A 288,358-nucleotide genomic window follows, 5' to 3' on the forward strand; every position below is an offset into this window, starting at 1 on the left:
GAACCGGAGCGCTGCCTGGAGCGCGCTTACAGATATATATCTTTTTTTGAACGTTAATTTCTCAAAATCCACTGGAGCACATATATTGAGACCTAGCAAAGGCACATCGAGCTAACAGTCCCTACAATTTTGCCAAGTTTCGTGCAAATCCATTCAGCCGTTCGGCCTAAAAGTGAGGCCAACCGCCCTATGGAAATTAACATGGGAAAAACACGTTTTGGGACCCCCCTTTTTTCTCGGCCACCCCTTGACGAACCCCCCCAAATTTCCAGGGGCTGCTCAGAAACAAAATGTTCCATTTTCCTGAAAATTTCAGCCAATTCCGTCCACAAACGCCAAAGTTATTAGACATAGAATTTTCAAAAATCCCATAGGGAAAAAATCCTAACTATATATACCTACTGGCGACCGCTAGGTTAGTGAGCAAGGCGGGAAGAGCCGCCGAAACGCGTCTGAGCAGAAGCTGATGTAACAAATAAAACCCTTGAACTGAGATACACGGAGTCAGCGCCTCTTTTGATGGTGGAAATTTGGTTGGTGGCAATATATATATATATATATATATAAATGAACAAATTGTCCTTTTGCAGCGGGAGCACAATCCAGTGGGTGCCTGCGTGAGACCAGGGCAGTGTCTCAGATAGGTTGCATACGAAGAATAAAGTCGCGGCACACTTCTTGGTTTGTAAGCAGTTATTTTAATCCAAACGTGACAAAAAACTCCTACGCGTTTCGAACCGTAGTTCCTGTTCACGGCAGTGTTTGTCAATAGTCCCTTTTCCATTTCAATGTTTATACCCTTGCACGCCCATGTGAAACCTGAGGCATGCTGGACCTTGTAGTTTACATGTTATTACAGATGAGTGCATGTATCGTGCTTATAACATTGGAGGTGGTGTGTGTCAGCGGGGTGTGATTATGTTACCACACTTAAAGCGTTCCCGAAATTATAGGAAAAAAGCTTTCAACCATCCGTGTTATACACGAACGTGTATGATCATGAATCAGTGTACCTGATATCTGATCTGGTGTGTAACTGTGACTGAGTGTCATTAGCATTAGCGGGCTGAGTGCCCTAGGTCCCCACTGTGTGTCACCACCCTCAGTGTAAGGATAATTATAATAATTGCTGTAGGTCTGTAGAATTAACAGACTGGGTTTGTCATTGGGTTCTAACAAACACTGAGTTGATTTTTCATTTTTCATTTTGCAAAAGTATTTTTAATCAGTCTATATCTCAAAATGTCCAGTGTCATAGATGAACATACAGTTCCTCATCCCCATTCAGGCCAGCCTGCTGTTTGGTCCTGAACCTTATGATTAATTTTGATTCAAGTCGTCTCAGTTTTTGTGTGCGATTCCCTCCTCTCTCATGTTGTTGGATGGTTACCAGTCCGAAATATTTTATATCTAGCCAGGTTTTTGCCTCATGGCTGGCTATATGTTTTGCAATTGCATAGGAAAAGTCCCCATTCTGAATTGCTCGAATGTGTTGTAGTATTCGTGTTTGGAGGGAACACGTGGTGCTGCCAATATAGGCTTTGCCACAAAAGCATTGCAACATGTAGACAACAAAAGATGATTCACAAGTGATGCTCGTTCTGATTTCAAAGTTTTTTCCTTCAGGGTCCTTCAGAATTTTCATGTTTCGGCTAATCTTGCACGCCTTGCATGTCATGCATTTGGTAAATCCTTGTTTTCTTATGTCTAGCCAGGATTCAGGTTTTTTCATTTCAAAGTGACTTCGGACTAAGTGATCAGAAAGGTTTGGCGCTCTTCGATATGAGATCAATGGACGATCACCAATGCTTGTTCCTATATCCGGATCTTTCCGAAGTACGTGCCAACATTTAGTTAGAGCTTTTTGTATTCTGTAGCTCTCTTTGCTGAAAGTCATTATCATCCGTGGCTGTTCATCCTTACCATCTGGTTTCTGCAGTGATCCAGTATTGACATGGTCCATTTTTTCTCTCTTTTCTTCCATTCTAAGTAGAGTGTCAGCTCTTGTTTTGATTCTTGCTTTGGTTTCACATCTGTTAAGATCAGTTGTTTTGTAGCCACGTTGTTTGAAGCGTTCTTTTGTTTCTGTGAACTTGTTCTCCATTTTGGTGTCCTCAGAGCAATTTCTTCTCATCCGTAGCAGTTCACCGTACGGTATGCTCTTTTTTAGTTTTTGTGGGTGAAAACTTAGACCATGGAGGAGACTGTTTGTAGCCGTATTTTTTCTGTGGACAGTTGTTTGTATCTTTCCGTCAGCAATGTAGACCTTCGTGTCCAGGAATTCTATCTCCTTCGTGCTGATGGTGCACATGAATTTTAACCCCACTTGATTTTCATTCAGGACAGCGAAGAATGTGTAGAAATCTGACTCTGTGCCTTTCCATAAGAGGAATAAGTCGTCAATGAATCGTAGCCAGAGGGCCACTTTTGCCATGTGATGTTCGTTTTCTTCTCTCCAAGCCACGCTTCTCTCCCACCACCCCATCAAGAGATTAGCGTAGCTTGGAGAGAAGGAAACTCCCATCGCTGTTCCACATCGTTGTTTAAAGATTGTTTTATTGAAAAGGAAGGCATTGTTATATAGGCACATGGATATCATTTCTGTTAGCATCTTCGAGTGTTCTCTTTTGTTGATCGGTTGTTGATATAGGAAATACCAAATCGCCTGTAGCCCTATTTCATGGCTTACGGATGTGTATAATGATACAACGTCGATAGTCACCAACAAGTAATTCGGTTGCCATTCTGTATTCATTAATATCCGTAAAAAGTCGCCCGTGTCTTTTATATAGGAGCTCAGTGTGGGTACAATTGGAGCTATGAAGTGATCCATTTAGCTAGACACATTTTCGTAGAGACTGCCACAACTCGATATTATAGGACGTCCTGGCGGTTTATTGAGGGTTTTGTGAACTTTTGGTAGAAAGTAGATGGTCGGGGTGATTGGATTCTCGACCATTAAGAATTTCCTTTCTACTTCCGTTAAGAGTCCTTTCGATTGCCAAGTGTTCAATTTGGTATCAAGTTCGAGTTTCATTCTATCTGTGGGGTTTCTCGTAAGTACTGTGTAGTTGTTGGTGTCAGTTAATTGGCGCATTGCCTCCTCCACATAGTGTTCTTTCTCCATTACAATGATGTTACCGCCCTTATCTGCGGGCTTGATTTCGATTGAGATATTGTTTTTTAGAGTTTTTATTGCCATGCGTTCATTTTTGGTAAGGTTTTCTTTTTTATTGGCATTGGTGTTTTTCGGCATATCTTCTATTTCACTCATTACCAGGTCATAGAAAATGTCAATCTTATTTCCAGGATGGAGAGTTGGGCAGAACTTTGATTTTGTCTTAAAGTCTGTGGCTTTGTGATCATCTGTTTTTAAACCCATTTCTTCCAATATTTGGGTGTCTGGTACCTGAGTGTCTGTAGTTTCATTGGCCAGTTCATAAGCAACACGAATTTGTGGTACTTCAGTTATCTGAAAGTTGTCCGGTTCTCTGGATGGTTTATTTTCAGCATGGGTGTTGGTTCGATTCGTGGGTGTTTTTGCGAAGAATTTTTTCAACTTAGGTTTTCTGATATATTTGTATAGGTCGATTTTTGTATCAGTTAGGTCATGGTGAACTTCGGGGCAGAATGAGAGACCCTTGTTGAGTAATCTAGTTTCCATCTGTGTTAGGGTGTATCTAGATAGGTTAATGACTAGATTAGGAGTAGGGTTGCATACCGTGTTTACTTCCTTGTCACTGTTCGGGTTCTTAGATTGTATCTGCCCCCTTGTTCGCTTGCTTCGTCTTGTTTTGCGTTTTGTTTTCCTTGGGGGTGAAAGCCCCTTCCTCTTGCTTTGCTTCTGTTCTGTCCTCGACCTCTGGTGTTGCTTCGTGGTGCTTGTTGCTCTTGATAAAGCAACTTCATTTCGTCTAAAAAAGAAAACCTTCTTAGACCAGTTGATCTTTGCTCTCCTTCGCTTGGATCTGATTCCGAATCGCTGGTTTGTTCACTTATAACCGAAAGGTTAGTGCCCCATTGTTGCTTGAAAATGTCATATTTCTTTGCGAAGGTCAAGATTGTGCCGTATTCATAATCATCCTGATCTCTGCAGAATTTCCGTTGTTTTCTGTTTTGGACCTCCTCTTCATGTTTGTCTAAGTATTTTTCCATTTCACTTCGTAGTTTTTTTAAAATACCACTGTCTTCATTTGTTGCTGTTATTTTGGTTTCTAACAGCCTGATTCATGAAAAACGGCATTTGCGAGTCTCAAATAGCGATAACATGCGAATCGCTATTGAGAACTCGCAAATCAGAATTCATGTACATTACGGGAAAAAAAAAGCGACTCGCACGCGGGCGCTAAATCCGTTAGCGACTAACTATAATCGCAGAATAATCGCTATTTCCGGCTACCAGCGTCGGGAATGCGAGTCGCAATCTCGTGCGATCGGGAATGCGAGTCGCAATCTCGTGCGATCGGGAATGCGAGTCGCAATCTCGCGCGATCGGGAAAACGGGAAGTCGCTTTTCAAGCACAGTGATGACATCACAACCAGGAAGCAGGCAGTTCCCACCCCCAAACACCACAGTGAGGCAAACCTCGAGGGAGCAAGTCGGAAAGCAGCAGCTAATCTGGTGATTGCGAAATTACTACCAAACTGCTGCCATGTCTGAGGAACCTGTTCCTGGCCCCAGCAACAGCACAGGGCGGAAGAGAAAGCTAAAGTTCTCAGAGCAGGAGCTCGAGAATCTGATAGAAGGGGTGGTGGCCAACCACGACAGACTCTTTGGGATCAACTCCAGGAAGGTCCCAGAGCAAGACAAAAGGAGGATCTGGCTGGGAATAGCCTCCAGTGTGAACTCCGTGGGTGTGGCCGATAGGTCATTGGAGGAGATCAAGAAGCGATGGTATGACCTCCGAGGTCGTGCCAAGGAGAGGGTGGCGGAGCGCCTTGGAGAGGCATCGGGCACTGGAGGTGGCGGACCTACAGTCCCTCCCAACACACCCTTGGAGGACCAGGTGGAGAACACCCTTGAGAGGGAGGCGTGCGTTGGCGTCTCACTTCTGGGCTCCTCCTGCCCCACCCAAGACACCCAAGCTAAGTGGCATGCGACTGCGACCCTGTCCCCTATGACCGTCCCGGACCAAATAGGCTCACATAATGTCCCTTAGTCATGCCTTTGTTGCGCATCAGGAAATGCCCTGAAGCAATGTGGGAGATGTAGTATGTCCACAATGTAGTAGTACCACAATGCAGCCAGACAGGTTCCAAAGTACGCAAATCCACAGCCATCCAGGGAATGTCACCCAGCATGCATGTAACATCAGCACGTCTGACAGTCACATGCAACTAATGAGTATCCACTTACCCTCACAGGTGGCGCAGAAAGCAGCGACAGTGAGAGGCTGCAAATAGATGAGGAGGCCCAGGAGGAGGATTTACAACCGGAAACCCAGGCACCAGCCCCTGCCGCTGCAACAACACCAGCAGCCAGGCCCCCCACCGTTGTGGCCCCTGCATCTGCCGCTCCACCCACAGCCAAGGCCAGGCCCCCCACCGTTGTGGCCCCTGCATCTGCCGTTCCACCCACAGCCAAGGCCAGGCCCCCCACCGTTGTGGCCCCTGCATCTGCCGTTCCACCCACAGCCAAGGCCAGGCCCCCCACCGTTGTGGCCCCTGCATCTGCCGTTCCACCCGCAGCCAAAGCCAGGCCCCCCACCGTTGTGGCCCCTGCATCTGCCGTTCCACCCGCAGCCAGAGCCAGGCACCCCACTAATGTGCCTCCAGTCCCTGCCGCACCAGCAACGCCTGCTGTGACACCACCTGCAGCTGGTGCTACGACATCTGGGCCTGCGACAGCGCCAACACAGCGGCCAGCCACTGTGACAGGCCAGCAGAGCAGGCGTGGGAGTTCTCGCCATCACACCACAGCTCCAATCAGCAGGAGGGGCAATGGACAGCGCCATGCCTGTTTGAGCGTAGAAAGACGCATGCTGAGGATCCATCAGCGCCAGTCACAGCAGCAAGGTGCCATTCAGCTCCAGCTGCACAAAATTGGGCGCAATGTAGCCGGAGTGGGAGACCGCATGGACCGCATGACGGCGGCCATGGGCCGCATGACTGCAGCCATGGAGGCAAACACTGCTGCGATGATCAAGCAGCGCAGTGCAGCAAGCCGGCGCCACCACCAGCTCATGAGCCGGCTGGCCTCCTACAGCAGGTCTAATTATGTGGCTGCAAATGCCACCTCACAGTTGTCGCGGCGGTCACTCACACAGCAGCACCAACTAGTACAGTGCTGTGAGGACATCACCAGGGTCCTGGAGCACCTCACCACGGCGGTAACGGCACTACACCCTCCTGCTCTACCTGCCACTGTAGGGGGTGACGATGGCAGTGAGGGGGCTTCCAGCGTCAGCAGCCAATCTGCCACACTAGTCCCGCCACTTAGGCGCAGCACCAGGGCAACGCCAGGTACAGGTGCCCCGGAAGAGGAAGAGCCTCAGAGGCGCTTGGGCATAACGCGCAGGAGGCGCAATTGACTCTGTCTGAAAAACACTGGCACAGGCCGACTATAAGCCTGCCATGTACTTTCACACTGCAGTATGAAGGAATACTGTTAGTTGTAAATAGTTGTACTGATTACCTTTTTTTTGTGAATGAAACAAATATATTTATTTTGCAGCACACATTAGCATTGTGTAATCATTACATTTTGCATGCAATTGTGATTTGTGGGGTGGGGGAAGAGGGTGGGCTAGAAATTGTTCTCTGTGATGTGGTTGCGGCGTCTGTGGCCTTCAGCTGGGTTCTCCCCGCGTGCATGGTGCGCATGTGCTGGTGGCCGGTCGTCCCCTTCTGATTCACTGCCTGAGATCTCAACAGGTATCCGGCGCTTGGTTGCAATGTTATGAAGCATTGCACAGACAGCCACAATGCGGCAGCACACAGCAGGACTGTAATACATGGCCCCACCTGTCTTGTGCAGTATACGGAACCTGCTCTTGAGCAGCCCAAATGTCCTTTCTATACAGTTCCTTGTCCGGATGTGCGCAACATTGTAGCGCCGTTGCTGAGGTGTGGCAGGGTTGAGGTAAGGGGTCAGGAGGTATTCCCCTTAGGGCGTAGCCACTGTCACCTGAATGAGAGGAGCAGATGTTGATTGCCTGTGCAGCGCAGTGACTTCATAGCAATGTGACATTGTCGACAAAGTGTACTTACCAAGTAGGTGTCCTTCCCCAAACTCTCCCCTGAGCAGTCGTGTGTGGAGTCCGCTGTGCCTGAAGATAAAGGAGTCATGGGTACTCCCAGGGTACTGGGCGACAATGTCAGTGATGATGGTCTTGGCATTGCAGACCATGTGTATGTTGAGGGAGTGGTAGGACTTCCTGTTGCGGTACATATACTCCGTTGCAACTGGTGGGCAGATGGCGACGTGGGTACAGTCTATGCAGCCGAGGACATGGGGAAAATGGGCTACATTGTAAAATTGTAGTTTTGTCAGGTCCAATTCCTGTTGGCTCGTGGGAAATGTGATGTGGCGGTGGAGCTGGGTGAGCATGGCGTCAACGAAAGTGTGGAGGCAGCGTGACATGGTGGGCTGGGATATCCCCCCAGCAGCCGCTACTATGCCCTGGAAACTGCCGGAGGACAGGAGGTGCAGGCTGCACAATACCTGCACATGTGTAGGCACCGAATTGTTTCGCCTTGTTGGGTGCTGCATGAGGGGGTCAAGTTCATGTATCAGCCAGATGATCATTTCCCCATTCAGCCTGTATTTAGCATATATCTGTTCTCTGGTTTGGCCCAGCAAGGTGACCCGCTGCTGGTAAATCCTTTCCTGCCTCATGCGTCTCCTCCGTGCTGCTCGCTGTAGCCTTCGCCGCCTCACCACCATGTACATTCCTGGCATTGTGGAACGCCTAATGCTGCTGCTGAATGTCCTTATGTGTGATTGGTCAGGCCTGGACCTGTTGGTGATTGGCCAACGGTTTTTCAAATTTTACCTAATCATGGCTTTTATGGTTACCACCTGCTTTGAGTTGTCCTTAATTTGCGCCGCGCAAACTGCGAATTTGGGGCTTTTCGCTATTGTATATTTTTCATGAATGCCGATAGAGAATATATTGCGTTTCGCTATTTATTTCGCAGATTTCGTGGTTGGTCGCTATTTCCGTATCGCTAATGCTCGACTACCGGGAATCTGCGACTATTATAGCGTAATCGCTATTATATTCGCTATTCTGTGTTTGCTAATTCGCTATTTTGTTCTTGAATGCCAATTCCGTTATTTGCACCCGCAATTGCATTTTCACAGCGATTGCGGGCGCTATTTCGCTTCATGAATCAGGCTGTAAGTCTGCTATTTTTTCATGGAGATCTTCCACTTCCAAAAAACACAGTTGATGGATAGAATGTAGAACAATGTCATGCATTCACCCCAGTACAAGGATCTGGGCCTAAATCCATCGTTTTTTTGCACTCCACACCACCCTGGGTTAGACACTGGCTATATGCAAATCAGCTCCGACCCTGTGCCTCATGGGAACAGTCCAGTCCGAACTACCAAGCCATGTCTTTCCCAGACCGGAATCAAGCATCCAAGGACCGGTTTCTGGCTATCAGCCTTCTTCAGCCTGGATAGCTTGACTCTAGTGGTGTGGAGAGCCTGGGACTCACGTCTGAGCATACACAGCCCACTCGGGGTGAAAATTGCAAAAAACACAGTTGATGGATAGAATGTAGAACAATGTCATACATTCACCCCAGTACAAGGATCTGCGCCTAAATCCATCGTTTTTTTGCACTCCACACCACCCTGGGTTAGACACTGGCTATATGCAAATCAGCTCTGACCCTGTGCCTCATGGGAACAGTCTCGTCCGAACTACCAAGCCATGTCTTTCCCAGACCGGAATCAAGCATCCAAGGACCGGTTTCTGGCTATCAGCCTTCTTCAGCCTGGATAGCTTGACTCCAGTGGTGTGGAGAGCCTGGGACTCACGTCTGAGCATAGCCAGCCCACTCGGGGTGAAAATTGCAAAAAACACAGTTGATGGATAGAATGTAGAACAATGTCATACATTCACCCCAGTACAAGGATCTGGGCCTAAATCCATCGTTTTTTTGCACTCCACACCACCCTGGGTTAGACACTGGCTATATGCAAATCAGCTCTGACCCTGTGCCTCATGGGAACAGTCCAGTCCGAACTACCAAGCCATGTCTTTCCCAGACCGGAATCAAGCATCCAAGGACCGGTTTCTGGCTATCAGCCTTCTTCAGCATGGATAGCTTGACTCCAGTGGTGTGGAGAGCCTGGGACTCACGTCTGAGCATACCCAGCCCACTCGGGGTGAAAATTGCAAAAAACACAGTTGATGGATAGAATGTAGAACAATGTCATACATTCACCCCAGTACAAGGATCTGGGCCTAAATCCATCGTTTTTTTGCACTCCACACCACCCTGGGTTAGACACTGGCTATATGCAAATCAGCTCTGACCCTGTGCCTCATGGGAACAGTCCAGTCCGAACTACCAAGCCATGTCTTTCCCAGACTCTTCCACTTCCATTCTTGCGTATTTAATGATGATTAGCATCATGTTATTTGAGCAGCTCATATTATTCTTACCCCATTCTTCAAGCATTTCTGGCTTGGTATCAGGATGATTGGGTAGCGTGAATATTCGGAGCCCTCTGGGTACCATTTTACACTCCACATATTTTTCTAGAGTGATGATTTCCCACTCTCTGGATATTTCTTTTCGCATTAGCCTCTCAAGCTTTATGAAAAGCTGTTTACTCGTGGTGAGTGCCGGTTGCAATGATTTTCCTGCTTCGTCTCTATTAGCTGGTGTAGCGACCTCTTTGAAAAATGCTTTCTGCCTTCGTCGCTCACTTAGCTCTTCTTTCCTCCATATTTGAGCGATTTGGTAGTCAGTGATTGTTGCTATGAACTGCTGATGTGTTTGCGGGTGTTGCAGGGTACTGTTCACAACTACTGATGGTTCTTTTGTTCAGAGAGGGGCGAGTTTTTCGTGTACCCCTGGTCACGTTTTTTCAACTGCTACCAAGAAAAGCTCAATTACAAGCAGGCATTTGTAGTCAATTCTCACAGTCTTTTAAGCCTGAAGTGGCGCTTATTGCTTGTACATTTCGCTTCACTGCGGCTTGATGCACTATCTCATACTAGCGCTCGCATTGCTCTTACCTGGGAGACTCCCGAATGCGCGCAGTGTCCTCCGACCCAGCACGTCGGCGCTCTACCAGGTGTATGCGCAGTATGGTGGTTCCGTTATTTACTCCGTGTTCCTTAACAAGAAAAGGTTGGTTATATATATATCGAGTCAACACCTCCCAGATGCTTTCGGCAAAACTCTTGAAATGGCAGGTAATTTTATTCCAAGATTTTCAAGTGAACTGCAAAGTGCAAAAATAACACAGACGCGTTTCGGCGAACGCAGTCGCCTTGCTCACTGGAATAAAGTGCATAGTGACCCAACATGTTTTAAAACAGTACCAACCAATCCAGTGTTTAGAAGTCACATGACCTGTAGACAAACATGGTAGAAAGACTCTATACACCATGCTTCATCTTACAAGGACACTTGCGATACTAATTGTAAAATAAATATAAAACACTCTATCCAAAATATATGGAAATTTAAATGACAGAGGTTTCAATGTTACTTGATTTGACAAATAATAGCTGTACGAATACATGGAGAATGTTCCATTTGAGAACAATCATATTGACTTCATTATCACAAATGATCAAAATTAGCAAAGGAATAGAATATTCATTTACAAAAATATCCTTATTGCATAATACATAGTCCTATTTTTTGTGTGAACTTGAATTAGTAAATATAACATGATTAATTCAATTTCATTTTACAAACAGGACATGAATTGTCTCCATGATTCGAAAGCTAACAGTTTTTTTACAAAAAGTAAACACCCTATCTAAATGATGACTTCCAAAAAGTTCTAGTGCTAAAGTGTGTTGTGCATTTTAAAAATATTTTAGTTTTTTTAGATTTTTTTGAAAAAATCTAAACTAAATCAACCCCTATTTTTACATATTTTAACATGGGACTCATCCTGAAATGTCCCAAGATCCCAGCCGTGATCTATTTGAATGGGTTGAGGTGTTGGGCAAAGAGAAAGTGGGAAGAGCGATTTACTAATTCACACTACAGTCTTCCTAACAAATGAAGTGATTATCCTTGATTAGCAATAAGTATGATCGACAATGGATCCCTATAGATAGAATAAATTCTACAAATAGAGGATACATTACAAAATTGAGACCAAACTTACATTCCAAAGGGTGTAGTAATATTAGTCATGACAAAAACATTCAATAGATCTGTGCAAGTGCGCCAATAAATAGCATAAAACCAATCATTAATAAAAACAAATTTCATAAATTCATGGTAAAACACGTATAAATTGACCACAAGACTAACCTAAAAACAATTGATATAGAAATGACTAAAACATAATTTAAATGGATTTAAAAGTCAGAATAAAAGACCTTAAAAAACCATAAAAACCACAATGTTATGTAAAGACACCTACTGATCTACCAAGCAAATAAAGCCTCTGACACTATAAATAATAATGCAGATCCTCGCAGATATTGAGCCCCCTCGGGTTATTAGTGTCGAGCTCAATGATCTATTTCATTTCAAGTTGCCTGAGGGTCCTCCCCCTGTTACCTCCCCTCTTATTCTGTGGAACACTGTCAATTACAAAATATTACAGAACATTGAGATTGTTATTGTGTTCTATTTTGACATGTCAGGCAACAGGGTATGATGGGTCTGAATTGACCGTCGCCCTCAGATGCTGTAAAATACGTACATATACTTGAAGCTTTGTGCTCCCCACATATTGCAGTCCGCAAATGCATTTTAAAACATAAACGGCATAGTCAGTTCTGCAAGTAAAATGCCCGCCCATTTTGAATGGAACCTGTGAAAAGGCATTGGAGTATGAGTTAGTATTGACTCCAAACTTACATGCCCGGCATGTACTGCATTTGAAAAAACCCTTCTTGGGGGACAGCCAAAGGCTCTTATTATAAAGCTCAGGGCAGGTTTCCCTAAATCACTTCGCATGTAGTCTGCCTTGCGGTATGTAAAATTAGGTTTACTGGGTAAAACTCCTCGAAGAACAACATCAGTTAAGACTATTGGCCATTGGGTGGTAATAATTTTCCTCATGGTTTGTGACTGCCTACTGTAGATATAAATCTACAGGAATTCACTAATGGTTTGTCTCGATTGGTAGAGGGGATATATATATATATATTTAGATTTTTTGCCAGAATTTCAAAGGTGTTTCTCTTGTAGCAATATATTGTTCTTTCTTTAAAAAACCTTACCTTCAATCACTGCTTTTCTATTCTTTAATTCTATTTAATTGTAAAAGTCTTTTCCTGAAAATTATCTTCAACTTCTGGTGACAAAATAAAATTGCTGGATCTGCTAATACTTCAAAGTTTGCACTCAATATTAAAATACTTTAAATCGTGCACATTGAATTTGTAGTCTTCGCTCTCTCTCTCCTAAATAACATAAGACACTACTCACTGAGTTCTCTGGATCTTGGCTTCACCTTTTCTCACCGTAAATCAAGAAGACGCTACTCACTGTGTTCACGAAATGCCTGCTATGAACGATAGTTTCTCGCTAATATCAATTCACATTTCTTGAACATTAGTGCTTTTCATTAGAATTATTTTCTTCAAAATACTTCTAAATTGACTGACTCTCTATGAACACGCAGCCGTTGACCCTGAAGTCACAGTTGAAGTGTGAAGAGCGCTAACCATTTGCGCACACTACGGATTAAGAAAACTAGACCGCTCACATTTGACATTCAGCGCGTCGGTGGCCATCTTGGAAATCCTGCAATGCGAAACCTGTAAAGCTTTAAAGATCACTCGGTCCAGCAATCTTCTATTTGGGCACAATCTTCTCCAATGAGGATAACTACTAATTCTACGGTATTTCACTCCTCTTTTGCAATTCTGGAAAGTTGCAGCTAAACAGAGACTTGGATTCCTGACAGTTTGTAAAGGCCCTGTAAAGGCAATCATACAAATCTGTTATATAGGGGTGGACACGCCTTAACCACAAGACACTGGTGAGATTTTTCTTAGCCTGGTGATTTGAGTAATGGTTGTGCATAATTTCATTTGAGGGAACAGATATAATTGATCGCTCTAATGATTGATTACTGTGTGTGTGGGGGTTTATATATATATCTATAAAAAGATATATATCTATATATCAATTTTTACGGACACTGATGCAATTTTGTGAGCAGAAACCCATAACCATTTACACTTTGACCCTATCATTTTGCTAAACAGACACCAATATAATAAAACAGCTTTTTTTGAGCTACAGCCCAGGTTGTCACACATTGTCGGCAGTATGTGCTTGTTTGTGAAATGCATTGTTTTTTTTTTAAATAGTCTAATTTGTGACACATTTTTTTACCATCCGCGTATGACATCATGCATGTGATCTTCAGGTGTATGACATCATGCAAGTGACCTTAAGGTTTTTAAGCTGTGCCAAAATGTGGAAAAGGCATGCTAATCATTTAATTTCTTATGAAAGTGTGTATTACGGGTCTCTTTGTAATTGTTCTCAAGACTCATCGTAATTGGGATAAAATTCAGAAACAAGCAAGCATTTGATTTTGTTAATTATCGAGTCACAAGAACCTCATCACAGGCTTAAGTGACATAATGTTCTCTTCCCTGCATTCACCAAACACACCCTGTGTAATTGCACTCTTCATCTCCTTTAAATTCTCCCTTCCATCCATACACTCTGCCCCTGCTCTCTCCCTTCCATCCATGCACTCCCTCCCTGCTCTCTCTTCCATCCATGCACTCCCTCCCTGCTCCCTCTCCCTTCGATCCATGTATTCCCTCCCTACACGCTTCCTCCCATTCATGCACTCCCTCCCTGCTCTCTCTCCCTTCCATCCATGTATTCCCTTCCTACACGCTTCCTCCCATTCATGCATTCCCTCCCTGCTCTCTCCCTTTCAACCTTGCACTGCCTCCCTGCTCTCTCCCTTCCATCCATGCACTACCTCCCTGCTCTCTACCTCCCTTCCATCCATGCACTCCCTCCCTGCTCTCTGCCTTCCATCCGTGCCCCACCTCCCTGCTCTCTCTTCCATCCATTCACTCCCTCCCTGCTCTCTCCCTTCCATCCATGTATTCCCTCCCTACTCGCTCCCTCCCATTCATGCACTCCCTCCCTGCTCTCTCCCTTTCATCCTTGCACTGCCTCCCTGCTCTCTCCCTTCCATCCATGCACTTCCTCACTGCTCTCTACTTCCCTTCCATCCATGCACGCTCAACCCTGCTCTCTCCCTTCCATCCATGCACTCCCTCCCTAATCTCCCCCATCCATCCATGCACTCCCTCTCTGCTCTCTCCCTTCTGTCCCTGCACTCCCACCCTGCACTTTCTCTGTTGTCCCTTTCTGCGCCTCATTCCCCCTTGGCGCGGGGGGGCACACAATAAATGCCACTGGCGAGGGATGCTTTATTGGGACAAGTATGTAGGAAGGAAGTTGTCGCAAACCATTAAAGTGATAACTCCTCTCACCATTAATCCCCCCCACACACATAACATCATGTTCCTACATTGTATATGGTTATTTTCAAGTTCAGCCTCACCTCTACATCCCTGTAATCTTTACCCCTCCTTTTTTTCTGTCCTACTTTCTCCTCAATTTCATTTTTCCTCCCACTCCATTTACACCTGGGTTACCCTCCCCCTACAGCCTTCCTTGACCACTCTCCTTCACCAGCTACATCCCACTGATCTGTGTCCTTAATTTCCCCTCACTGTGTTTTTGGTTAACATCTACTCTCTCCATTAATTTTCTCTTCTCTTTTACCCTCCACAAATGCCCCAGCCCCTCCATTCACGTGCTAACTCTTTCCTTCCTCCTTTACTTTCTTCTCCTCTCTTTCTGATCATTTCTATCTCTCTGCCTCATCTTTTCTCACCAATCTTACCCCTCCTCCCTGTCTCGCTATTATCCCTGCCCTCCCTCCTGCCGACTCCAGTCACCCGGCTCTGGTCCTTGCTTTTGCGTCAAGTCCGCTACACCCCAGGAGCAGATACCCTTTATTTATAGAATATCATGTCCCTGCCAGTCCAAGCAAATCCTTGTGCTTCTCAGATGCACTGTGTCATCTGGATATCAACAAGGCTTTACTGCAGGTGTAAATCATATATGCATTTTGTTCTGGAACCTCTCCTGTCCCTCAAGAGGAAACCCAGCGATGTATTTGGGATAAAATCTTCATTGGAAATCTCTGCACTGCTCTGTATTTTGCTCATCTCTTTGTGGGGTTGGGTGCAGTGGAAGCAAAGTATGTAGTGTTCCCTTGTTGGTTTTGTGTAAAAAATTGCATTACAGGCATAACTCCTCAGCCTACAGGAAATCTCACGTAGCACTTACCATGTAGTGTTGTCTGTGTCAAAATGAAGTAATGAATACGTTGTTTAATGAAGGATTGTAATCAACATTTATTCATTCCAAAATGCAGCCTTGGGACGACGGTGAACAAAGGATCAATATACAAAAAAAACTAAATAAAGCAAGACAAATTGCTGGCAAAGTGGGTAAATTAGATTTGATCACAAGCACACCCATAAGCACCACTTTACCAGAGCGCCACTCTAACAACTTTGCCATTGATGCGCTACTTTTATTTTCTCGTAATTCTTTAAATAACATTTATTTTCACAGGTTGGTGAAGAGCACCATTCCTGGAGGTACTACAATACCTGGTTGATGCATAGAAAGGAAACATTTGATGTGATCCTCATCAGCTCATCCTGATTTTAATTTATAATGTGTCCCGTGGTTCTGTGCACAGAGATGTGGTCTTTTAAAATTATACTGCTTACGTTTTGTGTGATAATGTGCTGCATCGCTAAATACTTATAAGATCCCAAAGGCGAGACCGATTGCATTGCAAATGCTTGTTTAACTAGCAGTCACATTTGCAGAGTGATGGAGAAAGGGGTCTGGGCATCCGACCAGCTCCCAGGAATTCTGTTGTACAGGACCTATCAGGTGGGCTTCTTGGCTCCCAATGTCCCTCTTGAGTAATGTTGACTTCATCCCTCAGCCAGCTGTGCACCAGGAGGCGCGTTTGTGGACAAAGGGGACGTGGCCTCCAAAGACCTTTTAGCAATACTTACTGGAGGTAACAGGAGGGGTAGTTGGCCCCAAGGATGTCCTTGGGGGGCCCACTACCCCATCTATTGCCTACAGTAAGTCGCAACCTACAGGATTGCTGAGGTTTGATAGCAGACAACGCCTCCTTAGCCCACCACTCTGCAAACGCGCTTCCTGGCATGTTCTTGGTTGCTCTTGCTTCCATGAAGAGAAGCAAAGTTTGCTATGGCTTGGTGGAAGCAGTGCTCTCGCCAAGCCCTAGCAAACTGCAATGTCCTGGGGTGGGCACCCCGGGACATTACTGGAGCTGGCACTGGGATTTGGCCGTCCCCAGGGTCATAGTGGGCTCCTTTGAGGGGGTCCATCTGGCCCCCTCCCACCTACTTGTAGCCCTGGGGAGGTGGTGGTCCCTGGGGATCCGCAACAGACCCCCACATTTACTTAATTTGCGTCCTGGGAAGGAGGCAGTCCCTGGAGCTGTGAGTGGGCACAGTGGCACCGCTGCATTACATTAAATTAGCCCAGGGGAGGTGGAGCCGGCCCATGCAACATTTGAATTTTCCCGGGGGAGGTGGCGGTCACCGTGGCTGTGGAGGGCCACGTGGCACCCAACATTTAACATAATTAGTGCCGGGGAGGTGGCGGTCCCCGGGGTTTGTGGCGGGAAGTTAATAAACATAACTTCGGGGAGGTGGTGATCCCCCAGGACCTGCACATGGTCATTTAATAAACTTAGCTCCTTTTTTATTGTGACTCGGTTCAACCGAGTCACAAGATGGCTGCCAACACATTTCTGGTTTGAAGTGTTGGCAGACAATCAGATCGCAGGCTTTAGATCGGGAGGGTTTGTGGATCCTCCGCGGCCATATTTGTATATATGAGAAATGTTTACATTTCTCACGAACTACAGAATTGATTTACACTATTTAACAAAAAAAGTGCACTCTAGACAAAGAGCTACCTTTCTGCCAAATTTGGTGTAATTCCTTTCAGCAGTTCGGCTGAGGCTGCGTAAACACTTTCCTACGGAAATTAAAATGGAGAACAAGCGTTTTGGAACCCCCCCTTGTTCTCGGCCTCGCTTGACGTATCACCCCAGATTTTAATTCAGCAGCTGGAGTCAGTGGGACATTATTTTAGAGATTCGTCAAATGGCGCCAAAGATATTTGCTAAAGAATAAACTCTTTTTGAACAGAAACAAGGTCCTAACTATAACTACCTACTGGCGACTGCCAGTAGGTAATACATATATATATATATATATATATATATATATATATATATATTCACTGAAAAAACCATAGGTTATATACCATATATAGTTAGGAATTAGCATTTACAAAACCTTGAAAATTCACTGAAAAAACCATAGGTTATAGACCATATATAGTTAGGAATTAGCATTTAAAAAACCTTATTTTACTCACACAAAACCATTGAAATTCCATATATAGTTAGTTGTACTAACTATATATCGCGCACCCGCAATCCACTGCTGATCATGTCACATATTACATCATTCATGACATGGTCAGTGACATCACTGATGACATCACTGATGACATCTCAAATGACATCACTGATGACATCACTGATGACATCTCAAATGACATCACTGATGACATCACTGATGACATCATCCAGTGACTGTGTGTTTCTGTAAAGTTTAAATATGTTTTACATATTGAAGAATGAGTAGATGTAGAAGTGTCTGGATGAAGGATTTAGTAGGTGCGTGACTGACTGTATGAGTGAGTGAATAAATGTGTCTCACTGAATGCATGGGTTAGTGACTAAACTGTCTTAATTTGTGCATCATTATGTCTGTTGTTCTGTAAACTGCTGCATGTGTTGATCAGTAGCTATATGAGTAACTATATGGGTTATTGATTGGTTGCCCAAGCATTTGTATGGGAGACTGAGTGTGTGTGTGGGTGGCTGGGAGGTGTATGACTCTGTGCATATATGTGTGAGCAGTTGATTCACTAGATGTATGGGTTCAAAAGTGCATGTGGAAACAGCTGTATGGGCAGTTGACTGTGTGCATGAGTGTATTGGTGAGTAAATGGATATCTCAGTGCTACATGTCAAAGTAAGTACATATGTAAAATACAGTACATGTGAGAGTTGACATATATAAATAACTGTGCATAGGAGCCAGTGAATGTGTGAGTGGCTGTATGCATCATTGTGAACTTGTATCCATGATTGTATAAGAGAGTAAATATGTTTTAGTATATGTTTGAATAAGTAAGGTGTGTATAACTGTATAGTTGAGAAAATGGAGTTGTGATTGATTCTTTGCATGACTGACTAGGTGTCTGAGTAACTCCATGGATGAGTGACAGTCTGTGAGTGTATGTTTACACTGAGTGTATCTAAGGTTATATTAGAGTCTGAAGAGGTTAATCGTATTATCACATGAATGATGTCATCAGTGATGTGATCAGTAATGTCAAATGAGATGTCATCAGTGATGTCATCAGTGATGTCATTTGAGATGTCATCAGTGATGTCATCAGTGATGTCATTTGAGATGTCATCAGTGATGTCATCAGTGATGTCATTTGAGATGTCATCAGTGATGTCATCAGTGATGTCACTGACCATGTCATGAATGATGTAATATGTGACATGATCAGCAGTGGATTGCGGGTGCGCGATATATAGTTAGTACAACTAACTATATATGGAATTTCAATGGTTTTGTGTGAGTAAAATAAGGTTTTTTAAATGCTAATTCCTAACTATATATGGTCTATAACCTATGGTTTTTTCAGTGAATTTTCAAGGTTTTGTAAATGCTAATTCCTAACTATATATGGTCTATAACCTATGGTTTTTTCTGTGAATTTCATTGGTTTTTTAAAAGCTAATATTTATAGCTGTAAAATGTATTCTTCTTTAAATCCAAAAATATATTTTATATGTTTATTAATAATTTTTTTTTAAATATTTTTTTTGTTTCGCTCCCGGTTCGCGAACTGGGAAGCTTTCCGTTAGCTCAATTTGATGCCGCGACCCGGTCCGCGAACCGGTAAACGTTCCGTTAGCGCAACTGCCGCGTTAGAAACCAACATCGTGACGCATCGCGGAAGCGCGACGTATCACGTTGTCGTGTAATGCGTCTTATGATGCGCTGCGTTAGCGCACCCGGAAGTGCTCCGGTACGCGAAGTGAGACGCGAAGCGCAGCTCCCCGGAAGCGATCCGCGGTGCTTCGCGAAAGCGCGACGTATCGCGTTCCCGCGTAATGCGTCTTATGACGCGCCGTGTTAGCGCACCCGGAAGTGCTCCGGAGCGCGAACCGAGGCGCGAAGCGCAGCGACCCGGAAGCGATCCGGGGCGCGTTCCGCAGCGCGTAACATAAGCGTGAGAGGTCATGTGACTTGTTAATAAAACTTTTCATTGGTTCATTTAACTTTTGGTTTCATAATCATGTAAGGCTAGGTCAGGTGACCTAAAAATAACACTTTTCATTGGTTTAGAACTATTGTTTTTCCCAAATGATGAAAACCCCTCCTTCTTTCCTCACTCTGACTTTCATCATTGTGAGAGGAAGACCTTTATTCATAGTAGAGCAATGGCTTCAGTACTTGCTTCAGCTGGTGCACCCCCACCACCACCTCCACCTCCTCATGGGAAGAGAGGACCACCTCCCCAGGTCATCACCAACACAGAGGAGGAAGAGGAAGAAATAGAGGAAGAGGAGAGAGAAGGACCACAGTTCTTGGAAGAGGTGCCCCGGGTTTCCCATAGGAAAGCCAGTTTCATTTGGCAGTTTTTTTCAATCCCTCCAGGGCAGAAGAAAGTGAATGCGAGGTATGTCACCTGCCTCATTTGCAAAGACAAATTATCAAGAGGGACTGATAAAAAGTATAGCTATGGGAACTATACCATGCATCGGCACATGAGCAGGAGGCATCCACTCAATTACAGCCGGGCGGAAATTCGTGACATGGAACAAAACCCAACAGCAACTCCTGTGGCCAGGTCAACATCGTTACTATCATTGACAGAAGCAGAGGCACGGGAAACCGTGCCAAACATCCAGGAGAATTTTGGGCATATGAAATATACTTGTCTGCACTGCGGTGCATTGATATCATGTGGTAACATGAGTATTAATTCCATCAACCTGGCTTATAACAATCATAATTGCCCTAACCGCCCCACACAGTAATTTTTTTTTTGCTCCTGTTGAGCCCTTTTCAATGCCTGTTTTTTGTTGTTTCCCCCCCCAAAAAAAAACAAAAAAAATATAAAATTGTTCAAAAAATACAAAAAAAACAAAAAATGTTCAAAAAATAAAAAAAATATATAAAACAACAAAAACATTAAAAAAAAATTATTTTCAGAACTACCTCCCCTTTCAAAAAAAATTGCTAGAATGTTTAGCACTCTAGCAAGCTCTATTTCTTTTAGTTCGCTTCCCAGTTCGCTTCCCGGTTCGCGAACCGGGAGCGAACCAAAAAAAAAAAAAAAAAAAAAAAAGAAGAGTAAGTATAAGGAAAGTAAACAGAGAGTGATGTTAAAAGAAAGACAGCTATAGGGAGTAAACCAGAGATACTGTTTAATAGATCTATTTACCGAAGAAAAGACGGAAGAGGGTATAATTGTGGAAAACAAAATAGATAAGGAAGTGAAAGAAAAAAAAGAGAGTAGAACAATAACAAAGAAGAGTTTCTTGGAGAATGTGAGTGAATGTTCAAAATAAGATTAAAACATGGGGAATAACAGAGAGAAAAAATAGAAAACAGAAAACAAAAAATAACAGAAAAAGATTAATTGAAACAGCAAAGAAATGTAAATAACATAGAGCCATATCATCAACATAAGCAATAAAAGTTTTGCAGCTTTTATCGGCAGAAATATGTCACCAAAGCCGCTTTTGCGGCAGAAAACTGCCGCTAAAACCACTTTTGCACCAGTTTTCTGCCAATAAAAACAGCAATAATTTTATTGGCTGTGTTCATAATATGCCCCTTAGTGTGCTTCAACTACACAGAGAAAGCATTATGAACAAGTAGTGAAAAAGTGATCAGTCAAAGACACTAAGAGTAATAGAGACGGAGTGAGTGAACAAGAGTGAGGAACTATGAGAAGAGAGGGACTGAGAAAAAGAGTGGAAGGAGTTGAGTAAGTAGGTAATAGAGAAAGGAATGAGGAAAGTAGCAAAGGCAGGAAACTGAGGGTTAAAGAAATGAAGCTGTGGAACTAATAGTAGGTGAATGTGATAGAAATGTAACGAAAAGAATACAAAACATTTACCTTATAATTGTCGTTAAATTACTCACTTTTTGTTTTTATACTTTCAATCTGTGAAAGAGAGAACAAACATTTGAAAAATATTAAAACATGTATTTAAAAATTACAAAAGACAAGGGAAAAGATTGAAGGACAAACAGTTTTTCAACAACTTTGACACTGACAGAAGCTTCTGCTTCTCCAGGCCCCCTACACAGTCCTAAAGATATACATTTTAAACTAACAGTATCTTGATGCAGATGAAGTGAGGCCTATCTTAAAACATGGTGCATCTTTTGCACTGCTGTTGTCTCAGAAAAGTGTCGCAAGACACTAACATTTTAAATGATTGCTTCAGGATGCCAATAAGATGTGTCCTATCCAGAGGTTTGTTTGAGGTGAGACCTACTCAGGGTTCCAAATGAAATTTCGAGTTGTTTGAAGAGAACAGAGGACAAAATACATGTGAAGGCCTACCAATGAAGTGAGTCATGTCCACTTCACTCTTGAACAAAGGCCAGACCTCTTCTGTGTCCGTGGACAGACCTAAACTTCATCTGCACAATGTCATTCATAAACTTAGGAAACACAGGTGATGTAATTGAAAAATGTGGAGTTTCTTTTCCTCATTTCACAATCACATCACCTGTGTTGCCTTTGCTTAGGTATCTCATAGTGCAGATGTAGTCCAGCATATTAAACAGTACCTAGAAGTGCAGCACCGCATGCAACAACTTTGACACTTATAAAAGCTTTTGCTTCTGCATGCCCCCTACACAATGCTAATTATATACATTTTAAACTGATGGTATCTTGCTGGAGATGAACTGAAACCTATCTTGCAACATGGTGCATCTTTTACACAAAAGTGACCCACAATGGAGCAAAAGAGGCGCACGGCCACCATAAATCTGACCCTAACATTTTAAATGATTGTTTCAAGATGCCAATAAGGTGTAACCTATCCACAGATTTGTTTCAGGTAAGTCCTACTCAGGGTTGCAGATGGAATTTAGGTTTGTTGAAGAATACAGAGAAGATAATACATGTGGAGGCCTACCAACGAAGTGAGTAATGTCCACTGCACTCTTGAACAAATGTCAGACATCCTCTGTCTCCAGGAACAGGCCTAAACCTCATCTACACAATGTGGTGTGTAATGTTAGGAAACACAGGTAATATAATTGAAAAACATCCAAATTTTTTTGCTCATTCCACAATCATATGACCTGTGTTTCCTTTGCTTAGGTATCTCATTGTGGAAATGTAGTCTATCATATGAAAGACTACGTAGAATATGAGCACTGTATGCAAGAACTTTGACACTTACAGAAGCCTCTCCTTCTCCATGCCTCCTACACAGTTCTAAATGTACATCATAAATGGAAACAGTACAGAATTAATTATACATGTTAAATGGTTTATTTTTGCTGTTCTCAGAATGTATCAAATTTCACTAAAAACAGTGACTTGAAGGTATTCATCATATAACAGCGGGGAAAAAAACCACAATCAAAATGATTGTGTTTAAAAAACCCATACAACATAACAAATCAGAATTCAGAACTCCTTAAAGTTAACTTACTTTCCATGACGTCAAAGGATGTCCTATGAACAGCTTACACTCTGTTGTGCTGTTATTACTTTCAGCCCGCCACTTTCTGAAAGAAAACCTCCATCGTTTTGAAAAACATGTTACATACAATAAATGACTTCTTGCTCTCTACCACAAGTTTCCACAAGGCCAAATCTTGTCAGAGCCATTTATAACTCTTGGATTTCTTGTAAGCCAATCCCGTCATTTGGCATTTCCGCAACTTTCAGAATTAAAATGTTGAAGATCATTTTCACAATCCTGGACTAGTAATATCTTCCCCTTCTTCCTCAGTCATGTTCTACATTTCCTATGACACTGATACTGCTTACTATGAAGCAGACTTACACTACCTCTATGACTACTACAATAATTTAATTCTCTACATCACTTTTAATCACAAAGCAATGTAAAACAGTAGACAGCATTGCAGACTTACATTCCCTCTACTCTATGTTTTGATTGGCTGCTTCAATTAGCTTATAAAAAGAAATAGTTTTTCTGAACTCATTCAAAGTGCACTTATTTCTCCATGACGTCCAGTCTTATGGTTAGAAGTTATGTCTCTGAACTACACTTATCCTCAAGGCCAAATCGTGTAGGAGCCATTAGAACTTCTTGAAATTCCTCAGAGCACATCCCGAGATTCTTTCCCTAAAATTTTGGTTTTAAAAACACCAGGTAAGAGTTTTTAAGGTCATACGGCAATTTTTTTTTGAAAATTAAAACAGAATCATTGCAGAATGACCAGCCATTTCTAGACTTTAAATAAACTGTGTAATGTCCTGATGTTGTTGAAGGACCGTCATGATATATAATTGCTGCAGTTACAAAAGTCCTTCCTGATATTGACAACTGCGAAGCCACAAAATTTTTAATTAAAGTTGTCAATTTTGTTCCATCAGGCCTACATCGTTGGAACATTAAAATGACATACTGGCCATATGTTCGTATAAATAATGTGGACATCATTTCAGATTTACATTGGCTACACTCCATGTTGTGATCAGCTGCTTTTACTAGCTTATTAAAGGAGACTGATTTACTGTCTGGCAAAGTTAAATATATAAATCTTTCTGAGTCTACACTAGTAGTACTTGATACCCTACAGTTCTCGCAGTCATGCTGCCATTGATAAGAAAGCCCAAACAGCTGATCTACATCTACACCTTCAGCATGCAATACATCAAGCATATACATTAAAAACTCCTGACAATCTTGATGAATATTTTGAGAGAATTGTGTTTGGCCTGAACATCTGTCTAACAGATTTCGAATTTCAGACACACTTTCTATGTTTGTTCTATCAGTGCTACATTTTTCTAAGACAGAATTTAACAAACTGCAAAATCTTTGATCAGAATTGACCAAAATCTCTTCTTTTACATTTTCTAGAGAAAACAAAACATTAACCACTACATTAGCATAGCAGTTGACACCAGAACTGTTTTCAAATTGAAAACCAACAACATCTTCAACAGAATCCTTTTTGTTTCTGCTTATAATTTCAGGTTCATCGACTTTTCGTCTTTTTGCTACAACCTCCCCAGTATTGGTCATATTTCTTCGTTTCCGGCCTACCACACGTTTCTCAAACAAAGGATATTGAGGCAAATGTGGCGCATACTCTCTTCTTAACCTATTGTATTCCTTAACACAATCTAGATCCGCACAAATGCTTGTGACATCACACTCAATCAAGTACAATCCCGATAAAGTTCTAACTCGTGACAATGCCACATATGCCATACCCTCCTTGAACACAGAACTGCCAATATTCACCAATGCACTGTCTACACTTAAACCTTGCGATTTATGGATTGTCACCGCATATGCCAAGCAAACAGGAAACTGCTTACGGCGAACATATAAGTCTTTTACAAGCAAAAATCTAGCAGAACAACGACCAATTAGCTGTACTTCCTCAATGCCATCAAATTTAATTTTTAAAAATTCAATTCCATCTCTATTTCTGTATTTTACAAAATCAACAACATTACCCATTGATCCATTTACCAGACCTCTTTCAACATGTAAATTCCTTCTTAAAATTATACGGCAGTTCAAGCACACATTCAGAGTCTTTTCAAAACCTGCAGTTTTAGATATACTCTTCTCTAATGAATCCAATTTTGTTTTCAGATTCTCAGACAAAATAATTGTTGATCCCATATGCTCTACTCTGTCAATAGCTTCCAGTTTCACAATCTCTTGCTTTTCTAAATGCAACATTTTGTTGTTGAATTTGGCACATTTTGCAAGAGTTGGCATCAAACATATTCCAGATTTCTTCTCAGTAATTTTCTGAAAAATATTCTCAGGCACAACATCTTGTTCTGGATATAAATTTGACAGTAATCGTGCATGTAAAGCTTCTTTCCCATGCTCGGTCACTTTTCCAATTCTTACATCTTGTAGAATAGTCTTGTAAACTTCATCCTTCGCCTGACGCATATTTTCATGCAGTTCAGCATAATTGAAGTTTAACCATATATTGACGTTGCCAATGCTGCCTAGGCACTTCCTGGTATCTTCATGCGTGAGCATTTTGAACACAGGTTGCCCTTTCACTGGTGTCAGCTGCAGAAGATCTCCGAAAACAATGATGTGTTTGCCACCAAATAACACATCATACTCTGTTTTGAGAACTTCTTGCATTCTCAAATGCACAAAGGCAAGCATGACATTGGAAACCATGCTTACTGGGTCAATGATAAGAAGTTTCATTTTCCTCAAGATTCTTGAAACTTCAAAACAAGCATCTCCAGATAGCTTGTGATATTGTAATTTGTTGTCATGCTCCACTGGCAGCATCAGTAAACGATGTAAAGTAATCCCTTTAATGTTATGTGCTGCCAGTCCAGTTGGAGCGATGACAACACAAGACAGCGATGACTCTGTCCTTTCCTGCAAATAACATGAAATTGCTTTAATAAGGAAACTTTTTCCAGTTCCCGCTTCTCCACTCACGTACAGTCGGACAGGCTTCAATGACGTACATGAGCACTCTTTCTTGTCATGACTTAATCCATGATCAATTTGCATGGTAACTTCGTCATATATTTTCCTCTGCTCAACGTTGAGTTGTCTTTCCAACTCTTCTAAGTTAACCGCATCCTCCTGAGCATGTGCCATGGCTCTTTCCACTTCATTCATAGCAGTGGCAGCTTCATTTTCGATAACAGGTCCTCCTAGTGGATCCTGACTCAATGAAGCAGAACTCTGACTGTCCTGAGAACTGTCTCTGGCAATCTCGGCTGCAATCATTGCTTCCTGCTCAATTTCCGCATTCAACATTTCTACATATTTGGGAAAAGCAGGACATTCTATGGTCTCCTTGGCGGCATTGAAAGAGTCTTCGTAACAGAGAAAATCTCCAAGCAGTTCCTCTTCTGCACGCCAAGGCTTGAAAAGTTGCAAAAGTGCTAAATAGAAAAACTCCTTTTTTTCAGGAGATTCGCCACTCAATTTTCGATGGTTTACCAAGTGGCATTTTCTTTGCTTGACCAGACATCCCTCACTTCCTATTACAGCATACACTCCTTTCTCAGTATCTTCTTTGATGTTCCTCTTGAATATGTAATTTTGAAGAACCTCATATAAACAAACATTCTCGAGGTGAATGCTTCGATTTGGATAATATGTATCCAACATGTTGGTCTTCAAAATGTCGGTACTGTTTGGCTCCTTTTCCGCCAAATACTCAATTTCCCGCACAGGTTTGAGAACTCGATTACGCGTTGCAGCAAGACCAAGACTCGCCCAAACGATAATCCTGGACTTGGCATAGAGACTTGCTGAAGACAACCGGTCAGAACATTCGTACGCTCCAATTTCTCGATGCGACAACATCTTCAGACTGAAACTGTACAACTTCTTGCTGAGGCTCTTTTCATGGGAAATGTCCTCCCACATATCCTTCAATTCTGTCTTCTCTTTTTTGGTGATGTAAGACGTCACATACCGAGCCACAGCCATACAGTTATCAGCCACAAACTGTATATCCATGTTAGCATTCCACATGGACAAAATCACCGGGTTGTAGTCGTTGATGTACTTGGACTCTTCGTTCCTCTTCAAATTGTATGTGTTTTTAGGTGATTTCTTCATCTCATTATGTCGCAGCGAAGACATCAAACTGTTTACTCTTCCTTTAGAAATCACCGGTCGTGGAAAGCCGAAACGACATTTGGTGTAGAACTTGTCCTTGTTTCGGAATTTACGACAACAGTACTTTCCACATCGATGGCTTTGGAAACGCAGAACTTTTTCTCTTAGGCTTTTCTTCTCCTTTGCGTTTGGAACAGCACACGTAGAATACTGTTGTATAAAACTCATCACTGAGTCTTCTGGATTCGTTCCAAATTTAGGTGCATCCTTGATCCACAGCAACATATGTATATGAGGAGCACCTCTTGCTTGGTACTCCTTTCTCCAGAAGAAATCCAACACCTCTCCAAGAGGTGGATTCTTCTTATTCATGATGAAAGACATCATAGCTTCAAATCTATGATTGAAGTACCTACATACATTGACTGGATCCAAAGAGCACAGTTCTCCGGGTGTCTTGAATTCGATGTTTTCTACGTTAGCATTTGCCTCTCGTAGAAATTCAAGTAAGTCTTCCCAGCCATACTCGGCACAGCTCAGAGTGAGGAACCATGTGGGAGTTCCTAAGTTCCTCAGCATACATTTTAAATCACCATGACGACGGTACCAGTACTCATTAGTACCACGCTGACACGCCATGAGATTAATCAGGTGAGAATCCAAAATACTGTCTTGGACATTGACTTTATCCATAAAGTCACTTGCCGAGATGTTTTGCATGTGTATACCACTTTTCAAGATGTGGTTCACTGCATATGACAGTCCAGACAGATCGCTTTCAAACAGGAGATGAAACAAATAAGGAATGCATTGTCGAAACCTAGCATCTCCTGCATACAATCGCAAAGTCCGGTATTCAGAAGCAGGAATTTGATGAGGTCGCTCATCATATCTTCCTCCCTGACCTGTTGGAAAAAGCTGTGGGAAACACCGAGCTTACAAACTTTCCTCCCAAACACTAATGGGACTCCCTTTGGCTTGTTTCATTTGAAACAACTCAATAGCATTCCCCATGACTTCCTTGGAATGCAAAGGATGAACACTATAATGTTCATATATTTCTTCACTAGTAGAGGGTTCTACTTTCTCAATTTGACCAGCACACAAATCGCTATCCTCTTCCTCACTTACTTCCTCTTCTGCAACATATACATTCTTATAGTATTTATTATTTTTTTTCAAATACAATGTTGCCTTTTTAACTTTCCTAACATCCACTAAATCTTGCCATATTTTCTTATTCTTTGTCGGAACCCCATTAACTAAGATAACCAGAGGTTCCTCTTCCACTTTTTCTACTCCAATTGTGTTAATGTTTTTCTTCAAATCTAGAGGCAAATAAACAACTCTTCCCTTTAATCCTCTCTGTAAATCTGATGGAGGCAATTTCCCTGTCTTTGGCTCCATTCTTACAATAGCCTGAAAGGGATGGATACTTTGAATCAAAATAGATTCATAAGTATTTAAATCCTTCAATTCAGAAGGAATCTCAACCAATTCCAGATTATTATGAACTGCTCTAGCAGGCATCTGGTTTTGATTTAATTTGCAACAACAATAAGTACACACACGTTGATCCAATCCCAAATCAAAACAATTTTCTGCCATCAAGTATGTTGCGAAATCCTTCCATTCACTATTATTTTCCCTTTCACTTTTTGCATATAAATCCACTAACTTAGTCTGATTCTTATAATAAGTGCGTCGACAACACACACAAGTGAAATTTGGCCTCTCACTTGATTTGACCTGAAACGTCGCAATTTCCCACTGGAAATTATCTGTACTGGAAACCTGTACACTATCTTCCACATTACCTGCTTCTTCTTGGTCAATTTCAACATTCTCCTCTTTACTTCCAAAGTAACAAAACTCAATTTCTTCACATATATTCTTCACATCTATTTCAGAACCATGCAAAAGAGCAGCGCATAATTGTTTAAGCATAATTGCTGGACTCTTAGCATAATACAACATTCTAACTAATTTCCTCACTTTATTATGATGCACTGCTAGCATCCTGAAATGATGAAAAACACTCTGGCATACTCTCCTGGAAAGACAAGCCAGTGAATGACCATGCAAACCTGTCACTTCTCTCACTCTGCAAGGATCTAATTCTTGCAACAACCTCATTTTCTGCTTCAAACTTTTCTTATTAAATGACCGTACAAAATCACAAAGCAAATTGATGGAATCCTGTCGCACACTGCAAATACTACTACACTTCCAGGTGTACACAGGACCCTTAGCACGTCTTCCTAAAACCTCATTACCTAACACCTCTTCTGCCTCTGTTGTCACAAGTTTTTCTTTTTCAACTGGACAACCATCTTTCACTTCATAAGCTCGACCACTGGTGTCAACTGCATGCACCAAATCATTATCCTGGAAATAACTCTCCTCATTATAAAATGCCTCACAGCTTGAACTATGCATCCATTCTCCAGAAAAAACTTCACAAAAATTACTACGATTAACTATTCTCTTCCATCTACTATTTCTTTTGAAATCATAAATTGCCTTGTTTAGCTTCCTAATTCTATTAATTATCAAAATAAATAACTTATGTTTAATTTCAAATGCCTTATCAATAACTTTCTCAACTTTTTTTTTCTCTTATAAAAAACCACTTTCTGTTGACCTTTCTTAATATTTTTTAACAACTTGCCAATTATCCTGTTGCGGAACATTCGTTTACGAATGTCCCTAAACTGTTGTTTCCTTCTACTATCATGCACAGAGTTATCTCTTGCTCTAGCAGTAACATTTTTCATTGGCCTTTCCTTTCCGTTTGAATTGCTTCTCTTTTTCTGGACCGAAACATTTTCTGTAGTAATATTTTTTTTACTACAAATATTTCTTATAAATGTTTTTGTACTCTTACCCGGTGCTTTCTTGGTGACTTTACAAATCTTTTTGTTAGAGGACTGCTGCTTTTTTTCATTAACCTGCTGTCTTTGACGTTTTGCAGCCTTTCTCACTCTTTCTTTGGTTGGCATGCTGAAATCTTGAAATGATCTGCAGTTGAATCTGTGGTAAAATATAATAAAAAATGTTATTAACCACTATTACCCAACAGTAAATCAATAACAGTAATCAAAAACTTAAAACACTACTTGACATTTTTACATAGAAGATTTTTTAGTGCTTGGCAAATTTAGAATACAGAAATAGCAGAAAAGAAATGGAATTTATATTCATGTTACCTGTGCTATTTTATATGTGAATCTGATCTAATTTTATGAGCATATTTTAATATTTTATTGAAGACACTACACATAACCTGTTTTTGAAGGTGTCTTTATTTTTAAATTAAACGGTTTACATTTTTACTTTTTATTTATTATAATTTTTTAAAATAAATGTTTATAGCTCCATAGGCTCAAGCACGTCAGCTTCCCATCCTATGTCACATAATTCGGACAAATCTGCATCCTCATCACGTTCTTCTTCATCCTCAGAATTTAAATCATCCAAGGGATCAACATCCACTGATGTTTCAATTACGAGTTCAATGATGAGGTCAAAATCAACTGATTGCTGATTGTCGCTCATGTTGATGTTGTCTTTATCTTTAAAGAAAGATAACAACAATGAGATGTTGCAGAGTAAGAGACAAATCTCAGAGATTATAATAGTAACATTGTTTAACAAGAGTAACATTTTGCAGCTATTATATAGCCATGTCCAACGATGCTGAGCAGGTGAAGCCTATGTCTAATTTTTCAGTGAACAGGACTCATCTCTTCTTAACCTTGGATAAGCCTCACCGACTCTGTGTCCCCTGCACATACTTAAATGTAAAGGGGCAGATGTATGTTAAATGGCACATCCCCAGGCATGCACCAGTTAACGTGCACCGCTGCTCTGCCACTCATGGTGTGCCGCATTTACAATCAGATAGGAGAAAGCTACGTCAAAACCCTGGGCCTGCTTGAAGCAGGCATAGGTCTTGACGCAACATTGTGGAGATGGGGCACCCCTGAGCCTTGCTGGAGCTGCATCACACTTGCGATACAACTCCAGCAATGCGCCACCTTTACGGCACAGATGCGTCATGCATCTGTGCCATTTTTGCCCCATGCTGCGCCGCATTGTAAATGCAGCACACCATGGGTGGCGGAACAGCAGCGCAGGATGACTGGCACATCCCTGGTGATGCGCCAGTCATCATAAATCTATCCCTAAGCTTCTTATCTTGAATTAGATGAACCGCCATATGTATCATCAAACTATTTTGCATTTCCTAAATAGCGAATTTTAAGGGATAAATAGCAATTCTTTACCATTCCTAATTTGCGATGAGCAAATTGCTAATTGCAAATTACCCATTCATTTCCATGGGCCAGGAGGCCCAAAGGAATGAAGGTGCAATTTGCGATTAGCAATTAGCTCATCGCAAATTAGGAATTTTTCCAAAGGTGCAGGGGTGTCTCAAGAACACCCTGCTGCACCCCTGAAAAAGAAATTTGGGGGCATATGGCGCACATACATGCCCTAAGGGCATGTATGGGCGTCATATGGCACCTTTTGTTTTTTGGAAAAAAAGCTTTTTGAAAAGAATTCGCAAATTACCACCAACTAGAAGTTGGTGGTAATTTGCAAATCCTTAATGGCATTTTTTGCATATTTTTTGTTTGATACATTGCATTTAAGGAATCGCAAAATTTGCAAATCCTTCAGTACAATCGCAAAATAAGGAATAGCAATTTTTGCTATTCCTTATTTTGCATCTAACTTGTTTGATACATACCATTTGTCTAATTAGCATTCGCAAAGGCCGAAATTCGCAGAATTTTGACCTTTGCGAATGCTAATTAGCTTGATACATATGGCCCCAAATGAGGCCTGTCTTGTAACATGGTGCATCTTTTGCATCACTGCTGCATCGGTTTCATGTGGCACGTTTTTTTTACACCATGACACATCTGCCTAAATGCATCAATTTGTAATTTTGTCGCCTCATAGCAAATCTTTTGCCCCGCCGCTGCATCAGAAAAGTGACGCACAGTGGCGCAAAAGAGGCATACACCTATCATAAATCTGTCCCTAGCATTTTAAATGATTAATTCAGGATGACGATAAGGTGTGGCCTATCCAGAGGTTTGTTTAAGGTGAGGCCTACTCAGGATTGCAGATTAAAGTTACGCTTGATGAAGAATACAGAGGAGATAATACATGTAAAGGCCTACCAATGAAGTAAGTAATGTCCACTTTATTGCGCCAGTCATCATAAATGTATCCCTAAGCTTCTTATCTTGTTACAGATGAACCGCCATATGTATCATCAAACTATTTTGCATTTCCTAAATAGCGAATTTTAAGGAATAAATAGCGATTCTTTACCATTCCTAATTTGCAATGAGCAAATTGCTAATTGCAAATTACCCATTCATTTCCATGGGCCAGGAGGCCCATAGGAATGAAGGTGCAATTTGCGATTAGCAATTAGCTCATCGCAAATTAGGAATTTTTCCAAGGGTGCAGGGGTGTCTCAAGAACACCCTGCTGCAGCCCCTGAAATATAAATTTGGGGGCATATGGTGCACATACATGCCCTTAGGGCATGTATGGGCGTCATATGGCACCTTTTGTTTTTTGGAAAAAAAGCTTTTTGAAAAGAATTCGCAAATTACCACCAACTAGAAGTTGGTGGTAATTTGCAAATCCTTAATGGCATTTTTTGCATATTTTTTGTTTGATACATTGCATTTAAGGAATCGCAAAATTTGCAAATCCTTCAGTGCAATCGCAAAATAAGGAATAGCAAATTTTGCTATTCCTTATTTTGCATCAAACTTGTTTGATACATACCATTTGTCTAATTAGCATTTGCAAAGGCTGAAATTCACAGAATTTTGGCCTTTGCGAATGCTAATTAGCTTGATACATATGGCCCCAAGTGAGGCCTGTCTTGCAACATGGTGCATCTTTTGCATCACTGCTGCATCGGTTTCATGTGGCACGGTTTTTTTACACCATGACACATCTGCCTAAATGCATCAATTTGTAATTTTGTCGCATCATAGCAAATCTTTTGCACCGCCGCTGCATCAGAAAAGTGACACACAGTGGCGCAAAAGAGGCATACACCTATCATAAATCTGTCCCTAGCATTTTAAATGATTAATTCAGGATGACGATAAAGTGTGGCCTATCCAGAGGTTTGTTTAAGGTGAGGCCTACTCAGGATTGCAGATCAAAGTTACACTTGATGAACAATACAGAGCAGATAATACATGTAAAGGCCTACCAATGAAGTAAGTTATGTCCACTTCATTGTGCCAGTCATCATAAATCTATCCCTATGCTTCTTATCTTGTTAGAGATGAACTGCCATATGTATCATCAAACTATTTTGCATTTCCTAAATAGCGAATTTTAAGGAATAAATAGCGATTCTTTACCATTCCTAATTTGCAATGAACAAATTGCTAATTGCAAATTACTCATTCATTTCCATGGGCCAGGAGGCCCATAGGAATGAAGGTGCAATTTGCGATTAGCAATTAGCTCATCACAAATTAGGAATTTTTCCAAGGGTGCATGGGTGTCTCAAGAACACCCTGCTGCACCCCCTGAAAAAGAAATTTGGGGGCATATGGCGCACATACATGCCCTAAGGGCATGTATGGGCGTCATATGTCACCTTTTGTTTTTTGGAAAAAAAGCTTTTTGAAAAGAATTCGCAAATTACCACCAACTAGAAGTTGGTGGTAATTTGCAAATCCTTAATGGCATATTTGCATATTTTTTGTTTGATACATTGCATTTAAAAATCACAAAATTTGCAAATCCTTCAGTGCAATCGCAAAATAAAGAATAGCAATTTTTGCTATTCCTTATTTTGCATCAAACTTGTTTGATACATACCATTTGTCTAATTAGCATTCGCAAAGGCCGAAATTCACAGAACTTCGGCCTTTGCAAACGCTAATTAGCTTCATACATATGGCCCTAAGTGAGGCCTGTCTTCCAACATGGTGCATCTTTTGCATCACTGCTGCATCAGTTTCATGTGGCACGGTGTTTTTTACACCATGACACATCTGCCTAAATGCATCAATTTGTAATTTTGTCGCCTCATAGCAAATCTTTTGCACCGCCGCTGCATCACAAAAGTGACACACAGTGGCGCAAAAGAGGCATACACCTATCATAAATCTGTCCCTAGCATTTTAAATGATTAATTCAGGATGACGATAAGGTGTGCCCTATCCAGAGGTTTGTTTAAGGTGAGGCCTACTCAGGATTGCAGATGAAAGTTACGCTTGATGAAGAATACAGAGGAGATAATACATGTAAAGCTCTACCAATGAAGTAAGTGATGTCCACTTCATTGCGCCAGTCATCATAAATGTATCCCTAAGCTTCTTATCTTGTTAGAGATGAACCGCCATATGTATCATCAAACTATTTTGCATTTCCAAAATAGCGAATTTTAAGGAATAAATAGCGATTCTTTACCATTCCTAATTTGCGATGAGCAAATTGCTAATTGCAAATTACCCATTCATTTCCATGGGCCAGGAGGCCCATAGGAATGAAGGTGCAATTTGCGATTAGCAATTAGCTCATCGCAAATTAGGAATTTTTCCAAAGGTGCAGGGGTGTCTCAAGAACACCCTGCTGCACCCCTGAAAAAGAAATTTGGGGGCATATGGCGCACATAAATTTTAACAACATTCCTTTACCTCAAAAACGATTTTCAAGTCATAATTTGAAAACACTGCCCACGGGGAAATGACTTAAAATGTCCTTAAGACACATGAAAGTGTTTTTTTAAAGCCTTTGCAAGTTTTTGGGTCATTTTTAACATGGCTATGTAACTCAAACAGTCAAAATCTAAATTTACCATGCACAGGTGGGACCATATTTACAAGGAATGTGCCCCACGGGGAAAGGTCTTTTAATGTAATATGGGAAAAATGACATCAGAGACACTGAAATGCCTTATAAAGAAGCATACACCATTATATCCTTGTCATAAATTTACAAACCATTCCTTTTCCCCAAAAACGATTTTCAAATCATAATTTGAAAACACTGCACATGGGGAAATGACTTAAAATGTCCTTAAGACACATGAAAGCGTTTTTTGATTGCCTTTCCAGCATGGTTGGATCACTTTTAACATGGCTATGTAACACAAACATTCAAAATCTAAATTTGCCATGCACAGGTGGGAGCATATTTACAAGGAATGTGCCCCACGGAGAAAGGTCTTTTAATGTAATATGGGAAAAATGACATCAGAGACACTGAAATGCCTTATAAAGAAGCATACACCATTATGTCCTTGTCATAAATTTAAAAACCATTCCTTTTCCCCAAAAACGATTTTCAAATCATAATTTCAAAACACTACACATGGAGAAATGACTTAAAATGTCCTTAAGACACATAAAAGCGTTTTTGATTGCCTTTGCAGCATGTTTGTGTCACTTTTAACATGGCTATGTAACGCAAACATTCAAAATCTAAATTTGCCATGCACAGGTGGGAGCATATTTACAAGCAATTTGCTCCACAGAGAAAGGTCTTACATTAAAATGGGAAAAATAACATCAGAGACACTCAATTGCCTTATAATGAAGCATACACCATTATGTCCTTGTCATAAATATTATAACCATTCATTTTCCTCAAAAACGATTTTCAAGTCATAATTTGAAAAGACTCCACAGCTCCTATGTCAGTACTAATACTTCACATTTTCTCCAATTACATTTTCTCAAAGAAACAAAATCTATTTGTAAAACACTTGAGACAAAGCAACATTTGAAGAACACAACTTTCTTCATAATTTTCTCCTTAAAGCACACTATTCTCTATCTAAATTAAAGAAATCTTTTCTCACCTTAGCAAATACTTTGAGTTTCAAAACAGTCTCAGAAACACACCAATTTGTCTTCAGCAGAGCAAAAGGTATGCACTCCAGAGTCTGCAGCTATCAAAAGCACAGAAATGCTGTAATTCTTCACACATATCTCTCATGTCACCCAATCAAAACTCTTCCCTCACTTTTTTTCAAATGAAAACCCTTCCCCCCTCTGCCCTTTCTGCCTTTTCTGCATGGCAATCACGTCTTGGAAGACCTCTGGTGTTTGCAAGTTCACACAACAATGTTGCAATTGAACTCTGAACTCTCAGTGCACCTCATATCCAGTGCATTCTTTCATTTAATGATTTTTTCTTGACCACTCAAAATACATCTTTCAAACAACTCATCCATGCACCCTAACTTTCTGTTTTCAGCAATCAAAATCCACCAATCACTGTTACTGCTTCATTAACACAGAAACTCCACAGTTTTTTTCATTTTAAACTCTTATTTTTTCAACTGCCATTTCATTGCCACACTTCATCTGACTGCAGGAGAACCTTCTCTCACCATGTTTTCTGTCTGGATTGTTGGACATAGTTACATCTATTGGGCTCAGAGGTATGCTGAGAACAGGAATTTACCTAACCTCAATTTACAAGATGTGGAAATTAAGTGGTTTGGCCACAGAGGATTAAAATGTCACCAATTGATACCATTGGTGAAAACCTTTATGCATTTGCCAAAACCTGACCTGTTAATTGTGCACTGTGGAGGTAATGATTTAGGCACTTTGACTGGGGTAGGTCTGGAAATGCTTTTAAAGGACACCTTTGAGCAATTGATGGCACTTTTTCCTCAGACTGCCTTGGTATATTCAAATATATGCCAAAGACAGAAATGGAGGTGGTCAAACCAATTTTGTCCACAAATTGAGAAGTCGAGGAAGCATGTAAACAAATCTGTTTCAGCTTACATGAGAGACCATGGAATGGGCTCCCTGTACAACAATAACTTGCGTTACTACATGCAAGATATCTACAGAGGAGATGGAGTTCACTTCTCAGATGAGGGCAACAGAATTTTCATTCTGAATTTAAGACTGTGCATTGGTACCTACTTATAAGTACCTAAATGTACCATAAACCCAAAAGCTCTTCTCAGAGCTACCCTACATCTGATCACTCACAATTATTATTTTACTCTAACATTTTTCACAAATTTTCAACAAAGTACGCTCCCTGGGGCGCTACCCGGTATGCGAACCGGGAGCTAACCTCGCTAAATTTTTAAAAAAATGTTTTTTTTTCGCACATATGGGCCTCCTCAGCCACCCTCAGAAAACCTAGGGGGTCAAGATAAGTCTACCGTGCCCCCTTCTACCCATTCTGAACATTATTTGCCCTCCATCTTGTATCTTAATTCGACCGAAACACAAAATGGTGGACTCCCGTAACGCTTAAGGTTCGCGAACCGGGGCGCTCGCCAGTTCGCGTACCGGGTCGCTCCCTCGGAAGCGCACCATCAAAAAAGGTGGGAAAGTAGTTTACAGAAAAGCGACTGGAGACAATTTCACCAAATATAGATTACCTCATACTACATACCAATGCCTACCATTTTCACAAATTTGATTGAAATTCCATTTAACCATTTAGCCTGTAGACCTCTCTAAATACCCTGAGGTAAATTACTTCACAAAACACATCTGAAGTGTTGGAATTGACAACCAATTAAAATGTTACTTTAATTTTCTACTTTTTTTACCTGACATTTGATTGGCTATGTACCTGAATATATATAAAGGAAGAGAGAGAAACACAGCCATTTTGACTACTACTTCCTGAACTACATTGCAAGATCATTTTCACTCACAACTTCAACTTGTTTTTAGAAGGTGAGATATTATTTTATAAATTTGAAAACATTTTCAGATAGTTATATACTATCCCTCTGTAAGAGTTAGACATTCAGAAAGGCTTGTTTATTATAATTATGGATTGATTTAGGTTTCTGTGGTATAATTATGAATTTACTTAGGCTTCTTCACAGGCACTTTTTAATAGTACTACTTCACGCCTCACAAGTACCTGTCTGAACTTAAACCCAACAGTGCCCTATCTCTACTGATATATTTATTTTTTATGCAAATGACAGCAATAAAATGGAAGGTGAGCAGAATGTTTCCTTCGAAATTGTTCTGGAGAACAACACAGAAAAAGATATTGAGGACAATGATGACTCAGATTTCATGGATGAATCACGGGACCATGAATTAGTTCAATGTGTAGAATCTGTGGATCATTTACTTCATTATGATGACGGTCAAATGTGGGAACTTATGTTCACTCAACAAGAGGACATATCGGACAGTCAAATGCTAGACGTTCTATTAAATTTTGAAAAACAATCCGAAAAATAAAATTGTATGCAATATTAAAAAATTGTTTGAGTCTTTAATCATTTTTATATGTATTTCATAAACTAGTTAAATGTTAGAAATGTTATTACATTTTCAAACACAATCACAATAATAAATAATTGCTTAAAAAATAAAAAAATTAAAAAATAATCAACAAAACCAACAACAATTAACATACAGTATTTGAAAAGTCTATCATTCTTTTTTCCTTATAGTACGCTGCCCAGAACGCTTCCCGGTTCGCGAACCGGGCGCTACCCACGCAAAAAAACAAAAAAAATTCTTTTTTTTTTGCCCCGCGGGGCCCTTTTAAAGCCTCCACATTAAACCTAGGGGGTCAGGGAGGATCTACTATGCCCCCTTATGGTCATTTCCCCCTTTGTTTTGGCCTCCTCTTGTCTCTCAATCCTACCGAGAGACAAGATGGCGGCCGCTCCGGACTGTTTAGAATGTTGACAGACACCGGAGAGCCAATCAGCTTCGCTACGCGAAGTTCCGTTACGCGTAAAGTCCGCGAACCGGAGCGCTGCCCGGTCCGCTGTTACAGATATATATCTTTTTTTGAACGTTAATTTCTCAAAATCCACTGAAGCACATATATTGAGACCTAGAAAAGGCACATCGGGCTACCAGTCCCTACAATTTTGCCAAGTTTTGTGGAAATCCATTCAGCCGTTCGGGCTAAAAGTGAGGCCAACCGCCCTATGGAAAACTCAATGTTAAAAACACGTTTTGGGACCCCCTTTTTTCTCGGCCCCCCCCTTGACGAACCCCCCCCAAATTTCCAGGGGCTGCTCAGAAACAAAATGTTCCATTTTCCAGAAAATGTCAGCCAATTCCGTCCACAAACGCCAAAGTTATTAGACATAGAATTTTCAAAAATCCCATAGGGAAAAAATCCTAACTATATATACCTACTGGCGACCGCCAGTAGGTAATATATATATATATATATATATATATATATATTGATATATATATATATACATCCAGCCGAACGAGTCGCTTGAAAACCCTGCCGCTTTCCAAAGGCGGGCCACGGATGGGATAGCGAGTCCCTAAGTATCCAACCAGAAAGCTTTCTTCGATACAAGAAAGGAGATCCGGGCCACTTGAAGATGCAAAGTGAGTTTTATTAGATGGCTCTCTCGACGCGTTTCGCAGGTGAAACCTGCTTTTTCACGAGACGGAAACTTTACACAAAGTGCTCTTTAAATACAGTCACGTGTTACCATTCATGTGCATGGAAGACAGACTGGTTAGTTTATCTGCGGGCTGGGTTCACTCCACACAGTGAAACAGCGAGTGTAAATAATAAAAGCATGCAACCAACGTTAAATTCACACGTAAATTGAAAATAAGCCTGAAAATAATATATGTTCACAAGTGGTATCAGGCATAGTCATGATAGATTGTTGCAGGCAAATAATATGGAAAGCTGTTGGTAGTACATAACAGACTCGATCTAGCCCAAGTGGGCTGATTAGATATATCACGGAAATATTGTGTTCTATGCAGACTTCTATCATGCTTGACTACGAAGTGCAGTTATCTCACATTTCAATAGAGCCCAAGTGGGCAATCCAATAAAGTCCAGTGTGAACAGTCTTATACACTCAGGTGCTCCCAGAGGGCGAACAGATTCCCAAATACGATCACCAACCAATTCTGTAGACCAAAGTTAAAAAACATCAAATCAGTGACAGTTGTAAATGTGAATAAATAATAAAGCATGTTAGTGATTAAAAAACAGCAGGTATGTATTTACACAGTTGAGCTCGCAAGTTAACCTAAATGCACATTGAGTTCCTCATGCAGATTATGCCCATTAGGTTGAGTCGTTCTGTATTTTTTTTTTTTTTTTTAAAGTTTTATTTTTGTTGTTGCCGTCTCATGGTATACAGTAACTTACATTAGATCTTCAATGCAGCGTCAACATTCCGCTGCCATAATCAGTAGAGCAACTTTTTAATATTTTACCCCCCCAACTTAAACTAGCTACTTTCAGGGTTAAGTCAATAATTAGCAATGTTCTATACCAACATTAGAATGTCTAAATGCAACTATCAGGTCTCGGTTCAAGTACACATTTCAGTATGGTCATCTGCGGGCAAGTGCCCATGGTCCCGTACCCTCTATTATCCCCACAGTCCATTCCCCCCTCCCCCTCTTCAATCCAGGCCTTCGTCATCCTCTGAGCTGTCCCCTTCTCCTTCCTCGGGCAGGGGCTCACAGAGGTCTCCCCTAAATTTGTTCCAGGGTGACCAAATCCCGTTCCATTTCCGAGGATTATGTCTCTGCTGATACACAGCCCGCTCAGTTAGCATAAGCACATCCATATTTCTGCACCATTGCGCCAGTGTCGGTGCTTCCTGTGCCCCCCAGTTCTTTGCGATGTCACGTTTCGCTAGCATTACCCCTATGACCACCCATCTCTTTGCCTGCAACGAAAGGTCCGTAGGGCCCCAGACATTCAGGAGACAGATCCTGGGATCTGGTGTAAATGGGTTCTGCAGTGTCTGACCAATCGTGCGCGTGACTCGCCGCCAGTAATCCTGTATATGTGGACACGTCCATATAGTGTGGTATAGTGTGCCCTCCTCCCCGCATCTTCTCAGGCAGTGTGGGTGTTCTGCTCTATGTATTTTATGCAGCGTCGTGCGGGTGTAGTAGACCCTGTGTAGCACTTTAAACTGGATCAGTCTGAATCGAGTGGAAATACCCGCCTCCCTGGGCGAAGCCAGTGCTGCGTTCCAGTCTGCCTCATCTAGGTCCCCCACCTCGTCCTCCCAATACCCCTTTAGTTTCCCCAGGGGGTCCGGCAGGTTATTCATGAGTTTCCGATAAGTGAGGGAGGTTGCCCCGGCCTCCATGTAGTCTGTAAGCAGTCGGTCCTCCAACGGAGCCGACTCTGGAGGCGCCGTGCCAGGTTCTAGCACCGACAGGAGTGCGTGCCTGATTTGTATGTATCTATATGTTTCGGTCTCTGCAAGGTTGTATTGTTCTTTTAGTGTCGTGAAGGAGAGCACACCCTCCCTGGTCCATAGGTCGCCCACCGTGGAGATCCCAATGGTGTCCCACTGGTCGAACCCCTTGGAGCTGCGCAGGTTACCGAGGGCCTTGGCGTCCCATAGTGGCGTGAGCCTGGTGATCACTCCCTCCCACCCCAGCCGTCTCTGAGCCCTGTGCCATAGGGCCACAGTGTGCTTGGTAGGCCCCTCTAGTTTCCTCACCATCCCTTTATTATAGAGCGGGGCCAGCAGAGTGGACAAGCCTAGTTGGTGTCTATCCGCCCTGAATGCTGGGTCGTCTTGCGGTGCGTGGATCCACTGGTTAACCACCTTGAGATGAGCCGCCCAGTAGTACAGTTCAAGGTTGGGGAGGGCTATCCCACCGCTATACCAGTCCCTGGTCAATTTCAACTGTGCGACCCGGGCCGGTTTGTCCCCCCACAGGAGAGTGGACAGTTGGGCCGAGACTTGACGGAAGAACGATACGGGAACCACCGCCGGCGTGTTTTCCAGAACATAGAGGAAGCGAGGGAGCGCCAGCATCTTAAAGAGTGCCGCTCTACCTAGCAGTGTTAGGGGGAGATTTTTCCAAAGGCGCACATCAGTCTTCAATTTGTCCAGTTGGGGCTTAAGATTCCGGTCAAGGAAGGTCGAGTGCTCCCTTGTAATCCATATCCCCAGGTATTTAAAGGTGACGCGTTCTACGAGTAGTTGGCAATCTGTGGGTAGTATTGGAAGGTCGCCTTTTACCATATATATCACTGATTTGGACCAATTGAGTTTATAACCCGAGGCCGTGCCGTGGCTTTCACATAGTGCCAGCAAGACCGGGATACCGGTCGTGAGGTCCGTGAGGTAGACGAGCATGTCGTCGGCGTATAGGGAAACCCTATCTTCGCCACCACCTACCCAGTGTATACCTTTCAGCAGCTGGGTGGTCCTAAGGATCGTGGCCAAGGGTTCTAGCACTAAGGCAAACAGTAATGGCGAGAGTGGGCACCCCTGTCTCGTACCCCTTGCCAACGGGAACTCTCTCGATATGTATCCGTTTGCGGTTACTCTAGCCATAGGTTCGGTGTACAGCAGTCTGACCCACGATATGAACGTTGGGCCGATACCAATGTGTTCCAAGACAGCAAAGAGATAGCGCCACTCCACCATATCAAATGCCATTTTGGCATCAAGCGACAGTACCGCTGCCGCTTCCTCCAGCTGCGGGGCTCGGGCCAATACTCCATGCAGCCGTCGCAGGTTCAGCGCCGTGCTGCGGTGTGGCATAAAGCCCGATTGGTCCGGGTGTATAAGGTGCGCCAGATGGGGCAGTAGCCTGGTGGCCAACAGTTTCGCCAGGATTTTACTCTCGGCGTTAAGGAGGGAGATCGGGCGATATGATTCGCACTCCTCCGGGGGTTTGCCGGGCTTAGGTATTGCGACTATCGTGGCCGTGCGCTGATCAGGGGGGAGCCGTCCCCGTTCCCGGCACTCCTGAAACATATCGAGCAATGGTGCGGACAGTGTCTCGGACATGAGTTTGTACCATTCTATCGGCACACCATTGGGGCCCAGTGCTTTCCCGGGGTGTATTGCTGCTATGGCTGCCTGTAGTTCCTCCTCCGTCAGATCGGAGTCGAGCTCGTCCCGTTGGTCTGGGGAGAGAGTGCGGGTCGGCACTCCCACAAGGGAGTTTTCTACCATTTCCCGTGTGACCCCATATTCAGGGGAGTACACGGAGTGGAAATGGTCAGCTAGAAGTTCCACTATTTGCGCCGGACTGGTGTGTATCTCACCTTGAGGGTCTCTCAGTTGTAATACCGCCCGCTGGCCACCCCGCGCCCTCTCCAACCACGCCAGAAGCTTCCCCGCCTTGTCGCCTATGTCGTATATCCTGCTCGCTGTTGCGGACATATTGTCCCGCACTCGGCGGCGCAGAAAGTCGGCGTGGCTCTGCTGGGCCAGTCGGAGTGTGTGCTGGGTGTCTCCAGTCGGGCTCCCCTCGTGGTCCCGTGTGGCCTTTTCTAGTTGTTCCTCTAGGTCTGTTAGTTCCTGACGTTGTGTGCGTCTGTGCTGTGCGATTACCGAGATCGCCTGTCCTCGGAGGACAGTCTTGTAGGCCTCCCACAGAATAGTGGGCGACTCCACGGACCCCACGTTCTCTGCAAGGTAGGACCGTGTGCCCCTCCTCAAGGCCCTGGTGACGCCCGGTTCTTTAAGGTAATCCGGGTAAATCGGGTAAAGCCGTCTGCGGGATTGTCTCTGACTGAACAGAGTCAGTGTAAGTGGGGAGTGGTCAGAGATCCCTCTCGGCCTAATTTGGGAGTCAGCGAAAGTGAGGAGCCCCCCCCCCAACGTCAGGAAATAATCTATCCGCGACAGGCTGTCATGGACTGTTGAGTGGTATGTGTATTGCCTATCATCTGGGTGGAGTCGCCTCCACACATCCACTAGACCCTGTGCTTCCATGAAGTCATGCAGTTTGGAGGGCCCTGGTGTACGCATGCGCGTTGGGTGGCGGTCTAGGGAGTCTTGTGCCACTGCATTGAAATCTCCCCCCATAACAAGCTCCCCTTCAGGAAGATCTAACAGGAATTTCCCCAGTTCCGGGAAAGCTATGTTGTGTAGTGCTGGTGGGATGTAGACCGAGACCACGTTCAGTGGCTTCCCCTCCCACTGGCCGTGTATCGCTGCAAAGCGCCCCTGTGTGTCTGTCGCCGTTGATTGGGCTATGAACCTGGATGAGCGATGAATCAATATCCCGGAGCCCCGGGACCCCTTTGTGAACCCAGAGTGTACTATCATGTTGTAGCCTCTCCTGTCTAGGGCCTTCGTGGCTGTGCCGGTGAGATGCGTTTCTTGTAATAGGACCAGGGCGGGGCGCAGCCTCTTTATACTCTGCAGTACCAGCCCACGTTTAATCTTGTCGCCCAGGCCCCTCACGTTCCAGGACATGAGGAGTAGCGGGGATGTGTGCCCTACGTTAGTGTCCTCCCCCATCCTGTGTTGGTTTACGGCCTGTGACTTTACGCTCGGGGATGGCCAGGAGGTCTGTGCAGTGCCCCTGTGTGGTGCATCGTGACCATACCATCTTATACTCGTGTGCCCCATCGTAGCTAACCTGACCCTGTGTAGAAACTAAAAACCAAAACCCCCTTCTACCCCCAACTCCCCCCCTCCCTGCCCCCCTGCTCAACGGACTCAGAACTGCCCGCCCCCCCAACTCAGCAGAGTGCCTGATCCCACCCCTTAACATAGTACTTGCTCGCTGGAGTGAAGGTGTCTCCGTGGTCAGCGGCCCCCATCTTCAGCTGCGGAGGCCTCTCCGCCCAGTGTCCAAGGCAGCGTTTCCTGTTCATATCATGTTCCTGGCAGTCGGACCGTGGCCGTGTCTTACAGATCCCCGTTTGCCTCATCCTCCTGATGGTCGGATAAAGGGGAGTGCACCTCTAGATCTCCGTCGTTGGTTTGTGAGCCCTGTCGGGGGCCAGCTGGTCGGTGCTTGTTCTGTCTATGTGAGCGACGAGGGCCTGCCGCCCTCCAACCCTCCAGCCAATCTTGCGCCGCCTCCGGTGATTCAAAAAACCAAGTCTTGTTGTCCGCTACGACCCGAAGCTTGGCCGGGAAGAGCATCGAGTATGGGATTTCCCTGGCTCTGAGTTCTTTTTTGACCTCAAAGAAGGTTCGCCTTCTCCGCGCCACCTCGGCCGTGTAATCAGGGAAGAATGCCAGCGTCGCGTTCTGGATCTTGATAGGGGGTGAGTTCCTTGCCGCCTGTAGGATGGCATCCCGATCCCTGAAGTTGAAGAGCCTCGCTATGATCGGTCTGGGGTTAACTCCTGTCTTGTGGCGTCCCCCCGGTACCCGGTGCGCCCTTTCCACTGTGAAGAAGGCGGAGAGTCCTTTGGGCTTCAGAGTGTCCGTGATCAACTTCTCGACATATAGGTCCATTGCCCTCGTGTCTTCCGATTCCGGCACACCAATAATACGGATGTTGTTCCGTCTCGAGCGCCCCTCCTGGTCATCGAGCTTGTCTCGCAGTTCTCTGTTCTCCTTCGAGATGCGTTCCATACTGATCTGGAGTTCCGAGACGTCCTCGACCAGGGACTTGGTCACAACTTCCATATTGTTCACTTTCTCTGACATTTTATGGAAGTCCGCCCTTATAAGTGTGATCTCGGCCGAAATCGATCCCACTGTGGCCTGTACCTGCGTTAGGGCCCGCATGACGTCGTCAATGGTCGCTTTCTTGCCCCCGGTCCCTTCGGTCGTCTTGCTCGCCTGTGTTCTGGCGTCCTGCGAGGGGGAGGGGGAGCCGGGTTTTTCATAGGCAAAGCGGTCCAGGCGCGATTGTGATGTTCCGCCTTTATGCCCTTTGCCAGCCATCCTGGGTTCGCCTGGGCCAATCTATCGTCCTCCGCCAGCTGCTGGGGGTCTACCCTGGGCTCCCGCTGTGGCTACGGGGGGGAGTGTTGCCCCCTTGAGGCGTCCCAATGAGTTTGCGGATGTGCACGGGTCCCTGGTGTGTGGTGGCCGGCCGGGTCACCGACTCATTAATGGGGCACGCCGTCGAATATCGCCGTTCTGCAGGACTCCCTCTGTCCCCTTCTGCCACCGCTGACAGCGACCCTGGCTCACCGGAGTTTTTGTGTTCGGTCCCCTTATGGCGACGGGGGGGGGAGGGGGTCCGGGTTGCACCCAGAGAAGTCTTTGCGCTGCGAGGTGCCCTGTCGGTTCTTGGGCGGGGACTCCTTCGGGTCTGGTGCGCCTTGCCAGGCACTCTGATCGGCTAGGGGGGGGGGATCGCCGTACTCACACGGTGGCAGCGCGGTTCCGCCGCAGCCAGACTCTGCTCTCTGGAAATGGCGGCGTCAGCTTCCCCCGCCGTCGCTCCGGGCGCTGGAGCCCGCTTTCCTCGAGCGTCCCCCTCACCTCCGCTGAGCCTCCTGACAGGTCGATCGGCTCCCCTCGGTCCGGTAACGGATGCTGGAGGGCTCGGCTTCTAAGCACCCTGGCGTTCTCCGCGCTCGGGTGTTTCCGGCGGATGGCTGCCTGCCTCAAGCCGCTTCCGGTCGGCGTGCTGCTCACTGTGCCTCCCGGTCCGGCGGTCGCCCACAGGCCCGCTCGGGGCGCCGACAGTAACTGGTGTTCCTGACCTCGGATTGAGGTCCGGCGAATCCGAATCGCCGCCGCCTGGTCCTGGGCTTCGCTGCCTACCCGCCTGGGTAATTAGAGTGCCGGATAAATGTTCGGATTAAACTGGGAGCCGCCTTCAACACGGAGCTCTCCCTCTAGGCTGCCGCCATCTTCGGCTGCTAGCCACGCCCCCGAGTCGTTCTGTATTTGATGATTAATCTAGACTCAAGTCTCCTCATCTCTTTAATACGATCACCCCCTCTCTCTCTTAAGGGAACGGCCTCTAGTACACAAAATGACAACAGGTTGGCGTTACTTTTGTGGTGTGTCGCAAAATGTCTTGCTATGGGGTATTGTCGATCCATATTGGTTATCGCCCGCATGTGTTCAAGCACCCTTTTCTTAGCCTGGTGTTTGGAGCTGCCAATGTAGCATAATTGGCAGGGGCATTGTAAGGCATATACGACATGGTCAGTTAAGCATGTCACATGTTTGGTCATTTTGAATTTGGTGGTATTTTTTGACAATTGTATTTCTTTTATATTTCTGCTGTTGCGACAGGCTTTGCATCTGCCACAGATGTAAAAGCCTTGCACCGGTATTCTCTGTTTCGCAGTTTTGGGTAAAAGAGAGGAGCAGAGAATGTCATTGAGTGATTTCGGTCTCCTGAACGTGAGCTGGGGGTGCTCCGAAATTTCAGGGGCTAAATCTTTATCCAGCTTAAGGATGTCCCAGTATTTGCTGAGAGCTTTCCTCATTTCTTTGGAGTCACAGTGATAATCTGTGACGAATCTACTTATGGCATTCAAGGATTCAACAGCTTTCCATATTATTTGCCTGCAACAATCTATCATGACTATGCCTGATACCACTTGTGAACATATATTATTTTCAGGCGTATTTGCAATTTACGTGTGAATTTAACGTTGGTTGCATGCTTTTATTATTTACACTCGCTGTTTCACTGTGTGGAGTGAACCCAGCCCGCAGATAAACTAACCAGTCTGTCTTCCATGCACATGAATGGTAACACGTGACTGTATTTAAAGAGCACTTTGTGTAAAGTTTCCGTCTCGTGAAAAAAGCAGGTTTCACCTGCGAAACGCGTCGAGAGAGCCATCTAATAAAACTCACTTTGCATCTTCAAGTGGCCCGGATCTCCTTTCTTGTATCGAAGAAAGCTTTCTGGTTGGATATATATATACATATACATATGTATATATATGTATATATATCTATACTACTAGTATAAAGAGATAACAGAAACCTTTTGGCAAGGTAAACCCGGGAACCACAGCGCCAATCCACACACCCAATACATTGTTGAAATCCTCAGGGTGTGTAGATGGACATAGGCGACTTAAAATAAAAATAAAACGTAAATTTAAAAAATTAAATTTATAAACAAAGTAGTCCCCTAAAACTAGCGCCGGCCGCGACGTAGCGCTGACCTCGACCTACACCTGCGTGATGACAACAGGCGGGGAGGAGCAGTGACGAGCGGCGAGGAGTAGCGCGGCGGCTCCGAGCGGCGAGGAGGCTCAGGTAAGGCGAGGCGGGAGGCGGTCCGGGCAATGTCGGGGTGGGCGGGGGCCCGGGAATGGCGGTGAAGTCCTGTGCACGGCTGAGGTAAGGCAGAGGCGGGAGGCAGGCGGGCGAGAGGCGGGAGGCAGGCGTGCAGGCGGGGGGCGGTATATGCAATGTCGGGCCGGGCAGGCGGGAGGGGGTATAGGCAATGTCGGGGCGGGCGGGTGGGCGGGCTGGCGGGGGCCCGGTTGGAACTGCACAAAGCCCAAAATGCTGCCCCCAGCCCCCTTCTTCCCCGGGCAACGCCGGGGCGGGCTGCTTGTATATATATCTATATAGATATATATATATATATATATCTATATAGATATATATATTACCTACTGGCGGTCGCCAGTAGGTATATATAGTTAGGATTTTTTCTCTATGGGATTTTTGAAAATTCTATGTCTAATAACTTTGGCGTTTGTGGACGGAATTGGCTGAAATTTTCAGGAAAATGGCACATTTTGATTCTGAGCAGCCCTTGAAAATTTGGGGGGGGTTCGTCAAGGGGGGGCCGAGAAAAAAGGGGGGTCCCAAAACGTGTTTTTAACATTGAGTTTTCCATAGGGCGGTTGGCCTCACTTTTAGCCCGAACGGCTGAATGGATTTGCACGAAACTTGGCAAAATTGTAGGGACTGGTAGCCCGATGTGCCTTTTGTAGGTCTCAATATATGTGCTACAGTGTATTTTGAGAAATTAACGTTTAAAAAAAGATATATATCTGTAACAGCGGACTGGGCAGCGCTCCAGGACGCGTACTTTTCGCGCAACGGAGCTTTGTGAAGCGAAGCTGATTGGTTCTCCGGCGTCTGTCAACATTCCAAACAGTCCGTAGCGGCCGCCATCTTGTCTCTCGGTAGGATCGAGAGACAAGAGGAGGCGAAAGCGAAGGGGCAAATGACCATAAGGGGGAATAGTAGATCCTCGCTGACCCCCTAGGTTTGCTGTGGAGGTTTTAAAAGGGCCCCGCGGGGCAAAATAAAAAAAAAAATAATAATAATCGAACGGCTGAATGGATTTGCACGAAACTTGGTAAAATATTAGGGACTGGTAGCCCGATGTGCCTTTGCTAGGTCTCAATATATGTGCTCCAGTGGATTTTGAGAAATTAACGTTCAAAAAAAGATATATATCTGTAACAGCGCTCCGCTTCGCGTAACGGAGGTTTGCGAAGCTGATTGGTCATTCTGTCACTGGGCTATAGTTGGGCTACATCTGGCTAATATTTGGGCTACATTTGTTTTTTTTTTCGTCTCTGGCGGCCATCTTTGGGCTACATTGGGCTACATTGGGCTTCATTGGGCTTCATTGGGCTACATTGGGCTACATTTGGGCTCCAACATATATATAGGCCAATGTAGCCCAATATATATTTTTCAAAGTAAATTTTCGTAAAAACCACTGGAGCATATATCTTGAGACATAGCAAAGGCACATCGGGCTACCAGTCCCTACAATTTTGCCAAGTTTCGTGGAAATCCATTCAGCCGTTCGAGCTAAAAGTGAGTCCAACCGCCCTATGGAAATGAAGGAAATGAATGGGTAATTTGTAATTAGCAAATAGCTCATCGCAAACTAGGAATGGTAAAGAATCGCTATTTATTCCTTAAAGTTCGCTATTTAGGAAATGCAAAAAACTTTGATGATACATATGGCGGTTCATCTCTAACAAGATAAGAAGCATAGGGATAGATTTATGATGACTGGCGCATCACCAGGGATGTGTTAGTCATTCTGTGCCGCTGTTCCGTCACCTATGGTGTGCTGCATTTACAATGCGGCGCATCATGGGGCAAAAACAGCACAGATGCGTGATGTATCTGTGCCGTAAAGGTGGCGCATTGCTGGAGTTGTATCGCAAGTGTGATGAAGCTCCAGCAAGGGTCGGGGGTGCCCCTGTCGCAGGGTTTCTGTTCTCACACAGAACTGTGGACAGAGGATTGGAACCTCGGCGAATTAGGGTATCCCAAAACTCACCTTAGTAATCAAAAACCCCTTAGCAAGCTATGTACAGTGTCACATTGGATATAACAAACTCTCAATGTTTAGACAATCCAGAATATGAACTTATAGTACCTCAGGATACGTGGAACTCATGAACAGTCGGTCGTTATATATTTCTTAGAAACCAGAACATGGAGTTAAGAAGAACACATGTGTATTTGAAATGTTTATTTACTAATGCCGTCTTCTCAGGCGTAGTATCTTAGATAATACAAGTACACATATTATCAGTAGCAAAATTACCAGCATAGTTACTAGTACATAAAAAGCGAATGGTGACAGTATGTTAACATGCTGTAAATGAATAAGAGTTAGCAACACTTATAAGCAGCCGCGGGCCGTGGAGGGAGTTACGGTGGGGCAGGGAGGCGGGGAGGGGGAGGGGCAGGGCGGAGAGGGCTCCACCCTGCTTCTCCCCCTCCCCGCCTCCCTGCCTCACCGTAACTCCCTCCACGGCCCGCGGCTGCTTATATCTCACCCTCCCTAATACACATATTATATTATTTGCTAAGAAGGTCTCTTTGTGTTGGTTTAGGGCGTGCCCATACTTTAGTGTCTTAGATTTGAAGGAATCACATCAGCATACACCAGCTCTCTCTTCATGTGAACCGCATCAAGTGTTGTGTATGTGTGTTCGGCAAAGCAATATAAAACCCGCCTCATGCCCAGAATTGGCAGAAGTTGCACTTATGTTATGAGTATGAAGTCGTGGAGATCAGACCTCATAACAATTCTGTATTGTGTTGTTCTTGAAACTTTAGCACTCGCTGTACAGATATAGTTTAACAAGCAAAGCAGATAGTAGAGCAATAACATATTATTCTCATGTAAACCACGATGAACTACTAGGTTGAAAGCTAAAGCAACAACTAAGTGTCGTGTGCAGAAGTTGCAAAAAAGGAAAAATGGCGTTTAAACCGGTAATGAGCCCATGCTAACTTAACACGGTGTAAAGATATCCAGGACCTAGATGACACCTCCCCATGATCCGGAAACGAACTGAATAAGATAATAGAAGTGCCATCTCATGAGAGCAGATTGCAAGTTTATATGTGGACGGTCCGCAAGGTAAAGCATTAAAAACTAGGAAAATTTAATGCTAAAGAAAAATAAAACAGCCAAGTACTTTATCGAGTCTTAAGCCAATAGGCAAGGTAAATAATAAAAACTTGACAAATAAGTCAATGAATTGTCAATGAAATGCTAGTACTCAGCATATCAAACATGAAAAAGGTCTATGACATAACTGTGTATGCAAAATAAGCTGCAACAGCCTCCAATAGGAAGTCACCGTCTTCATCCGAAAACAGTTCAGCCATCCAATTTAAAAGCGGAAAAGAACATACGTGCTCTCCCAGCACCGGATCCTCTATCACCATCAGAGGACAGCTCGGTGGGTTTTCAAGAAAGCTCTGTTCCAAGAAAGACTGTGTTGCCGCCAGTAAATTCCAGGGACCAATTAGTCCATGCATCAATGCCACAGCCATAATCCTTTCGCCAGGACAAACCAACTCGTGAGTAATGATAGGAGTCATCAGCTGATTAAAGTCGACGTCAGGAGAAACCGGTCCGCAGAGACACAAATCAATGGCCCAATCGAAATCACAGGTCAGGCAGTGAAATACAGGCTGGACACAGGTGAAGTAGGAGAATCGAAAAGATAATCCATATGCCGTGCTTAATATCGCCAACGGCATTGTGCCATAATATTCTAGCATGCGATTGCGGAACAGTGTCAGCAGCTGCAGGGCGGGAGGTTGCATAGGAGGGACATCCATATTTAAAAATGTAAAAAAGCACAAGAGCGTCCGCTGGTAATGCAAGTAAAAATGGCAATCTACGAAGCAGAGTGGAAAAAATAGAATGAAAGAAAGCAGGGATGACTCCAAAGATTTTCTCAAATGAAGTCACGAGACCACTGGTAACAACTTTAAAAAAGTGCGCCAGGGCCTTTGTGGAGGATGCGTTAAAGATAGTCCGAACCATTTTGCTGAAATGGAAAGGCAAATCTGAATTGAAAAGGGTCTGCACCTCTGTACGGGTGTTTGCTATGTGAAGCACGAAAGTTTCACGGGCCGAACTCAAGGCCACCTCTCTCTGAGACAAAAGAGCTCTTATTCTTGCCATGCCGTTGAAATCTGCTCCCAAGGTTGGTATTTGTGGCGAGATTGAAAACTCCCTATGTTCATGTGTGGGAGGAAATAGAACATTTCTGCAGCAAATAACCCGTTCACTTACTGTTACGATAAAAGGAATACTTTTAATTAACCCAGAACAATCTTCATTATTGAGCATCAAATAACTACCATTTTCCAACAACTTGAACGTGGGGATGATAGCAGGAACTGGCGTGCCTTGCAACACGCAAGCCATATTTGGTCGGTGTTTGTTGCATGAACCGTGTAACTGTATGTGCCTACACATTAGTGAATGATCTGGCGTCTCAGTGCATTCCTCTCCATTCAGATAAACTTCTTGATCATCTTTGAAACATCTGTATGTGTATGGAAGCGACCAGACCTCATGAAGAAAAGCACTACCTAAAGGTTCATAACGACCTACTGGTATATATTTCATACAATTTGAAAACTTATATAAAGCAAAAGGCAGCGTTATTAAACCGTGGATAAGGCACGTTGCCAAAAAACCCGCAATCCTCTGCTGATGATGTCACTGAGCATGTCATGAATGATGTAATATGTGACATCATCAGCAGTGGATTACGGGTAATAGTATCTCTAGTTTACTCCCCTATAGCTGTCTTTCTTTTAACATAAGTGTCTGTTTCCTTCCCTTATACTTACTGTTTTTGGTTCGCTTCCGGTTCGCGTACCGGCGAGCGAACTGGGAAGCGAACTAAGAGAAATAGAGGTTGGCACAGTTCCAAATATTGTACCAATTTTTTAATAACGGGGAGGTAGTTCTGAAAAGAACTTTTTTTTAAATTGTTTTTGTTGTTTTATATTTGTTTTATTATTTTTCGGAACATTTTTTTACTTTTTTTGAATTTTTCTGAACAGTTTTATATTTTTTGGGGTTTTTCTTGGTGGGGGCAATGAAAACGATTCATTGTAAAGGGCTCAACAGGAGCAACAAAACAAAAAAAAAGTATTTATTATTTTGGGCGTTTCGTACAAACTTGCATATGATAGTCAATAGCTCTGTTGATCAGAGTGATGCTTCTTTCTCCGTAGGAAATGAATCCATCGCAAAATACGCAGATGTGTTTTACTTCACCAAATCTCATTTGTATATTTGGCACCATCTCCCTGCCCTCTGGTCCCGTTACTTCCGGTACAACAGATCTTCTGGCCATAATAGGGAGATTATCTAGGTCGTTCCGAAACTGTGCAGCACTGTAGTTGTTAGGATGCCACCTAGTCATATGGCGATGCATTGTGTAGTTTCCGAAACTGTATTTTTTCTCGGTTCCTCTGGACAGTCTATCTTGACATATAAGGCAAGTTACGTATCTTGCATTTACTTTTTTCTGACCTTTGGGAATTTTAAAAAATTGCCAAATGAAGTTTTCTTTCCGGTGAGACGTCCTGGGCTCCTCAGGCAAAAACTGCCTCTCTTCGTGCTCGTCGTCCTGTTCCTCTTCTTCCTCTTCTTGTTGAATTATAACTTGAGCAGGTGGTCCACTCTTCCTTGGATGTGGTGGAGGTGGTGGGGAAGCACCAGCTGAAGCTACTAAAGAAGCCATTGCTCAGTGATCACAAAGGGTCTTTCTCTCACAATGATGAAAGTCAGAGTGAGGAAAGAAGGAGGGATTTTCATCATTTGGGAAAAACAAGAGTTCTCAACCAATGAAAAGTGTTCATTTTAGATTATATGACCTAGTCTTACATCATTAGGAAACCAAAAGTGAAATGAACCAATGAAAAGTGTTATTACCAAGTCACATGACCTGCTGTGTTTACGTTAAGCGCTTTGCAGGGCCTCCCGGTTTGCTTCCAGAAACCTGCGCTTTGCGACTCGCTTCGCGTACCAGTTCGCTAACGTAGCACGTCATATGACGTATCACGCGACAACGTGAAACGTCATGCGGACGAAAGGCGTCACGATGTTGTTTTGTAACGCGGCAGTTGCGGTAAAGAAACGTTTACCGGCTCGCGGTCTATTTCGCGGCATCAAGGTCAGCTAACGGGAAGCTTCCCGATTCGCGAAGCGGGAACGAAGAAAAAAAAATATTAAAAAAAAAAATTATTCATAAACATATAAAATATATTTTTGGATTTAAAGAAGAATACATTTTACAGCTACAGATATTAGCTGTTAAAAAACCAATGAAATTCACTGAAAAAACCATAGGTTATAGACCACATATAGTTAGGAATTAGCATTTACAAAACCTTGAAAATTCACTGAAAAAACCATAGGTTATAGACCATATATAGTTAGGAATTAGCATTTACAAAACCTTATTTTACTCACACAAAACCATTGAAATTCCATATATAGTTAGTTGCACTAACTATATATCGCGCACCCGCAATCCACTGCTGATGATGTCACATATTACATCATTCATGACATGGTCAGTGACATCACTGATGACATCACTGATGACATCTCAAATGACATCACTGATGACATCACTGATGACATCTCAAATGACATCACTGATGACATCATGACACACCAATACCAGTTACTACATACGCACTCACTGATTCCTACGTCTACACACACATTCACTCATTCACCCATACAATCACTCATACATACAGTCACTCATTATTACAACACTATCATATGCACTCATACACCTATGCAGACAGTCACACACTGCCACTCATCCATGGAGTTACTCACACACCAAGTCAGTCCTGTAAAGAATCAATCAAACTTCCATTTCTTCATCTATACAGTTAAACACAGAACACCATACTTCAGTGACATCACTGATGACATCACTAATGACATCTGAAATGACATCACTGATGACATCTCAAATGACATCACTGATGACATCATGACACACCAATACCAGTTACTACATACGCACTCACTGATTCGTACGTCTACACACACATTCACTCATTCACCCATACAATTACTCATACATACAGTCAGTTATTATTAGAACACTATCATATGCACTCATACACCTAGTCAGTCCTGTGAAGAATCAATCACACTTCGATTTCCTCATCTATAGTTAAACACAGAACACCATACTTTTCACACATATATTAACACATACTTACTCTCTTATACAATCACTGATACAAGTACACATTGATATGCACAGCGTCACACACCTCCCAGCCAGCCACACACACACTCAGTCTTCCATCCATCCAGTCATTCTTCAATATGTAAAACGTATTTAAACTTTACAAAAACACACAGACACTAGATGATGTCATCAGTGATGTCATCAGTGATGTCACTGACCATGTCATGAATGTTGTAATATGTGACATCATCAGCAGTGGATTGCGGGTGCGCGATATATAGTTAGTGCAACTAACTATATATGGAATTTCAATGGTTTTGTGTGAGTAAAATAAGGTTTTGTAAATGCTAATTCCTAACTATATATGGTCTATAACCTATGGTTTTTTCAGTGAATTTTCAAGGTTTTGTAAATGCTAATTCCTAACTATATATGGTCTATAACCTATGGTTTTTTCAGTGAATATATATATATCTATATATAGATATATATATATAGATATATCTATATATATATATATTCACTGAAAAAACCATAGGTTATAGACCATATATAGTTAGGAATTAGCATTTAAAAAACCTTATTTTACTCACACAAAACCATTGAAATTCCATATATAGTTAGTTGTACTAACTATATATTGCGCACCCGCAATCCACTGCTGATCATGTCACATATTACATCATTCATGACATGGTCAGTGACATCACTGATGACATCACTGATGACATCTCAAATGACATCACTGATGACATCACTGATGACATCTCAAATGACATCACTGATGACATCACTGATGACATCTCAAATGACATCACTGATGACATCACTGATGACAACATCCAGTGACTGTATTTTTCTGTAAAGTTAAAATATGTCTTGAGTGGATGTATAAGTGTCTGGATGAAGGATTTAGCAGGGGCATGACTGACTGTATGAGTGACTGATTAAATGTGTCTCACTGAGTGCATGGGTTAGTGACTAAACTGTCTTAATTTGTGCATCATTATGTCTGTTGTTCTGTAAACTGCTGCATGTGTTGATCAGTAGCTATATGATTAACTATATGGGTTATTGATTGGTTGCCCAAGCATTTGTATGGGAGACTGAGTGTGTGTGTGGGTGGCTGGGAGGTGTATGACTCTCTGCATAGATGTGTGAGCAGTTGACTAGATGTATGGGTTCAAAAGTGCATGTGGAAACAGCTGTATGGGCAGTTGACTGTGTGCATGAGTGTATTGGTGAGTGAATGGATATCTCACTGCTACATGTTAAAGTAAGTACATATGTAAAATACAGTACATGTGAGAGTTGACATATATAAATAACTGTGCATAAGAGCCAGTGAATGTGTGAGTGGCTGTATGGATCATTGTGAACTTGTATCCAGGATTGTATAAGTGAGTAAGTATGTTTTAGTATATGTTTGAATAAGTAAGGTGTGTATAACTGTATAGTTGAGGAAATGGAGGTGTGATTGATTCTTTGTATGACTGACTAAGTGTCTGAGTAACTCCATGGATGAGTGACAGTCTATGAGTGTCTGTTTACACTGATTGTATCTAAGGTTATATTAGAGTCTGAAGAGGTTCATCGTATTATCACATGAATGATGTCATCAGTGATGTGATCAGTAATGTCAAATGAGATGTCATCAGTGATGTCATCAGTGATGTCATTTGAGATGTCATCAGTGATGTCATCAGTGATGTCATTTGAGATGTCATCAGTGATGTCATCAGTGATGTAATTTGAGATGTCATCAGTGATGTCATCAGTGATGTCACTGACCATGTCATGAATGATGTAATATGTGACATGATCAGCAGTTGATTGCGGGTGCGCGATATATAGTTAGTACAACTAACTATATATGGAATTTCAATGGTTTTGTGTGAGTAAAATAAGGTTTTTTAAATGCTAATTCCTAACTATATATGGTCTATAACCTATGGTTTTTTCAGTGAATTTTCAAGGTTTTGTAAATGCTAATTCCTAACTATATATGGTCTATAACCTATGGTTTTTTCAGTGAATTTCATTGGTTTTTTAAAAGCTAATATCTATAGCTGTAAAATGTATTCTTCTTTAAATCCAAAAATATATTTTATATGTTTATTAATAATTTTTTTTAAATATTTTTTTTGTTTCGCTCCCGGTCCGCGAACCGGGAAGCTTCCCGTTAGCTCAATTTAATTCCGCGACCCAGTCCGCGAACCGGTAAGAAATCAACATAGTGACGGTATCGCGTTGCCGCGTAATGCGTCTTATGACGTACTGCGTTAGCGCACCCGGAAGTGCCCCGGGGCGCGGACCGAGGCGCGAAACGCAGCTCCCGGAAGCGATCCGCGGCGCGAAAGCGCAACGTATCGCGTTGCCGCGAAATGCGTCTTGTGACGTATCGCGTTAGCGCACCCGGAAGTGTCCCGGGGCGCGAACCGGGGCGCGAAGCTTAGCGACCCGGAAGCTAACCGGGGAGCGTTCCGCAGCGCGTAACATGAGCGTGAGAGGTCATGTGACTTGTTAATAAAACTTTTCATTGGTTCATTTCACTTTTGGTTTCATAATGATGGAAGGCTAGGTCAGGTGACTTAAAAATAACACTTTTCATTGGTTGAGAAGTATTGTTTTTTCCCAAATGATGAAAACCCCTCCTTCTTTCCTCACTCTGACTTTCATCATTGTGAGAGGAAGACCTATTTTGCTTGTTGGAAAATGGCTTCATTGGTAGCTTCAGCTGGTGGACCCCCACCACCACCACCACCTCCTCATGGGAAGAGAGGACCACCTCCCCAGGTCCTGACCAACACCGAGGAGGAAGAGGAAGAAATGGATGAGGAGGGAGAAGAACCACAATTTTTAGAAGAGTTGCCCCGGGTTTCCAGAAAGAAAGCCAGTTTCATCTGGCAGTTTTTTTCAATACCTCGTGGCCAAAAAAAAGTCAACGCGAGGTATGTCACCTGCCTGATATGCAAGGAACAATTGTCCAGAGGGACGGACAAAAAATATAGCTTTGGAAATCATACAATGCACAGGCACATGACGAGGAAACATCCCCTAAATTACAGCCGGGCGGAATTAAGGGATATGCACGACAATCCAAGACCAACTCCTGTGGCCAGACCAACAATACCGGTTTCTTTAACACCAGAAGAGGCACGGGAAACTGTGCCAAATATTCAAGAAAATTTTGGGCACATGATTCACTTATGTATGCACTGTCGTGCATTATTAGCTTGTGGCAACATGAGCATCAATGCTATAAACCTGGCGTATGAACACCATGATTGCCCTAACCGCCCCCAGTAATTTTTTTTGCTCCTGTTGAGCCCTTTTCAACGCCTGTTTTTTGTTGTTTCCCCCCCCCCCCCAAAAAAAACCCAAAAAAATATAAAATCGTTCAAAAAATACAAAAAAACCAAAAAATGTTCAAAAAAAAAAAAAATATATAAAACAACAAAAATATATAAAAAAAAGTTCTTTTCAGAACTACCTTCCCTTTCCAAAAAAATTGCTAGAATGTTTAGCACTCTGGCAAGCTCTATTTCTTTTGGTTCGCTTCCGGGTTAGCTTCCCGGTACGCGGACCGGGAGCTAACCAAAAAAAAAAAAAAAAAAAAAAAAAGTGTAAGTATAAGGAAAGGAAACAGAGAGTGATGTTAAAAGAAAGACAGCTATAGGGAGTAAAGAAGAGATACTGTTTAATAGATCTATTTACCAAAGAAAAGACAGAAGAGGGTATAATTGTGAAAAACAAAATAGATAACGAAGTGAAAGAAAAAAAAAGAGAGTATAACATTAACAAAGAAGAGTTTCTTGGAGAATGTGAGTGAATGTTCAAAATAAGATTAAAACATGAGGAATAACAGAGAGAAAAAATAGAAAACAGAAAACAAAAAATAACAGAAAAAGATTAATTGAAACAGCAAAGAAATGTAAGTAACATAGAGCCATATCATCAACATAGGCAATAAAAGTTTTGCAGCTTTTATTGGCAGAAATGTGTCGCTAAAGCTGCTTTTGTGGCAGAAAACTGCCACTAAAACCACTTTTGCACCAGTTTTCTGCCAATAAAAAGAGCAATAATTTTATTGGCTGTGTTCATAATATTCCCCTTAGTGTGCTTCAACTACACAGAGAAAGCATTATGAACAAGTAGTGATAGAGTGATCAGTCAAAGACACTAAGAGTAATAGAGACGCAGTGAGTGAACAAGAGTGAGGAACTATGAGAAGAGAGGGACTGAGAAAAAGAGTGGAAGGAGTTGAGTAAGTAGGTAATAGAGAAAGGAATGAGGGAAGTAGCAAAGGCAGGAAACTGAGGGTTAAAGAAATGAAGCTGTCAAACTACTAGTAGGTGAATGTGATAGAAATGTAACGAAAAGAGTACAAAACATTTACCTTATAATTGTCATTAACTCACTTTTTGTTTTTATACTTTCAATCTGTGAAAGAGAGAACAAACATTTGAAAAATATTAAAACATGTATTTAAAAATTAGAAAAGACAAGGGAAAAGATTGAAGGACAAACAGTTTTTCAACAACTTTGACACTTACAGAAGCTTCTGCTTCTCCAGGCCCCCTACACAGTCCTAAAGATATACATTTTAAACTAACAGTATCTTGATGCAGATGAAGTGAGGCCTATCTTAAAACATGGTGCATCTTTTGCATTGCTGTTGTTTCAGAAAAGTGTCGCAAGACACTAAAATTTTAAATAATTGCTTCAGGATGCCAATAAGATGTCTACTATCCAGAGGTTTGTTTCAGGTGAGGCCTACTCAGGGTTGCAGATGAGATTTACACTTGTTGAAGAGTACAGAGGAGATAATACATGTGAAGGTCTACCAATGAAGTGAGTCATGTCCACTGCACTCTTCAACAAAGTTCAAACCTCCTATGTTTCCCTGGACAGACCTAAACTTGATCTGCACAATGTGATTCGTAATGATAGGAAACACAGGTGATGTAAATGAAATACGTGCAATTTATTTTGCTCATTTCACAATCACATCACTTGTGTTTCCTTTGCTTAGGTATCTCATTGTGCAGATGTAGTCTATCATATGAAAGAGTACGCAGAAGTGCAGCACTGCATGCAACAACTTTGACACTTACAGAAGCCTCAGCTTCTCCATGCCTCCTACACAGTTCTACATATACATCATAAATGCAAACAGTACAGAATTAATTATACATGTTAAATGGTTTATTTTTGCTGTTCTCAGAATGTATCAAAATTCACTAAAAACAGTGACTTGAAGGTATTCATCATATAACAGCGGGGAAAAAAAAACACAATCAAAATGATTGTGTTTAAAAAACCCATACAACATAAGAAATGAAAATTCAGAACTCCTTAAAGTTAACTTACTTTCCATGACGTCCAAGGATGTCCTATGAACAGCTTACACTCTTTTGTGCTGTTATTACTTTCAGCCCGCCACTTTCTGAAAGAAAATCTCCATCGTTTTTAAAAACACGTTACATGCAATAAATGACTTCTTGCTCTCTACCACAAGTTTCCACAAGGCCAAATCTGGTCAGAGCCATTTATAACTCTTGGATTTCTTGTAAGCCAATCCCGTCATTTGGCATTTCCGCAACTTTCAGAATTAAAATGTTGAAGATCATTTTCACAATCCTGGAATAGTAATATCTTCCCCTTCTTGCTCAGTCATGTTCTACATTTCCTATGACACTGATACTGCTTACTATGAAGCAGACTTACACTACCTCTATGACTACTACAATTATTTAATTCTCTACATCACTTTTAATCACAAAGCAATGTAAAACAGTAGACAGCATTGCAGACTTACATTCCCTCTACTCCATGTTTTGATTGGCTGCTTCAATTAGCTTGTAAAAAGAAACAGTTTTTCTGAACTCATTCAAAGTGCACATATTTCTCCATGATGTCCAGTCCTATGGTTAGAAGTTATGTCTCTGAAATACACTTATCCTCAAGGCCAAATTGTGTAGGAGCCATTAGAACTTCTTGAAATTCCACAGAGCACATCCCGAGATTATTTCCCTAAAATTTTGGTTTTAAAAACACCAGGTAAGAGTTTTTAAGGTCATACGGCAATTTTTTTTTGAAAATTAAAACAGAATCATTGCAGAATGACCAGCCATTTCTAGACTTTAAATAAGCTGTGTAATGTCCTGATGTTATTGAAGGGCCATCATGATATATAATTGCTGCAGTTACAAAAGTCCTTCCTGATATTGACAACTGCGAAGCTACAAAATTTTTAATTAAAGTTGTCAATTTTGTTCCATCAGGCCTACATCGTTGGAACATTAAAATGACATACTGGCCATATGTTCGTATAAATAATGTGGACTTCATTTCAGATTTACATTGGCTACACTCCATGTTGTGATCAGCTGCTTTTACTAGCTTATTAAAGGAAACTGATTTACTGTCTGGCAAAGTTAAATATATAAATCTTTCTGAGTCTACACTAGTAGTACTTGATACCATACAGTTCTCGCAGTCATGCTGCCATTGATAAGAAAGCCCAAACAGCTGATCTACATCTACACCTTCAGCATGTAATACATCAAGCATATACATTAAAAACTCCTGACAATCTTGCTGAATATTTTGAGAGAATTGTGTTTGGCCTGAACATCTGTCTAACAGATTTCGAATTTCAGACACACTTTCTATGTTTCTTCTATCAGTGGTACATTTCTCTAACACAGAATTTAACAAACTGCAAAATCTTTGATCAGAATTGACCACAATCTCTTCTTTTACATTTTTTAGAGAAAACAAAACATTAACCACTACATTAGCATAGCAGTTGACACCAGAACTGTTTTCAAATTGAAAACCAACAACATCCTCAACAGAATCCTTTTTGTTTCTGCTTGTAATTTTAGGTTCATTGACTTTTTGTCTTTTTGCTACAACCTCCCCAGTATTGTTCTCATTTCTTCGTTTCCGGCCTACCACACGTTTCTCAAACAAAGGATACTGAGGCAAATGTGGCGCATACTCTCTTCTTAACCTATTGTATTCCTTAACACAATCTAGATCCGCACAAATGTTTGTGACATCACACTCAATCAAGTACAATCCCGATAAAGTTCTAACTCGTGACAATGCCACATATGCCATACCCTCCTTGAACACAGAACTGCCAATATTCACCAATGCACTGTCTACACTTAAACCTTGCGATTTATGAATTGTCACCGCATATGCCAAGCAAACAGGAAACTGCTTACGGCGAACATATAAGTCTTTTACAAGCAAAAATATAGCAGAACAACGAGCAATTAGCTGTACTTCCTCAATGCCATCAAATTTAATTTTTAAAAATTCAATTCCATCTCTATTTCTGTATTTCACAAAATCAACAACATTACCCATTGATCCATTTACCAGACCTCTTTCAACATGTAAATTCCTTCTTAAAATTATACGGCAGTTCAAGCACACATTCAGAGTCTTTTCAAAACCTGCAGTTTTAGATATACTCTTCTCTAATGAATCCAATTTTGTTTTCAGATTCTCAGACAAAATAATTGTTGATCCCATATGCTCTACTCTATCAATAGCTTCCAGTTTCACAATCTCTTGCTTTTCTAAATGCAACATTTTGTTGTTAAATTTGGCACATTCTGCAAGAGTTGGCATCAAACATATTCCAGATTTCTTCTCAGTAATTTTCTGAAAAATATTCTCAGGCACAACATCTTGTTCTGGATATAAATTTGACAGTAATCGTGCATGTAAAGCTTCTTTCCCATGCTCGGTCACTTTTCCAATTCTAACATCTTGTAGAATAGTCTTGTAAACTTCATCCTTCGCCTGACGCATATTTTCATGCAGTTCAGCATAATTGAAGTTTAACCATATATTGACGTTGCCAATGCTGCCTAGGCACTTCCTGGTATCTTCATGCGTGAGCATTTTGAACACAGGTTGCCCTTTCACTGGTGTCAGCTGCAGAAGATCTCCGAAAACAATGATGTGTTTGCCACCAAATAACACATCATACTCTGTTTTGAGAACTTCTTGCATCCTCAAATGCACAAAGGCAAGCATGACATTGGAAACCATGCTTACTTCGTCAATGATAAGAAGTTTCATTTTCCTCAAGATTCTTGAAACTTCAAAACAAGCATCTCCAGATAGCTTGTGATATTGTAATTTGTTGTCATGCTCCACTGGCAGCATCAGTAAACAATGTAAAGTAATCCCTTTAATATTATGTGCTGCCAGTCCAGTTGGAGCAGTGACAACACAAGACAGCGATGACTCTGTCCTTTCCTGCAAATAGCATGAAATTGCTTTAATGAGGAAACTTTTTCCAGTTCCCGCTTCTCCACTCACGTACAGTCGGACAGGCTTCAACGACGTACATGAGCACTCTTTCTTATCATGACTTAATCCATGATCAATTTGCATGGTAACTTCGTCATATATTTTCCTCTGCTCAACGTTGAGTTGTCTTTCCAACTCTTCTAAGTTAACCGCATCCTATTGAGCATGTGCCATGGCTCTTTCCACTTCATTCATAGCAGTGGCAGCTTCATTTTCAATAACAGGTCCTCCTAGTGGATCCTGACTCAATGAAGCAGAACTCTGACTGTCCTGAGAACTGTCTCTGGCAATCTCGGCTGCAATCGTTGCTTCCTGCTCAATTTCCGCATTCAACATTTCTACATATTTGGGAAAAGCAGGACATTCTATGGTCTCCTTGGCGGCATTGAAAGAGTCTTCGTAACAAAGGAAATCTCCAAGCAGTTCCTCTTCTGCACGCCAAGGCTTGAAAAGTTGCAAAAGTGCTAAATAGAAAAACTCCTTTTTTTCAGGAGATTCGCCACTCAATTTTCGATGGTTTACCAAGTGGCATTTTCTTTGCTTGACCAGACATCCCTCACTTCCTATTACAGCATACACTCTTTTCTCAGTATCTTCTTTGATGTTCCTCTTGAATATGTAATTTTGCAGAACCTCATACAGACAAACATTCTCGAGGTGACTGCTTCGATTTGGATAATATGTATCCAACATGTTTGTCTTCAAAATGTCGGTACTGTTTGGCTCCTTTTCCGCCAAATACTCAATTTCCCGCACAGGTTTGAGAACTCGATTACGCGTTGCTGCAAGACCAAGACTCGCCCAAACGATACTCCTGGACTTGGCATAGAGACTTGCTGAAGACAACCGGTCAGAACATTCGTACGCTCCGATTTCTCGATGCGACAACATCTTCAGACTGAAACTGTACAACTTCTTGCTGAGGCTCTTTTCATGGGAAATGTCCTCCCACATATCCTTCAATTCTGTCTTCTCTTTTTTGGTGATGTAAGACGTCACATACCGAGCCACAGCCATACAGTTATCAGCCACAAACTGTATATCCATGTTAGCATTCCACATGGACAAAATCACCGGGTTGTAGTCGTTGATGTACTTGGACTCTTCGTTCCTCTTCAAATTGTAAGTGTTTTTAGGTGATTTCTTCATGACATTGTGTCGCAGCGAAGACATCAAACTGTTTACTCTTCCTTTAGAAATCACCGGTCGTGGAAAGCCGAAACGACATTTAGTGTAGAACTTGTGCTTGTTTCGGAATTTACGACGGCAGTTCTTTCCACATCGATGGCTTTGGAAACGCAGAACTTTTTCTCTTAGGCTTTTCTTCTCCTTTGCGTTTGGAACAGCACACGTAGAATACTGTTGGATGAAACTCATCACTGAGTCTTCTGGATCCGTTCCAAATTTAGGTGCATCCTTGATCCACAGCAACATATGTATATGAGGAGCACCTCTTGCTTGGTACTCCTTTCTCCAGAAGAAATCCAACACCTCTCCAAGAGGTGGAACCTTCTTATTCATGATGAAAGACATCATAGCTTCAAATCTATGATTGAAGTACCTACATACATTGACTGGATCCAAAGAGCACAGTTCTCCGGGTGTCTTGAATTCGATGTTATCTACGTTAGCATTTGCCTCTCGTAGAAATTCAAGTAAGTCTTCCCAGCCATACTCGGCACAGCTCAGAGTGAGGAACCATGTGGGAGTACCTAAGTTCCTCAACATACATTTTAAATCACCATGACGACGGTACCAGTACTCATTAGTACCACGCTGACACGCCATGAGATTAATCAGGTGATTATCCAAAATACTGTCTTGGACATTGACTTTATCCATAAAGTCACTTGCCGAGATGTTTTGCATGTGTATACCACTTTTCAAGATGTGGTTCACTGCATATGACAGTCCAGACAGATCGCTTTCAAACAGGAGATGAAACAAATAGGGAATGCATTGTCGAAACCTAGCATCTCCTGCATACAATCGCAAAGTCCGGTATTCAGAAGCAGGAATTTGATGAGGTCGCTCATCATATCTTCCTCCCTGACCTGTTGGAAAAAGCTGTGGGAAACACCGAGCTTCCAAACTTTCCTCCCAAACACTAATGGGACTCCCTTTGGCTTGTTTCATTTGAAACAACTCAATAGCATTCCCCATGACTTCCTTGGAATGCAAAGGATGAACAGTATAATGTTCATATATTTCTTCACTAGTAGAGGGTTCTACTTTCTCAATTTGACCAGCACACAAATCGCTATCCTCTTCCTCACTTACTTCCTCTTCTGCAACATATACATTCTTATAGTATTTATTATTTTTTTTCAAATACAATGTTGCCTTTTTAACTTTCCTAACATCTACTAAATCTTGCCATATTTTCTTATTCTTTGTCGGAACCCCATTAACTAAGATAACCAGAGGTTCCTCTTCCACTTTTTCTACTCCAATTGTGTTAATGTTTTTCTTCAAATCTAGAGGCAAATAAACAACTCTTCCCTTTAATCCTCTCTGTAAATCTGATGGAGGCAATTTCCCTGTCTTTGGCTCCATTCTTACAATAGCCTGAAAGGGATGGATACTTTGAATCAAAGTATTTAAATCCTTCAATTCAGAAGGAATCTCAATCAATTCCAGATTATTATGAACTGCTCTAGCAGGCATCTGGTTTTGATTTAATTTGTTACAACAATAAGTACACACACGTTGATCCAATCCCAAATCAAAACAATTTTCTACCATCAAGTATGTTGCGAAATCCTTCCATTCACTATTATTTTCCCTTTCACTTTTTGCATATAAATCCACTAACTTAGTCTGATTCTTATAATAAGTGCGTCGACAACACACACAAGTGAAATTTGGCCTCTCACTTGATTTGACCTGAAACGTCGCAATTTCCCTCTGGAAATTATCTGTACTGGAAACCTGTACACTATCTTCCACATTACCCGCTTCTTCTTGGTCAATTTCAACATTCTCCTCTTTACTTCCAAAGTAACAAAACTCAATTTCTTCACATATATTCTTCACATCTATTTCAGAACCATGCAAAAGAGCAGCGCATAATTGTTTAAGCATAATTGCTGGACTCTTAGCATAATACAACATTCTAACTAATTTCCTCACTTTATTATGATGCACTGCTAGCATCCTGAAATGATGAAAAACACTCTGGCATACTCTCCTGGAAAGACAAGCCAGTGAATGACCATGCAAACCTGTCACTTCTCTCACTCTGCAAGGATCTAATTCTTGCAACAACATCATTTTCTGCTTCAAACTTTTCTTATTAAATGACCGTACAAAATCACAAAGCAAATTGATGGAATCCTGTCGCACACTGCAAATACTACTACACTTCCAGGTGTACACAGGACCCTTAGCACGTCTTCCTAAAACCTCATTACCTAACACCTCTTCTGCCTCTGTTGTCACAAGTTTTTCTTTTTCAACTGGACAACCATCTTTCACTTCATAAGCACGACCACTGGTGTCAACTGCATGCACCAAATCATTATCCTGGAAATAACTCTCCTCATTAAAAAATGCCTCACAGCTTGAACTATGCATCCATTCTCCAGAAAAAAATTCACAAAAATTACTACGATTAACTATTCTCTTCCATCTACTATTTCTTTTGAAATCATAAATTGCCTTGTTTAGCTTCCTAATTCTATTGATTATCAAAATAAATAACTTACGTTTAATTTCAAATGCCTGATCAAAAACTTTCTCAACTTTTTTTTTTCTCTTATAAAAAACCAGTTTCTGTTGACCTTTCTTAATATTTTTTAACAAATTGCCAATTATCCTGTTGCGGAACATTCGTTTACGAATCTCCCTAAACTGTTGTTTCCTTCTACTATCATGCACAGAGTTATCTCTTGCTCTAGCAGTAACATTTTTCATTGGCCTTTCCTTTCCATTTGAATTCCTTCTCGTTTTATGGACTGAAACATTTTCTGTAGTAATATTTTTTTTACTACACATATTTCTTATGAAATATTTTGTGCTCTTACCCGGTGCATTCTTCGTGACTTGACAAATCTTTTTGTTAGAGGACTGCTGCTTATTTTGTTTCACCTGCTGTCTTTGACGTTTTGCAGCCTTTCTCTGTCTTTCTATTGTTGGCATGGTGAAATCTTGAAATGATCTGCAGTTGAATCTGTGGTAAAATATAATAAAAAATGTTATTAACCATTATTACCAAACAGTAAAACAATAACAGTGATCAAAAACTTAACACACTACTTGACATTTACAATACAGAAATAGCAGAAAAGAAATGACATTTATATTTATGTTACCTGTGCTATTTTATATGTGAATCTGATCTAATTTTATGAGCATATTTTAATATTTTATTGAAGACACTACACATAACCTGCTTTTGAAGGTGTCTTTATTTTTAAATTAAACGGTTTACCTTTTTACTTTTTATTAATTATAAATTTTAAAAATAAATGTTTATATTTCCATAGGCTCAAGCAGGTCAGCTTCCCATCCTATGTCATATAATTCGGACAAATCTGCATCCTCATCACGCTCTTCTTCATCCTCAGGATTTAAATCATCCAAGGGATCAACATCCACTGATGTTTCAATTACAAGTTCAATGATGAGGTCAAAATCAACTGATTGCAGATTGTCGCTCATGTTGAGGTTGTCTTTATCTTTAAAGAAAGATAACAACAATGAGATGTTGCAGAGTAAGAGACAAATCTCAGAGATTATAATAGTAAAATTGTTTAACAAGAGTAATATTTTGCAGCTATTATTTAGCCATGTCCAGCAATGCTGAGCAGGTGAAGACTATGTCTAAATTTTCAGTGAACAGGACTCGTCTCTTCTTAACCTTGGATAAGCCTCACCGACTCTGTGTGTCCTGCACATACTTAAATGTAAAGGGGCAGATTTATGTTAAATGGCACATCCCCAGGCATGCACCAGTTAACGTGCACCACTACTCTGCCACCCATGGTGTGCCGTATTTACAATCAGATAGGAGAAAGCTTCGTCAAAACCCTTCGCCTGCTTTAAGCAGGCATAGGTCTTGACGCAACATTGTGGAGATGGGGCACCCCTGAGCCTTGCTTGAGCTGCATCGCACTTGCGATACAACTCCAGCAATCACTACCTTTACAGCACAGATACGTCACGCATCTGTGCCATTTTTGCCCCATGATGCCCCGCATTCTAAATGCAGCACACCATGGGTGGCGGAACAGCGGCGCAGGATGACTGACACATCCCTGGTGATGCACCAGTCATCATAAATCTATCCCTTCTTATCTTGTTACAGATGAACCGCCATATGTAGCATGAAACTATTTTGCATTTCCTAAATAGCGAATTTTAAGGAATAAATAGCAATTCTTTACCATTCCTAATTTGCAATGAGCAAATTGCTAATTGCAAATAAGCACCGCCATGCATCATAAAAGTGACGCACAGTGGCACAAAAGAGGCATACACCTATCATAAATCTGTCCCTAGCATTTTAAATGATTAATCCAGGATGACAATAAGGTGTGGCCTATCCAAAGGTTTGTTTAAGGTGAGGCCTACTCAGGATTGCAGATTAAAGTTACGCTTGATGAAAAATACAGAGGAGATAATACATGTAAAGGCCTACCAATGAAGTAAGTAATGTGCACTTTATTGCGCCAGTCATCATAAATGTATCCCTAAGCTTCTTATCTTGTTACAGATGAACCACCATATGTACCATCAAACTATTTTGCATTTCCTAAATAGCAAATTTTAAGGAATAAATAGCAATTCTTTACCATTTCTAATTTGCAATGAGCAAATTGCTAATTGCAAATTAGCACCGCCGCTGCATCATAAAAGTGACGCACAGTGGCACAAAAGAGGCATACACCTATCATAAATCTGTCCCTAGCATTTTAAATGATTAATCCAGGATGACAATAAGGTGTGGCCTATCCAAAGGTTTGTTTAAGGTGAGGCCTACTCAGGATTGCAGATTAAAGTTACGCTTGATGAAGAATACAGAGGACATAATACATGTAAAGGCCTACCAATGAAGTAAGTAATGTCCACTTTATTGCGCCAGTCATCATAAATGTATCCCTAAGCTTCTTATCTTGTTACAGATGAACCACCATATGTACCATCAAACTATTTTGCATTTCCTAAATAGCGAATTTTAAGGAATAAATAGCAATTCTTTACCATTCCTAATTTGCAATGAGCAAATTGCTAATTGCAAGTTACCCATTCACTTCCATGGGCTAGGAGGCTAATAGGAATGAAGGTTGCAATTTGCGATTAGCAATTAGCTCATCACAAAATAGGAATTTTTTCAAGCGTGCAGGGGTATCTCAAGAACACCTTGCTACACCCCTGAAAAAGAAATTTGGGGGCATATGGCACACATACATGCCCTAAGGACATGTATAGGCGTCATATGGCACCTTTTGTTTTTTGGAAAAAAAATGCTTTTTGAAAAGAATTAGCAAATTACCACAAACTAGAAGTTGGTGGTAGTTTCCAAATCCTTAATATCATTTTTTACATATTTTTTGTTTGATACATTGCATTTAAGGAATCGCAAAATTTGCAAATCCTTCAGTGCAATCGCAAAATAAGGAATAGCAAATTTAAGAATTAAGGACATTTTAAGTAATTTCCACATGTGCAGTGTTTTCAAATTATGATTTGAAAATCGTTTTTGGGGAAAAGTAATGGTTTGCAAATTTATGACAAGGACATAATGGTGTATGCTTCTCTATAAGGCATTTCAGTGTCTCTGATGTCATTTTTCCCATATTACATTATAAGACCTTTCCCCATAGAGCACATTCCTTGTAAATATGCTCCCACCTGTGCATGGTGAATTTAGATTTTGACTGTTTGAGTCACATAGCCATGTTAAAAGTCACCCCAAAAAATTGCAAACGCTTTAAAAAAACACATTCATGTGTCTTAAGGACATTTTAAGTCATTTCCCCGTGGACAGTGTTTTGTAAGTGGCGCAAAAGAGGCATACACCTATCATAAATCTGTCCCTAGCATTTTAAATGATTAATTCAGGATGACGATAAGGTGTGGCCTATCCAGAGGTTTGTTTAAGGTGAGGCCTACTCAGGATTGCAGATTAGAGTTACGCTTGATGAAGAATACAGAGGACATAATACATGTAAAGCTCTACCAATGAAGTAAGTGATGTCCACTTCATTGCGCCAGTCATCATAAATGTATCCCTAAGCTTCTTATCTTGTTAGACATCAACCGCCATATGTATCATATAACTATTTTGCATTTCCAAAATAGCGAATTTTAAGGAATAAATAGCGATTCTTTACCATTCCTAATTTGCGATGAGCAAATTGCTAATTGCAAATTACCCATTCATTTCCATGGAGCAGGAGGCCCATAGGAATGAAGGTGCAATTTGCGATTAGCAATTAGCTCATCGCAAATTAGGAATTTTTCCAAAGGTGCAGGGGTGTCTCAAGAACACCCTGCTGCACCCCTGAAAACGAAATTTGTGGGCATATGGCGCACATACATTTTAACAACATTCCTTTACCTCAAAAACGATTTTCAATTCATAATTTGAAAACACTGCCCACAGGGAAATTACTTAAAATGTCCTTAAGACACATGAAAGTGTTTTTTTATTGCCTTTCCAGCATGGTTGGGTCACTTTTAACATGGCTATGTAACACAAACATTTAAAATCTAAATTTCCCATGCACAGGTCGGAGCATATTTACAAGCAACTTGCGCCACAGAGAAAGGTCTTACATTAAAATGGGAAGAATAACATCAGGGACAGTCAATTGCCGTATAAAGAAGCATACGCCATTATGTCCTTGTCATAAATTTAAAAACAATTCCTTTTCCCCAAAAACGATTTTCAAATCATAATTTCAAAACACTGCACATGGGAAAATTACTTAAAATGTCCTTAAGACACATAAAAGCGTTTTTTGATTGCCTTTGCAGCATGTTTGTATCACTTTTAACATGGCTATGTAACACAAACATTCAAAATCTAAATTTTCCATGCACATGTGGGATCATATTTACAAGCAATTTGCGCCACATAATTCATAATTTTCTCCTTAAAGCACACTGTTCTCTATCTAAATTAAAGAAATATTTTCTCACCTTAGCAAATACTTTGAGTTTGAAAACAGTCTCAGAAACACACCAATTTGTCTTCAGCAGAGCAAAAGGTATGCACTCCAGAGTCTGCAGCTATCAAAAGCACAGAAATGCTGTAATTCTTCACACATATCTCTCATGTCACCCAATCAAAACTCTTCCCTCACTTTTTTTCAAATGAAAACCCTTCCCCCCTCTGCCATTTCATGCCTTTTCTGCATGGCAACCACCTCTTGGAAGACTTCTGGTGTTTGCAAGTTCACACAACTTTGTTGCAATTGAACTCTGAACTCTCAGTGCACCTGCATATCCAGTGCATTCTTTCATTTAATGATTTTTTATTGACCATTCAAAATACATCTTTCAAAGAACACATCCGTGCACCCTAACTTTCTGTTTTCAGCAATCAAAATCCACCAATCACTGTTACTGCTTCATGAACACAGAAACTCCACAGTTTTTTTCATTTTAAACTCTCATTTTTTCAACTGCCATTTCATTGCCACACTTCATCTGACTGCAGGAGAACCTTCTCTCACCATGTTTTCTGTCTGGATTGTTGGACATAGTTATATTCACTGGGCTCAAAGGTACGTTGAAAACAGGAAATTACCTAACCTCAATTTACAAGATGTGGAAATTAAGTGGTTTGGCCACAGAGGATTAAAATGTCACCAATTGATACCATTGGTGAAAACCTTTATGCATTTGCCCAAACCTGACCTGTTAATTGTGCACTGTGGAGGTAATGACTTGGGCACTTTGACTGGTGTAGGTCTGGAAATGCTTTTAAAGGACACCTTTGAGCAATTAATGGCACTTTTTCCTCAGACTGCCTTGGTATATTCAAATATATGCCAAAGACAGAAATGGAGGTGGTCGAACCAATTTTGTCCACAAATTGAGAAGTCGAGGAAGCAGGTAAACAAATCTGTTTCAGCTTACATGAGAGACCATGGAATGGGCTCCCTGTACAACAATAACTTGCGTTACTACATGCAAGATATCTACAGAGGAGATGGAGTTCACTTCTCAGATGAGGGCAACAGAATTTTCACTCTGAATTTAAGAATGTGCATTGGTACCTACTTATAAGTACCTAAATGTACCATAAACCCAAAAGCTCTTCTCAGAGCTACCCTACATCTGATCACTCACAATTATTATTTTACTCTAACATTTTTCACTAATTTTCAACAAAGTACGCTCCCTGGGGCGCTACCCGGTACGCGAACCGGGAGCTAACCTCGCGAAATTTTTAAAAAAAATGTTTTTTTTTCGCACATATGGGCCTCCTCAGCCACCCTCACAAAACCTAGGGGGTCAAGATAAATCTACCGTGCCCCCTTCTACCTATTCTGAACATTATTTGCCCTCCATCTTGTATCTTAATTCGACCGAAACACAAAATGGTGGACTCCCGTTACGCTTAAGGTTCGCGTACCGGGGCGCTCACCGGTTCGCGTACCGGGTCGCTCCCTGGGAAGCGCACCATCAAAAAAGGTGGGAAAGTAGTTCACAGAAAAGCCACTGGAGACAATTTCACCAAATATAGATTAGCTCATACTACATACCAATCCCTACCATTTTCACAAATTTGATTGGAATTCCATTTAGTCATTTAGCCTGTAGACCTCTCTAAATACCCTGAGGTAAATTACTTCACAAAACACATCTGAAGTGTTGGAATTGACAACCAATGAAAATGTTACTTTCATTTTCTACTTTTTTTACCTGATATTTCATTGGTTATATACCTGAATATATATAAAGGAAGAGAAGAAAACACAGCCATTTTGACTACTACTTCTTGCTGTACATTTCAATAGTATTTTCACTAATTCCTTCAACTTCTTTCTAAAGGTAAGTTTTTATTTTTAAAACTGAAGTATATTGTGCACTATAAGTTAATATGGTAAACTTTTTCTGATAGATATATACTATCCCTCTGTAGTAGTTATAGATTTAGAGAGACTTCTCTGTTATAGTTATGGATGGAGTTAGGCTTCTCTTGTATAATTATGAATTTACTTACGTTAAATCACATACACTTTTTTAAATTCCTACTTCCACTCTGATACTATACACTGCCCAAAGATAAATTCACTGATAAAAAATGCCTATCTAAAATTATTCCCAACATTGCCCTATCTCTACTAATATATATTTTTTTAATCCAAATTTCAGGCAAAATGGAAGGCGAAAACCAAGTTTCTTTTGAAATGGACCTGCAAGAGAGCAGCCAAGAATTGATTGATACAATTGATCAAATTGACATTGAATTTTTCGATAAAACTTGGGACAATGAACTACTGCAATGTGTACAAGCAGTAGATAACCTCCTTGCAAATGAGGACATTTTACACCCTCAGAGACTACAATGTATATTCCATGATAATTATGAAATTTCTGACAATGAAATGTTAGAAAGTTTAATAAATTATGAAACACAATCACAATAAAAAAAAATGCTTAAAAAATAAAGAAAATAAAACATAATCAACAAAACCAACAATCAATTAACATACTGCATTTGAAAAGTCTCTCATTCTTTTTTCATTGTAGTACGCTGCCCAGAACGCTTCCCGGTTCGCGTACCGGGCGCTACCCACGCAAAAAAAACAAAAACAAATTTTTTTTTTTGCCCCGCGGGGCCCTTTTAAAGCCTCCACATTAAACCTAGGGGGTCAGGGAGGATCTACTATGCCCCCTTATGGTCATTTCCCCCTTTGTTTTGGCCTCCTCTTGTCTCTCAATCCTACCGAGAGACAAGATGGCGGCCGCTACGGACTGTTTAGAATGTTGACAGACACCGGAGAGCCAATCAGCTTCGCTACGCGAAGTTCCGGTACGCGCCCCGGTCCGCGAACCGGGGCGCGGACCGGTCCGCTGTTACAGATATATATCTTTTTTTAAACGTTAATTTCTCAAAATCCACTGGAGCACATATATTGAGACCTACAAAAGGCACATCGGGCTACCAGTCCCTACAATTTTGCCAAGTTTCATGCAAATCCATTCAGCCGTTCGGGCTAAAAGTGAGGCCAACCGCCCTATGGAAAACTCAATGTTAAAAACACGTTTTGGGACCCCCCTTTTTTCTCGACCCCCCTGGACGAACCCCCCCCAAATTTCCAGGGGCTGCTCAGAAACAAAATGTTCCATTTTCCTGAAAATTTCAGCCAATTCCGTCCACAAACGCCAAAGTTATTAGACATAGAATTTTCAAAAATCCCATAGGGAAAAAATCCTAACTATATATACCTACTGGCGACCGCCAGTAGGTAATATATATATATATATATATATATATATATATAGATATATATATATATATATATATATTACCTACTGGCGGTCGCCAGTAGGTATATATAGTTAGGATTTTTTCCCTATGGGATTTTTGAAAATCCTAACTATATATACCTACTGGCGACCGCCAGTAGGTAATATATATAGATATATATATATTCACTGAAAAAACCATAGGTTATAGACCATATATAGTTAGGAATTAGCATTTAAAAAACCTTATTTTACTCACACAAAACCATTGAAATTCCATATATAGTTAGTTGCACTAACTATATATCGCGCACCCGCAATCCACTGCTGATCATGTCACATATTACATCATTCATGACATGGTCAGTGACATCACTGATGACATCACTGATGACATCTCAAATGACATCACTGATGAGATCACTGATGACGTCATCCAGTGACTGTATAATTCTGTAAAGTTAAAATATGTCTTACATATTGAAGAATGAATGGATGTTTAAGTGTCTTGATGAAGGATTTAGTAGGGGCATGGCTGACTGTATGAGTGACTGATTAAATGTGTCTCACTGAGTGCATGGGTTAGTGACTAAACTGTCTTAATTTGTGCATCATTATGTCTGTTGTTCTGTAAACTGCTGCATGTGTTGATCATTAGCTATATGATTAACTGTATGGGTTATTGATTGGTTGCCCAAGCATTTGTATGGGAGACTGAGTGTGTGTGTGGGTGGCTGGGAGGTGTATCACTCTCTGCATAGATGTGTGAGCAATTGATTGACTGGATGTATGGGTTCAAAAGTGCATGTGGAAACAGCTGTATGGGCGGTTGACTGTGTGCATGAGTGTATTGGTGAGTGAATGGATATCTCAGTGCTACATGTCAAAGTAAGTACATATGTAAAACACAGTACATGTGAGAGTTACCATATATAAATAACTGTGCAGAAGAGCCAGTGAATGTGTGAGTGGCTGTATGGATCATTGTGAACTTGTATCCAGGATTGTATAAGTGAGTAAATATGTTTTAGTATATGTTTGAATAAGTAAGGTGTGTATAACTGTATAGTTGAGGAAATGGAGGTGTGATTGATTCTTTGCATGACTGACTAAGTGTCTGAGTAACTCCATGGATGAGTGACAGTCTATGAGTGTCTGTTTACACTGAGTGTATCTAAGGTTATATTAGAGTCTGAAGAGGTTTATCGTATTATCACATGAATGATGTCATCAGTGATGTGATCAGTAATGTCAAATGAGATGTCATCAGTGATGTCATCAGTGATGTCATTTGAGATGTCATCAGTGATGTCATCAGTGATGTCATTTGAGATGTCATCAGTGATGTCATCAGTGATGTCATTTGAGATGTCATCAGTGATGTCATCAGTGATGTCACTGACCATGTCATGAATGATGTAATATGTGACATGATCAGCAGTGGATTGCGGGTGCGCGATATATAGTTAGTGCAACTAACTATATATGGAATTTCAATGGTTTTGTGTGAGTAAAATAAGGTTTTTTAAATGCTAATTCCTAACTATATATGGTCTATAACCTATGGTTTTTTCAGTGAATTTTCAAGGTTTTGTAAATGCTAATTCCTAACTATATATGGTCTATAACCTATGTTTTTTTCAGTGAATTTTCAAGGTTTTGTAAATGCTAATTCCTAACTATATATGGTCCATAACCTATGGTTTTTTCTGTGAATTTCATTGGTTTTTTAACAGCTAATATCTGTAGCTGTAAAATGTATTCTTCTTTAAATCCAAAAATATATTTTATATGTTTATGAATAATTTTTTTTTTAAATATTTTTTTTTCTTCGTTCCCGCTTCGCAAATCGGGAAGCTTCCCGTTAGCTGACCTTGATGCCGCGAAATAGACCGCGAGCCGGTAAACGTTTCTTTACCGCAAGTGCCGCGTTACAAAACAACATCGTGACGCCTCCCGTCCGCATGACGTTTCACGTTGTCGCGTGATACGTCATATGACGTACTACGTTAGCGAACTGGTACGCGAAGCGAGTCGCAAAGCGCAGGTTTCTGGAAGCAAACCGGGAGGCCCTGCAAAGCGCTTAACGTAAACACAGCAAGTCATGTGACTTGGTAATAACACTTTTCATTGGTTCATTTCACTTTTGGTTTCCTAATGATGTAAGACTAGGTCATATAATCTAAAATGAACACTTTTGATTGGTTGAGAACTCTTGTTTTTCCCAAATGATGAAAATCCCTCCTTCTTTCCTCACTCTGACTTTCATCATTGTGAGAGAAAGACCCTTTGTGATCACTGAGCAATGGCTTCTTTAGTAGCTTCAGCTGGTGCTTCCCCACCACCTCCACCACATCCAAGGAAGAGTGGACCACCTGCTCAAGTTATAATTCAAGAAGAAGAAGAAGAAGAGGAACAGGAGGACGAGCACGAAGAGAGGCAGTTTTTGCCTGAGCAGCCCAGGACGTCTCACCGGAAAGAAAACTTCATTTGGCAATTTTTTTAAATTCCCAAAGGTCAGAAAAAAGTAAATGCAAGATACGTAACTTGCCTTATATGTCAAGATAGACTGTCCAGAGGGACCGACAAAAAATACAGTTTCGGAAACTACACAATGCATCGCCATATGACTAGGTGGCATCCTAACAACTACAGTGCTGCACAGTTTCGGAACGACCTAGATAATCTCCCTATTATGGCCAGAAGATCTGTTGTACCGGAAGTAACGGGACCAGAGGGCAGGGAGATGGTGCCAAATATACAAATGAGATTTGGTGATGTAAAACACATCTGCGTATTTTGCGATGGATTCATTTCCTACGGAGAAAAAAGCATCACTCTGATCAACAGAGCTATTGACTATCATATGCAAGTTTGTACGAAACGCCCAAAATAATAAATACTTCTTTTTTTTGTTTTGTTGCTCCTGTTGAGCCCTTTACAATGAATCGTTTTCATTGCCCCCTCCAAGAAAAACCCAAAAAAATATAAAACTGTTCCGAAAAATTCAAAAACAGTAAAAAAATGTTCAGAAAAAAAAAAAAAGTTCTTTTCAGAACTACCTCCCCGTTATTAAAAAATTGGTACAATATTTGGAACTGTGCCAACCTCTATTTCTCTTAGTTCGCTTCCCAGTTCGCTCGCCGGTACGCGAACCGGAAGCGAACCAAAAACAGTAAGTATAAGGGAAGGAAACAGACACTTATGTTAAAAGAAAGACAGCTATAGGGGAGTAAACTAGAGATACTATTACCCGTAATCCACTGCTGATGATGTCACATATTACATCATTCATGACATGCTCAGTGACATCATCAGCAGAGGATTGCGGGTTTTTTGGCAACATGCCTTATCCACGGTTTAATAACGCTGCCTTTTGCTTTATATAAGTTTTCAAATTGTATGAAATATATACCAATAGGTCGTTATGAACCTTTAGGTAGTGCTTTTCTTCATGAGGTCTGGTCGCTTCCATACACATACAGATGTTTCAAAGATGATCAAGAAGTTTATCTGAATGGAGAGGAATGCACTGAGACGCCAGATCATTCACTAATGTGTAGGCACATACAGTTACACGGTTCATGCAACAAACACCGACCAAATATGGCTTGCGTGTTGCAAGGCACGCCAGTTCCTGCTATCATCCCCACGTTCAAGTTGTTGGAAAATGGTAGTTATTTGATGCTCAATAATGAAGATTGTTCTGAGTTAATTAAAAGTATTCCTTTTATCGTAACAGTAAGTGAACGGGTTATTTGCTGCAGAAATGTTCTATTTCCTCCCACACATGAACATAGGGAGTTTTCAATCTGGCCACAAATACCAACCTTGGGACACGTTTCAACGGCATGGCAAGAATAAGAGCTCTTTTGTCTCAGAGAGAGGTGGCCTTGAGTTCGGCCCGTGAAACTTTCGTACTTCACATAGCGAACACCCGTACAGAGGTGCACACCCTTTTCAATTAAGATTTGCCTTTCAATTTCAGCAACATGTTTCCGACTATCTTTAACGCATCCTCCACAAAGTCCCTGGCGCACTTTTTTAAAGTTGTTACCAGTGGTCTCGTGACTTCATTTGAGAAAATCTTTGGAGTCATCCCTGCTTCCTTTCATTCTATTTTCTCCACTCTGGTTCGTGGATTGGCATTTTTACTTGCATTACCAGCGGACGCTCTTGTGCTTTTTTACATTTTTAAATATGGATGTCCCTCCTATGCAACCTCCCACCCTGCAGCTGCTGACACTGTTCCGCAATCGCATGCTAGAATATTATGGCACAATGCCGTTGGCGATATTAAGCACGGCATATGGATTATCTTTTCGATTCTCCTACTTCACCTGTGTCCAGCCTGTATTTCACTGCCTGACCTGTGATTTCGATTGGGCCATTGATTTGTGTCTCTGCGGACCGGTTTCTCCTGACGTCGACTTTAATCAGCTGATGACTCCTATCATTACTCACGAGTTGGTTTGTCCTGGCGAAAGGATTATGGCTGTGGCATTGATGCATGGACTACTTGGTCCCTGGAATTTACTGGCGGCAGCACAGTCTTTCTTGGAACAGAGCTTTCTTGAAAACCCACCGAGCTGTCCTCTGATGGTGATAGAGGATCCGGTGCTGGGAGAGCACGTATGTTCTTTTCCGCTTTTAAATTGGATGGCTGAACTGTTTTCGGATGAAGACGGTGACTTCCTATTGGAGGCTGTTGCAGCTTATTTTGCATACACAGTTATGTCATAGACCTTTTTCATGTTTGATATGCTGAGTACTAGCATTTCATTGACAATTCATTGACTTATTTGTCAAGTTTTTATTATTTACCTTGCCTATTGGCTTAAGACTCGATAAAGTACTTGGCTGTTTTATTTTTCTTTAGCATTAAATTTTCCTAGTTTTTAATGCTTTACCTTGCGGACCGTCCACATATAAACTTGCAATCTGCTCTCATGAGATGGCACTTCTATTATCTTATTCAGTTCGTTTCCGGATCATGGGGAGGTGTCATCTAGGTCCTGGATATCTTTACACCGTGTTAAGTTAGCATGGGCTCATTACCGGTTTAAACGCCATTTTTCCTTTTTTGCAACTTCTGCACACGACACTTAGTTGTTGCTTTAGCTTTCCACCTAGTAGTTCATCGTGGTTTACATGAGAATAATATGTTATTGCTCTACTATCTGCTTTGCTTGTTAAACTATATCTGTACAGCGAGTGCTAAAGTTTCAAGAACAACACGATACAGAATTGTTATGAGGTCTGATCTCCACGACTTCATACTCATAACATAAGTGCAACTTCTGCCAATTCTGGGCATGAGGCGGGTTTTATATTGCTTTGCCGAACACACATACACAACAGTTGATGCGGTTCACATAAAGAGAGAGCTGGTGTATGCTGATGTGATTCCTTCAAATCTAAGACACTAAAGTATGGGCACGCCCTAAACCAACACAAAGAGACCTTCTTAGCAAATAATATAATATGTGTATTAGGGAGGGTGAGATATAAGCAGCCGCGGGCCGTGGAGGGAGTTACGATGGTGCAGGGAGGCGGGGAGGGGGAGAAGCAGGGTGGAGCCCTCTCTACCTTGCCCCTCCCCCTCCCCGCCTCCCTGCCCCACCGTAACTCCCTCCACGGCCCGCGGCTGCTTATAAGTGTTGCTAACTCTTATTCATTTACAGCATGTTAACATACTGTCACCATTCGCTTTTTATGTACTAGTAACTATGCTGGTAATTTTGCTACTGATAATATGTGTACTTGTATTCTCCACCCTGCCCCTCCCCCTCCCCGCCTCCCTGCCTCACCGTAACTCCCTCCACTGCCCGCGGCTGCTTATAAGTGTTGCTAACTCTTATTCATTTACAGCAAGTTAACATACTATCACCATTCACTTTTTATGTACTAGTAACTATGCTGGTAATTTTGCTACTGATAATATGTGTACTTTTATTATCTAAGGTACTACGCCTGAGAAGACGGCATTAGTAAATAAACATTTCAAATACACATCTGTTCTTCTTAACTCCATGTTCTGGTTTCTAAGAAATCTATAACGACCGACTGTTCATGAGTTCCACGTATCCTGAGGTACTATAAGTTCATATTCTGGATTGTCTAAACATTGAGAGTTTGTTATATCCAATGTGACACTGTACCTAGCTTGCTAAGGAGTTTTTCATTACTAACGTGAGTTTTGGGACACCCTAATTCGCCGAGGTTCCAATCCTCTGTCCACAGTTCTGTGTGAGAACAGAAACCCTGCGACAGGGGCACCCCCAACCCTTGCTGGAGCTTCATCACACTTGCGATACAACTCCAGCAATGCATTCGCCGAGGTTCCAATCCTCTGTCCACAGTTCTGTGTGAGAACAGAAACCCTGCGACAGGGGCACCCCCGACCCTTGCTGGAGCTTCATCACACTTGCGATACAACTCCAGCAATGCGCCACCTTTACGGCACAGATACATCACGCATCTGTGCTGTTTTTGCCCCATGATGCGCCGCATTGTAAATGCAGCACACCATAGGTGACGGAACAGCGGCACAGAATGACTAACACATCCCTGGTGATGCGCCAGTCATCATAAATGTATCCCTATGCTTCTTATCTTGTTAGAGATGAACCGCCATATGTATCATCAAAGTTTTTTGCATTTCCTAAATAGCGAACTTTAAGGAATAAATAGCGATTCTTTACCATTCCTAGTTTGCGATGAGCTATTTGCTAATTAGCCGAATGTAGCCCAATGAAGCCCAATGTAGCCCAATGTAGCCCAAAGATGGCCGCCAGACACACAAAAAAACAAATGTAGCCCAAATATCAGCCAGATGTAGCCCAACTATAGCCCAGTGACAAAATGACCAATCAGCTTCGCAAACCTCCGTTACGCGAAGCGGAGCGCTGTTACAGATATATATCTTTTTTTGAACGTTAATTTCTCAAAATCCACTGGAGCACATATATTGAGACCTAGCAAAGGCACATCGGGCTACCAGTCCCTAATATTTTGCCAAGTTTCGTGCAAATCCATTCAGCCGTTCGATTATTATTATTATTTTTTTTTTTGCCCCGCGGGGCCCTTTTAAAACCTCCACATCAAACCTAGGGGGTCAGCGAGGATCTACTATGCCCCCTTATAGTTATTTCCCCCTTTGTTTTGACTTCCTCTTGTCTCTCGATCCTACCGAGAGACAAGATGGCGGCCGCTACGGACTGTTTGGAATGTTGACAGACGCCGGAGAACCAATCAGCTTCGCTTCACAAAGCTCCGTTGCGCGACAAGTACGCGTCCTGGGCCGCTGCCCAGTCCGCTGTTACAGATATATATCTTTTTTTAAACGTTAATTTCTCAAAATCCACTGGAGCACATATATTGAGACCTACAAAAGGCACATCGGGCTACCAGTCCCTACAATTTTGCCAAGTTTCGTGCAAATCCATTCAGCCGTTCGGGCTAAAAGTGAGGCCAACCGCCCTATGGAAATTAACAAGGGAAAAACGCGTTTTGGGACCCCACTTTTTTCTCGGCCCCCCCTTGACGAACCCCCCCAAAATTTTCAGGGGCTGCTCAGAAACAAAATGTGCCATTTGCCTGAAAATTTCAGCCAATTCCGTCCACAAACGCCAAAGTTATTAGACATAGAATTTTCAAAAAACCCATAGAGAAAAAATCCTAACTATATATACCTACTGGCGACCGCCAGTAGGTAATATATATATATATATATATATATATATATATATATATATATATTACCTACTGGCGGTCGCCAGTAGGTATATATAGTTAGGATTTTTTCCCTATGGGATTTTTGAAAATTCTATGTCTAATAACTTTGGCGTTTGTGGACGGAATTGGCTGAAATTTTCAGGAAAATGGAACATTTTGTTTCTGAGCAGCCCCTGGAAATTTGGGGGGGGGGTTCGTCAAGGGGGGGCCGAGAAAAAAGGGGGGTCCCAAAACGTGTTTTTCCCATGTTAATTTCCATAGGGCAGTTGGCCTCACTTTTAGGCCGAACGGCTGAATGGATTTGCATGAAACTTGGCAAAATTGTAGGGACTGTTAGCCCGATGTGCCTTTGCTAGGTCTCAATATATGTGCTCCAGTGGATTTTGAGAAATGAACGTTCAAAAAAAGATATATATCTGTAAGCGCGCTCCGGGCAGCGCTCCGGTTCGCGTACCTGACGCGTAACGGAACTTCGCGTAGCAAAGCTGATTGGCTCTCCGGTGTCTGTCAACATTCTAAACAGTCCGGAGCGGCCGCCATCTTGTCTCTCGGTAGGATCGAGAGACAAGAGGAGGCCAAAACAAAGGGGGAAATGACCATAAGGGGGCATAGTAGATCCTCCCTGACCCCCTAGGTTTGATGTGGAGGCTTTAAAAGGGCAGCGCAGTGCAAAAAAAAAAAAAAAAAAAAAAATTGTTTTTTTGCGTGGGGAGCGCCCGGTCCGCGAACCGGGAAGCGTTCTGGGGAGCGTACTATAAGGAAAAAAGAATGATAGACTTTTCAAATACTGTATGTTAATTGATTGTTGGTTTTGTTGATTATTTTTTAATTTCTTTATTTTTTAAGCAATTATTTATTATTGTGATTGTGTTTCAAAATTTAATAACATTTCTAACATTTCACTGTCTGAAATGTCGTCATTTTCATTGAACATAGCTTGTAATCTCTGAGTGTGTAAAATGTCCTCATTTTGAAGGAGGTCATCTACTGCTTGCACACATTGCAGTAGTTCTTGGTCCCAAGTTTCATCCATAAATTCTATATAATTTGGATCAATTAATTCTTGGCTGCTCTCTTGCAGGACAATTTGAAATGAAACTTTCTGTTCGCCTTCCATGTTGCCTGAAATTTGGATTAAAAAAAATTTGGATGAAATAGATGTGAAGAATATTTGTGCAGAAATTGAGTTTTGTTACTTTGGAAGTAAAGAGGAGAATGTTGAAATTGACCAAGAAGAAGAGGGTAATGTGGAAGATAGTGTACAGGTTTCCAGTACAGATAATTTTCAGAGGGAAATTGCGACGTTTCAGGTGAAATCAAGTGAGAGGCCTAATTTCACTTGTGTGTGTTGTCGACGCACTTATTATAAGAATCAGACTAAGTTAGTGGATTTATATGCAAAAAGTGAAAGGGAAAATAATAGTGAATGGAAGGATTTCACAACATATTTGATGGTAGAAAATTGTTTTGATTTGGGATCGGATCAACGTGTGTGTACTTATTGTTGTAGCAAATTAAATCAAAACCAGATGCCTGCTAGAGCAGTTCATAATAATCTGGAATTGGTTGAGATTCCTTCTGAATTGAAGGATTTAAATACTTATGAATCTATTTTGATTCAAAGTATCCATCCCTTTCAGGCTATTGTAAGAATGGAGCCAAAGACAGGGAAATTGCCTCCATCAGATTTACAGAGAGGATTAAAGGGAAGAGTTGTTTATTTGCCTCTAGATTTGAAGAAAAACATTAACACAATTGGAGTAGAAAAAGTGGAAGAGGACCCTCTGGTTATCTTAGTTAATGGGGTTCCGACAAAGAATAAGAAAATATGGCAAGATTTAGTAAATGTTAGGAAAGTCAAAAAGGCAACATTGTACTTGAAAAAAAATAATAAGTACTATAAGAATATATATGTTGCAGAAGAGGAAGTAAGTGAGGAAGAGGATAGCGATTTGTGTGCTGGTCAAATTGAGAAAGTAGAACCCTCTACTAGTGAAGAAATATATGAACATTATAGTGTTCATCCTTTGCATTCCAAGGAAGTCATGGGGAATGCTATTGAGTTGTTTCAAATGAAACAAGCCAAAGGGAGTCCCATTAGTGTTTGGGAGGAAAGTTTGGAAGCTCGGTGTTTCCCACAGCTTTTTCCAACAGGTCAGGGAGGAAGATATGATGAGCGACCTCATCAAATTCCTGCTTCTGAATACCGGACTTTGCGATTGTATGCAGGAGATGCTAGGTTTCGACAATGTATTCCCTATTTGTTTCATCTCCTGTTTGAAAGCGATCTGTCTGGACTGTCATATTCAGTGAACCACATCTTGAAAAGTGGTATACACATGCAAAACATCTCGGCAAGTGACTTTATGGATAAAGTCAATGTCCAAGACAGTATTTTGGATTCACACCTGATTAATCTCATGGCGTGTCAGCGTGGTACTAATGAGTACTGGTACCGTCGTCATGGTGATTTGAAATGTATGCTGAGGAACTTAGGAACTCCCACGTGGTTCCTCACTCTGAGCTGTGCCGAGTATGGCTGGGAAGACTTACTTGAATTTCCATGAGAGGCAAATGGAAACATCGAAAACATCGAATTCAAGACACCTGAAGAACTGTGCTCTTTGGATCCAGTCAATGTATGCCGGTATTTCAATCATAGATTTGAAGCTATGATGTCTTTCATCATGAATAAGAAGAATCCACCTCTTGGAGAGGTGTTGGATTTCTTCTGGAGAAAGGAGTACCAAGCAAGAGGTGCTCCTCACATACATATGCTGTTGTGGATCAAGGATGCACCTAAATTTGGAACAGATCCAGAAGACTCAGTGATGAGTTTCATCCAACAGTATTCTACGTGTGCTGTTCCAAACGCAAAGGAGAAGAAAAGCCTAAGAGAAAAAGTTCTACGTTTCCAAAGCCATCGTTGTGGAAAGTACTGTCGTCGTAAATTCCGAAACAAGGACAAGTTCTACACCAAATGTCGTTTCGGCTTTCCACGACCGGTGATTTCTAAAGGAAGAGTAAACAGTTTGATGTCTTCGCTGCGACATAATGTGATGAAGAAATCACCTAAAAACACATACAATTTGAAGAGGAACGAAGAGTCCAAGTACATCAACGACTACAACCCGGTGATTTTGTCCATGTGGAATGCTAACATGGATATACAGTTTGTGGCTGATAACTGTATGGCTGTGGCTCGGTATGTGACATCTTACATCACCAAAAAAGAGAAGACAGAATTGAAGGATATGTGGGAGGACATTTCCCATGAAAAGAGCCTCAGTAAGAAGTTGTACAGTTTCAGTCTGAAGATGTTGTCGCATAAAGAAATCGGAGCTTACGAATGTTCTGACCGGTTGTCTTCAGCAAGTCTCTATGCCAAATCTAGGAGTATCGTTTGGGCGAGTCTTGGTCTTGCTGCAACGCGTAATCGAGTTCTGAAACCTGTGTGGGAAATTGAGTATTTGGCGGAAAAGGAGCCAAACAGTACCGACATTTTGAAGAGCAACATGTTGGATACATATTATCCAAATCGAAGCAGTCACCTCGAGAATGTTTGTCTGTATGAGGTTCTTCAAAATTACATATTCAAGAGGAACATCAAAGAAGATACTGAGAAAGGAGTGTATGCTGTAATTGGAAGTGAGGGATGTCTGGTCAAGCAAAGAAAATGCCACTTGTTAAACCATCGAAAATTGAGTGGCGAATCTCCTGAAAAAAAGGAGTTTTTCTATTTATCACTTTTGCAACTTTTCAAGCCTTGGCGTGCAGAAGAGGAACTGCTTGGAGATTTCCTCTGTTACGAAGACTCTTTCACTGCCGCCAAGGAGACCATAGAATGTCCTGCTTTTCCCAAATATGTAGAAATGTTGAATGTGGAAATCGAGCAGGAAGCAACGATTGCAGCCGAGATTGCCAGAGACAGTTCTCAGGACAGTCAGAGTTCTGCTTCATTGAGTCAGGATCCACTAGGAGGACCTGTTATCGAAAATGAAGCTGCCACTGCTATGAATGAAGTGGAAAGAGCCATGGCACATGCTCAGGAGGATGCGGTTAACTTAGAAGAGTTGGAAAGACAACTCAACATTGAGCAGAGGAAAATATATGACAAAGTTACCATGCAAATTGATCATGGATTAAGTCATGAGAAGAAAGAGTGCTCATGTACGTCGTTGAAGCCTGTCCGACTCTACGTGAGTGGAGAAGCGGGAACTGGAAAAAGTTTCCTTATTAAAGCAATTTCATGTTATTTGCAGGAAAGGACTGAGTCATCGCTGTCTTGTGTTGTCACCGCTCCAACTGGACTGGCAGCACATAACATTAAAGGGATTACTTTACAACGTTTACTGATGCTGCCAGTGGAGCATGACAACAAATTACAATATCACAAGCTATCTGGAGATGCTTGTTGTGAAGTTTCAAGAATCTTGAGGAAAATGAAACTTCTTATCATTGATGAAGTAAGCATGGTTTCCAATGTCATGCTTGCCTTTGTGCATTTGAGAATGCAAGAAGTTCTCAAAACAGAGTATGATGTGTTATTTGGTGGCAAACACATCATTGTTTTCGGAGATCTTCTGCAGCTGACACCAGTGAAAGGGCAACCTGTGTTCAAAATGCTCACGCATGAAGATACCAGGAAGTGCCTAGGGAGCATTGGCAACGTCAATATATGGTTAAACTTCAATTATGCTGAACTGCATGAAAATATGCGTCAGGCGAAGGATGAAGTTTACAAGAATATTCTACAAGATGTTAGAATAGGAAAAGTGACCGAGCATGGGAAAGAAGCTTTACATGCACGATTACTGTCAAATTTATATCCAGAACAAGATGTTGTGCCTGAGAATATTTTTCAGAAAATTACTGAGAAGAAATCTGGAATATGTTTGATGCCAACTCTTGCAGAATGTGCCATCTTCAACAACAAAATGTTGAATTTAGAAAAGCAAGAGATTGTGAAACTGGAAGCTATTGACAGAGTAGAGCATATGGGATCAACAATTATTTTGTCTGAGAATTCGAAATCAAAATTGGATTCATTAGAGAAGACTATATCTAAAACTGCAGGTTTTGAAAAGAATCTGAATGTGTGCTTGAACTGCCGTATAATTTTAAGAAGGAATTTACATGTTGAAAGAGGTCTGGTAAATGGATCAATGGGTAATGTTGTTGATTTTGTGAAATACAGAAATAGAGATGGAATTGAATTTTTAAAAATTAAATTTGATGGCATTGAGGAAGTACAGCTAATTGGTCGTTGTTCTGCTAGATTTTTGCTTGTAAAAGACTTATATGTTCGCCGTAAGCAGTTTCCTGTTTGCTTGGCATATGTGGTGACAATCCATAAATCGCAAGGTTTAAGTGTAGACAGTGCATTGGTGAATATTGGCAGTTCTGTGTTCAAGGAGGGTATGGCATATGTGGCATTGTCAAGAGTTAGAACTTTATCGGGATTGTACTTGATTGAGTGTGATGTCACAAACATTTGTGCGGATCTAGATTGTGTTAAGGAATACAATAGGTTGAGAAGAGAGTATGCGCCACATTTGCCTCAATATCCTTTGTCTGAGAAACGTGTGGTAGGCCGGAAACGAAGAAATGTGACCAATACTGGGGAGGTTGTAGCAAAAAGACGAAAAGTCGATGAACCTGAAATTATAAGCAGAAACAAAAAGGATTCTGTTGAAGATGTTGTTGGTTTTCAATTTGAAAACACTTCTGGTGTCAACTGCTATGCTAATGTAGTGGTTAATGTTTTGTTTTCTCTAGAAAATGTAAAAGAAGAGATTGTGGTCAATTCTGATCAAAGATTATGCAGTTTGTTAAATTCTGTGTTAGAGAAATGTAGCACTGATAGAACAAAAATAGAAAGTGTGACTGAAATTCGAAATCTGTTAGACAGATGTTCAGGCCAAACACAATTCTCTCAAAATATTCAGCAAGATTGTCAGGAGTTTTTAATGTATATGCTTGATGTATTGCATGCTGAAGGTGTAGATGTAGATCACCTGTTTGGGCTTTCTTATCAATGGCAGCATGACTGCGAGAACTGTAGGGTATCAAGTACTACTAGTGTAGACTCAGAAAGATTTATATATTTAACTTTGCCAGACAGTAAATCAGTCTCCTTTAATAAGCTAGTAAAAGCAGCTGATCACAACATGGAATGTAGCCAATGTAAATCTGAAATGATGTCAACATTATTTATACGAACATATGGCCAGTATGTCATTTTAACGAAGTAGGCCTGATGGAACAAAATTGACAACTTTAATTAAAAATGTTGTGGCTTCACAGTTGTCAATATCAGGAAGGACTTTTGTAACTGTAGCAATTATATATCATGACTGTCCTTCAATAACATCAGGACATTACACAGCTTATTTAAAGTCTAGAAATGGCTGGTCATTCTGCAACGATTCTGTTTTAATTTTCAAAAAAAAATTGCCGTATGACCTTAAAAATTCTTACCTGGTGTTTTTAAAACCAAAATTTTAGGGAAAGAATCTCGGGATGTGCTCTGAGGAATTTCAAGAAGTTCTAATGGCTCCTACACGATTTGGCCTTGAGGATAAGTGTAGTACAGAGACATAACTTCTTACCATAACACTGGACGTGTACTTTGAATGAGTTCAGAAAAACTATTTCTTTTTATAAGCTAATTCAAGCAGCCAATCAAAACATGGAGTAGAGGGAATGTAAGTCTGCAATGCTGTCTACTGTTTTATATTGCTTTGTGATTAAAAGTGATGTAGAGAATTAAATAATTGTAGTAGTCATAGAGGTAGTGTAAGTCTGCTTCATAGTAAGCAGTATCAGTGTCATAGGAAATGTAGAACATGAATGAGCAAGAAGGGTAAGATATTAGTAGTCCAGGATTGTGAAAATGATCTTCAACATTTTAATTCTGAAAGTTGCGGAAATACAACATGACGGGATTGGCTTACAAGAATTCCAAGAGTTATAAATGGCTCTGACATGATTTGGCCTTGTGGAAACGTGTGGTAGAGAGCGAGAAGTCATTTATTGTATGTAACATATTTTTCAAAACGATGGAGGTTTTCTTTCAGAAAGTGGCGGGCTGAAAGTAATAACAGCACAACAGAGTGTAAGCTGTTCATAGGACATCCTTCGACGTCATGGAAAGTAAGTTAACTTTAAGGAGTTCTGAATTCTGATTTGTTATGTTGTATGGGTTTTTTAAACACAATCATTTTGATTGTGTTTTTTTTCCCCGCTGTTATATGATGAGTACCTTCAAGTCACTGTTTTTAGTGAAATTTGATACATTCTGAGAACAGCAAAAATAAACCATTTAACATGTATAATTAATTCTGTACTGTTTGCATTTATGATGTACATGTAGAACTGTGTAGGAGGCATGGAGAAGGTGAGGCTTCTGTAAGTGTCAAAGTTGTTGCATACAGTGCTCATATTCTACGTAGTCTTTCATATGATAGACTACATTTCCACAATGAGATACCTAAGCAAAGGAAACACAGGTGATATGATTGTGGAATGAGCAAAAAAAATTGCACGTTTTTCAATTATATTACCTGTGTTTCCTAACATTACACATCACATTGTGTAGATGAGGTTTCGGCCTGTTCCTGGAGACAGAGGAGGTCTGACATTTGTTCAAGAGTGCAGTGGACATGACTCACTTCGTTGGTAGGCCTGCACATGTATTATCTCCTCTGTATTCTTCAACAAACCTAAATTTCATCTGCAACTCTGAGTAGGACTTACCTGAAACAAATCTGTGGATAGGTTACACCTTATCGGCATCTTGAAACAATCATTTAAAATGTTAGGGTCAGATTTATGATGGCCGTGCGCCTCTTTTGCTCCGCTGTGGGTCACTTTTGTGTAAAAGATGCACCATGTTGCAAAATAGGTTTCAGTTCATCTCCAGCAAGATACCATCAGTTTAAAATGTATATAATTAGCACTGTGTAGGGGGCATGCAGAAGCTGAAGCTTTTGTAAGTGTCAAAGTTGTTGCATGCAGTGCTGCACTTCTGGGTACTGTTTCATATGCTGGACTACATCTGCACTATGAGATACCTAAGCAAAGGCAACACAGGGGATGTGATTGTGAAATGAGGAAAAGAAACTCCACATTTTTCAATTACATCACCTGTGTTTCCTAAGTTTACGAATGACATTGTGCAGATGAAGTTTAGGTCTGTCCACGGACACAGAAGAGGTCTGGCCTTTGTTCAAGAGTGAAGTGGACATGACTTACTTCATTGGTAGGCCTTCACAGGTATTATCTCCTCTGTATTCTTCAACAAACATAAATTTGATATGCAATCCTGAGTAGGCCTCACCTTAACAAACCTCTGGAGAGGCCACACCTTATCGTCATCCTGAATCAATCATTTCAAATGTTAGGGACAGATTTATGATAGGTGTATGCCTCTTTTGCGCCACTGTGCTCACTTTTGTGATGCAGCGGCGGTGCAAAAGATTTGCTATGAGGCGACAAAATTACAAATTGATGCATCTAGGCAGATGTGTCATGCTGTAAAAAACCCGTGCCACATGAAACCGATGCAGCAGTGATGCAAAAGATGCACCATGTTGCAAGACAGGCCTGACCTCATCTCCAACAAGATAAGAAGCTAAGTCTTCTGTAAATGTCAAAATTGTTGTATATACTGCTCAACTTCTATGTATTCTTTGATATGCTAGACTCCATCTGCACTATGAGATACCTAACCAAAGGCAACACAGGTGATGTGATTGTGAAATGAGGAAAAGAAACTCCACATTTTTCAATTACATCACCAGTGTTTCCTAAGTTTACGAATGACATTGTGCAGATGAACTTTAGGTCTGTCCACGGACACAGAAGAGGTCTGGCCTTTGTTCAAGAGTGAAGTGGACATGACTTACTTCATTGGTAGGCCTTCACATGTATTATGTCCTCTGTTCTCTTCAACAACTTGAAATTTCATTTGGAACCCTGAGTAGGCCTCACCTCAAACAAACCTCTAGATAGGGCACATCTTATTGGCATCCTGAAACAATCATTTAAAATGTTAGTGTCTTGCGACACTTTTGTGAGACAACAGCAGTGCAAAAGATGCACCATGTTTTAAGATAGGCCTCACTTCATCTGCATCAAGATACTGTTAGTTTAAAATGTATATCTTTAGGACTGTGTAGGGGGCCTGGAGAAGCAGAAGCTTCTGTAAGTGTCAAAGTTGTTGAAAAACTGTTTGTCCTTCAATCTTTTCCCTTGTCTTTTCTAATTTTTAAATACATGTTTTAATATTTTTCAAATGTTTCTTCTCTCTTTCACAGATTGAAAGTATAAAAATAAAAAGTGAGTAAGTTAACGACAATTATAAGGTAAATGTTTTGTACTCTTTTCGTTACATTTCTATCACATTCACCTACTATTAGTTCAACAGCTTCATTTTTTTAACCCTCAGTTTCCTGCCTTTGCTACTTTCCTCATTCCTTTCTCTATTACCTACTTACTCAACTCCTTCCACTCTTTTTCTCAGTCCCTCTCTTCTCATAGTTCCTCACTCTTGTTCACTCACTCCGTCTCTATTACTCTTAGTGTCTTTGACTGATCACTCTTTCACTACTTGTTCATAATGCTTTCTCTGTGTAGTTGAAGCACACTAAGGGGCATATTATGAACACAGCCAATAAAATTATTGCTGTTTATATTGGCAGAAAACTGCTGCAAAAGTGGTTTTAGCGGCAGTTTTCTGCCGCAAAAGCGGCTTTAGCGACACATTTCTGCCGATAAAAGCTGCAAAACATTTATTGGCTATGTTGATGATATGGCTCTATGTTATTTACATTTCTTTGCTGTTTCAATTAATCTTTTTCTGTTATTTTTTCTTTTCTGTTTTCTGTTTTTTCTCTCTGTTATTTCACATGTTTTAATCTTATTTTGAACATTCACTCACATTCTCCAAGAAACTCTTCTTTGTTATTGTTCTACTCTCTTTTTTTTCTTTCACTTCCTTTTTTATTTTGTTTTTCACAATTATACCCTCTTCCATCTTTTCTTCGGTAAATAGATCTATTAAACAGTATCTCTGGTTTACTCCCTATAGCTGTCTTTCTTTTAACATTACTCTCTGTTTACTTCCCTTATACTAACTCTTCTTTTTTAAAAAAAAAAAAATTTGGGGTTCGCTCCCGGTTCGCGAACCGGGAAGCTAACGGGGAAGCGAACCAAAAGAAACAGAGCTTGCCAGAGTGCTAAACATTCTAGCAATTTTTTTTGAAAGGGGAGGTAGTTCTGAAAAGAAGTTTTTTTTTAATGTTTTTGTTGTTTTATATTTTTTTTTATTGTTCTGAACATTTTTTGTTTTTTTTGTATTTTTTGAACAGTTTTATGTTTTTTTGTTTTTTTTTGATGGAGGGTGAAACAACAAAAAACAGGCATTGGAAACGGCTCAACAGGAGCAAAAAAAAAAATTACTGTCTGGGGCGTTTAGGGCAATTGTGATTTTCATAAGCTCGGTTGATTAAGGTAATACTCATATTGCCACAAGACAGTAATGCACCACAATACAAGCAGGTAAACTTCATATGGACAAAGTTGTCCTGAATGTTTGGCACGGTTTCCCGTGCCTCTGCTGCTGTCAAAGATATCTGTGATGATGACCTGGCCACAGGAGTTGTTGGGTTGTCCTGCTGGTCACGCATCTCTGCCCGGCTGTAGTTTAATGGATGCCACCTGCTCATAGGACGATGCATGGTGTAGTTACCGAAGCTGTATTTTTTTAAGGTGCCTCTAGATAACTTCTCCTTACATATGAGGCAGGTGACATATCTGGCATTTACTTTCTTCTGCCCTTCAGGGATCGAAAAAAACTGCCAAATAAAACTGGTTTTCCGATGAGAAACCCGGGGCTGCTCTTCTAAAAACTGTGGTCCTTCTGTCTCCTCTTCCTCTTGCTCATCCTCTTCCTCCTCTGTGTTGCTGATGAACTGGGGAGGTGGTCCTCTCTTCCCATGAGGAGGTGGTGGTGGGGGTCCACCAGCTGAAGCTACCAATGAAGCCATTGCTGAACTATCAAAAAAGGTCTTCCTCTCACAAAGATGAAAGTCAGAGTGAGGAAAGAAGGAGGGGTTTTCATCATTTGGGAAAAACAATCGTTCTAAACCAATGAAAAGTGTTATTTTTAGGTCACCTGACCTAGCCTTACATCATTATGAAACCAAAAGTGAAATGAACCAATGAAAAGTTTTATTAACAAGTCACATGACCTGTTACGCTTATGTTACGCGCTGCGGAACGCGCCCCGGATTGCTTCCGGGTCGCTGCGCTTCGCGCCTCGGTTCGCGCTCCGGAGCACTTCCGGGTGCGCTAACGCGGCGCGTCATAAGACGCATTACGCAGCAACGCGATACGTCGCGCTTTCGCGACGCGCCCCTGATCGCTTCCGGGGAGCTGCGCTTCGCGTCTCAGTTCGCATACCGGAGCACTTCCGGGTGCGCTAACGCGGCGCGTCATAAGACGCTGTTGATTTCTAACGCGGCAGTTGCGCAAACGGAACGTTTACCGGTTCGCGGACCGGGTCGCGGCATCAAATTGAGCTACCGGGAAGCTTCCCGGTTCGCGAACCGGGAGCGAAGAAAAAAAAATATTAAAAAAAAAAATTATTAATAAACATATAACATATATTTTTGGATTTAAAGAAGAATACATTTTACAGCTACAGATATTAGCTTTTAAAAAACCAATGAAATTCACTGAAAAAACCATAGGTTATAGACCATATATAGTTAGGAATTAGCATTTACAAAACATTGAAAATTCACTGAAAAAACCATAGGTTATAGACCATATATAGTTAGGAATTAGCATTTAAAAAACCTTATTTTACTCACACAAAACCATTGAAATTCCATATATAGTTAGTTGTACTAACTATATATCGCGCACCCGCAATCCACTGCTGATCATGTCACATATTACATCATTCATGACATGGTCAGTGACATCACTGATGACATCACTGATGACATCTCAAATGACATCACTGATGACATCACTGATGACATCTCAAATGACATCACTGATGACATCACTGATGTCATCTCAAATGACATCACTGATGACATCACTGATGACATCACTGATGTCATCTCAAATGACATCACTAATGACATCACTGATGACATCACTGATGACATCTCAAATGACATCTCAAATGACATCACTGATGACATCTCATTTGACATCACTGATGACATCACTGATGACATCTCAAATGACATCACTGATGACATCACTGATGACATCTCATTTGACATTACTGATCACATCACTGATGACATCATTCATGTGATATTATGATGAACCTCTTCAGACTCTTATATAATCTTAGATACACTCAGTATAAACATACACTCACAGACTGTCACTCATCCATGGAGTTACTCACACACCTAGTCAGTCATGCAAAGAATCAATCACACCTCCATTTCCTCAACTATACAGTTATACACACCTTACTTATTCAAACATATACTAAAACATATTTACTCACTTATACAATCCTGGATACAAGTTCACAATGATCCATACAGCCACTCACACATTCACTGGCTCTTATGCACAGTTATTTATATATGTCAACTCTCACATGTACTGTATTTTACATATGTACTTACTTTGACATGTAGCACTGAGATATCCATTCACTCACCAATACACTCATGCACACAGTCAACCGCCCATACAGCTGTTTCCACATGCACTTTTGAACCCATACATCTAGTGAATCAACTGCTCACACATCTATGCAGAGAGTCATACACCTCCCAGCCACCCACACACACACTCAGTCTCCCATACAAATGCTTGGGCAACCAATCAATAACCCATATAGTTAATCATATAGCTACTGATCAACACATGCAGCAGTTTACAGAACAACAGACATAATGATGCACAAATTAAGACAGTTTAGTCACTAACCCATGCACTCAGTGAGACACATTTAATCAGTCACTCATACAGTCAGTCATGCCCCTACTAAATCCTTCATCAAGACACTTATACATCCACTCATTCTTCAATATGTAAGACATATTTTAACTTTACAGAAAAATACAGTCACTGGATGTTGTCATCAGTGATGTCATTTGAGATGTCATCAGTGATGTCATCAGTGATGTCATTTGAGATGTCATCAGTGATGTCATCAGTGATGTCACTGACCATGTCATGAATGATGTAATATGTGACATGATCAGCAGTGGATTGCGGGTGCGCGATATATAGTTAGTACAACTAACTATATATGGAATTTCAATGGTTTTGTGTGAGTAAAATAAGGTTTTTTAAATGCCAATTCCTAACTATATATGGTCTATAACCTATGGTTTTTTCAGTGAATTTTCAAGGTTTTGTAAATGCTAATTCCTAACTATATATGGTCTATAACCTATGGTTTTGTTCAGTGAATATATATATATATATATATATATATCAAAAACTTCAAGTTGCCACTTGTGAGGACGCCCACACGGGGGAATAAACCTTTGAAGGTGAGTGTGCGCCGCACAACCAGATTCGTGCATTTCTCCATTAATCTGCAGCTCTACGCGTTTCAGACACACAGTCCTTGTTCACGAGCTTGACAAAAGAACCTCGCAGCCTCATGTTAAACCACCTTTACTTGCTTTATTAAGTCCGCCCCAGTGGGCGTGTACTAATGCCATGATTAGCAGTCCCAGAGCATTCTGGTATTCGTGGTGTTTAACATCAGCATACTTTCCATGTGGACGCTGCAAAGTTCACTTTCTTAGTGTCAGTAAAAAACCCCAGTGGGTAGGTTAAAACACACGGGCTGGTGATGTTTCAATGAAACACTCACTGTGGAACCCTCCGTTCTTTTATGGCGCCCAGCCTTTTGAACACCAAAGATCCGCATTGCAGCAGCGGTTCATCCTCGCGACCTGCAGGGCCGCAAAACATCAAAAACTTCAAGTTGCCACTTGTGAGGACGCCCACACGGGGGAATAAACCTTTGAAGGTGAGTGTGCGCCGCACAACCAGATTCGTGCATTTCTCCATTAATCTGCAGCTCTACGCGTTTCAGACACACAGTCCTTGTTCACGAGCTTGACAAAAGAACCTCGCAGCCTCATGTTAAACCACCTTTACTTGCTTTATTAAGTCCGCCCCAGTGGGCGTGTACTAATGCCATGATTAGCAGTCCCAGAGCATTCTGGTATTCGTGGTGTTTAACATCAGCATACTTTCCATGTGGACGCTGCAAAGTTCACTTTCTTAGTGTCAGTAAAAAACCCCAGTGGATAGGTTAAAACACACGGGCTGGTGATGTTGCAATGAAACACTCACTGTGGAACCCTCCGTTCTTTTATGGCGCCCAGCCTTTTGAACACCAAAGATCCGCATTGCAGCATATATATATATATATATATATATACTCATACGGGACACAACTTTTGTAATGGGAGTTTACCAACCCTAGCCTATGCGGGTAGGAATAGACACCCGGTATTGATGCTTTACACCGTGTTTACAAGGAGAAACACCATTCACCTTTCAAGTTCGGCAAAGCCAATATAGATATTTTATTAAAAAATCCATCATAGCTGACAAAGAAAGCAAGACATCGCAGACCACAGAAGATGACAGTTCGCCCACTTTTATTTATGTCAATACACACGTCTATATGTTTTTGAAACAAAATAGGTGTCAACAATACCGCCTACACAAGAACAAGGCTTATTCCCGAGAGTCTAAATGTGTTGGATTTACGATGACCTTTCAACTACTGTGGCCTGTGACATCCTGCTTTCTTTGTTATCTAAGATGTAATTTTTTAATAAAACATCATTAGTAATTACATTAAGAATATGATAGTTTTGACATCTATAATCTTGAAAACAATAATAACATAAAGATATTCTTGAAAATGGTATCAATTACCTAAAAATCGATATTCTTGACAACAATATTTCTGCATCCCAACATTTTTGTATCACAATCCTTTTTTTTAATAATTCTGCAACTCGATGTTTCAAACTCGATATTTTGTCTATATACCGCAAAATGTTCTTTCCGGTCAAATAGTACATATAGTAATAGATGTTCATTAATGCTAGTAAGTACAGTCGGGTAATAATAGGGTTTAAATAGTCTAAAAATGTTCCCCAGTACAGATAGAGCATGATCTCAGGTTATGTCTTCTGGGGACCAGGGGATTGGGTACTAAGGGGCACATTATGGTGGCGGAGGGACCTGAGTCCGTCCGCCACCATAGAGTAGGAGGGAACCTCCGCATGGGCTGCGGAGTTCCCTCCTGTGCAATTAGGATGTGACCGGCACCCTGGCGGTCACATCCTCTATTTTTAACATTGCGGTGGGTGCGGCTTCAAGCTGCACCCGCAGCAATGTTAAAAATGCACGCATTGCATTTGTATGTAGAAAGTGGCAGGCACCGCGCAGTGCCTGCTGCTTTCTGCATACAAATGCAGGGGGGTACCATAGGTACCCCCCATGTGCACCCCCCACCCCCCCTTCACCTAGGGGGCCCGCAACGGGCCACCGCAGTGATGTTACACATGCTTTTCCACGGCGGAAAACCCGCCGCGGAAAAGCATGTTTCAGAGCCCATCCTAATCTGGCTGACGGTGTCTGAGAGACACCGTCACCATATTAGTGCTTTTCCGCCGCGGTTGTAAGCCAACCGCGGCGGAAAAGCTGCGGACGTAAACCAGGACCCACCAGACATCCTAATGTGGCGGTGGGTCTTTGGTGGGTCCGCAGAGGATTTTCCGCATCCTCCGGGCCGGCAGTGGCTTCCGCCGGCCCAGAGGATGCGGAAAATCCTCCATCGTAATAGGCCCCTAAGTACTTGCTTCCCATAAGGCAGAGCCCTTTGATACTACAGGGGTAAGCACTGGTCACAGACAGTGAATGACACTAAACATAGCTGGGGCATTTTTGACATTTTTAGGTCTTGGGTCTAAACCATTTAGTATACCCCTTCCATTGAAGAGTTTAAACAAATGTGTAAAGTTTTCTATAAAGCAAATCAGTTTGAAAAACCATAATACTTTCTGAAATCATTTTTCAGTTTCTAGGTATATATAATGCATTCATTTTTATAAGAAACATTTCAACAGTTATGGGAAAAGTTAATACATATGTAACATACTGAAGTAAAATGTAGTGAGACATAATGTTGGACTAATCTGCTACAGTGCAGACTTTCAATGTGAAGTGCACTGCCATTGCATGTAACAAATCTGCTAAAGGACATTATCTAAAATATAAAGAGGTCGAAGGAGCACTTCCGGATCATCTATAATAGCTTCTCCATGAAAGAATGTCATGGCCTATTACTCTTCCATCATTTTTGTAACCGTTGTCATATCATCAGAGTTACAAAGGTTCAAACGAAGCAAGAGATGGAGCATCTACAGTGGTGGCGAGGGCATAGAATTGGCTTTTGAAGTATCCTAGTCTTTTGCGCACTCTTCTTCTTGTCGCTCATTAACGCCAACTGAGTTTTTTTCGCTTTTGACTCATTAGGTCCTTCTCACAAATTGTATCTTAACTGTTGAACATTTTTTAAATCCAAATATAAATTACAGGAACCAGGGTATGTGTGTGTCTGTGTGTGTGTGTGAGTGTGTATTCTTCTTACGTGCGTGATGCCTTTGACATTTTCGCAGAGGCAAAATGCAGTATAACCTACTTGTTCTTTTCTTGATTGTCTGGCGGGATGTCTTTCCGACAAAGAGTAATTGCTGTGGAAGGTGATTCCTTGCTGCACTGAAAATGCGGGTACAACATATAACTAATTTCCTTTGATTCTAGTGGGTGTTGCTGGCTTTCAAGTTCTTTTTTATATATTTACTCCCTTTTTCTAAGCCTGCAAAGTTAAGATTCGAACTCCTAACCTAGCTAGATACAATTTATTGTCATTTTTTTTCAGTGAAATTACAGAGTGTAAAAGAATATAACAATTCCCAGAAAAAACGAATTATTCATTAAATACTCTATGTGATCTATGATAAGATAAAATAATTGTAATGAATATATAGGTAAAATACATAGGGGCAGATTTATGAGGCCCTTGCGCCACGTTCACGCCGCTGTTGCGTCACGCAAGGCGGCGTAAACGTGGCGCATCCCTACGAGGCATTTACAACGTGACACATCTATGGAGATGCGTCACGGTGTAAGGCCCTGCGCCACATGAAACCTGCGTCAGGTTTCATGTAGGCGTTACGGTGCAGGGGTGGGCGATCCGTCGCAGGAACGCCCCTGGAAAGTGACTCAGTGAAATCAACAAGATTTCACTGAGTCACTTTCTACGTCAATTCCTTACGCCTGCTTGAATCAGGCGTAAGGGTGATGCACCATGCAATGTAGGTATGGCGCCTGTGCATTGCAGGAGTCAAGTCGCACTTGCGACATGACTCCAGCAAAGTGCCGCCCGTACGCCGAAAGATGCGTCACGCATCTTCCCTGCCTTGCACCATGGTGCGCCGCATTGTAAATGCGGCGCACCATGGGTGGCGGAGCTGTGGCGCACTGTGGCGCACATTAACTGGCGCATCCCTGGGGATGCGCCAGTTAACGTAAATCTGCCCCATAATCGTTACAGTTCTTTTGTGCGTATGATTGAAAGTACTGCTTTTGAGGAAAATAAATACGTTTGTTGCCCTTAGTTAACAACATTACGGCTTTTTAAGTTCTATTAACGTTATCTTTCAATAAAAGGATGAATATTGTTCGTAAATCTATTTATTTTCCTTATCCAATGTAAAATGCAGCTACTTCAGTCATGTCAATAATATTATTTTCATCCTCAAATTTTAACAAGCAAATTCAGATGACTGAAATTGGATTTCATGTATAACTTATTGATATTGTCAAATAGTTGTAAGCTTTGTTTTGATAGTTTTAAAAAAAAAAGTCCTCAAGTTTCAATTTATTAAAGGCCTTTGATTTGCTCTGGTGAAAGCAGAAATGAGGTCAATAAGTGTGTCTTCAACTATGCTTCACTGTATCTAAAGTGTTAAAATTGAATAAAAAAATGTAAACAAAAAAATAGTTGTGTCTTCAAATGCTGCATGAGTATCCGACTGCTGATAAATTATCATAACTGCTATTGTAAGTGAACATATAAGGTTTATCGTGGCAATTAATATTTTGGGACTTGCTAACCTTCTGTTCGCATTTACACAGCCACGCAAGGCTTGATTTACGTCACCTTGTGTGGCTATGTAAAGAAATGTAATGCAATGTAATTGTGTTGCCTTACATTTTTTAGTGGTAGGCGGTCGATGGGTGGAGCATGGGTGTTCCTGTGCACCTACCCATAGAATGAATGCAATTCTTGATATACTAAGGTTTGTAAACCTGGAATTGCATGTAATTGGTATGCCTACGACAGAGAGGCATAGCAAGGAAAAATATGTTTATATTTCCTTGTTACTTCCTCTTTCTATGCATGATGCATTCTGAATCATTCATAGAAAGAGGAAAGTGCCTCTAAAGATTGGGTCTTGTACAGGAAGGTATTCCTTTCTGCACATAAACATTCCTGCCTATAATGGAGACACCCTTGCAGCATGGCACAAGGGTGCCTGCATTTGCACTAGGCAGCCACTAGTGTGGCAGCGCTTGAAGACAGCTGAAGAGTGCCTAATCTTTGTAAATATTGTGCTTCTCAGCTCTCTCCCGTTCAAGCAACACTGTCCACCAATTTGACTTGCTGCAGCGTGTTGCATGAATTTTTAGTAAACACCGTCTCCAAAAAATCTACAAGGGCTTACCTCAGGATTCCACAATGAAAGTTGAAAAGGGCTGAATTATTAGTTTGATGGAGGCTCATACCCAGCTTCTTAAATGTATTTTAATTTGATTAAAATAATATTGTTGACCTGTTTCTATTGATCCTTTAAATAGAAAATCTTCTGAAATCTCAGAGCGCACGAATTGCAAAATGGCCTTGTCATGCTTTGCATGCAATGATAGGAATAAAACATTGACATCACTACTCAGGCCTCTGTGACAGGAATACATTTTACTGACTGCCATGGCTCACTACACAGGTTCGATAGTTAAAGGAAAAGCCCAATTTGCAGGGCAATCGTGGTGCAAGAACATATCAGGCACTACCTTGATATTCAACTTCATATTCATGATGAAAAATATGAGATGAAAATAGAGGCTTTTACCAAGATTTTATATTTTCAAATAGAACAACTAATTAACCCCTGCTGTGTTTCTAAGCCCATGCAAGATACGCTACAACTTGTTTGATCCATTGTAAACTGATATGTAAAGTTTTCTACGTGTAAACTTGTTAATATGCAAAGTATCTTTATGTCAAATAAGGTTAGCCCATGATGAACTATCTGCTGAGTAAGCCTGTGTAAGCTCCTTGCCTTCTTGTAACACAGTTTGGTTCTGGTGTACATTATACAAAACTGCAAGTAAATAAATAAATAAATACAAAATAATAAAACAAATATACATATATTAGTCAACAGGCAATATAAGGGAATGAATCATGGTGACTGCAAAACCCATTACTGCCCCTAATACATCAATCCTAGCAGTATTGACTCTATCAACTATCTCATTTGAGGAAAGTAACAGCAGGCGTTCTTCATTCATGGATTTTAGCAATTTTAGTAGCAAAACCCAAAGATTTCCCTACTGACCATTTTCCCTAGAAATTTTTGAAATATTGCACTCCCTTGTTTTGTTCATTTATTAAAATACCAAATGCCTCTTACTATATTGATACATGCCATCTTCCTTTCAACAAGAGCTAATGAGGGTCCTGGAGGCACGATCTGCTAACTGATGCTATTGAACCTTTCAGCTACTTTCAAGATGATTGACTATGAATTATGTATTATTTTCCTGACACCATACTGACGGTAGATAATAAAGACCTGTGTGCTATGTGGTGCGTTATGTCCTTTATACTTGGCTTACTCATTCAATGGCTCAGCCACCTAATGTATCCTCTACCTAATCTGTACTGTAAAGTTCACCAAGTGTCCAGGTTATCACTGGCCATATTCAATGTAAATTTGACTCTCTTGAATAAATATATTTGCATCTCTGTATTGGGATGGCTCTGCTACACAGCCAACCAGATTTTCCATTGGCCTCTCTTTTAGAGCACCTGTACACTGAAGCAGGCTTCACCCAAAGCCTGAGGAAATATGATCACATTAACCCAATCCTGAAGAAACTTTTTTGGCAACCCTTGTCAGCCCGCACAATCTTCAAACCTAGTTGCAAGATTTACAAAAGCCTTCATGACTGGCATCGCTGTTAATCTTTGGTGTTTTGTATCAAATTAAACAAATGGTGCAGGTTGAGGAATGCATGCGGCACAAAGGAATTCTGGTCAAGTTGTATTATCTCAGTTACCATAGTGAGAAGCCTGTTTGCAACACTTTCCTCTGGATTTTTTAATCCAGGTTCAGCATCGCCAATGGACAGTACAACTTTACATCAACGGTATCTCTCCCAGGATTCTGCAGACCCACTATGAATGCCTCTCGCAGTGACCCCGGTAGGGTACTCATCGGTTTGGAGGTTGTTTACATCTTAATGAGTTCAAAGGCTAGAACAGTTTTATAAGTTGTCTAGAATTCAGTCAGGAACCCATCCATGCCAAGCATTTTATGCTGTGCCAATTGGTCAATGTTCTCCCTCACCTCATCCTGGGAGAGTGGCTACTCCAAAGTGGACAGCTGTACAGAGTTCGGTCAGGGTATACCTATGCCATCAAGATAAACCCTCAGTCTGGCCTGATCATGATCTGGGGATGCAGTGTACAATATAACATAGATCTGCAAATACAAAAATTATGCTAGCCTGCACATTGGCAACAGTTCCTTTGGCGAGTGTAATCACTCCTATTGGCTTTCTCTCAGAGTCTGCCAACAGTTTTCCGGATTTGTCTCCCTCAGAATGCATTGGTGAGACATACCTTTTTCATTCAACCATTCCCAGCCTATAGATAAGATCTCTATATGTCTTCCTAAGATCACTCAGGACCCATGCATTGGCATTCCCTTGAGTAAGTCTCATTTCTGCACTGTGTATTGCCTTTTTGGTGTCCAAAGTGTCTACATCTAGTCCTAACTTAACCCTAGATGTGGTCTTCATGGAAAATCCCTGTAATGCCACCTTCACTGCCTCCCATTCCACAGTTGCATCACTTGCAGTGTCTCCATTTTCAGAAAAGAAGTCAGTTATGGCTTTGCTCTGTGTGTCCCTGAATGGCTGATCTGCTGCTGCGTGGATATTGAGTTTTCATGTAGGCATTCACGGTCTTACCTTACCCTACCACAATTGGAGAGGGTTGTGATTAGCCCAAGTTTGACACAGATATTCAGCAGTCAGCCCCTTATCTCCATCCTGCATTCTGAACTCAGTAAGGATCTTTATAAAAGCACTGACTCCAATCTGGAGCCGTCTGGGCACCATGCCTATACTAAGTAACCACCAAATCTGACAAAAAAAGCAGCCAAGGTTTTTAAACATAGACTTCTCAAATCACACTGTGAGACCCTGTTCTCGGATACCTACTTCTCCATAAACAAAGGAGTTTTAATTAGTGACCTCATCCTTTACACAAAGAGAAGAGCTCAATGGAGGAAAGCCCTTTATTTATTGCTCTCTATCTCCACCTCTAGAAAAACATCTCATGGTCTCATTGTTTCGATCGTCCCTCACCGATCTTTAGTGCAGCAGCAACAATCACCATATACAACAATGGGATCATTCTCATACAATCATCCGACCGCAACCTGGAATTATTTAATGATATTTTTCCTCTTATCAAGGAAATGGCTGCGAGGTCGGGTTCACCCCCCTAAGTCTTTCAAACTCAGTAAACACCTCTAACACATCACCGGAATCCCCCACTAGGCCGCCACATATTACCCCCAACCACACTACACACCCAGTTCTGCTCTGTCAGAGTCTCCTGACCTTGAAATTCATTCACCCTCCATCTCTACACCACCAACCCCAATCCCCATTAATCACAGCTTGCTCTAAGCTGCATCTGCTAACTTTGACCAGCGACATATCTCAAGCTCCTCCTCACCCCATACTATATTCACCCCGCCATCTCCCTCATTCCCCGTCGTTACCTCCCTCGCTGTTGTGATTGCTCTGCCTCTGAAACAAGCAGAATTATCCATAAGAAAAAAAAAAAACATTCCTGTGCACCACCAATATGTAATTGATGTTAAGGTTACTTTTTTTGTATTCATTATGTTATGTCAATAGTTTTTGACAGTATCATGGCATTATTGGGTTTAAGGGTACGCTTTGATTATTGGGTGGTTTTGAGCTGTGTTACTTTGCGTGTTATATTCTTTTGACTCTATTTGTGCCAAGCGCTGTTCAAGAGACTCAGTTTCTGTGATCAAGCGCTGTTTGAAAAACGCAAGATTACAGCGATCACAGAACAAGAAAGATACTGTGCATTTCACCGCCTGTGAAGCATTGCCGATGCAGGAAAGGCATTGGCTCACCCCACGTCACGTTAAGCGTACTTCCAATGTGGCGGCCATTTTGGGTGTGGCACTTCTATTTAAAGCCACACCCAAGCTCAAGAAACTGCTTAGCCTTCTTTCTGTTTTCATGGAAGGTTCTCACTACGCGATCCTCACCTGAAAATCTGGCGTGGCAAGTCTTCGGACGAAGATCATCTCAGGCAACATCTTCACGACATCAGGGGAGATTTCTTCTTGATCAGCTCAGCTGCAAAACCTGAAAAGACAAAAGAAAGCTACGTTATTTCATTTGATTTAAGGCACCCATCGCAAGACAGTTAATTGTATTAACGGGAGGAAAATACTTAAGCCAATTTTTTGACAGTTTTTCTTCATTAAGGAAAAGACTTATAGAATCTATGTGAACAACATTGGTGAACTGCTTGAAACAAAACCTCATGTTGAAAGTCTGTAAAGGAATAAGCAAAGTAGAAGTCTGTTGTTTGTTTTGGTACTTTGTTTTATTTTATTTTAGTGATGGTAATGATGGAACACATTGGGGACAGTTAAAGAAATGTAAGTACTGGTAGAAAGACACTGTTAGATCTGGGGGTCTCTAGTTGGCAGAGGTAGGTACCACTGTCCAAATAGGGACCCTTGCTTCTAGTCAGGGCAAGGAGATAACCCTCTGAGATAACCCCTGCTCACCCTCTAGGTAGCTTGGCACGAGCAGTCTAGGCTAACCAGAGGCAATGCGTAAAGTATTTGTACCAACACTCACAGTAACACAGTGAAAACACCACAAACTGACTCCACAACAGTTTAGAAAAATAAAGGTATTTTAATCTAAACTACACAAGACCAAAACGACAAAAATCCAACATACACAGTTCAAGAATATGGTTTCAAAAAGAGTTCTTAAGGTTGCGTTAGAATTCTCTACGTTGCGATGGAATTCTCTACTGATGCGTGAAAAGTTCACAGTTGCGTCACGTTTACTCACAGTACCTTTTAGTTGCAACAAAGTTCCAAAAGCAGAAGCTGGTGCGGTGGAAAACAAGCGATGCGTTGCTCCTGAGACCCTGGGGAGGCGATGCGACAGCCCCGCTGCAGCAGCGGGCGTGTTGCGACGAATCCGGTCTGTATGGGGAGGAAGGCCACTTGTATGGATTCCGGTGCGTAGGTTCCGTAGGAAGTCTGTTCTCGCAAAGGCATGATGCGACGATCTCGTAGGGGCTGCGACGATCTCCGGGGCGACGATGCACGGTCCAGCGGGGATCCTCTCTCTCACAGCTCCTCGATGCGTTGATTCTGCGACGATGCTCGCAGCGACGTGATGCGGTCCGCAAGCAAGCGGTGCGGCAATCTCACCCAGCGACGACAGGCTCTGCGACGATACTCGCAGCGATGTTCGATTCTCCTGTACCGGTCTGGTGCGTCCCGCAAACAAAGGATGCGACGTCTCTGGCAGCGGCGTCAGGCGCTGCGACGATCTCGACCTCCGTAGCGGCGGGAAACTTCTCGCACTGTCGGGGATGCGCCCCGCAAGCGAGCGATGCGACACTTTTCAGTTTCAAAAGTCACTCAAGCTTAGTTTCAAGCTTCCCAGCTCAGGTACAACTTCCAGAGGCCCCACAACTGGATCAAGCACTCTAGGAAGGACAGAACTGTCTCAGCAGAGTTCAGGGAAGCTGGGGGTGAAGTCCTTTTGTTCCTGGGACTTCAAAACAGGGAGCCAGCTCTTCTCAGGCCCTTGGAGATTCCTTCAAGACAGGGGACACAGCTCAGCAGCAAAGTCCTTCCCCTCTCCTTGGCAGCAAAGCAACAGGTCAGTCCAGCAGAGCAACAGCAGGACAATCTTCCTTCTTCAGTTTCAGCTTTCTCCTTGGCAGAGGTTCCTTCTTGATTTCCAGGATGATCTAATTTTCTGTTGTCAGGGGTCCTGTACTTATACCCCTAAAGTCTTTGTTCTCTTGGTACATGTGGGCCCTGAGCCCGGTCTAAACCAGTTCTGGGTGGATCCTGAGCACTTTGTTTTGCTGGCTGCATCTTTCCTTTCAGAGTGAGGGGCAGGGTCCTCAGCCGCCCAGCAGGGGGGTGGAGCCAGCATTGTGGAAGGCAGGCACAGCCCTATTCAGCCCAGGTGCTAACTCCTCCCACCACTCCAGTTGCAACTGCAGTCATTCAGCCTAGTGCTGACTCATCCATCCTGCTGGGGAATTCCCCAGCCCCTGTCACTCACAAACCAGACAGTCAATACACAAACAGGCCCAGGCACACAGAAGGGTTAGACAAGAGAACAGCAACTTTCTAAAAGTGCTGTTCTCAAACCCAGGATTTAAAAACAACCTTTCCTAAAAGATGTGTTATTAAATTCTGAGTTCAGGGATACTAGATACTTATGTCCTATCTTGTTCCTATGGGAAGAAATGCTGTTAACCACTGTAGCCAGCATCCCCCATGTTAATCTATGGAGCAAGATAGCCTTACAATAGTGAAAAACGAAAATGGCTGTAATTCACTACCAGAACATGCTACCTGCACCAGTACATGCTCTACCTTTCACATACACTGCACCCTGCCCAGGGGGGTACCTTGGGCCTTCCATAGGGGTGGCTGATGTGCACACAAAGGGAAGGGTTAGGCCTGGTCAGTGGGGACACTGGCCAGGAGGACATGGCAGTTCTAAACTGCCCATAGGCACTGCCGTGGCAGGCCTGAGACACCATTTTAGAGCTACTCCTGTGGGTGGCACAATCAGTGCTGCAGGCCCACTAGTAGCATTTTCATCACCAGCCCTGGCACACCCAGTGCACTTTACTAGGGACTTCATGGTGATACAAACATGCCAAACATGTATATCCAATCAGAATAGCAATTTACATAGAGAGCATATGCACTTTAGCACTGATCAGCAGTGGTAAAGTGCGCAGAGTCCTATTGCCAACAGCCACGGGTCAGGAAAAATAAGGGAGGAAGAAGCAAAAAGTTTGAGGATGACCCTGCAAGAAGGGCCAGTTCCAACACAACCCCCTTCCAGCCTAAAGCCTGGGTAGACCAAACGATACCTTGATGGTGTTCCCTGCTTAAGGCGATAGAACACGGCAACTGGCCCACACAGCAGGGCAGTCCTGTTCTACGCCGTCCTAAACCCAGTTGGATCACTCTATCCATACTCTCAGTGTCCACCATGCCAATCCATGTGGAACCCTTCTCCTCACCTGTGGACACCACCTGTGCAGCACCTAACTTTAATTTCCTCACAGGTGTGTCCCAACAGACTGACAGCAAGCCACAGTGACCACCAACAGTGATCAGGGATGAGACCTAGGCCTCATGCCTCTCCGGGCGCTCAAACCTCTGTGGCGTCAGAGGGTGGGGGGCAGTAGCCCCAGGTGCTTGGCACCCTTTGTCCACTACCTCTCTTGTCAGGTCAGGTGTGACACTCTGGCACTGACCCACCAGTCCCGGACCAGTATCCGGTGGCTGGACAGGAGGCTGGGGTGGGCTTCCCCGCACCCAGCCCTCCTCTTCCTTGGGGCTCTGTACCCTCCAACCTGGAGTTGTACCCCCTTCTAGAATAGTCAGGACACCTGTGGCAGGTATCCTGCACCATTCACCCACCAGGTCAGGGGTGCTATCCTGCAACTGGTATTCCAGGTCAGGGGGGACACCCCAGACCTGGCCCTCAAACCTAGGCTCCAAAGCCTCCAGGTCAGACAGCACCTGAACCTGGCTTCCCCACCCAGGGACTAACCCCTGCAGTGGAACACTTGCCTGGCGCACCAGGACTTCACTCACTGAGGTGCCTATACTGGTAGACAGTACCCACCTAGCCAACACAACGGTGTGGCCCAGTCCACCCCCAGGGTGAGACTCCTGCCCTCCTTCCAGGGGCAACCCTGTCCACCAAGACAACCAAGAACACAACTTTCCTACCAGTTCAGGACCTCCCTCCAGCAACTGGTCTCCCAACCTAGGGTTTAACCCCTCAGGTTGTACCGGGGTCAGAGGCGAGGACTCCCTCCCTCTGCACCCCCTTCCAGAGCGCTTCACCCTCCCTACTGGAGGGGTACCCCTGGGAACCATATTGGTCAGGACACTGGTTACAGATGTTCTTCCTTCCAGGTCAGGCAAATCCTGAACCTGGTCTCCCAACCCAGGGACCAAAACCTGCAGTTGTGCATTTGCCTGGCACGCCAGGACTTCTGGGGACTCACATAGTACCCCCTTGAGGGTGACACACAACTCATGTGTCCTGTGACAGTCTGCCTGGCGCAGATCTCCCGACCCCTGTCCACCTGACAGTGCGCGAAAATCTCCCAGGACAGGAGTGGTGTCACCATGGTCACTCACTGGGGACTCAGCCCTTCTGACTGGTTCCTGACCCACTGGTTCTCCCACTGGGGACTCCTTCCCCCTCTCACCCCTCAGTTTGGACTTCTGCACCCTCCCAAATGGAGCGGCACTGCCAGACACCAGAACTGATGGAGGCCTGGTTACAGGCACTCCCCGTTCACCAGACACTAGGAGATCCTCCTCAAATGGCCTACAAGTACAGTCTAGGTCCCCAACCTGGTGTTCCCTTAAGGAACCCTCCAGGCCCTGAGACTGGGTTTCGGGCACCGTGAGACACACCGTCCCACACTCATTCCTTCTCCTCTGAGACCGGACATGAGCCCCTACACCCCTCCCACAACACTGGGACCTAACTGGGCTACACTGAACCTCTTCCACCTCACAGGTCTGGAAGATACCTAAGCCACTCCTTTTGGGATCACTCCCCGATGCCTCCTCAGACTCTCTTGAATCCACCAAGAGGTCTGCCTCCAACGCAAGCTCTCTGGGATCAGAGAACTCACACTCCACCGGGTGCTGGCATAGCTCTGGAAAACAGGGACTTAAAATATGCTCTCCAACAAATGAATCACACAGCCCCCCACAGTTGTTAACCAAGCTACCCTTTGCCTCACCCTCCAGTGCCTCACACAAGTACCCCACACCACTCTCCTGAGACTGGAAAGACAGTATCTGACTGTCTCTGTCACACAACCCACACTCTTCTGGCTGGTCTTCACACGCACACACCAAGGTTTCTACCACGGGGGAACCCCTCTCCCTGTACCTCTCATCTAGAGTCAGTAGAGTGTCCCTCCCACCACTAGGAATATGGTCCCCTGTGCCAGTCCCCCAATCTACTTCAGGGACACTGCACTCCACTGGAACTACATCATAAACCTGAACCCCCTGGTGTATGTCGACCCCCTCCCTCAAGTCAGGCGCCACATCTCTGGGTGTTTGTACCTTTCTCTCAGCACTAGATATCATAAACATGCTGCCACCATCTGAGCTGGACTCCACCTCCAACTCAGCAAAGCTCCTTCCTTGAGCGTCCCATTTTTCTTTCTGGGCTAAGGCCCACCGGATCATACCTTCCTTGTTTAGCCGGTCTAATTCTCTGCACCTTTGCTCAGCAGCAAGGAGCCATTCATCTTTCTCTTCTTCACTATCAGAGAAGTCCTCCTCCTCAGAATCATCTGCTAATGTTGCTTCCCAAATTCTGACCTCATGGGAATACAGGCATGCCTCAAGATCCCTCCTTGTGGAACCTTTCTCCACAGGCAGCCCCCTCTTCTTGCAAAAGGCTTTTATCTCCTCTTCTGTGTAGATGCACAGGTGGAAAAAGTTGACTTCCATTTTGGCAGGATTTTACAGGTGCAACACTAGCCAGAGTCTCAATATCCAAAAATACTTCCAGGAGGACACCGGAAAAAACAAACAGTATGTGGTGGCGTAGTGGTCTGCACTCACTAGTGATGTACACCAATTACTGTGGGTCAAGTACAAATACAAGTTCAAATCCCACCGCCTGACCACCAACGTTAGATCTGGGGGTCTCTAGTTGGCAGAGGTAGGTACCACTGTCCAAATAGGGACCCTTGCTTCTAGTCAGGGCAAGGAGATAACCCTCTGAGATAACCCCTGCTCACCCTCTAGGTAGCTTGGCACGAGCAGTCTAGGCTAACCAGAGGCAATGCGTAAAGTATTTGTACCAACACTCACAGTAACACAGTGAAAACACCACAAACTGACTCCACAACAGTTTAGAAAAATAAAGGTATTTTAATCTAAACTACACAAGACCAAAACGACAAAAATCCAACATACACAGTTCAAGAATATGGTTTCAAAAAGAGTTCTTAAGGTTGCGTTAGAATTCTCTACGTTGCGATGGAATTCTCTACTGATGCGTGAAAAGTTCACAGTTGCGTCACGTTTACTCACAGTACCTTTTAGTTGCAACAAAGTTCCAAAAGCAGAAGCTGGTGCGGTGGACAACAAGCGATGCGTTGCTCCTGAGACCCTGGGGAGGCGATGCGACAGCCCCGCTGCAGCAGCGGGCGTGTTGCGACGAATCCGGTCTGTATGGGGAGGAAGGCCACTTGTATGGATTCCGGTGCGTAGGTTCCGTAGGAAGTGTGTTCTCGCAAAGGCACGATGCGACGATCTCGTAGGGGCTGCGATGATCTCCGGGGCGACGATGCGCGGTCCAGCGGGGATCCTCTCTCTCGCAGCTCCTCGATGCGTTGATTCTGCGACGATGCTCGCAGCGACGTGATGCGGTCCGCAAGCAAGCGGTGCGGCGATCTCACCCAGCGACGACAGGCTCTGCGACGATACTCGCAGCGATGTTCGATTCTCCCGTACCGGTCTGGTGCGTCCCGCAAACAAAGGATGCAACGTCTCTGGCAGCGGCGTCAGGCGCTGCGACGATCTCGACCTCCGTAGCGGCGGGAAACTTCTCGCACTGTCGGGGATGCGCCCCGCAAGCAAGCAATGCGACACTTTTCAGTTTCAAAAGTCACTCAAGCTTAGTTTCAAGCTTCCCAGCTCAGGTACAACTTACAGAGGCCCCACAACTGGATCAAGCACTCTAGGAAGGACAGAACTCTCTCAGCAGAGTTCAGGGAAGCTGGGGGTGAAGTCCTTTTGTTCCTGGGACTTCAAAACAGGGAGCCAGCTCTTCTCAGGCCCTTGGAGATTCCTTCAAGACAGGGGACACAGCTCAGCAGCAAAGTCCTTCCCCTCTCCTTGGCAGCAAAGCAACAGGTCAGTCCAGCAGAGCAACAGCAGGACAATCTTCCTTCTTCAGTTTCAGCTTTCTCCTTGGCAGAGGTTCCTTCTTGATTTCCGGGATGATCTAATTTTCTGTTGTCAGGGGTCCTGTACTTATACCCCTAAAGTCTTTGTTCTCTTGGTGCATGTGGGCCCTGAGCCCGGTCTAAACCAGTTCTGGGTGGATCCTGAGCACTTTGTTTTGCTGGCTGCATCTTTCCTTTCAGAGTGAGGGGCAGGTTCCTCAGCCGCCCAGCAGGGGGTGGAGCCAGCATTGTGGAAGGCAGGCACAGCCCTATTCAGCCCAGGTGCTAACTCCTCCCACCACTCCAGTTGCAACTGCAGTCATTCAGCCTAGTGCTGACTCATCCATCCTGCTGGGGAATTCCCCAGCCCCTGTCACTCACAAACCAGACAGTCAATACACAAACAGGCCCAGGCACACAGAAGGGTTAGACAAGAGAACAGCAACTTTCTAAAAGTGCTGTTCTCAAACCCAGGATTTAAAAACAACCTTTCCTAAAAGATGTGTTATTAAATTCTGAGTTCAGGGATACTAGATACTTATGTCCTATCTTGTTCCTATGGGAAGAAATGCTGTTAACCACTGTAGCCAGCATCCCCCATGTTAATCTATGGAGCAAGATAGCCTTACAATAGTGAAAAACGAAAATGGCTGTAATTCACTACCAGAACATGCTACCTGCACCAGTACATGCTCTACCTTTCACATACACTGCACCCTGCCCAGGGGGGTACCTTGGGCCTTCCATAGGGGTGGCTGATGTGCACACAAAGGGAAGGGTTAGGCCTGGTCAGTGGGGACACTGGCCAGGAGGACATGGCAGTTCTAAACTGCCCATAGGCACTGCAGTGGCAGGCCTGATACACCATTTTAGAGCTACTCCTGTGGGTGGCACAATCAGTGCTGCAGGCCCACTAGTAGCATTTTCATCACCAGCCCTGGCACACCCAGTGCACTTTACTAGGGACTTCATGGTGATACAAACATGCCAAACATGTATATCCAATCAGAATAGCAATTTACATAGAGAGCATATGCACTTTAGCACTGATCAGCAGTGGTAAAGTGCGCAGAGTCCTATTGCCAACAGCCACGGGTCAGGAAAAATAAGGGAGGAAGAAGCAAAAAGTTTGAGGATTTAAAAACAACCTTTCCTAAAAGATGTGTTATTAAATTCTGAGTTCAGGGATACTAGATACTTATGTCCTATCTTGTTCCTATGGGAAGAAATGCTGTTAACCACTGTAGCCAGCATCCCCCATGTTAATCTATGGAGCAAGATAGCCTTACAATAGTGAAAAACGAAAATGGCTGTAATTCACTACCAGAACATGCTACCTGCGCCAGTACATGCTCTACCTTTCACATACACTGCACCCTGCCCAGGGAGGTACCTTGGGCCTTCCATAGGGGTGGCTGATGTGCACACAAAGGGAAGGTTTAGGCCTGGTCAGTGGGGACACTGGCCAGGAGGACATGGCAGTTCTAAACTGCAGTGGCAGGCCTGAGACATCATTTTAGAGCTACTCCTGTGGGTGGCACAATCAGTGCTGCAGGCCCACTAGTAGCATTTTCATCACCAGCCCTGGCACACCCAGTGCACTTTACTAGGGACTTCATGGTGATACAAACATGCCAAACATGTATATCCAATCAGAATAGCAATTTACATAGAGAGCATATGCACTTTAGCACTGATCAGCAGTGGTAAAGTGCGCAGAGTCCTATTGCCAACAGCCACGGGTCAGGAAAAATAAGGGAGGAAGAAGCAAAAAGTTTGAGGATGACCCTGCAAGAAGGGCCAGTTCCAACACACACCTTCCTGCAAAACTGTATAGTAGTATTATAAATAGATTAAGATTGCCCAGAAGTAATTCCATAATATTTTTTCTCACAAAGATAAGAAGAGGTAACTAAAGACAAGAAAAGTGAGAAGCCTCACCTCATGGTATACTTGTTTAATCTTCCCCACAAGAATCGTCATAGTGGACAGCTCAACCATCACAAGAACTACCAGGACGCTCATCATGCTTAATTGAGTTCGCAGGTAGGAAATCTAACACAGACTTGGCATTGTAAGCCTGAGGAAGTGAGATTATGCTTAATTCACTGTCTGACTATTGCTATTAAGTGAGTGTCATACTGTTGCCTTTCAGGTCGACAACAAGGGCCCACCAGCATCCAGTATCCGACCTTCCTCCCTAAATCCTATTGCTTAGCTTTAGTGATTCTATAAACCACTTGTTATAGGGTTAAGGGAAGTTGGTCCATAGCTTCTCTATGAAACCAACGGTGCACATAAGAGGTAAGAGTGCATGGTTATTTTGACACTCTCTAACCAAACTTTCTCCCTGCTACCCCACATAGGCCTAGGGTATATGAACTCCTTAAACCCTACTCTCCCCCTTTAACTCCTTTCCATAGACCAAGTATTCTGTACACACCCCTCACTAGATGCCAGACTTGATGAGATCTCACTCTCACTACAACAACTCAAAGCAGACCTACAAAGCAGTCACCCAAATTTAGATGGCCTAATAGGGATTTGGTTACAAGCAGTTCGATTTGCAGTGATTATTCTCCCAACCTCCCCACCATGCAATCCACACTCCTCCCCAACCAACAGCATCTCACCTTCTCCATAGCACATGCACCCGAGATGGAAGACTGTACCTTACCCCAATGTGCCTACTCAGCCATTCCGAATGACTGACCTTCTATCGGCCAATGATATCCATTCTCTCCTACACTCCTATGATCTTTACCAACAAAATCACAATTCATCTCTCCCTGATAACATTCAATCATGCCCTAATCCAATCCATCCCCCTTAATCCACATACGGATCTACAACCAAACCATTGAGGAATAAATAAATACAACATTATGAGAATTACCCCACACAGGACTCCCTAGCTACCACCAAATCCCATGTCAAATGTGCATGCCTTAACTGTAGATCTGCTTCATGTCATGCGGTGGACATAGCTGATATTATCCTTGCACATGATCCTGACCTTCTAATCTTGACTGAAACATGGTTAAATGAATCGTCCACAACCATATTTGACATTCTGGTACGTCTAAAACACGGTATCACTAGATTAGACCGATCTGCTAGACCTGGTGGTGGCATTGCCTGTATCCATTGTAATAGCCTCACTGTGAAACAACCTCACTCACCGGTGTTATCCTCTTGGGAATACCTTTGTATTGATATCACATGTAACAACAGACCACTTTGCACTCTGCACTCATTCTACCACCCTCCAGAGGACAATCTCGCTTTCATTGAACAGTTCATGAATATGATTACTACAAACACAGGTTAACAAGGCACCCAAATCTTCATTGGAGATCTCAACCTAAACTGGAACGATATAATTGACACTGCTTTGCACAGCTTCAAAACATTCCTTTTGAAACTCAACTTTAACCAAATCTGCAACAGCTCTGCACATGTCAAGGGTTCAATCTTAGATCTTCTTATTGTCAAGGCTGACTCCATTCAACTTGAATCTATCCTCCTCTGTAATTCATTGGACTACTACTTCATTACATTCCTCAATAATGAAGCTGGAAGACTGAACTCAGCTCAACAAATGAAAACTAAAATCTGGAAAAGGAGCTTAAAAAATGATAACATTGATCAACTCATATCTTTCAGTAGAAACCTCTTGCCTTGTCCTGAAGACATAGCTAATGTACAAGGTCCTACAAACCACAACTTTAGCTCCATGACGACTATCCTAGACTCCTTTGCACCACTACAAGTAAAAAGACTGTCCACCACAGCCATCAAACCATAGTATGATGGCAGCCTCAATTTGGAAAGACATACTTTAACACTAGATAAATGTCAGTGGAGAGCTTTCCATCCTTTGATCACATTAAGCTTCGTAGAGCTACTAAGAACACCTACCTCAAGACATCAGATGGTCAAAAGCTAATTCGTTTAGGAACCAATTATGCCAAGCTAAAAATTGACCCAAAAACTATTTGAACTAGTTAATCACCATCAAATGGCCTACTCAACCCCCCATATGGCACCCAGCTCATTACCTATTTGCGAGGAATTGTGAGGACCAAAAACATGGAGATTGAGCTGTAGGCAGCTTTGAAGCATCATACTCTCTTTCCCAATGCCACCCTTTCCCCTCCAAGATGGTTTACGCATTTTCACAGAAACATTGCCTCATGGTCTTCCTTCAAAACCTTTAAGGAAGGTGCAAACCTTTAAATTCTTACAGCATTGAAACCCTCTACCCACTTCGTTCAATGAGATCAAATCTTCAATACTGCCACTATGGACCAAGATCATTAATGCCTCTCTTCTTCAAGGCATCATACCAGAAAGCTTAAAGTTGGGGCAGGTGTCCCCCATCCTAAAGAAATATCTGCAGAATACACAGACTTAAACAATTGCTGCCCGATCTCTAACATTCCAGTGCTGGCGAAGTTCCTGGAAAAATGAGTGCACATCCAACTTTGCAACCACATCGAACCACATCGGACCATTTCCAATCTGGCATATAGTGAATGACGTGCAAAGAATTCTGGACCAAAATGAAGCTTGCCTCCTAATACTTGTTTACCTATCTTTGGCATTCTAAATCATTAAACATGACAATCTTTTAGATGTCTTCAGATAGAATGTGCTTGTTCGGATCCGTCCTAAACTAGTTCACCTCATTTCTTCAAAACAGATCTCGAAGATTCAAGGTCAATCAGTCGCTAACTAAGTACATGCCTGTCATGCTATGAGTCCTGCAGGGCTCCCCCTTTCACCCACTTCCTTTAACCTATTAATAAAAACTGTTACCAAAATTCTTAGCTCTTCCAACATTCATTATCACAACTGTACCCAAAGGTCTCCTCCCCTGATGACATCAGCTCACTTAACTCAACTCAACAAAAAACTCAAGGGCATATTACCAACGTTAAGCGATATTTATCACTAACGATGCTTAGCAACGAATTTTTTACCGCTAAGCATCGTCAGAAATTATCGCAGATAAACCTTGCTATTATCAAGGTTTGTCGCAAATGCGATAAAAAACGGCCGCAATGCATGAATATCGCTGAAAAGTCAGCGATATTCATGCATTACCGAGCTAATGCTCTTAGCCATGTTATCCACCTCCCATTGGATAACATGGCTAAGAACTGCTATGGGCAGGTGTTAGTTTTTGGAGATATTCGCGCTTAGCGCGAATATCTCCAAAAGTTGGTAATAGGAGATAGCGATGTTAGCGACTGTTTCCAGTCGCTAACATCTTGGCACACCCACTTTGCATGTCATTAGTGATAAATATCACTGACATGCAAAGTGGGGCCCAAGATGGTCGCTATCTCCTACTAGCGGTCGCTAACTGGTGTTAGCGACAGCTAGGTAATAGGGAGATAATTTTATCTCCGCTTTCTTGGCTTTTAAAGCCAAAAAAGCGGAGATAACCCCCCTTGATAATATGCCCCTCAGTCTTGTTTTTCAGAAAACCACCTCAAATTAAACACCCTAAGGACGAATTCAGAACTTGGTTGTCTCTGGTGGTAATAGATCCAAATATGATTCCTTTGACAGCGTCTGTTTTTTCTGTAAGGACTTTAATTAATTGATCAGTTAATGAATTCATTCATTCATTAATGGGTGATAGATCCAGGAGCTCCAGCACTCTTCTTCCGGAATCACAAAGATTTTCCAAAAACAAAACATAAAACTGAGCCTTCTCAGGGGTTGCCCCTAGGGTCTGGCACTCATTGCCCCCAGAAACCAGACTTAACCCCTCAATTGCTTCCTTCAAGAAAGAAGTGAAGTCTTTACTCATGAGCAAACTCACCTGATTGTTTCCGTTACTCGCTTGACAGATACTGACTAACCCGGGGCGGCGAATTCCGCTCTGCCTGCGGAGTTTTTGACATTTTCTGCACTTCGCATTAACGTTAAGTTGGCGAGCGTGAGCAAGGATAATCCACCTACGGCGAGATTTTTCTTCAGTCGCGATTGTCAACGTCAAGTTGGCGAGCGGGGGAATGGAAAATCAACCACCCAGTGAGATTTCTCAATGCAGGCTGTCTGATCTCTCGTTGCGAGTAGCCGCGTATAATCGTGACTGCTCGCATTGAGAAACCATCTGTTCGCGTTGAGAAAGCTGCCAATCGAGTAAAAAATCTATTCGAGTGGCAGAAAGGAAGCTGCGCCCGCTCACTTTGTGCATGATGCCGTTCGCGATGATTGTATAGTGCGGACAAACACATGGCACTGGAAAGCACAGTGAATTGCATTTTATCTAACACACTCTACCGCCCGCAGAGCTCCGGGTAGCGCAATAGAGCTTCATTTGCACTTAGCGGAGTGCTGCATAACTTCACGAACTCCATTCAGGCTTAATACTGACCGTCTCTGTTTTTGATGTTTTGCTGTATTTTCAGTTTTTATGCATGCACTTTTGTATCTATTTCTATAAGGGTGCTTTTTAGTCCTCTTTGCCCTATGTTCACTGGTAAAGTGATCTGATACCCACAAAGGTCATGTTCATGCTATATAAACCTTCTAAATAAAATAAAATACATAAATAAGAGTATTCCCTGTTGTGTGGGTGTGAATTTCTCCAGGCATCTCAGAGGTCTCATCTTTTAGTGCATTCCTGGAATAAGACACCAATCTCATGCTTTGGGTTGCATGTAGACAGAAAGGACCTCACCATAACCAGGTCTAAGACACAGTTGAATCCCCGCACCATAGACTAGGTGCTTGCAAATCAGTTAACAGCACAAGGGTAAAAGAATAAAAAATGCAGCCTGACTGCATTTGGCAGCATAAATAGCAATTAAGACAAGTAATTTCCCATCAAGCGTACCTTCTACTATGACAAACCAGCCCTCTGAGTCTATTGAGTTTAGAGTGGATCAGCAATGACATATCTGGAGATTTCCATACTAGTGCAACTCACAAATTGGCTGAATATATGGGGGCATATTATCAAGGGCATTATCGCCACGTTTGCTGGACTTTTTCCCACAAAAGCGGCGATAATTTTATCGCCCTGTTAGCAAGCTGTCGCTAATAAGAGTTAGCGACAGCTTGTAGGCGAAAGCAACCGGTTTGGGGCCCGCTTTGCATGTCAGCAATATTTATTGCTAATGACATGCAAAGTGGGCGTACCCAAACTGTTAGCGACTGAAAGCAGTCGCTAACATCGCTATCGCCTATTATCAACGCAGGCGTAGCAATAAAAAAATGTGCGCTAAGCGCGAATATCGCCAAAACCTAACGCCTGCTCAGACCACTTCTTAACCTGTATATCCAATGGGAGGTGAATATTCAGGTTAAGACCCTATTGGGGATGATGCCTGAATATCGCTGGATTTCCAGCGATACTTACGCATTGAGCCGCTATCGCCGAATATTTTATCGCATTTGAGATAAGGATTGCTAATAGCACGTTATCTCTGCGATAAAATCCGGCGAAGCCATGCGATAAAAAAAATATCGCTAAGCTCATTTAGCGATAAATATCGCTAGTTGTTGGTAATATGCCCCATAGTGCCTATCCCTTGGCTCCTCCACCTCTTAGTGAGCTTTTGCAATTCAACATTATTCATGTGAGTCTCCTTGATATATGCTATGTGTATCTGTCTACAACTCATCTAGGAATATATTTTGTGGTGTTTAGTAGGAGTGGCTATGACCTGCATGTCATCACGTAATAAGCCATTGGCATCAATATTTGTCTTATTTCCATCTGATAACAGAGTACGTTTCTGGACACCCAGTATCAATGACCCGCAAGGGACTAACCACAGAACCTTCATGGGAGGAGGAGCGGAGGAATTCTAGGGGAGAAAGAATCAGCGGTCATCATAAACCATCATGACAAGCCACGAATGAGCTAAAACAAGAACATGGGAAAATGGAACAGAAACTTAATTGACCCATCTCTCACACCCCAGAATGACCAGCACCCAGCTCCCTGTCATAGAGCAACTTTATTCGAGGATACAGCACAAACATCATTAGGTGTCGCCTGTGTCCCCGTACGGGGTGGTGGTCATGGTGCCCAATCCACCTTAATGAGCATACAACATGGGACCCTTGGGAGCCCTGTTCTGTGTGTTCTGTATGGCCTGGTACCTTCTTTCTGCATCATGTTTTGAATTAGTGGGAACGGCCCCTCTACAGGTTATGATGTAATGGTCTTAATTCAGAATGTCCTCTGACCTAGGGGTCAGCTGCAACAACAAGATGATGAATGGAATGCTTGAATTAATCTCAGCCCCTGAAAATCTCTCAGCCTTATCTCAATCCATCATTTTTTTCCCACCATGCCCCTCAGTTTGGTATCAGCATTTGAAAATCAGCCTTGCCCCTGCTCTATTTGGAACAGTCCAGCCTGAACTGCCATGCCAGGTCCTTACTTAACCAGAAAAAAAACAGCAAACTACTGGTTTCGCAGGGCTCATCATCATCCATGTATAGCTTAATTCCAGTGGCGCACAGTGAGCAGGGGGCCCACATTTGGGCATATTGGGGCACTTAGGGTGGCAACTGCAACAGCAACAAGGAGATGGATGGACTGCTTGACTAAATCTCAGCCGCTGGCGATCTCTCAGGCTGCATCCCAATCTATCATTTTCCACCCATCATGCCACCTCAGTTTGGACTCAGCCAAATACAAACCAGTCTTGACTCTGCTCCAATCGGTACAGCCCAACCCGAACTCCTAGGCCAGGTGCTCCATGAACTGGATAATAAGCAACCTAGGACTAGTTTCACCCTTGTTATGGGCTCATCTGCCAAGTATAGCTTCATTCCAGTGACACATGGGACCCATGTCTGGGCATATCTGTCACTCTTAGGGTGGCAACTGAAACAAAAAAAAGGTGATGTATGGAATGCTTGAATTAATCTCAGCCATAGGCAATTGCTCAGGCTATATTCCATTCCATTGTTTTTTCCCAACACCTACTTTCGACGGGGACCCCCCACAAATATGACAAATGTTAGAGTTCTCTGGGGACAATAACAGCTGGGGAGCTCTAGACACAAAATCATAAAAAGAAGGAAACTGCATGGGAGTCACTTATTGGGCCCTCAATAAGGCCCGAACAGCAGGGAGGTCCTGTTATAACATTAGTGACAAGGTGGTACCTGCACGACAGTTCCTAACTAGTGCAGCTATATCTTTAGTCTGTACCAAATCAGCCACAAAAAGAGGAGACAATCTAATTCATTTAAAAGGCTGCTCCCGAACTTAAATCTATAGCACATGCCTGATGAAGCCTGGGTTACTACAAGAGGTGCTACCCCACCCAAAACGTGAGCGTCTGACAAATAAACAAGACTCAAGAACGAGAATCAGCATGAGTACTCACTACCACCATAGACATAGCTATCAGGGCCTAGTATCCACAACTGGAGCTGCAGTGAGTGGACTATGAAAACGATTCACCACAGAAACTGTGCTAAATGGGCAACTGGAGAACTGAGATAGGCCCCCTTAATTGAGATTCAGATATAAGGACAGAAAAAGTTGACAGCCCATCGGAGGAGACAATGTAGAAGGTGAAGTGTGCATGTGAGATGGGATCCTCTTCTACACCCTTCTCTGGTAGGCAGCAATGAGTACCCAGCCCAGAATCCACAGTGACCTAAGAGTGACATGGAACCTGTCCTGGGATGGCATTGTAATTAAAGAAGGGAAGAGAAAAGCCTCAGAGATTTGGGATAGTTACCAACCCACATAACAAAGATGGAGCGAGACATAGCTGCAAAACAGACCCAAAAGAGCAAAATGGATCGCTACACATTCCTGAGACATAGACACATAGAAGGAGAACGGGAAACGAGGAACACCCATGAGCTAGAGGAGGACAGAAACACTGTAGAAGAGGAGGGACCCATGTTAAAGGACTTCATTAAGGCAGTGAAATACGCTAAAGCATTGTTGGAAAACAAAATCAATACTGTCAGAAAGAGAGAGAGTCAGAGAGTACTCTTTATTCGATCTAAATAAATAGACAATAAAAGGAAAATAAAAAACAAATATTAAAATGCAATTTAGATCCAGCAATATAATTTGCATTACATTATACAAACTGTTAATATAGAGCACTATCATGTCTTGTCAAACTCCGAATCATGACGTCCAAATAAGGATGTTCCAATTTGAGTTAAAATCATACCAAAAGGCTTGGGGGCAAAAAACCACAACTAAGAAAACGCTATGCATTCCTGCCAGCTTAATTGTCAGTTGTGATTATCAACGTGTAATAAGGGGCACACCAATGGGCCGGCTCACTGCATATGTTGACTCCAAGAGAAGTATGGTAAGTGAAAAGCATTAAAATATAATTGATGGTCAACCGTGTCTTTTAGGATACATCATAAAAATAGTACGTAAGGAGCATTTACATGCTGTGTCATACCCCTGCCCTTAACATTCATTTAGTAAAAATGCATATTTGAATTGAAATCGAAAGGAAAGGGAGGAGGGCACTTCTGCCTACCCAATTGTCACTTCCCTTTATCGAATTGCACTAAGGGGCCCGCCGATAAGCCGGCTCACCACAGATGTTGGCACAAAGAGGAGAGAGTACTGAGCTAGGGTAAGGTTACGGGCCACATTACTGCCAACAATTGGGAACCACCACCCTGAGGCCTGAAATCGTGTACTCACACCTCAAAAAAAAGAAACAAGCACAAGAAGCATCAGCCCTTTGACGTAGAATAGACAAAAAAAACAAGGGTGCAAGTGACTAATGGTGCAGGTAGTGCGGTGAAATTAAATGAGTAGATCTTAAAACTGGTCATCTCTTAAATAATATTACACAGTGCACGATCTAAATCAAACTTCCCTGTGCAAAACACTTCCTGCAGGTATGATATTGAAAATAGAACAACAAGTGGGGAAGATCCACACAGTAGACCAACACAAGGCTACCATGTCAAAGTGCTATGGATAATTAACTGTTGGATGGCCCAGCCGTAACTTCCCAGCTAAATCTCCGTGATCTCCTAATCTTTGTTGCTAGTCTGAGGTAGGTATAGACAGTCACCGTTGCTTAGTGGGAGGTTCAGCGTTGAAGGAAGTAAAGTGCCAGCATGCAAGGTTTTAATGAGTATTTGTTTAACATTGATATAATAGTGCCTGTTCTGAGTTTAGAATAAAATCTACAAAAGAACTTAACATGCATGGTGCTTTGCGGAAAGATCGAATCGCAGGGGCATGGGCCAAGGTACCAATCATAATTATTACAGTAAGGGAAAGCCATGAGTCGATGGAATACATTTAGTCAGAGCCTCGATAAGAGGAAGTTCTGATGCTGCTTAGCATTGAGTAGCAAATATGACTGCATTCCCTCAAAGAGGGCCAGCGAGATTTAAGATTTAACAGAGAGCATGTTCCCAGCTTAATCGCACCTTGCTGCCCATGCTTTATGTAACACAAGTCCCTCAATGACGTTTTACTGACGGGCAAAGGAAAGAAGGTTTTTTCAAACAGCCCACAGTCATCAGAAGATTTGGGGTGTTTGACCTGTGTGGCTTTTGAAGCACTCTGTAGCAACCTCCACCTCATAAAGAAATTGACTCAACAAAGCGATAAAACTTAGCAACGAAACATGTTGGCAATGAAAAAATGATTATGGTATATTGGTAACCATTTTTAATTGGGAGGGTTTGCAGCATTGGAATAAATATTGGATGGCCAGCAAACCTTACCAGGTTTTATAAGTGAGAACTATTTTCACTGGTTTTCACTGGGGTTCTTTGAGCATACACATTTTTCAAATAGTAGATACATTGGTTGTGTTCACTATTTCTTCACCACACAATTATTGTTTGAAAAGGGAAAACATGTTTTTCTTTCTTTTTATACACATAACAAAGAGAGAGTGGCCAATGATGAGAAGTGGGTAAACTGGCAATTACCAGCCAGCAACCCCCTCGGGTGCAGCTACCATGAGGTACTCTATTTTTGTTCACTGTATATTTCGTATTAGTGAAATTAGACCTGTTATGATGTTTTTTAAGTAAAAAATGCACCGTGACCAATCATAGTAGTGTTAATTAACACACTAGGGGGATTAAGAGATGAATTGTTAGAAAACCCTGGGATTGTGTCGGTTGAGGACAGGTGTAATCAAGGTGAGACCTTCTATTGGAGTTTTTCATAGCACGGCCTCAACTCGGAGGTATCAGAGCTCTTTACATGAGCACTAGTTGCATTACGGATGAACATATTCATTTTGTCAGGCATGAGGAGATTAAGTGATTTGCCCAGAATCATAGGATGTTGAGTGTCCCTTCTGAGACTCAAACCCAGTTTCCCAGCTCCAATGTCAACCACCTTAGCTGTTAGGCTAAATCCTATACCTGTATAGTATGAGGCGCGTAACAGGATGACACTTTCTCCATGGTGTAGCATGAAAAAACACTCGGGCCACATGCAAGAAAGGTAAAAATTGTGATTACCTAGTTGTGAAAATTAGCGAATCGCAAATCGGTAATCACAAATAGGGATGTCTGAAGGCTTGAGTGAAAGATTTTACGACTTGCAAAGCATGCGAGTCACAATTTTAGGGATTGCAGTTTGCGATTTCCTTATGAGCTAATGCATCTGCAAATTTCAAATGCAAAATGAATATTGGAGAAACACTTGGGGGTACAAGTGCCACACCCTGATGCCCCAAAACCTGAACAAGGAAGTGCTTCTCATTGGGTGCCAGTGAAGAAGAGAGACAGAGTGAAGGTGCAGAAGGCTGCCTCTGATTACAGAAACCCTGTTGCATTTTAGATATCACTCCCTCTTCCCAAACCAACATGGCAAGCTAGAAAGGAAAGAAGGAGGCAGGAAGAGAACATTTAAATTTACAGAACGGTAGAATGACACACTCATGGATGAATGCTGCACTCACCATGACATGCCATTTGGTAAGGCCTCCATGACTGTCTCTGAGAAAAACATAAATGGACTTACATGCAGGCCAAAATCAATGCTGTTGAGGTTACTCATCACTCTGTGGAAAAAATACATCAAATGTGGTATGACCGCAGGTTGAGGATCAAGGAAAAGGTAGCCACATGCCTGGTGGAGGGCTGTGTGACAGAGGGTGGACCCTTCAGAGTACCCCCACCCACAGCCATAGAACCGCTGGTGGAAGGAACTCTTGAGCCCAGGGCAGTTGCTGGATTTGGATAATTGGACAACTCAACTCCAGGACCCAACCCAAGTAAGTGCAGCATGTACATTGTACCATACAGATATATGCTAAGGTAACACCTACTGAATCCATACCAGCACATCATCGGACATGTAGTACATGAAAGATAGTGAAGTTCATTCACGTTGTAGTAAAGTTTATTATAAATAAACCACAAAACGTATGTTAGGTGGCTCACATAAACAACAGAAGTAATTTAATTTTCTTCTGTGCCACCGGTGTATCTGCATAGCAAACAGAAGAGGCAGAGTCAAAGGTAGGTGAGAGAACTCACAACCAAAAAGGGGGCCTCCTCATCACAAAACCACATCACCAGTGCTGTTTTCTTTGCCTCAGCCTGCATCACAAGTGAAGAATGGGGGTCAACAACAACCATGTCCTGCAATGACTCCCACAGTGAGATCACACCAGCTGCTTCTGTTGGGACATGGTCGACACCGATGTAGGGCATGACCTGTGTCACAAACATTTCCACCAATCCAACATTCATCAGAGGATACACAGGTGTTTGGAGGGCTGGGATAGTCCATGTTACGCATCCCTTGCCTGTAACATAAACAAATGACGATCATGAATTAGAAATGGCAGAGCATCCATGCCAGTATGGCAGTGGTTTGTGACAATTCTGTCTGACAAATGGCAGACAACCAAACCCAATTGGACCACAAGTTGGACAGCATGACAGATGCTCTTGAGAAGTTGTGTCTACAATTTGCAGACATTGACTCTGGTCAAACACGGAGGGATAGACATAGTGCAGTCACCCTAAATCGGTCTATCAGGCGACTGGCACATGCTACAGCAACCCAGAGGACAAAGACTGTTAATGTACAGTTTGAAATGGGCCACTTTAGTGGTGATGTATCAAGGGGTCTGCAACAAATCACATCTGATATAGAGGCTATGCAGACTGATCACATTGACGGTGCCCCAGGCAGAGAGGGTCTCTATAGCAAGGTCCGATGGTTCCACATCAGTTGTGTCGACCACGGATGCCAGCTCATGTAGACGCAGCTAGGCATTCCTGGTTAGGTATATGTGTTGCTAAATAGAGATCAGCATGGCATCTAGGAATGTGTGGAAGAAACATGAAAGCACACTTTGTGACACCCTTCCTGCTACAGCAATAACACCCTGGTAACTGCCTGAGGCCAATATGTTGAATGAGCACAACACCTAAATATGAGTAGGAATACAATTGCTGCACAGAGTCCTGCTTTAAAGATATGTCTATAAGATGGAAATTATCTCCAATATGACATTGCTACTTAGCCTGTGTTTGTTATATATTTCTTCCTGAGTTTGTTGGAATATGGTCAGCCAGACTCTGTGTAAATCCTCTCTTGTCTCCGCTTCCTCCTCCTCTGAGTATTCACATCTATGTTGTAATCAGGTACAGAGCAGCCATTGTGGTAAGCCATCATGCATTCTCGGGCAGGTTATACACTTTTCACCCCTTTACCACCTGTTCTAAGTTGGTGGTAAATACAATGTACCAACTGGCCTTTTTGCAAATATTCAATATTTGCAACTGCCCTTATCATACAGTTTGCAAATCGCAATATGGGAATATCCTATTTGTAATTTGGTATTTGTAATAATACAATGTAATGACTCACTAAACAGTTGCATTCAATTTGGGTTTATGAATGGCTTTTGTACATCGGTAACAGACATTTTAGCATTCGCAAACCCTTTTGTGACCATATTTCAAGTCAAAAAGTTTCGTACATGTTGCACTTGATGCTTCAAATTGCCCTGGTGAAAAAACAAGAAGCGAGAACAGAAGACGCAATATAGACTGCACATATAGGGAACACTAGCAATAGAATAGGACTTCACCTACGGAGTTAAAACTCAGTGGACTTGGTAAGATTTCTAGACGTTCCTATTATTTTGGGTAAGATTGTTCTTTATGACTTACATGGCCATGCGACCAGACCATATTGGGAGATACGTTTAAGAAGAACGTGAGATCAAGAAAAAGCTAAACCAAATCAGGGTAATTGAAATTATTTTAGTTAATAATTTCATTAAATTGCTTTTTCCCTTTGAGGAAAACCACGCAGTGACGTACAACATTTTTATTAAAGTGGAGTTCTGGCTTCCCAACTCTGTTGATCAACTCTCAAACCTCTTATTGCTACTATCAGTGAAAGGGTCCGGGGCCCAGTTAGTTTTTGCCCCATTTTCTTATATCTCCGTTCTTAAGCTGAAGCACCCTTTCAATTTTTTCCTACAGCCGGAGCTGTCTTTGTTTCCTTCTTTGCCAAAGCAGTCAACACTATTTACAATTAAATTTCGCTAATGGCTTTCATGTCTTCCATCTCAATTATATTTGCTGCCATCTGTGCCTAACTCTCAGGAAGCCATACCTTTTGCAAATGTGTTGCCTACTATTATGGCTGCACCTAAGTAGAGAGGCGTTGCAAGCTTTAATCTTCACAACCACCATGCTTTGACCTAAAGCTAGTAACGCCGGATTACATTTTGACCAGGCCAAGACTCGATGGAGCTATTATCAACAAATAGCGATATTTATCGCTAAATTCGCTTAGCTCAATTTTTTTTATCGCTTGCTATCGTCGGATATAATCGCAGGGATAACGTGCTATTAGCAACGCTTATCTCCAATGCGATAAAATATCCGGCGAAATGCGAGAATATCGCTGGAAATCCAGCGATATTCTCGCATTAACGCAAATGGGGGCTTAATCTAATAATCCACCCCCCATATACTATACAGGTAAGTCAACTTTTTAGGAGGCGTTGGTTTCTAGCGATAATCGCGCTCAGCGCGATTTATTTTGTCGCTTCGCCTGCCTTCCTAATAGGCGATTGCTGTGTTAGCGACTGTTTTCAGTCGCTAACAGTTTGGGTATGCCCACTTTGCATGTCATTAGCGATAAATATCGCTGACATGCAAAGCGGGCACCAAACCTGTAGCTATCGCCTAAAAGCTGTCGCTAACAGCAGTTAGCGACAGCTAGCTTGCCAATAGGGCAATAAAAATACCGCCGCTTTAACGAGAAAAAGTCCCGCTAAAGCAGTGATATGGCCCTTGATGATATGTCCCTATGTTCTGCCTGCTTATCTGCCTGTCTACCTTTGAAATGGAAGCTGTCTGTCCTCATCTTGTGCAGGTCTCAAGTTATCCGGACAATGAAAATGATAAGAACACCTAATGCAACATCAGTCTGAGAACGGTATTACCTATATTTAAAGGTCAGCTAACGTTGATAACATAAACAATGCTGTCTCAATTCATGTATATTTACCATATTTGTTTGTACTAATGACTCTAAGACTAGCATATTGAGGCACACAGGTTGTCAGAAATTCCTCAAAATTCCCCATTTAACACCTTCAGCGCTACCGCGTTTACCTGCCCTGCGCTGAAAGAGGAGCAAATGGCTTGTTTGTGACAAAGCCAGCTCGTCATGAGCGCAGGGCAGGTAACGCCCATGACGAGCTGGCTTTGTCATTAGCGTCGAAGTGGTTAAGATAAAATGGGTGATCAACAGTATAAAATTGTTTTTTTTCAAAACGAGGGAAACCCCATGACTTGTACGAACCAGGGGTCGTGAAGGATATTAGGAATACAATGGTTTACTGGGGCTCTTAGTCATATACAAGCATCGAAAAGAGCTCTTTACAAGGAATTACTTATTAGTTTGTTTACATTTAGAGCTTAAGTTAAACAATCAAGCCTGGACAGTCAAGTATAATGTAGGACAACAAATAATAATTAATTTACAATTATTTTATTAATCGCAGAATATTGTCTTGGATTTTGTCTCTTTTTTAAAGTGATTATCACGATTAAGTGCTCATACATAAGTGTTAAAAAAAAGTGCTCGAGTGGGTGAAGAAACATAAAAACATGCATCTTAAAATCAAAACACTAAGCTCCTTTGGTAATTTTATGTAATGAAATAAGGAGTTAGGTGGGTCGAGGGCGTTTTATCTAATTTAGTTGAGATCATCAGAAAAGGTGAGTGTGCATCTGGAATCTTCGTGAGGTGCCAGAGCCGCAGTTTATCAGAGTCAAGTCGATGGGTGCAGAATATTTTGATGATGCCTGGAGTGTATATGTGGTGCGCAGCGCCAATGACAGCTGGGTATTCGTATATACTAGTCAGTGAGCTGAAAACTAAATTTTATACTGAATGTTGCATCAGGTTGCATAATGTGCCTCGTGGAACGACGTACGAAATGAGGCAAAAGCAATCTCAAACCTTGATTATGAGTTGCAGAATTTCAATTGCGTCTTGGGGAGCTGAGTGAGTTTAAGGATCCTCGACGTGGACTTTTCAAATTGCTTAAAACTTTTTTAACGGTTCGGATTTACTCGAAGTAATTTCCGTAGTTCGGTCGGGCCGTCGCTCAGACGGCGGGGAACTGAGGGGCATATTATCAAGGGATTTATCTCCGCTTTTTTGGCATTAAAAGCCAAGAAAGCGGAGATAAAATTATCTCCCTATTACCTAGCTGTCGCTAACACCAGTTAGCGACAGCTTGGGCTCCGCTTTGCATATCAGAGAAATTTATCACTAATGACATGCAAAGTGGGCGTGCCAAGATGTTAGCGACTGGAAACAGTCGCTAACAATCGATATCTCCTATTACCAACTTTTGGAGATATTCACGCTAAGCGCGAATATCTCCAAAAGCCAACATCTGCCCTGAGCAGTTCTTAGCCATGTTATCCAATGGGAGGTGGATAACATGGCTAAGAGCATTTGCTCGGTAGTGCATGAATATCGCTGACTTTTCAGCAATATTCATGCATTTCGGCCGATTTTTATCGCTTAGGAGATAAACCTTGATAATATCAAGGCTCCTAAGCGATAAAAATCGTCGCTACACGGCGATAAAATTATTGCCGCTAAGCCAACCTAGCGATAATTATCGCTAGTTGTTGGTAATATGCCCCTGAATCTGTTCATATTATAGAACAACAAGATACTGCCAAAAGATCCTGACAGAGACTGCCGGACTGCTGTACAGCCAGAGGATGCCGTTTTACACAGAAAGCTGATACCGATACAAATCCGAGAGAAGACGAGCCGAGCCCAGCCCAGCTGATGTTTCCTTTCCCTTTAAGAGAACACTCTCTCCAGACTACAGATAACTACAGCTTCTTGCAGTAAACAGGTCTAGATGCAAGCTAAGCTACTCCATGCTCTCATAGTATAATTCATAGATTAGGTTGTCATATAATATTTCGATTATGGTAGAAATTAGCATATGATTTTCGATGTTAGTAACATTCATCAGTGCTGTTTTAATAATATTCTGTGTGGGTATTTTACATGCACTAACCAACAGGATCAGACTGCTGAAACAAAACACTATTAAGCATAAAGGGCAATATTATCAAGCATGGGCGATGCATTATCGCCGTTTTTATCGGCAGGAAACTGCCGATAAAGCAGCGTTAATGGGCTTGAACCTGGGCTTCTATGGGAATTCACAAGGGCATATTATCAAGCCAATTATCGCCGCTTTATCGGCAGTTTCCTGCCGATAAAAGCGGCGATAATGTATCGCCCATGCTTGATAATATGGCCCAAAAAGTTTTCCTTCTAGTGCAGTGCTTGTGTGTGATAATATATTAACAACATGGGTCTGAATTACCACTGCATTCCTAACAGCTTTCTTAGCGACTGTTAGTAACCCTGAAAGCACCCACATTACATAAACTCTGTATTGAGTTGGTTTGCATGGGCTACTATAGTCTGTACTTTCACATTCAAACATTGGTCTACTGATCTAAGTTCCGGTATCTGTACATGTGAAAGCAAACCTTACAGAGCTGACCCTGAGTCTTTGTTTACGCAAGAGCTTCTCATCTTCACTGACTGGGATGATCCGAGTTGGCAGTGCTTCCCCCAGATTCTGAAAGCTTCTTCCAGCTCAGGTTTCTCTGTACAGCCAGAGCTCTTCTTCTAAACAGAGTTCCTTCTGGGTCGCTGCTGACAAAAATGTAAAGCAGTACAGTAAACATTCATACGTACAATAAAAAGCAAAGCAACAGTTATTAAAAAAGTATAATGTGATCCTAGCTCTTTTATAGATGTAGTAAGTCTTTACTGCTAAGAATGCTGGGTAGATACTTCATGCACATGGAGACTGCCAAATCTCCTGAACAACAATGTAGGAAATTGAATTGCTTACTCTGATAGAGAGATGCCTTAGTCTTCGGGTGAGCTGCGTCTGAGTCCCTCAAAACTCAAACAACTTTACTCTTAACAGTTAAAGTGGGTACTTTAAAGAAACACTTGCTGACCACTAGTACCTTTAACAAATTACAGTATTTTTATCATAGTCTCACCATTATCTTGTTCAGTGTGTGCTGGCTTTAAAACTATGTGGGCTTTGCCACTTCTAAATAATGGTATAATGCACAGGTGTTCCTCCTAAATAATGTACTGTGCATTAGATTTAACTGATTGGCTTGATTAATTTACCTATAAGATCATGGTAGATGTAGGAGAAAACTCACCAATGGCACGGGGTAATCGAAAGTAAATGTCATAAATGGGCTGGAGCATCTATTACAAACCAACATGTATGAAAAAATATCTGACTTCCTGGAATGCCAATATTGTCTGGCTGGCCTGCAGTTTAAAAGCACTGTAGAAACATTTGTAAAGGAAACGTGCATTTGCCAGTTGGATAATCTATTTTTATATATGAATACATGACCTCCAGAGTGTGCTTTGGCAGCCCGCAGGACGGATTGCATAATATATGAAAAGATGGGCACACTACATAATGGAAATAGTGTGCCTTCACAGTGAATAAAACCCATAACCTATTTTCATATTCTATGCTGGGCTAGATTTTCCATGAAGGGGTAGGATCTCCACCAGAGAAAACATGATTTGAAGGTATTTTCTAATATGTTTCAAATAGCTCATTTAATGATAACAATAAATTTGTGATAACCGTACTGGAAAACTACCTTTTTTAAATGAATAGCTTGTGCTGCCGCAGGCAAAACTGGTTTAAAGTTAATTGTGCTTTTCACCACACTCTAGATGCTCAATATACAATCCTGGCTGGATGTTATTGATCCCACTTCCAAAGATCAAAAGGTTGGACTTTGAGCCTAGGAATGGAGGATTTAGAAACAGTATGCAGAACAAAGGACAGCCTTAATATGTATTTTGCTCACTTACAGATGCCACAAAGGGCTAGCTGGTTCTGTTAACATTCATTCGCGGGACAAACCTAGACTTTCTGGCTTCGGTGCTAGCAGGAATAGAAAAAAGGAAGTGGGAATACGATGAGAGAGTACATAGGACTGAGTGCAAAAACTTCTCCATTCACTGGGAAGACAACAAGTGAAGAAAAATAACTTTTATGGAAGAAAAGGAATCACGACTCCTCACTCCTGCTGGTACTCTGGGATTGGAACAGCTCTTGAAAGGTGAAGTGGTTGCCTTCCAGATTACCTACTTCAGGGGCACAAAAGAAGATTAACTCCTGGCACCAATAAGGCACAGCGGGCCACTAACAACTGCAAGAGCCCTGCCTGGTGAGAAACCTGGCACCTAGTCTGCCCTGAGGATCACAAGGCTGCAGGAGCAATCAGGAGGAACTTTCCATGGAGTAGCAGAAAAGTGGAACTTTATAATTTTTTCCACCTCAGTAGGGGTTGAAAAAGGGCCAAGTCTTACCCAGGAGGGTTCACACTAGGCAGGAAAAAAAACACTCTGAGCTATTAGCCCCACTGAAAACCGGTGCAGCTGAACCTTGCAGTAAAAGTATTGGCCATTTACAACTTCCAGTTCTGCCCAGCTGTAGAATTTTGAGAACCAAAAAAGGTGACTAAGTCCCACAGTCAAAACCTGGACTGGGGCAAGGCACCTAGGAGCGTAAAGTGACTATTGTGGCTACGAATTTCAACTTTGAAAAAAGTCTCGGAGCTTTTGGTGCCGAAACCAGCCGCTTCAGTGGGAGCTCAAGAAAGATGTATTCTACTCAAGTGACTCTCTCTGGCCTCAGTCTTAGAATTTGCCCCACTGGAAATACAAAAAAGTGACTAAATCCCACGGTGAAAACTGTGTCTGGTGCAGCCAGTTTGGTGCATCCGAACTACACTACTTAACAGTCACCCTAAAATCACACCTAGGTTCCAGTCAACCACAAACCATTATTTTTCAATCGTGTTCCACTATGTTTTCTGCTTTTTCCCTTAAAACTGTATGAAATTAAGTCCTCAGTTCCCACTATCAAATGTTCATCATTTTGGTCTGCTTTTGCTTATTAGATGTGTCTTCGTTTTCCTAAATTGGTTTGGGAACTTTATTATATTGCTCTATTGACTTTAAAATTGTCAGTACTGCCAGAAATTAGACACCATTTCCATCGCAATTACCTTCTGCGTGTGCCCTAGGTGCAAGGAGTTAATCAGAGGATCTCTATGATATGTGTTTTAACATACTTCGATATGGCTATTAAGTTGGCAGGAGTACCCTTTTCAGCACAAACAAATAATCCAATTTCCGACAGTAGCCTAGCAGAAGTGGAAATGTTTTTAGCAGAGAAAAACAGTTAAGGAAAATGAAACAAAAATTATAAAAAAAACAGGTTTTGGGATCTAGTTAATTAAAAATAAAACTCATTACATTATTAACAATATGAATGTGAACAATCAATGTTATTGTATGAGGTGGAATAGTCTGGGGCCTAAGCATCTGTTGTCACTGATTTGTGGTAGATCAAACTAGTTCAAGCTCAGTAGTTTTTCATGGTCAAAAGAATTACCATTGGATGTAGAATTTCTTTAAGAGATCAGAAATCTTCAGTCAGGGAAGAGCAGACATTGTATCCACCAGAATGGATATGTTTATTCAATGATCCTGCTGTTGCTTCATTTTTTTCACTCGAGAAATCTGATTGGGATACCCTGTACAGATGAAGCCTCTAGTGTCATATCTTTATTTGGATTTCTTAGGAAGTTTTTCATAGTCAACCTTTCAAAAAAGTTCTGAAAATGTGTTTCCTGACTCTAGGAAATGTTTAACAAATGTCTTGCATTGGTTTCAAATTGCATGAGGGGTCCTCACAAACACAGTTTGTGTCCACAGGCAAATGTAGAGTTACAAATCATCCTGTAATTTATTTGCAGTATAAACCTATATCTTTCTCAACGAAACCTGCCCTCTTCAAACACAGAGGAAAGGTTTTACAGGTAATGGGAGTACAAATGTTACAGTTGCAACTGTTCTACTGATTTTCATACATGCAGGACATACCTTCCTGTATTCCTGAACTCTTACTCCCCAGCCACAGGAAAGAAATTCCACAAGGACAAAAAAGCTTAGTGATAAGGCCTGAACATGTCCTGCAGTCAAGAGGCTATTGTCTATAGCTCTTGGAGACATTTCTAATCCAAGTGACTCAAGACAAAGGTGGGACCTAGTAGGCTCTAATTTGCCCTGTTGCAAAGAAAAAGAAAATAAAATAGTCCTGGGATAGGCTTTCATTAAATACTATATACGTGTTTTACAGCTTACAATAGGGAAATAAAACTGATCTCAGCTCATGTTTCTACAGTAGACAAACATATATCTCTTAATCAATACTTAGTCCATGTGGTTGTGGGGTTTCAAGAAAGGAAATATAATATGAAGCATGTTTTCTTAAGTTCTCATATCTATCTCTGCTCCATTTTCTCCACCGTGTCCACCACAAACAACATAAGTTTCTTACATTCACTATTGTGATGTTCCTTGATACGCTTAGCAAGTGGATTGCTCATATTCTCTTTTGTGAAAGCCCTTCAATGCTCATAGGTTCCTTCCTTCATCTGGAAGATGGCACTCCGTACATACCATTTTTAACGTGGGCATTCAAGGACAGACACTGTATAGGGTGTGTTACATCAGATGTTTTTTTTGATTGTAAAATGTTTTTTCTAATTGTTTATCTCAATGGACTTTCAATTTATGTTGTTCTTCAAAGCTTTACTATGATAACATTGTACACATTATAGTCCTTGAAAGCCCTTGAAGGTAATAGAGTTTTCTATACATTTCTATAGGGAGCGCTTCACCACAGCATGCGATAAGATGTCCACCTACGTGCAAAACGTTACTAGAAGTCACTTTGGACTCATAACTTCAGTCCTTGTTGTCTCCACTCCTTAAACTAAGTATTGACACCTTTATTTCTACACTATACGTAACAATACATTAAAAACAGCAAAAATGTGTACACCTAGGTGTAGTAGTAAATATACATGGGTTATTCACTAACTGCATAATGTGAAGTAGTATTATAGGAGTACTACACAGGTACTACCCAATGCTATTCATAAACCTGCAGATGGGGACCTCTACCTTTACTATATTTGCCATGTGTTGATCAAAGCCCTGGTGGCAGCAATCTCCGCATACATAATTATACAATTTAGAAATACATGTTGAAAAGCCTAATAGGAGTGACTTGAAAATGGTAAATACTCTAGTCTGTATGGAAGGGGTTTAGGGAGGAGTAAGTAGGTGTTTATGGTTAGGTAAGGAGGTGTTTAGGGAGGGATACAAAGGAATTTAGTGACGGTAAGGAGTGGTTTAGGGAGGTAAAAACACCCACCCAAAAAAAGTAAGCCCATTGACATTCACAAAATATACTTCTGAACTTGCTGCAAACAAAAGGGTCTCAAAACAATAGCAATTGTACTCTAGCTCGTCCTTGGAGTAGGTCCAGCACCACACATGACAACTCACAGGCACTAGAACAAACGCTCATAAAAACATAATAGATATACTTTGTTTATTAAAGTTAAAAAAGTATAAACATATTTAATGAATAATTATATGAATATACCATTCAGTAATATATTTTTACTTAAAAATGATATTAAACATTTGAAAGCAGTTTAAAATATTATAACTTCATTCTATGCTGAACATCTAATAAATGTCAATATATATATTTTTTAACATCAATCTGCATGTGACTTTCAAAAATGTAATTTTTAAAATACCTATAAAATAATTAAATGCTTTTGAATAATTCATTATTTAATAGAAATTGAAAGTTAATGTTTTGTAACATTTTGTTTTATGTGTTCTATCTTTAAAATACGTTTAAATATATTTGACATTAATAGTTTAAATTAAAAGATTTATAATTTAAGATCAACAAACTTTATTATTTTTCCCTAAACATTGCCATAGGATGATCTCCGCCCTGACAGCAAAGATCTCTGTCTATGTGTGAACAGTTACTTTTAGTAACTTTACTTTAATACATTCTATCTTAGACATATCATCAGCTGACATGTAGGTCTACATATAGGAGTAACCTTACACCCGAAAACAGTGGCTACCAAAACAATGTAAAGTTACTACGAAGCGTTGTGGTAAGTTTGCTTGTAAGTAAATAAAAGTGCACATTTCCCTTTGCAATAGGGCCCACATGTGGGTAAATATACATGTGTGTCTATGCCTTTTTGAATTAATGGCATATTTAGTTCGTGTTGTCGTCAAACATCTTGGGAATACAAACCAAAAGGATGTAGCAGTAATGCACATTCGTGTGTTTTTTGGATTCTCTAACATATTTCCACTTCCTCATAGAAAATGGGTTGTGTCATAAGGCCACCCTTAGCTCTTAAGGGATTTTGAGTACGGTTTGTCAATATAGTAAAGTACAAATCTACTAAAGCCTCACTTTCATAACTTAGAATTAAATTCTAACTTATTTTTACAGGTGACTATTTTCACAGTGAGTATTCTGTGGCTGTCTATCTCTAGATGAATATTCTGTTGAAAGTTGCAAATATAAGCAGTTAAATGTACACAAATAAATTGGTATAAACAGAACAAAAATGCTACCGTTTTCCCGAGTTTGGCAAACGAGAGAAAAGTGCACACTGCCAACTTTTAATAAGATACATATTTCAACCGCATGCTGTGCACATGTTTATTTTAACAAGAATTTTCAAGTATTTTGGGACAGAGGTTGCTACAACAAGCTCTTAACAGAATAAATAGTGGTGTTGAATGTATCTGAAAGAGTGATTGCAAGGCCGATACTCTTGGAACAATAAATCACTGATAAAATGTCAGCACAGTTCCTGTACTTTTCATGTTAAAGGAGTATATTGAGGGATGCAATTGTTCCCACATGACACTGAATTCTTCTTAAAAAACATCTTTCACCTTTTCAAAAAAAAGGTAAGTTAACAGGAATGCCGCCTTATCCAGTATTTAAAAAAGGTGATTTGATATCTTGTACGGTCATTTTATTACCTAAGTTTTCGTTCAGTTTTTTTTTTTTATGTAATCACAAGGACTACACGAGCATACTGTTTAGACTCATTGGTTAAAAATATTGACATTGTGCGAGTCTATAGTCTCTGTAGAACTTTGCAAGTCAACTAGTGGGCAGTGATGTGAAGTGACAGTCAATTATTTCGGAGTACCCTTTGGTCTATGTAAACAAAATGTCCCTATTGAGTTTTGCATTAGCAATACACGATGGATTAATGCAAACAAATGATAAAATTAGCAAATCTTTACTTTTTCTAATATGGTGCTGTTAGAAATGAGATTCCTGGTTGGCTGAGGTATGTACCCAGGCCACGCAGGAATCAGAACTTTAGTTAGGGTAAGCTAGATACATAATAAGATAACCTGTGCTCAAACTCTGGTAGCTTGGAACAAAGCTGTCCACTTACTAGATGGGCAATGTATAACGTATTCGTGCAGCACGCACACAGACAGTAACACAATTAATACACCACAAAAACACTTCACACTGGTTAAGAAATATGGAAACTATTTATTTGAGCAAAATGAGACCAAATTGACAAATACCCAATCAGTAGAAATCGAGATATGAATTTTTAAAGATTACAGGTCAAAAAGTGCTTCAAAATCACTAGCAGTCAGAAGGTTACTTGAGGTCAAGAGGGAACTGTGCAAATCTAAAGTTCAGGCTGACCGTGATCAATGGCGGGCCAGCTTGAACACCCAGACATGTCCCACTGAAGAAATAGCTCAGATGGAGCTTTTGCCTAGAGTCTACTGTGTCACCATCGAGCCGCGCAAAGGGTGTCCAGACACTGGACGCATCGACAACAACCACTGCTGCCGCACATTTCCATGCACTATCAGAGGGCCATTCTACTGCCAGCACTGATGCTTCACCTGCAGCACAGAAGCAACCAAAAACACTGGAGACGCCACAAGCACCTTGTCCATCGTGCTGCCCAAAAACACCACAGCACAACTCCAGTTCATTCAACTCACTGTTCGATCACTTGGCAAACATGCCACAGAGATCTGAGATGTGATATCATACCTCCCCCGGGATGTTATCTTCCTCACAGAAACCTGGCTGTACCCCACCTCTGTGTTGAAATTTGCCATTGCCACCCCCGAAGGCTACAAGATAACACAACGGATCGGAACCAACAAACATTGATGTGGAATTACCACAACTACAAAGACACCATACACTGCACAAACATCCCAGACGACTTGACCTTGATAATGTAGCACCTCAACTTCCAACACTACATAGATGGCAAAAGCACCATCAGAGGCACGCTTGTCTACAGACCACCAGGAACACACCCCAGCTTCTATAACACCACCGCCAACCTCATTGTCCCAATGGCCATCAAATCTGAGCACCACAAATTACAAAGGGGATCTCAAATTCCACCTCGATGACCCTGGCAACACCAATACAATAAACCTCCTGGAAAGCATGAACAACTTAGGCCTCAAGCAACTTGTCACCAACCCTACCCACATCGCAGGACACATGCTTGACAGAGTTGAGTAAAACCATGTCACACAGCTCACATGGACCAACCAGTACAACGTCCACATCGCCATCGCAGGCCCCTCCAAAACTGGCACCACGCCCCTAACTCCATGTGCAGAGACTGGAAAAATGTTTCAGAAGAGGTTTCCATAAATGGATTACATCATACCTCAGCAGATGAACCCAGAGAATTAATCTCCCAGAGGATATGTCTCCCACCATTCACATCGGAACCCAAGAAGATCATTAGCAGTGTACCTCAAGGTTCATCCCTCAGTCCCACCCTCTTCAATGCATATAATACCCTCCTTGCCAACACCATCACAGCACACAGACTCTACATCATTTACTACGCAGATGATGCCCAGAACAGCCTCTCGCTGTCAGAAGACCCCTTTGCCACCCATGCCAACTTCAACAGATGTTTGTTGAATGTCACCGAATGGATGAAGGACTACTGCCTCAAACTGAACTTAGACAAAACTTAAGTCCTCATCTTTGGGAACAACACATCGCTATGGAATGATGCATGGTGACCTAGAGTACTTGGCCACCCCTCAATCCGACAGATCACGCTTTCAACCTCGGTATCATTCTGGACAGCAAACTATCCATGAAGCAAGAGGTAAACACAGCCTCATCCACCTACTTCCATATGCTACGCATGCTCCCCAAAATATTCAAGTGGTTCTCAGTCAACATCAGAAGGACTGTCAGACAGGACTTTGTCCCCAGCATGCTGGACTATGGGAACACAATGTATGTATGACTCACCACATGCCTCCTGAAGAGACTGCATACAATATAAAACTCAGTGGCAAGGCTCATATTTGACCTCCCCAGACGGATCCACATCACACCCCACCTCAAGAAGCTATACTGGCTCCCAATCCAGAAGAGATGCCAGTTAAAGATGTTGATCCACGCATACAAAACTCTGCACAACGAAGGAACAGTATACACCAACAAATGGGTGACCTTCCACCAACCAACCAGAAGCCTAAGATCCACTTTCCTCTTCCCCCCGTGACCCATTGAAACAACAGCTAAAGAGGCTCTAACTCACATCTGGCCATCAAAGCTTAGAACACCCCTCCTGTGTACCTCAGAACATCATCGCTCCAGAAATTCAGAAGAGAACTCAAGACCTGGTTGTTCAAACTAACAGATCACCTTGCAGCAGCGAGCCACCCCAGCATCTTGAGACCTTCAAAGGTGATGTTCTGCACTATATAAAGAAAGATTGATTGATTGACTTATAAGTAAATACATTTTGCCAATTAGGTATATGCCAATCAAACCAATTTTTAAAGGAGTGAGTGCAAGCACTTAAGCACTTGTTGGCAGTGATAAAGTCCTAAGACCAGCAAAACATAATTCAACAAGAAGCGAAGGGAAAAAAAAAACATTTGGGGGAAATGCTGCAGAGAGGGCAAGGTTCAACAACATCCCTAAACTCGGTGGACCTGATGTCCAACATGGAGATAGAGAAAATGTATTCTGTCACCCTCAAGGACATTACACTGTTTGACAAACTCTAAATCAGGCCCTAAGTCACTTTTTTCTTTCTCAAAATTCTTCAGCAGAGCAAGGCTGGAAGCTGTATCTGTGCAGAGCTACGAGTAGCAGGATACCTGTACTGTCATGCTAAACCTGAGCAGGGAAAACCTGATTTTCTTATGCACCTTAAGGTGACCTCCCTTGCAAGCTTCAACACTTTGTCCCATTCCTCCAGAGATGGAAAAACTCCCACTCTTCTCCAAAATGCTTACAGAATTACCTCTAGTGAGTCATGCAGTCCCCTTGTCTTTAGCACTGGGTTCTATGCAATAGATCTCTTACATGTGATGCTACCTGGAGGGTTTAGTCCTCTATTTTCAGCTGGGACTCTTGTAGAAAGGCGTCTCATTGCTTTTTGTTTTCCTGGAGCAGACTAACAGGAGGTCACCCTCTTGACGCTTGAAGAGCAGTTCCAATCCATTGGTGCCAGCAGGCAACATGATTCGTGAGTGTTAGACCTGGCATCTTTTGCGTGGTTTCCCCCTAACTTTTTGCCTCTACTTCCTGTATTTTTGATGCTGTGCTGGATTTTGTTTTTGCTGGTTTAGATGCTTTGGACACTCTGCCACTGCTGATCCGTGTCAGAGTGCAAGTGCTCCCTGTGTACATTTTTATTATGATTGGATATACATGATTGGCATATTTGTATCACCAAGAAGTCCCTAGTAAAGTGCACCGGGTGTGCCAGGGCTGGTGATGACAAATGCTACTGGTGGCCCTGCAGCACTGATTGTGCCACCCACATGAGTAGCCCTAAAATGGTGTCTCAGGCCTGCCACCGCAGTGCCTGTGTGCAGTCTGTGAACTGCCATGTCCTCCTGGTCAGTGTCCCCACTGACCAGGCCTAACCCTTCCCTTTCTGTGAACACTGGTCACCCCTATGGAAGGCACAAGGTACCCCCTTGGGCAGTGTGCAGTGTATGTGAAAGGTAAAGCATGTACTTGTGCAGGTGACAGCCATTTTCGTTTTTCACTGTTGCAAGGCTATCTTGCTCTATAGGCTATCATGGGGGATGCTGGCTACAGTGGCTATCAGAATATCTTCCCATAGGAACAAGATAGGACATAAAAGTCCAGTATCCCTGAACTCAGAATTTAATAACACATCTTTTAGGAAAGGTTGCTTTTAAATCCTGTGTTTGAGAACAGCACTTTTAGAAAGTTGCTGTTCTCTTGTCTGACCCTTCTGTGTGCCTTGGCCTGTTTGTGAATTGACTGTCTGGTTTGAGAGTGACAGGGGCTGGGGATTCCCCAGGAGGCTGGCTGAGTCAGCCCTAGGCTGAAAGACTGCATTTACAACTTGAGTGGTGGGAGGAGATAGCACCTGGGCCTGAATAGGGCTGTGCCTGCCTTCCACAATGCTGGCTCCACCTCCTGCTGGGCGGCTGACGACCCTGCCCCTGACTCTGAAAGGAAAGGAGAAGCCAGAAAAACAAAGTGCTCATGGAACAACCAGAACTGGTTCAGACCGGGCTCAGGGCCCACTTGCACAAAGAGAACAAAGACTTTTTGTGGTATAAGTACAGGACCTCTGACAAGAGAAAATTAGATCATCCTGGAATCAAGAAGGAACCTCTGCCAAGGAGAAAGCTGAAACTGAAGAAGGAAGACTGTCCTGCTGTTGCTCTGCTGGACTGACCTGCTGTTGCTTTGCTGTCAAGGAGAGGGGAAGGACGTTGCTTTCTGCTGTGTCCCCTGTCTTGAAGGAATCTCCAAGGGCCTGAGAAGAGCTGGCTCCCTGTTTTTGAAGTCCCAGGAACAAAAGGACTTCACCCCCAGCTTCCCTGAACTCTACTGAGAGAGTTATGTCCTTCCTGGGGTGTGTTACCCATGTGTAGTGCCTCTGGAAGTTGTACCAGTGTTGGGGAGCTATAAACCAAGCTTTTAAAGACTTTCTGCAAGTTTTGTTGCATCGGTCGCTTGCGGAGCTCCTCCCCGACAGTGCGAGGAAATTCCCGCCACTACGAAGGTCAAAATTGTCGCAGCCCCTGTTGCCACTGCCAGAGCCGTGGCATCCTTCGTTTGTGGGATGCACCAGAACGGTGCGGGAAGATTACCATCGTTGCGATTGTCGTCGCAGAGCCTGTCATCGCTGGGTGAGATCGCCGCACCGCTTGCTTGCGGACCGCATCACGTCGCTGCGAGTGTTGTCGCAGAAGCCACCACATTGAGGAGCTGCGAGAGAGAGATCACTGCTGGTCCGCGTATCGTTGCCCCGGAGATCATCGCAACTCCAAAGATAATCTCATCGTACCTTTGCGATAGAAAACTTCCTACGGAACCTACGTACCGGGATCCATACAAGTCTGCATTCCTCCCCATACAACCCGGATTCCTCACCATACAGCCCGGATTCCTCACAACACGCCCGCTGCTGCAGCAGGGTTGTCGCATCGCCTCCCCAGGGTCTCAGGAGCAATGCATCGCTTGTTTTCCACCGCACCAGCTTCTGCTTTGGAACTTTGTCGCATTTAAAAGGTACTGTTGGCTAAACATGACTCAACTGTGAACTTTTCACGCAACTGTGGATTATTTTATCGCAACCTTAAGAACTCTTTTGCAACCATACTCTTGAACTGTATGTGTTGGATTTTTGTAATTTTGGTTTTGTGTAGTTTAGATTAAATACCTTTATTTTTCTAAACTGTTGTGGAGTCAGTTTGTGGTGTTTTCACTGTGTTACTGTGAGTGTTGGTACGAATACTTTACACATTGCTTTTGGATAAGCCTGATTGCTTGTGCCAAGCTACTAAGGAGGTGAGCAGAGGTTATCTAAAGAGTGTTTCCTCCTTACCCTGACTACAAGCAAGGGTCCCTATTTGGACAGTGGTACCTACCCCTGCCAACTGGAGACCCCCAGTTCTAACATTGAGTCTTGAAGTCCTCTGCTTCCAGCGGGAGTCATAAGTCTTCTTTCTTCCGCAAAGGCTTCCTTCATTAGGTGTAGTCTTCTCATATCCAGGAATGTCCTGTGCCTTAGTGATTGTTGTAATTTCCTACCAAATCCTGGCTACTTTTGTGCCCTATGTCTAACACTTCCTGTTTGGTGTATTGTGCAAATTTCCAGATACCCTAAAATCAAAGTGGACCCTTTGTCTCTTTGGCAGAGCTTTAGACAGGCCCCAGACACTCCTCTATTTAATGAGCTCTTGCACCCTATGTTAGGACCAAAACTGGTTCTCTTTCCTGACTGCTTGAACCTAATAGTCTAGTAGGGCTCTGGGAAAGAATGAGGCAGATCCTGTCAGCCCTATTTTGGATCAGTGAGTCAAAAGAAGTGTTATGGCTATACTTTGGTCTGCTGGCTGATATGTGCCCTGTCTTAGACAGCTAATTGCTGCTCAGTGGTAATTTGTTAAAAAGCCTTTACCTTCATGGGTCAAGAGGCTAGGCTACTTTTTATTGTGAGGCAGAGTCCTCAGCTCAACTCAGTAATGTGTACTGGCCTCAAGAAGATGATTCACAGAACTAGTTTTAAGCCCAGCAGCCCAAAGAACGTTTTCATGAAGTTACTTTGCTACCAAGGGTAAAATCTAATTTCATTATTATATTTTGAAAATGAAGTGAAATATAACATTGCATTATTTTTCTACAATTTGGCTAGGTGAAGAAGTGAAATAAATATTTTATCTCACACAGACCTGCCTTATAAAAAAGAGCTTTTAGGCTACTATATAGTGTGCCACTTCTTTGTTTACATATTAGAAATCCTGCCTTGTGGGTGTACAAGGCACACTTACGCATCACAATAAAATATAAATAATGTTTTTCTAAATGGTAAAAACACTTTCTCTTGCAATGTCACTGTAATGTTAATAAACTACAACCGAGCACTAGCACAGTGGTGTTTCTGCCATATATTTTGTCATATGTGTGTTGGTGTAACTGCACACTACATCTCACATATGACTCCCATGCCATTGACACATTTTCTGAACTATTTCCTATGGCTTTACAGGAACAACATATAGACCAATTGGATGAAATCAATGTTGCCAACAGCAATTGAAGGGCAGACCACATGTTCTGTGGCATAAATAGGGGACTTGTACTATGAATGCAGTTATAACGCCTCACACTGAAACATACCACAACCACAAATGTTCAACATCTACAGAAGCTGCTGTTTCTATTGCTCGGTGAAATACCTTCCTTGCACTAATTAGTGAAGACCTTCCTTGCCCTAATAGGTTTACCAATAGAATGTGATGAGAACAGCATTTGTCAGATTTTAGCCGTTTTTTTAAAAACATGGTAATTCTCTTCTGGCGCACTTGTGCAGGAATGTATGCCTGCCAAGACATGAGCACAACCAGTGTTCTCTTGAGTAACCAGAGCTTGTGGGGCATAAAACTTATATCTCTTGTCTTTGAGATTGAGTGTCAATCATGTGTAAATTGGGTGCAGTGAATTTAGGGAAATGTATAAAGCAACTGAAAACAAAATGGGAATTCAGGTGTATGTCTTTTTGGCTGCAGGTATAACCACACAGAACATGATGTCAGTCAGATTTTTAGCCATTAAAAAAACCCCCAGTAAATCCCTCCAATCTCCCTCACATCAGAAGATATCCCTATGAAGTATTGACCACAATCTGTGTCCTTCTAGGTCACCTTAGTGGGGAGGTTTTCAATGGATTTGAACATGGGTCTACATACAAGAAGCGAGGGAATGATTTAGATGGGGTAGCTTCCACACTAGATGTCTGCAGTATTTAGGTTCAGGGTAGGATGGCACCAATGGAAATCTAAATAGAGAAAGGGCAAAGAAAGTAGTTGGATCCTATTATGAGTGGAGATGTTCTGCCTCACCCTCTTGGATATCGAAAGATATTGTATTGGACGCCGCACTCACTGTCCATGACATGCTTCATCATCAGCTCCTAGCCACACCCTGGTAGGATGCTACCGCTAGGGCAAACTCAACCAAAGGTTAATTGGGAGTTCTTATATTAAATCATACTAGATACAAAGGGATCCAGAAAAAAGTTATATGGTTAAGAATACCTACAGGTATACCTAAAGGTTTTCCTTTGTTTATAGGGTACCTGGTGTATGGATAAAATAGTTTATTGGGGTTTTTTATTGACATTAATTGTTCAATTAAACCTCCTGTGTTTGTCCCAACATGTTTCAGCAAGCTCTATGAGCCCGGTCGGGCTTGGGGCCTTCATCAGGGCTTGGTAAATGTATCCAAGGCTTTCTATGCATGCACACCATGCACACTCGTCAGGCCTAAGGCTCTGACCAGTCTTGGTCTTCTATCCTGAGGACTTTCTGCAAGACAGAGACGTTTTAGTTAAAAGAGGTTAAGTGTGGACCTAACATGTTCTCTGTTGCACAGGGTACCTGATCCCAATTTCTAAAGACATGTTTTTCAAATGATATTCCACAATTGTCTTGATCCCGGGAATGGGAGTCACTTCTCTTAAATAGAAGTTATAATGGTGCTTTTATGTGTTTTCAATTAAATGCTTTTTTTTTCAAATTTAAATAGCTATTTTCAATTTAATGGGGTAATTTGTGCAAAACGTTTGTAGCGATCATACAATCTAAAACAAAACAATTTTGTCTGTTTGTATGTGAAGCTATATTTTCAATACATTCCATGCGAAAAACATGCTTGGTGACTAGGGCTGGTCTGGCCATAGCGGGCACCGGGCCTTTCCCCTGAGGGCTGCCACAGTGGGGGCCGGTTTTGTGCCCCTGAGGGGCTGTTTTTGTTACTGGGGGCCAGCAATATTGGCCTCCTGTAACAAAATCGTCCCCAAAGGCCCTAGCAAACAGCTCGGCTGCACCCCTCTACCTCCCAGTTTGCAAGGGCCAGTTTCTATTCCTAGTCCGGCCCTGTTGGTGACCATGAGTGCTGCAAGAAATTCATTCACGTTCTTTTTGCTTAACCTGTATTCTGGATTTCCAAGGGTCATGCAGTTCCAGAGAGTGGTGATGTCTTTTAGTCACACTCTTACCAGGGGAAAGAACTTGTTAGGTTAAAAAGCTTGACGATATATACACATACACAAACCCCTTCACCAAAAATATCCATTAGTGGAAGAGGTTTATAGACACCATATTGGTGATCTGGAGAAGGGCTGGGTCAGAGGTCCATGAATTCATGGAGTTGCTGAACATAAGAGATACCTTCTTAAGGTTCACAATGACTGCCAGCAAGGAATCAATTACCTTGATAGACCTGAGGATTTGGGTAGAAAACTACTGTTTGAATACTGAGGGGTTCTACAAACCAAAGGATGTAAATAATCTTCTCTGATATAACATCTTCCACCCAAAAGCACTCAGAGACAACCTGCCAATTGGCCAATTTCTTAGACTCCAGAGAAACTGCATAGAAAGGTCGACCTAAGACAATCATGCAGCTCTATTGTATCCTAAAAAAAATGATCAAAAAGGCCATGAAAAGAGCCAGAAACAATCAGAGAGGCTTCTGGAGACATAGAAAAAAAATCACAGGATGACAAACTAGTATGTGTCACCACATATGGGACATATGCAAACATTATGACAAAGATATTGACACTGGAAAACCTTAACATCTGCTGCATTGAATCTTGAAAGACTAATGTACGCCCTCAGGAGAGGAAGAGCGCTAAGAGACCTCCTAGTCCACATGAGGCCCAAAAAGAAAGAAAATTCAACTTGTACATTTCAAATACTGTGGAACTTGCCCGAAGTAACTCGACACCACCCCTGTGGCCAATGTAATATCTCGGACTCGCAGCTGCTGACCTGCTCTCGCTATAGGCTAGCAACGAAGGGAGGGAGAGCTTTCTCAGTACTGGTTCCCCAGTTGTGGAACAGTCTGCCTGGAGGGCTGCGCGAGGAAGGAAACCTCCTAAGATTCCGAAAGAGCTTAAAAACGCTATTGTTTAGGAGAAGCCTGAGCATAGCATAACCGGAATGCTGCTCTTTGCTCTGACTTTGTTATGTTGTTGTCCTGTACCATCTTTTCCTGGCGCTTAGAGACCTGCAGGTGATTAGGCGCGGTATAAAATTAAAATAACAAATAACAAATAACAAATAACAAATATCTGCCCACTTACAAAAGCAACTAAAGACCTAGCCTTGGGACTACACAAAACCTGGACCCTCAGGAAAATACAAACTGAAACAGTATCAACATGGTATATATAATCACATGCAAATGTGACTTGAAGTCTGTTGTCATGACCCTAAGAAAGGTCAGATTTCTCATCAATAATCACAGAAGCACATTTCGATGCAAGAAAATTATCACAAAATGAATGCGTCACTTTCTGTCTTCAGGGCACACAGAGAATGACTTTACGTGGTTCGTGGTTGAAAAAATGCCACCAACAGCAAGAGAGAAACAGCTACTAAGAAATGAACAAAGATGGATTTACAGGCTCTCCAGTACACCCAGGGAGTAAACGAAGAAACCCATAGACACTATTATCATGATCACTGAATGGATAACATAAACACTGCCTCCGACATAATAAAAAGGGATCATATGGAGAAATGTGAGAATATATGGAAAAGGTGTAGAAGTATGTCCGAAAAAGAAGTAGGAGATACTAGTGCAAAATCATAGCACAAAAACCGTAGAGTAACCAACAAATTCTGACACGAAAGACGAGAACAACCCCTTGCCTTCTTTGTATTAGTTGTTTATAACAATGGGGAAACACGGGGAAGTCATGGGACTTCAACTCCCAGAATCACGACGACATCGCATTCATGAATCACTACAAGTGCCAAAAGGTAGCTGCAGCCTGACAAGTACGGCTTGCAGAGTGCAAATCATTGCTCAGCAAGCAGTCTGCAAGACAACACTAGGTAATCCTATGGTGCTCCTTCTTTGAGGAAGTAAGTGAATCTACGAAGAGGGGGTTTATACAGGCATGGAAGTGAGTGTAGCAGTTGCAGAATGTAACAGAGGGCAGGCCAGGTATCATGGTGTGACAAATGTCAATGTATGGCCTAGCTGAGAGCTTGAAAATATACCCAATTTGAATATACCCCATTACCTGCGGGCTTCGGTGGGAGCTTTAAACACTACCCGATAAAAAAACTCAGAATTAGGCATGCCTTTGGCGGGATTTCCTTAAACAGGATGACCGCTCGAATGCATTTGTGTGTATTGAGATCAAAGATTAGCCTCAGGCGGCAGTTTTGAAATATACCCCATGTGATCATTCCTCCTTACTTACGGATATCGACTCCGCCAGGAGCTTTGAACGCTACCCGATAAGGCGTATCATAAACACAGTATATCACATCCCCCACATACTCGGAAGTTACCAAAGGTATCTTACCAGTAACACCCACAACATTTGATTCTTGAACAGCAAAAGAATTACCTGTTGAAAACATTTGAATCTGATAAAAATATAAGATAAATAAGTCACATTCAGTAATATCCATGTGAAATGTACATACACAAGCTTTTTAACCTAACGAGCATCTTTCCCCTGGTAAGAGTGTGACTAAAAGACGGCACCACTCCCTGGAAACACATGACCCTTGGAAATACATAACAGAGGGTAAGCAAAAAGAGCGAGAATGAATTGCTTGCAACGCACTGGGTCACCAAGCATGTATTTTCGCATGGAATGTATTGAAAATACAGCTTCACATACAAAAAGGCAATATTGTTTCATTTTAGATTGTATAATCGCTGCAAACGTCTTACCCAAATTACTCCATTAGATTAAAAATATGTATGAAAATTAAAAATAGGTATTTAATCTAAGTCACATGGTATCTTCTGGATCCCTGCTTATCCAGCTTGATTTAATTTAAGACCTCCCATTCAACCGTTGGTTGAGTTCTCCCTGGTGTTATCATCCTACCAGGGTTTGGATAGGCGCTGATGATGAAGCATGTCACAATCAGTGAGTTAGGCATCTAATCCAATATCTTTGGATATTCAAGAGGTGGAGGCAGAACATCTCCTCTAATGAGAGGATCCAGCTTCTTTCTTCACCCTATGTCTTTGTAAATTTCAGTTGCTGTTGTGTGTAGTTACTGATGCTGGTCTCACTGTCCTCTACCTTGTGATAACACAGAGGGTGGGCTTAGTTCTCAGGACAGGAATGGCGAAAGCTTTGAACATATAAAGACCACATTGAATGTACACTGACCAAGCACAGAGTTTTGACCTGTCCCTGCTAATTAGGATGTGTACACTTACACGTATGAAGTACTGTTTTTATTGCTAAAGGGTGAAAACTGGAATATCTGCTTTTCCCACAAATTCAAGTACTTTCTGTCACAGAAATGTAAGGGAGTTAATTTTCTAACCAGCGTATGAGGCTTGCAGGGCATTTTGGGTATTAAGAAGTGATGGTATACGTGCAAGGCAGACCGTCCATGATTCTCACGTGTGTCTATTTTAAGAAAAAGCTTGGGGTTGGTAGGGGTCCTAGGTGCCAACTGATTCTGGTGAAGAAGAAAATTCAAACAGCACCTGGCTCCTTACTGTTTGTCTATGCCTCTGAAAGGAGCCTGATGCCTGTTAAATTTTTTAATAGGCTGTGAAAAAATCCAAACTGCATCAGGGGTCATTTGGGCCACAGAACTTTGTGTCTGTGTCGAAACAAAGAGCCAGGGTTTGTTTGGAATTCTCTTAGCCTAGGATAAATCCAATCCATCTGGCTCTTTTCTGTGGTACAGATGCACAGCACATTCATGTCACAATGATTTTCTTGGCTAGAGAAGCATTGTGCGATGAGGAACCTGTGTGAAATATATTCAAGCAGCGGGAACTGAAGGGAAGGGGCAATAAACAAGCCTAGCCCTTCTTCTTCCATTCCCCACCTACTGGTATATTGTTTCTGTTGGTAAGAAAGTAGGAAGGAGAGAGAATGGAAATAGCTGGTCAATTCTTCTCTCACTCCTCTTTCCATCCTCACATCCAGGAAAGTTAAGTGGGCTCTTTGGAATTGCTAGGTAGAAGCCGGGGTGTTGATGGCTGATCTTTGCCCCTTCTATAGGCATGCCCACCACGTTGATCCTTGGAAGAACCTGATGGGGACTGCATAATTTCCCCCGGGTCCTTCAGATATGTGTGTGATGTCACTCATGGAGCCATCTTTGAGGCGGCTTGGAAGTGAGGACTGGTCTTCTTAATTCAGGAGTTATTCAGTACCCTGAAAATATAAGTGTAAGAAATGTGGGTATTACTTCATGGGGTCAATACCCACCCAAAGAGTAATAGCCATAACCCTTGTAAAGGCAAATCATTAAAGTTACTGAATAAACCTGAGCTCAGCCCTGTGTTAATTAGGGCACAAAGCAGACAAGCTTAACTGAGAGGCAATGTGTAAAGTATTCATGCAGTGGCCCAGCAAAAGAAAAACAACAAAGTACTATAAAAAATAGAGTACATTTTAATCAACAAAAAAAAAAAAAAAAATGAAAAACATTTTAAAAGGGAAACCTTAGTTATGATTTTTTTAAAGTTTAATTGTACAAATGGCCCAAAAAAGTGGTAAGCACCAACCCCGGTTATCTGGCTGTGCCTAACAAGTACCTATGCATAAACCAAGGCCTACTGTGATGGAGAACGGCTCGTACACGGAAGCCAAGTTCCCCCATGTAGGACATTTTATCTTAAATAGTAGGGGCAGATTTATTTAAAATTCACGCACTGCAGTGCTGCAAGGCAAGTTGATGCATTGTGTGAATGGAAGAGAGTTGAAAAGTGCTGTACCTTCTATGATATGATGCTCTTCATCTACCACCCTACGCTGGTGTACTTGAGGATGTGTAGCACAAACCTAGGCACCCTTGCAAAATGGTGCAAGTATACTGCATTAGGGGCAAGGTTGATTTGGTGCAGGAAGGGACACCTTCCTACAAAAAAATAATTCTTAGAGGCATATTGCTCTTTCTCTGTGTGCTGCAGAATGCGGCACACATAGAAAGAGGAATTAACGGAGAAATTAAGACATTTCTCCTCGTCACCCCTCACTGGGGAAGGTGAAACATTTTGATGCATTCCCAGGTTTATTATTATTGGTAAGTCTTGGAAATTCGCCAAAATCAATGAGCGGATGCATGGCAACACATATGCTACACTCTTTGAGTGCCTTCCAAATACAAGGTAATGCAAGGCAGTGCTATGTGGTTCCTTGTGTTAATTTGTGTTTACTAAACCACTCAAAGCCACCCAAAGGGATTTTCCATGACTTAGTAAATAAGAAAAATAATTTTGTGTTAGGGCTGCTCTCCGAAAGTGATGCTACCCAACACAGAATAATATATCTGCCTTTTAGACCCTGAAATGGAAATAAAAAAAAAACTCAGAGGCACACGGCAGCTGGCTGAAGCCCAAAAGGGCTCCATGTTGCTGGATACTCATTGGACGAGGTCTCTAAGAAGCTGTTGACTTTTGCTGAGAAAGCTAAGAGAGGGAGAAACTTGAACTTATTATCCAAATAATGATCCTCACTGGCCGAATACTTAAGGCACCTTCACCCTGTGAAGCTTTCTACCTTTGTACTTTTTAGAAAATTTGATTCATCCAGGGGGGCAAGGTTTCAGTCTGGAGCTGTATAGGGCTCTATGAGTCCAGATACCTTCTCCACAAGGTACTGCTGAATCAGATTTAATGTTGTGGAAAATCTCTGTCTAGTAGCAACCTGAATCTTTGGCCAAGCAGTAGCACAACTTTGTAAGATATACTAGTCAGTTTGGTCCCAGCCCTCTCAAGGTTTTTGAAGCCAAAACATTTCTAACTCTGTTTCAGGAAGAGTTTGAAGTAAACTTTAACACCAGCCAAGGGTCCAAAGTTCCAGAACCGTGGAGAAAGCACTTGGGGATCCAGGCTCACACCAGCAGAGGGCAGCCGCAGGTTCCAGGGCATCTCTACTGGGAACTGGTCAGCTGTGCAGTTACAGAAAAAGGCATTTTAGGTTGTTGTGTCCATGTAGTTTGAACAGGAGGTCAGTTTAATGATTCTTAGAGTCTACGTGTTGTCCTTGGTCCAACAGTGGAGAGCAGGCCCAGTCTTCTAAGCCCAGGTCACAGGACGCTGTCCAGCCCTGTTCTACCACAGGCCCAGAAAACTTTCTGAGGAGGGTAATGGACATGTTACATTTATGCTCGACACTAGGCTAGGGGTGGGAGAAGTTCCTGGTCACTCCCTAATTATGGTGTTAAAGTTCCCAGAGGTAACCCTACCCACTTTCCTGTGTGTCCTGCTGCAAACAATCACAGAGTGCCCCTCTCTAGCTAAGACCAAAATAGCAAAACCTTTCATCCCATGTGCAACAGTGTGGCCATGGACATCAACCTCTCCATTGTGTTCATCCTAAACCAATTCTGATGACAGCTCTCCTCTGTCTTGACTTGGTGACTGCCTGGCTAGGGAGACAAAGGAAAGGAGCAGGGCTGGTGTTCAGCCAGCATTGTCATGCGACAGTAAAGGCCTCCTTGAAGTTAGTCAAGTAAGTAGGTTCAAGCTGCAGGCCATTTTGTCAAAAGGGTACAACAACTCTCAACACTCAAGGCCTTTTGTGCCTGTTCTGTGATCAAGTTTACACCTCATCAAGGGGACTATTCCGCTGCCAGATGACAGTTAACGATTATGCAAATGTGCCTCCAGAGGCTTGAAAAGGTAACCTTTTAAACATTTATTATAAATCTGATTTTTCCAGTCAATTGGGCTTGAAATATATAAATGTGCATCCAAGGCTATGGTTGGTATAAAATGTGACACCAAATATTTTGTGGGAGGGATTTGGCTCAGATGCAAACTTAGCATACTGTCATGAGGAACCACAGGTCAATATTTTAGTCTTTCTATTGTTGTGCTTCAGATAGTTTCTAATATCCAATGATGCATCACAATAAAGCAGGGTCATACTGTGGAAGAGTCATAGTAAGAACTTGGTTCCAATTCCATCATAAACTAATAGGGAAATGTACTAATACTGTGTACCAAGTTTGCAAGTGTGTGCCACAAAGTGATGCAAACCCATCACAAAATTGTAATGGGATTTAGTTTCTACCACAAATTCTGATTTCCTCTGGCAAGTAACACTAAAGTAACATAAAATAATTGCTTTGCACTACTTTGCACTATTTTGCATCCAAGTGGGGTTCGCTGAAGGGTAGATTGGCATTCTCATGCAACCACCTATGCATTTTAACCTAGAGTGTTATCCATTCAAAAAACAGGACTACGAGACAAACATGTATGCCTCCTGAAAGCAGGTATAAAGTTTCAGGAAAGTTTTCATTGTTTTTTTAGGATTTGGAAATATGTTTTTATGGAATAACTACCAAAATTTTCATCCTGATTCCTGAACGTTCTCTGGAGTTTGGCACAGAGATTGTGGTTGCTCTCAGCAGCAACAGTCTCAAGGTGAAGCCTGAAAATCCCGAGGGTACTGGTAACTACAGTTGAATTGAGGCCTTATGAAGTTAATAAGATCCACAGATAGGTAAATTGTTGGCGTGGTCACTGGCCGCCACTTTATTTTTAAGGATATTTTTAGGCAATTAGTTAATATTTTTTTGTGTGCAAATTTCTACATGTTGAAACTGGAACCTTATCTTCTGACTGATGAAGTGACTGGACCATGTTTGCCTCTACACATAGAAAACTATTGGAAACCTCCTGTGTTTAAATCTCTCAGTAGGCTCTCAAACAATTTAGTGTGAGTAGTTTTGAAATATAGAACATTCTTAATGCAAAACATTCGTAATGCAAAATAAAATCAGATCAATATTTGGAGAACGGTGTTCTATTGCTCCTTATAGTGATGTTTTGCAAATCCACGAGGAACCTTGTCATCCACTTAAATTTTGAGCCTTTGGGAGGAACTATAATAGACTGAAATCTCACCTCGCCCACCATCTTATAAGTTAACCACCTATATTTTATGTACACACATCTCTTGGTTAGATGATAATCTTATGTCCATCATTATAAATAAAAGTTCAAACAAAGCACAGGCCAAACCAACTAACTGTTTCTATGCCTCTTTCCCCTTTTCTTTTTTTTTAACGCTCCAAATTGCAACTCAAATGCATACAAAAACAACAAAAAATAAAATGCAACATGATATCATCTTAAGGCAATATAAATTTGATGAAATAAAGCCCTGCAGTTTATACTAATAGTGTAGTACTGGCTGTAAAGGTAGCTCTGGAAATGTCACAAGATATTTCAGCTGACTACAGAACGGAAGTATGTGTACAAACAACACACATCTTTCTATAGCCAAGCAGCCAGAACATTAGGATATATTCATTTACAGAAAACAGGAAACAACAAATTAGCAGTCTCAAAGGGGAATCCAAAGTCATTACACCTGGCAAATATTATAGATTATAAGACCCACAGTGCCAAATGAATACTCAGGGGCAGCCTGCTTTAATCCAGACAGTGAAGCGAAAATTACCAGATCCCTTTAGTTTTCCACTACAAACACCATCTGGCCATTTCATGTCTGTTTGTCAGAGACCTGCAACTCATCCTCCAGGAACAGGAAGGAGCTTGAAAAGAATTTCAGTTATTTGTTCCATTATACTTGAGAAGACGCTGAGTATTTAAACTTATAGTTTAGATATACATTCTAACGAAAGAGACATCTCAGTCAGTACAATATATACAAAATATGTTCACAGATCAGCCAAATGTTAATGTTAATGTTAACTGCATTTGTAAAGCGCAGCTGCTACTCAAAGGTGTCCTGGTGCTGAAGTGAGGTCCTACCGGAGGTTTGAAAAAGTGTGTGTTGCAAGCTAGTTGTTAAAGAGCCAGGTTTTTAACGCTTTCCTGAAGGCCAAAAGATCGATCATGCTTCTTAGATGTAGAGGAAGCGTGTTCCATGCCTTGGCTGCATTGGTAGCGAAGCTTCTACCCCCCCAGTTAGCTTTTTTTACTCGTCGTGTTACTACAAGTTTGGCGTCTGATGTATGAAGTGTTCTTTTTGGTATATACCAGCAGAGTTGTTCGGGCCAGATTCCTGCAGGGTCTTAAACACCAGGCAAAGGGCCTTAAATTGGGTGTGCTTTTTGACTGGTAACCAATGGAGTTTTTATATAGATGTTGAGATAGATGCGTACTTAGGGAAGCCTGTAAGGAGTCTAGCTGCTGCATTCTGCAGCATTTGCAATTTGTGCATGGAGCCTTCTTGCAATTTAAGGTATAGACCATTTCAATAGTCCAGCCTGGACAATACCAGAGCCGAGACTACTGTTTGTTGTGCGTCTTTAGGAAGTAGGGGCATTATTTTTCTACAAGTTCTGAGAATTAATGAGGTGGTTGATGTCACTGCGTTAACCTGGTCTTTAAAGCTTAGGGTATCGATCCGAACTCCCAGGTTCTTCACCTTCTTGGTCGGGGTTGGTAGTGGGCCAAGGGTAGGCGGCCAGCAGTTTGGGGTCCAAAAGGAGGGGTTATTGCCAAAAAGTATCACCTCCGTTTTGCTGGAGTTGAGCTTTAGGTAGTTCTGTGCCATCCAGTCACTCACTGTATACATACAGTCCTGTAGCCTGGAAGCAGTGTCACCTTGTCGGGTAGAATATTGACCACGATTTGGGTGTCATTGGCGTATGATGTGAGATTAAAACCAAAAGACTCAATAAGCGGGGCAAGAGAAGACACGTAAATGTTAAAAAGTGTGGGGGTTAGAGAGGATCCCTGAGGAACTCCACAGGGTAGGGAAAAAGCTTCAGCCTCAAAACTACCTAGTTTGACAGTTTGAATTATTTCTGAGAGAAAGGATTTGAGGAGTGCTTGTGCCGTTTGTTTGACGTCTACCAGCAGGGTGTGGTGGACCGTATCAAATGCGGCCGAGAGGTCCAGCATGATCAGCGTGGCACTGCCTTCCTGATCAAGAATGGCCCTAATTTCTTCTGTGGATTTGATGAGTGCCGTTGCCGTACTATGCCCTTCTCTAAACCCATATTGGGTGGGGTCTAGTGTCTGGGAACAGTTTAGAAATTGGTTGAGTTGGGCATTCATGTTTTTCTCGATTATCTTCGCTGGAAGGTGCAATCTGGAGATGGGTCTAAAATTGTTTGGATCCTTGGTGTCTAAGTTGGGTTTCTTTTAAAGTGGTAGAATGGATGCCTGTTTCCAATCCTTGGGGAAGTATCCTTCCATGTACATTACATTAAAAATGGATGTGAGCTTGCTTGCCACTGTCATTGCCGCAAGCTTTACAGTTTCGATAGGGCAAGGATCGTAAGAGGATCCTGACTTCACCTGAGTGAGGATTTTATAGGTGTCTTCATCTGTAAGGGGATTAAAATAGTTAAATTCTATGTTGTTTTTAGAGTCTTTTGTTACAGTAGAGGGTGCGGTTGGTAGGTTACTGTTTGACATGTTTGAGAAAGCCGAGAAGATGGCATTAACTTTATCGAAAAAGAACTTGGCTATGTTGTTATACAGGTCTTGACTTGGGGGGATGGGTGGAGTGACGGGATGAGCTAGGGATTTGACTATTTTAAAAAGTGTTTTAGGCTGGTTTTTAGCCTCCAGAATTTGTTTTATGAAGTATTTTTGTTTGGTGCTATGTAGTAGCTGTCTATACTGGGCTAGACCCAGTTTGTATACTTTTTCTTTTCTTCATTGTATTCCTTCCTCCAGCTCCTTTCCTGATGCTTGCAAACCAGCTTTTGGCCCTTAAGTTCTTGAGAGTACCAGGGAGCTGAGAGGCGATGCCTGTGGATGCGTACCTTTTTAATGGGGGCTAACTTGTCTCCTGTTTTTGCTAGCCAATTGGTATAACAATTTGTTGCCTGGTCAAAGTTGGTAGGGAGCGGGAAACTGTTTAAAGTAAGGAATACACAATGTGCATTATGTCTACATGAGCTCGTACGTATGTGCTTGCTCCTGGTGTCAATTGTTACGTTTCAGTAGTTTACACATGTAATATGCAACATCTTTTCTCATCACTTGCCTGTTAAAGCAAAATGGCACTCGAGTAAAGGTGGCCACAGTAACGTCGGTGTTGGTGTCAAAAAGAGACACAGCACACAGGGCAGGTGATGTAAGCTTCTGTTCTTTATGTAGATCAGAGCATCAGATAACAGGTCTACTTTCTCCTGGTGTGGTCCCCTATCTGCCTTCCCTTCCTTCCTGAACTCCTCTCGTTCCCTTTTCTGGCTTCAACCTTTGCAGATTGTCTACCAGCAGCCAGGGTCCTATTCTTCAAGTGTTTAGGTGTTCAGTCACCACACTGTTGTGTCCTGCTGAACATAGTCTAGTGTTTTACCAGCATCTCCCATGAGGGCAGGCTCATACACCCAACCTACACAGGCGTCACCAGTCAGGTGACCCTGCCAAAAAATAGATCCTGAGTGTACATCCTCAGGCCAGTTCAGTAACATACAGAGCAGCATCTGTGTCATCCTATACAAAGTATGTGGGCCTAGAGCCCACAACATTACATTGGCGATGGGGATCTGACTCCAACATACTGTGTTACCTCGCACCTGACCAGCTGTGAGGGAGGAGGAATAACATCCTTAGGCATTACCATAACTCCGTACATGTCGCCCCAATTTGAGGGTGGAGGCTCTCCCTGTTTGAGAGGAAGGGAACTCTGACCCTCCAACACCTCTCTACACATGCTGCCAGCTGTCTGATGTGGCAGGCAGCATAAAGAAGAGCAAGCAGCACTATGCCCAGGCCCCTCAAGGTGAGAGAGGGCCGTCAGAAAAGCTGCAGAGAGCAAGTGTGGGAGCATTGCATGAAGAGCAGCTTAGGCAGATGAAGAGGCTGGAGCCAGAGGAGTTGCCCGTAGCTCACGCCACTGCAAAGTGGCTGCTGAATGCTTATGATGACCGTCACTGTGTTGAGGTAGCTGAGTGGCCGGGGCTTTGAAAGAAGTGCATGAGGCCTAAACACAGCCCCCAGCTCATGGAAGAGGGAGAGAAGTGGCTAGTCGAGGTGGGTTGGGCAAGGAGAGTGATCTAGCCCCTAGAATAACGGAGCTGTGCATGCTTTCCAATGTCCCCTGCCGCTGCCCAGTGAACGGTGCAGTGAGGGAGAAGAGTTACTGGATCATCATGGAAGTCATAGTCTGCCCAGGCTCAAGTCTACCTAGTGCTGTTAATGGAGTGAAATCTGCATGGCCGGGAAAGCAGTGAGTTATTCCTGTACCTGACTGCCATCCACAAGGCACCAGCAAGCTCCCCCGCCTGCCTTGCCACACAAACCGGTGTGCTTGTATGTGTATACCTCCCCTCCGACAGCTGTGACGTGAGAGGTGGCACCTTACCTGCCTGTTGTGAAGCTGCTGACTGTTGGGGCTACACTATACCAGCAGTAGGAGTGAGCCTGCACCAGCCCAGGAAGTCCCAAGGCCGCAAATGTGCCAAATGCCCCGGCGATCTTCTGCAATGCTGTCTGTATGTGTTGAAATGGCCCAGCGGCATTAGTAAAGCTGCCCTGAGCCTGAAAGAAGTGATAACTGCAGTGCCACCTAGTGGTCGTTTTGCCGCACTGCAGTGTGTTTAAATAGAAGATGAGCCTGGCCCGCAGCTGCCCCCACTGTGGGGTATCTCCTGCACCTGTTCCTTCACCGCAGATGAACAGACATAGCGACAAAATTGTTGAAAATATTTACAAGAAATTTGGCAGGAATATAGATTATGGCGTGGAAAGGGTCCTTTATGTCATTTTTATCTAAATTTGTACAGTTGTTCTGATCTTATACCAAGCACAGTTTTTAAAAAATGATGTAATTTGCAATGTAATGAGTGTTCTTATGAATGCTATGATTTAACATGCTATAAGTGACGTAATATGAAAGGGGTTGAGCAGTGCAATGGGGAAGGCATGATTTATAATTAGTTTAGTCTGGCTAGAAAGTTGACAACACTGTGTACGGAGGTGCACGAGTTATAGAGTGTTTTGTTCAGAATGCAAATTATAACTGAAAGTTATAACTATAACTTTTCAATTTCTAAGGTTTGTGTAGTATAGAAATGTTAAATGAAGCTTTCCTAACTATAACTGATCTTAAACCTTTGTTTTTTCATTATATTAATTGTTTGACAAAGGCTTCACGTGAAACGCGTCGCCCTTTGATTTGTACACAATAAAACTTTGTGCTTTCTTCTGGTGTGCCCCATCCCGTTATTGTGGTTAATCGAGCAGAATACGGAAATCCTATATATATCTCCATGCTTTCCATTTTCCATGCTGCTCTTAGTTGTTGAAATCCATTGGTGCACTGTCACTTTAAGAGTCTGTCTGTTATGCACGTGATCAAGCTTTGTGAAGAAGTGAAACGCGTCATGGTGGACGCACTGGGCATTAATAAACTACTTTAACTTTGCACCAGCAAATCTTGGGTCCACTCTTCGTCTTTTCCAGCCCATTAAGGGGCTCCTGTGTGAAGGTGACGATACTTCGTATATCTCGGTACCAAAGGCTTCAACGGTACGAGTGGGACCCCTTCCTGATTTGGGCAACGCGGCAGGAAGCAGCTGGATCGGTTTTCCGGATTCCAGAGTGACGTTACTCCGGTGGGAGCAAGCCGTAAGAAGCCCCTGAAAAGCCGCAAACTGATCGTCTCAGTGGGTGAAGTCAGCACGTCCTGAGCCGGGTATCTGGAGTACTGTCCTGACATTCTGTCCCAGGTAGGATTCCTGCGGAACTTTCAGTAGGGAGTGTGCGCGGTGCTGGGAGGGACATTGTGCTAAATCTCAGCGGCCGTTGGTTTAAGTGCAAATTTGGAAAACTGCCAAGAAATTCAGCGCCTGTAGGAATGTCCGCCGACGTACTACATAGCCGAGCAGAGGTTGCGGACACTGTATTCATGGATTGCCTGGCTGGGGAATCCACTACTACGACAACAGCCAAACTCAATACTGGTAGCACCACCACGAGGGATTTGTTCGGCAAATTAGAGCGACTCATACCCTCTGAACAATCCAAGTGGTGGGAGCACCAGTCCTTAACAAGATATCTGCAAGTTGGCCGGGTGCACCGGGGGCTGCGTATTACCTTGGCCCCCAGTTACGACAATCCGGACCCCGCCATGTTGGCGGAATGGGCGGAATCCAACTTGGAGTCTTCAAGCAAGCTCATTTATTTATTTATTTATTTTATTTATTTATTCAAAGTCTTATATAGCGCGAACAAGATCCTTACAGATATCAGAGCGCTTCACAGAGACAGGGGTAGGGGCAGCAGGAATGAACAAGATAATGGGAGCAGTATAGTAATCACTAACATAATAGGATAACAGTAATGTACAGAAACATATCAATATACAATCAGGTAAACAAGTAATATAAGACGGCACAAGTCATTGATCCCACTACAGAAGGGTTCAGGTAAAACCTTGGATGTGTGGATGGCTTATACCAATTTCTTAGGATAGAGAAAGCACTGGGTGGGGGCATCGGGAGGGTGATTCAATACACCAAAGTGTATCATATATTAGTCGGTAGTAAGAGAGTAGCGTAGTAGTGTCACCATCAAGTAGGAGTATAGTGCCAAAGAACAAGGTGATCAGTGATACAAAGCGATGCAGCGTCTCAGATCCAGTATCTATAAAGTTCAGGAGATCTTGGCCAGAAGGATTGTTTTCACCTCTTTCTTGAAGAGTGCAGTGGAGGAGATAAGCCTGGTTTCCGGAGGGAGCGCATTCCAGATCCTGGGTGCCATTCCTGAGAAGGAGCGCTTGTATGCTTTTTCTTTCCGGAATCTACGAGGTTTCAGGAGTAGATTTTTTGTACTTCTATTGAATCTCGACCCTCCTGATATAGACAACTTTTGAGCGAGGTAGTTGGGTGCCTTGTGGTGCACGGCCGAGTGTGTCATAACTGCAATTTTTAGCTGTATTCTGGCTTCAAAAGGCAGCCATTTTAGGGATTTTAAGTCTGGGGATATATGCGAATGTTTTCTTGAGCCAGTAATGAGTCTTGCGGCAGCGTTCAGGGAGGCTCTTCGGGGTGCTGTTGTGGATAGCGGGAGTCCGCTGAGGGCCACAATTCCGTAGTCTATGCGAGGGATGACTAAAGCTTGTACAGCAGTTTGGAAGTCTTTGGCAGGGAGGAAGGGTTTAAGTTTCCTCAGTGTGTTGATTTGGAAATTAGCTCCTTTTGTGGCTTTGCTAACGTGCTGTTGCATGTTGAGCTTGGCGTCGACTGTGATGCCTAGGGATTTCGCCGAGTCCACGATGGTAGGTTGGACATTGAGTGCTGTTAGGTTATTGAGCCAAGTTTGGGTGGTGGAAATTTTCGCCGGGGGTGAGATGAGTAGGAACTCAGTTTTCAGCGCATTTAGTTTGAGGTGATTATCGGCCAACCAAGATTGAGTGGTGCTAAGTGTGGAATTCAGAAGTTTGATATCTTCCGGGGATTGTAGCTTTAGGTAAAGTTGTGTGTCATCGGCGTACATATGGAATTGAACATTGGATGCTTGGAGCAAGGTGGTGAGCAGTTCCATGACGAGGTTGAACAGTGTGGGGGAGAGGGAGGATCCTTGTGGAACACCTAGATCTGCAGGCACCGGTGTAGATAGCACATTGTCGATCTTGAACTTCTGAGACCGGTTATGAAGGAAGGAAGAAAATCATTTGAGAACAGTTCCCGATAGACCCATTCTAGTGCTTAGCAGCTCCAATAAGTTCTCATGTTTGACTGTGTCAAATGCTGAAGAGAGGTCAAGAAGGATGAGGAGGCAGGACTCATTGCGATCAAGGATTTGGAGGGCGTCATCAATTATGTGTGTCATAGCTGTTTCCGTGCTATGTTTCGCTCGGAAGCCTGATTGGTGAGGGTTGAGGAGGTCAAATTGGTCAATGTGTTTTGTTAGTTGGAGTTGGACACATTTCTCCAGCAGTTTGGCCAGGGTGGGGATATTGGTGATAGGCCGGTAATTGTTCAGGTCAGACGGGTCAGCTGTGGGTTTCTTGAGTATAGGTGTGACTTGCCCCACCTTGAGGGAGTCTGGGATGAGACCTTGTTGAAGGGAGCTGTTGATGATTTTGGTCCAAAGAGGGAGGAGCAAGGGGATGAAGTCTTTTACTGCATTAGCAGGTAGGGGGTCTGTGAGGTGATTAGAGGGCTTCAAGGTGCAGAGCAGTTTGTGTATTGCTTCTTCCGAGTAGGTGTCGAAGTACAGCCAGGATGCCTTGTTTTTAGGTTGAATGTTAGACATTCTGGTGTGGTTGGGGAATCGGCTTACATCCATGATGAGGTCATTTCTTATGTTGTCGGTCTTTAGCTTAAAGAAAGCAGAGAAGGCTTCACAGTGTGGGATGTCGCTTGTTGCGCTGTTTGATTGTAAGGGTTGTGTCTTTGTTTGAGTCTTGATTAGTTCGAACAGTTTTCTTGGCCTGTTTTTTGCTTGGTCCAGCTGGCGGCTAAAGAAGTCCGACTTTGTGCGCTTTATTTTCCTAAAGTAGGCATTTCTCTTGTTTTTAAGTGTTTTTAGATGCAGTGATGAGGGGTCAGATCTCCAGGTACGCTCTGCCATTCGCATAGTACGCCTGTCGTCATTGAGTCTGCCGTCATACCAGGGGTTAGAAATTTTGGTGGAGACTCTCTTCAGTTGCAATGGGGCGACTTCATTGACTATTGAATTCATAGAGTCAAGGTAGTGGTCGGTCAGTGATTGAACATCCGAGGCACCTGAAGGGGGAAGGAGGAGACTGCCGATGTGGGGAGGCAGGGTAGTGGGGTTAAGATTCTTCATGTCCCTTTTCCAGGTTTTGGATTTGGTGGGTTGAGCCGGGTTAGGTTTAACTTTTTCATTGATAAAGAAGGTGATAATGTGGTGATCTGACCAGTCGCAGGGTTGGATCGCCTCCAGTTGGGTAGAGTCCTCTTTGGCGATGATGAGATCGAGTATCGAGCCTTTGTCGTGTGTTGGTCTATCGCATATTTGGGTGAGGTCAAGCGCATTAAGGAAAGTTTTGAGACTATTCACCGCTGTGTATTTCTGATCATTCCAGTGGAGATTAAAGTCACCCAGGTAGACTTGGGTGATCTGCCGACCGGCATTGGATGTGATCGTGTCCATGAGTTGTTGGGTGAATATGAGGTTGTCACCAGGCGGGTGATAGATGAGATGTAAAGCACAAACTTGTTTGCCCTCGCTGGTGATATCGAGGCAGAGGAGTTCACAGGAAGTAAGGGAGGGGGAGGTAGCTTTAGTAACGGAGAGGTTGCTCCTAAAAATGCATGCAATTCCCCCGCCCGTCTTGCCAGGCCTGTCCAGTCTAATGATGTGATAATTGGGGGGGACTAATATGTCCATTATCGGGGTAGAGGCTTCAGTAAGCCACGTTTCAGTCAGAATGGCTAGGTCCAGATCCATTGCTGAGACGAGATCAGCGATGTCGGAGGAGTGTCTCTGGGCCGATCTGCAGTTGAGTAGGATGCATTTGAGTTTGGGAGTGAGAAGGGTGGTCGAGCCTTCTAGAGAGAGGGGGACTTTTCTGAGGTTGTTAGGGATGGAACCTCTGTTGCTATGGGTTGGGAGCCTCAGAGGATTTGAGAGAATTGTGGGTCTGGGGATGTGTGTGTTGGATATGTGTTTTACCGGACCTGGGCCATAAGAGCGTAGGAGAGAGCATAGGTTGCGGTCAGACAGTGAGTTGAGGACACGGCGGGGGCGGTGGGAGTTATTGCGAACGGGGATAGTCGGCCATCTCGGGGGTCGTTGGAGGCGAGGGTATGCAGGGAGGGTGCGTCGTTTGTAGGGTAGTGGGATGGTGGGAGGTAGACTGGGCTGTGAGAAGAGAAGGTCTTTGATTGCGTGGACATCTTTTTTGACTTGTAGGAGATCCTCTTTGACTTGTTGGAGGGTGGATAAAGTCAGGTCAAGAGGAGGATTGGAGATGGCGTTGGTGGTGAGAGCCATTGGTGAATGGTTGAGTAGTGAGCTAGAAAGCGGGCAGGGTATCGAGGGGGGGGATATGCTAGCGTTGTTGGAAGGTTCTGCGGTAATAATGAGTGGGATGGCATTCGAAGTGTGGGCGGGTTTGTGGGCGAGGGGTGTGGGTGAAGTAGGGGGAGGGTGGGAGGCATAGGTAGTGTCGTCAGTGGGAGACGGTGCCGGTGAGTTGAAGAGAGAGTGAAGGCTGAAGACAGTGGGGGTGGCAGGAAGGTAGTAGGGGCTGAGTATGGAAGGGGAGAGAGGGGGGATGCTAAGGTAAGAGAGGCGGTATGTTCTGTGGGACTGGTTGCGAGGGTGGGGGTGTCGTGAGTGAGAGTGGGGAGGGAGCTGGGGAGGGAGATGGATCTGCCTGGGGGGGAGGGAAGGGGGGGGAGATAAACTCCGGACGGTGGTGTGTTCAGAAGCGTTCATGGGGGGTGTAGCATGGGGGGAAGGGGGCGTGGGGGTATCGAGGATGTGGGTGTATCGAGGATGTATGGGGGGTGTACTCACGTGGGGACTGAGAGTGGGGGGAACAGAGGGTAGGATTTGTCATTGCGCGTGCTGTTCTGGTGCTGATCTAGGTAGGAGGTGTTGTGGGTGGGGGTTGTTATGTCAGGGGAGAGAGGGATGGGGGAGGTATGAGTGGGGGTCAAAGGGGTATTGTTAGAGGGGCGGCTAGTGTATGAGGGGGAGAGATTGGTGACTGCGCTTGGGGAGTGTGGGGCGGTAACAGCAGGTGGGCGATTGACTAAGGTGCTGGGGGTAGAGGTGAGGTGCGTGTGGATCCAACGCTGAGCTATGTTAGAAGTGTTGTGGGTGGGGGCTGCGACGTCAGGGGTGATAGTGCTGGTGGAGTTCTGGGTGGAGGTCCGCAGCTTGGAAAGGTGCTCTTTGAACTTGGGGAACAGGTTGTCTAGTAGTTCCAGGTTCTTGTCCGTGGATTGAATTAGGACAATCCCATTATTGTAGATAGTATTGGTGGTTCTGCCAGGGAAGAGTTGGGAAGGTGTGATAGAGAGAGTTATGCCATGAGCTGTTTTCCTGGTGGTGGAGACGGTGAGTAGGGTTAGAAACGCTTTTCTCCATTGGGCTGTGCGTGAGGTGTGGAAGATGATATCAATGTTCAGGGCTCCATTGCCCGGTGAGAAGTAGGTGTCGACAAAGGGTGTTTCAGGGTGCGACCTCAAGAAACTATGTTTAAAGCGTTTAGCGGCTTTTTTGGTGAGAGTGGAAGGGTAGTTGATTCTATATGTGTGCTTACCGATGAGATCCATGTTAGGATGGCTGTAACGTTGGGTGTGGGAGAAAAGACGACAAAAAAACTGTCAGCCGTTGGTTACAGGGCACAGGAGTGACACTAGTGAGTGGCCAGAAATAGCCAAAAGTATAAGAGGTAGCAGTCGATGCAATCCAGGAACAAACAGTGCGTAGGTGCAGCTTACACAATGTACAATATATGAGAGGTAGCAATCAGCTTACACCATGTACAATATATGAGAGGTAGCAACCAGTTAGGTGGAGCCAAATTGACACATCATAATGTAAGAGGTAGCAGCGGTGTAATCCAGGTGTAGAAAGTGGCTGGGTGCGGTTTATATGACTTAAACGAAGTAAATGAGGTAGTAATCAGTGCATCATAGTGGTAAAGTGAGATGGAAGTAGTTTACAATAATGAACCAAATAGTTGAGGTAGCGATCAGTGAATGATAGGGATAAAAGTGAGATAAGTGCAGCTTACCACATATACAGTATACAAATAGGACTAAACTACTAATGAAATTACTAGATCCAATATAGGTGCAAACAAATTACTGCAATGAAAAGTATGGCACTAGTGAGCAGCCGGTAGAATATGAGGTAGCAGTCAGTGCACTGTCGGTGAGGAAAAGTGAAAAAGGGTGTAGGTTACATAAGGTGTAGAGTACCAATAGTAATATAATACTGCAGTAAAAGGCAGACACTTAAGCACATCAAGAACACCAGGTTACATAAAGTGCAAAATACCAATAGTAAAATAATACTGCAATAAGAGGCAGACACTTAAGCACACAAACATTTAAATACAGAGCTATTTAGAGTCTGTGGTACCGATAGTAAATAATAGTCAGAAAGACTAGTCCATGATGGCCGCCAAAGAGAGAAAGAGTAGTCTAAAAATGGCCGCCAAGTAGGGAGGATAGAATCATTAGTCCTCTTTTAGTTGTTTCTGTTTTCATAGCAGGGAAGAGCAGTTTCAGATTCAATTCCGGCTGGCTCAGGATCTTGCATACCATGGGGAGTCTTATCTCAGTTTTTTGTTATCTCAAGTGGAGCTGCTGAGGGGCCTCGTGGGTTCAGGCGGTACAGGAGGGGATTAAATGCTCAGTTTATGGCCCCGGCCAGTTTGAACAAAAGAGGATTTATTTTTTTTTTTTTTAAAACGAAAACGAATGGGGCAAAATATGTAACTTATCCAGCAAAAAAACAAAACGAGTGGGGCACAGTAAATACCTTTATCAGCCTTCACTTCAGCATGCGTTCTGCAGACCCAGCCTCAGGGGCAAATTCGGTCTTCAGCGTTTACATATCAGCAAAAACGAGTGAGACGAGCTGCACTGAAGCTGTTCAAGTCAGAATGCAAAAGGTATATTTGTGCAGATGAGGGTTACATAGAGGTAGCCGATGTTAGTGCTATCATAGATCTTTTCAGTTGTTCAACGCATTTCCTGGGCATTTCCTGGGGGGCGGGTGGGCTATTAGGCGTCTTCTCTGTGTGCAGGCTTCGTGACGTTCAGCCGACACACCGCCCAACTCTCCCGCCAGCTGCCCCTCACCTCCACAGCTCCCGGTGTGCAGTCGAGGGAGGCCAGATACACCTCCGTCGTGAGCCGCGCAGACCGGGGCTCCAGTGCGGAGACCAATCCTCCAGTGCCTCCGTCGCGCTCGTCGTCTTCCACGTAGGCTCTCTCAGCAGGAGGATCGGCCCCGTCGCCCCGCTCCGCACTACTGTGCTGGGGCACCTCCTCAACCACCACAGACTGCCCGCCTCGCCTACAGCACCTCCACAGTGCCCGTCAGTGGCTGGCGTCCCGGCAGACAGTCCCGACAGTCTTCAAACCGTCAGCAGGGTGAAACCGGAGCGCATGTGATGACCGATCCTATGCCCGCCAGTGATCGGCGTTCACAGCAGACAGCCCCGGCAGCCACGGCAGCATCGGGGCACCAGACAGTGGCGCCTCTCCAACGCCCACAGCCTCCCGGTCCCCAGCTGCCACCAGCCTCCAGTAACCGCAGCATTCACCGTGGCTCTCCCCCGCTATCTCGTGCTCTGCCGATGCTCCGGTGACAGTCGCAGGGGTCCCAGCCGCCAGTGACAAAGGTAGGTGTCTTTTATCAATGTTGCTGTCCAATCCAGTTAACTTTTAAAACCAATCCAGTTACTCGGTAAGAATCCAGTTACTCGTATTTATTTTTCACGCAAGAAGATGGGTGCTATCTGGGATAAATCCAAACGAGGGATCCCGAGCACTAGGAGCTCCGGACGAGAGCTCCTACTGGGCGGCCATCTTGTTCTTGAGTATTTTGGTGAAATACACCGAGAGTGATTGGGAGAGATTACAAACAGAGATTGATGCCTTGGAATATGACATTTTAAAATTGGAAATGACTGATTTTATAAAGAAAATGAGGGACGGGATGATGGTTAGACTAAATAAGGATGAAGAAGTAATAAAGAAAAGGAAAGCTTTCAAATTCGAAAGAGATCGAGCGGATTACCAAAATGGCCAGGTTTTAATGTTTGCACGCCGCTATGACGCAGTCAAGGCGAGAGCAAGAGCAAATAGACCAGCTCTGCGACCATCTAGTGAAACAACGGCAGCATCGGTATCAGCCTCTGACTGAAGCTCGGCAGCCGAAAGTGAACCTGAGGGAGATGCAATCAGGGATGCAAATTTGGGGTTTATCAAGCTCTCACAGCCCAAGAAGTCAACTGTCTGTGCCAGGATCGTCGAGAAACATTGAAGCTTCGCAAACCTACTGGCACAAAAGGCAAATAGCAAACGCCAAACGGAGCCAGCGACGCAGGTGCCACGCCCGCAAACAAGAACGGGGGTCAACAGGTGAAGCAGGGTTGTTGGAATCGATCCCGCAAACAAAATGGAGAACAACAGAAAACTTCAAATCAGTAATCAATTTAACTGATTTAAAACTTACTGCAAGAGAAACATCAGTCTTGGGCTTAGGATTATGTTATTGTCCTCCTTGCAATTTGAATTACGCTGGCACTAGAATGGATATCTATAGATTCACTCGCAAGCTCAAACTCAGTAAGTTCTTTCGACTGCAACCGAAGAAGAGAGTCCCAGCTGGGGCCATCCTTAGTCTCTCAGTATTATCAGTTGATGACCGCGAGTCTTTTGAGGAAATCTGGGAACTTCAAAATGAACAAAGGGAAGATATTATAACGGTCGCACCCATAGCTGCTGAATCTTTGGGCCAAGGCAACACTCCTTTTAAACCCAAATCCACCTTTCAACCAATAATGATCCATGATAATTTGGATACATATCAGGACATTGTTGTACAGGAGTTGAAAAAATTATATATTGCCACCAATAGGAGAAAAATTGGTATTAGCAAGCAAAATTGGTGCTATAACCACTCATTACAAAATTGGAGTCAAATCAGGGCATCATAGTCAGGCAAGCTGATAAGGGTGGCAATATTGTCCTGTGGCCTCGACAGATGTATCTGGATGAGACTGGAGTCCATCTAGGGGATTCATCATGTTATAGAAGAAGTAATATCCAGGTGTTGAAAGCTGCATGGTCAGATCAGTATTTGAAACTTCAAGCATGGAGAAGTGGGGGATTTGTTGACAGAGGACGAAGTTCGTTTTTTGAAGAAAGAACATCCTGTCATCTCCTCATTCTATTTGATCCCCAAAGTTCATAAGGGGGCAGAGAGACCCCCAGGGCGACCAATAATATCTGCCATAGGTAGTTCAACAGAGAATGTCTCCAAATACATCGACTATTTCCTGCACGATTGGATAAAGTCATTGGACTCCTATGTCAAAGACTCTTTTGATTTTTTAAGAAAAGTGGAGCAGGTGTCTTGGGGTCCCAATTTACTTTTAATGACTTTGGATGTCTCTGCGTTATATACATCTATAAGACATTGTGATGGTCTTAAAGCTATTGAATTTTTTTTGAACAGGCGGCCCATGAATTTTGCCACTCATAACAGAATGCTATTGAGTATGACGCAGATGTGTCTAGAGCAGAATTTTTTCATGTTTAATAACGCCATTTACCAACAGATCAGGGGAGCAGCGATGGGGGACTGCTTATCCCCCAGCTACGCGTACTTGCACATGGGGCTGTGGGAGGAGCAGGTTCTGCATGGTCAACTCCAAGCCGTTACACAGAATAACATTGTCCTGTATCTGCGATACATAGATGACCTGTTCTTTGTGTGGAAGGGGCCAACATCAAGTGCTGTAGCTTTTGTGGAGGAGCTTAACAACAACAGTTTGATCTTAAGCTTCACGTCTAATATTAGCACGACCTCAGTGTGCTTTTTGGACATGGAGATTTATGTAGATAACAATACCCTAGCAACAAAATTATATAGGAAACCCACTGTGGGTAATACAGGTCTATATGCTGCCAATCACCATCCCGCTCACTTCATCCGCAGTATCCCCTTCGGGGAGATGCTGCGGATCAAAAGGATTTGCAGCACTGACTCCGAATGTGTGGCTGCACAAGACGAGAGCAGAAGGCGTTTCGTAGCTAGGGGCTACTCTAATCAGACCCTTACCAAGGCCATCAAACGCACTCAGATTGTAACCAGAGAAGAGGCCATGGCTCCGAAAATAAGAGATAACACAGTCAGTGGCAGTGACTCTAGTGTTCCATCTTGTATTATTTTAACTTACAATCGTGAACACGGAGCACTGAGAAAGATTCTGTACAGAAATTGGAATTTAGTCAAGAGTGACCCGGTTATTGGACATGAAGTAGCCAATAAACCATTACTCACTTTTAGGAGGTCCCCTTCCATGGCCAAGGCTTTTGTCAGGAATGCATTGGAACCCCCGGTATCCAATACCTGGTTGTCTCCCAGTAATGGATTCAAAACGTGTCCCCAGTGTAAAGCCTGCCGATTTGGCATCAACAAAACGCACTACATGAGCCCTTTTAAGAAGGAGTTAATTTCCATATCTAAGAGGTTGTCTTGTAAAACCGACTATGCAGTCTATGTGCTGGAGTGTCCGTGTGGGTTACGGTATGTTGGTAGTACCAGATTACCTGCCCACAAACGAATACTCCAGCATATACGGGCAATTACGGAGCATGATCAGGCATATCCAGTTGCCAGGCACTTTGAACACAAGCATGCAGGCAATCCTAGTTATCTCCAGTACTATGTTATAGATTCCATCTTACCATCTAGAAGAGGATAGGATCGTGAGGCTAAACTCCGTCTCCTGGTAACAAGATACATACTGGAGTTGGACAGCAAGAGTCCACATGGATTGAATGACAGGGAAGATCTCTATACCTGTATCTAGTGCTTATATAACACCAGCGTTCAGAAGTTGCCTGTCCGTATATTGTACTGCTATTACATTTAATGAGTTTGGCTGGTTGTCTTTTTTGATAACAGATTTTTTACAACTCTTATGGTAGTATGAATCAAGTGCGCACCTCTGCTATGAATATTTAGATGAAATGAAACATGTGTGTATATATAAATGAAAAATATTTTTTAGGATTAAGAATAATAAGCACTTTATGTAAATGTTGCACATTTTTTTGCACTTTTTGCACTTCAATATTTAATATACAGCTGACTCTTTCGTTTTTATATGGATTTTAAAGTTAGCAAAAATGCCCACTTTGGGCTTAATGAAAATAGCAGATGCTAAGCAATATGTTTAAGGAGATGATGAATGAGGGCCCATTGTGGGCTGTATGAAAATCAAGTTCACTTAGGAAATATATAAAGTGGATTTAGCAGCTGTGACAATTGGGAAATTAAATTCAGAGGCCAGGTATTAAACTGCCAATTAAGAAAACAAAGGTCCTGAGTACATTCAAAGATATAAGTAGAGGATATATAGAACACAATAGGCTGCTATATATTTTTCCATGTCCAGCCGGACAAGAAAGTTATTTTCAATTGGGATCACAAGTATTAAGTCTGAATACAAAAGCAACAATTCTTAAAGTAGGGCACAGTCCTGTACCGTACTAGTGAAAGAGGCACAGTTGGAAGAACATAGTAAGAAAAAGGATATAGTAAAAAAGGAAATTTGTCAGGCAAAGAAGGAGAGCATTCTGGACACTTTTCAAATCAGTGTTAGAAGTGTTTACAAGAGTAGTACATACAAAATAATATACAATGGTTGAATGTATGTCTACTTGAGTAGGTCGACATTTCGATCCCGTGCTCTAGTTACAAAGGGATCATCATCAGGACTAAACAGAGTTAATTGCCTGGTTTAGATAATCATAGGCCTGTTGAGGAAAAAACAGGGAAGGAAAAAGGACAATAGGTTTTTTAAAAAACAAGGGGAAGAGAATTTTTGAGAAGTCAGCATTTTACATGTTAAAGGAATCGGAATCGCAGTGAGAAAAACGATCGGTGTTTGTGCGGTGGAGATGCAACAGTGAAGGTGATTACAACTACCCAGTGTACATAATAGTGAATTGATACTGGTCGGAGTTCTTAGCAGTCACATTCGGAGATAGCTGGGCTGGCACTACAGGCTGGTGAAAGTAGTATCGGTATTTACCAAGCTGTGGTTCTAATGGCACTCAGTGCGTGGATAAGGTGCCACTGGGTAAGTGAACATTCGGCGATTAAATGCGGTTGGCGGGGTGGTAAATATACAAGCAATGCTTTTTTGCGGTCAGCGTTTTGCAAGTGGATAAATTGAGCTTCTGCATCGTTTTAAAATTGCAGGTGCATCAGGGAAGCCAGTCAATGCCAGTGCAGGTGGCCTGGTGCGCATGAAGGTTGGGCGTTATAAAATTGCAGGTACATCAGGGGAGGACATCAATGTCAATGCTGGTGAAAGATGGACAGGGGGTCGCGCTTAAGGGGCCTCGGTGCTAGTGTGGCTTACCTCGGCTTGGCGGAATCCCTGTGATAAGTGGGTCAAGCTACGCTTGGCGATACGTGCGCTGCTTGTCACGGCTCGGCGGAATCCCTGTGATAAGTGGGTCAAGCTACGCTTGGGGATACGTGCACTGCTTGCCACGGTGTGGAGGGCTCACAGTTAGGGGCCACAATGCGCTACTGAATAATTGCACTGTTGAACAATAGAAATAATTAATAGAAATAATTAGCACCGGGTGGCGGTTTGAGTGTAAACAAGGATTTTGCGCATAAAGCGTTACATACCGAGGGCTGGAGGGAGAACATTGGCGTTTCCTTGGGGAGGGCCACAATGCTCTAAAGGATATATGCGCTGTTGAAAAATTGGAAGAAGAATTAACCACGGGTGGTGGTTTGGGTGGTTTAGCTGAGAACAGTGATTGAGTGCGTGCCGCGGAACATACCAAGGGCTGGAGGAGATAACCGGCATTTCCTCGGGGAGGGCGTTGGCAACACGGGTCATGTGGTATTCAGCGTTGCATGAGGTCTTAGGATCAAGGGATCCGCTATGAAGTAAGGGGGAACAGGAGTCAGTATCCATACATTGCGAACTAGATAAAGGCCAGGGTCGCTACAGTGGCGAGGCACTTACCGAGGCTTGGAGCGATGTCCGCAAATGCAGGCGTGACTGGGCGTGAATCCGCTGCCGGTCAGGTACTGCAATGTATGGATACTGACTCCTGTTCCCCCTTACTTAATTCCGCCAAGCCGAGGTAAGCCACACTAGCACCGAGGCCCCTTAAGCGCGACCCTCTGTCCAACTTTCACCAGCATTGACATTGATGTCCTCCCCGATGTACCTGCAATTTTATAACGCCCAACCTTCATGCACACCAGGCCACCTGCTCTGGCATTGATGGCTTCCCTGATACACCTGCAATTTTAAAACGATGCAGAAGCTCAATTTATCCACTTGCAAAACACTGACAGCAAAATAGCACTGCATGTATATAGACCACCCCGCCAACCGCATTTAATCTCCGAATGTTCACTTACCCAGTGGCACCTTATCCACACACTGAGTGCCATTAGAACCACAGCTTGGTAAATACCGATACTACTTTCACCAGCCTGTAGTGCCAGCCCAGCTATCTCCGAATGTGACTACTAAGAACTCCGACCAGTATCAAATCACTATTATGTACACTGGGTAGTTGTAATCACCTTCACTGTTGCATCTCCGCCGCACAAACACCAATCGTTTTTCTCACTGCGATTCCGATTCCTTTAACATGTAAAATGCTGACTTCTCAAAAATTCTCTTCCCCTTGTTTTTAAAAAAAAAATCCTTCCCTGTTTTTTCCTCAACAGGCGTATGATTATTTAAACCAGGCAATTAACTCTGTTTAGTCCTGATGATGATCCCTTTGTAACTAGTGCATGGGATCGAAACGTCGTCCTTCTCAAGAAGACATACATTCAACCATTGTATATTATTTTGTATGTACTACTCTGGCAAACACTTCTAACACTGATTTGAAAAGTGTCCAGAATGCTCTCTTTCTTTGCCTGACAAATTTCCTTTTTTACTATATCCTTTTTCTTACTATGTTCTTCCAACTGTGCCTCTTTCACTAGTACGGTACAGGACTATGCCCTACTTTAAGAATTGTTGCTTTTTTATTCAGACGTAATACTTGTTACCCCAATTGAAAATAAATTCCTTGTCCGGCTGGACATGGAAAAATATATAGTAGCCTATTGTGTTCTATATATCATCTACTGATATCTTTGAATATACTCAGGACCTTTGTTTTCTTAATTGACTAATACCCATGGTCCTTAGTTACCTTTTGGGTCCCCCTTGTTCCCCTAAAAAATGTATTAAACTGCCAGCTTTAAAATGAGGAGGGTGAAAGGGGTTATTAGGATTGCAAATGTGTTCCACCCTTCATCCCTGCTGGCAGTGCAATAGGTAAATATTTATTTATTTATTTATTTGTTTATGTATTTATTTAATATGTTCCCTGTCGATCAATGTTTTCTAAACACTATTTTATTGTAAATAGAATTCTTGCGTCATGTTGCACAGTATTCTTTCTATCTCCATGTTTTCCATTTTCCATGCTGCTCTTAGTTGTCGAAATCCATTGGTGCACTGTCACTTTAAGAGTCTGTCTGTTATGCACGTAGTATGACATGTGATCAAGCTTTGTGAAGAAGCGAAACACGTCATGGCGGACGCGCTGGGCATTAATAAATTACTTTAACTTTGCACCAGCAAATCTTGGGTCCACTCTTCGTCTTTTCCAGCCCATTAAGGGGCTCCTGTGTGAAGGTGACGATACTTCATATATATATATATATATTCACTGAAAAAACCATAAGTTTCACACCAGTTATAGTTAGCTGGAAATTGTACTCGCATAAAACCATTGAAATTCCCACGTTATAGTTAGTTGGACTCACTATAACTTGCGCGCCTGCAATGCACTGCTGATGACGTCACATATTACATCACTCATGACATGGTCAGTGACATCACTCATGACATCACTGATGACACCATCCAGTGAATATGTGTCTTTCTGAAAAATAAATATTAGTGAGTAATGTTTAAATATTTAAATATATGTATTAATGTTTCACTTTGTGTATAAGTGGCTGCATGGGTTGGTGAGTAGCTACATTTGTAGGTATATGGGTTATTAGATGTTTTTCTTAGTATCAGTATGAGTGTCTGTATGGTTTGGTGGGGGTATTACTTAGCACATAGATGCATGTATGACTGACTCTCTCTTTGTATGTGTTTTGAAGACAGCATATGTGCAGGACTGTATGGGTGGATGAGTGTATATATGTGTGTGTTAGTGACTGAATGACTGTCTCACTAGTGTCTTTATCAGTAACTACATATGTTTTAATCTAATATATGTGAATATTGATGTATATAAATGAGTATATGTGAGAGTAAGGGATTTTAAGAGTTCCTGTTTAAATTAGTATGTGCTTCTATAAGTGATTGTTTGAGAGAGTAAGTACGTGTTAGTTTCCTTAGAAGTAAAGTGGTAGTGTGTGTATAGCTGTATATGCAAATAAATGGATGTTCAATAGTTTATTTGCATGTGTGAGTATGTGTCAGAGTATCTTTTAGATGACTGTCGGTGTGTATCAGGATGTATAGGTGTATCACTACATATGATGAGTGAGTATATGTATGAGTTACAATATAGAACTGTTGGTGAATAAGTGGATGTGTATATAGATGGTGGAATTATTGAATTGGTTGTTGTTACTGGTATGGGTATCTCCATCTTTTTGAAAATTTTAGTTTCTATTATTGAATATGTGCTTCAAGGGTTACATTACAGTGAAAGGAGGTCTGTCACCCTGTCACAAGGATGGTGTCATCAGTGATGTCATGAGTGATGTCACTGACCATGTCATGAGTGATGTAATATGTGATGTCATCAGCAGTGCATTGCAGGCGCGCAAGTTATAGTGACTCCAACTAACTATAACATGGGAATTTCAATGGTTTTATGCGAGTAAAATTTCCAGCTAACTATAACTGGTGTGAAACCTATAGTTTTTTCAGTGAATTTAATAGGTTTTTTAAATGCTAATTCCTAACTATAACTGGTGTGAAACCTATGGTTTTGCCAGTGAATTTCAATGGTTTTTTAATAGCAAATCTCTATAGGTATAAAAAGTAAAACATTTTATAAAGAATTTTATATTGAATAATTATGTTTTTTTTGTTGATTTTTTTTGCCCCGGGGCGCTCCCGGGGCGCGTACCGGTGAACGCACGGGTAAGCGCAATGTTACAGCACGCCCCGGGGCGTGTACCGGGGAGCGTCCCGTTAGCGCTATTCTCGTGAACGAAAACAACATTGTGACGTTTCGCGTAACCGCGTGATATGTCATATGACGCACTGCGTAAGCGCACCCGGAAGCACGCGAGCGCATACGATCGCGCAACATCCTGACGCGCTTACGCTACGCACCCCCGGGCGCACCCCGGAGCGCGACTACGGGCGCGCCCCGGGGCGCGTAGCGTAAGCGCGTCGGGTCATGTGATCTGAAAATAACACTTTTCATTGGTGCAGATCAGTTTTGGTTTCCAAATGATGAAAGACTCCACCTTTTTTCCTTATTCTGACTTTGTCCTTTGACTGAGGAAGACCTGTTTCACCAACAAAGAGAATTATTTTGTACATTAAAATGGCTACAGTAGCAGCAGCAGCTGGAGCATCTGCACCACCACCACCACCACCACCAAGAGGACCACCACAACAGTACATTGGTGGTCAAGAAGAGGAGGAGGAGGAAGAGGAAGAGGAAGAGGAGGAGAGGAGAAGATGGCTGGCTGAAGACAATACCCCATACCAGCCAAGGCCACACATTGTATGGGAGTTTTTTTCAATCCCAGAGGGCAAGAAAAAAGTCAATGCGGCCAAGGTAACTTGCCTAATCTGTGGCTCAGGGAACTGGCCAGAAACCTCCCCCAGTCTTCAAGGACCACCTACAAAAGAAAGCAACCCACTCCATCGGGACCAGAAACAACGGAGACGATGCCTTGCATTCAACAACGATTTGAAGATTTTAGAGTAACATGTATTTACTGTGGTAAGCTCATCTCCTATGGTGAAAAGAGCGTAAAGCTCATCGTCTTTGCTGGTGACAACCACAATTGCCCCAAAAAACCCTAATTTTTTCCGTTTTTTGTTTTTTGCTCCAGTTGAGCCATTTTCAATTCCCTTTTTTTGTTTCTCCCCATAAAAAATACAAAAAAAATATAAAACTGTTCAGAAAAGCCAAAAAAAGTACAAAATGTTCAAAAAAACATTAAAAAAAATAAAACAACAAAAAGAAGAAAAAAACCAGGTTTTTTTAGAACTACCTTTAATTTATAAAAAATAAACCTATATTTTTAAAGAATCTCTGTCAATTTTTTTTCCTCAGGGTACGCGCACCGGGGTGCGCACCCCCAAAAAAGAAAAAAAAATGAATGAAGGAGTTAGCATGAGGGAAGAACACAAAGAGAGTAATGTTAAGAGAAAGAGAGCTAGAGGGAGAAACACAGAGGGATTGTTTATTACATAGTAAAAAACAGAGAAGGTGTAATAGGGTGAAAGTGAGAAAAGTAAAATGAATAAGGGAGCAAAAGAAGGGTAGAGAGAGGATAAAGACTAAAGTAGAAATAGTGGGAGAATGTGAGTGGGTGTTGAAAGAAAAAGAAAGGACAGTAAAAAATGGGGAATGAAGGGTAGTGACGGAACCGGGATAAATGAACAACGGTGAGGGAGGGTGAGAAAAGAGCAGTGAGTGTAAGAAAAGAGGGGTGAAAGAGGGTGAAAAATTGAATTAGGATAAGACATAGGGAGTGACAAAGAGAAAGGACAGAGAAAGTAAAGGAAACAATGCCTGAATGGGTGTGAGTGAAACAGCAAAGAAAGGTAAGTAATGCAGTGTGTGTGACTTATAGGGAGTCAGTGAGTGTAGGTCGGGTGTGGGTGTGTAAGGTGTGTCTGTGGGTGTGGGTGTGTGGGGTGTTTCGGTGTGGGTGGAGGTGAGGGTGTGTGAGATATGTGTGAGGGGTGTGTGGGTGTGGGGGGTATGTGTGTGGGATGTATGTGTGTGTATGGAATGTGTGTGTGTGTGAGGAGTGTGTGTGTGTATGAGGTGTGTGTGTGGTATGTGTGTGGGCTGTATGTCAGAGGTGTGTGTATGTGTTGGGAGGGGGATGAGGTGTGTGTGTAGGAGTGAAGTAAATAATTAAGAAAAAGAGAATGAGTGAAGGAACAGAGGATAAGTGAACTAAAGAATGGGGACTGACAGAAGTTGAATATGAGAGGGGAAATAGGGAAATTGGAGTAAACATGTAGAATAAGAATAAGTGAGGAAAGCAGAGTAAAGAAACAGGAGTGAAGTTGGTTGAGAAAATATTAGTGAGCTTAAAGCAAAGGGTGATGACAAACTACATTTTTTTAGTCACACTTACCATATAATAAATGTAACTTTAATTACATTTTTTACTACACTTTGTATCTGTGAAAGAGAGAAGAAAAAATAAGTTATAATTAGTAAAATATATATTTTAAAATAGAAGAGACAAGTCAAGATAGTTATTTACTGTCCCTCTGCTATAGTTATACATGGAGATAGGCTCCTCTGTTATATTTATGGATTGACTTAGGTTTCTCTGTATAATTATGAATTTACTTACGCTTCTTCACAGGCACTTTTTTATATTTCTACTTCCTGCCTGTTACCATACACTGCCCAAAGTTAACTTCACTGTTAAAAAATCAGAACTACCTGTCTGAACTTAAACCCAACAGTGCCCTAACTCTACTGATAGAGTTATTTTTTATGCAATTTACAGCAAAAAAATGGAAGGGGAGCAAGAAAACATCAATGTTTCCTTCGAGATTACATATGAGGAGATTCTTAATGAAGATTTTGTTGAAGAAGATTTTATGGATCAGTCTTTGGATCAACAATTTATTGAATGTTTACAAGATATAGAAACATGCATTTTTGAGGAGATTCCAGATGATCTAATGCTGGAAGTTTTATTGAACTATGAAAATTGTAACCAATACATTTTTATTTAATAATTAAAAATAGTTTGAGACATTATTCATTTTTATATCTAATTCATGAAGTACTACCAAAATGATTATGTTTATATTATAGTATAAAGTGAAACTTACAGTATACTGTGCAATTTTAAAACATCATAAGGGTGTGTGTGTGTGTGTGTGTTGGGGGGGTGAGGTGTGTGTGTGGGTGTGTGGGGTGTGTGGGTGTGGTTGTGGATGTGTAAGGTGTCGGTGTGGGGGTGTGGGGTGTTTGGGTGTGGGTGGAGGTGTGTGTGTGTAAGGTATGTGTGGGGAGTGTGTGGCTGTGGGGCTGTGGGGTTGTGTGCGTGTGGGTGTGTATGGGACGTACTTGTAGGTACCTAAAACAGCCACAGAACCCAAAAGCTCTTTTCAGAGCTACCCTACCTCTAATCACTCAAAATGATTTTGTTACACTACTATTTTCACTATTTTTCACCAAAGTACGCTCCCCGGTACGCTCCCCGGTGCGCGTACCGGGCGCTCCCCCCGCGAAAATCGAAAAAAAAAAAATAATAATTTCACCCGCTGGAACTTTTTATGGCCCCCACATCAAACCTAGGGGGTCAGGGGGGGTCTACCCTGCCCCCTTTTGGTTATTTCCCCCTTTGTTTTTGCCACCTCCTGTGTCTCGATCCTACCGAGACACATGATGGCGGCCGCTCCGGACTGTTTGGAATGTTTACAGACACCCGAGAGCCAATCAGCTTTCCGTGCGCAAGTCGCGTGGCGTGCCCGGAGCGCTCCCCGGTGCGCGTACCGGGGCGCGGCTATAGATAAATATATTTTTTTGAACCTAAATTACTCAAAATCCACTGGAGCACATATCTTGAGACATAGCAAAGGCACATCGGGCTACCAGTCCCTACAATTTTGCCAAGTTTGATGAAAATCCATTCAGTCGTTCGAGCTAAAAGTGAGTCCGACCGCCCTATGGAAATTAACATGGGGAAAACACGTTTTGGGACCCCCTTTTATCTCGGCCCCCGCTTGACGGATCCCCCCCAAACTTTTGGACACATTCTTTACGTCTGGCTTGCTGCACTGACACCGGTTGTACGTAGTTTCAAACCTCAGCCTCTCCATGTTTGGAAGATGGTGCAGTCCTTCATGGCAGGGCCGCCGTGTGAAGAGATTAACCAACAAGTTGCCCTCAGCTGCAAGGACGCACTCAGCAGCGAGCCTGCCATCCGGCTAGCAATGACACAACGCCTTCACATCTTGGTAAGGTTTCTTGCCTGACGCGTTTCGAGGCCTTACGCCTCTTAATCATAGGCTGCTTGACAAATGAGATATATATATATGGCGGTTGCCAGTAGGTAGTTATAGTTAAAACCTAGTTTTCATAGGAAAAGCAGTTTTTTGATTTGCTAATAACTTTGGTATTGTTTGACGAATCTTCGCGAAATTCTCCAAAAAAAAGGTATGTCCAGGTCAGCCCCTATCCTGAAAGTTTAAGGGTGATTTGTCAAGCGGAGCTAAGAAAAACAGGGGTTCCCAAAAAGTGTTTTCTCCATGTTAATTTCCATAGGAAACTTTAGCCAAGGCTACAGCCCGAACTGCAGAGCGGAATTATAGCAAATTTGACAAAAAGTTAGCGCTTGGTTCAGAAATCAACCTTTTTTTCAAAAGGTGTAAATTCATTCAGTAGTTGCTGGGAAATTTGAAAAATAAAAGGCGAAAAATCAATTTCCCACAGGAAACTTTAGCCAAGGCTACAGCCCAAACTGCTGAACGGAATTACACCAAAATTGGCAAAAAGTTAGTTCTTGGTCCCGAAAACAACCTTTTCAAAAAATAAATATATCGATATCGCCATACCTCCCTGGACCTCCCCAGGTGACTAGTTTTCAGAAATGTCTGGGATTGGTAGGTTTCCCCAGATGGCTACGAGGCCGGAGCCAAAAATCCAGGTGACTCTCCTTGCAAAAGCAGGCTGTTTTGTGATAGGTAATTTTGATGTCTCTACAATAGGTTTTGGGCTCTTGTCTGTCGTGGGCACTTGGCCCACCGACACAAGTGAGGACCATTTTTATCGGGAGACCTGGGGCAATGCTGAGTGGTTGGAAATTTGCATCAGCCTGGTGATCCCACAACTTTCTCATACAGAAATCTGAGAAAAAGGTGATTTATTCTGCTAAATTTGAGGTTTACAGGGAATTCTTGGTAGGAAAACGTTGGACGATCCATGCAAGCCATACCTCCCTAGACTCCTCCTGCGTTTGGTAGGTTTCCCTGGATGGCCGCTGAACACGGGCCAAAAAACCCAGGTCCGCACCTTTGCAAAACCAGGTCGTTTTGTCATAGATAATTTTGACGTCTCCATGATACATTTTGGACCCTTCCCTGCTGCGGGGACTTGGCCCACCCACAAAAGTGAGGTACCATTTTTATCAGGAGACTTTGGAGAGTGCGGGGTATGTGGAAGTTTGTGGATCATCACAGATTCCAGAGCTTTCCATCACAGAAATGTGAGGGAAATATGCTTTTAGTTTTACAAAGGTTGAGGTTCGCTAGGGATTCTGGCTAACAGAACCTGGTGAGAGCCACACAAGTCACCCTAACCTGGATTCCCCTGAGTATCTAGGTGGGCCAAGTCCTAAGGACGTTCGTATAATTATACCACCACCTCCTTGGGGCTAAGTAAATTAGGAGCATGAGGGTACACAGCCTTCCTCCAGCCCCGGTGACCACCACCACGCCAGGGCTTTGAAAATAGAGGGATGGGGCTGAGCGGCCCCCCTCCTGGAGCGCTAGATTGCCCTGGGGACCGCCACTCCCCAGGGCCGCCTGCTGCAATGTCCCTGGTGTCCACCCCGGGACATTGCCGTTTGATCTGACAGGGCGGGAGCTGGCTTCCACCCTGTGATAGCAAACCTTGGTTTGCTTTGTTGAAGTGTGAAGAGGAAAACCTCCTCTTGCTTCAATAAAGGAAAGGAGAATTGTTTTTGGGCAAGGGAAGCTGCATGTTAGCAGCTCTTGTTGCCCAAACGCAATGCCAGCTTTCGCAGGAGGTAGGGAGCTGGTGGGACCGTGGGGGCATTGGGGCTCCCCCCACCGTCCCCAAAAGAGAGGCCTGGCCCCAGGGGATGGGGACTCTGGGGCCAGAAGTGGCATGGGAGGGGGGCCACGCCGCCCCCTCCCCTTTAAAAAATAAACAAATAAATATGTAGATGTGGGCATGCCTCGGGGATGGGGTCCCAGAGGCGAATGTAAATTAATGAATGTGAACATTTTTCAAAGAAAGTTTGAAGTCACAACCCCAGTGTGACCACGAAGGGTGTGCAGCTCTCAGAGTGGTCCCCTAGTGTGAATACAAAGGTTGTGCGGCTCTCAGGGCAGCCCCCTAGCGTGAATCGCTGGGTTTGCGGCTCTCAGCGGGGCACTCGAGTAATTCTCAGGTCTTTAAAACACCGAGGGGCATATTTTCAAGGACACATCACCGAGTTAACGGCACTTTATCACTGCCAAAATGGTGATAAATTTAACGCACCATTCACAAGCTGGTTCAAACAGCCCATATCACCAGTTTACCAGCGAAAGCAGCCTAAAAAAAGATTGTCATGGATTCCCCTGGCAAATATCGCTACTGAGATGCACAGTAGGCGTTCCTGTGCAAAAAGCAGCGAACATACTTCTCCGCAACTTTCTCAACAACCAGCAAGATCGGCGAAGAGAACACAAAATAAGCGATAAGATGCGTTAGCGCCAGGAAGTTTACACCTGCTCTGACCTGGTGTAAAGTCAGACTACAACCTGCAGCATCAAAGGGAGCCCAGCCCACAGCCACACCTGAACGACACTAGATGCCATGGAGCCAACGATCATGCCGCTCGGACACCCAAGAGTGCCCCGAGACCCGCCACCACCACCCCTTGTCCGCCACCACCCCCTTGTCCGCACTCCCCCCTGACCCTCCCCCAACAAACAAATGTGACAACAACCTTCCGAAATCTGGAACATAACAAATCGGCGGATGTTGCACAATTATAACAATCAAGATGCATGTGAGGTTGGAAAAATGAGAATCATAGTCATCTATTGATTTACATATAAAACATTTTATTTATACAAAACAACAAATTAAAAGTAGGTACAGCCGTGTATCAATCCTCGACAATCTGTGAAAAAGCAGGATAAGATTGTCTGTAATGCATCTATCAAAGGAGAGAGAGAGAGAGAGAGAGAGAGAGAGAGAGAAAGTGAGAGAGAGGAAGAGAAAGAGAAAGAGAAAGAGTGAGAGAGAGAGGATGAGAGAGAGAAAGCGAGAAAGAGTGTGAGAGAGAGTAAGAGAGCGAGAAAGACAGAAAGCGTGTGAGAGAAAGTTAGAGATGGAAAGTGAGTGCCGGCACTGTGGACAAAACCCTCACTGCTCACCTTTCCGCCACTGGTGTGTTTCCAACCACATGCCGGGATATACTGCAGCCCTCAATCTCACTCATCTGAAACATAGCATAGAACCAGTAATGGCAGAGTGCATACAACGGCACCCGCCTTCATCACTGTCCCGCCCCTGCGCACCCAGGCTGCTGCACTCTATCCACTCCCACCGCCCAGAGGTGTCTGCCTGCCCCTGCGTAAACAGGCTGATGCACACCATCCACTCCCACCGCCCAGTGGTGTCTGCCCACCCCAGCGCACCCAGGCTGCTGCACACCATCCACTCCCACCGCCCAGAGGTGACTTCCTGCCGCTGCGCAAACAAACCTCTCTTCTCACCTTCCGCCACCGGCGTGTCTCCAAGAGGTCCCACCATGTGCTGAAGTGAGCTCCAAGGACGGGGCCCGCGTCCTTGGCAGCCAGAATTTCGCACATTTGATTCTGGGTCATGATATCGCAATGTCCGAGAACATATCAATGCACCGCACCGATGAGTCATCTTTGTGTGGCGTACACGCGGTCCAGCCGAGCTCACAATTCAAATCGGGTCTTGATTGCCAGGATGGTCTATCGAGGCCTACGCATCATCGCAGGCTGCACACCCGCTCAGCTCTGGTGGCACTAACTCAGTCGAACTCAAGTCATCGCCACGTGGCGGGAAGATGTGTCTGGCAAAGTGCCTCGGCTGCCACCAACTATGTGTACTTCAAGTCATTGGGAGAATGGAAATGGCCTCCAGCTCGTGCTCCCGGCCCTTTTTATTGGCAGGGTCACATGTCCTGTGACGCCTGGGCTGCATGGGTGTGGTGTGGGTGTAAACCAGCCTTGAGGGAGTGGGTGTGGCATGCTGACAATTAGACCTGTAATCAGCAGATCACTACAGGGAAGACCTGGGACATGTAGCTTTGTCGTTCCTTCCCTATAAGCATAAGCGGAGTGGGCTGGCTGAAACGTGCATCCTTCACGACTTCACCAATATGGCGGTTTGAAACCGCGCACCCACCGAGATAGGTACACGATGGGTGCGCAACTACACTTTTTGCGTCAAAAAATATCTTTTATTATTTAATAAAAAAGAAGACATTATAAACTTTTAATAACAAACCAAAAAAATTACAAAAACAGTTTTTAGGATATTAAAGTTACAGAATATCACAAAAAATTCAAAATTACTGAAAAAAACATAGGTTTAATGAACAATATAATTTGAAATTAACATTAAAAAAACCTTAGAAATCACTGGGAAAACCATAGGTTTTAGGGACGTTATAGTTAGAAATTAGCATTTAAAAAACCTTAGGAATTCACTGAAAAAACCATAGGTTGTGGATCATCACATTATAGTTAGTTGGACATTTCCATAGAAATTCTGCCGTTATAGTTAGTTCAGCTAACTATAACTCACGCCCTTGTAATGCGCTGCTGATGACGTCACATATTGCATCATTCATGACATGGTAAGTGACATCACTGATGACATCTCAAATGACGTCACTGATGACATCATCCACGTGATAATCTGATGCACCTCCTCCTACCCTAATATAACGTTCAATATACCCACTCTAAAATACAGACTACCATTTTCGAAACCATGGACACACCAATACCAGTTAGTACAAACCCACTCACTAATTCCTATGTCTATAGATCCACTCATTCACCCATACAGAAACTCGTACATGCAGTTAACCATCAATACGGCACTATCATATGCACTCACATATCTATACAGACACTCACCCACCGCCACTCATCCATAGAGTTACTCACACACCTAGTCAGTCAAGCAAAGAATCAATCACACTTCTATTTACTCACCTATACAGTTATACACATCCCACCTCAATACAAGCACACAATCATCCGTACAGCCACTCTCACAATCACTCACTCTCACGTATAGTCACATATACTGCCTTTTACAAATACAATTACTCACACTTGTACCACAAAGACATCCATTCACCCTCCAGCACACCCATACACACACTCACCCACCCGTATAGCCCTTCACAGATGCACTCTTGAACCCATACACCCAGTGAATTACCCACTCACACATCTATGCACAGAGTCACACACCCCCACCTACCCACACAGACACTGAGGCACCCATACAGATACTCTGACAACCAATCAATAACCCAAATGGACACTCATGTAGCTACTTACCAATCCATGCAGCCGCTTACACACCAACTTAGAATGAGGAGCCAGGCTCCAAGTAGGCTGTTTGCTATCTCGACTCCATGAGCTGTCTACATCTATCCGATATTAGTTACACTTCCCCTGGGGCCCGCCGCGAACATTTTCGTGCAAGGTGTGTGTGATGACTGGGGCTGCGATCTGCCGCTGAGAGGGAGCCAGAACACTCTTTCCCTGCGAATCAGCAAGCTGGTGAGCTGAGGTGGCCTATGGAGCAGCTGGGAAACTGAGCGGCCTTCTCGCTGGTGCCATAGGATCATCGGTAATTCTCCAGCAGGTCGCTGCTGGAGCCCACACTTTGAGTGCTGCCTTGCCCATTTCAGAGATATTTGCCCCAGGGGTATCTCTGCCCTTCATTCTGGGAACTGCGCATGCCGCTCTGGTGCAGGCCCACATAACGAACCTAGCAGCGCAGAGCCTGCTCAGGCCTAGGATAGCGGCAGGAATTGGGCTGCAACCGGATTAACCCACACGCTACTGGGAACTTGGCATATTTTCTGTTGTGTCTATTGCCGGCAGTGAATGCAACGTTTCTACTCCCCCCTGTGTGTCGAAGGGTGCTTTCCAGTTGCAGGAGCACAAGGTCCTGGGGCCATGTTCTGAGGTCCGTGGAAGGTCCAGGGGTTGGTCACTTGATTCGGAGACATTCAACAGGGGGTGATCCCCTGATAACAGCTTTGCCCTCCCTCACCTGTTGAATGACTGCTAACATCAGGACTCCTTTTGGGCTGAAGTGTGCATTTGTGACCTCCTTTTGGGCTGAAGTGTGCATTCGTGAGTGTCCATTTTGTATCTTTATGGCCTGTTGCTATAATTAGACTGCCATGTCGTCCTCCTACGTCTGATCCCGAAGATGGCACCCCCTTCCCTGATCTGGAGGATCTGCTGAACATGGAAATAGAAATGGGCCTGCTCCTTCCCCAGGTTTCAATGATCTACTGAGCATGGAAATAGTAATGAGCCTGCTCCCTTCACAAACTATGGTGGCCATCCTGGAGTGGTCATTCATTTTACCTGGTCAGGCGATTTCAGATCTACACCCTGTATGGTCCCCAAAGGTGAGCAGAGGGGCCAGTTGGACATTAGACAATGTTTTCTTCTTTATCTAGTTTTTCTATGTTTATTGAATGCACTAGCAACGGATCTAACTGTAATGTAACTGTAATTGATGTAACACTGTAACACATCTCAATACTCATGTAAAGAGCTCAGATACCTCTGGGTCTAGCCTGGACTTCCTCATCTCCTCGCTGTGTCTCCTACCCCCTCCCCCACCTCTTCCCTCCTTCATTCTTTACTTGCCTCCCCTTTTCCTTCCCTCTCTCCCCTGAATCGCTTTCCCCCTACTTGCTTTGTTTATCCGTGTGCCGATGCTCTGCTCAATCTCCCTCCTTGTCGCCCTTTTACATTATCCCCTTACCCGTCTACACAACTTGAACCAATGGATGTAACTCGTAATTGACGTACCTTCTATAACAATGTGTAACTTGTAACCTATGTAACCCTACCAGCCCGACTCCCTATTATGGGCCCCTCTAGTATGCCTTTGTCCAAAGCTCTCCTACTCCCCTTGCTGGGGATGGATCCAGCATTTTTGCCCTGGAGTCTCAGAGACCCTTCTGATAGAGTCCACAGTGACAAGGGAGTCTCATATAGTGGAGGACTGGGATTGATCCCCTTACCACTGGGAACCATCTCCTACCCTGCCGGAAGTAAGACACTGTGTTCACACTGGGTTTTCTACCCCCTCCCCTCCTCCTCCCTCCTTCATTCTTCTAAGTGTGCCCATAACCAAAGCACTCCTCTTCCCTTTTTGGGGAGGGATCCAGCATCTATGCCCTGGAATCTCAGTAACCCCGCTGAGAGAGTCCACTGTGACAAGGGAAATAAACAAAATAGAAGACTGGGAATGATCCCTTTACCGCGGGGAGCCGTCTCCCACCCAGCCGGACATCAGACACAGTTACTTCCTCATCTCCTCGCTGTGTCTCCTACCCCCACCTCTTCCCCTGCCTGCTTTGTTTATCCTTGTGCCAATTCTCCACTTAATCTCCCTCCCCGTCGCCCTTTTACATTCCCCCTACCCTTTACACCCCTTGACCCCACGGATGTAACTTGTAATTGATGTACCTTCTGTAACAATGTGTAACTTGTAACCTATATTACTCTCCTCGTGTAAAGCGCTCTGATACCTTCGGGTCAAGCCAGCTGCTATATAAAACTCAAGTAAATAAATAAAGTAAACTGACAGACTGATACAGACATTTACACAGTTTAGTCACTAACCTATGCATTCAGTCAGACAAGTTTCTTCACTCACTTATACCGCCAGTCACGCACCTACTAAATCATATATTCAGACACTCAAAGATCCACTCATACTTCAATGCACATTCGCATATATATCTATAAAACATATTTAAACTTTACAAAAACCCACAGTCACTGGATGATGTCATCAGTGATATAATTTGAGATGTCATCAGTGATGTCATAAGGGATGTCGCTGACCATGTCATGAATGATGTAATATGTGACGTCATCAGCAGTGCAACGGCACAATTTCTATGGTTTTGAACGATGTCCAACTAACTATAACGTCCCGGAAAAGTATGTTTTTTCAGTGAATTTCGTAGGTTTTTTAAATGCTAATTTCTAACTATAACGTCCCTGAAACCCATGTTTTTTTCAGTGAATATACACATATATATATATATATATATATATATATATATATATATATATATATATCCTTTGAAAACAAAAGCAGACTTGGGAAGCACGCTCTCAGGACAATGAAGAGGTAGACACCGGAATTCAAGAAGTGCTGTTTATTCCACAACGCGTTTCACCGTAAAACGGCTTGATCACGTGGAAAAGTTGTTTGAGAGGCAGTGTTTTAAAGTAGTAAAACCATAAACATAAACATAGGACTGGTGTTCATTTTCCCCACAACAGTTAAATGACCCAACTACACATTGATCCGCATGTTAAATTCACAAGCGTACAAATACGTGAGGTGCTGTGATTAAATCCTGCAAACTGAAATGAATGTCTGGTTATCTCATAAAAATATTGAACGAACCAAAATTTAAACTCATAATATAACCAGCGTGAATCCTGAACGCTGGAAGAAAATCAATGAAGGTTCACATCTATATTGCAGGTAATGATAAACCCCCAAACACAATTTCTGCATGCATTTGAATAAACGCATTACGAAGATGCCGGTCATGTGACTGTGGAGCCCCAGCGGACCCCGCCCCCTGTACCGCCCATTGCGTACAAGTCGGCATGTGCCTTCACGGTCCCGTGTTATGACAGAACATCCCGTTCTGTAAGTCAATCAACAAACAGTACATTCATCATGCCCAGCACGGGCCAGATCAAGTATTCGCAAGTGCTCGAATACAACGTGGGAATATTTTACTGTCCTTGTGATTTTCTGTCTCTCAAACAGTCAAGTGCCCATAAAGTGACGACGCTGGAGAAGAGAAGGGAGGGTTCCCGTGAAGTGAAGTGACGATGAAAAGGGCCCCTCTCTTGCTCCTGCAACAAAATAAATATGTGCACAATTAAAATTGTAATGCAACATGAAACATACTAACATGCTAACATACAAATAACTGTTGTTTCTAGAACTACTAACATCTTAAGGTATGGAAGACATCAAAGAGCGTGCAATAAAAATGTACATATCACCTAATCATTCTTTTAAATGCACAGCCAGTTTCTCATCCTGGTTGAGACCCCCCGGAGTCTTGCTCTGGAAGTCTATGATTAATCTAGATTCCCTCTGTCGGAGTTTCAGAACCCTATTGCCTCCTCTAGGATTCAAGGGTATTTGTTCCAGAATGATAAAACTAAGGTATTTGACATTAGAGTAATGGTATTCCCTAAAATGTCTTGCCACCGGGTATTTGGGGTCAAAATTGGTGATGGCTCTGGTGTGCTCCAGAATGCGCTTCTTGGCCATGCATGTCATGCTGCCTATGTACCATTTGTTACATGTGCAAATTATTGCATATATAACAAATGTAGAACTGCATGTGAGAAAAGGGGTAATTCTCTTGTTAATCCCATTGTAGGACACTTCCTTGCATGATTTACTGTTGGCACAGGCCTTGCAGTGACCACAAGGAAAGAAACCGTCTAAGCCTTGAACACTTGCAGGAGGGTATGTGGTAATGTCACTGTGGACCAACATGTCCCTGATACTCCTACCACGTCTATATGTGATACTGGGTCTGTTGGGTAGTTCTTTGCCAATCACATTATCATTTTTTAGGACTTCCCAGTTCTTAGATATTATTTTTCTAACAGCCTGAAAATCAGTGCTGTAGGTCAAAATGAGTCTGGTCACATTGTCCTCATCACTCTCACTGCTTGGTTTATCGCAAATGGTGTCAGCCCTTTTGATAGAGTCAGCTCTCGTCTTGGCTCTCTTAAGTACCCAATTGGGGTAACCCCTGTTCTTAAATCTGTCTAGTATGACCTCGCTTTCCTCTCTGTAGTCTTTATCGTTGTTGCAATTGCGTCTAGCCCGCAACAGTTCGCCGAATGGAATACTCCATTTCAGACTTTCAGGATGGCTACTGAGTGCGTGCAAAACACTGTTTCCAGCCGTAGCTTTGCGGAAGAGCTTGGTATGCACTTTTTGGTCATTGATCTCAATTTTGACATCAAGATATTCTGTGTCAGTCAGGCTTTTGTTCCCACTGAGGACAATGTTAGCATCGTTGCGATTGAGTTTGTCAATGAACAGATCAGCCTCTTCTAACGTACCTTTCCAAACAATGAAGAGGTCGTCAATGTAGCGTAGCCACATTACTACATTCTCAAAGTCTTGTTGTAGTATGGGATCAGAATGAATGTCCTCCTCCCATTTTCCCATGAATAGGTTGGCCAAGCTGGGTGAAAAGCAAGAACCCATTGCTGAGCCGCTGACCTGTCTGTACAATTCACCGTTGAATAAGAAGATGTTATTCTTAAGGCAATATTTTATCATACAAAGAAGCATGCGTGTATGTTCCCTGTACTTAATGGGCCTTTCTTTGAGGAAATATTCACACGCTTGCAACCCCTGGTCGTGATTGATTATGGTGTGGAGGCTTTGAACATCTAAGGTTATCAAAACATAACCCACCTCCCACTGTAAATTCTCAATTTTCTTCAAAAAATCTTTAGTATCCTTTACATAACTTGGAAGTTCCATCACATACTCCCTCAGAAAATGATCAATAAACTTGGATACTCTTTCCGACACACTGCCTCGTGAGGACACAATGGGTCTCCCTGGGGGTACAGTGGCATTCTTATGTATTTTAGGCAGTAGGTATAACACAGGGAGGACTGGATAATCACATTTCAGATATTCAAATTCCTCCCACGTAAGAATGCCCTTCTCCTTCCAATCAAATAACAAATCCCACAAGCTAGTAACACTATCATGATAGCATTTCATTTCAATGGGCTCATAGAATTGTTTGTCACACAGTTGTCTTCTTGCCTCCGCAATATACATGTCTTTGTCCATCAGGACAATATTGCCTCCCTTGTCTGCAGGGCGGATAATGATGGTCTTATCCTCCATGAGAGATTTCACCGCCTGTCTTTGTTTATAGGTCATATTGGATTGCTCATTAGATCTACGTTTATGATGTTTGTGTCTCAGTTCATTGAGACTTTTGTTCACACAATCCTGAAAGACATCAATGTTATCATGTGGCAGTATGGGCACAAAGTTAGATTTTTTCCTGAAAGCCGTATTGGCTGCTATATCTGTGCAAATGTCCAATTCAGATAGTAGTTGTGTGGTATTGCCTGCCATTTCATCTTGTGTAGCAAGCGTCTCCGACTCCAATACCGCTAATAACTGTGTGGTGCTACATGAACTTTCTACCTGTGTGTCATTTATGCCCAATGACATGACCGTGTTCAAAGTATCGCTATCACCTACATCAAAGTTATACGCATTGGAGATTACAGGTGTGTCACTGGTGTATCCTGTGTCACCTTTGAGTTTGTACCACTTCTTGAGCTTGAGTTTGCGGGTGTATTTGAATAAATCAATTCTGTTATCAGTATATCTTGAAGGATATGAGGGACAGAATGACAGACCTAGACATAATGTTTTTTTCTCTATCATGTTAAGTTTTCTTTTAGAGAGATTGACTATGGTCATATTTACCATTTTGTTATCCATTAGTACTTTCTCCTGGTGGCACGTCCCCTGTTGGTTCCCACTGTGCCATATCCTTTGTCTTTTTTGCCATTGTTGTCTGATTCGTACTCTCCTGTTGCTCCTCTTCCCCTTCCGCGTCCTCTTCCGCGTGTTCCTTTTCCTCGACCTCGGGGCTTCGGTACCGGTGTCTCCCTCGTTGTTACACGACCCCTTCTCAGAGTCCGGTACTCGTCTAAAAAAGTCACCTGCTTTTTTCCTTTTGCGGGTACCGTTGTATTCAGTGAGACATCTGATTCGCTTTCACTGGTGATATTATCCTCTGCCCTTGGTGTTGTCGCTTCCTCCATTTCCTCCACCACAGTTGTACCAGTGATGTCATCTCTATAAGTGGTCATATTTGTGGCTGAATGTAAGTATTCTGCCACTGTCATAATCAGCATAGTCACGGTTAAGTTTTCTCTCCTTTCTCGCTTTTATTTCTTCCTCGTGTTTGGATATTCTTTCTTGTATGGGTTTTAGTTTGATATTAAGACTTTCTGTTTCCATTAGTTTATTGAGATCTTCCATGAGGTCTCTAATTTCTTTGATGAGTTCCTCACGGTCTATCCATGCATACTTGATTAGGATTTCCAACATCCTGCGAGAACTGTTAGCTGAGTTGATAGACCACTCCTCTAACATCAATGGATTGGGTTTTTCATAAGTCGGTGTGGTGAATATGCGCAACCCCCTAGGTACCATGTTTTGTTCCACATAGTGTTGTAACGATGTCGCTTCCCACCACTTGGTGATCTCCGTTTTTTTCAATTTTTCTAATTGCCTTAGCTTCTGTTCAACCGGTTCAATTGTTATGATTGGTTCTTTTCCTTTCGTCACGTTGCTGGGAATTGTTTTCCTCGTGAAAAGTGTCCTTGCAACCCTTGCACGCTCCTCGTCCTCTTCCATGTTTGTAAACCTTATTAAACAGCAACAAAAATCTTTACCCCCGGTGTGTATCTCGCTGTCCCCCCAGTGTGTATACTGGGTTCCTTTTGCCAAAATGTATTAGGGGAATTGTAATTATCTGTCCAAACGCACGCTTGTTGTGCGCGTTATAACAATCACAGTTGTAAAGGTGTGTCGGAGTCCGTTTAAATCCCACAAGGTAATCTAGCAAGTATGGCGTCCCCCGCTGCCCCGGAGTGTCTGAGTGATGCCAGGCAACCTCCGTTGTCCGTCACCCTCCCCACCCCTCAGGGACGGAAAGTCACCACTCCCGCTTACCTTCTTTCAGGAAATATCACACGGACATGCACCTCCTTCTTTTGTACTTCCCCGCACAATGACGCTGGCCGGTCTTTAGCGAGATCCTCCAAGTAAATCCATACAACCAGCGCAACTCCTTCTGGATCCCCGCGACCCGTGAAAGGTGGCGTGCACGTCGGCGGAGTGAAGTTGACCAATTTAAATCCTTTGAAAACAAAAGCAGACTTGGGAAGCACGCTCTCAGGACAATGAAGAGGTAGACACCGGAATTCAAGAAGTGCTGTTTATTCCACAACGCGTTTCACCGTAAAACGGCTTGATCACGTGGAAAAGTTGTTTGAGAGGCAGTGTTTTAAAGTAGTAAAACCATAAACATAAACATAGGACTGGTGTTCATTTTCCCCACAACAGTTAAATGACCCAACTACACATTGATCCGCATGTTAAATTCACAAGCGTACAAATATGTGAGGTGCTGTGATTAAATCCTGCAAACTGAAATGAATGTCTGGTTATCTCATAAAAATATTGAACGGACCAAAATTTAAACTCATAATATAACCAGCGTGAATCCTGAACGCTGGAAGAAAATCAATGAAGGTTCACATCTATATTGCAGGTAATGATAAACCCCCAAACACAATTTCTGCATGCATTTGAATAAACGCATTACGAAGATGCCGGTCATGTGACTGTGGAGCCCCAGCGGACCCCGCCCCCTGTACCGCCCATTGCGTACAAGTCGGCATGTGCCTTCACGGTCCCGTGTTATGACAGAACATCCCGTTCTGTAAGTCAATCAACAAACAGTACATTCATCATGCCCAGCACGGGCCAGATCAAGTATTCGCAAGTGCTCGAATACAACGTGGGAATATTTTACCGTCCTTGTGATTTTCTGTCTCTCAAACAGTCAAGTGCCCATAAAGTGACGACGCTGGAGAAGAGAAGGGAGGGTTCCCGTGAAGTGAAGTGACGATGAAAAGGGCCCCTCTCTTGCTCCTGCAACAAAATAAATATGTGCACAATTAAAATTGTAATGCAACATGAAACATGCTAACATACAAATAACTGTTGTTTCTAGAACTACTAACATCTTAAGGTATGGAAGACATCAAAGAGCGTGCAATAAAAATGTACATATCACCTAATCATTCTTTTAAATGCACAGCCAGTTCCTCATCCTGGTTGAGACCCCCCGGAGTCTTGCTCTGGAAGTCTATGATTAATCTAGATTCCCTCTGTCGGAGTTTCAGAACCCTATTGCCTCCTCTAGGATTCAAGGGTATTTGTTCCAGAATGATAAAACTAAGGTATTTGACATTAGAGTAATGGTATTCCCTAAAATGTCTTGCCACCGGGTATTTGGGGTCAAAATTGGTGATGGCTCTGGTGTGCTCCAGAATGCGCTTCTTGGCCATGCATGTCGTGCTGCCTATGTACCATTTGTTACATGTGCAAATTATTGCATATATAACAAATGTAGAACTGCATGTGAGAAAAGGGGTAATTCTCTTGTTAATCCCATTGTAGGACACTTCCTTGCATGATTTACTGTTGGCACAGGCCTTGCAGTGACCACAAGGAAAGAAACCGTCTAAGCCTTGAACACTTGCAGGAGGGTATGTGGTAATGTCACTGTGGACCAACATGTCCCTGATACTCCTACCACGTCTATATGTGATACTGGGTCTGTTGGGTAGTTCTTTGCCAATCACATTATCATTTTTTAGGACTTCCCAGTTCTTAGATATTATTTTTCTAACAGCCTGAAAATCAGTGCTGTAGGTCAAAATGAGTCTGGTCACATTGTCCTCATCACTCTCACTGCTTGGTTTATCGCAAATGGTGTCAGCCCTTTTGATAGAGTCAGCTCTCGTCTTGGCTCTCTTAAGTACCCAATTGGGGTAACCCCTGTTCTTAAATCTGTCTAGTATGACCTCGCTTTCCTCTCTGTAGTCTTAATCGTTGTTGCAATTGCGTCTAGCCCGCAACAGTTCGCCGAATGGAATACTCCATTTCAGACTTTCAGGATGGCTACTGAGTGCGTGCAAAACACTGTTTCCAGCCGTAGCTTTGCGGAAGAGCTTGGTATGCACTTTTTGGTCATTGATCTCAATTTTAACATCAAGATATTCTGTGTCAGTCAGGCTTTTGTTCCCACTGAGGACAATGTTAGCATCGTTGCGATTGAGTTTGTCAATGAACAGATCAGCCTCTTCTAACGTACCTTTCCAAACAATGAAGAGGTCGTCAATGTAGCGTAGCCACATTACTACATTCTCAAAGTCTTGTTGTAGTATGGGATCAGAATGAATGTCCTCCTCCCATTTTCCCATGAATAGGTTGGCCAAGCTGGGTGAAAAGCAAGAACCCATTGCTGAGCCGCTGACCTGTCTGTACAATTCACCGTTGAATAAGAAGATGTTATTCTTAAGGCAATATTTTATCATACAAAGAAGCATGCGTGTATGTTCCCTGTACTTAATGGGCCTTTCTTTGAGGAAATATTCACACGCTTGCAACCCCTGGTCGTGATTGATTATGGTGTAGAGGCTTTGAACATCTAAGGTTATCAAAACATAACCCACCTCCCACTGTAAATTCTCAATTTTCTTCAAAAAATCTTTAGTATCCTTTACATAACTGGGAAGTTCCATCACATACTCCCTCAGAAAATGATCAATGTACTTGGATACTCTTTCCGACACACTGCCTCGTGAGGACACAATGGGTCTCCCTGGGGGTACAGTGGCATTCTTATGTATTTTAGGCAGTAGGTATAACACAGGGAGGACTGGATAATCACATTTCAGATATTCAAATTCCTCCCACGTAAGAATGCACTTCTTCTTCCAATCAAATAACAAATCCCACAAGCTAGTAACACTATCATGATAGCATTTCATTTCAATGGGCTCATAGAATTGTTTGTCACACAGTTGTCTTCTTGCCTCCGCAATATACATGTCTTTGTCCATCAGGACAATATTGCCTCCCTTGTCTGCAGGGCGGATAATGATGGTCTTATCCTCCATGAGAGATTTCACCGCCTGTCTTTGTTTATAGGTCATATTGGATTGCTCATTAGATCTACGTTTATGATGTTTGTGTCTCAGTTCATTGAGACTTTTGTTCACACAATCCTGAAAGACATCAATGTTATCATGTGGCAGTATGGGCACAAAGTAAGGCCCATTAAGTACAGGGAACATACACGCATGCTTCTTTGTATGATAAAGTATTGCCTTAAGAATAACATCTTCTTATTCAACGGTGAATTGTACAGACAGGTCAGCGGCTCAGCAATGGGTTCTTGCTTTTCACCCAGCTTGGCCAACCTATTCATGGGAAAATGGGAGGAGGACATTCATTCTGATCCCATACTACAACAAGACTTTGAGAATGTAGTAATGTGGCTACGCTACATTGACGACCTCTTCATTGTTTGGAAAGGTACGTTAGAAGAGGCTGATCTGTTCATTGACAAACTCAATCGCAACGATGCTAACATTGTCCTCAGTGGGAACAAAAGCCTGACTGACACAGAATATCTTGATGTCAAAATTGAGATCAATGACCAAAAAGTGCATACCAAGCTCTTCCGCAAAGCTACGGCTGGAAACAGTGTTTTGCACGCACTCAGTAGCCATCCTGAAAGTCTGAAATGGAGTATTCCATTCGGCGAACTGTTGCGGGCTAGACGCAATTGCAACAACGATAAAGACTACAGAGAGGAAAGCGAGGTCATACTAGACAGATTTAAGAACAGGGGTTACCCCAATTGGGTACTTAAGAGAGCCAAGACGAGAGCTGACTCTATCAAAAGGGCTGACACCATTTGCGATAAACCAAGCAGTGAGAGTGATGAGGACAATGTGACCAGACTCATTTTGACCTACAGCACTGATTTTCAGGCTGTTAGAAAAATAATATCTAAGAACTGGGAAGTCCTAAAAAATGATAATGTGATTGGCAAAGAACTACCCAACAGACCCAGTATCACATATAGACGTGGTAGGAGTATCAGGGACATGTTGGTCCACAGTGACATTACCACATACCCTCCTGCAAGTGTTCAAGGCTTAGACGGTTTCTTTCCTTGTGGTCACTGCAAGGCCTGTGCCAACAGTAAATCATGCAAGGAAGTGTCCTACAATGGGATTAACAAGAGAATTACCCCTTTTCTCACATGCAGTTCTACATTTGTTATATATGCAATAATTTGCACATGTAACAAATGGTACATAGGCAGCACGACATGCATGGCCAAGAAGCGCATTCTGGAGCACACCAGAGCCATCACCAATTTTGACCCCAAATACCCGGTGGCAAGACATTTTAGGGAATACCATTACTCTAATGTCAAATACCTTAGTTTTATCATTCTGGAACAAATACCCTTGAATCCTAGAGGAGGCAATAGGGTTCTGAAACTCCGACAGAGGGAATCTAGATTAATCATAGACTTCCAGAGCAAGACTCCGGGGGGTCTCAACCAGGATGAGGAACTGACTGTGCATTTAAAAGAATGATTAGGTGATATGTACATTTTTATTGCACGCTCTTTGATGTCTTCCATACCTTAAGATGTTAGTAGTTCTAGAAACAACAGTTATTTGTATGTTAGCATGTTAGTGTGTTTCATGTTGCATTACAATTTTAATTGTGCACATATTTATTTTGTTGCAGGAGCAAGAGAGGGGCCCTTTTCATCGTCACTTCACTTCACGGGAACCCTCCCTTCTCTTCTCCAGCGTCGTCACTTTATGGGCACTTGACTGTTTGAGAGACAGAAAATCACAAGGACGGTAAAATATTCCCACGTTGTATTCGAGCACTTGCGAATACTTGATCTGGCCCGTGCTGGGCATGATGAATGTACTGTTTGTTGATTGACTTACAGAACGGGATGTTCTGTCATAACACGGGACCGTGAAGGCACATGCCGACTTGTACGCAATGGGCGGTACAGGGGGCGGGGTCCGCTGGGGCTCCACAGTCACATGACCGGCATCTTCGTAATGCGTTTATTCAAATGCATGCAGAAATTGTGTTTGGGGGTTTATCGTTACCTGCAATATAGATGTGAACCTTCATTGATTTTCTTCCAGCGTTCAGGATTCACGCTGGTTATATTATGAGTTTAAATTTTGGTCCGTTCAATATTTTTATGAGATAACCAGACATTCATTTCAGTTTGCAGGATTTAATCACAGCACCTCACGTATTTGTACGCTTGTGAATTTAACATGCGGATCAATGTGTAGTTGGGTCATTTAACTGTTGTGGGGAAAATGAACACCAGTCCTATGTTTATGTTTATGGTTTTACTACTTTAAAACACTGCCTCTCAAACAACTTTTCCACGTGATCAAGCCGTTTTACGGTGAAACGCGTTGTGGAATAAACAGCACTTCTTGAATTCCGGTGTCTACCTCTTCATTGTCCTGAGAGCGTGCTTCCCAAGTCTGCTTTTGTTTTCAAAGGATTTAAATTGGTCGGCTTCACTCCGCCGACGTGCACGCCACCTTTCACGGGTCGCGGGGATCCAGAAGGAGTTGCGCTGGTTGTATGGATTTACTTGGAGGATCTCGCTAAAGACCGGCCAGCGTCATTGTGCGGGGAAGTACAAAAGAAGGAGGTGCATGTCCGTGTGATATTTCCTGAAAGAAGGTAAGCGGGAGTGGTGACTTTCCGTCCCTGAGGGGTGGGGAGGGTGACGGACAACGGAGGTTGCCTGGCATCACTCAGACACTCCGGGGCAGCGGGGGACGCCATACTTGCTAGATTACCTTGTGGGATTTAAACGGACTCCGACACACCTTTACAACTGTGATTGTTATAACGCGCACAACAAGCGTGCGTTTGGACAGATAATTACAATTCCCCTAATACATTTTGGCAAAAGGAACCCAGTATACACACTGGGGGGACAGCGAGATACACACCGGGGGTAAAGATTTTTGTTGCTGTTTAATAAGGTTTACAAACATGGAAGAGGACGAGGAGCGTGCAAGGGTTGCAAGGACACTTTTCACGAGGAAAACAATTCCCAGCAACGTGACGAAAGGAAAAGAACCAATCATAACAATTGAACCGGTTGAACAGAAGCTAAGGCAATTAGAAAAATTGAAAAAAACGGAGATCACCAAGTGGTGGGAAGCGACATCGTTACAACACTATGTGGAACAAAACATGGTACCTAGGGGGTTGCGCATATTCACCACACCGACTTATGAAAAACCCAATCCATTGATGTTAGAGGAGTGGTCTATCAACTCAGCTAACAGTTCTCGCAGGATGTTGGAAATCCTAATCAAGTATGCATGGATAGACCGTGAGGAACTCATCAAAGAAATTAGAGACCTCATGGAAGATCTCAATAAACTAATGGAAACAGAAAGTCTTAATATCAAACTAAAACCCATACAAGAAAGAATATCCAAACACGAGGAAGAAATAAAAGCGAGAAAGGAGAGAAAACTTAACCGTGACTATGCTGATTATGACAGTGGCAGAATACTTACATTCAGCCACAAATATGACCACTTATAGAGATGACATCACTGGTACAACTGTGGTGGAGGAAATGGAGGAAGCGACAACACCAAGGGCAGAGGATAATATCACCAGTGAAAGCGAATCAGATGTCTCACTGAATACAACGGTACCCGCAAAAGGAAAAAAGCAGGTGACTTTTTTAGACGAGTACCGGACTCTGAGAAGGGGTCGTGTAACAACGAGGGAGACACCGGTACCGAAGCCCCGAGGTCGAGGAAAAGGAACACGCGGAAGAGGACGCGGAAGGGGAAGAGGAGCAACAGGAGAGTACGAATCAGACAACAATGGCAAAAAAGACAAAGGATATGGCACAGTGGGAACCAACAGGGGACGTGCCACCAGGAGAAAGTACTAATGGATAACAAAATGGTAAATATGACCATAGTCAATCTCTCTAAAAGAAAACTTAACATGATAGAGAAAAAAACATTATGTCTAGGTCTGTCATTCTGTCCCTCATATCCTTCAAGATATACTGATAACAGAATTGATTTATTCAAATACACCCGCAAACTCAAGCTCAAGAAGTGGTACAAACTCAAAGGTGACACAGGATACACCAGTGACACACCTGTAATCTCCAATGCGTATAACTTTGATGTAGGTGATAGCGATACTTTGAACACGGTCATGTCATTGGGCATAAATGACACACAGGTAGAAAGTTCATGTAGCACCACACAGTTATTAGCGGTATTGGAGTCGGAGACGCTTGCTACACAAGATGAAATGGCAGGCAATACCACACAACTACTATCTGAATTGGACATTTGCACAGATATAGCAGCCAATACGGCTTTCAGGAAAAAATCTAACTTTGTGCCCATACTGCCACATGATAACATTGATGTCTTTCAGGATTGTGTGAACAAAAGTCTCAATGAACTGAGACACAAACATCATAAACGTAGATCTAATGAGCAATCCAATATGACCTATAAACAAAGACAGGCGGTGAAATCTCTCATGGAGGATAAGACCATCATTATCCGCCCTGCAGACAAGGGAGGCAATATTGTCCTGATGGACAAAGACATGTATATTGCGGAGGCAAGAAGACAACTGTGTGACAAACAATTCTATGAGCCCATTGAAATGAAATGCTATCATGATAGTGTTACTAGCTTGTGGGATTTGTTATTTGATTGGAAGGAGAAGGGCATTCTTACGTGGGAGGAATTTGAATATCTGAAATGTGATTATCCAGTCCTCCCTGTGTTATACCTACTGCCTAAAATACATAAGAATGCCACTGTACCCCCAGGGAGACCCATTGTGTCCTCACGAGGCAGTGTGTCGGAAAGAGTATCCAAGTACATTGATCATTTTCTGAGGGAGTATGTGATGGAACTTCCCAGTTATGTAAAGGATACTAAAGATTTTTTGAAGAAAATTGAGAATTTACAGTGGGAGGTGGGTTATGTTTTGATAACCTTAGATGTTCAAAGCCTCTACACCATAATCAATCACGACCAGGGGTTGCAAGCGTGTGAATATTTCCTCAAAGAAAGGCCCATTAAGTACAGGGAACATACACGCATGCTTCTTTGTATGATAAAATATTGCCTTAAGAATAACATCTTCTTATTCAACGGTGAATTGTACAGACAGGTCAGCGGCTCAGCAATGGGTTCTTGCTTTTCACCCAGCTTGGCCAACCTATTCATGGGAAAATGGGAGGAGGACATTCATTCTGATCCCATACTACAACAAGACTTTGAGAATGTAGTAATGTGGCTACGCTACATTGACGACCTCTTCATTGTTTGGAAAGGTACGTTAGAAGAGGCTGATCTGTTCATTGACAAACTCAATCGCAACGATGCTAACATTGTCCTCAGTGGGAACAAAAGCCTGACTGACACAGAATATCTTGATGTCAAAATTGAGATCAATGACCAAAAAGTGCATACCAAGCTCTTCCGCAAAGCTACGGCTGGAAACAGTGTTTTGCACGCACTCAGTAGCCATCCTGAAAGTCTGAAATGGAGTATTCCATTCGGCGAACTGTTGCAGGCTAGACGCAATTGCAACAACGATAAAGACTACAGAGAGGAAAGCGAGGTCATACTAGACAGATTTAAGAACAGGGGTTACCCCAATTGGGTACTTAAGAGAGCCAAGACGAGAGCTGACTCTATCAAAAGGGCTGACACCATTTGCGATAAACCAAGCAGTGAGAGTGATGAGGACAATGTGACCAGACTCATTTTGACCTACAGCACTGATTTTCAGGCTGTTAGAAAAATAATATCTAAGAACTGGGAAGTCCTAAAAAATGATAATGTGATTGGCAAAGAACTACCCAACAGACCCAGTATCACATATAGACGTGGTAGGAGTATCAGGGAAATGTTGGTCCACAGTGACATTACCACATACCCTCCTGCAAGTGTTCAAGGCTTAGACGGTTTCTTTCCTTGTGGTCACTGCAAGGCCTGTGCCAACAGTAAATCATGCAAGGAAGTGTCCTACAATGGGATTAACAAGAGAATTACCCCTTTTCTCACATGCAGTTCTACATTTGTTATATATGCAATAATTTGCACATGTAACAAATGTTACATAGGCAGCACGACATGCATGGCCAAGAAGCGCATTCTGGAGCACACCAGAGCCATCACCAATTTTGACCCCAAATACCCGGTGGCAAGACATTTTAGGGAATACCATTACTCTAATGTCAAATACCTTAGTTTTATCATTCTGGAACAAATACCCTTGAATCCTAGAGGAGGCAATAGGGTTCTGAAACTCCGACAGAGGGAATCTAGATTAATCATAGACTTCCAGAGCAAGACTCCGGGGGGTCTCAACCAGGATGAGGAACTGGCTGTGCATTTAAAAGAATGATTAGGTGATATGTACATTTTTATTGCACGCTCTTCGATGTCTTCCATACCTTAAGATGTTAGTAGTTCTAGAAACAACAGTTATTTGTATGTTAGCATGTTAGTATGTTTCATGTTGCATTACAAATTTAATTGTGCACATATTTATTTTGTTGCAGGAGCAAGAGAGGGGCCCTTTTCATCGTCACTTCACTTCACGGGAACCCTCCCTTCTCTTCTCCAGCGTCGTCACTTTATGGGCACTTGACTGTTTGAGAGACAGAAAATCACAAGGACGGTAAAATATTCCCACGTTGTATTCGAGCACTTGCGAATACTTGATCTGGCCCGTGCTGGGCATGATGAATGTACTGTTTGTTGATTGACTTACAGAACGGGATGTTCTGTCATAACACGGGACCGTGAAGGCACAATGTGGAAAAGTAAATTTTGCCATGTTCTGTGTCCCTACGTGTCCTCCATCTTATGTTATGTGTGCATGATTAATATGCATATGTATTCCCCCTGTTCGATTTAAGATGCAATTATAGTTGTGTCCATCTCTAGTATGCCAGTTTCCAGTTCTCGTGAATACTACGAATATTAGGCCTATGTAAAGTTACGTTGCCACGTTTCTCAGTGTGCACGTTATTTCATTGTAAAGTCCCCGTTTTCTAGGCCTCAAATGGGCCCGGACACCAGATTCAGCTTCTGTCTCCTGAACCCTCGCTGAGGAGCGATACAGCCCCCACCTGTATCCTCGACCCTTCACTTACTTCCTGCCTCGCAGTGCCCGGCTCGGCCTGGCTCTGCCTCTGAGTCTGCCAAGAGTATGTTATGATTCTAGTTATCAGTCCAGCCCTCCTTCTCTGCATTCCTAAGCTACTGAATCGCATCAATAGTTTCCGTCATTGTCTAGCCTTTACGTCTCCATGTAAGAGAAATACTGCATTTAATGGTCATTTAATATTCTTCATCACGCACTACATGTAGAATAATGCATGCTCCAGTTTTAGAGTCTGTTAGCCTCTCCCCTCCTGACTCTTAGTTTATATCAACATGTCCTCTAAACATTAGATACTAGATAGGGTTTAGGTACATGTCGCCCTAACTCTCCAGACTTCAGTCTCTGCTCCTAGCACAGAGTTCATAGCCCCCAGCTTCTCCTAGTAACACGTCATTGTCAGTTTGCACGCACCATTAGGTCAGAGGTCCCGGCTCCTTAGGTAGCCCCCTCCATGTTTCCGCCCCATTTATGACATATTCTGTTACGTTTACATCACATGTCTATGTACACGCCTCTTGTTACACCCACTTTCACTCTTATCTTTCGCGACTGCTATTGACCACACCCACTGCTCCGCCTATTGTATTCGCTGTAATGCAACTGTTTTAGTATATATGCTTGTGTACTGTTATTAAAGTTAGCGCGCTCATCCCATATCCAGTCCCGGCAGCTGCCGGGCCCTGCCATCCTATTCCTATGCAGGTTGTCCTGTTCCTGTCCTTTATGCTGTATTAAACCTGCAAACTCCTACTACCTCGAATCTTGACTCTTATTTATTGAGCTATCTGTTATTGCTATGTCCAGTAAAACCTAGATCCGGTATTATTTATTTATATACCACATAATGGCGCCCGAATAGGGACTTGCCCTTTCCCCACGCGCCGGCGAAGCCACCCCGGCCCCCTGACCCTCTGCAGCCGTGACGGAACTCTTCTGCGCACCGGCAGATATTTCTGCTTCAAGTATCCCTCAGGCCCACGGAGGAGACGGAGGTGGCGGTCCAGCATCCAGACGAGGCGGTGGAGGAACGCGGCGAGTCCCGACCAGAGCCCAAGCCGAGAGTCCAAGGTCCGAGGTATCCGGAGGCCCACCCGTAACAGAAGTCCGAAGTTCGTCCGTCCGGCGTCGAAGCAGTCCAGTCCAGTCCGAGGCCTTCCATTCTTGCTGCCCGGTGAGTACCATTGCTGGGGTAGTATCTAGACAGGGTCAATCTAAATTGACTCTGGTCCGTGGGTTGGTGGTACACAGACCCAAAACGAAGTGTCCACTTTGGTGGATGCGGGTCCTAACGTGTCTCTTTATGAGACCGGTGAGTTTCGTACTGTTTTAGCAGTACATCTAGTTTCTGTTCTAGTCAGTTCTGTTTCTCGAGAAAATTCATGTATTCTGTTTCCAGTATTCCAGGTAGTATTCTGTTCGAACTGTTATTTTAAATATTTTTCATGTATTGTAATGTCGTGGTATGAACGTGGAGTATTTATCGTGTTCATTGTGTATTGTAATTGCGTATTGTGTCTAGGTTACAGTTCAGTCATGCCCTTATTTTCTAAACTACGTCAGTTAAAAACCAGAAAAGGTCTGCTAGAAGCAGCAGTTCCTGTCCCGCCTAGGGACAGTCCAGGTCATTTTATGTATCAAAAGCATGGCATAAGTGCCATATTATATCTAGATTTATGGGTAGAGTATACCAAACAGTTAGAGGAAAAGTATAGATGGCCTGTATCAGGCACATGGGATGCCGAGTGCATCATGCGAGTAGAAGAAGCATTATGGAAAAAGAAAGCCAGACAGTCACAGAAAGATGCCATCGAGTTATGGCGCAAAGAATCTCATAAGAGAACCGAAAAAGAAATCAGAAAGTCAGAATTAAGTAGAGAATCTTTAGAACGAGCCCAAGAAAGGGAATTAATCGAGATAGGTGAACGAGTCAAAACCGAACAGTCAGACAGACAGAGGCATGCCCTTATTAAGGGTATGTATCCTCTTCTTGCCGAGGGCTTGCCAAAAGCGACCCCGGAGGCATCCAGTAATTTTCCGCCACCATTAGTTCCGACTAAGCTACGTTACAAACCGACCGCAGCTGATATTTTCATCTCGTCCTATTTGGACGACACAGTCCCGGAATATGCAAATCCTGTTCCGCCAGTCTCTGTAAATCAGGCAATTCCTGCTCCCCAGACACCGGGGCACCCTTTGCAGTACCCGCTACGGTACCCCCGGTCCAGCCTACATTACAATTTCCCACCGCACCGGTACGACGAGTATCAGTCGACGATTCCAGTTTAGGGGCCGCAGGAGGAGGTCCTCCTGGTACCCCGCCACCACACCAACGTAGAACGTTGGCCGAGTTACATGAATGTGCGTTACAACGTACGCCCAAATTTAAGTCCGTTGCAGATATCCGACGAGCTCTTACTGAATGCCGCTATGATCCGGTTGCAGGTGATGATAGTACAGTAATATATTCCATCCGTGTAAGACGGGTGACCGGGTATTTAGACACCCTACCAGATATGAAAGGAGATCTAGACAGAATATATCGTTTCATCCGTACAGGGGATGATCCAGAAAGTATTGGCGAAGCCATGTCTCAAAGGAAAGCTGAGATCCAGCTCATGATATTAAAGTTTCTGATTAATTGTCTAATAAGAGAACAAGACTACCCGACTAAAGATCCGGCCGAAATGAGAATCCTGACAAGGTGGAGTGATAATATAGCCGAGGGTAAACACAGAACTATCAGTAGTATAGAGAGTATGTACAAGAAAATCCGTAAAGAAATACTAAAGTTACACGAACAACGTAAAGCAGCACAAGTAAGCGAGAAAGAGAATGACTCTTCTACTGAAGAGGTAGAGGACGAGAATACCGCCAGAATAGCGTATGTAGGTAGAACTAGATTTCCAGACCGACATTCACGTCTAGACTACAAGAAAACTGTTCCTCATCCGGCACCAGAACAAGGTTCTCTAGAACAAGTATTTCAAGCTACCGATCACATTCTGAAATCACGAATCGGTTATAGCGAGTTAAGTACTATGCATGAACAAGAACTAGTCCGATCAGCAGTCCGATGGATTACTGATTCTACCACTTTTCCAGACGAAATAGTGGCACAAATGTTTCTGAAACTGCCCCCAGCCGAGCAGCGACTGGTGGGTATGTATATGATCCAGCACCTCATTACTCTGTATGAGGGTCAACACTCTGATCCAGGTCCGTTACACGATGTCCTGAACGAGTTACTCCAGTATAGATGGAAAGGTCTAGGTACCGATTTAATTAGTGTTATTCTAGAACAACGCCATAAATATAGTATGTTCCTGAACCCGCATTTTGTTCATGTCTCACCCCCAGAAAGTAAACCGTTTTACATAGATAGACAGAACCCGTTACGAGAAGTACACCCAGTTAGGACAACAGATGGTGAAATGCAAAGAGTGTTTGTTTACACCCCGATTACAAAGATGGAACTCTTAGAGATGAAGAAATTAATTCCCTGTCACGACAAAGATCCAGCAGGGTTCCACCGAGAATTAAAAGACATGCTCCGTATGGGAGAATACACGTATCCAGATATAATTAAAATGTTAAAAGTCTTATTGCCCGCAGGGGTATACGAGAAACTCAAGGAAAAAGATTGGGAGGTGGGAGAGAAAAAGATCGATTGGGCAGTTCTAGAAGCTGAAGATAAGATACGAGTACCAGGTACCGGTATTGGAGAGAAATGTAAAGAATTACCTGAATTATTGATACAAGTTTTGCCAAGATTATTAGCCACTAAAAAGGAAGACTGGGATGCAATCTCAGCCTGTAAACAGAAACAAGACGAAGACACTAGTGATTTTTATTCTAGATTTGAGAAATGTTTTATCATAAACAGTGGCCTCAAGACAAGTAGTGAGTCATACCCTCATCTTTTTGTTACTAAATTAGTCGAGAATTCAAGTCCCCAAGTTAAGAATCGAGTTTTGAAAGTCGAAAGTACCTGGCAAGCTAATACCCCGTCCCAGATGTTACAGATGCTCCAGTACCACCAGAATAGAATCAGAGAAGAGCAAGATCATGAAAGAAAACGTATGAAAGACACGAAAATGAAAGTACTAGTTGCACAATCTGTTCCTCAAGACAGTCAGAAGAGGGGTACGAATCAAGCCAGTCATCCTGCAGCTCCCGTTAAAGGGACATGCAATTATTGTAAACAGCCAGGTCATTTTATAAACGAGTGTGCAGTTCTGAAACACAACATAGCTACCGGTAAGACTAAAGAAAGACCACGTCCGCCTAGACAAGAACAAGTTTCACAGACTTCTCAGCCACAGAATGCACAACAGTCAGTTTCAGCACCGCAGCCTATTGCTGCAACACAGCATGTTACACAGCAGATGTACCAGTATGCACAGTCCGAGTATCCAGAGTATCAGCCATATTCATGAAACAGCCTAGAGAGGGAGGTAGGCTTGCCTCTCATCGAGATACCTGTAGATCAAGAGGGTCCCTATGTTCATAGTCAAGTATTAGGGAAAGACAGAAAGTTTCTGATTGATACAGGGGCAAGTAGGACCACCATCAGCCACGCCGAAGTTCCAGGGGCTCCGCTCTCAGGCTCTAGAAATGTTTCCCTTGGATTTTCAGGAAAGCCTATTGTAAACGAGATATCTAAGCCAGTTACTCTAGAAGTAGGTCCATTGTCCCGCACTACTGATCTATTACTTACGAAGTCATGTCCAGAAAATCTGTTAGGTATTAAAACACTGAAAGAATTAGGTGCAGTTATTTGCTGTTCCCCCGAGGGAATACGACTGTTTCTACGTGACTTCAAGGGTCACTATGTGTTACGAGATTTTGATCCGAGATTGTCTAATGTCCCGCAGCATCTATGGGCGCAAGGTCCAACTGATGTTGGTTATATGCAAATCACACCCCATCGTGTGACTCTCAAGCCAGGTATAGTGTTACCACGAATCAGACAGTACAGATTGCCACCTGAGGCTGTAGCAGCCTTATCCAAAATTATTGACGAGCTCATGGCTCAAGGAGTAGTTGTAGAAACTGACTCCAATGTATGTAATTCTCCGATCATTCCAGTCATGAAACGTACTGATCCAAATGCACCCCCAGTATATCGATTAGTGATTGACCTTCGAGAACTTAATAAATGTATTATTCCCCAGTACCCAGTTGTCCCAGATATCTCTTCCCTATTGACAGCTATTGATTCCGAAGCCTCATTTTTCACAGTCATAGACCTCAAGAACGCGTTTTTCAGTGTCCCCATTCATCCAGACAGCCAGTTTCTTTTCGGATTTTGTTTAAATGGAAGGAGCTATATGTTCACACGAGCTCCTCAAGGTTTCACAGAAAGTCCTAGTATTTACAGTCAAGCACTTAAGAGACAACTAGACAATATTCACAGGCCAACAGACACTGCCCTGCTCCAGTATGTCGATGATCTACTAATCACAGCCCGTTCTGAACGTGCTTGCGAGCGAGCATCCCTTACAGTCTTGTATTTCCTTGCCGAGATGGGGCACAAGGTGTCCCCTTCGAAGCTTCAATTCTGTGTCCAGCAAGTGATCTACTTAGGCCACTTACTGTCCAAGAGGGGTAGGCAGTTGACACCTGGCCGTATCCAGTTAATAGCGAGTCTTCCTCAGCCCAAGACCCAGAAGGAGGTACGTGCTTTTATCGGCCTTACTTCTTACTGCAGACAATGGATTCCTCAGTATGCATTCCTAGCCAAGCCACTGATACAGTTAACGACACAGGAGGCAGCCGTATCGACTGTCCTCCCTTGGACATCTGAACATACACTTAGTTTCAATGAGTTAAAGAAAGCTTTATGTCAAGCTCCTGTTCTAGCTACACCGAACTACAGTAAGCCTTTTACACTTTTCGTCACAGACCGCGAAGGTACAGCATTATCTGTTCTCACACAAGATCAAGCAGGACAATACAAGCCATGTGCTTATTTTTCGAGCACACTAGATCCTGTAGCCCAGGCTCTGCCTGCGTGCCTCAAGTCAGTTGCAGCCACAGCACTAGCTATCAGACAAAGTGATTCCATAGTATTAGGACATTCCTTGACAGTACAAGTTCCACACTCCGTGGAAGTTCTTTTAAACCGTACACAGACTCAGCACTTGACAATTGCACGTTTAACAGGTTATGAACTGACACTGTTCCAGCCACACATAGAAATCAGACGCTGCAACGTTCTAAATCCTGCTACACTGTTACCGTCAGTTATTTCGAATCCTGCCACACACGACTGTGTGGAAGTAGTCAACATTATGACTAAGCCAAGACAAGATCTGACAGACATCCCATTACCAGATCCCGACCTGACACTTTATGTGGATGGTTCATGTATGAGAACAAGTACAGGAGAACTAGTAGCCGCGTATGCAGTGACTACTGACACTGAAGTTATAGAAACACACCGTATTGACACTCTGTCCGCTCAAGCAGCAGAGCTAGTTGCTCTGACACAAGCCTGCATACACGCCAAGAACCTGAAAGTTAATGTTTACACAGATTCAGCGAACGCATTCGGAGTTGTACACGACTTTGGAGTGCTCTGGCAGGAGAGAGGTTTCATGACTTCTCATGGAACCAAGATTCAGCATGGTCTCCTTATTCAAGCTCTGTTAGATGCCATACACTTACCGACATCTATTGCCATCATGAAGTGCAAAGCACATACGAAAGTTACTGACATTATTTCTCAAGGTAATGATCTAGCAGATCGCACAGCCAAGCTTACAGCACAGACTCCAGACATTTCAGTTAATCCGACACAGACACATACTCCAGATCCGACTACATGTATGACAGTTAAGGACCCTACTCAAGATGTCATAGATATCCAGTTACATGCTACTCCCGATGAAATCAAGAAATGGTCCGAACAAGGAGGGGTCCAGACAGATCAGGGATGGGTAACGAAGGGTAAAGCCACATGGTTTCTCCCCGACTCTATGGTTCAAGTCATTATCAATACCGCACATAGTCCAGCACATTTAGGAGAAAAAGCTATGTTAGACAGTATCCAGAACATTTGGTTCAACAAGCATTTACGAGCTGCAGCCAAGCAGAAAGTCCGTACCTGTATGATATGTTGCCAGTTTAATCCAGGTAAAAGTGTCCCGGTGGAACAAGGTGGATTCCAGCCCCCTGACCACCCTTTTGAAGTCCTCCAGATGGATTATATTCAGATGGAGCGATGTCGAGGTTTCAAGTATGTCCTTGTAGTTGTATGCGCTTTGTCCAGGTGGACAGAAGCATATCCAGTCCCAGATTACACAGCCGCGACCACTGCCAAGCAGTTGGTTCGTGAATTCTTCCCCCGTTATGGACTCCCTAGAGTCGTATATTCTGATAACGGCCAGCCATTCTCATCCGAGCTTATGAAACACATTTCCCTGTTGTTAGGGTACCAGTGGAAGTTCCATTGTGTACGCCATCCTGAAGCAGCTGGTCTAGTAGAGAGACATAATCAGACCCTGAAAATCCGTATTGCCAAGATTTGTAAAGAGAAAGGTGTGGACTGGCTAGTAGCTCTGCCAGTCGCTTTATTTTATATGCGCATGGTCGCACATTCCAGATCAGGTCTGTCCCCGTATGAGGTCGTATTCGGCCGCCCCCCTAACATGTGGGGTACACCTAGACCTCGAAGTATTACAGATGTTTCAAGTAATATGCTGACAGATTACCTAGCTTCCTTGATGTCGGCCCTCAACTCTTGTCGTTCACAGGTTGCTGCCGCATTTCCAGACAATACCGAGGTGGCACCGCATGACATCGTTCCCGGATGCATGGTTCTCGTGAGGAACTTTGATCGTTCAAGTCCGCTGGAGCCTCGCTGGAAGGAGCCCAGACAGGTCCTCCTGGCCACCCGTACTGCCGTCAAGCTGGAAGGCAGGAAGGGCTGGGTCCATTTGTCCCATGTGAAGAAATTTTACGGACTAAAGCCTGTTTCTAAGAACATTTCCGAGGATTTAAAGGACTGCCAAAGTACTATTCTTAAGAACTGTCCCGCAAAAGACAATGATACTGAACCCTCCCTGTTAGAGAAAACTCCGCAACAGGAGTATAAGCTCAAATTAAGGTCTAGTAAAATAAGTCAGCCAGTTTGATTGTCTAAGTCCTCCCCTAGGTGAAACGGTTAGACCGGTTTCTGACATGTATAAAATAGACCCCCATAGTGAGAGAGTTAGTCAAAACTCAATCCGATGTATCGTTTTTCTAAGTTTCATATTGTTTTTCAGCCTTATGACTACCTGCACCAGTTATGCATTTTATTTGTATTTTCCAGTTTCTCATGTAAATAAGTCTGCTAATACTACAGTAGAACACACGTTTAGTGATCTGCATCCTCATGAACTCTCATATCGTCTCGCTATGCGAAATAATTCTTTTATCCGCATGTTACATTATTCACACCAGACCAGCAATGCCACTAATTGTTGGGTGTGTGGTCGACTCCCCCCTTTCCAGACATCGAAGGGAGTTCTGCCACTCTTTCCTTATCCATTTTCACATAACGGTTCGTGTGGAGCATGGTCCACGTTAACGTCATCCTCAACAGATATGTCTTTTCTTAACAGTACATGTTTTCCAGACAAGCAAGGTCTCCCCCACAGAACAGGGTTAGATCTAGAAAATGAAGTTTATTCTTCGAATTTCATGGTCCTGAATGTTCAGTCTGATACTACTCCAGACTTACCTGCTATGTCAGTACTACCAGTTAAAGGCGAATTATGTGTCCGAAATAATGGTTCCGTACATGTAGGCCATAGTGATTGTACTACTATTGTCAAGTATAGTGACAGTAGGAAATCTATTTTTAAAGCTTCACGTCATTCTTATTTTGTTTGTGGTCAGACCGCATATGTTCGTCTGCCCCTTGATTGGGAGGGAACCTGTTACATTGCCTTCCTACTGCCACCAGTTTTTCTAGCCCCACCTGACTACCATAGGAATTCCCACCTAGTACATACTAGACACAAGAGAGACCTCCCGATTGTCGATTATACTGAAACTGCTCTAGAACAATACATAGATATCAATAAAGGTGTCTTCCCCTATTTAGGTACTGTCGTGAATAGTAAACTGATACGTAGATTAACGAGAACCCTTGAAGCAGTAGTGATTGAGACTACTTCTGCTCTAAGTAACTTAACCGAAGAGCAATCCTTCATGAGAATTGTCGTGCTCCAGAATCGTCTCGTCCTTGACGTCATACTGGCCGATAGGGGCGGGGCATGTAGAGTCATCGGATCTAGTTGCTGCATTTTTATTCCTAATAACGCGCCGTCTGTTTATTCAGCTATAACCAGACTCCATAAAATTGCCCATATGTTACACCAAAATCCAGGCACCTGGACATGGTCCGGTTGGTTCTGGAATATAATTTCCGCCTGGGGATGGAAAGTATTGTCATTTCTAGGTATTGCAGTAGCGATCATATTCAGTTGCTGCCTCTGTTTACAATGTGGCCCTGCGATTTGCGGCATTTGTGCTACCTCTTGTATTCCTAGTCCCAAGTCCCGTTCTAAATCCAGTTCCAAGAAAATTCGAGACGAGCAAATGATACTGTATGAAATGATAGATGGTATCATGAATATTGATGTTTCCTGATGGAAACGTAGTCACAAGGAGGGAATGTGGAAAAGTAAATTTTGCCATGTTCTGTGTCCCTACGTGTCCTCCATCTTATGTTATGTGTGCATGATTAATATGCATATGTATTCCCCCTGTTCGATTTAAGATGCAATTATAGTTGTGTCCATCTCTAGTATGCCAGTTTCCAGTTCTCGTGAATACTACGAATATTAGGCCTATGTAAAGTTACGTTGCCACGTTTCTCAGTGTGCACGTTATTTCATTGTAAAGTCCCCGTTTTCTAGGCCTCAAATGGGCCCGGACACCAGATTCAGCTTCTGTCTCCTGAACCCTCGCTGAGGAGCGATACAGCCCCCACCTGTATCCTCGACCCTTCACTTACTTCCTGCCTCGCAGTGCCCGGCTCGGCCTGGCTCTGCCTCTGAGTCTGCCAAGAGTATGTTATGATTCTAGTTATCAGTCCAGCCCTCCTTCTCTGCATTCCTAAGCTACTGAATCGCATCAATAGTTTCCGTCATTGTCTAGCCTTTACGTCTCCATGTAAGAGAAATACTGCATTTAATGGTCATTTAATATTCTTCATCACGCACTACATGTAGAATAATGCATGCTCCAGTTTTAGAGTCTGTTAGCCTCTCCCCTCCTGACTCTTAGTTTATATCAACATGTCCTCTAAACATTAGATACTAGATAGGGTTTAGGTACATGTCGCCCTGACTCTCCAGACTTCAGTCTCTGCTCCTAGCACAGAGTTCATAGCCCCCAGCTTCTCCTAGTAACACGTCATTGTCAGTTTGCACGCACCATTAGGTCAGAGGTCCCGGCTCCTTAGGTAGCCCCCTCCATGTTTCCGCCCCATTTATGACATATTCTGTTACGTTTACATCACATGTCTATGTACACGCTTCTTGTTACACCCACTTTCACTCTTATCTTTCGCGACTGCTATTGACCACACCCACTGCTCCGCCTATTGTATTCGCTGTAATGCAACTGTTTTAGTATATATGCTTGTGTACTGTTATTAAAGTTAGCGCGCTCATCCCATATCCAGTCCCGGCAGCTGCCGGGCCCTGCCATCCTATTCCTATGCAGGTTGTCCTGTTCCTGTCCTTTATGCTGTATTAAACCTGCAAACTCCTACTACCTCGAATCTTGACTCTTATTTATTGAGCTATCTGTTATTGCTATGTCCAGTAAAACCTAGATCCGGTATTATTTATTTATATACCACAACATGCCGACTTGTACGCAATGGGCGGTACAGGGGGCGGGGTCCGCTGGGGCTCCACAGTCACATGACCGGCATCTTCGTAATGCGTTTATTCAAATGCATGCAGAAATTGTGTTTGGGGGTTTATCATTACCTGCAATATAGATGTGAACCTTCATTGATTTTCTTCCAGCGTTCAGGATTCACGCTGGTTATATTATGAGTTTAAATTTTGGTCCGTTCAATATTTTTATGAGATAACCAGACATTCATTTCAGTTTGCAGGATTTAATCACAGCACCTCACGTATTTGTACGCTTGTGAATTTAACATGCGGATCAATGTGTAGTTGGGTCATTTAACTGTTGTGGGGAAAATGAACACCAGTCCTATGTTTATGTTTATGGTTTTACTACTTTAAAACACTGCCTCTCAAACAACTTTTCCACGTGATCAAGCCGTTTTACGGTGAAACGCGTTGTGGAATAAACAGCATTTCTTGAATTCCGGTGTCTACCTCTTCATTGTCCTGAGAGCGTGCTTCCCAAGTCTGCTTTTGTTTTCAAAGGATTTAAATTGGTCGGCTTCACTCCGCCGACGTGCACGCCACCTTTCACGGGTCGCGGGGATCCAGAAGGAGTTGCGCTGGTTGTATGGATATATATATATATATATATATATATATATATATATATATTACCTACTGGCGGTCGCCAGTAGGTATATATAGTTAGGATTTTTTCTCTATGGGATTTTTGAAAATTCTATGTCTAATAACTTTGGCGTTTGTGGACGGAATCGGCTGAAATTTTCAGGAAAATGGAACATTTTGTTTCTGAGGAGCCCCCGAAAATTTGGGGGGGTTTCGTCAAGGGGGGGCCGAGAAAAAAGGGGGGTCCCAAAACGTGTTTTTAACATTGAGTTTTCCATAGGGCGGTTGGCCTCACTTTTAGCCCGAACGGCTGAATGGATTTCCACGAAACTTGGCAAAATTGTAGATATTGTTTGCCCGATGTGCCTTTGCTAAGTCTCAAGATATGTGGTCCTGTGAATTTTGAGTAAATTAGGTTTAAAAAAAGATATATATCTAGAGCCGCGCCCGGTACGCGTACCGGGGAGCGCTTCAGGCGTGCCACGCGACTTGCGCACGGCAAGCTGATTGGTTCTCGGGTGTCTGTAAACATTCGAAACAGTCCGCAGCGGCCGCCATCTTGTGTCTCGGTGGGATTGAGACACAAGAGGTGGCAAGAATCAAAGGGGGGAAATGAGCAAAAGGGGGCAGGGTACACCCCCCTGACCCCCTACTTTTGATGTGGGGGCCATAAAAGGCTCCCGCGGGTGAAAAAAAAAAAAATCGATTTTTGCGGGGGGGAGCGCCCGGTACGCGCACCGGGGAGCTTACGGGGGAGCGTACCATGGAGATTAAAAATGACAGACTTTTTTTTTTTTTAAAAAGCTTCTTTTTATAAATTGGAGGTAGTTCTGAAAAGAACTTTTTTTTTGATTTTGTTGTTTTATATATTTTTTTTTGTTTTTGTTGTTTTATATTTTTTTTAGACTTTTTAAAACAATTTTATATTTTTTTTGGATTTTTGTCAAGGGAAAAACAAAAACAGGGATTGCAAAACTGCTCAACAGGAGCAAAAAAATTTGAAAATTTAGGGATTGGCAGAGCAGCGTTGTTGCTGCTTCTTTAGGGCAATCAGTTCAACACTCTGCTCCCCATAGCAGAGCAGTTCGTCACACTCCGTGCAAAAAAATTTGATGCCTGCAAACACCGGCTGAATGTTAGGGACCATTCTTCCACGGGGTGGTCCCGAAGGTGTTGCTCCACCAGTGGAGGTGCTGCCGCCATCTGTTGGTACATTCCGTGCCAGCTCTCTGACACTCTCCCTGGCAAAGTTGTTAGGGTGTCTTCTTTTCACATGCCTGATCAAATTAGCATTCCCAAAACTATATTTTTTTAGAGGATTGCCTCTGGATAAACTACTCCCACATATTTTGCAGGTTACTTTGGGAGCGTTGACTTTTTTCTGTCCTTCAGGGATGTCGTAAAATTTCCAGATGAAATGGTTTTTTTTCTTTTGCTGAGGAGGGTCCTCATCTAAAAATCCATCTGAATCACTGCTGGATGACTCTCTTGCAGCCATTGCTGGAGATCAGAAAAGTAGGAGATAGAGTAGACAGAACAGCTCTTGCTCTCTCCAAGTACAAAGCAATAGTGGGAGAAATGGGTGGGTTTCTCACAATTTGGAAAATAAAAAGTTCTGAACCAATGAAAAGTGTTATTTTAAAGTCACATGGTTTGACGCGCTTACGCTACGCGCCCCGGGGCGCGCCTCGGGCGTGTATCGTAAGCGCATCGGGGCGCTTACGTTGCGCGATCGTATGCGCTTCCGGGTGCGCTTACGCGGTGCGTCATAAGACGCATCTCGCGGCTTTGCGATACGTGTCTTATGACGCAAGGCGTGGCGGCTACGCGATACGTCACGATGTTGTTTTCGTTCGTGGCAATAGCGCTTCCGGGACGCGTATTAGTACGCGCCCCGGGGCGCACCGCAAGATTGCGCTTACCCGTGCGTTCACCTGTCCGCGCCCCGGGAGCTTACAAAAAAAAGTATTAAATTTTTTTTTATTAATAAACATATAAAATATATGTTTGGATTTAAAGAAGAATACATTTTACAGCTACAGATATTAGCTTTTAAAAAACCAATGAAATTCACTGAAAAAACCATAGGTTATAGACCATATATAGTTAGGAATTAGCATTTAAAAAACCTTATTTTACTCACACAAAACCATTGAAATTCCATATATAGTTAGTTGTACTAACTATATATATCGCGCACCCGCAATCCACTGCTGATGATGTCACATATTACATCATTCATGACATGGTCAGTGACATCACTGATGACATCACTGATGACATCTCAAATGACATCACTGATGACATCACTGATGACATCTCATTTGACATTACTCATGACATCATTCATGTGATGATACGATGAACCTCTTCAGACTCTAATATAACCTTAGATACACTCAGTGTAAACAGACACTCACAGTCTTGCAAAGAATCAATCACACCTCCATTTCCTCAACTATATAGTTAAACACACCTTACTTATTGAAACATATAATAACACATATTTACTCTATACAAGTTCACAATAATCCATACAGCCACTCACACATTCACTGGCTCTTATGCACAGTTATTTATATATGTCAACTACCACATGTACTGGGTTTTACATATGTACTTACTTTGACATGTAGCACTGAGATATCCATTCACTCACTAATACACTCATGCACACAGTAAACCGCCCATACAGCTGTTTCCACATGCACTTTTGAAGCCATACATCTAGTGAATCAACTGCTCACACATCTATGCACAGAGTCATTCACCTCCCAGACACCCACACACACACTCAGTCTCCCATACAAATACTTGGCCAACTAATCAATAACCCATATAGTTAGCTAATGATCAACAATTGCATCAGATTACAAAACAACAGACACAATGGTGCACAATTTAAAATAGTTTAGTCACTAACCCATGCACTCAGTGAGACACATTTAATCCCTCACTTATACAGTCAGTCATGCACCTACTAAATACATCATCCAGACACTTATACATCCACTCATTCTTCAATATATAAGACATATTTTAACTTTACAGAAACATACAGTCACTGGATGTTATCATCAGTGATGTCATCAGTGATGTCATCAGTGATGTCATTTGAGATGTCATCAGTGATGTCATCAGTGATGTCACTGACCATGTCATGAATGATGTAATATGTGACATCATCAGCAGTGGATTGCGGGTGCGCGATATATATAGTTAGTACAACTAACTATATATGGAATTTCAATGGTTTTGTGTGAGTAAAATAAGGTTTTTTAAATGCTAATTCCTAACTATATATGGTCTATAACCTATGGTTTTTTCAGTGAATATATATATATATATATATATATATATATATATATATATATATGTATATATATATATGTATCTATATATATATATAAAATAATGTTTTGTACTGGTTAAGATACATCGATGATATGTTTTTTCATATGGTGAGGTAATGAATTGAGTGCATCTAATTTTATTAGGCTGATTAACAATAACACTGCTAACCTCAAGTTTACTTCAAACAACCTGATTAAAAGCTAGGCTGAATTAAATGAATTTCGCTTTTCCTGATGATTAGTGGTTTGTCTTTCTCTGCACCCACTTTTATTGCATGTGGAAGAACCTGTCCCAATTGTTCAGGCCAGGAAAAAAAGGCTGGTAAATTCACATGAGACACTGAATCCAGTAGCAGGCAAGAATTACATTTTCTAAAAGAGGGATGCATACAACGCATTCCCCTGCTAAAAAAAAAAAAAAAACCTTCCCTCTCCACTCCTCCTATGCCTCTGCACTTACAGCCCATGCACCGAACCCCACAAACATTTACTACCTGCTCAAAGCAGATGTTAACTTAATGTAGTAAAACCGTATGGAATAGGGTATTCTGTGTAACTTCAGGGACAGAAAAATCAGTCACACATGGTAATACCCCATCCAATGAGGTGTTAAATGCAATTGCATGATATTAGGACAATTCCATCAGAGGAAATCAGTAAATTATGGTGAGGTTTTAGAGTACCCTAAAGTCACCCTAAATTCGTTCAACTTGTAATTATGGCCAAAACAGGTGTTTTGGTATACATTAAAGTGGATATTTTGGTGTGCAGTTAGGGGGCAGAAAGCAGATCGTAAGTAATAAAAAAGAAATGACACACATTTCTGTTAAGTTTTAGTAGCCAAAGTACTATTTTTTTTACAGTTTTTCTGAACTATCGCCATTTGCGAGGCATTATACACATAGAGTTATAGTTAATTTATCAATAGTTCAGATATGTTCCTAATAATGAGATGCACAATGACTTTAGTTTATTTGTAAGTAACAGACATTGCAAAGATGAGCTTTACCATATGTAGAGACTGCTTTTTACTTGACAAAGTGTACCATTCCTTATTTGAATTACGTTGCTACTTGTGGTTACTTAAGTGAAACTCTAATCCCAGATTTACTAAGATTTTGCGTAATTTTTTTGGCTCAGCCTTATGCAAAATCTGTTTTGGTATTACAAAGCCACGCAAGACCTGATTTGCGTGACTTTGTAAAAAGAAAGTAATGCAAGGTAGAGCATAGCACTGCCTTACGTTACCTTTCAATAAAGTAGGCATTACATTTGTGTGGAATGTTCGTTCTCATGCGCCCACCCATGTATTTTGACAAAAACCCATATTTACAAACACTTCTAAACATGAGTTTTTTCCTTACTTTTTGCATGTGTGCTGCATTTGTCCACACAAATACAAAGAGGAGTAAACCTCAAAAGATAACTTTTGTACAGTAAGATTTCCCTTCCTGCGCAAAATCTATCCTGACCACAACTCAGGCAGCCTTGCACATGACACAGCATAACAAAGATGTCATCAGAGATATCATGAGTGATGTCACTGACCATGTGATGAGTGATGTAATATGTGAGGTCATATGAAGTTAATTGTGGGGAATTAAGTTATAGTTAGCTCAGTTAATCATAACTCATGAATTTCTATGGTTGTGTGTGTGTAAAATCTGAGCTAATTATAACATGCCTGTAACCGTTGTTTTCTTCAGTGAATTTCTATGGTTTTTAAAATTCTATTTCCTAACCGTAACATCCCTATAACATTTGCTTTTTGTGTGCATATATGTTGATATATATACATACACACACACATGTACGTATACACACGTACACAATGTAGCATTTACAAATGCGTACTTCAACCACTCTAGATCAATGACAAGCCTATATAACATGGTCATTCGTATAGCATGTTTAATTGACACAGAATAACCCAATTATCATACACAAGTGAAGAATAGAAAACAAGATGTAATTGTAATTATATAGGGCATACTACCCCTGATGAGGAGAGATATGTAATCAAGACTTTTTGTGTCCAATAATAGATTGAAAGGACCCTAATCAAATAAAGGTTTACACAAGTGCTTTTACAGGGCAGGAGAAAACATTGTTCAACTTTTCAAAACTAATAATATCTAGTACTGAAAAGTGACCCTCGTGCAGCGTTACAAGAACTGTTAAAAGCCAACACTCTGTTACTGTAGCAGAGAGGGCATGGGGCAGGACAACACAAACTCTCCTTGGATGTGACGCAATGCCTGGTCTGTTAGAGTAGTGCATTCTGGTGGTGACATCCAGTGAAATGTGAAAGCACACATTGTGCACATGACACCAGTGTGGTTTGTCCCCTGATTGCTACCTGCACTAGAAATGTTACGTCAAACATCGTTGGTTCTCCTCTGGACAAGGTTAAGCATCAATCAGAACTGCCATTCTTACCTTGAGAGCTGCCGATTTTATTATTTGTTAGTGGCTGTTTGTAAAACTAGAGAATCCCAGGGGCATATGTACAAGCCCCTATTGCCACGGGAATGTTCATTTCTGTGACATTCCCGTAGCGATAAGGCCTTGCCTTAAGTTCAAGGTCAGCGTTAAGCCACTTAATGTGGCTTAACGCTGCCTTGTACATAAGACACCCTTTCACACTATAGTTAGCGTGAAAAGGGCATGCAGTGGATGTTGCATTAGGCATTCCACCGCAACCCCCATTTTATTTGGCGCTGCCCCTATGTACAAGGATGGCGTACATAGGAGGCAGCACCAAAATGAAAACCAGGAAAATCCTGGTCTTAAATTGGCAAAACGAGGAGAAATGCATTATTTCTCCTCGTTTTTGCTTTTTCCATGAGTGCTGGCTTGTGCAGCCACATGTAAAAAGCTAAATGCCATGGTTTGTTTATGTACAGGAAAGTGTACCTTCCTGTCCATCAAAAACCTTTTAAATAAATGCCATTTTGTTATTTTCATGTGTGCTGCATGAAGTAGCATACATGAAAGTTTCAAAATGGCACTTTAGGATCGTTTATGTGCAGGAAGGGACACCTTCCTACACATAACCAATCCTCCACTGCACACACACACCCTTGCACTCTGGTGCAAGGGTGCCTGTGTTGGCGCTAAGCTGTTAAACGTAGCGCCATCGCAGGAGGAAATGCAAGGCTGCACCACATTCTTGTAAATATGGTGCAGCCTTGCGTTTCCGAAGTGGTGGAGCAAGGCGTTAAGCCCAGGAGGCTAACAACATGCTCCACTACTTCATTGTACATATCCCCCCAGTTTTCTATCATTCACAACATGCATGACTACAGTTGTTCGTGCAGCTTTCTGTTGCATGAGAAGATAGTGGAGCAGGGCCACAGTGTGCCTCTGAAAAAAAAAACACCAGTGTTAAGTCACAGCAGAGCTACTCTTTACTCTCGTGTCGTGATGTAAAGTCCCTGCTATGACATCACTGACACTGGTGCCTCTAAACAATGCGTCTAAGGACACACAGGAAACAAATATTAAACTTTAGTAGAACAGTTTACTATAGAGCCCTTTAACATTGATATTAATAATTCAGTTTAATTTTCATTCTGCATGTAGAAATAAACGTATGCAAAGATTTTACAGTGGGTGCTGGTGTTGTGGCTTTTTGTGCTGTTGGAAAAATAAACTGCTGTAAAGGGAAAATGACATAACTTGCCCAAGGTCACACAGTGTGTCCAGTTGCAACGTTGAGAATAACTCAGATTTCCTACTTCACCTCTGGCCTTATTTATTTTATTCACCTCCAATTTTATTTCGAGAAATTAATATGCAAACATGTTCTAATATGTATTTAATTTTCATCTTCCTCTTCATCCTGATTAGTTTGGAAGTACCTCAGTTCGTAGCTTTCCTTGCTACTTCAACAATACGTAACCAATCCCGCAGATTCTTTTTCTTCAGATGCCTCTTAGGTGGGTACATAAGGTACTGTAGTGAGGCCTGCACAGAAGAGGCTGAGGCATCGATTAGAAAAGGGGACCTCTGACGTCACACTTATTTTACGCTTGCTTCTCTCGATGGCCCCGCCACCACCGAGATACAGCTTCCCCATTTACTTGGTTTCGTTCTTGCAAGAACTGCTCAAAGGTAGACGCATCCGTTGTGCCATCTGCAACGGGATGGGCACAGTCACAAGTACACTTCAGCACCTCCTTCTGTTTTGCTGGCCTTGTTGCAGGCTTCTTCCCAGGCACCATTGCGACTCAACTGCGACCGAAAAAGCCAATTTTAGTCATCGTAGAGGCAGTGCTTTAAATGGGCAGGCTCTGTCGGATACTGAGTCTCTGCACTACTATCATTTGGAAGGGAGGGTACCGGCGCTTCTCAAAGGTGATGCACAACTTTTAATGAGAAAGATTAGCACTTCTCAGGCACCAACAAGTTCCCTAGGAGCGGTACCGGTGCTTCTATATTTCCACTTAGATCACTCCCTCCAGCACGCCAGCACAATATTTTGGGGCCTCTAAGCGCCCAGAGACTGAGAGGGACTCCAGGAGATGTCCCACTACAAGACTTTTCCAGTAGTCACTATATAAAGGGCCCCATGGGTCACAAGAAAGAAAAATGGACAACACTGCCTTCTGGTTGGGTACTAAAAGTTATTTATAACTGGTGTGTAGTGGCCCCTTCACATCCCGGGGTCTTGTTGTCCCGACCCTTGATGCACTAATGATAGATAGGGCTCTGCTTGATGCACTGCACAGAACCTGAATTGTTATAACATAGAAAGGGGCAGACATGCCCGCATCCACTGAGTGATTGTGGCGGTGGTCCAAAGGCCATCTCTTTTAAGTTTGTCAGCATCCCAGTGAAGCCTTCTGCGGCATGGCGCGGCAGAGGTGTTTGTTCAGAATGGATGAGGCATAGATATCTGAGCAGGTTTCCCATACTGTCCTCATGTACGTTACATGCAGAGTTAAGTGTCTTCTTCCTGTTACTTTTGAAAGATCTGGCCACCCCCTCAATCAAATGACCAACATACCCCCTGTGCATGAGCTTGCAGTCAACCCCTTCCATCTTGGAAAATGCACTTGTCTCTATTGATCCACTGTTGAGGGGCAACATTGTAAAACAGCTTTCCATACAGTTTCATCCTGCTTTAGGACTTGGAAGGTATAGCGATTTGACATAGAGTTATCAAGTGGGGAAGACGCCAGGAAAATAAAATACGACCCTTGAGCAGACTGCTTGATGGGAATTAGACCTCGCTTCCCCACCCCACTCACCCCTCACCTCCCACCACCCCACATATTTTTAACTTATTCTAGAAGAATTTGATAATTGATGAAAGTTGGAAGTTTTTTCTTCTTTATATGCGCTTTTAATCCCTTGTCCAACATATGCCAAATTAGGCTCTAAGGCTATCTCAGTGTGACAAAACGTGACCCGGGGTATATACGCATGCAGTGTCATGTAATCACCCATGACGAGGCACAGAAGAAGGAGTGGAGCCGCTGCCATGTTTGCCCAGCAACCACAAGACCTTTCAGCTGGTATTCTCTATACGTTCTCATCCATGGCTGCATGCCCCCTAAGATCCTTGGCACCTTAGAAGGTTTCTTAGGGGTTTAGTTCTGATGTCCTACAGCAGTTGCCTCTCGATCCCTTGAACCGAGCCTGCACGAGAGTGCCAGTCAGTCCCCTGCACTAGGGCTCTTCAAGACAAGTGTATTTATAGACACAGTTCATGCAGGCCTTGTCGGCTGGCCACAAGTCACCCAGACATAATTCCAGGGCTGGGTCATCTGGTCCCCTCCCTGTCCACATCCTGAACAAGAGGGAAGCACCCATGGTGCAAGACTTGCCTTCCTGCCCAGATACAAGTGTTGGGAAGCTCAGGCTCTACTGATACTGGAACTCCCTTAAAGTCACTCCAGTGAGATCCAATAAAAACGTTACTTTTTTGTGGTAGAAATATGATTTAATTATGAGCTCACCAAAGGTTCCTCACACAATTTTGGAAGGTGACAAAACATTTTGCCAGTACAACTGCAGATTGTTCAATATTTGAAATCAACAAGGGCTTTAACACCCACCAGCAAAGTTTTGTCCCAGAACCCCCCTGCATTACTACAAAAGTAATGGGGTCCAAGGCTTTGTATCTCAAATGATAAAAAAACAAGTTATAACTCGTGAAGGACACTGCTTATGCAAAGAAATGAGCATTTAGGGTCAGATTTACAAGCCCCTTGCGTCACTTTTGCACCGCTGTTGCATCACTTTTGTCACACAGCGGTGGCGTAAAAGTTGCGGCCCATTTACAACGTGATGCATCTAGGGAGATGCATCACGCTGTAAAGCCCTGTGTCACATTATACCTGCGCCAGGTATAATGCACGCAGGGTAGGCGTTCCTATGCAAAAAGCCACGTAGAACTGTCGCAGTGAAATGTACAAGATTTAACTGCGTCACTCTATGCCTTCACTGCGTCAAAATCGCAACGCCTGCCCAAACCAGGCATAAGGATTTACCCAGCTTACTTTTACATGGGACCTACCTATGTTTTCTGGCGCATTGCTGGAGTTGCATCACTTTAGTGACAAACTCCAGCAGTGCATAACTTTTCCTCAAACAGATGCTTCATAAATAACATCTGTAATTCCTTGTGCCATGGTGCACTATATTGTAAATACAGCGCATCCATGGTGGTGCAAGGGCATTTGGAGGTGATGCAAGGAAACTGACGTATCTATGCAGATGCGTCAGTTCCTTGTAAATCTGCCCCCTTGACTTTGCTCTCCTTACCTGGAAGCAAACAGGATCACGCCATGGTTTGTGGACTCACAACATCTTCAGGCTAAAGTGGTTTTGTTCGTAGTTAAGGACCTAAGGTTTACTGATGTGAACGATGCATGGGGTAATTTAAAACTTATGCCCCCAGATATATTAGTCTGTTGGTAGGACATAAAAAAAAAACACGTTCGGTATGTATGGATATGTCTGTTTAATAAATATTACTAAGATGAAGGGTATGGTCCACCATGGACAATCTTTTGACATAAAGGCCCTAATTATTTCAACTGATGCAATCTGACACCACTGTGTTTAGATTGTCGCATATTACAAATTGTCTTCTTGAGATGAGGATTAAATTGAGAATTGGGTTTTGGCAACTCTTCATGAGAGTAAAAGTGTGGAATTTCGCATGACAAATTAGGATGGAATTTCGGTGGACTAAACATGTGAAAAGATGTATTGCAATTTGCCCTGGCATTAGAAAATCAAGGAGGCATATTAAACGTAAATATGTTGAGATATCATACCTATAAAAAATGTGGCCTGAACGATGAAAATACTATGTTTATGGATTATTTTAAATGCTAATTACTGACTTTTGCAAACTTTCCTTTATACTGTTTTAAGACTCCTGCACTTTGTTAACAATCTAAGGACTGAACACAGCCTATATATTGCAACTGTTTCTGAAATACACCTCCATCTGTTTTGGAACACTGACACAGAGTAAGATTGAATTATGTAGAAATGTAATAGGTCTGTGTTCTCTACAATGCTAGAACTATGGTAGCTGTACATAGGTAGATTCGGTTTCTTTCTTTGATTTTCTTGAAAACATAGAACACAAGCATTTGCCCTCTTATGTTATGAAGTTGCGTAGTTGATAGAACAGTTGAAAGACGTTCAAGAGACTGCAGCTAATGACTGAACTATTGGGAGAGTACTGGTTCAAAGAAGTATGGAGACTGTTATACCTCAGGGAAATTGATACACGTTTGTGCAATGTGAGCATGCCACCTGCACCTGTATTGATTTCTTTCTCCCCTCAATCCATAGCTTATACAATGTCATTATGTCTACTATTATTGAAAGCAGTTTAATTCATATTGACCCTGGTGCTCCACCTCCTGGGCCGCTGTCATGTCAGCACCTGTACACATGAACTACCTAGACAAAAAAAGGGTCTTGTAGACTTTCTTTCAGATAATGAGGGTTCTGTGACTTCTGACCAAACCCTTTGAACAGCAAGGAAAGCTTATGCAATAGGACTCATGTAGAGAGTTGTAGCCCTTCGAATCAAAGATGAAGGGGACGTATTGAAACCCTCATTGGGAACTTGATTAAATGCTATAGTGATAAGCCGTCTGCCCCACTCCTACAAAACTTCAAAGAGCTAAGACGGACTTGACTCAATTTGCATGACCTAGGCTAAGTGTTCCCTGCATCCCCAGAAAACAACACACTATGAATAAGGGAAAAGGGGACAGGCACATGACACTCCACCTATATTATAGGACAGAGATGTCTGTCATACCAGAACTATGCACCACCCATGGCCTTTTAGTAACACGTCCAATAGGCCTACGTAGGACGTTTTGGAACTTATTTACTGATATTCATGATTCAAAACACACCCAGTGGACAGGCTTTTGACAAATGTTGTGCAGACATGATTAAAAAAACACACGGGACATCTTTAATGGTAGCATCTTGAAAGAAGAAATGGGGAAAGTTATAGATGGAATGTGCATTGGAAAGGCTCTCAGGGATGATATTTTCTTTGTAGAATAGTACAAGATTACCAAAGACCAACTATCACTTCCAAAGGATGCCGCTTAATTTTTAAGAACTTGGGTGTCTTGATAAACCCAAGCCTTAAAATGTGGTACCTAATAATATTCAACTCCTAGTGCTGAAAATATCAGCAGATTTTTTTTACAGTGCTTGAACTTCAACTATACCTGTAAGCAGGGCTCGTGTATTAAAAATGTCTATAATGCATAGGGACAACTGCATCTTACAATGCTCTCCTTTCATATCTCATCCCAATATCCCGGCCCAAAGTGGTTTTTTGGTAAAAATACTTAATGAGGTTTTGTGTGATTTGCTCTCTCAAAGTCAAAGGCTCTGGGATTAAATACCAATATTTAATTTTCCTGGACCTATTTGCACTCTCTACTTGTGCAAATTATTAATAAGCTTAGCTGGTACCGCTTTGTATCTACATTTTTTCAGGATGAACTAATGAATAAAATCCTACATATAAAGACTTTGGAAAAAAAAAAAAGACAGCGTTTATCCATGGACAGATCTTTAATATTTTAATTGCGTGTAGAGATAACTTTGCTTTGGCTATTCCCTTACTATTTTATCTTGTATTTAATTTTCCAATCTCAACTTGCTCTAATTGCTTGCCGACTTTTGCAAAGGCTAATTAGTATTTCTTTTCTTTTGATCACCAGGCTAATTTGATCGTGCCTATGACAATCTGTGTCATATTTTAAGGTGATCTTCTAGCAACAGGCAGTAAAGTAAGTATTTTAGTTTGGTTTTTACATAAGGGAAAAAAACATAAGCAATTAATGTAACTAGTGTTATGCGAATAATTCTTTTCTATTTCATTTGTCATTATGCAGTGTCCTAATATCCGATTTACAATGGTGTCATGGTGTCCCCACACATCACCATGGCATTCTGAATGTGGGAATGTTCCCGACGTTTGACTGTTGACAGAGTAGGTCAACTCTTGCTTATTTTTCCCCCTTTCCCCACCTTCATTTCTATGCCATCCTTTAATTTGTGTTGAATGTAGACAGGTGAGGGGTCAAGCAGGAAGAGTCCCCTCCTTAAAGTTTGCATCTTTAAAGTTTGCATTATTCCTGCAAGCCCGGGCCCTTTCCCGTTCAGGTCGGCGCTCTGAATTGAAAGCTTGTGAGTATTGGAACGATATGCATCATTTCGGAAGCAATCTATGTTGTGCCACGTATTTTGTGCACTTGATTAAGTTATATATGAATCCGTTTAATAGAAGCTATATTCGGCATGGTGCTGATGTTGTTCAAAAAGCAGCATCAATGTTGTTGTAGATAATCTGTCATTTTTGTGTGTGCCACTTAAGAATCACCTTGACCTCATACAATAAAGCCAATGTTCTTGACAGTAAAAAGATTCCTTTCAGACTGCAGACCCCCTTAATATTGCTAGTATATCCACCCCGTGTTCCTCTCTAAATTCTACGCTTCTACCATCAGCAAAAATACCCAAACCAAAAGAAAATACAACTGGACAAGATTACCAAAGCGTAAATAGTGATTGTGGACTATCATGAGATCTAGCTCTCTTGACCAATCCCCCACGGACAATAATACAAATGTCCCTTTCAGCCATAAACTCCACTTCAAATCTATCGTCAATTAGAGTGCCCAATATAAAAATACCTTTCAAATGTTTTGCTGACTCAGAGGCACAAAGTGTATCTAAGGAAAACTGAGAAAACGTCAGACTCGTATCTCTATGTGGTTACAGAACTCCTTTGTAATTTGCAATATCCTTATCCTTACAGTATACTTAATCCCATATATATTGTGATCTAGCTTGTTGGTGTCTGTTTAAATGAGATTCCCATTGATAATCTGGTTGAGTGTCTAGTAATGAACAGTCCACCTTCAGTCTCAGAACCTAGCTTCCCCTACAGTCACTCATTGAAAGTGTTATTGGCTTTCACCCTGTACAGGGACTGCGCTCTACTGCTGTTTGGCCAAGTTTTCCTTTACAAATACCGTTTATATACATACAGGTTTACTAACTTATTTACGATATGGTCATGCCGCCAATTTACTTTTCCCATATTAAGGACTGCTTTCGGGCACTCTTACTCCTAAAAGTATTATAATGTTTTTGAAATGGTTCCATGGCATGAACTTTGTCCAAGTAATAAAATAACTTTACAAGCTGGCGAAATTAAGAGATTGTCCACAATGACATGATTTTCAGCCGAGTACGGGGCTCGAACCTTGGTCCCCTGTTGGCAGCTCTAACCACTCAGCAACATATCCTTCACATCAGGCTATTAAGACTGTTTTTTTTATTTAATGCAATGTAAATTGATCGGCCTGCCCTAGTTTACGCTGCTATTATGTACTGTGCCTATTGCCATGTCTCGAACTAACCCAAATCACACCGTGTAGAATTATACGGTTTAAAATGCACTTTAGAGTGCCCTGAAATCAGGCTGGGTGAATTTTAAGCTATGGAAAACATTTTTGATAAATTCATTTTAAAAATGTAAGTTAGCATGCTATAATGTTCCTGCACTCCTTTCACATTCCAGTTCTATATTTGAAAGCGTAAATCCCTTCTGTTCTTAGAAGGTACAAAAACTATTCTTTCTCTGAGGGCATGAGGGCCGGAAAACAGAAACTGCACACAAATGTCATTGGAAAACCTGTGCACTAACCAATGATGTACTCAAGGAGATGAATGTGACATTTTTGATGAAATGGCATTATTTGACACCGAAAGGACGATACGTTTCCAAATAAATGAAATAGCTCTCTAGCACATTAGTACAATTGAATTTCGTTCTCCATTGTGCGGTTTTCGTTCGACTTTTAAAACGTAATTCCACAGTTATTGATTACAACAAGAACGTTACAGTTGGAATAGAAAATGTCATTGAGAAGTTGAGCGGTTCAAAGTAACTTTTTTGATTTTTCTTAGTTTAAAAAAAAATTATATATTCTTAATTCTGCTCTGTTGGACAACACCCAGTCACTTACAAAGGCATATCTTAAAAAGCATCAGAGATGCTTATGATATTTACAAACAGGCAATTTAATCTGTGCCAAAGACTCGGATACTGTTCAAAGCTAAGGCAGGCGCAACAAAGCTGTGGCTGCTGAAGCATGGGCCCTTCGCTCAAAATAGATGGGAGGTCTGCACAGACTATGGGGCATATTATCAATTACCGGTGTTAAAATTATCGCCGTTTTATCGGCTGGAAACTGCCGATAAAACGGCGATAATGGGTTTCATAATACGCCCTTGTTAATTCCCATAGAAGCCCATGTTCTAATGTTAACATGGGCTTCTATGGCAATTAACAAGGGCGTATTATCAAGCCCATTATCGCCGTTTTATCGGCAGTTTCCTCCCGATAAAACTGCGATAATTTTAACACTGGTCCTTGATAATATGCCCCTCTATTTCCTGCTGCGCTGAAACAGGATCAGATGCAGGTTCCATTGACTGGACGCTCAAGGGAATAGACAGTTGTTAATGAACATAGAGTAAATGTTCTGTAGGCAAGTTAATCAGAAGCGTGATAACCAAGTGAACTCAGACTGTGACCAAACCTCGTAAGCGCCATTCATTTGGTAAGCAGCAACACTCTTTGTGGTTTGCAGTCTGACCTACCTCATGAATATTAATGAGGCAGGTCGCACATTGCTACTCAATGTGATTGGAGGCTATCACAGGGAAGGTGGCCCGCTGGTGTCAGCAAACCATCAGGTCTGCAATTGCCTTTAAATAAAGTAAACCCTTTTTTTAAATGCAATTTGCCTTTCCTAAAGGAAACAGGACTGTATTTAAAAAAAGAAAAGTGTACTTTTTTGTTTGTTTGTTTGTTCAAGTGTTGGCAGTGGTCCACTGTCTACTTTTCAACACACTTTTTTTTATTTACATTCACAAACGGAAAGCAGCCCCAAACCACTTTAATTTTGCAAATGCATGATTATCTCCCAAGAGTTGTTAGCAAAATGTGACCTAATTTATGTCACATTGATACATTAGGTAAATTCCTGGGCAGAGTTTTTGTATGCTGTAGTAATCAGAGTTATTTCGGCAATTCCGTTTTGCTCAGTGGTGGCTCCTCCATAGGGGCATGGGGGTGTCGCCCCACTGCTTTCTCGCAGTGCAAGAAGCAGAAACATTAAATGCTAAAACTGCCATTTTATGTTTCTGCTTCTCGCATTGCTAGAAAGCAAAAGTGCATGGAGTGCCTGGTTGTGGGCCAGAGGGTGGGCGGTGCCACTCAAGGGCAAGGGGGAGTGGCTTGCCCAATGTTGTGGGCACTGACTGATTTGGTCAGCTTGGGGCCGACCAAAGCAGTCATGTGCACTCTCCCTTTTCTCTGTGTAGGCTGCAGGTAGCCTACATAGAGAAAAGGGCCTCTGATTAGTCTCTCAGCTGGGGCGCTCTCTGCTGCACCGCACCAATCACAATGCTGCCATTGCAGCGTTGTGATTGGCAGAGAGGATGGAAGCTGCCTGTGCTTTTCAAGTGCCGAACCCCACCTAGTGGTGTTGGTTTCCCTGTGCTTTTACTGCAGAGCTCCTCTGCGGCTCTCTGGCCCTTGTTTTATAAGTGTCCAGACCCAGGCAGGCTGGCCCGTTCTGGGGCAGGCAAGGACATCACAGAACAGCCCATCTGTGGGGTGAGTCCTGTGCAGTACGTGATGCATTTCTCCTATCTGTGACGTTTAGTACAATAAGTTCTGCTCAGATAAAAGCGAAAGGACAAGGGTCCAGCCCAAGCCTCTCATGGTATTTCCAGACACGCCATCTGGAACTTTCACCACTTCGGCCCAGATTATGTGTTGGATGGTACGCGGATTATATTTGCGCGCACATTTACATGTAAAATATGACGCAGTGCTGTCAATGATGAGTTAAAGCCCCTGGAACGGGGAATTACACATTTGTGGAATCCGGTCTGGTACCCATAAAAGGAAAACCCACTCCTAAACAGGCACAGTGGAACTGTTTCATGTGGAAGTCCCGCTCCACCTGATGTGTAATCGGGACCTTTGTTTTGCTAATCAGCATCTAGGTGCAGGGATACTCAGAATACCTGTACCTGGCTCAGGTTTTGAGAAACTGCCTCAGCCCTGAACCAATTGATTGCTACCTTGCTGCAGATCAGGCGCCAGAGAGCACAGAGTCACAGAGAGAGTCTTTTTTAAAAGTTTTATTATAGCGCAAACTCAACCGAAGTATTAGAGCGCTTTCCACTTAGTTTACAATGAGTCATGTAAATTAAGCGGCAAGTGCCTGTACCCCTAACTAACATGAGCACCAGTTATGTTACACAAGGTCCAGTCCAGGAAACAAATTCTTCTGACTGTCTTGTCTTACCTGTTGCTACCTGTACTGCTGTGGTGATGATATTAAGTGAGCAGGAGCAAAAACAATCGAAAAAACCTTCGGGAGATAGTTGAGCACTACTTCGTGCAGAAGCTAAACAAAGTGAGTAGCACAACCAGAAATATTTGCAAGAGTCTAGAAAAATGTCTTAAACATCATAATGTTTTAGCCAAATTGTAACACAATTCTTGACAGCAGACAATCATATGATACACAATGTTCTTTCAGATTGCTTTTCATCAATTTTATTTATCATTTTCCAAAGAAAAACAAAACATGTCCAAGTTGAACAGCCTACGCATTTTGTCCCTATTCACTTGGGACTTCTACAGGGATATCTTTTGTCGTGGTAGTGCCACAAGAGTTTACTCTAATTTTTCTAGAGTCTTATTCCTTTAGGCGTAAATCAGATAACAGCTTACTGAGGCTCTGTGTTGTTGGAAGCCTTATTTTTAAACACCAGTTGCCTGCGCAATTCTTCTCATCCACTCATTAAGACCTCATACAACTCTTCTATACCTTCAAGATCTGTTGTGCACATCTACAACACAATCAATTTCATCAGTGGTGTCTCGTTCCTTTCAACACTCTTCTATAGAATACCTCTAGTCTTGTAATTCCAAACGAGTTTAAGTATAGAGGTGCTCCATTTTTCAAGCCTCACTTCTATAGGCTCTACCACGCATGGCTGCCTCCAGGAGAACAAGCCATCCCTCTGGAACTCCCTCCCACTTCCTCTCAGACTTGCACCCTCATATTCTGGTTTCAGATCACTCCTCAAAACATTTCTCTTCACCACCTCATATCTTTAGATTCTGCCTCACATCCCTCTCACCACTCCTCAGCACAGCGCCAAGAAACCTAATGGTGTTAGCCGCGCTTTACAAATTAATTTAACATAACATAACATAACATAACAACAAGCAATGCTCTCCTACTTCTTGCTTGAGTCTGGTTCCGCCAGTGTCCTACCGGCTTCCAACAACACAGACCGTCGGTAAGCTGTTATCTGAGTAACGCTTAAAGGAATAAGATTCTTGGTTAATTGGAGCAAACCCTTGTGGCACTACCAAGACAAAAGAAATCCCTGAAGATGTCCTAACGGAATAGGGACGAAACACATAGGCTGTTCATCTTGGACATGTCGTCTTGTTTTTATTTGGAAAATTAAAAATAAAATTGATGATAAGCAATCTAAAAGAACATTGTTTATTATATGATTGTTTGCTGTCAAGAATTGTGTTACAATTTAGCTAACATTATGATGTGTAATACATTTTTCTAGACTCTCGCAAATATTTCAGGTTGTGCTCCTCACTTTGTTTAGCTTATTATAGATTTTTTTTTCTGTTGATCCAAAAGAGTGAGCATATCTAAAGACATTTGGGAAAAACGGTGTGCAGGTGAAGGTATACCATAACCGTCTTGCTGTTGTACTATTGCTAACACAGTTTCAGTTTCATCATGAAACTGTAAATGTGTCTGCTTGGCTGAGGCTGGTATCTTTCTCCACCTCACGAACTTCCAGGCCCCGCATTAATTAATTTATGATGATCCTGTGTATGGATCCAAGCGCCACCCGTGCTCAAGTTGGCCCTTGAGGGGAAGGAAGAGGGCAAAGGGATACAGGAAGAATCCTAAAATTATGATTCTATAAACTACAAAAGACTAAAAGTTGTGTAGTTTTTAGAATCATAACTCAATTATTTTAATGTAATCGGAGTACTCAGGTATTGCCTGTGGTTGGCTTCGTCCAGTCACCTCAAGGCTACTGTGTCAACAAAAAGTTGTGTATCTTGCTGTGCTTTGCGCAGAGTGTTTAATCCCTATATGTTCCTATTCTCATGGTTCTCGTGCTGTGTCTGGGCGCTTGGTTGTTGGAGTAATAGTGGTGCGGTGTCTTGTGGCTGTGATTCCCTTATGTTTTGTAGAGGTGAGAGCAGGGCTAGTTTTAGCGCTGGTGGCGCCTGGGCCGATATTGTTTGCTGGTCCCCTCCAATCCCCCTCCAATCCCTCTTTCTCCACCAATTCCCTCACTAGCTTGCTCCAACAGTGCATCGCAACTCCCCAATAGCCCATATCTCACATGATTTTGTTTTGTTTTATTAGTGCTGTGTAGTGTAGGGTTTCAGAGCCCTTTACAACACACACTTTATAGGGACAGTGGACTAGCTGCGATGTGCAAATCAGTGCATAGTAAATGTTACCTAAGACATAGAGGACTACATGTGCAGGTGCAGGTGTCACATGTTAGCTATACTGTAGGCAGTATAGTTTAATACCGACTGTTTGGCCTGGTGCAGCAGCAGCACAAAATCAGAATGTAAAACGTAACACAGTGGTTGTGTTGACTTTACTAATAAGAATTTATTTCTACTGAAATTATTTGAACCCTTATTTGCAACATTAGGATAATGACTCAAGCAAAAACTCATAACCCCCTTAGGTCGCTCAGGTTCACTCGCTCAGCCACCAATTTTACGCCCACCACTTTAAAATGTCACCAGCTGCCACTGGTTTTACTCTTTCATGTGAAATTACCAATAATTACGTGATTACTCCTACTCACATAATTAAGAGCAATTTGGGTGGAAAAAGCCGTTTTCATTCACTATTCATGTTGCATTTAGAGCTGTTTCTTAGTGGAAGTGCATCCTCACATTCATTTTGGATGCACGGGTACATTTTCCGCTAAATAGTGCTGAAATGACAGTAGTAAGTTGAGGCAAAATCCTACCCTAGGAGTACATTGTTCTGTTGCATTTGGTGAAATTTTATAATGCAAGATATATCCTTGCATCCATTTTGGACGTGATGGGACCTTTTTGGGCTAAGAAATAGCACTGATTGTAGAATTACTCTTCTTGCCTAATTCAAGCACAATCTCATGGAATTGTAAGGTGCCTCCACGAGACTGCACTACATGGAATTACACAAGTTATGCCCATCTCTAATTAGATACCATTTTAGTATTTCGAAGGGATGACTACCACATATCCCTTTCATATACCAATTTGGTATGCTATAGGAATGACATTTTAGGAGTCAGAAAACCTTTCTGACTCCTTAAATGTGATTAGTACACAAGGAAATCCATTTTAACAGTCATAAATGCTGGATTAAAGAATGTGTGACTGTTCAAGTGTCTGAATGTTGTTTCCAATCCCAACCACCGCTTTCTCCTTGTAAGATTCAGGTTGAATCAGTTTCATTTCTTTCTTGCTGATCCCCAGGGATGGTGGAGCATTTGTGGGTATGTTCTTGTGACGATTTTTCTACTCAGGACACATTGCACTTTATCTTTTTTTGTGAGCACTTTTTGTACATTCGGAAGCGTTTTATCCTCCCAATCTTAAAAGATAAAGGTTTCTTGCAAGTTAAACCAGCACTTTTGTATTTACAGCTGCTATCTAATGTTTGGGAGATCTTCAGTATAGCTAGCTTTCTTAGAGCAGCAGTTAGATTAAAGAGGAAAATAATATAAAGGTAAATGATTTTTATGAACTAGCTCAAATCAATTAATTTTTTTTATTTAAATAAAAAAAACGAAAAAGGACCTGAGGTTTCTTAAAAATGTCATTAACTGATTTTGATATTTATTCAATGTTCGAAATCTTTGCTGTGAATCCCTGTTTTATTATCTACATTTATGTATAGCATGCTTTTATGGTTTTTAAATTAACCAAATAAAGTATTTTCTGACTGACTGTTCAAGTGCTTAGTGCCACTTGCCCATAAATGCTGCTATTGGGTGGTAAATGGAGTAGTATTAATTGGGGGAGAGTTGCACCTTGTATTTACACTGTTTATGCAGGGGAGAACATCAGTGTGAAGCACAAATTACCTGGTTACTGGGGTCCCAGGGCAGTCAGGGGTTACTGGACTCCGTTTACATTCATTGCAGCCATTCACCACTGGTGTCCTGAGCCACAGTATTATTGGATGCCAAACTGGAAAACTAAAGTACTCCCCTTTTGCACTTTGCTCTTTCAGGATAGAGAGACAGAACAGTCAAATGCTTACTCATAAGAAGCTAGATGGGTTAGACACTCAGAAGATAGTTTACACAGTAACATCAGGGAATAGGATCAACGACTATTTAATGCTTTATGTTGCAAAACTTATTTTAATGCACACAAACCAAATAAACTACACATAAAACTAACATAAACAGTGAAAACCAAAAGCTGCTATGTCCTTGTGGTCCAGAGTTCTGACCCTAAACACTATTATTTTTTCTAGATGATTAGCACTAATAATATTTAACAATGGGATTGACATTTAATAGTGCACACATGTATTCTTCAAAGCTAGAGCAACAGTACCAATTCTTAAATGGCAGTGACCTGGGTTCAGTAGTTGCTATGAACTCAACTGTTCCCAGTCCACCTGCTGTCCCACCACTTAAGTACCAGAAGTGTCTACTTTTCCTTGGTTAGGGTACCCTTCTGGTGGTGTTTAGCGACCAATTGTTTGTTCTTAGTGTCTAAGCAATTACTGGAGTGCCACTAGTCCTTTAGACAGTGGGTTAGCTGTAGAAATTTAGTTGATTGTCAAGGTGCTAGTACACATTGATGCCGTCATAAGACACAAAGAAATGGGGGCATGGACCTCGTAGCCCACTGGTCATAGTCTAGAGTTTCTATTAGAAGAGTACCCACAGGAATGGTGCTACATGGTATTCACGCAGGGCAAGTAAGGTTAAAGTTGGGAACTATGCAAGACCTGTTTAAGGGACAAGGAGTTGAAACGGTAAGGTCCTCAACACGGTACACTCACCCAGCTTTAAATCATAAATAGGAGACACCCATGGCACATGGTAGGGATCAGAGAAGAGATGGTCTCACCACCAGGTGAAGCAAGATTCCTTATCTCCAGTCTCGTTGTGTCCCAATTTGGTAATCCTTACATGAGTAACTCCCATAGGTCCTTTTGTGCTGACCTGTTGAAAGGTCCTTCACCCCCAGTGAGCCCGAGCTCTTTACATCTGTCTGGCAATTCCTTTCCACATGAATGTTTGTCACAGAAACACCTTATAAAGCCCAGATCCTATTCCTGAGTTTTGAAATTCCAGTGAGAATCTATAGGGAATTTCACTCCCAGTTCTCTACTTTCTTAACAACCTTCTTCTATAGTCCTTCTCAGAAGACAAGTGAAACATTGTTCTTTGATGGACAGGCTGATCCAATCATGGGGCCTGCGTCTTTTGAATTCCTAGTTGGCCCTCCAAGGCATGTTTCCTGTGTGCTGTGTGTTCAATCCATGATCACTTAATGGAAGTAAGAGCCTATAGCTCTCTATCCTTGTTTCTTGGTGCTTCTATCCATACACCACAAGGAATTTTAATTAATCTAGAGGGAGGGTCCTAGCTAAAGGAGTTTACAATCACCCTAGAAGTGGAGATCAGAAAAAATGTCTGAGCTAAATTCAGATAAGGGTTTGTTCCTCGCCTGCCCACCAATTAATTACAGATAGCGCTCTCACCACTCACCTGAATTAAGGTGCATAGAACCTGCTGTTTTCGTTTTAACCTTATTTGTAATGCTTTTTAAATACTTGTAATTCTTGCACATTTTAACTTACTTGTTTGTTTGGGGGGGATCTTTTTGTCTGCCTCCTCGGGCCACCGCGAGTACTTTGCTCGATTGTTGCTGAGGGAGGCAGACATCTTCAGGGGCTTAGGCAACTTCCGATTACCCTGTGTGGAGCACTTCCTGCGCACTCAGCACTCTAGTGTTGGGGTCTCAGTTGCATTTAAATGCTCATGCTCACGCGGACGCGCACAGCAGGCGCGCCAAAGGCAAGCCCGTCTCCGCCCGTCCGCGTCCGGACTGCTCCCGACGCAAGGCCTGCTGCCCAACTTGACCCAGCGGGATTAAAACCCATTACCTACTCGGCAAAAGTGCTACTAGAAATTAGGAACGCTGAAAGGTGCAATAATTCCATTGACATCATACCTCATATAGTCTATCCTAGTCTCACTTGCACCATATGCAGCTTTTCGATTTCCTCCCAAACTAACAATATAGCCAATCACAGAAAGGTGACACTTATATCCCCACTGGTGGCCACACCAGTGGACATAAGAGGTTACAAGGGACTACTACTTAATGCTCGCTCCCTTATTAAGCACAAAACCGAGTTCTCACTATCTATGGAGGATCAGGAACCTGGCTGGGTTTTTTTAACAGAAACCTTGGCAAATGCGGCCTTAGGGCCTGACCTTATTGATGCTATCCCGGATAACTACACCATTGAAAGGCTAGATAGGATAGGTCGCGTAGGTGGGGAGCTAGCTATTGTTTTTAAATCCAAATACAAGTGTATCATTGAATCCGACCAGAAGACTCTACCCTCTGCGTCCTTTAATTTTAAACTCACTCTGTCATCTACCTGTACGTTTGGAGGGTCATTGATCTATAGACACCCTGGTCCTAGGCTGCCTTTTCTGCAAGAATTTAAGCAACTTTTAGAAACACTCATAGTTTACAACGCACAAACTATCCTAGGGGATATTAATTTTAATTTGAAAGAAAAGGACAATACAGATTTAAATACCCTCCTAGAGACACTTCAAAGTATGGGCTTTGCCCAATTAGTAACAGTCCTGACTCACAAGGCAGGGCATACATTGGATGGTATTTTTTCCAATGATTCGCGTATTGCCTTCCAACACACAATACCTATCTGTTGGTCAGACCACAGTGTAGTTCAGTTTGAATTCTCGCCTCCAATAGTAAGTAAAGAACATAGATCCCAAGGTCCTAGTACATTTAGATTATTGGAAAGGTATCTCAGCCACCACTTTAACTAATGCCTTTAAAATCATTTCCTGTACTATTCATGAGGACTCTAATCTAGGAGCTTAGGCCTTTGATACATGGCTGAAATCAGCAGCAGATGTAGTGGCACCTTTTAAAATATATACTCAGAAAAAATGCCGCTCCTCAGCTCCTTGGTACAATGACAAATTAACACACTTAAAACAAAGTTGTTGTCGTACTGAACGGGCATGGAGACGAACCCGAGAGGACCGTGATAGAATTCGGTACAAAGCCAGGGTTAAGGAATATAAAGTTGCGCTTGTGAAGGAAAAATCTTTGTACTGCACACAGGCAATTGATAATTCTAAATCTACCAAATAACTGTTTCAGCTGTTACAACAGCTCTCATCCTCCCAATCCTCAGCCGAACCAGACGCATCACAAATATTTTGTGATCAACTGGCTTCCTTTTTTCAGAATAAGATCACAGACATATACAACGGGCTAGAGGCTAACTACAATATGCCCACTGCAAATACCTCTATTAAAGACGGTCCACGGATGGCTAATGATGAATACAGAGGCCTTCCAATAGTTTGCGACCTGACGCCCCCTACTCTTGTATAGTATCTAAGGAGAATGCATTTTGGCTCTCCTATGGAGGTATGCCCATCGACAATATTACATATGGTTGCCGATACTATAGCAGAACCCCTCTGTAAATTAATGAATATCATCATTCGTTCTGGCATTTTTCCCCATTCCTGTAAACAAGCCATAATTAGACCTCTTCTGCAGAAACCTAATCTAGATTCTAGAGATTGTAAGAATTACAGTCTCATCTCTTTGCTTCCTGTTCCAGCAAAAATCTTGGTGGCACATCTCAATAAGCAGCTTATGGAAACTGCAGATCGGCAATCTTGGCTAAATGAATCACAGTTTTGATTCAGAAGGCATCATGGCACAGAAACGGCCTTGGTTTCAGCCTCGGATTACATCCGGCTCACAGTGGATGAAGGGCAGGGAGTTGTGCTAATTCTCTTGGATCTGACAGCAGCATTTCACACCATCTCTCCTATGTTGCTTCTGGACAGACTCCGGAGTCTTGGTATATCTCTACAAGCTCTTGCCCTTTTGTCCTCGTTCCTGACAGGGAGATCCCAAAGGGGGAATTCAAAATCTTTTCACTCCGACTCCTACTCACTACCTTGCGGAGTCCCGCAGGGGTCCTGCTTGAGTCCCACCCTTTTTCATCTCTATGTGGCACCCCTCGCAACAGTAATCCACTCTTTTGGATTAGAGGTGGTGTCATATGCAGATGACACACAAATTATAGTTACCATCCCTAAGGGGTGTGACTCATGGTCAGAGAATGTCTGAAGCTGTATGTCTGCAGTAGCAAGCTGGATGTCCACTAATTTCATTAAGCTTAATGGGGAAAAAACGGAGGTGATGATATTCGGAGCAGGGACAGTTAAATGGAACAGTAACTGTTGGCCTCAATCGTTAGAATGCTGTCCCATCCATACAGAAAAGTCCAAGAATCTTGGAGTCTTGATGGAAACGGAACTTAGCTTTAAGGCTCAAGTGAACCGTACCATTGCCGGTATGTAACGTTTACAACGACATTTTTACAACGCACTACCGTTACAACGCAGGCATTACCACGCATACCATTACAACGCATTGCGCTGGGGGGCGCTCTAGGATAGGGAATAAGTTTAATTTTCTATCCAACACCTTCCCTAGTGTCCATGGGGACTGGAGTTGGAATAGAAAATTATACTTACCACTATCCAGCACCTCTAAGCGCTATGCGTTGTAATGGTATGCGTGGTAAAAACCGCGATGTAAAGGTATGCGTGGTAAAAGTATGCGTTGTAACGTCATACATCCACCATTGCCACATGCTCCTGGCTTATAAGGATGCTTTAAAAAATCTTCCCTTTCATTCGGCATTCAGCTAGAATCCAAGTAGCTCTGGTTCTTTTAATGGCCAGACTAGAAGACTGCAATGCCCTGTATCTGGCCGCTAGTAAGGGCTTACAACATAAACTTCAGCTGCTACAGAATGCATTGGCAAGACTCATTCTGGATATCCCCAAAAGACAATCAGCTAAAAAGGGAATGGAATTCCTACACTGGCTTCCCATTGAACAACATATTATTTTTAAAGCATTTTGTATGGTCCATAAATCACTGTATGCCTCCTATCCTCCACGACTGAAGACCATGTTTAAATGGTATTCCCTGGTCGACTACTTCGCTCCTCGCATCATATGCAATGGCTGGTACCTAGGACAAAGAAGAAGAAGTGGGGGGATAGGGCTTTTTCAGTGGCAGCTTGTAAACTCTGTAGTTCTCTACCTCTGGCACTTGGAACTATTTCTCTTCTGCTCCAGTTTTGAGTAGCCATTAAGACCTGGCTTTTCACTGGCAAACAGTGAGCTGCAGCTCCTCCATTCTTCATCTGGACATGTGCTATTTGCAGTCTCTCTCTAGCGCCTATCAAAGTCAAAATCAAATCAAAATCAAGCACTATGGAGAGGGACAAAAGAGTTGAAATGCCCCGAACAGATACAGGTTTAGTTTATCTTAAACAGAATGTCTCACAAACACATCCATGACACACATTACAGCAGAGACAGTTTTATAATGTATGAGAGATTTTTTTGCCACCAACTGTAGTGCAAGGATTATTGTGATAGATAATGGCATGCAGCTTGTGTCCAAGGACATGAGATTATTACTCAGGGACCTTGATATTACACACCACAGGATGGGCTTGTACTGACCCCACACACAAGGGATAGTAATAAGTATGAATATGATGGTAAAAGGTTGTGTACAAAATACTATTCAGTTCAGGATACCATTGGAGAGGATGATTTGAGAAAATATCTTGGGTCATATGATCACACCACACATTGTGACAGGGGTATCATCTCTCAACAGCCTGATGAGATGCATGGCTGGGGCAAAACTGAACCCAGCATGGAATAAACTATAAACAGGAGCGAGGGATAGTAGGAAGTCTGACAAGAGTGATAGGAATTCTAACTTCCAAAGCAAGTACAAGATGTTGAGTGTGTGGGTGATGTTAATTGGTCAAGAACTTCAGAGTGGTTAAGAATAGTACTTAGGAGTTTCTTAAAGCTTTGAAAATCATCAGAGTGATTATGAATGTTGTTGCTGTGGACACTGATGATATATGTAGCATTTCTAAGTTGATAAGATGAAAGGGTGCTGGTTCAGCACAAACGATGAATGCCTGAGAGAGTCTAGCTGAACCTCAGTGGTTGGGGAGTATCTCACAACAGGTGGCAAAGAAGTTCTTTCTGAAGTGGGGAAAGAGGATCCCTGCGTAACATAGACAGTACCTGAGTAATTAGGTATGAACCATCTTGTTCCACTTTAAATCTACCTAAGAAGGAGACTGGCCATGTTATATGCCCTGCTCTATCAGTCACACCGTGTGTGACATCAAAGAATAGTGGGAGAAGTAACCAGGGCTGACCCACCAAAGTGTGTGACTGTAAGAACTAGAGTGAAAATGTGTTAGTTGGGAGCATGATCAACCAAAGAGCTGAGGGAAGGGAGGATGCATCCAGGGCAGAGAAAACTAGAAGCATCATATTCATTTTTGTGTGGGTGTGTGACATTGTGTCCTTCCCTCATAAACAGTGTTGGTTCCTTAAAGCTACTCCTAGTGTCAAGGGCTGCCAAATATGTATGCTGGTCCCCATCATAAGAGTATTATCTCTGACGCAATTGTGCTTGTTCATGGTATAATTGTGCCATTGCCATAATATTACATCCTTGACTATTTTGGGCATACACGTTTAGTAATTACATACTTGCTGCCATCACTGACATTAAGAGCATGACTGGCTTGCTTTTAGCAATTCCTTACAGAGTGGCAACCGCTTATCCCATAATAATGTCCATAACTGATATATGTTGGGCATCCTGCTGTGGTACAGTGGAAGCCCCGGTTTAATGGTGGGCATTATTAGCATAACAGATGCATTAATAGTGTTATGTTGAGCAAGCATGGCCTATGATTCCAATTCCTGGGCATTTGAAGCAGAATTTGTCTATCCCAGGCATTTTTACATGGCGGTACTCAATTAAAACGAAAAGCTGATGTTTACGGACTGTGTATTTTCTAACAATGAAAAATGATTTGATTTTTAAAGAAAAAAATTATGCTTTTTCTGAAAAGGTTTTTCTTTTGGAAAATTGAGTTTGATTGCTGGAAAGTGGTTTTGATAGAAAAATATGTGTATTTTTAAAAACTAATATGCTAATGAAGACAACATGTTACAATTCTAAAACACATTTAAAGTTGTTAGCTGAATGATAATTCAAATTGAGTTGGGGAGACTTACTGCTGTGGTAGTACCCTTTGTGGCACACAGCATGTGATGATTTGAATTTTACTTGATTATAAGCATTCAATATTGATAAACATTTTCCTAGCATTCTGCTTTTAACTTCATCTGGAATGTCTGGGTGGTGACTCCTTATAAATCTTTCTTAGGGTGGTCATAGTGTAATGTTAATACATATCATCAGCATTTTACAGTGATAAAATATACTAGTAGCTCGGCAGGACTTTCCTTGAGCAGAATTAGCTCTCACTACAGTAAAGGTTGGAGACCCCTGAATTAATGTGTGCAACTTGTAGCATGAAGTAAGTCTAAACTTATAATGATTTTCTCATGTTAACTACAGGTGAGAAGTTTCTAGTATGTTGCATAGATACCATCATTGTAACTTCCACTAGTGGCCATGATTGCACAAGTTTACCAATGAAATGTGAGCTTCCCGTATAGTGTCAATTGAGTTAGCAATGGCTAAACCCTTTTGGCTCCTGATGGACTCATACAACTGTGATGTAAGTGTTTGACCATATCGAAGTGAATGCAGGTTTAGAATGTTGAGTTTGTGGTTACACACAGATGAATAAAGATGTGTAATACTAAGCTCCATGTGTGACGTAGTGATTGGCGGGTACCAAGGCTGTGGATGGTGCTACAACTGGCGATGAGATAGGGGATAAATAACTCAAAGATAGACAGTGCTTTCCGAAAGATTTTGTCCTGGTCCGGCAACCTGCTTGTGCGTGCCATGTGTGCCTCAGTAGAAGTGTACAATCGAAGTTAGGCGTCTGTGGAGTTAAAGCGCAACTCTAGCTAGTGTTAAGCATTTGGAAATATCAAAAGCTTCATTGAGAAGTCTATACATCATTGGCCAAGAAGCAACTGGTAGGATCTTAAAGAGAGATACTGTGCTACTACAAAACCTAAAGCTAATCATCATACGGAACGATAACTTTAAAAGCAGAGATCAGCCAAGTGTCAGACAGTACAAAGAGACGCCTAGCAGCAAAGCAATTCAAATAAAAGAAATGGTTATCTGCTTACCAGAACTAAGTAAAGAGAGTTATCATAACATAGCGCTGGGTGGAGTAGCCCCCGAGGAAGCGCCCAGAGTTTTGCTTAAGGAGCCATGCATACACGAAGCTGCACACCACCAAAGCTGCTAGGTGTTGGCTTATAACAATTCCAAAGACCTCTAGAAAAGTGAAGTGCTTCAATGGAGAACAAGAGGGAGGTCAAGGTTCCACAGATGGTCCAACATGACCCGAAATCCAGCGCAGCACAGAGCCTTATAGGTGGCATGTATGAAGAGGGTAGTAGTGGCCAGTAGATCCTGTCAGAGAGAACTCCACTATCATAAATGGCTACAATGCTGCAGTCTTTCTGAAACCACCATCACCATTTGATACCTCCAAAAAGAAAAATATTGGTGACAGAAGGACTACTGATAAAGACATTTGATGACTTCATTGATGTGATAGAAGAAGCATAGAACAAGAAGATTATCAAATACCTTAAGGATCTTGCTGGTGAAAGTGTAAAAGAAGTTGTAAAGAAAATGCATCAAGATGACCAAATTACATAGTACCAAATCTAAGAAGCCTTGAATCTCAAGTTCAATCAAATGCCAAATGTAGATTACAAAAGGTACATGTTCAATTAGGAATGACAGAAAGTTGGTGAAACCATCAATGAAATTGTTGAGAGACTGGATACACTCATAAAACACTGTAAGTTCAATTAATTGAATGTTGAGGAAGCTATATGCCTCAGAATTATTGACGAATGCCTGTCAAATTCACTCAGACAACAAATGCTGAGAACAACTCTTAGTCTGGAGTGAATTCTCATTGCTGCCAGAGCTGAAGAATGTGCTGATCAACAAGCTGCTAACATGGAGGCCAGAGGTGCCCAGAGTGAGTGGGTCATGAACATGAAGAGTAAGAAAATGTACAAGGCAGAAGGTCATAGAGTGATGTCTCCACAGAAAAATAAGTTGTGCTTCAGGTGTGGATTTTCCTTTCCACAAAGGTAAATATCCCACCATTGAACAAATCTGCTGTGGAAGGAGAACCATTATGTAACAGTTTGCAAGGCAAAGGAAAAAGTATATGTGTCACAACGCAAAGACAAAATAGCCACCCAAACGTTCCAGACCCAACGTTCGGCACACGTCCACATGGCCAAGCAACCACACCAGTTGAGGCAAGTTAACACCAAATGGAGTCAATTGTCATTTAAATCATCATCAAACAGTTCTTCAGTATAAATTTTAAGTAAAAGTGAAAGAAGATGGTTGCGCAATGTCGATGTTTAGCTCGGGAAAATGTGCACATGTTGGACTGGCAGCATGTGAAGAAAAATAAAGGTAAAAAGAAAGTCGGAATGAAAAAGCACCAAAGTCAATCAAACATTGTCCAAAGATTACGCTAAAAGTAAAGTTACTCAGTACATTTTATTGTCAACAGTGGGGAATCCATAAACATTATGCCTGAGAAGAAATACAGAAACTATCTCCATTGCCACAAATTACACCATTGAAACCAAAGTGTGTACATGGGATACTTTAATACCATTAAACAGTCAAGGTTCATTTGTAGCAACGATGAAACACAAGAAAATAAAAGTGCAAACACCCATTCGTGTACTTCAAGGTACGGAGTCAAGTGCCTGTTTTGCCAGGTTCAGCACAGCTGTTGGTATGAGACTGATATCAGTGAACTATAACATGAATGCTCAGTACAAAGTAGTAAGTCAGTTCTCTTCATTGTTTTATGGGTTAGGAAAACTCAAAACTTTGAAAGTACAGTTACACATTAATGAGGACGTCCATCCTATTGCTGAAAGACAGTGTTGAATTGCATTTCGTTTACAGGAAGCAGGTGAGGAAGAACTTGAATCCTTTCTCAAACATGATATCATTGAGCGTTCCACTGATTCCCATAAAAGTGGTACCCAAAAAATACAGTGCAGAAGCTGTACACATCTGTGTTAATATACATCAAGCAAACAAGGCAATTGAAGGAGAATGACGTCCAGGTCCCCACATTGTAGACATGATAACACAATGAAATAATGTGAAGTTCTCCTCCCGCCTTGATTTGACTAAAGGATATCATCAGTTGGAACTAAAGGAGAAATGCAGGTACATTACAATCTTTTCACTGCGCCCTAGTGCACATGATGATTTCTGGGTCCTGGTTTGGCACTATTTTTGTGTTTGGAGTGCTTACTGGAACAAGACTAGGCCCGGGCAAAATTATATTACCGCTTGGGAAATTTTGTAAATTCACTTTATGCTTGTAATATGGAATTCCGGTCAAATTCTGCCAATCGGTCTGAGGAGACAATATTCTGCTGTTTGAGCCTTGTGATGTTCATAGGAACAACATGAGGCTCTATCAACACCCACTTGCAAGCACAATTGAGATTTGCCAGCTCCTGGCGTGACTTCTAGTTGCCACAGAGCCTTCTGGCACCATTTTGTTTCACTGGCTGTCACTAGAGGTCAGGCTGCTTCTAGAGTAGGTTTTCTACTCGAGAAGCAGCTAAAATACCTTCATGAGAGAATATTCTACTCTAGCGGACGGTTCAGGTAGTTTTTAGTGCGAAAAGCATTTTTTAATTCACTTTTCTTTTCCAACAGGAAGAAAGTGCCACATAGACTCCAACTTCCACTTCCTGTCAGAAGGCTCTTCCTAGTGCTTTGTCCATCTCCTGGTCACTTTTCATTTGGATTTCAAGGTGAAAGGATCACTCTTTTTGTCTGCAATTCCTGCTGCATGTATACCATTATATTTCAAGGACTTTGTTTTTGTGTCATCACAAGTAAGTTAAAAAACGTTTGAATAAGGCTGTTATTTTATCGAGGGCATGCATCAGTATATATTTGTACCTTTAACTAAATTTGTAAATTTGATTGTAGTTGTGGTGAGTGGCCTGGAGTTGGGACCTATTTTTTGCATTCAACTTTTTAGCATGTATAAGGGAACCAGGTTGCACAGCTAGGTAAATTTGTTCATGGTTGTGTCAGTTCCACTATTTTTACATTTACTATGTGACCTAGTCTGTCCATGAGCCATCCGGCCAGTAGTAGGCATTCGGAACATGAAACAACTGTTTCTGTGATATATGCTGGTTTAAAAGATGCAAATGCACATTTTTTTGTATGTCACATTTTTGTGTGCAGAAGGTATATTTCGGTGGGGTAATAATATTTTGATGCCTGGGGAGGATATGTGTTGTTGAATTTATTTTATAGCTGACTTAATTTTCATTTTTGGCATTGCTGAATTAATGGTAGTGTTTTCTTCTTTGTTTACCATGCCTCCTTTGTTTGCGGGCCAAGGGACACAGAAAGTAAGCATTGTGCCGCTTGTGAGAGCCTTTGTTTGATCGTATTCAGATTGGAACATGTGGGACGCTTTTAAACAGTTTGAAACAGTCTTAATTTTAACTGTGTACTTTACTTCGAATTCTTCTAGCGCTATTTGCACCATGCTCCTTCTCAGGGGGCATTTTGCTAGTCAGCCAGATCAACTCTCTGGTCCACCGCCGGGTTTTCGACCCTTTTGATACAGAGATAGTTGTTTCATTAGGTTTGCGCCTGAATAACTCTTATGGAGCTCCAAGGGGAAGGTAAGCTGTGCTCCGGTTCACGCTTTAAACCCCACTTACTTCAGTGAAGTGAGTTGTGCTCAAAATGTGGCCTTACTGCCCAGATCACCTCACTATCTACACAAACTCACACTACCTCTAAGGCACAATACAAAAAGGTATCTTGTGTTCTTATCAATGTCAGTTCATTAATTAAGAATGCTATCACTTTTCGAGAACTTTTTTAATCAAACCAGATTGAAATAGCCTTTGTCATAGAGACTTGGGCAGATGCCTCCTCAAACCCAGATCTTTTATTGGCCCTACCCTTTGGGTATAAAATTCATAAATTAGATCGGGTAGAGAAAAAAGGCGGGGGCATTGCCCTTATTCTCAAATCCAGTTTAAAGTAGTGAATTAAAACCAACTTTGACATTAAGGATTGTGAATTGTTTTATTTTAAAATTGAATTGTATGGCCAACACTCTTTTAGTGGAATTTTACTTTATCGACCGCCCAAACCTAAGGCCGCGTTTTTAGATAACCTAGTCACCCTTCCAGCTCGCAAAGCGGAGTACTCCAATTTCACAGTGCTAGGGGATTTTAATTTTCATTTGGAAAAAACTGCTGATCCTGAGACAAAATCACTTTTAGACCATATGGATAGTGCAGAATTCTGCCAACTGGTGAAGGGGTCAACTCACAGAGCTGGGCACTGTTTAGATGGTATTTTTTCAGATAATCCCTCTCTAAGTTGGACCGGAGTTTTACCCATGACCTGGTCAGATCACAAGTCCTATTTGACATGCTACTGCCACATAAAAAACATTTCAAAGCTCCTAGAGAACCATATGTCAGTCACCCTTGGGAGAAAATTGAGGTTAACTCCCTTAACTCTATTCTTTCAGAAACCTTACCTGACCTGTCAGCTGACCCCGATTTTGCCACAGTTCAATATCGCGTCTGGCTTGATTCGGCCGTGACACAACTAGTGCCCCCCAAATAGTGTCTCTGATCCATCAGAGCCCTGGTTCAATGACACATTGAAAGCCCACAAACAACTCTGTCACAAATCAGAGAGGAAGTGGAGACTTGAAAAAAACGCAAAGACTAGAATGGAATATAAGTCATCTCTCTAAACCTACAAGAAACTTATCCTCAGGGAAAAGGCTTCGTACTTTGTTGAGGAAACTACAGCGGCCAAAAATTGTCCTAAAGCTCCGTTCACCACTGCAAAAAAACTAGCAAAGCTGCCGATTGCGCCTGACATCAATATTAATCAAGAATTCTGCAATTCTTTAGTAAAGTTCTTTCAGCATAAGGTCAAGTCTGTCTTTGACTAGTTGGCTCAGACACCGGCCCAACTTCATAACATGAAAGCAGTTTCTCAGGACTTAACACAAGATTCTTCTGAATCAGTCATCCCGACCCTTTCTTCTTTTTCTATGTTAACAGTGGAACAAACCATTAAACTCATTGTGGCGACTGAGGGCCCGATTCTGATGTCGTTTGGAAGGCCTCCTATTCAGATTTGGCTTTACCAGGTCCGATTCGTACACAGGTCTGAACGACAAAGTACGATGCAAAGATCGTGTACCAGCTTAGCAAATTGTTTCCAAACGCGTTCATGCCTATATGACTCATTAATAGACGAATCATGCCACGCAATAGAATCAGAATCCGACCGATCAAGTATGATGCCCGATCCGGACAGTTGCTTCACCTCGGTCTCAATGAGGTGAACGGCTGTCAGAAGCATTCTTCGGAGGGCCGTAGCAGGACCCCCTGCTCCCGGAGACTTCCGAATCTGTCATGGGGTACCCATGGGTCCTCCGATCCAAGCATGCAAAGTGTTGCGGTCACCATGGGGTGTCCGCCACAGGGTGAACCGAGTCCGTATGCCTACGCTTGCTCAGACGCCCAGAGCATGTTTAGTCTGGAAAGCCCTCCGAATCTGAGCTGTACGGAGGGCTTTCCGGATGGGATCAGAATCGGGCCTTAAATCAGGTTCCCAGTCAGACCCATGCCCTCATAAAATCCTGCATATCTCGCCTGAAATTATAGCCATCCCATTAACGGTGATCTTTAATACAATGTTCTTAAGAGGACATTTTCCTATGGAAAGGAAGAAAGCCTCTCTTCTTCCCTTATTAAAGAAACCCAACCTGGATTCTAAGGAGACTCTCAATTACAGGTCGATATCTAGACCCCCGTTTCCCGCAAGAGTAGTTGAAAAGGCGAAGAACACCGAACTTTTGGGTTTTTATCAATGAAAACACTATTCTGGATTCCTCCCAGTTTGGCTTTCGTGCTCAGCATAGTACAGAGTTGATTCTTATCACTGCCAAGGAGGAGCTTAGGCTTATACTTGATGGTGGCGGGAACGCAGCTCTGATCCTTCTGGACCTGTTAGCAGCCTTTCATATAGTTAATCATCGGCTGCTGATGGAGCAAATGACAACCATTGGGATCAGGGGAAAGGTGCTGTCCCTGCTGGTCTCCTATCTGTCGGAGCAATCCCAGAAAGTGGCCTTGGGCAACATTATGTCAGCGCTCTTAACGCTGCCTTGTGGAGTTCCCCAGAAACAGTTCTTCCTGGAGTGGTTACAGAACAGGAAGTTGAGCTTCCTGCTAAGGAAGATGTTATTCTTGAACCATTGGCTTTATGATTTCCAGCAAGAAAAAGGGCACTGCACCATTTCTCCAAGACCCCCTTCTGATGATCAGGACATGGATTGGTCCAAGACTTGTAAATTAATCAAAAAGAGACTAGCTCATGTTTACATTAGGTTACAAAAAATAAGAAAAGACTCAAGTATGTTTCGTCATCGGTTGGGAACACCTGGTGAGTGTGTTCATAAAGCCCTCACCCACCAACCTAGTTGGTGGCATGCTTCATCATCGGGCCCACCCAGTGACACCTAGCGTGCCCCGGGTGTGCTTCGACGCCTGATTAAAGCGGAGCTGGTATGTTGCTGAGTGTGCAGTGAAGATAGTAAAGAAAGTGATGTTTAAAACGGCTTGGCGGGGGTCCCAGTACCCGAGGGTAGGATTAAACTTTAATACCTGGGCCTCCGTCAGCGGTTAAAAAATAAGGCTGGGGGATGTTAGAGGCGAGTTACGACCTCCCACATCCAATGGGTCAACATGTTTCAGCCAGTGCCTTATGTCTATGCTGGCTTTCTTCAGGACCTAAAATAAAAGGGTGAGTGTAAGTAAACTAGTGGGTGTGTGATACAGACTATGTGTCTACACGCCCTAAAGTGTTTATCTATGTGTGAGAGGGGGGGATTCCCTTCTCAAGACCACCTGTACACGTAACATGTATGGACAAAGACAGAACATACAGGAAAAAAGGGGGTTGAGTCACTCAGATGTATGAGGTTTGGGCACATCTGATTGCCGTCACTATAGCGGTATTCGTGTAGGCTATAGGCGACTAAGGTGTAATGGTATTGGTGGTACCATTAGGTGAGGATCGCACAAATAACTCGAGGGTGAGGTGGCTAAAAGACGGTAATCACATACATAGTGCATATGTGTAGAGTGGCGCAAGAGAGCATTCTTACGCTAGTTTTTGCTCAGTCTGACCTCATGGTTGGGAGGTGGCAAGGGCTTGACCCTAAGGGGAACAATCAATTGGCCACACTGATTAGAGAGACCTGTAGAAGGAGAAAAAGCGCTTACCAGGAGTGGTGGTGGTTGTTTCCCATACTCACAGCTTTACTGGATCGAGCCTTCTTTGGACCTGTAGTGCCTCCTTCGCATACCGGTGAAGAATGGCAGTTTTCCCCGGTTCTTAAATACCCTGGTTAATTGGATAACCATGTGCACCTGCAGATTTTGGAGGCAAGAGTGGAAAGACTCGGATAGCCGAGTCATGTTGCTGGAGGAGAGTATTGGCGCAGTTAGAGTGCGTACGCGATATCGTTAGGGTGCGTTGTGCGCATGCATGAGTCTAGGCGTGTCCTCCTCCGTGGAGAGCCTGACGGGAGCTAGCAGTACGATGTGCACGCATGTATAGTGTGACCGGGTGTGGTCTGCGCATGCGCGAGTCGGTAGTGACTCCGACGCGTATGCACAGGACGGTTGTCCTCATCGTCTGTGCCCGTTCAGAGTGTGAAGATTGCAGGAGTCACTGCGAGTGGGGCCAATGGGATATAATAATCACTAATGGTCCACGGAGGAGGACACGCCTAGACTCACGCATGCGCACAACGCGCCCTAACGATAGCGCGTACGCACTCTAACTGCGCCAATACTCTCCTCCAGCAACATGACTCGGCTATCCGAGTCTTTCCACTCTTGCCTCCAAAATCTGCAGGTGCACATGGTTATCCAATTAACCAGGGTATTTAAGAGCCGGGGAAAACTGCCATTCTTCACCGGTATGCGAAGGAGGCACTACAGGTCCAAAGAAGGCTCGATCCAGTAAAGCTGTGAGTATGGGAAACAACCACCACCACTCCTGGTAAGCGCTTTTTCTCCTTCTACAGGTCTCTCTAATCAGTGTGGCCAATTGATTGTTCCCCTTAGGGTCAAGCCCTTGCCACCTCCCAACCATGAGGTCAGACTGAGCAAAAACTAGCGTAAGAATGCTCTCTTGCGCCACTCTACACATATGCACTATGTATGTGATTACCGTCTTTTAGCCACCTCACCCTCGAGTTATTTGTGCGATCCTCACCTAATGGTATCACCAATACCATTACACCTTAGTCGCCGATAGCCTACACGAATACCGCTATAGTGACCGCAATCAGATGTGCCCAAACCTCATACATCTGAGTGACTCAACCCCCTTTTTTCCTGTATGTTTTGTCTTTGTCCATACATGTTACGTGTACAGGTGGTCTTGAGAAGGGAATCCCCCCCTCTCACACATAGATAAACACTTTAGGGCGTGTAGACACATAGTCTGTATCACACACCCACTAGTTTACTTACACTCACCCTTTTATTTTAGGTCCTGAAGAAAGCCAGCATAGACATAAGGCACTGGCTGAAACATGTTGACCCATTGGATGTGGGAGGTCGTAACTCGCCTCTAACATCCCCCAGCCTTATTTTTTAACCGCTGACGGAGGCCCAGGTATTAAAGTTTAATCCTACCCTCGGGTACTGGGACCCCCGCCAAGCCGTTTTAAACATCACTTTCTTTACTATCTTCACTGCACACTCAGCAACATACCAGCTCCGCTGTAATCAGGCGTCGAAGCACACCCGGGGCACGCTAGGTGTCACTGGGTGGGCCCGATGATGAAGCATGCCACCAACTAGGTTGGTGGGTGAGGGCTTTATGAACACACTCACCAGGTGTTCCCAACCGATGACGAAACATACTTGAGTCTTTTCCTATTTTTTGTAACCTAATGTAAACATGAGCTAGTCTCTTTTTGATTAATTTACATATTACCCCGGGGATAAGGACTAGCTATCTGGTCCTCTCTCTCTCTCTTGATTTCGCATTGGTCCAAGACTTGCCATAAGAGACAAGAGAAAAGGAAAGTTCCTGAAAGCCTTAGAACTATGGAAGGTGACAGTGATGAGGATAAGCCAGTGATTGTCAGTAGAGAAGGTGGTTCAGAGGACACCAAGATGACCCCTCCTATTCAACATACTCAGAGGTACATGGCACTGTTTCCACCACCATCACCACCAGCAGCTTCCATATTTGTAAGGCCTCCACTGAGATCTGCGTCCACCACCACCTCAGTCGAAGTATGTACTGCAGAAAGGCAAAGACACACCCATCTACCTCCAGTTCTTTAGGCATTGGCAGTGGTACACAAACAAGTTCTCCTCCCCAATTGGGACTTCTTTATGATTAACAAGCAGCAGGATAACATTGCAATATGCTCCATTTGTCACTTGTGTTTATGACGAGGTAAGCCAGGTTGACACTATGGTACTGGAGGACAAACGTCCCATATAAAAAAACATCACACGCTCAGTTGGGAGAAGCACCTTAAAAAAGGTAGCGCCAACAAGACCCTCTCCAACAGAGAGTTGCATTGGCTTTGAGTTGCCTCATAAATCTTGAGAATGAAGATGGGACGCAAATCGCTGCATTGCCCTACTCTGAGCTTGGGAGGCATTCTATGGGCGTTGTCGTGGGTGTTTTCAAGCAGCATCTATGGAAAAATACAAAATCACGTACATCTGGAAAATGTCAAACCCTTATGCCTCCCGAGATGAGGCGTAACAAGGTGAAATATTTTTCTCTCTCATTGTTTTTTCCACTTTCCATGTGTGCTGCATTCTGAAGCATACATAGAAAGAGGAAAATGCCTCTTAGGATTGTTTCTGTGCAGGAAGGTGCCCCTTCCTGCACAAAAACAATCTTGCATGCAGCAGAGGCAAGGGTGCCTACGTTGGAACTGGGCTGCCAGCAGAGGGATAATGGACAGGAATGCATCGTATTGCATAAAAACGGTGTAGGGCTGCGCAGCAAGGTGACTTGCGACACTTCCCAACACCAAAATCCTATAAATGAGAGCCCTAGGTTCTTGATCCCATTTGGTAGTGGGTATACTGGACTGCAGGAATGGTACGTAAGTGCAGTAACCTAGCAAAGAGAAATATGGCAAGGGTCTTCAGGTAGAGAAAGTCTAGGGGGAAAAGTCAATGCACTGCATGTGATGATTTCAGAGGGCAGCATTTGGTCAGTAAAAAACACAATGCTGTGCTCAAAAGCAGTTCAACAACGAAAGATATTTTGCGAGTGATATGTATTAGAAAGAAAAACCCATTTCCCATCGTATCCAACTCTTCCCCAACATCCCTTCTCAATTTCCATCCTCTCCACCCACAACAACACAGTCCGTCACACCAAAAAAGTCAATGTCCAAAAAAGAATCAGAAGGCATCCATGCAGGCATGTTGGTGTTTTGCTGAGCAGCAGGAGTGGACCCCGGCTGCCGGTGGCACTAGCATTGATGTGGCCAGGATACAGGCAGGCCAGGCTGGCAGGAGGAACTGGAGGCACATGCCTCCTCCTCATTCTTCTTCAAGGCCACCAGCTGGCAGTATTCATCCACTATGGCCTCTATCCTCTGACAACACAGCCAGTAGCTATTCACTGCCAAAATGGGTAACCTCTTGCAGCAGGAGTAGCTATATCAAGAAATAAATAAATGAAAAAACACAAATTGTAATTCTCAATGCAAACGCTTGTTTATGTTGGCACAGTAGCAGAACATTGCTTGTTTCCTAGGGTCATTGAAATTTTTGATGTGATTAGTCACAGAACAATGTTTCCCCCACACACGATTCACATAACAATAGCACTGACTGCAAGAAATTAAGCCAGAATACCACCATAATCAAAAAGTGACTTTCTTCATTTAAAGGGTTTCATAGTGAATGTAAAAAGAATCTTTGTGTGTAAACTACCTCTCATTAATGAGTAAGGCATATGTGCTGCACAATTAATAGAATACTTGATACTATATGTGCAAATTTTATGCATGCATGCCAGTGGATCTGCTACTCTGCATCATTTTTTTGGTAGGCCGGGGTGGAAAAACTTAGCTACGCACACGGAGGTTTTAGAATTCAGGCACTCCTCACTATGCTGAGTTGCATGGAGTTCTTGGATTTCGCCTTCTGGCACAAAGCAAAAATTTGGTTTCTATTCACGTGCTCGAGATTCGTTTTTGGCGCTCTCTAATGCCACGATATTCTCGGGCCACTAACGAGCGTGCATGGGATTACGCTCCCACTAACACAGCTTTTCGGCCGTGAAGGCACCTATAGAGTGCTACTCACGATTGTGAACTCACCTTGAGTAGTTCTGTGCTTGAGAAGCAGCCAAATCTACTCAAAAAGTAGTTTTCTAATTGATTTTCTTCTACAAAGGACAGTTCAAGCTGTTCATTAGTGCAAGAAGCCTTTTTTTACTTTCTTTTTCAAATAGGAAAGAAGTGCCTCAGAGACTCCAACTTTCTGTTCCTGTCCTTCAGGCTCCTCTCAGTTATTTGTGCATCTCCTGGTTACTTTTCATTTGGAGCTGGAAAGATCACTTTCTTTGTCTGCTGAACATATACTATTGGATTTAAGGACTTTGTATTTGAAATTTCACAAGCAAGTTTACAACTCTGATATCAGAGTATTGTTTGTTTGATAGAAGGCATGCACTAATATGTATTTATACTTGTATTTGGTGTTTTGAATTTACTGAGGTGGGTGCCTTGCAGTTTCAATAGGGGCCTAATTATGTTTGCATTTCGTTTTTCTTCTGTTGTAAAGGAACAATGTTGTACAGTTCAATACATTTTTTCAATATTTGTTAAATTTGCAATAATTATTTATGTGGCCTATTCTGCCAATGTACCATCCAGATAGTAGGCCCAGGCCAGTAATAGTCATAGGTGCATGAAACAACTGTTTCTGTGATATATGATGTTTTAAAACATCATTTATGGCCGGGATGGCATTGACTTAAATACAAGATGTGGCAGTTGTTTGAATTGCATTTTTTGGGTACTAAAAGTGTATATGTGGGGTAATATTCTATGCCTTGAGAGCATGTGTGTTGTAAAATTCTAATAGATCAGTTATATTCTGTTTTTGGCATTGATAAATTAACTGTCGTGTTTTCTTCAGTGTTATCATGCCTCCTTTGTCTGGCCAGTGAGTGTGCTTGCCATAGGCCACCATTTGTCTTAGTTATACATGTCATGTGGCTAGAGGCGATTTTGGGGAAACTGTGCAACTAGGCATGATGAATGTGTACTCTTTGTTCCCCATGCCTCCTTGGTCGCTGTTGTTGTTTGACCATGCGGCTGGAAGCCATTTTGTGCATCCAGCCAGTGTGCCTTTGCCATAGGCTTGCCTGTTTTCTTTGTTACCATGCCTCCTTGCTTGTTGTCAATGTTTAACCAAGTAGCTGGTAGCCATTTTGTGCATCAAGCCATTGTGATATTGGTTTGCATGTTCTTTGTTCCCCATGCCACCGTGCTTGCTGTTGTTAAGAAGGCAAGCAACAGATTTTTGTCATGTTGATCAGAAAATGGTGCCTCCCATGTGTAACGTAACTTTATGTTTTTCAGTAACTTATATGACGGTGCCACAGAAAGGAGGAGAACCTCTATCCTCCCATTAGGACCAAGATCCATATAACATTGTTACAACAAATATCTGTGCACACGTCAACTTATGGCAGTATAAATACTGTAAGTAATCACAACATGAAAGCAACACAAATAACATATGCAGCCGAAGTCTTGATAGAAGTGTTTCTTCAAATCTGTTTTATTCACATCGCCCAGCTAACACGTGTTTCATCAGGGCACGTTGCCCACGACTTCATCAGTGCTCCGAAAGCAGTAGAGACATCACCGCAGGACTGCCAGACAGAAGGCCTGTACAGTGATGTCAATCCTCCAATCTTTTGTGCAGGCCACTGCCAACCGATATCTTTAAGATGGTCACAAAGAAAGTTGCTCTCAAAAATGTGGTCCGTGAGAAGAAGCAGCTTTCTACCAGTTGCGTACCAACCACATCCTTTTTACGGGAGCCATATGCCTGCCATCACGCAACCGAAGCCCAAGACCATGACTGTCAGTGAGGCAGCCACTGTAAACTGGGGACGCCGACCAGAAGTGATGCTGAGTTTGACTTTGTCCCTTTCTCAAGCAGTACCCAATCATTTCAGTAAACAGAGCAAAGGGGACAGCAGCCACAACAGGCAATAATAGATCTCAGATCTTCCTGAACTTGATGCAGAACAGGAGGTTGATTTCCTGCTGAGCAAACATTTCCTTCTTTAGAATCACTGTCTCTCAGATCTCCAGAATAGAGGCGGAAGGGTACTGCTCCACCATCTTCTCTAAGCACCACTTCTGATGATGATGATAGGGACATGGAGTGGGCTCTGGCAGAGTCCGGGAGATGGGGCAGCAGTGAAAATGGGTGAAGAAAATACCAAAGGAAATGTTAAATTGGCCTCACCCCTCAACCACTACTAGTGGCATGCTTCATCATGGGGCCACACACAGACCCTGGCATAGACCAGAGCTCATGGTGGAGCACATGTTTTCAGAAAATAATTTTTTCGTTAGGGATCCCTATTGCAGAAAGAAAAATAATTAAAACTGTGTAGGTGGGTGCCTCTGCATCTTTATTATGTGTCCTTCTTGGCAGGATAAAAAATGATCGGGTATATTAGAGTGGCTATGTCTCTTATAACATGTCTGCTTGTATCAACATGTTTCAGACAATTCCAACTGCCCTACCGGGTCAATGGCCTTTCTCAGGATACATATCCCTTATATTAGAGTCACTCCTAGCAAGAAACTAAACAGGATAAAGGGATAAGAATATGGCAATACTTATCCTTAGTACACACACTTAGAGGTGTACCCGAGTCTCAATATTGATTCTCTATACCTGGGGACGGAGTGGATATGTCACCCTGTAGTCACACTTTCGCCATGGTGCGGTGTCTCCTCAATCAGACACTCTGCGCCCCCAACGTTTAGTTACTTACTAGGAGGGACTCTAATATAAGGGATCTGTATCCTGATTATAGTTTTCCCCCCCTTTTTCAGTGCTGCCCAATTTTCAGGGGGCAGCAATAGTCCTTCCCTTTTTGTGAGGTCCATTGTCTGTTTGGGAGAGTGAGGGAAGGCTCAATCTCTAGTCTCTTCCAGCTGTATGTATAGAGTCCGGAATGACGTCAGGAGAGGCAAAGGAAAACAAAAGTTCCTGAGAGCCTTGGCATTATGGAAGTGGAGGATGAGAACAACAAGCTAGCCATTGTGGAGGCTGACACAGAGGAGTCTAACATTACTATTCAACATGCTCCGGGGGATGTGGTACAGGTAGCACTGCCAGTTAACATATTTGCAAAGCCCTGGCTGAGCCCTCCACCAGCCCTACCTCACTAAAAGTAAGTACTCCAGAGAGGCAATTGATGACACACCCACCTACCTTCACTTATTTTTCAGGTATTGGCAGTGGCACAGAAAGAAAGTACCTCTCCCCAGTTTGGGACTGTTTTAGGATTAGCAAACAGGAGGAGAACATTGCAATATGAACCGTTTGCCACACGAGTGCTCGTGGAAGTAAGTAGGTTCAAAATATGGTACTGGAGGCTAAACGACCCATATGAAATAAAATCACACAATCCAGTGGAAGGAGCATCTTTAAAAAATTGCTGAACATGGGTGGGGTGGTGAAGGTGATGATATCAACTACAAGTTCAATCATGGTGGGAGGTGATGAGGAAGAGGAGGGGGACATCATAACACAAAACAGCCCTGTCCCAAACAGTGCACCAGCAGAATCACCCCGCTCAGCGACTTCACAATGGCACAAGAAGAATCAGAGTCAGATGAAGACAGCAGGGCATACAGTGACTGCCCCACCACAACGCACACTGAGTCTACCACCACCTACTTCTCAAAAGTCACCTGCCTCGGTGGACCCAGAAAGGGATAAAATCCAGGGTACTATTATGGGCATGTTTTAGACAGAGGAGGCCCTATGACTGCAACCACCCAATGGCACGTTGGTACAATTGGAAGCTGGCAAAAATGTTAGCGCTGTACCTCCTCCCTTTTTCTTTTGGAAGGAGTGTAATTCCTAGAATTTGTGGCACATATCTGCTCGACATGGAAGGTTCAAAGTCAGACCTATTTTGGCAGAGTTGATGTTCCAGCGCTGCATCACTATGTGCTGCAGTTGATTAGACAAGATTTGCAGAAACGTTTTGTTCACACTATCCACCTGACAACAGACATTTGGACCAATTGTCAGGTGACTGATTACATGTGCATCACTGCACACTGGATCTCTATTGCGGGGTTAAAGCAAAAGCTATGTACTCTTGTTCCTCAAGAACATTTTAAGAGCATTCGGTTGCATTTATCAGTAGCCATGTTCACCATGGAGAAATCATAAACAACTGCAAACATCTTGGATGAATTTGACAGCAAGGTGTCTGAATGGCTGTGACTCAGAGGTCACAGAATTGGATTTGTTGTCAATGACAATAGCAGTAACATAGTCTAGGCCATGGCAGATGTTGGCTATTTCAGGGTCCTGTGTTTGGTGCATTGCATCAACCTGGTTGTGCAAGGCTTCATAAAAAAAGAAGATTTAGCAACATACTGACCCCCTGCAGAAAAATCTGCACTCGTTGCAGCCAATCTTTTAAAGCCTGGAAGCAGTCGTGGATTATTCAGCATTCTAACAGAGTACCCGTTAAAGATCTAATACAGGAGGTGCAAAAATGTTGGAACTCAACCTATTTCATGTTGCATCGTATGTTATACAGTAAAGACCAATCAGTGACTATTTCATTCAAAGAGAAGGGGATGCAATTGAGAAAGCTATGACCATAGATGTGGTCAAATGGAACCTAGTCAAATGCTTGGCACAAATGCTGCTCCCTTTTAAGGTTTTCACACGGGAAGTTAGCAAGAAGGACTGTACAATGGGCGGAGATATCCCATTGTTGCATCTGCTACAGAACCAGCTAAAGAAGGTGTCAAAAAGGTTTGCTCTCACAGGTGTGAATGAAAACACAGAAGTGTATGCCTTGGCTGATGTCTTAATACTTTGCGTGGTCTGTATTGAAAAATTACATACTCTCATACATAGTATACATCTATGCCACACTACTTGATCCACAGCAGAAAAAAATCCTTCCCACTTTCTTTCCTTTTTCTGAAAATACAAGAGTTGGATTGTTGAGCAAGCTGGAGACCTGTAAGAATGCATAGAACTTAGAGTCCCACACCGTAGTTCTGGGGTCAAGTCTTCAACTTCCAAAGATGACAGTTCTGTTGTCTCACAGCAGCCAAAACCAGCAACAAGAGCATTGTGGCAACAACAACAGGAACACAAGAATCTTTCACAACCTCTTTGTTGACTTGCTATCAAATGGCAGGATTTAAGTCCAGTGCAATGGTGAAGGCAAAATAGGTTGAGAAAGTGGTAGCACCTATGACCATTCACAGGATGTTCCAGGAGTATCTGGATGATCCAAATATGTCTCTGTGGGTCAAAGCCTATTGATGTATTGGTATGGGAAGATGCGACAATGGCCAGAGCTCAGCGGGCTGACAATAAAGTGTGTCACTTGTCCTTTAGACAGTGTGTTGGCTGAGCGTGTGCTTAATGCAGTGGGCACAGTTGTTACAGTGAGAAGGACCAGTCTCTTACCTCAAAATATGGATATATTGACCATGATAAAAATAAATCAGCACTACATACCACACAATTACACCAGCAATAGCACAGGATGATGATTGGTCAGAATCAAGTGTCATAGCTGACTAACTTATTGGCAAACTACCTGAGTTTGGGACAAACTACTTCCTGGACTGAGTATACCAGTGCCACAATATAACTTTTTATTTATTTTTCATTGAACTTCTTTCTTTGCAAAAAATAAAAAAGTAGCTAGTGGAACATTGTGTTTGTGTCAGATTTATGCTGCCCACCATTTTTTATTCACATATTTGGCCAGATTAGATTTGGACCAGTGTGCAGTGAAAAGGTTTCTGCAATTCCTTCATGACATTAGAGACAATGCAGGCCTCCCTCACATTCTTTTCCTATTTTTCATCACTTAGCAGAGCTATCCCAGACGATAATTGATTTACAAGTGTGCCAATACCGAATTCCAATGTGTTGTCTTCGTCAAAGATACAATTGTGTAGATCCTACCTAATCCACCCATGCTTAAATTGGAAGAGGTAGCTACAACTATTGCAACAATGAGTGAGTGATTTTTAGTGATGATGGGTGATTTATGGGGTGGCAGACAGTAAGGGAGGGTATTCAATGAATAGTAAATTTGATTTTGATGAATTGCAATGGTTGGTGCCTAATGCGTGATAAGGTTTCCTGAAGGTGGTTGTCCTTTTTCAAACTTACTTACCAAAATGTACCTGTACGGTCAACTCGTACTTTTGGGTTCCTCAGAGATCAGACCAGTCACTTTAGTTAACAAACACAAGTCTATCAAAAAAACTGCAATTCTGTTTCTCTACTTGTTCTTCAACAGCAGTGCACTACATGTCTATCTTGCTCCCATCAGGACTGGGATGATAGAAGAAGGAAGTTGTCGCAGTCAAAGGGAATGTTAAGGACAACAAGGGGCCCCAAGTGAATTAGCCTCAGACCTCGGGGAGCATATTTTGTGAAACAACAACGGTCCATGCAAAAGAATTATATGCAAAGCAATGAATATAGACTGAAGCAGTTCTATATTTGGGGTGACATGTCCAGCCGGACAGAGGTCTTCAATTTTTTACTCAATTGAAATATTTCATACACAGGAATACCTTCAACAAATCACCAGTGTGGGGCACAAGCCTGTACCCAAACACAGTCAGATCAGTACAAAAGGTAAACAGAGGAAAAGAGCAGGGCTTTTCAAGGCAAAATCAGCGATTTCTGTAAAGTATTGAGTGTACAGAAATATCAGTTAAACACCATTACATATGACATATAAATCAAGCATTTGTATATGGTGTACAATGAGTCGACGGCGTTTCGGTCCCACTACTTAGTCATGGGGACCATCATCAGGACATTTATATTTGCCTTTAACATTATAAGCCTCTAATGCCTAGAGAAGGGAGGGAAAGAGAAAGTATATATACATTTAATTTATGAACATTTAAAGCATATTATTGGCATATTTCCAAGTGACTTGAGTGAATGGTTAACCTTTTTTCTGTGAAGTTGCAGATCGGGGTGTAGACCGCGTATGCTAGTGATAGGGTGGGAGAGTGATTTAAAATAAGTGGGGGAGCTGGGCAAGGCAGTGTACATCTGTGTTTGAGATACCTCTTTAGTTCAAAAACCGGCAGTTTTGGCGGCGCATTCATGACATAGTTTAAAAAGGAAACCGTGCAGAAGGTGAATCATTCGGATTTAGCAGAGTGGTGTGTACAGCGGGTTCACGTTGGGCAAGTCCGAGTATGAGGTGATAATTACACTAGACTGCATGCGGCATGGAGATTCAAGGCGCAGTGGAGGAGTACGCATACGGTGTGACAAGGAACATTTATACTAAACATTCGGCGGGAATCCGAAATATACGTGCTAGTAGACACGGCGCAGTGGGGGAAAAGTGAGGGATTGTTAACCGGGGGGGGGGAAAGGAAAAAGGTTACCCTGATGGGCACGGGCAAGGGCTAAGAAATTGATAGCCTGGGGAAGCAGCCCTGTAAGTCAAGGAGGACAAAATTAGAGCAAACGGGGAACAAAAAAGGTTCACAAGGGTTAGAAGCGGGCGCAGTGGGGTTCTTACCAGAATCGGGTGCTATTGAGGTGGGCCGCGCTTCATTGATTAAAATCCGCGGTACCAGGAGAAGACCTGCAGGGAAAACAGGTCATTTAGGGATTACAGCGTGGTGGCGAGTCGGGAGGGAGAGAGCCACACATCGCTAGACTTACCGGTTCAGTCGGTAGTGGAATCTGTTTCCTGGTTTCCTCGAGGGGAGTGCTGGGGGAGGGAATTTGAAGGACTGGAAGGATTCTGATTGGCTGGTAGAAACATGGGTGTTACAGAATCCCGGGGCATAGAAATAGACAAGGGTTTCAGTGCGACGGCCATATTGGAGTGGTAGGGTTCTGATTGGCTGGTAGAAACCTGGGTGTTACAGAATCCTGGGGCATAGAAATAGACAAGAGTTTCAGTGCGGCGGCCATATTGGAGTGGTAGGGTTAGGGGAGGGAAAAGGAAGTGAAATAAAAGGTGGTGCATTGGTGCAAGTGATTATTACCCGGCGACAGTGAGCAAGAATTTTAAGGTTAATTCACAATAATTCTTAAAAGCATTACAGAAAACATTAAAGAAAACGTCTGATCAAGCAGATCCACAAGGCAACAGAGAAGTCCAAAGCAGAGAACTTAGGAAGGGTCCTCAATTGTTCAGTGGGTTAGAGCTTAGAGGGGGGCAGTCCAATCCTCTTGAAGGTTGAGTCCAGTGTTTAGACTGTCCGTTTTTATTATCCATTTAAGCTCTTCCTTATTGAGCATCCGCGTCAGGTCACCACCTCTTGGTGGTATGATCACTTGGCTGATTACAGTCCAACGTATGTCATTTTCCATATGACATCAGTGCACAAGTGCACTATAACTGATGATGTTCCATTGTTCCATGTGTCTAAAATCTGAACCTAACTATAGCACCCCTATAACCTTTAATTTTTTAGTGAATTTCAATGGCCTTTTAATTTGATTGTCCTAACTGTAACATGATACCTTTGTAACCTTTGTTTTTTTGTGTTAATCACTTAGTGCAGAATTAGGTGATAGGGGTATGGGAAGGAAACAAGTTATGAGAAATCTGTAGGTCATTCCAAATGATTTTTTTATATGGTATTTGGCCTTCTATGACAATGCATGGACAGCACCAATGGCAAGCATACAAACATGTTTGGTTTATTACATTTGGACAGCCTACAGGCAGGTGTAGTGGGGCCTCAAGCCTGGTGTTTTTGGATGTTTGCCTACAAGAACACAAATTATGGAAAGAAATTCAACATAAAATTCACATGACCAAAATTACATGGATAATATATTAATATAATACGGGTAATTGGATGTGAATGTGGAGTTAGTAAAGAATAAAATCCTGGACTTTTTTTTTAGATGTTTGCCCACATGGGCTTAATTTACAATTTGAATGTATCGGACAATTAGTTTTACTCAAATCAGCGGTATAATGAAAACCATATAAAGTAGACAATTAGTTCCAATACTTACTAGGCAGACAATATGACACCTTAAGGACAAGCCAGGTGGTATTTTATAAAGTTGTGAGCAAATCATATGATACATTTTGTTTTTATGCTTTAATATAGATTTCCTGATAAGTCTATTGATTGGCATGTTAAAATCAAAATTAAAATTGAAATATGGAATGTATTTACAACTGTGTGAACTTACGTGGTAAGCCAGAAAGAGAAGGAATTTAGCATCTCTCTTCCATATCAATGTAACACATGACATGATTTAAGACAATTACCAGTGACACAGCATACATGTGAACAAGGCCAGTGTTGTGATCGAAATGTGTCATGGTAGAATATTGTGCAAAATATAATCTTTGGCAAAGAATTGGTGTCTGTGCCTGGCCCATACATGATTTTACTGAAGAGACGGGTAGTGAAGATATATATATATATATATATATATATATATTCACTTAAGACAGCAAAGGTTACAGGGTCATTAAAGTTAGGAAATTAGAATAAAAAGAACCTCCAAAATTCACTGAAAAAAACAAAGGTTACAGGGACGTTATAGTTAAGCTCAGATTTTACTCATACAAATGCAGTGAAATTCAGCAGTTAAAACCACCTAAGCTAACTATGACTTACAACCCACAATGCACTGCTTATGACCTAGCATATTCCATCAATAATGACATGGTCAGTGACATCATTCATGACATCACTGGTGACATCTATAACAACCCCGTAAACTTTGGTTTTTTTCAGTGGACTTCTAAGGTTTTTTTTAAAACTATTTCCTAACTATAACATCCCTGTCACCTTTTTTTATTAAGTGAATTTCTTTGGGTTTTTTAACTAGCAGTCGTGTTTGCAGAAAAGGGGTGAGTTCTCCAACCAGCTCTCAGGAATCCTGCTGTGTTGGACATACTGGAGGTGACAGGAGGACTTCTGGGCCACCAAGAATCCTCACCATCCAAGAAGACTTCATCCCTCAACCAGCAGTGCACCAGGAGGTGCTTTTGCAGAGTGGTAGAGAAAGGGGGCATGGCTCCTGAAGTCCTCTCAGCAATCACTCTGTGTGGCACTTACTGGAGGTAACAAGAGGCCCCCAGGGACCCTCAGCATCCAAGGAGGCACGTTTGCAGAATGGTGATGAGAGGGGCCTGAGATGACTTCCTAGTATGGGACGCTACAACCACTAAACCCTGCAAACCTTGAGGCTTACCAGGGCACTGTGCTATGAGAGCACCAACCAGTCCAGCAGCAATCTGGGGGGAGACTGTACCGCTGGTGGTGACGCAGTCGGTCTAAAACCACAATCCCCAGCATTCCCAGCACTGCAGAGGGCCGCAGGTGCACGCCATCATCTTTGAGCACCAGGAGGCGCTTAAGGGCACACTGAGTCTCCCGCGCACGGGATGCGCGCGGGCTTGCCCGGGCCAAGCCCGGGCCAAGGGCGGGCCCGTCCGCACCCACCAAAGGCCGGAAGAGGCCGGGCAAGGCAACCCCTCTGACATTTGCGACATGTGGCAGTGGGCAGACCACATACTGTTTATCATTTCTGGAAGTTCTGTAAAATAAATGTAGTTTGAATACAGTGATCTTCCCTGCTGCTATTGTCCCTGGAAATGCTGAAATAAGTACTTTGCACATTGGACTAGGGAATTGAGAGGCTCCCTGGAAGCACCTTATATAATTGCTGTTTGCACATAACGACATTCTTTGCTGCTATTTTTCTTTGGAATTTTGATCTAAGCTCTCTGCACATTGGGACAGTGAAATGAGAGGCTCCCTGGAAGCACATTATATAATTGCTGTTTGCACATAATGACATTCTTTGCTGCTATTTTTCCTGTGGAACTTTGAACCAATCACTTTGTATTTTGGTCCAGGGAACTGTAAGGCACTCTGGAACTTAGTACTTAGAATTTTACTCCTTGTATTGGGCATTTCGGGGGTTCTAGGAGCCCAAAGGACCTCTGATAAGTAAGAGTGCTAACTCGTCCTGTCTAAATCGTTTTGTCTAGCCAGTCCAAAGGGCCGTATATCGTGACGCTAAGGCTGTGTTAATTATTGGAAGGGGAAGTATGGGGAAAAGGAAGCAGACTGCGAGCCAGATACCCAAAGTACCCAGTAAGCATAGGAAAATAAATATGACACTTTTAAACTACTTAACTGGGGCTGTTGGAGACATCGAGCGACAGATCACTAGTGTTGAGGAAACAATAAATAGTGAATCTGTAATTCCCCTTCCCTCCCAATCACAGGATCAGGCTTGCGGATTGAGTAGCGATGCCAATGATATTATCCTGGTAGGGAAAGAACCGTTGATTAGTGATTCTCTCTTGCAACCCAATAATGGATGTGTGCAGGATATTGTAGACAATATTCTAAATGATTATGAAGGAAGTAATGAAACCTCACTTCAGAAAAAAAGCTGTAATCCCTTAAAACCCCTGGCCGCTAAAACCCCCAGTAGAGCAACTGTAATAGTTCATCAGGCTCCGGCAAATTCCCCCAGATTTCCAAAGACCCAGATAAAAAAGACGGTTGGGATTGGACAGTGGAGTAAGAGTAATACACTAAAGAGTCAGGCCCCTCGGAAGGGTAAGAAAGTGTTAATTGATTCCCACAACAAATTTGTAGACGTCTGTAATGCCATAAAAGATCTAAAGGAGCATGTGATGCAATCCATTAATACTCTTGTTTTAAGACTGGAAAAAATTTAACTTAGCCTAGAGACTTTTTGGGGGGGAAAACCATAACCACGTATTATGCCAAGACAGGGTAAACCCGTACCCCCCGGCTGGTCAAATATACTCTGCTAGGCCTAACGTAGAACCTACTCTAGTTGTGGGAAAAAAAACAGGGGGATAATGAGCAGGCCTTGTACCAGGAACAGAGAATCATTGCTTCTAATTTCGCTGAAAACAGACATATCAAGTACGATGCCCGTGTAGGACTACATGTGCCAGTTAGAGAAATTAATGAGTCAAGGGTAGAACAAAGGGGTGGAGCCAACACCTGTAAGGGAGGCAAACACGGTCACAGAGAAAAACCTGACGTACACATTTTAAACCTACCTCCAGCAGCGACACCTTACACTATTGTCCTGGTTGATGCCCCACAACTCACTAATGCAACGGTTGAAAATTGGCCTGCACTAAGAAACAAGACCATTAGTTGGTTAGGCAATAGAACAGGCCTTCAAACCGCATTGTTCAAGGAATTTAAAATGGTGAGGAGGGTAGCATGGGTGGGAAATAGTGCTAAATCATTTGAAGGAGACTGCATAGTTCTTTTTTTGGGCTCACCACAACTAGTTAGAGAAGTCTTATTACGTATGAATAACACCAATATATCTAACCCTGGCATTTAAGTGCGGCCGTTGGGATACCCTTATTAACCACATTTTGTTAACAACCCAGGGCCTCATGGGGAATTGGGATGGAACCAAGAAGGGTCAGGTTATAGAGTGCCTGTGTCAAATAGCTTTTCCCCCCTCTCTTCCTTAGATGAAAATGATTGACATGTAACCATTAGGAGCTAATATCCACATGTTAACACCTTTAATGTGGACATTGCGGCAGACATAATTCTACAGACTTAAGCTCTAGAGGCATGGATGGAAGGCAATATAGATGGCCCCAGTATTCTTAACATCTACGGAGGTGGTACTGTGACTCCAACTGATATTCAAACTGTTCTATGAAGAATTCTTTTTTGGAATGTGGCAGGCCTAAAGGATAAGGCTAATGATCATGTTTGACTGACTTTTATTAAGAATTTCGATGTCCTGTGTCTCCAAGTGACCTGGGCGATAGATAGCATCTACTTAAACGGGTACAAGACTTTCCATACCCCTGCCATCCAATCATCCAGTGGTAGGTCCAAAGGAGGGCTATGTGTGTATATATATTAGTCACATATAGGAGTAAGATGATCAGTTCAGAAACAGTTTTTCAGACCGTCTTACAGCAATTGGATTGTAATTACGCCCTGCTATTGATTAATTTTTATAACAATATTGAAACGCCTAATCTGGGAGGCCTATTAGAGACGCTGAGTAAAGATATTGCCTATTCAGGACCAAAGTCAAATTTAGAAATCATACTTATCTGGGGAGGGGACTTTAATACTAATTTGTGCCAAGCGGCGGGAATCAAGAACTGTGGACTAACCTTGGATGGTGATGATCCATCATTCCACTTCCAACATTCCCTCAAGGGTGAGCTCCTAAACGAAGTTATGTTTAGGAACGACTTGGGTTTCTCAAATCGTATGTGCACACCCGTCATGGACTTTGGATATGCTTTTATAGGGAGAGGGGCCAACACCACCTTAGATTTTATTATAATCCCAAACCGATTCGCAGGCCTTGTGAAAACCCACGACACTCACACTATTGAGATGAGTGATCACCTGCCCCAGAGTGTAAACATAACAGTCCCCAGTGGGAAGTTGAAGAGAAATGGCAACAAGTTAGCATGGTTACAAGACATTACACTGGGTAGGAAGAACAGGTATGCTGTTTGTTTGTGGGGCTAGGGACCCGACGAAGCTAAGCACTGAAATAGTGGTTAAGGCGTTAGATCCTATCTTAACATGCCTAAGCGGCTGCCCTACGCACAATGAGGTTTTAATTGCTTTTAACAGTATTACAGCGATTGTTAGAGATATTTTGTTCAAAAAATCCAAAGGCCAGCCCACCAACAAGAAAGGTTGGTTTGATAAGAACTGCACACTCAGCCTTAAAAATTTAAAAATTGCCTGACAGTGTGAGGAAAGAGATATGTCCGTGATTAGAGCACATAGGAAAACGTATAAAGAAGCTAGGAATCACAGGATTAAAGAGCTGAAAGATGCGGCTTGGAAGGACTTAATTGATGCCGCAGAGTCGATGGATAACACCAAATTCTGGGCGGCGGTAAATACTCCCTTTCTTGTGAGCACAATGGATGCACCAACCATAGAGTAGCGATAAGTGAACAGACCTGGATTGATTTTTTCTCCAGTGTATACGCAAAACAGAAACCCAACGAGGGTACACCAATGAGTAAGTAAGTAAGTAAGTAAATTTATTGTGTATGGTTAATCAAAACCTTTACAATTTTGCTAGAATTAAAAATGAATTCGAACTGACATTGAGTAAAAGTGCAGTTACATTCTATAATGTCCTTATACTTTAAAAAAAAAGAGGAAACAAAAAAAGAAAAAATTAAAAACCAGTATCGCTTAGTCTATATTCTTGGCCATTAATTGCAGTTCATGCCTTCTGTCTTGTGCCGTTGGTCACCATTTTATCAGTTTTCAGTATTAGAAGGCTCACCTTCTGTAAGAATCTGGTGGCCCTACAAGCTGTCTGCACCTGATGACCTTTCAATGCTAACATGACCGCAGGCCGACATGATCTGATTTGGAATAAACGAAATATATACAATAAATAATAACGTCTCAAATTGGTCAAAGATGGACAAATGCACAATATATGAGTCAATGTTTCATCTGATTGGCCACAGAGTCTGCAGAGTGATGTCGGCCATGTTTGCTTCCATGCAGGGGTTTGATCTTTTGAAATGTAGGTTCCCAGCCAAACTCTTAGGAGCATTTGTTGGACGGGTGCAGTTATGTGGGTGACTAAATAAGGTTGCGGAGCACATCTCTCATACGAGCCGAGCACCATCCAGCCATGTTTTTTCTTTGCTAGGGCGGCTTTGTCTATCATCCAGGATTTTAGTTTTGCTGCACTGTTGGCTACTTTTTTAAATGCCGCAAAGGTGTAGTTGGTGTTCCATGCCTCTTGCATGTTGAGGTTTGTCAGTGCTTCTTCAAATGCTGATTTCCATGCTTTTATTGCATTTGTTTGGTGGTTTATTTCAGTCCAGCATAGAGCCATCAGCGTGTCATCTTGTGCTGCTCTTAGTTTCCAGCACATTTTCAGTATGGCAGCTCAGTCTGACTTGTTGCTGATTTAGTAACCCAAATTCGAGTTGTACTTGCGCTTGAGATGCAAACCTTGGGATCTGAAAGATGTATTTGAACAGCTCTGACTGTTGTACATTCAGAAAGTTTGCATTTTTGCCTCTATATATATCAGAACCATTCGTAAGGGATGGTAAAAACTTTGCCGCGATCACCTTCAGTAGGTGTAAGTTGGATGGGCATTTCAGTTTTGTTTTTAGTAAGTTTAGAGCGAACCGTAGTTTGTTAGACTGGGCTTTTCTGTGCTGTTGCTGCTCTTTTAGTGTCCACCTTGAATCAACGACTAATCCCAGGTACTTGTAAGAGAGGCTTTGCTTTATGATGTTGCCTGCAATATGCCATTTAAATGATTGCCGCCCTGGCCGAGATCCGAAGCAGACGATCTTCGTTTTATTATAGTTGAATGACAACCAGTGCGCACTGATGTATTCGTGCAGCCTTGTGATGGAACGTTGTAGACCCACAGGGGTCTGGCTGCAAAGTACGATGTCATCTGCGTACTGTATACTCCTTATTTTGTAGTGCGCTAGCTTTGGAGGGTCGGTTTGTATCTCCGAGATACACTGCGGTAAAGATGTTGAAAAGGGTGGGGGCCAATACGCATCCCTGCTTGAGGCCGACGTGGGTGGGGATTTTTGCTGTTGTTCTGTTGCCATTGCCTATTTTTATTTTGACCCAGGTTGATGTATATAGGTTTATGATGGCCCGTAGCAGCTTCGATGGTATCCCCCAATTGGCCATCTTTTGCCATAAGATCTCCCTTGGTACTGTGTCGAACGCCGCTTTTAAATCGACAAAGCAGGTATACAGTTTTGTTGACTTTGCCTTTGCTCTGTCGACAAGAAGGTTTAAAGCGAGCAGATTGCATGACGTGTTGGTTCCGGGCCTGAACCCTGTCTGGGTGATTGGAAGGATCTTGTTCGAGGTGACCCAGTCTTCCAGTGCGCTCAAGAGATTCGAAGCGTATATTTTGGCTTCCACATCAATGAGAGCCATCATCCTGTAGTTGGATGGGTTAGTTCTTACACCTGCTTTGAAGATTGGATGCAAAATGCTCCCTCTCCATGACGGAGGTATACTTCCTGTTTGAAAGGAGTTGTTGAATACTGGGGTTAGATATTCCGCCCAGAAGAGTTGGTCATGTTTGAACAGCCCGTTTGGCAAACCGTTTGGACCTGGCGCCCCTTTTGACCTCAATTTTTTTAGGACCATTTGTACTTGGAATGACGTGATCCAGTTTTCATCAAAGTTTTGATCCGCTTCTTGCTTTTCATTTTGTTGGTTGGACGGATGGTCTGAATTCCATGCTTGGGATTTTTTCTTTTGGGTTTGCTCTAAATACAGGATCCAGTCTTCTTGTAGTATGTTTGCCTTGAAGACCTGGGCCGCTCCGTTTGCCACTTTGTTAATTTCTGCCCAAAATTTCCTGTTATTATTAGAATTACTAGATTCTAATAGTTTTTGCCAAATTTGTGTGAGGTGTTTTGACTTTTCTGACCAAACGTCTTTTTTGTATTTTTGCCTTAAGTTATGGATTTGTTGCTTGGTGTCATCGCGCTTTGTCTTGTCTTCTCCCAATAGCTTTCTAATTTCTTGGTTTAATATCCTTTTTTTACACGCTATTGAGCCCAGGGGCGCCTGGAGAATTTTGCTTAGATTCCTTTTGTTACTATGAGTTTGCTGACCGCAACTGTCAGATAGGCTTAAGATCATCTTTTCCCAATTGCCCTGATATTCTGAGGGGCTTATCCCGATGATTTCTTCATGCACTTTTTTGACATGTATCATGATTTCGTCGACATTCTTTCCATTCCATGCCAATCATTTGAGATTATAGAGACTCGGGGATTCGCTCAGGTCTTTGCATATTGGTGCCCTTGTATGTTGGTAGCTGAGCTCAATTGACTGCAGACTATGGCCGCTCTCCAGTTTGTGGATTATTCTAAATGTAACAATTGATTGTAGTACCTCTAGGTCCACTATGGTATAGTCTAGAACGGTTTGAGCCTGTTTGGTGATTCTGGTCGAGGATGCTGGCTGATCTTGCGGAAAACGGCCATTCAAAGGTATCATTCCAATGCCGGCGAACATTTGGGCACACTGCAGGCCGTGCATATCCTTTTTCCGATGGATTTGGGCCCAGATCTTTGGACTGGGGTGAATGTGTGACATTGATCCACATTCTGTCCATCATTGTTGTGTTTGCAGTTACCGCTCTAAGTGTACTGGGGATGCTCAGACGTGAGTCCCAGGCACTCCACACCACTGGAATCAAGCTAGCCGGGCTGAAGAGAGGTGTTACCTCGAAACCGGGCCGGTCCTCGGATGCTTGTTTCCGTTCTGGGAAGGACATGGCTTTTGTAGTTCGGACTGGACTGTTCCATTGGGGCACAGGGTCAGCGCTGATTTGCATATCGCCATTGTCTAACCCAGGGTGGTGTGGAGTGGAAAAACGATGGATTTGGGCCCAGATCTTTGGACTGGGGTGAATGTGTGACATTGATCCACATTCTGTCCATCATTGTTGTGTTTGCAGTTACCGCTCTAAGTGTACTGGGGATGCTCAGACGTGAGTCCCAGGCACTCCACACCACTGGAATCAAGCTAGCCGGGCTGAAGAGAGGTGTTACTTCGAAACCGGGCCGGTCCTCGGATGCTTGTTTCCGTTCTGGGAAGGACATGGCTTTTGTAGTTCGGACTGGACTGTTCCATTGGGGCACAGGGTCAGCGCTGATTTGCATATCGCCATTGTCTAACCCAGGGTGGTGTGGAGTGGAAAAACGATGGATTTGGGCCCAGATCTTTGGACTGGGGTGAATGTGTGACATTGATCCACATTCTGTCCATCATTGTTGTGTTTGCAGTTACCGCTCTAAGTGTACTGGGGATGCTCAGACGTGAGTCCCAGGCACTCCACACCACTGGAATCAAGCTAGCCGGGCTGAAGAGAGGTGTTACCTCGAAACCGGGCCGGTCCTCGGATGCTTGTTTCCGTTCTGGGAAGGACATGGCTTTTGTAGTTCGGACTGGACTGTTCCATTGGGGCACAGGGTCAGCGCTGATTTGCATATCGCCATTGTCTAACCCAGGGTGGTGTGGAGTGGAAAAACGATGGATTTGGGCCCAGATCTTTGGACTGGGGTGAATGTGTGACATTGATCCACTTTCTGTCCATCATTGTTGTGTTTGCAGTTATCCTTTTTCCGATAGTTTGTTATTATTGGAGGAATGGATTTACCCATCTGTTTGTTTTGTGTGATGTTTTGTGCGTGGTCCTTTTGAAGTAAAAACATGTTCAGATCACCTGACACAACCAGCCCTGCCTGTGGGTAAATGAATTGTATAGATTTACAAGTGCTTTCAGGGTCAGGATTTTCTCTGATTTATTCTTGCGTTCCGGATGTATATAGATGTTACAGATGATCAATGACCGAGCCTCTTGTGCACCCTGCAGTCCTGGACTTTGGTCTGGCGGTGGCTTGATTTTGATGCACTGAATCCATGTTTGTCCCGTGTCAATGATGACATAGGACCAAGGAATGCTAGTGTTCAGATAGATCGATAGGCCTCCAGCAGCACTACCTGAAGGGCCTCTTTTAGTGGCATGTTGTTGGATTTCTTTAAAGCCGTCTATATGATTAGGTGTAGTTGACCAGGTCTCTTGGAGTAGAATGATGTCAATTTAAAAAAAAAATCTAGTAAATCTGCGTCATTTGTTTTGCCCCCTTGTCCGTTTATATTCCATGAGCATATTTTCAAGTTCGGTGTTCATGCTTCCTCCGTCATATAAACCTGGGGGCTTGGCGATGGTGATATGATTTTCCGGCTCTCGCAGGATCCTCCTGACGAGCCTTGATGAATGATACGTAAGTTGGTCCATCTTCCTTTAATGCTGTCCGAGCGACCAACTGCTCCCTGAAGAATTCCACCATCCGGTTGACTTCTTTCCCCTGCAAGCAGGGATAACTGGGCAGGATATCTTTCTACTGCTACTGGTCTGATTTCATTTCCCCATTTTGCAAATTCTTCTCTGTGTTGCCAAAATTCTTTGGCTATCATGGGATCCTTCCATGTTACCTCAGTCATTTCTCTCCCGATTGCATTCGATATTGGCTTGAATTTGATGCTTTCTATGTGGTTTGAATTCACGTGTCTCAACGTTTCAATCAAATTAGTTAATTTTAAGATAGCGCTCCCGTTGAGAATATCATGCTTCCCCCTGGAGCTATAGAGTGGGATAATTTCATGTTTCAGTGAGCCTACGGGGTAGGTTGGGTCTGTCTCTTCTTTTTGATCCCTGTGCCTGATTTGAATGTTTTTTTTGGATATCTTATCTAAATGGCCCTGATTTGAGAAGATGGACTGGGCTGCGGGCTCGGAGTTGATTGCGGGCTGGTGGAGTCTTGAGCCCTCTGGGCCTTGAAAGGGGGCACCTTGTTGCTGCTCCTTTGCCAAAGAATTTTCTTTTTGCACCTTGACCATTTTTGAAAAGTAATGCGAGATGCTTTTTTGTTCTGCTTGTGGCTTCTGCACCGGTGAGCAAACCGCCGGTCGCTTATTTGTGTAACCTTGAATTGAGTTGTTGGCTATTTGGCTGCTGAGGTATTCAGTTGTTATAACTGTCTGGGACAGAGATGGTGGTGGGGGATCCTGCCGAAAATCCTCTTTCTCTTCGTGATCCTTTACGCTTGATTCTTTGTCCTTCAGTCCTGGCGATGTTATTACTAAGGTCAAGTTTGTCTTTACGTTGCTAACCGTTGAGGGGTCTTGGTCCAGGTGCCCAATGGGCAGCACTGTTGTTTTTTTTCCTTGATGCTTTGTTTGTCTGGCTTTCCTCATTCTCTTGCGTTCTCGTTTTGTTAAAGGATTAGTTTGTGTTTGTTGCCCGTTGGTTAGTGGGCCGGTATCTTCTCTCCAGGGATTGACTAAATCATCAGTGCCTTTGTGTTGGACTGTGGTGTTTTCAGAAATTACTATCTGGACAGTTGATGTTTGATTTGTTAGGCTGCCTTCCATTGGGTCCACTTTTGTGTCCTCACTGGTTGATGTATCTCCAGTGACTATGCTTATCGAATGTTCGTGAATATATTCCATACCGGGAGTTTTGATGATTTTATGACGCTCCTTTGTGTTGGTTTGTACTTTCTCCAAAATGTCGGTTAAAATGGTCGGTAGCCCTTTAAGTTGATTCATTGTTTCAAAGCACTGGCATTCGTGATATATTGTATGCGGGTCTTTCTGTACCCGTTCTATCAGGGAATTTAGCTCTAATATCTTTCTGTCTATACCCACCACGTGGGATGCCAGAATTTGTAGAAGATCTATCTGTGATTCCAATTTTTCAGAATGTTGAAGTAGAGCTGAAGAAAAAGTTTCCATGATACTTATGAATGGTGGCCACAATGGAGCCTGTGCTGGAAGAAAGTTGGCGGTTTTATGGCGGCTGGTTTGGGGACTTGTCCCGGCCTTATCCCCTAGTTTGATCCGAAGTGAGGCTCGTGGGTCTCCGCCGTGGCAAGATCCTGGGGGGGGAGTTTGATTTTCCCTTTTTTTCCTGGAGTCAGGGCCCTTTGGGGAGATTGTTTTAATTGGTGAAGAAATGGTGTAATGAAGGGGAAATAGCCCCGACGGGCCATTCGAAAGTTGGTGGTTTGCCACATGGTGATTTGATGGGCTGCTTTCACTTGCGCTGTCGAGTGTTTCCTGTGTTTCTGTACCAGGAGGGCATTTTGGTGTTATTTCATCCTTTGGTATGACCTCTTCGCTTGATGATCCTTTCGGATATATGTGAGCATTGGCTTTCATCTGTTCCCCTTGTTGCCGTTTTGCGATTTCTTTGTCTGTAGAGTCCTTGTCCAGTTTGTACATGATGTCCATTCTTAGGTCTGGCGAATTGTCAGCCGCATGGTCCTTGTCCAATTTGTCCTTGATGTCCGTTCTTAGGGCTGGTGAATTGTCTGCCACATAGTCAGCCCCATAGTCGGGTGCCAGGGAGCCGAAATATGAGCCCAGGCTTAATGAGAGACGCATCTCTGACGCGTTAGGTGTTTTTGTGCCCGAGACCTCCGAGCGTTCAGCACAGGATTCTTTCTCGGTGTTACCGTTATTTGGTACTTCCCTTGTGTTTATTTGTACTTGCACCGTTAGTTTCTTGGACATTTTGATTGGAGTTTTCCCTGGACTTTGACTAATCTCACTTGAGGTGTCAGTCTGAGGCAGCCAAGCTTTTGATAACGAGCCCACTGACTGGGACATTCTCTTGATGTCGATAACAGACTGTGAATTATGTGCTTGCAGCGTTGAGAGCGCCGGTGATGTGGATGAAATAAGAAAGTCTGTGATCTTGGAGTTTTTAAGGCCTAAGATTGACTGTGACATCTTAACTATGGGGGCCCTGACAATATTGTCTTGCGCGTCTGCTAGGTCTTCGTCAGGGGTGTCGTTTGTTCCTTCGCTAGTGTTTCTGCAATGCTGTTGGTTTCTTTTTTTCCGGTTGTTTGTGGGATCTGTTCTGACTCTCCCAGATCTCATACTGAGGTGGAAGTGCTGATATTTGAAAAGCCTGCACCCTTCCCTTTTCTCCCCTCAGCCTCGCGCCCCCCCCGAAGACCACGTTGCGTTGGCTGTGGCTTGTAGATCTCAGTTAAAGTTGGTAGAATTTGTTAACAATTTTGGGGAGGCCAATGGGCTGAAGGGTTACAGGGTTTGTGAGATTTGTGCGCTCTTTGTAGGTCGTGTTTCTCCTGTAGCGCCTGTTGCTCTCTCGGTGCGGGATAGCTGACACAGTCACCGTCACTTAAAAGGCTTTTGAGGGTCTTATCGGGGGTCTTTGGGGAGAGGGGAGGGGGCTCCTCGGGGTTCCTCTTAGCCCCTGTGGCCCCTTGCTCCTCTGGGGTTGACCCCCCTTGAGTCTCCTGTGCGATGGTGCTCTGCTTTCCCAGTTGCTCAGCGGCTCTTTACTCTTCTGCCCGAGAGCCCTGCAGGACTGGCGGCTCTTGGACTCTCCCTGCCGCCTACAGTTGCAGCCGCTGATGCAGCCGCTGATGCTCCTAGACTCGTACGGTTCTCCGCCGTACCGTGACGTGCTGTGCCGGTTCTACTCCGGGCGGCGCTGCTTCGGCTCTGTGCTGCCGGCCGTCGGCTTGCTCACTTGTTTGCTTTTTCGCTCGCCCCAGCTGTTTGACTTGCCTGTCTCCCCGCAGCGCACTGCGCCTGGGGGGACGGACGGGACAGCGAAAGTGAAAGCGAAGGCGGGCTTGCGGGTTTTTGGGCTGCGAAATGCGGATACTAGCAGCGGTTTGCTTGGGGGAGCGGGGAAGCAGGGGGAATAGGGGAGCCACGCCAACCTGCTCGACCCTGTACTGAACGCCACCGCTTCCGCTCGACCCCGGAGCTTCCCGCGTCAACCCTCACTTTCTCACCCTTTCACAGCAGCTTTCACAGCAGCTCCGCAGCTCCGCAGCTCCGCTCCGCTCCGTTCCTGCTCCGGGTCACCTGACTGCTTTCCAATTCCCGCGAGACTGTCCAGTATCAACTAGACCTCCCCTACTCAAAAAGGTTACTACACCAATGAGGCTAGAGTCCTTGAATTTCGAACAACCTTTCGTTCCTAATAACCTCGACATCTCGTTACAGGACGTTAATGCCGCAGTAAAAGCTAGCAAAGGTGGGAAGGCAGCCGGCCAGACGGGATACCGATTGACCTCTACAAGGCAAAATTGGAGGTCTGGAGTCCCATTTTAACAAGAGTATTACAAGGATGTTGTGAGAGAGGATTTATTAAAACATGGTACGAATCAATTATATAGCCTATTTTCAAAAAGGGAGACCGAAATGACCCTGCCTGCTCGCGTCCGATTTCCTTGTTGGACTCTGCAGGATCATTTTAAACCGCTTGCAGGGATGGACCGAAGAAAACGATATCCTAAACGACGTCCAATATGGTTTTAGGGCAGGTCTAGGCACAAACGGGCAGGTTTTAAACTTAAGTATTTTAATTGGCAAATATACCAAGGCAAAATCTGAGCAGTTTGATCTGGCCTTTGTAGATCTCTCCGCAGCCTTTGACTGCATAGTTCATGAAAGGTTATGGGGGTGCTAGAGGCACTAAAGGTTGACACTGTTTTAATCCAATTTTTTAAGTATCTGTACACCGGAGCTAGGGCAAAAGTCCGTTATGGTAGCATGGGAGAGTGCACTGCTCCTTTTAAAATTGAACAAGGCATAAGGCAGGGATGTGTGTTGGCACCACTCTTGTTCTCTTTATATACCATAGCTTTAGAACAGGAGTTGGTGTCATATACTAGGTACCCGCCTTATGCAAATTCTCACCCTATCGCATCTCTTCCTTACGCCGATGACGCTGTCCTTATGTCCTGCAGTCAAATTGGATTACAGAGGGCACTTTCCTTTTATTCTACTTTTATGGACAGGCTCGGCCTGAGACTAAATGCCAAGAGAAGTTTTATAATGTCCTGTGGAACAATTAAGAATACTCAAAGAAAATTCCAGGCAGGGGGAAGCGAAGTTGAAATCACTAACTCATTTAACTACTTGGGTGTTCTATTTGATAGGACAGGAACTTGGGCATCAGCGGTTAAGGCAAGGAACCTTTTATACATGAAGTCTATATCGGCCCTTTTTAATCTTTTTAAAAAGCTGGGGAAAAGGCCCTTGGAAATTATGCTGAAGATTTACAGCGCAAAATGTGTGAGTATAGCCCTTTATGGGGCAGGAATCTGGGGCTTCCAGGATTGTACCCTATTACAGCATACTGAAAATGCTTTTTTGAGGTCCCTACTGAGCGTCCCAAATAGCGCATCTGTTTTTGATTGCCATTCTGAGCTGGGAGTTATATAAATCTCTGATTTGATTAGGGCCCAGCCAGTCCTTCTATGGCACAGAATCTGGACCACGGAGAATGCTCTACTAAATAGGGAAATAATGTGGGATTCTATGAAGCTAGACAATACCCGTAAAATTCCATGGCTAAAATATGTGGAAGATTTTATGAATGACATCGGCCACCAGGAATATTTTTCCGTGCCCGACAGCCTAAAGGTCATCAAACTTAAAGAGTTTAATGGGCTCATTATGGCCCATCTAGAAGATAATAGGCTAGCCCTCGCCTTGAACAAACCAACTGTGATTAATCATCAGCAGATTATAACCACATGTAGCATCCAACCATACTTGCAATATGTACCAAGCAGATACGAAAGATATCTCCTGACCAGATTCAGATTTGGAACTCCTCATCATTTGATTTCATACCCAAATACCAATGACTGGTCAAGGAATCTATGCCATTGTCTGTGCACAATGTATCACAACAAAGTACGATCCACGTGGTTTTATTTTGCAAAAGTTATCTTATAGAGAGGCAAAGGTGGTTAAAACCTTTATTAAAAAGGGAAAGATGGAGACAATGCTGGCCTGCCTTCATCTATTTGCAGCTGTTGGATAGCTTCTATTGTATCGGTTCTATGGCCGGGTTTTTAAAGAATGTAATAACTATCAGGAAAGTAAATAATTTGTGAATTTAGAGGAGTGTTTGCTTGTTAACTCTTTAAGTACGCTTTTTTATGTTTAAAAATAATGTTTCAAATTATCATTGTAATCTAGCCGATCGGTGTATATAGACGTTTTATATCACGTCATCAGTAGTTGTGACTGCTTTTATATGTATACACGCTTTTAAGATTTTATCACTTGAAATCGAATGAAGCTCATTTGATTGATTGATTGATTGACTTCCCAGTAATTTTTTTATTTTATTTAATTTATATTAAGGGAGAGGGCCAGGTGCCCCCCTTCCCTGGGCCAATTTCAGCCCCAGAGATCTCATCTCCCAGGACAAGGCCATTTTAAAATGGGTGGCACATGGCCCCCCTCTCTGGGCCAATTTTGGCCCTGGCGACCCCATCCCACGGGGCCAGCCTTTTTTTAAAAAGTAACTTCACAACTTAAAGGAAAATTTATATATATATATATATATATATATATATATATATATATATATATATATATATATATATATATATATTCACTGAAAAAACCATAGGTTATAGACCATATATAGTTAGGAATTAGCATTTAAAAAACCTTATTTTACTCACACAAAACCATTGAAATTCCATATATAGTTAGTTGTACTAACTATATATCGCGCACCCGCAATCCACTGCTGATCATGTCACATATTACATCATTCATGACATGGTCAGTGACATCACTGATGACATCTCAAATGACATCACTGATGACATCACTGATGACATCTCAAATGACATCACTGATGACATCACTGATGACATCTCAAATGACATCACTGATGACATCACTGATGACATCACTGATGTCATCTCAAATGACATCACTAATGACATCACTGATGACATCACTGATGACATCTCAAATGACATCTCAAATGACATCACTGATGACATCTCATTTGACATTATTGATCACATCACTGATGACATCATTCATGTGATATTATGATGAACCTCTTCAGACTCTTATATAATCTTAGATACACTCAGTATAAACATACACTCACAGACTGTCACTCATCCATGGAGTTACTCACACACCTAGTCAGTCATGCAAAGAATCAATCACACCTCCATTTCCTCAACTATACAGTTATACACACCTTACTTATTCAAACATATACTAAAACATATTTACTCACTTATACAATCCTGGATACAAGTTCACAATGATCCATACAGCCACTCACACATTCACGGGCTCTTATGCACAGTTATTTATATATGTCAACTCTCACATGTACTGTATTTTACACATGTACTTACTTTGACATGTAGCACTGAGATATCCATTCACTCACCAATACACTCATGCACACAGTCAACCGCCCATACAGCTGTTTCCACATGCACTTTTGAACCCATACATCTAGTGAATCAACTGCTCACACATCTATGCAGAGAGTCATACACCTCCCAGCTACCCACACACACACTCAGTCTCCCATACAAATGCTTGGGCAACCAATCAATAACCCATATAGTTAATCATATAGCTACTGATCAACACATGCAGCAGTTTACAGAACAACAGACATAATGATGCACAAATTAAGACAGTTTAGTCACTAACCCATGCACTCAGTGAGACACATTTAATCAGTCACTCATACAGTCAGTCATGCCCCTACTAAATCCTTCATCAAGACACTTATACATCCACTCATTCTTCAATATGTAAGACATATTTTAACTTTACAGAAAAATACAGTCACTGGATGTTGTCATCAGTGATGTCATCAGTGATGTCATTTGAGATGTCATCAGTGATGTCATCAGTGATGTCATTTGAGATGTCATCAGTGATGTCATCAGTGATGTCACTGACCATGTCATGAATGATGTAATATGTGACATGATCAGCAGTGGATTGCGGGTGCGCGATATATAGTTAGTACAACTAACTATATATGGAATTTCAATGGTTTTGTGTGAGTAAAATAAGGTTTTTTTAAATGCTAATTCCTAACTATATATGGTCTATAACCTATGGTTTTTTCAGTGAATTTTCAAGGTTTTGTAAATGCTAATTCCTAACTATATATGGTCTATAACCTATGGTTTTTTCAGTGAATTTCATTGGTTTTTTAAAAGCTAATATCTGTAGCTGTAAAATGTATTCTTCTTTAAATCCAAAAATATATGTTATATGTTTATTAATAATTTTTTTTTAAATATTTTTTTTTCTTCGCTCCCGGTTCGCGAACCGGGAAGCTTCCCGTTAGCTCGATTTGATGCCGCGACCCGGTCCGCGAACCGGTAAACTTTCCGTTTGCGCAACTGCCGCGTTAGAAATCAACATCGTGACGCGTCGCGGAAGCGCGACGTATCACGTTGTCGCGTAATGCGTCTTATGACGCGCCGCGTTAGCGCACCCGGAAGTGCTCCGGTACGCAAACTGAGATGCGAAGCGCAGCTCCCCGGAAGCGATCAGGGGCGCGTCGCGAAAGCGCGACGTATCGCGTTGCCGCGTAATGCGTCTTATGACGCGCCGCGTTAGCGCACCTGGAAGTGCTCCGGAGCGCGAACCGAGGCGCGAAGCGCAGCGACCCGGAAGCGATCCGGGGCGCGTAACATAAGCGTAACAGGTCATGTGACTTGTTAATAAAACTTTTCATTGGTTCATTTCACTTTTGGTTTCATAATGATGTAAGGCTAGGTCAGGTGACCTAAAAATAACACTTTTCATTGGTTTAGAACTATTGTTTTTCCCAAATGATGAAAACCCCTCCTTCTTTCCTCACTCTGACTTTCATCTTTGTGAGAGGAAGACCTATTTTGATATTTCAGCAATGGCTTCATTGGTAGCTTCAGCTGGTGGACCCCCACCACCACCACCACCTCCTCATGGGAAGAGAGGACCACCTCCCCAGTTCATCAGCAACACAGAGGAGGAAGAGGATGAGCAAGAGGAGGAGGAGACAGAAGGACCACAGTTTTTACAAGAGCAGCCCCGGGTTTCTCATCGGAAAACCAGTTTTATTTGGCAGTTTTTTTCGATCCCTGAAGGGCACAAGAAAGTAAATGCCAGATATGTCACCTGCCTCATATGTAAAGAGAAGATATCTAGAGGCACATTAAAAAAGTATAGCTTCGGTAACTACACCATGCATCGTCACATGAGCAGGTGGCATCCATTAAACTACAGCCGGGCAGAGATGCGTGACCAGCAGGACAACCCAACAACTCCTGTGGCCAGGTCATCATCACAGATATCTTTGACAGCAGCAGAGGCACGGGAAACCGTGCCAAACATTCAGGACAACTTTGTCCATATGAAGTTTACCTGCTTGTATTGTGGTGCATTACTGTCTTGTGGTAATATGAGTATTACCTTAATCAACCGAGCTTATGAAAATCACAATTGCCCTAAACGCCACAGACAATAATTTTTTTTTTTTGCTCCTGTTGAGCCCTTTCCAATGCCTGTTTTTTGTTGTTTCCCCTCCATCAAAAACCAAAAAAAACATAAAACTGTTCAAAAAATACAAAAAAAACAAAAAATGTTAAGAAAAATAAAAAAAATATATAAAACAACAAAAACATTAAAAAAAAGTTCTTTTCAGAACTACCTCCCCTTTCAAAAAAAATTGCTAGAATGTTTAGCACTCTGGCAAGCTCTATTTCTTTTGGTTCGCTTCCCTGTTCGCTTCCCGGTTCGCGAACCGGGAGCAAACCAAAAAAAAAAAGAAGAGTTAGTATAAGGGAAGTAAACAGAGAGTAATTTTAAAAGAAAGACAGCTATAGGGAGTAAACCAGAGATACTGTTTATTAGATCTATTTACATAAGAAAAGATAGAAGAGGGTATAATTGTGAAAAACAAAATAAAAAAGGAAGTGAAAGAAAAAAAAGAGAGTAGAACAATAACAAAGAAGAGTTTCTTGGAGAATGTGAGTGAATGTTCAAAATAAGATTAAAACATGTGGAATAACAGAGAGAAAAAACAGAAAACAGAAAAGAAAAAATAACAGAAAAAGATTAATTGAAACAGCAAAGAAATGTAAATAACATAGAGCCATATCATCAACATAGCCAATAAAAGTTTTGCAGCTTTTATCGGCAGAAATGTGTCGCTAAAGCCGCTTTTGCGGCAGAAAACTGCAGCTAAAACCACTTTTGCAGCAGTTTTCTGCCAATAAAAACAGCAATAATTTTATTGGCTGTGTTCATAATATGCCCCTTAGTGTGCTTCAACTACACAGAGAAAGCATTATGAACAAGTAGTGAAAGAGTGATCAGTCAAAGACACTAAGAGTAATAGAGACGGAGTGAGTGAACAAGAGTGAGGAACTATGAGAAGAGAGGGACTGAGAAAAAGAGTGGAAGGAGTTGAGTAAGTAGGTAATAGAGAAAGGAATGAGGAAAGTAGCAAAGGCAGGAAACTGAGGGTTAAAGAAATGAAGCTGTGGAACTAATAGTAGGTGAATGTGATAGAAATGTAACGAAAAGAGTACAAAACATTTACCTTATAATTGTCGTTAACTTACTCACTTTTTATTTTTATACTTTCAATCTGTGAAAGAGAGAACAAACATTTGAAAAATATTAAAACATGTATTTAAAAATTAGAAAAGACAAGGGAAAAGATTGAAGGACAAACAACTTTGACACTTACAGAAGCTTCTGCTTCTCCAGGCCCCCTACACAGTCCTAAAGATATACATTTTAAACTAACAGTATCTTGATGCAGATGAAGTGAGGCCTATCTTAAAGCATGGTGCATCTTTTGCACTGCTGTTGTCTCACAAAAGTGTCGCAAGACACTAACATTTTAAATGATTGTTTCAGGATGCCAATAAGATGTGTCCTATCCAGAGGTTTGTTTGAGGTGAGGCCTACTCAGGGTTCCAAATGAAATTTCGAGTTGTTGAAGAGAACAGAGGACATAATACATGTGAAGGCCTACCAATCAAGTAAGTCATGTCCACTTCACTCTTGAACAAAGGCCAGACCTCTTCTGTGTCCGTGGACAGACCTAAAGTTCATCTGCACAATGTCATTCGTAAACTTAGGAAACACTGGTGATGTAATTGAAAAATGTGGAGTTTCTTTTCCTCATTTCACAATCACATCACCTGTGTTGCCTTTGGTTAGGTATCTCATAGTGCAGATGGAGTCTAGCATATCAAAGAGTACATAGAAGTTGAGCAGTATATACAACAATTTTGACATTTACAGAAGACTTAGCTTCTTATCTTGTTGGAGATGAAGTGAGGCCTGTCTTGCAACATGGTGCATCTTTTGCATCACTGCTGCATCGGTTTCATGTGGCACGGGTTTTTTACAGCATGACACATCTGCCTAGATGCATCAATTTGTAATTTTGTCGCCTCATAGCAAATCTTTTGCACCGCCGCTGCATCACAAAAGTGACGCACAGTGGCGCAAAAGAGGCAAACACCTATCATAAATCTGTCCCTAACATTTGAAATGATTGATTCAGGATGACGATAAGGTGTGGCCTCTCCAGAGGTTTGTTTAAGGTGAGGCCTACTCAGGATTGCATATCAAATGTATGCTTGTTGAAGAATACAGAGGAGATAATACAAGTGAAGGCCTACCAATGAAGTAAGTCATGTCCACTTCACTCTTGAACAAAGGCCAGACCTCTTCTGTGTCCGTGGACAGACCTAAACTTCATCTGCACAATGTCATTCGTAAACTTAGGAAACACAGGTGATGTAATTGAAAAATGTGGAGTTTCTTTTCCTGATTTCACAATCACATCACCTGTGTTGCCTTTGCTTAGGTATCTCATAGTGCAGATGTAGTCCAGCATATGAAACAGTACCCAGAAGTGCAGCACTGCATGCAACAACTTTGACACTTACAAAAGCTTCAGCTTCTGCATGCCCCCTACACAGTGCTAATTATATACATTTTAAACTGATGGTATCTTGCTGGAGATGAACTGAAACCTATCTTGCAACATGGTGCATCATTTACACAAAAGTGACCCACAGCGGAGCAAAAGAGGCGCACGGCCATCATAAATCTGACCCTAACATTTTAAATGATTGTTTCAAGATGCCGATAAGGTGTAACCTATCCACAGATTTGTTTCAGGTAAGTCCTACTCAGACTTGCAGATGAAATTTAGGTTTGTTGAAGAATACAGAGGAGATAATACATGTGCAGGCCTACCAACGAAGTGAGTCATGTCCACTGCACTCTTGAACAAATGTCAGACCTCCTCTGTCTCCAGGAACAGGCCTAAACCTCATCTACACAATGTGATGTGTAATGTTAGGAAACACAGGTAATATAATTGAAAAACGTGCAATTTTTTTTGCTCATTCCACAATCATATCACCTGTGTTTCCTTTGCTTAGGTATCTCATTGTGGAAATGTAGTCTATCATATGAAAGACTACGTAGAATATGAGCATTGTATGCAACAACTTTGACACTTACAGAAGCCTCACCTTCTCCATGCCTCCTACACAGTTCTACATGTACATCATTAATGCAAACAGTACAGAATTAATTATACATGTTAAATGGTTTATTTTTGCTGTTCTCAGAATGTATCAAATTTCACTAAAAACAGTGACTTGAAGGTATTCATCATATAACAGCGGGGGAAAAAAACACAATCAAAATGATTGTGTTTAAAAAACCCATACAACATAACAAATCAGAATTCAGAACTCCTTAAAGTTAACTTACTTTCCATGACGTCGAAGGATGTCCTATGAACAGCTTACACTCTGTTGTGCTGTTATTACTTTCAGCCCGCCACTTTCTGAAAGAAAACCTCCATTGGTTTGGAAAAATATGTTACATACAATAAATGACTTCTCGCTCTCTACCACACGTTTCCACAAGGCCAAATCATGTCAGAGCCATTTATAACTCTTGGAATTCTTGTAAGCCAATCCCGTCATGTTGTATTTCCGCAACTTTCAGAATTAAAATGTTGATGATCATTTTCACAATCCAGGACTACTAATATCTTACCCTTCTTGCTCACTCATGTTCTACATTTCCTATAACACTGATACTGCTTACTATGAAGCAGACTTACACTACCTCTATGACTACTACAATTATTTAATTCTCTACATCACTTTTAATCACAAAGCAATATAAAACAGTAGACAGCATTGCAGACTTACATTCCCTCTACTCCATGTTTTGATTGGCTGCTTGAATTACCTTATAAAAAGAAATAGTTTTTCTGAACTCATTCAAAGTGCAGTTATTTTTCCAGAACGTCCAGTGTTATGGTAAGAAGGTATGTCTCTGTACTACACTTATACTCAAGGCCAAATCGTGTAGGAGCCATTAGAACTTCTTTAAATTCCTCAGAGCACATCCCGAGATTCTTTCCCTAAAATTTTGGTTTTAAAAACACCAGGTAAGAATTTTTAAGGTCATACGGCAATTTTTGTTTGAAAATTAAAACAGAATCGTTGCAGAATGACCAGCCATTTCTAGACTTTAAATAAGCTGTGTAATGTCCTGATGTTATTGAAGGACCGTCATGATATATAATTGCTACAGTTACAAAAGTCTTTCCTGATATTGACAACTGTGAAGCCACAAATTTTTTAATTAAAGTTGTCAATTTTGTTCCATCAGGCCTACATCGTTGGAACATTAAAATGACATACTGGCCATATGTTCGTATAAATAATGTTGACATCATTTCAGATTTACATTGGCTACATTCCATGTTGTGATCAGCTGCTTTTACTAGCTTATTAAAAGAGACTGATTTACTGTCTGGCAAAGTTAAATATATAAATCTTTCTGAGTCTACACTAGTAGTACT

This window comes from Lissotriton helveticus, chromosome 11, assembly GCF_964261635.1.
Source record: "Lissotriton helveticus chromosome 11, aLisHel1.1, whole genome shotgun sequence".
Classification (NCBI taxonomy): Eukaryota; Metazoa; Chordata; class Amphibia; order Caudata; family Salamandridae; genus Lissotriton; species Lissotriton helveticus.